General features: G+C 34.8%; 8 protein-coding genes and 2 long non-coding RNA genes across 24 annotated transcripts in view; 4 read left to right on the top strand and 6 right to left on the bottom strand.

The window, feature by feature from the left end:
- Positions 1-54873, top strand: part of slco1c1 (solute carrier organic anion transporter family, member 1C1) — a 72470-nt gene extending 17597 nt beyond the window's left edge. Inside the window, exons 1-15 of one of the 7 annotated variants that reach the window (XM_087247110.1) lie at positions 1187-1531; positions 9639-9793; positions 22936-23077; positions 26545-26677; positions 27366-27472; positions 28650-28796; positions 30130-30228; positions 33374-33619; positions 34552-34716; positions 36108-36303; positions 38922-39087; positions 39957-40126; positions 42906-42970; positions 43064-43181; positions 53404-54873. In XM_087247110.1, coding sequence (XP_087103236.1) covers positions 9653-9793; positions 22936-23077; positions 26545-26677; positions 27366-27472; positions 28650-28796; positions 30130-30228; positions 33374-33619; positions 34552-34716; positions 36108-36303; positions 38922-39087; positions 39957-40126; positions 42906-42970; positions 43064-43181; positions 53404-53641 — 2133 coding nt within the window. In that variant the 5' untranslated portion in view covers positions 1187-1531; positions 9639-9652 and the 3' untranslated portion in view covers positions 53642-54873. Of the gene's footprint in view, positions 1-1186; positions 1540-9638; positions 9794-22935; positions 23078-26544; positions 26678-27365; positions 27473-28649; positions 28797-30129; positions 30229-33373; positions 33620-34551; positions 34717-36107; positions 36304-38921; positions 39088-39956; positions 40127-42905; positions 42971-43063; positions 43182-49338; positions 49483-53403 lie in introns of those variants that run through there. The other 6 variants (XM_087247111.1, XM_087247113.1, XM_087247114.1 and 3 more) reach the window with 6 other exon arrangements.
- Positions 49612-55390, bottom strand: LOC141381554 (uncharacterized). Its single transcript, XR_015482409.1, has 2 exons — positions 52309-55390; positions 49612-51446 (listed from the first exon to the last, which is right to left on the bottom strand). It is a non-coding gene; the product is annotated as an uncharacterized LOC141381554 (long non-coding RNA).
- Positions 55391-61039: 5649 nt separating this feature from the next.
- Positions 61040-73390, bottom strand: bcap29 (B cell receptor associated protein 29). 2 transcript variants are annotated; one of them, XR_015482030.1, is made up of 9 exons: positions 73288-73390; positions 70727-70828; positions 70545-70645; positions 68270-68417; positions 67478-67613; positions 65993-66101; positions 65413-65513; positions 61637-63155; positions 61040-61528 (listed from the first exon to the last, which is right to left on the bottom strand). XR_015482030.1 is itself a non-coding variant. In NM_001024220.1 (8 exon segments), coding segments are annotated over 7 exon segments (723 nt in total). In that variant the 5' UTR covers positions 70819-70828; positions 73288-73326; the 3' UTR covers positions 62477-63119.
- Positions 73391-86228: 12838 nt separating this feature from the next.
- Positions 86229-90819, bottom strand: dus4l (dihydrouridine synthase 4-like (S. cerevisiae)). 2 transcript variants are annotated; one of them, XR_015481932.1, is made up of 6 exons: positions 90521-90819; positions 90307-90428; positions 89376-89493; positions 88804-88926; positions 88205-88575; positions 86229-87588 (listed from the first exon to the last, which is right to left on the bottom strand). XR_015481932.1 is itself a non-coding variant. In NM_001003490.2 (6 exons), exons 1-6 carry the CDS (start codon positions 90601-90603, stop codon positions 86281-86283), a joined length of 924 nt encoding a protein of 307 aa, NP_001003490.2. In that variant the 5' UTR covers positions 90604-90819; the 3' UTR covers positions 86229-86280. The 2 variants fall into 2 exon arrangements, 1 of the variants encoding a protein (NP_001003490.2); NM_001003490.2 differs by having other exon boundaries at positions 86229-86531; positions 88349-88575.
- Positions 90820-91032: 213 nt separating this feature from the next.
- cog5 (component of oligomeric golgi complex 5) lies at positions 91033-181289 on the top strand. Of its 3 annotated transcripts, none has more exons than NM_001045144.2 (22): positions 91033-91122; positions 91318-91457; positions 92758-92815; positions 93441-93495; positions 94297-94366; positions 98058-98178; positions 120737-120867; positions 140433-140592; positions 140681-140793; positions 141644-141721; positions 149733-149814; positions 155197-155398; positions 157203-157364; positions 158693-158792; positions 165741-165851; positions 166579-166641; positions 169388-169491; positions 172386-172623; positions 173964-174040; positions 178020-178146; positions 178448-178527; positions 179502-181289. In NM_001045144.2, the coding sequence occupies exons 1-22, from the start codon at positions 91077-91079 to the stop codon at positions 179611-179613; spliced, it is 2430 nt and encodes an 809-aa protein (NP_001038609.2). In that variant the 5' UTR covers positions 91033-91076; the 3' UTR covers positions 179614-181289. The 3 variants fall into 3 exon arrangements, with proteins under 3 accessions (NP_001038609.2, XP_087103610.1, XP_087103611.1); XM_087247484.1 differs by having other exon boundaries at positions 98058-98246; positions 120707-120867; positions 179502-180189; XM_087247485.1 differs by lacking the exons at positions 158693-158792; positions 165741-165851; positions 166579-166641; ... (4 more) ...; positions 178448-178527; positions 179502-181289 and adding an exon at positions 158328-158425.
- gpr22a (G protein-coupled receptor 22a) lies at positions 105273-109630 on the bottom strand. 2 transcript variants are annotated; one of them, XM_087246666.1, is made up of 3 exons: positions 109350-109630; positions 107500-108397; positions 105644-107251 (listed from the first exon to the last, which is right to left on the bottom strand). In XM_087246666.1, exons 2-3 carry the CDS (start codon positions 107583-107585, stop codon positions 105955-105957), a joined length of 1383 nt encoding a protein of 460 aa, XP_087102792.1. In that variant the 5' UTR covers positions 107586-108397; positions 109350-109630; the 3' UTR covers positions 105644-105954.
- Positions 181290-183626: 2337 nt separating the features above from the next.
- On the top strand, positions 183627-198134 carry e2f7 (E2F transcription factor 7). Of its 2 annotated transcripts, none has more exons than NM_001045147.2 (13): positions 183627-183804; positions 184479-184580; positions 184662-184961; positions 185964-186114; positions 187309-187530; positions 190205-190363; positions 191789-191926; positions 192008-192160; positions 192258-192327; positions 193933-194188; positions 194610-194781; positions 196205-196503; positions 196791-198134. In NM_001045147.2, exons 2-13 carry the CDS (start codon positions 184479-184481, stop codon positions 196938-196940), a joined length of 2172 nt encoding a protein of 723 aa, NP_001038612.2. In that variant the 5' UTR covers positions 183627-183804; the 3' UTR covers positions 196941-198134. The 2 variants fall into 2 exon arrangements, with proteins under 2 accessions (NP_001038612.2, XP_087103612.1); XM_087247486.1 differs by lacking the exon at positions 183627-183804 and adding an exon at positions 184145-184279.
- Positions 193910-200239, bottom strand: LOC147844591 (uncharacterized). The gene is made up of 3 exons (XR_015482387.1): positions 199934-200239; positions 196769-196966; positions 193910-194104 (listed from the first exon to the last, which is right to left on the bottom strand). It is a non-coding gene; the product is annotated as an uncharacterized LOC147844591 (long non-coding RNA).
- Positions 200240-203030: 2791 nt separating this feature from the next.
- On the top strand, positions 203031-217217 carry csrp2 (cysteine and glycine-rich protein 2). 3 transcript variants are annotated; one of them, XR_015481873.1, is made up of 8 exons: positions 203057-203119; positions 205243-205359; positions 210658-210826; positions 212483-212612; positions 213696-213789; positions 214316-214604; positions 214688-215284; positions 215379-216289. XR_015481873.1 is itself a non-coding variant. In XM_087246291.1 (7 exons), exons 2-6 carry the CDS (start codon positions 205248-205250, stop codon positions 214390-214392), a joined length of 582 nt encoding a protein of 193 aa, XP_087102417.1. In that variant the 5' UTR covers positions 203057-203119; positions 205243-205247; the 3' UTR covers positions 214393-214413; positions 216781-217217. The 3 variants fall into 3 exon arrangements, 2 of the variants coding, with proteins under 2 accessions (NP_957191.1, XP_087102417.1); XM_087246291.1 differs by lacking the exons at positions 214688-215284; positions 215379-216289 and adding an exon at positions 216781-217217 and having other exon boundaries at positions 214316-214413; NM_200897.2 differs by lacking the exons at positions 214688-215284; positions 215379-216289 and having other exon boundaries at positions 203031-203119; positions 214316-214605.
- A 3178-nt stretch (positions 217218-220395) lies between these two features.
- zdhhc17 (zDHHC palmitoyltransferase 17) overlaps positions 220396-245000 on the bottom strand; it is a 26725-nt gene continuing 2120 nt past the window's right edge. Inside the window, exons 2-17 of the mRNA NM_001128382.1 lie at positions 238364-238461; positions 235849-235971; positions 235677-235754; positions 234971-235115; positions 234491-234555; positions 231881-232043; positions 231418-231543; positions 230476-230618; positions 229295-229395; positions 225588-225712; positions 225150-225212; positions 224915-225008; positions 223731-223814; positions 222332-222489; positions 222152-222246; positions 220396-220826 (exon numbers count right to left, since the gene is read on the bottom strand). Of these exons, the coding sequence (NP_001121854.1) occupies positions 220688-220826; positions 222152-222246; positions 222332-222489; positions 223731-223814; positions 224915-225008; positions 225150-225212; positions 225588-225712; positions 229295-229395; positions 230476-230618; positions 231418-231543; positions 231881-232043; positions 234491-234555; positions 234971-235115; positions 235677-235754; positions 235849-235971; positions 238364-238461 (1800 nt within the window). The 3' untranslated portion in view covers positions 220396-220687. The remainder of the gene's footprint in view (positions 220827-222151; positions 222247-222331; positions 222490-223730; positions 223815-224914; positions 225009-225149; positions 225213-225587; positions 225713-229294; positions 229396-230475; positions 230619-231417; positions 231544-231880; positions 232044-234490; positions 234556-234970; positions 235116-235676; positions 235755-235848; positions 235972-238363; positions 238462-245000) is intronic.

The following is a 245000-nucleotide window of genomic DNA, read 5'->3' as shown; positions in this document are numbered from 1 at the left end:
AGGAAAAAGTTTCGTTATGGATGTGACAGATGTGAAATTGCCACTTGTATGACTTTGGTGAATTAAATAGAATAGTTTGAACACATCTACAGAGACATTTCTGAGTATTTCTGAAGTACTATAAAACACTTGCTTACCCAAAAAACCTGGAAACGGTTTCTGTATTTTGGTGAAAACAAGAGTATGAATACTATCCATTATATTATGACTTATAAACACAGTTATTTTTTATGTGCTCTCAAATTATTCCTCAAATATTTTTTCCCTGCTTGTTCAAACTACTTATTTAAAATAAGCTGAATCAACACAGTTCTTTAGGGTTTTTTTGGCACAGCTTTGTTTAATATTCATTCATTCATTGCCCTTTTGCTCAGTCCTTTTATTTATCAGGAGTCGCCACAGAGGAATGAGCCGCCAACTATTCCAGCATATGTTTTAAACAGCGGATGCCCTTCCAGCTGCAACCCAGTACTGGGAAACACCCATACCCACTCACATTCTCACACACACACTCATGCACTACGACCAGTTTTAGTTTATAGTGCATGTGTTTGGACTGTGGGGGAAACCAGAGCACCCGGAGGAAACCCTACTCCAACATGGGGAGAACATGCAAACTCCACACTAAAATGCCAACTGACCCAGCTGGGACTCGAACCAGCGACCTTCTTGCTGTGAGGTGACAGTGCTAACCATTGAGCCATGGTGTCACTATATTCAAATTGTTAAAAACAACTAAAGTTAACTGAGCTGTGTTTATTAAATCTGACAACACGAATGAGTTGTGTGGAATCTGCATTGTTTACAGTGTACAGTGTGCCACCCAGTTTATCAGTTCACTACTATATATGTTGTTGCATGCATTAACAGAGTTCTAAATACTACAATATATATTGAATACAGTATAATATGACTCAAAGCACGTGTAATTTCACTTGGATTTGAAACTCCATTCGTTTAATAGTGTGGTGCGTGCATTTAAACTGCGTACTGCGTGCTAAAGTGTACTATCTCTTTAATGCTCCACATAACACATAATCAAAGTCGGCATAATAATTCAATTCCTAAAAAAAAATGTAATTTTATTATTGTTTTTATTAAAGCCGCGATGAGAGGTTGGATGAGCGCGCGCTTTACGCATATGATGTGATCATCCAGAGACTGTGCGCGCTCAATCACGTGCTTCAGCTCAATCCATCCAGCGGCTTCAAAGCAGAACAAACTATCTCACCTCTCAGGAAGAAGAAGAAAAAATACAACTACAAGACTGACGTCAAAAAGATTAAACTGTTCGGACGCATCGAGCCGAACGCAGCACAATCGGATGTGAGTGGAAGTGTTAGGAAACACCTCCAGGACCAAGTGCCTTTTCCTCGTCTCCGGCAAGCCTGTGGGAAGTTTTTTCTCCCTCACACACACATGATCTGCTCCAAACACACTCGTTTTGGACCACAGGGGACTCTTATGTATCCATAGATTGTATAACAGACGCAATCGGGATCGGATATACGCGTACGGAGCGCGCGGTTTGGTGAGTAGGTACGTCTACTTCATAGCAGAAAAAGCGCACGTAGACAGACGCAAGACGTTTTGACCTAATTCATCTCTTGCTTACAAATTATGGATATGCATTGCGCACAAGACATGACATGGTTTAAAATGGGTGCGCAAAGCCGCGCGCGTGTCTATTAGAAGATAAATCCAACATCTGCTCGTTAAAAGTAGCTGTTTGTGCTTAGTTTGGACGATTCAGACTTATTGTGGCGGATAAATGACGCACTGTTGAGTTATATGAACAACCAGCAGTTCATCATGCATCTGCTTTTAGGAGACGGGTGTGTTTTGTTGCTGATGTCAGTGGGTTTTAAGCATTCAACAGTGTTGGACTGTGTGTGTTTATTTTTTGGGGATTTTTTAATCTGTGGTCACTCGTGGATTCATATCAACTGCTGGTTAATTAGACGCAGTTGCGCGCTGGTTGTCATGACCACTCATCCACACCAATACACCAGACTGTTTACCTTCATGCGTCTGATGTGTGTATATAGATATAGATATATATATATATGCGCCACATCATATATAGGCTTTAATTCAGGGGAAACTTGTGTATTGCGCTTCTGCAGTTGATGATATCTAAATGATTTTGTTTTTAAGAATATTTATGACCTTTTGTTGCATTTCTGTATTTTGCTGAACTAAATAATCAATAGTTTACCAAATATACAATTTTATTAAATAAATTATGTTTTTTTTACTAATTTATGCAACAAGTTTAAAGATCTGAATCAGACATTGATTGCTTTCAAGCTTAAAGATCCCACTATACTTGTGAAAATTAGTTTTGTGATTTTAATTAATAACTTAAAGCAATTTTGGGCATTATTATTATTATTAATAACATTTTATATATTTTTTATGGAAAATATCTACTTCGAAGTTCAAATTATGTATAAAAATATTGGTTATATATTTTTTATATTTTTATTTATTTTTACATTTTATATATTTTTATATTAAATTATATATATATATATATATATATATATATATATATATATATATATATATATATATATATATATATATATATATATATATATATATATATATATATATATATATATATATACTATGTTAAAACAGTTGGGTTAAAAATACCCCAGCATATAACCCAATTATAGAATATTATAGCACCTTCCCAACTATGGATTATTTTCATTTGATGCATCGGGTTATTTTGATTGAATGTATCAAATCAAATTTGATTAAATGTGTGTATTTCATGTTCTTCTGTGTGTTGATGCTCTTGTTAGCGCTTTGAGTTTGAGAAAAGCGCAATATAAATAAAATGTATTATTATTATTATTATTATTATTATTATTATTATTATTCTGGTATTACTTTTACTATTCTATTAATTTTATTATTATGGCTGTGTAAATAAAAAAAATGTCTCCACTGGGTCCTAAAGTTTAGAGTCTGGCCAGATATCCCAAATATGTGTATCATTTCCTCCAAAAAAAACAAACAAAGAAAAAAAATGCAGAGATGAACACGGGAGGTAGGGAAAGCGCTTTATCCATTTCATATAGATCGGATATAAAGCGCGTTTATATCATCAATAATTAAGAGTGCTGGAGAAACGGATATAAAAGACACGACACTGAGAGGTCATTTGATAAATAAAAACTAATATTATTGCGTTATAGTTTAAATAAACTTTATAATGCATAAACTGCATTACCTACGCACATTAATACAGCTGTTCTGTGTCAGTTAAATCAGTTGACTGTTGAAATAAAAAACTGTAACCCAACTGGTTGAGTTATTAATAAATAACCTAATAAAGGTTAAAAATAACTCAACAATGCACCAAATATTTTTAATTTAGTCATTGGGTAAAGAAATAACTCAACATTTTTCCTATCATACACCCGGTGCAATGTGGCGCAAGGCGCGACGCAATTGTTGTTTGCTAGTTTCAGTTTGGCGCTAGAGTCATTTTGACGTTTTGCACCACGCTGTTTAAATAGCAAATGCTTTTGTGCTCATATAGGCATTCTGGTCTAAAAAGGAAGGAGTGTTGAGGCGCATTGCTCACGCGTTGCTATTTTAAGAAACTATAATAGATTTTTCAATAGACCAGAACAAAAATTGTCCAGCGCAGAGCGTGTTAGTTGTGCGCCTCGCTTACACACTGCTTAATACACACAAGATATAGAGCAATACGCAAATATCTTTACATATGAAAAATAATTAAAATATTAAGGATAAATATAGGATATAATATGGATATATGTAGGATGTTAATATAAAGGAATAAAACATAAAACATATTATTTTCTAGCCTACATAAATATAAAAACTACACACTCATGCCTTCTTCATCTCGGGAGGCTTTTTCAGTTCATTCATAACAATTTGCTTTTGTATAATGTTATTATTATTAGCAGTATTATTTATTATATCCATATTTATATTTGTTTTATTAAAAACAAGCTTAGATTTGCCCACCTGTCAGGTTTCAGACCATATGGGGCACAGCATGTGTATTTGGATATAACTCAGTTTTTTGACCACACTTTGTTATTATTATTCATTTATTCGTTTGATGGAAATAAGAACTGAATTTAGAAATAGTTTTGAAACTAATCTTTGCGCTTAATAAACGAAATTAATTATTTATAGGCTAATTGATGTCTGTGCGTACAAGAAATTCCCTGTCCACAGGAGTGAAAGTGAAAGTAGATAACGAGAGGTCGTATCTCTCATTCTCGCGCTGCAGATGCTCTGTTCAACTGTTTTCTTGCTAGTGAAATGCTCAGTTTTTCCACTTACAAAGTCGTCATGTAAATAGCAAATGCACTATGGTGCGACGCAACTGACTCCTAAAGGGAATGGGAGATGAGACTCTGATTGGTTTATTTTCAAATCACACCCATAACTCATTAAGAAAATAAGCTCAACCCTTTATGCGCCACAGCACAAAGCGGATTTTTCTGTCCTTATATTAGCATAACTATATTCTGACACGCCCTGAATGCGTTTGCACCCTGTGCTTTGCACTTTGCACATGGACCGTCAAAATAGTGCCCTTAATATGTGATTCACAAGTGTTTTGGGTTTATTTATGGTTGTAAATTGCATTATGGGATGTTGATCTCTGCTCTGTCCACTTTTGGTGTTTAAAATTCAACTCTACAGTTTAAAAAAGTGACTTTTAGTGACATTTTAGTAGTCTGAAATAATTTAATCTATAAAAAATAATCATATAGAGAGGAAAATTTGTTTGGGAAATAACAGAAAATGTGCTGGCAGTTTATTACAAGGGTTTTATAGCATAATATACAACACCAACCCAGACCACATATCACTTTAAACTATTAAAATTGCTCATAAAAGTCACTTCTTCAAACTTTTGAAGGTTAAAAGTTTTTGCAAGAAAGACCAAGATCTGTAATTTAGTACTAATGAGATTTAATGCAATTCAAAAAATGTGACGTCATTTAATGCAATTCCCTGTTAATAAACAGGGAAAATCTAAAAAACATGAATCACAAAATACAGAAATCTGCTAATTAATGCAGATTTTTTTGTACCGTGGACAATAAATACACTGCATTTTATTTATGCAAAATAGTTTTGCATGTCTCTGTAGCTTTAAATGCTGCATGCTTGCTTCTCATCAGTAACACTGAATTGTTGAAGCCGAATGATGCCGTTTATAATCGATATTAAACTCCTAATCAAGTAGAACAAATAAAAAGCACGCAGAAATGATAGCTGGCAAACTCATAGTGTGTCTGCTTTCCTGAAGAGCTGATTCATGAACTTTGTGTCCTTGTGCAAGACACTTAACCTCCGCTTGCTCCAGAGGGATTGTCACAATATGATAAGTGTAGTGAGTCAGAAAAGTAGAAGAAGCATCTGCTAAACGACTGGAGAAAAATAGCCTGTGCTTGTGAAGAAGGCTGCAGTGCTTTTTCAAGTGAAGTTGCTTGCTTTTGTGCGTCCGATGATTTTCTGAATTCAAAGCAACCTCTGAAATTTATAGTCAGGTTGATGTTTCATTTACTGCACTGGCTGCGCTCAAGGACTCATCAAGTTCAATCAGAATATACAATCAGAGCTTGAATAGCTAAATTACCAGCCCATAATGTTCAAGAGACCTTGAAATATAGACGTATAGAAGTTGCGTTGTGTGTAAGGTATAAAGCTGCACGTTTCTCAACTTTAGATGATAGTTTTTGTCATGATTGTGCCTCATTTTTTTATTCAGCTTGATTGATTTGTCTCTTGTTTGCTTTGTAGGCATTTAATCTTTCCAATTGTGACAGTTTTATGTGTGATAGATTTGTTTTCGTGAGTGTTTTTAGGAGCTGGTGCTGTAAGGGCACTAGTTTGCTTCATTTTTAATTGCATACACCAAAAATAAAATGATTCATTGGATTTATTTAATGTTTTTTTTAAGTTAAGTGGTTGCAAATAGTTTATTTTTGCTGAATTTAAACAAACTACCCACATTGCAAAATATCTCCGGCCCAGCTCTGGCCCACACGATCAGCTTTTGCTTGGCCCACATGCCGCAGTGAATTACGCTACATGACTGGACCAAGTCTGACTTTCATGTTGACTTTCAAGTCTGACTGGGCCAAGTCTGAGTTTCATACCAGCAGCCATTAGACATTTAAATAAGGCATAGACTAAAGCAGAGATGTTTCAGTGACTTGTATATTTTAGATCATTTTAAATATTTACTTGGGGGAGGGGGGGTGGACACTTAAAGTGATTATTTATTTATTTATTATGTTTACGTTTTATGTCTTAATGGGCATTTGTTGTTGTTACTGTGCGAGTTGCTTTGTGTGGCACGATTGTGAGATGAGGACTCTTGACTGCAAACCAAATCTACCTTCGGGTATAAATAAAGTAATCTACCTACCTACCTAGACAAGAGCCAAACACGGACCATATCTCGGCCAAGTCTCAGCCAAGTAATAACCCATAACTGAGCCTGAACTGGGCCAGATATGTTGGTGTGTCACGACTGCAGTTGAATTTGATAAACTCATGTATTATTTAGCTTTAGGCACACTATGGGTATGCTTTGTCTTGAAGTGACCTGATTGGTAGATTTTATATTATTTTAATTGAAAATAATAAAAAGATATTTTACATTTGGGTAAAGATAGACCAAACTTACATGGCTCACATATCAAATATTAACATCTGGGCCAAATACTACAATTTATATCTGGCCCAAGTATCGTGTGCCACCTTAAAGATGGTGCCACCTCTGCCAAACCAGAAGCATGTTTGGCCCACATGCTGTATGCCAGTGCCGGATGAATGCCTACTGTGCCAGATTTATGCCAAATCTGGGCCAGAAATTCTTTGCTACCTGGGTAGTTATGTTGAATGATACTAAATCTAATTTGTTTGTTTAAATTCAACCCATATCAATTGTTAGCAACCTTAAAAAAACTTTAGTAAACTCATTGAATTCAGTGTATCTAGTAGGCCTGTCACAATATCCAATATATGAAGAGTTCACATGCAAAAACCTCTAAATTCCGACTAAAATTTCCATTGAAAATGAACATTTTTCTCAGCCTCCTTATGTTGGGATATTTTACTTTAAAGACCAGCAAAATAACTTATTCTTTGCTATAAAAGAGATATTTTTGAACATACACACATGAGGCTTATGAAAATACTCATTTTAGAGGAACATTTTAGACTGCATTTAGAGGTTTTTGCATCTAAAGTCTACATATGGACTTATTGCTCAACACATGGACATGAACTCAATCATATTTGGTGATGCACTATATATCACCCATGCGTAAAAAAACAATTCTAGCAACATTTCAGCTGTGCAACATCTCTATCTCTATTAGAGATGTCAGTGTCAGGTTACAATGAACACTATAGTATTTACTATTAATTACTATAGTATATCCTCATGTCAGTGTCTGACAACTGAAAATAGATCTAGTAACAAATATCACAGCCTCTGTAACTTTTTATCTTGCAATGCCTGAATATTAAATAGTTAAAATGACTATAATTAAACGAAATACTCTTAAGAACAAAATAGGATGTGTTGTTTGGAAGAGTGTACATGTATTATGATGCTATTATATAGTCATTTTGGCATTATATACTGTAGTGAGTGGCATAAAATGATCTTAAAATGACAATAATATTGTTTATCACAATATATTTTGGTGCAACAAATCATACAACAATAAACAGATGTCATGACAGACCTAGTCTATTGTGAAACTGGAAAGAAAAGAGGCAAAAATTCATGGTGTCATGTCAAGTGTTTGGTGTAATTAGTTGGTTATTAATTAGAATCAGGTAATAATGTTTTTGTAGGTGATTTAGTACAAGTTACTTGCCTTAAATATTGTAAATAAATTCAACAGATGTGTATAAATCAATTCAGAAGGTAAGAGTGATTGTGTTTTTGTTATGCAAATAAATTTGCAGGAAAATTGAGTATTTAAACTAAAGAAGGTTCAATTTATCAATACAATTACACGATGAAGAAAACTGTAATTCAATTAAAAGCACTGTTGCCTTATAGCAAGAAGGTTGCCGGTTCGAGTCCTGGCCGGGTCAGTTGTCATTTCTTTGAGGAGTTTGCATGTTCTTCCCATGTTGGTGTGGGTTTTCTCCGAGTCCAAACACATGCGGTATAGGGGAATTGAATAAAGCGAATTGGCTGTAGTGTATGAGTTTGAATGAGTGTGTATGGGTATTTCCCAGTACTGGGTTGCAGCTGGAAGGGTATCAGTTGCGTAAAACTTACCCGGGATAAGTTTTCAAATCATTCCGCAGTAGCAACCCCTGATTAAAAAAGGGATTGAGCCGAAGTAAAGTGAATGAATAGTTAATATTAACTATATTAGTGTATATTATATATGTCACCACCTACTGGTGTATCTTCATTTGAAGCTCTAATTTAATTCCAAAAGTAAATTAGATTGTATTTTTTTTGTATTTATTAAACAACTAAATGCATACATTTATATTAAAATGTTTGAACCTATATCTCTCAGATTCATTGGAGATCAATTATTCCAAAATGTATTGTAATCTTCATTTGAAGCTCTAATTACTTCTGAATTTACTTCCAAAATTAAATTAGGCTGTAAATCATTTATATTTATTACACAGCCGCCTCACTAGCACTTATGCATTTATATAAAAATATTTAAATTGACAACTCTGGGATGCATTGTGCACAAATTATTCCACAGGCCAAACATATTAAATAAATTTTATCACAACTTATTGTAATCTTCATTTGAAGCTCAAAATTATTTATTTTAAAAGCAAATTTAATGGAAAATCATTCATAATTTATAGACACCCAAATCACAGTTAGTTAAGCATAAACTTGTTTAAATGTTTGAATCCAGCTCTCTCGGATTCATCAATTATTCCAAAAGCCCAAAATATTTATCATAATTTATTATCTTCATTTGAAGCTCTTCTTTAATTCCAATAAAATAAATTAGACAGTACATCATTCATATTTATTATACAACAAAATGACTATCAGTTATGCATTCATTTATATTAACATATCTGAATCTAGGTCTCTCAGATTCATTGTGCATCAATTATTCCACAGGCCAAAAATACTCAGATAATTTTATCAAAATTGATCATAATCTTCATTTGAAGCTCTACTTTAATTCCAAAAGTGGTAAAACATTTCTATTTGTAACACAATCACAGTTAGTCATGCATTAATTTATATAAAAATATCTGAATCTAGGTCTCTCGGATTCATTGTGCATCAATTATTCCACAGGCCAAAAATATTGAAATCATTTTATCACACTTTTTTTTTTTCCCCAAGACTCCATGCGTGTCTTTGAAACTCTTGCCAGGACGTTCTAGCAGAAGATGCTCTCCACAGATAGTTGCAGGTTTCTCCTGGGAGCTGATCTTTCCGCTGCTATTCTTAGGGTTGTCACTTCACTCAGTCTATATGAAGGGAATTGCATCACAAGAACTGAAGTCAGAACTTTATTTTTTTCTTTGCGTTTTTTTTTTTTATCAAACACACTAAGAGAACAGTATGTCATGACGTGTGCAAACTGTGTCTCTTTCAGGAGTGCATGCATAAATGCCAAGGAACTGCATGAAAGAGTCATCATCTCCCAAGGAAAACGAGATCTTTCTGTGGAGGATGGATCTGCCCAACAAGGAAAGACGGTCACCGGAAAACAGCCCAAGCTCCAGTCGGCGCTGTTGCTCAAGCTTCAAGGTAAGTTTTGCACCCTTTTCCCAAATTATGTATAACAGAGCAGGAATGTATCACAGTATTTCCTCTAATATAGTTTCTTCTGATAAAAGAAATCAGTTCTTAGAAATGAGTTATTAAAACTGTATGTTTGGCAATGTGTAGAAACAAATCTTCTTCCATTAAACAGAAATTAGGGATAAATTATACCGGGGGGCTAATAATTCTGAAGTTAACTGCATATGTCATTATTACATGGCTGGTTGGAATACTTGATTCTGATTGGTCAGTTGACTTTCCAAGGTGTGTTATTTCAAGATAACAAGCATTAAAACTAATGACACCGGCTCATCTGGGTACTCCTAATCTTCTACCATCAGTGAATACGCTTACATCCATATATGCTTGCATCCAAACGCTTGCCTGTTTTCAATTGTTTTGTTACGGTTTTGGCGCCCTCTTGTGACTGAATAATCTGCAGGTTAGTGTATGCTCCATTCTACAGTTTTCATTTCTGTCAGCTTTGCATTTAATTAAATAATGAATACACTAATACAACTCAGACCTACTACTTAGACATCATAAAAGTAACACTAAAATAAGATTGGCTTAACTAAGAGATATATATATATATATATGAAGAGTACAGATGCAAAAACTTCTAAATGTCAAAAATCTTACATTTTCTTCCAAAATACGCATTTTACGACTTTTGTGTGTAGGTTCAGCAATTTCACATGTATGTTGTTGTATGTAAGTTTCACATGTAAGTGAAAAGACTGAAAATAAACATAGGAGGTTGAGAAGAATGCTTGTTTTGAAAGAAATTTCAGATGGCATTTAGAGGTTTTTCAACAAAACTCTTCATATACACTCACCGGCCACTTTATTAGGTACTAGTACCAGGTTGGACCGCCTTTTGCCTTCAGAACTTGTCTACATGCCTAAATACATTGTTTGCTGCCATGTGATTGGCTGATTAGAAATTTGCATTAACAAGCAGTTGGACAATGTGTACCTAATAAAGTGGCAGGTGAATAAAGCCAGCAACAAACAGAGAGACGCTACAGTTTGACAAATATTCCTGCTGTTAGACTCCAAAATGTACTTTTGAGGCTTTTGTTAGTCGAGAATGTAGTTGTTTAGATTGCAACTAGGCAGTTTATTTGTAAGAATAGTGCCTATTTTCAAATATTTATAACTTCTGAGAGAGATCGTTGGCGGCCTTTAAGCTGCCATAGTGTAGTAGACCAAAGACGGTTGACTTTGTCTATCCACAAGATGGCACCAGGACCGCATAATAAGCCCCTGCTTAGATTAAAACTGTTGTGTGTTTTCTTGAGCATGAAGCTGAAAAACGTAAGCGTCGTCGTTTTTAAGGTGGACCGGATAGTCAATAAGAAGCTGCGAATAAGAAGCTGTATTCAGCCTTGTCCCTCCTTATCGCAAACACAACAGCAGTCTGGTCGTGATTGCGCTGCTTTTTTAAGGTTATCATTCATTCATTCATTTTCTTGTCGGCTTGGTTCCTTTATTAATCCGGGGTCGCCACAGCGGAATGAACCGCCAACTCATCCAGCACATTTTTTACACAGCGGATGCCCTTCCGCAACCCATCTCTGAAAAAAAAAGGTGCTGTAGCGACAGACGCTTGAGTCTTGGTCTTTGGCCTCCTTGTTAGAGAAACCAACTCCCATGCAGAAGGTCGCCAATTTGATCCCAGCTCGGAGAGGGTTGGGTGGTGTAGGACCGGTGGGGTTACATTGGTGCCCTGATCTTTTCGAGGTTAATTATTGTGATATTGTAACAGTCGCTTAATGTTTGATATGCATTGTGTATAAATGTCCCCTTTAAGAGGACTTCTTCTTTGGTTCTTTTACCTTTGAGATGCAAGCATGCATGGGAGCTCAGTTCAGCTCTGGCGAGCTCTGAGAAGTGTGTAGTGGTCGCTCAGCAGCTGTATCATTCTTTTATTTCAATTATGTAACATTTTTATTTTGCCACGGATGTTTGAGTGTCTCTTTCTTTTCCTTTTGCCTACTCAATGTTACTGACTGGCATGTATGTAGTCGACAGCACTTGAGAGAAACGCATAAAGGCCAATAGGAAGAGCCGAATAGTTTCTGTCTCCTTTTTTTATTTCTTAAAGTCTCCGGGTAAACGCAGGGACACCTGACACCCGTCAGAATCTTGCCTACTCATACCGATATTCCCTCAATTGTCTGTATGTTTATGTCTGGAAATGAAGATTCTGGTTCATTTGCTTTACATGTAACAGGCTTTGAGGCCTCCGGCGCTGTGACGTCATTGAGTCCAAACAAGATTTAGCTTCAGTCTGTGGTGGAATCTGAGGTCTGGGAACAGAGAGCGTTTTGAGCTCCTGATGAGATGATTATGGCTAACGATGTAAATAATGAGAGAGTCATGCTCAGCGCTTCCTTTGTCATGAACACATAAGCTTGGCCACAGAAGAGCCATTCAGCCACGTCAAAACTCTCTGTGTGAGACTCACAGTCGTGTGTGAAAGTGGAAGACTGCCAGATTATAATGTAAACTTTACATTGATCTTTACTCTACTTTGATCAATGTGGAAAGTGAATGCTGTGATTCATCAAACACGTTATTCAGGAGGTGAATTGGTGTTTATGATGAGATATTTACTCTCAGACATATGCGTTCATCTTGTTTACCCCAAAAGTGTGTATATTAGCACATATTATAATTATTATATACTAGTCTTTATGCATTTGAAGGCAAAATTAGTAGCTCTCCTGTGTAATTTGAATTACTTGTTTAATTAAAGTGGTGTTAAACAGAGTATTTCCTATTATATTTTTCTTCTGGAGAATTTCATATTCATTTTAGTTCGACAGCAATATTTATTTATTTATTTATTTATTTATTTGTTTGTTTGTTTGTTTGTTTATTAATTATATAATAACTGCTGTGTTCAATATTATTTGCCTCCCTAAAATGACCTTTTTTGATTGAGAATTTTGATTGGCAAATGAACAAACCACTTTTTTCAGTGACATCACTGGTACATATTATTATAATAACAATTATTATTATTATTATTATTATATACTAGTTTTTATACATTTTTAGGCAAAATTAGTACAGTAGGTTCCCTGTGTAATGACTTAATTAAAGTGGTGTTTAACACAGTATTTCCTAATATATTTTTATTCTGGAGAATGTCTTAGTTATTTTAGTTCAACTGAAATATATATTATTTATTTATTTATTTATTACATAAATAATAACTGCTGTGGTCAATATTATTTGCACCCCTAAAATGACTATTTTGATTGGCTAGTGAACAAACCTGTAGACTGTTTTCAGTGACGTTTCTAATTAACATAACTTGCCTAGTTAGCCTAATTAACTAGTTAATGAATGACTCTGAGCTTATGGATCTTAATGTAAAGTTTACTCCTGATGAATTTAAAAACATGCAGTAATTATCAAGAACTTTTTTTAGGAGGTTAATTGATATTTATGATGAGATATTTACTCTCAGAAATATGTTATATCTTGTTTACCTCAAAGGTGTGCATATTAGCACATCACTGGTACATATTATTATAATTATTATTTTATACTAGTTGTTATACAATTGTCTGCAAATCAGTAGGTTCCCTGTGTAATTTTAATGACTTGTTTAAAGTGGTCTTAAACACCGTATTTCCTAATATATTTTTATTCTGGGGAATGTCTTATTTATTCTTATTTTATTTGACTGGAATATATATTATTTATGTATTAATTTATTTATTTATTACATAAGTAATAACTGCTGTGGTCAATATTATTTGCCCCCCTAAAAATGACTATTTTGATTGGCTAATGAACAAACCGCTTTTTCTGATGATGTGTCTAATCAACCTCATTAATTAATTAATGGATGACTGCCAGCTTATAATGTAAAGTTTACTCCTGATCAATTTAAAAAGATGCAGTGATTATCAAACACTTTATTTCAGGAGGTGAATTGGTCTTTATGATGAGATATTTACTCTCAGAAATGTGGTTATCATTAAAGGTACATATTGTTTCAGTTGAAGACAAAATTATCAGCTTTTATATGAAATTTTAATTACTTTATTAAATATTCACCAATATATTTCCTATAATGGGAAATGCACAGTATTTCCTATTATGTTCCTATTATATTGTTTATGTTAGTCTCGCTCTCTCTATATATAGTTTTTATGATTATTATTTTTCTTTAAAAACTGCTGTGGTGAATATTATTAGCCACTCTTTTAATAGCATTTAATTGCATTCCAATAAATTGCACTTTAAACTAGTTTCCTGCTAAATAACTAAAATATTATGCACTGTCATCATGTCAAAGACTAAAGAATTGAGTTATTAGAACTTATTAAAAATGCATTGAAAAGTATCTTCTTTCTGTTAAACATTTTCCACAGGAGGACTTTTGTCTTCAGTTGTGTATTAGTACATTTTGAAAGAGTTCCAGTCCTTTCAGATTACATTTTCTGGTATTATATATTTATATTTGATGCATAATATATAATTTAAGCATGTAATTGTTTCCATAGACTGACCTCTCTTTGTAGACTTTCCTTTCATGTGTTTGTAGTCAACCAGAATTCAAAATCAGCCTGGTTTATTTTAATAATGCACATTCCTGACCATTTCTTTTTAATAAATAATAAGTTATGCATATACTCTCTTTCTCTCTCTATCAATATATTTATGTACTAGATGGATGGATGGATGGATGGATGGACGGATGGGTGGATAGATAGATAGATAGATGGATAGATAGATAGATAGATAGATAGATAGATAGATAGATAGATAGATAGATAGATAGATAGATAGATAGATAGATAGATAGATAGATAGATAGATAGATAGATAGATAGATAGATAGATAGATAGATAGATAGATAGATAGATAGATAGATAGATAGATAGGACTATTTAATAAAACTGTTTTGTTTAAACGCATCAGAGATTATTCCCTATAATCACTGATATATGTAGTCATTAATGCTGAGCATGTATATCGCTATCAGCATATGAGGTGACTTATACCATGATTTGAGATCTGTCATATCGCCCAGCCTTAGTGCTAATTTTATGCATGATAAATTAGTAGCGAAAGCCAATCATACTCAATCAAACTCAAGTAAAAGTACAATTTCTTGTAGTGCAAGTGGAGTAAAAGTATATAATTAATTACTGCTTAAAGTATTGGTTAGAAATGGTCCTCCTTAAAGCACTCAAGTCGAGAAAATTAGTCCACTTTATACCCTGCAAATTAAAAATGCAGCTTACATCAGTGCCGTTTTCAGGTTTTCCATCATAATATGACATGACTTCTACCATGATATGAGATTTTTGTCGTATCGCCCAGCCTTAGCGCTCACATTTATGTACACAACCACAGTTTGAAATGCTGTGATAGTCCCAGAGCCATCAAAGGGTTAAATGCTTTTTAAAGAGTCTATCGTCTATCAGCTGACTCTAGAAAGCATTGAGCCTCTGGGTCTGAAAGCGTGAATGACTAGCGAGTGTTTAGCGTGTTTGTCCAGCCATATGACCGACTTCGGGAAGCCTCGCCGCTTCATTAGTGACATAAACTGTTTTTCTAGACGTTAAGATCTGGCACATGCGGAGGAGATCAGAATTCGGGGCTTGTTTTTGCTTGGGATTAAGTTTGCATGAGACAACAGTGCAAAAGCTGCTTAGGAAGCGATTATTTAGCAGGAATGAGCACAATGAAAGGGCCATTTTTTTAAAAAGAGTAGGTCATCTGGGTTTTGGAGAAATATTTCATTCGCAGTTTGTAACAGCTGTTCTTCAGTGTATATAGCTGTTCATCAAGTGGATGATAATGCATAATATCTATGTACAATAAGTATATAAGTGTAAGTGAATTAGCAGCGAAAAGAAATCCGACTCAATCATGCTCAAGTAAAAGTGCCATTTCTAGGCAAAAATATGTGGTACAAGTCAAATAAAGATGTCTAATTAAATAAGACTGAAAGTATAAGTAAAACGTGGCCTTTCTAACAGCACTTGAGTGTTACGCTGTGAAAATGATTCCACATTATAATTAAAAATGCAGCTTGCATCAGTGCCATCGTCAGGTTTTCTAAGTGTAAGTTAAATGATTTGCTGTTCATAGATTATAAATGTAAAACACGAGATTCGTGTGATGTGAGAACACAATATATGTAATATATGCAGGGCTTTACATTAACTTTTTTAATCACCGGACACTGTGGCTAGTAGTTTTCCAATGTTACTAGCCATGCTGCATTTTCGCTAGCCACAATTTGGTTGTTGGTAAAATATATTTTGTATGCATAAATTTGACGTTGACATGCTGAAATTACTTGATTTAAATTTTGTGCTGTGTCCACATGCGTCCTAATTCATTTCTCTTTTTGTGTGTCGAGTATGAGTTTGCTCAATGAGCATGAGCAAAGGAGTCATGGTTTCGAAGTGTTATATTGCAATTAGTTTTGATTTCACATGACTTTTTAGAGCTCAAAATTAACGATTTACCAAATTTATTTCTATAACACACGAAACAATAATTATTTCTTAGCCACAAATTTTTATTATGTGTCAAAACAAGCAAAATATAGCTGCATACAATACTTTTTATTTAACAAAACATTTCATAAAAAATAAAGAAAAGCAATTGACTTTTAAAAAAAATAATGTTTGTCTTGTATCAAAAATGTGCACGGTAATCTGTCGAGGCTAAACATCTCTCAGATCACCAGTTAACTGCAGATAAATGGAGAGTTCATCTCCCATCAAAGCAATGTTGTAAAAAAAAAGGTAATTAAACCATTTTAACAAAAATGAAAGCAAATAAAACCGAAAGCAAATGAAAGCAGGTGAAACATACCATGTGTGATAATAAAAGGATGATCACATGCTCACGGTTAACTTTAGGCCATTTAATAATCTGTTCAAAGTGAACGCAACCGGTGCTGCTTACAAAAAGACACATTTAGAGCTCTTGAAAGCATCCGGACTGCGGGTGCATGTTCATCACTATTTGTCTACTTTATTTGAAAGAGAACCGATGACATTTGCGTTTCCAGAACCTGTTTCAGACACAATTGCTTCACGATTCGGGAGCGCGCTCGCGTTTTAAGAAGTCGCGTGCATCACATCAGCTGTTAGCGCGAGTGATCATCATCCTCTCATTCGGTATTCACTTGCTTTCTTCTGCTCGCGTGATCACTATTATTTTCCTTCTCGATTCTAAGATTACATTTGCACGCATATTGGGCCATCCTTATATTGTCGACCCTGCTTTTAGGAAAACTACCATTTAAAAATAGTTTTTAACCAGCCAAAGTGGCTAGTGGGATTGTCTGTCTAACCCGCCAAAGCTGAAATCTACCTGCATTTGGCGGGTTGGCGGGTGTTAATGTAAATCCCTGAACATATGCACCTGTAATAAGCCGACAGAAAGCAGTTTGATGCATGAATAAGCTTGGCAAAATCTAAAAATGTATTCCAATATTAGGAGCATAATCTGAAATAATGAGCATGCTTTAGATGCATTTAAACACTCATGACTCCCACACAACGTTGGGACAGTTTAATGTAGCGTGACAGCAAGAAAGACAATGCAGAGGTGTGGTAAATAAAATCCTCCTGATATAAACCTTTACGAAGGCCTGCTCTGATTTCCAAAGTCTTTGCTTTAGCCTGAGGTCTGATTTTAGAAATGATCTGCACGCATGAGGAACAGTGGCTAATCTGATGAATGAAGGTATTGTAATTGCACCCATCGAGACCCTTATGGCAAAGCCGATTATGCTTTCCAGTGGAGTTCCAGCTCGACAAGTTCAACACAAATATTTGACAAAATTGTCACAACCAGCGAAAAGAGAACAGCACATTATGATGAAAACAGCAGCTTGGCCTCTATTTGAAGCTGAAGTGATCACGCTTTGCTTTAAGTTACATTAAAGCTAACCATCTTTACCAAAAGCTAGTATTATTTTGCTCTATGTATGCTGTCAGAATCATATCTCGTGCCTAAAATCTAACTGACGTGCTTGAATGGGAACTCAGCCACTGGTCATAGAGGTCCCTGTTGATGTGTAGCATGTAATAGGTGAAGCTTAGACCTGTGTGTCGGTGCGGGACAGGTCTGGATCTCATGCGGAGTGTGTGAGTGTGAATGAGCTGATCTCAGAACAGCAGCCGGGGGCCTCCGTGAACACGTGCTTCTGTTGGCCGGCACTCGGATTACTGTGTCCACGTGTAATGTGATCTAAACAGATGAGCAGCGTGCCACTGTACAGCTGGAGATTTATGATGAGCCTTAGACTATGACAGACACACGCACACACACATGCAGTATATACGCTGACATGCATGCACACAGACACACACTTACACTCACATGCACAAACACATACACACTCACACACATACAGTGGATACACTCGCATGCACATACATTTACACACACATATACCCTCATACATACACACATATACACTCATAAATACCCACATTTACAGTCGTACACAAATACATACAGTATATACACACACATGAACACATTCACACATATACACTCAGACACACAAACACATATACTCATGCATACAGTATATACACACACATGCACACACACTCATACACACTGTTACATACACTCAGACACACAAACACATATACTCATGCATACAGTATATACACACACATGCACACACACTCATACACACTTATGTACGATCACACTCACATGTACACACATATACACTCACATGCAAACACACTCATACACAAAATATACACTCAGACAGAAACATGCATACACAATCATACACTCAGACACAAACACATGTACTCATACACGCATACATATACACACACACACACACACACACACAAATATGAAATGAATGTCTATAAAACTATTTATACAACATTATACAATTATTTATATCCATTTTCTGTTTAATTTAAACTGAAATAAAATCAGTTTACATGCTTAATTAATAACATTAATAACATAAATAACATTAATGAATTAAATACATAATTATGAACTTACAACAGAAATAATTAGACATAATTAGAAACAAAATTCATTTTAAAATAAAAAATATATATAATAAAATAAAATATAAAATAAAATGATATATTTTCAGATATTTCTGCATATATATTTATTAATTTATTTATTTTATTGCTAGTTGCTTAAGTGTTGTGCTAAACTTTGAGGTTACATGGTTTAAAAAAAAAAATTATATATATATATATATATATAAAGGAACAATACACTATAAACCTAATACCAGAGTGAAGTGAATGAACAGTACACATGGCTCAGTCACTGCTGCAGTTGTGTGAGTGTGTTCAGTAATGTTGTGTGTTGTTGTTTGGACAGATGATTGTCATCTGTTTCTATTCTGAGCGTCTCGTCACGAGCGAATGCTGTGCTCTGCCACATTTTCTTCTGTTTACTCTCTCTCTCTCTCTCTCTCTCTCTCTCTCTGTCTCTTTTACATAATAGTTCTTTAGATACTCAACTTCTGCCTGCAAATCCCAGCATGCATTGCTCTGTAGCTCAGAAATATGGTTTAGATTTTCCAGAAATGTGAGTTTTTGTATTTATTTATTTATTTGCCTCACAGCAAGAAGCTTGGTTCGAGTCTCAGCTGGGTAATTTTGGCGTTTCTATGTGGAGTTTGCATGTTCTCCCCGTGTTGGCGTGTGTTTCCTCCGGGTTTCTTCAGTTTCCCTCACAGTTCAAACACATGCGGTATAGGGGAATTGATGGACTAAACTGGCCATAATGCATGAGTGTGTATGAGTGTTTCCCAGTGTTGGGTTGCAGCTGGAAGGGCATCGGCTGCATAAAATATATACTGGATAAGTTGGTGGTTCGTTCTGCTGTGGCGACCCCTAATGAATAAAGAGACTAAGCTTTAATAAAATGAAAGAATGAGTAGTTTAGAACTTCTCATTCATGCAAATCCCAGCATGCATCGCTCTGTAGCTTAGAGATTCTTCAGATTTTCCTGAAAAGTGAGTTGCATCCCAGTGGATGAAGCACGGGTTTGCGTGACCCACAACAAAGCGGTGCTAACTGTGTTAAATGAAGGACACAGACGCTGAACTCTTGAGGCTTTGTGAAAACAGCATGCTTGCCTAATCTATTGATTGATTTAGTGCTTCAAACAGACGTCAGATTGTTTACAGGAGCTTGAGAGTTTATTACTGTCTAATAATTCATTCTTGATGACAGGAAGTAGATCTGTGTTTACATGAACACCAGTACTCGTCATTTACCTTATTCTGAATAAGACTAACTGTGGCTGATGTTATTATTATTATTAGTAGTAAAAGTAGTAGTAGTATTATATTAAATTATTATAATAAATAAATAACCATTTTTAAATATTATAATATTATTATAATATAATAATAAACAATAATGCGTTATTATAGTAAATAAATAATTAAATAATAATAATAATAACAATAATAATAATAATACATATGATTAATATTGTTAATGGTAACAATAAAAATAACCTCATAAGTATCACCATTTTTATTATTGTTATTATTATTATTATTATTATTATTATTATATAAATTATTATAATAAATACATTAAAAATGTACAAATATAATAATGATAAAAACAATTAGAAATTATTTAATTATTATTATGATCAATGATGATAATAATAAAAATAATAATAATAATAAACAATAGTAAATATTTATAATAAATAAATACAAATTTTAAAATATTATAATTAATGTTTTTATAACATAATAATAAACAATAGTAAATTATTATCATAAATAAATAATTTAATAATAATAATAATAATAATAATAATACATATGAATAATATTGTTAATGGTAACAATAACCTCATAAGTATCACCATTATCATTATTATTAATATTATTATTATTAGTAGTATTATTATTAGTATTATATTATTATTATTATATAAATTATTATAATAAATACATTCAAATGTACAAATATAATAATGATAAAACAATAATAAATTATTGAATTATTATTATGATCAATGATAATAATAATAATAATAATAATAATAATAATAATAAACATTAGTAAATCATTATAATAAATAAATAATTTAATAATAATAATAATAATACATATGATTAATATTGTTAATGGTAACAATAACCTCATAAGTATCACCATTATCATTATTATTAATATTATTATTAGTAGTAGTATTATTATTAGTATTATATTATTATTATTATATAAATTATTATAATAAATACATTCAAATGTACAAATATAATAATGATAAAACAATAATAAATTATTGAATTATTATTATGATCAATGATAATAATAATAATAATAATAATAATAATAATAATAATAATAAACAATAGTAAATCATTATAATAAATAAATAATTTAATAATAATAATAATAATACATATGATTAATATTGTTAATGGTAACAATAACCTCATAAGTATCACCATTATCATTATTATTAATATTATTATTAGTAGTAGTAGTATTATTAGTATTATATTATTATTGTATAAATTATTATAATAAATACGTTAAAATGTACAAATATAATAATGATAAAAACAATAATAAATTATTTAATTATTATTATGATCAGTGATTAGGATAATAATAATAATAATAATAATAATAATAATAATAATAATAAACAATAGTAAATAATTATAATAAATAAATAACAACGTCATCATCATCATCATCATCACCAATCGCCATCATTATTAATATTATTATTAAAGAAATCTGTAATGCATTTTTGAGTTTTGGTTCAGTTCATAATGTCTTGCCTGCATTTATTTGATTTATATATCAGTAATATATTGATAATTTTTGGTTGTGGATCTGTTAATAATTTCAGAAATGGCCTTTTATTTTTAACAAGCATGCATTTATTACGTTAAAATTTAGTAAATTGCATTATTTTAAATATATAATCATTTAAAATCCTCTTTATATATGTAGTTAAAAGAAATGGCTGGGGGGTTGATCATCAAAAGGCATCAGTATGGTCTCCGTCCATCTCTGATTATTAATTCGTGTGCAGTGAGTGTTCACGCTTACAGGAAAACCCCACAAACCTCTGCGAATGCTGCTGATTTCTTTATTCCCGGAACCCTGAGCAACAGATGATCAGCAAACGCTCATGTTTCCTCATGTTTGGCTCATATGCAGGCTTAAGTCACTGCGCTTCAATTCAAGAGCGTGACATAAGCTCTCCTAATCCGCTTTTTGTCCCCACTACCCATAATGCACTGCGGTCGGAGAAATGCGCCCGCTCCTCATCTCTCCATCTCTCCCATTTTTAAATGCATATTAATGAAGAGTTGCTCCCATGTTTAAAAATAGGTTAATGAGGGAGAGTTGCAGCGTCTGACGGGCGCTGGGCTGTGCAACATGATGATATACTGTTGTGGTCAGAATTATTAGCCCCCCTGCTTATATTTTTTGATATTTGACTATATTTTTTTCAAAAAACTAGTATTCACCTTAACGTATCATATTAAAAGGCTTAATTAGGGTAATTAGGGTAAAGTTAGGGTAATTAGGCAAGTCATTAAATAACAGTGGTTTGTTCTGGAGGCAATCCAAAACTAATACTGCTTAAGAGGGCTAATGATATTGACCTTAAAATGGTCTTAAAAACTGTTTTTAATCCAGCCGAAATAAAACAAACAAGACTTTCTCCCGAAGAAGAAAACATTTTAGGAGATACTGTGGAAATTCCTTGCTCAAAAGGCTTATTAAAAGCCTTTACCTGATTAATAATAATAAAAGACAATGACAAAACAATTGCAGTACAACAAATGCTGCCGTACGGTTAAACTTGAATAATGATTACACACAAACGAGATTAAAAATGTGATTATAATTGAAGTCAATGGGGCACAAACAGCCCCCAACATCACCAAAGGGGAGTCAATTAAAACAAATTAAAAATTGTGTTGACATTTTCATAGGAGGACTAACAATTATGACTTCAACAGTGTGTCATAATTAGGATATTAAATGACTTCTGATGACCGTGATATGAGATTATTGTCGGGATTTTTGTTAATCTGACATGCTGTTTCTGTGTGTTTCATTACAGATGTTCCTCGTGGCCTTGTCCTTCGCCTATTTCTCCAAGGCTTTATCCGGGAGCTATATGAAAAGCACAATAACTCAGCTGGAAAGACGCTTCGACATCCCCAGTTACTTAATAGGTGTCATTGACGGCAGCTTTGAAATAGGTAAGAAGAGTGTGTTCATGCGTCAGCTGCGTGTGTGGGTCCGTCAGCTCCCTCTAGCAGTTGTGAATATCTAATGTAAAGAAAGGGGGAAATGAAATGTTTTCCTTTATTATGAAGAGGCCAGCCATTATATCTATTATTTGCTGTAGGATTTATTGCACCAAAATATATTGTGATAAACGATATTATTGTCATGTTAAGACCATTTCATGCCACTCATTACAGTATATAATGCCATATAATAGCATCACAATGCAAGTAAACTTCCAAAAAACACATCATATTTTATTCTCTAAGAGCATTTAATTAAATTATTGGCATTTTAACTATTTAATAATCTGGCATTGGAGTTAGAAAGTGAAATGCATGTCCTAAATAAATAATAAGTGTTAACAAAAAGGTGCAGGTAAATAGTAACAGAGACTGTGATATCTGCAGCCAGATCTTACTAAAATCATACAATTTTAGGATGGATAGTACGTGAACTGGGACACAGCAACGCTCTTTCGGGGAACATTATTGAGTAAACTTTGTTGTGGAATATTGAAACATGTTTTGGAAGCAAAAATAAAACAACAATACCTGCTGGGAACTGAGGATTCAAGGAGGAATTCACTCTGACACTCTGGTTTTACAGTCCGATAAGCCTGAGATGCTCCATGTGTGCTGCAATGTTACGGCAGTCATGCTCTGCAGTGCAGTGGTTCCACAGATCAGACGCTTACGCAACAAAATCATGTTTAGCAGGTCATAGCTGCAGAGGAAAGAGGCCGGCAGATCTCAGCAATGTATATAATATATCGTAGTCTAGTTCAATAAATATAATGGAAATATAAATGGTGTCATTTTAATAGAAATATAATGCATCTTATAGATTTTGATATGTATGCTGTTTCATTTTCTTTCTTTTTTTTTTAAATAGAAATATTCTATCTCTTATATGTTTATTGTTTATGCATTTATTAAAATATATTTCAAATGAGAAAAATAATTTTTAATTTATTTATGTGTAAATGTTACACTTTATCTTAAATTTATCTACAGTGCATCTTTAAAATATTGATAGCGCTTCACTTTTCCCACGTTTTTATGTTACAGCCTTATTCCAAAACGGATTAAATTCATTGATTTCCTCAACATTCTACACACAATCCCCCATCTTGACAATGTTAAAAAGAGTTTTTGAAATGGTTGTAAATTTATTAAACATAAAAAACCTGAAAAATCACATGTACATCAGTATTGACAACCTTTCAAGATCGACATTGATTCTTGTTGTCTCCATCAGAGTTACCATCACTCTCACTGGCTCCATCAGACTTAGCATCACTTTTGCCAGCTCCGCCAGAGTTAGCATCAATCTCATCGGCTACAACAGTATTAGCAGTCCTCTCTCTCCAGCTTTGTCACCCATCAGACTTAGCATCGCTTTCTGAACAATTTTCCAACAAAGGCCACAGTGTGTGTGTGTGTGTGTGTGTGTGTGTGTGTGTGTGTGTGTGTGTGTGTGTGTGTGTGTGTTTTCTAAATGTTTGGGTGAGTTGTTTCTCTTTGCGTAGCCTGACCTCCTCAGCCATGGTCTAAATGTCTGAGAATTCCTGTCCCCATTAAAACCATGAAGCGTCCTGAACTCCATCTTCACAAAGACCTCCGTTCATCAGGCCCGAAGCTCAGAGACAAATCATTCTGCCAATAACTGTTCCTCACAGACAAAGAGCTCAATCATGCAGAAATCAGTCGCGAAGCAGAATGTTCAGTGAGTTCAGAAGAGTTAGTCCAGTCATGAGGGAGGTTTTATGTGCAATCAATATTGTGGTTTTACTGTTGAGCGACAGTAGCAAGAAATGTGCACGCTAAATAAGTCTTATTTTACAATGTTTACTTGATAATAACTCTCAAGTTGTTTTTGTTGTTATTATTCATTCATTCATTTTCTTTTCGGCTTAGTCCCTTTATTATCCGGGGTCACCACAGCAGAATGAACCGCCAACTTATCCAGCATATGTTTTATGCAGCTGATGCCCTTCCAGCTGCAACGCATCACTGGAAAACATCCATACACACCCATTCACACACATACATTACGATCAATTTAGTTAACTGGATAAGTTGGCGGTTCATTCCGCTGTGGCAACTCTAGATTAATAAAGGGACCAAGGTAAGAAGAAAATGAATGAATAAATGAATGAATGAATTTCCCCAGAAATGTTCTATGATATAAAGTTGTGCTTTCATGCATATTTTATTTAGATTAACAAATTGTGTTGTGCTGTATTTTTATTTTTTGCATCAGTAGGCAAGTTTGATCCAGTCTTGTTTTTAAATATTTAGGATTATTGAGTAACTATTGTAGTTTTTATTGATTTGTAGTGTTTATTTTATTTTATGATGTTTGTCTTTTGTGAGTTTTCAAAATTTGCAATGTTTATTTCGCTAGCTCACAATGTCTTCTTTACGCAAATACGTACAAGTTAATCCCCTGAAAAAAATTATAATGACTATCTACATTATCAAAGTGTGACCATTTGCTTCTGCGTTTTGGAGTGGTGAGCATTCTGTTGACGTCTTTACATAGCAACTGCATATAAGTACCCTCTCTTACTGTCAGTTTGCGTTTTAGAGAGTGAATCGCAAAAGAAAGCCCGGCCGCCTATTTAGTATTCAGTTTCAGTTGAAAGTACATCAACAAACTGAAAACTCTCTGCAGCTTCCGGTGCATGTTGACTTTAAAGTACAATATGGGCACGTTTAGGTCATAAGATGCAAATTTAAGGTACCAATATGGATACTCTCTAGGAACTACAGTAATATGGATCCTTTAAATACAAATGTTCCACAACATTTAATAAACTTTTATCATCACATGATTTTTTATGCACATGCCGGAAGTGTAGTTTAAGTGCATTTTTCTTAACTATAAAAAATATATCATACTCAGTTTTTATGTGCATCTTTGCATTTTCATCAAGCATTTTTTCCAAATTGCACATAAAAATACATTGTGAAACTATCCATAATTTAGCAGGTTTACGTATTTTGTGATTTATGTTTTTATTTTGTATTTTCCACTGTTTATTTATGCTTTTGAATTACAATATGTTGGAAAAAGTGACTTTTAAGATCATTTTGAATAGTTTAAAGTGATTTATTGTCTGGGTTGGTGTTATATATTATGCTAAAAAAGTTATTTTCTGTTATTTTACAGAATTATTTCTCTATATAATAATATTTCTTATACATTATATTATTTAAAACTAATAAATGTCACTAAAAGTCACTTTGTTAAACAGTTGAGTTGAATTTTCAACATCTACAGAGCAGAGATCAACATCCCATAATGCAATTCATAACCCTAAATAAACAGAAAATGTTACAAAATATGCAAACAGTTAATTAACAGATATATTTTACAGTGTATGTGTATATAAACATGGCTAGTCTAACCAGCTCTCCTGCTATCTTTCTAGGCAACTTGTTAGTGATCGCCTTTGTGAGTTACTTTGGTGCCAAACTTCACCGTCCGAAAATCATCGCCATCGGCTGCCTGTTGATGTCACTCGGGACGTTTCTCATCGCTTTGCCCCATTTCATAATCGGCCGGTAAGTCAGAGTGTGTGTTTCTGTCACAGCGAGGGTCACATGGATCCAGTTTGATCTCGTTAAAGAGCGCAGATGCCTTTGAGTTTGCGGTCAGACTCTTGTGTCGTCTCTGTGTTTCTTGGCATCGTGAAGCTGCTCTATGCTTTAGTGGATGTAAAGAACAAGCTGGATTTTGCCTGACTTTCACATTTACCTTAGAGTATTATTGAGCGTGTAGCAGGTTTACAGTTAATACACTGCGCTTATAGATGTCCCCAAATGATGTGGTTTTCCAAATGATGAACAGATTCAGGAAATTTTTACAGTATTTCCTATAATATTTTTTCTTCTGGACAAAGTTTTATTTGTTTTATTTTGGCTAAAATAAAAGCAGTTTTGATTTTGTTTAAACCATTTTAAGGTCAATATTATTAGCCCCTTTAGCAATATTTGTTTTGGATTGTCTACAGAACACACCACTGTTATACTATGACTAGCCTAATCACTCTAACTTTACCCTAATTAACCTAGTTTAGCCTTTAAAGCTTTAATCACTTTAACACTTTAAACACTTTAAGCTGAATACTAGTGTCTTGAAGAATATCTAGTCAAGTATCATGGCAAAGATAAAAGGAACCAGTTATTATAAATGAGTTATTAAACTGTTATGTTTGATGTCCAGTGTTGAATTGTGGATGTTTTGTTGCAGATATAAGTTTGAGACGTCGATCCGCTTGTCTGTAAACTCCAGCAGCAGCCTCTCTCCGTGTTCACTGAGCTCTGCTGAACCCAGCACATCTTCAGTGCCCAGCACAGGTACGAACACAAAGAGTCCCTCTGGACAAACTAGCGAAGAATCCTTTCAGGAACTCACATTTACACAAACACTTATATAGACACTTAGTTAATGTGATGTAAATGGTCATTTTATATTGCAGTCATGTATGCTTGTCTTCTTCCTCTGCCCCTTCCTCCTCTTCTTCTTCTACTCCCTTTTCTTCCTTTTCCTTTTCCTCTTATTTTTTCTTCTTCCTCTCCTTTTCATCTTCTTCTTCCTCTTCCTTTTCTTTTTCCTTTTCTTCTTATTTATTCTTCTTCCTCCTCCTCCTTTTCCTCTTCTTCTTTTAATTGTCTTCTCCTTTTTTCTGCCGTCTTCCTCTTCTTTTTTTCTCCTTCCTCTTCTCCCTTTTCTTCCTTTTATATCTTCGTCCTCTTCCTCCTTTTGCTCTTTCCTTTTCCCCATCCTCTTCTTTATTTTTGTCTTCTCTTTCTTTCTGTCTTTTTCCTCGTCCTTTTGCTTTTTCCTTCTTCTTCTTCCACTTATCCCTCCTTCCTCTTTCTCCTCATCCTATTCATTGCTCTTTTTCTTCTTCCTCCTCTTCTTCTTATTTTTTTTCTCCTCCTTCCTCTTATTTTTTCTTTCTAATCCTCCTTTCTCTTTTTCTCCTCTTCTTCTTTATCTTTGTCTTCTTCCCTCTTTTTCTTCTTCTTTTAATTTTCTTCTTCTTTCACTTCTTTTTTCACCTTCCTCTTCCTCTCTTTCTCTTTTTCCTTTTCTTTCCCCACGTCTTCTCTATCTTTGTTTTTTTCTTCCCCTCCCTTTTTTCTTTCTTTTCCTTCCTCTTCCTTTTTCTTTTTCTTTCTCTTTTGTCCTTCTTCATCCTCTTTTTTTCTCCTCCTCCTCCTCTTCTCTTTCTTTATCTTTTCCCGTTTTCCATCTTCTTCCTTTTCTTTTTCCTGCTCTTCTTATATTTTTTCTTTTTTTTTCTCTTAATTTTTCTTTCTCTTTCTGTTCTTCCTCCTCCTCCTCTTCTTCTTCATTTATGTGTTCTTCTTTTTTCTTTGTCTTTTCTTCTTCCGCTTCTCCTTATTTCTCTTCCTGCTTCCTCTTTCTTCTCCCTCCATTCCCATATCCCTTTTCCTCTTTCCTCTTCCTAATTGTATCTTCCTTCTCTTCTTCTTCCTCTTCCCGCTCTTTCCTCTTCCTCCTCAGGCTGTGAACACGAGTCTCGGTTGTCGATGTGGATTTATGTGTTTCTGGGGAATATCCTGCGTGGGATTGGAGAGACTCCAGTGCAGCCGCTGGGAATCTCCTACATCGATGATCACGCTCTGGAGGAGAACGCAGCTTTCTACATTGGTTAGCATGCTAGAAACATTTACAACATGTTAAAAAGTAAACTTATGGAAACATCATAGCACACTCTGACACCTTGTTAAAACATGCTAGCATCACATACACACCTAAAAACATGCTAGCATCTAGTCAGAAACATGATTGCAAAATATTAGCTCATGTTTGCATGTTAGAATTTGCTAACCTGCATGCTTACAAACATGTCAGAAATGTGTTAAAGGCTTTAAGTATCCTGTTAAAATAACTATAAATGCACTATATACATACACATTACTTTCTAAACTGCGCTAGAAACATGTTAAAATATGCTAGCAGTTTGATAAATCATGCTGTAACTGCTTTAAACATTGCAGTCAAGCAGCAAAGTTTCTTTAGCTAAATCTGTTTTGCTTATACATCCACATAGGTAGCTGTACTTATTTAATATTTAGTTCGCTTTCTAGCTTGTCAGCCAGTGTAATCATTTTTCTTAACAAATGTTAATGGCTTTTAGACTGATATTAGTTTGTCCCACACTTGTAAATCACGTTGGATAACAAAATGCACAACTATAACTCTAATTAGACATGAACTGTACATCCCCAGTGTGTATTATGTAGCATTATTGTATTATATATATATATATATATATATATATATATATATATATATATATATATATATATATATATATATATATATATATATATATATATATATATATATATATATATATTTATGTAGCTGCACTTAATATTTAGTTAGCTTTCTAGCTTGTTAGCCGGCTTTTAATGGCTTTCAGACATATATTACTTTTGTAAATCACTTTGGATAACAAAATGCATAACTATAAGTCTACTTAGACATGAATTGTACATCCACGGTGTGTATTATGTAGCATTATTATTTCTATATGCATGAATATCCATATCTACTTATGTTGCTGCACTTATTTTATATCTACTTAGCTTCCTAGCTTGTTAGCCAGTGTAATCTTTTTTTTAAAACATACTAAAGGCTTTCAGACAGATATTACTATTGTAAATCACGTTGGATGATTAAATGCATAATTATAAGTCTATAATTTTACATCCAACATGTGTATTATGTAGCAATATCATATCCATTATCCATAAATATGGCTATTTATGATATTTAACAGATCTCAAACTTATTTTTCAATGCTAGCTCTAATCTTCTGAAGGCATGACAGTAATGCATGATGAAGATGTGATTTAGTGTGATGTGGAACTGCTTTGGCCTGTATTGATTGTTCTTGCTAGAGAGCTTTGTTTTTCTTGGTAAGCGGCACAGACTCGAGTCCGCTAATAATCGATTTCTGTCCCGTCTGCTTCAGGATGTGTCCAGACTATCTCCGTCATCGGGCCGGTTTTCGGGTATCTGCTGGGCTCCGTCTGTGCCAAGATATACGTGGACATTGGGTTTGTCAACATGGGTGAGTGAAGCACAGCAGCGTTCCCTACAAGAGTCACTGAGTTCAGAGACATTAAGCTTGAACTGCACCAGTGCTACTTCACGGTTATTCCCTTAGATAATTGTCACATTTACAGTTAAGAGGAAAATTATTTTCCCTTCTGTGCAATAATAATTCTGTTGCAAACATTTCTCAAATGATTTTCAACCGAGAAGAAAATTTTAGTATATAAAATTAAACTAGAGCACGGTCATGGCCATGCATAGTTTAGCTCCAACTCCGTTCAACACGCCTCCCTGAAAGTTTCTAGTGTACCTAGAAAGAGCTTGATTAGCTGGTTCAGGTGTGTTTAATCGGGGTTGGAACTAAAATCTGCAGGACACCGGTCCTCTAGGACTGAGCTTGGACACCCTTGACATAGACAGACACAAAATGTGTTTCATTATTACTGCCTGGTCAGTACCTGAATGGGAGACCACTTGGGAACACTAGGTTGCTAAGTTATGTTAGAGAGGCCAGCAGGGGGCGCTCAATCCTAGTCCTAATGCCCTGGTAAATGTGAAGGGGACACTACACTGTCAGTGGGCGCCATCTTTCGGATGAGACGTTAAACCGTGGTCCAGACTCTCTGTGGTCATTAAAAAATCCCATGGCACTTCTTGTAAAGAGCAGGGGTGTAACCTCGGTGTCCTGGCCAAAGTCCCTCTATCGGACCTCTCGATCATGGCCTCCCAATTATCCCCATCCACCAAATTGGCTCTTTCACCGTCTCTTCACTCCACCAATAGCTGGTGTGTGGTGAGCGCACTGGCGCCGTTGTCCTGTGGCTGCCGTCGCATCATCCAAGTGGATGCTGCACACTGGTGGTTATGTGGAGAGACCCGTCTCATAATTGTGAAGCGCTTCGGGTGTATGGCCATACACAATAAATGCGCTATATAAATACACATTACATTACTGAAATTACAAATAATACAGAAAATAGATATGTCATGCAAATGTTCATTGAACTTAGTAAAGGAAACAGATGAAGAAGATTAGACTTATTAGACTAGATAATTGAAACTAAAAGCATAATTCAGGCAGAGAAAGCCAACAATCGGTACAATGGGAGTCTTAAAGTGAATATTTCAAGACAAAAATGTCCCTAAACATGCATACAAAGATTATTTTAAGTGATATAAATTGTGATAATAGTCAAAACATTTTCATTAATGTTTTTATTTCTAGGAAAACAATTAAAATATTATCTTAAATATGCACATTTGTTCTAGAATCACCCTATTACTCTGTTTACTGTTGTTTTATTTCATATACAACTAAATGTTTGTGCTAGTTTAATTGTTTTAATATCGTCTATGTAGAATCGACTGCACTAATCTGTTTATGTCAAATGTATGGGTTCTTTTTACACTGTGTGGGACTCAATTAGCTTGAACAGAGAGACAGAGAGAAGCATATTATTCTGTTCATTTGAGTGTATTTTGACTCATTTGGGATTCATAAATACGAAAAGGCTTTTAAAGGAGTGCTTAATAGTAAAACTGACGGACTCTGGAGGAAATCCAGCCATTATTCATATTGTGTTTGCATTCAGAACAAAAGCAGGGGGAAATCAGAAACCCTGTTGCTTTTTGTTTGAAAGCTGCGGAGGCTGTTTATGTTGGATCTGAGTGTGTTTTTGGCATTCATATGCACTCTTTAGTTGACTGCGCACGATGTAAAGCTTCATAAATATTAAGCTGTGGTTTATCCAACAGCTGTTTCAGATGAGACGCACACCCAAAAAAGAGACCGAGAGGTGAACATAAGCTGAAATATGTAATACGCTTAAATTGCGCTGCATTAATATTAGATGTGTGCGTCCAGATAATGATGTATAAAACCGATTGCCTCCAGAATGTTTTTTGGCTTAGGCAAAGTTTAGGTTTGTATGTGAATTAAGGCGTGCTGCAGACACAGGCCATTGCTTTATGGGTAATACAGCGTTACGTTACGCCCTAAAGCCCTGAGATATTATGTATACAAGTTTCAGCCAATAAAAACTATATCGCATAACTCAATGCATAGTTTCACCATTAGTTTTGTTAAATGAGCCATTAAAACAAAGCAAAGACAGCATCATCTGTATCATGAGCATAGATTCTGCTTATACAGAGATTTCTAGACCATAAGAACTAGTCAGTCTGTGTTGTAGAATGGTGTCTGCATTATATTGCATTTACTAAAATCATTTTATATGCAGAGAAAGTGCATTAAAAGCAGGTAAATCATTCACTTTAATGGTTCAAATAACATTTGGTATTTTAAGAAATAACACAAATGTAAAGGTCTGTATAGTCATTGTTAGTGCCAAGAAAAAAACTAAATTAAAGGTACAATCATTTTAACTAGCCTTAGCATAAATACTGAGCAATGCATTACGGTATTTATTGATGTTAGTGCTAATTAAAGGGAAAAGGTTGTTGATTGTTAGTTCATGTTAACTCACAGTGCATTGACTTACGTTAACAAGCACTTTAGGTTTTAGTAATGCATTAGTAAATGTTGAACTATGGTTAATAAATGCTGTACACATTAAAATACTAACTAACATTAACCTTATTGTTAAGTATGTGTAATTTTTATGCACACACATATATACACATATATACGCTGGTCTTTTTTGTTTGTTTTGTTTTTTATTTTATTTTATTTTATTCTTTAAATTTTAATTTTATTTTATTATTTTGTTTTGTTTTATTAATTTATTTTTATTTTATTTTATTGTTTTGTTTTATTTTATTTTTATTTTGTTTTATTTTGTTTTGTTTTGTTTTGTTTTCATTTTATTTATATTGTTTTATTATTATTTAAATTTTATTTTATTATTTTATTTTATTTAATTACATTTTATTGTTTTTTATTTTATTTAATTTTTTATTTATATTAAATAAAAAATGTTAAACTTCATTTACTTTGTTTCATTTAATTAATTTATTATTTTATTAAAAAAGATTTTTTATAATTTTTAATTAATTTAATTTAATAATATAATTAAATAATTAAAATAATAAAATTAAATAATTTGATAATTTTTTTTAATTGTATTTACTTTATTTTTTAATTAATTCATTATTTATTATTAATTATTATTAATTTATACTGTGTTTTTCTGTCCTCCCAGAGAGCATCAGCATCACTCCAGGAGACGCGCGCTGGGTCGGCGCCTGGTGGCTAGGCTACCTGATTGCCGGATTCATTACCCTGCTTTCAGCCGTGCCCTTCTGGTTCCTGCCCAAGTCTTTGCCACTGCCAGAGAGAAGACTGAGCAAATACTCTCCGGAGCGCAACAGCTTCATCAAAGACTCGGCTCTGCTGGAGCACAAATACCAGGCAGACGAGCCGGCTAACTTCCTGGAAATGGCCAAAGGTAAAGCGCCTCAAGTTCACTGGAAGAGTAAAGAGTTCAGATTTCTGACATCGAGGTCATTATAATGTCATTACAACTGTAGCAATAATATATCAACCTTTACACTGGGTGTTATTTTTTAGGAAGTTAAAAATGAAGATTTTATATATCAGATGCATTTACTTGAGAAACAAAAAGACTTTTTATGCACGTATATCTATATGTCTTTTTGCTTCCCAAGGAAACTTATATGATTTATGTATGTGTGGATATTCTGTGGGAAAACAAGACACAACAAGACACAAATACCTGTTTAAAAAACACATTTTTGCAGTGAAATGATTACACAAGTGCGTAAGAAACAAAGCAATGTTTTTACACAGCATAAAATGATAGATAGATAGATAGATAGATAGATAGATAGATAGATAGATAGATAGATAGATAGATAGATAGATAGATGGATGGATGGATGGATGGATGGATGGATGGATGGATGGATGGATGGATGGATGGATGGATGGATGGATGGATGGATGGATGGATGGATGGATGGATGGATGGATGGATTATAGATAGATAGATAGATAGATAGATAGATAGATAGATAGATAGATAGATAGATGGATGGATGGATGGATGGATGGATGGATGGATGGATGGATGGATGGATGGATGGATGGATGATAGATGGATGGATGGATGGATGGATGGATAGATAGATAGATAGATAGATAGATAGATAGATAGATAGATAGATAGATAGATAGATAGATAGATAGATAGATAGATAGATGAATTGAATTGTAGATAGTTGAATTGTATGTACAGATTTGTTAGAGATATACAAGTGCTGTGTACACAGTTTATTACTACAAACTATGCATTATTGAAATTAAAAGAAATCTACACTGACCTGAATGTGTAACACGCTCTGCTTTTGTTATTTCCAGACTTTTTGCCCACACTGAGGTCTCTCCTGGGAAACCCGGTCTACTTTCTGTATCTGTGCGTGACCATCATCCAGTTCAACTCACTGATCGGCATGGTCACATATAAACCAAAATACATCGAGCAGCATTACGGACAGTCCGCATCCAAAGCCAACTTCCTCATGGGTTCGTCCTCCTCTTTCAAACACACACTTGTCAATTCAACTCAAGTTTATTTCTATAGCGCTTTTCAACATAATTATTATTTCAAGTAGCTTTACAAAAGATGCACATTATTGCATTACAATTAAAATCATTACTAATAGCTTTAATTAATTAATTAGTGACTAATAGCTTTTAACAGTTATTATATATAGTTAAAGTCAGAATTATTCACCCTCCTGTGAATTATTATTAATAAATATTTCCCAAATGATTCTGGAATTATTTACTGTATTGCCTACAATGTTTTTTCTTTTGGATAAAGTCTGATTTGCTTTATTTTGGCTAGAATAAAAGCAGTTTTTAAATTTTTTTTTCAATATTAATAGCCTTAATAGCCCCCCTAACCTGTTAGACAGCACTCACCAAAGAATAACCCAAGAAAGCACCAAGTATTTACCCTAACTGGTTGAGTTATTAATAAATATCATAATAAAGGTTAAAAATAACCCAACAAAGCACCAAATATTTAATCTAACTGGTTGAGTTATTAATAAATAACCCAATAAAGGTTAAAAATAGCCCAACAAAGCACCAAATATTTAATCTAATTGGTTGAGTTATTGATAAATAACATAATAAAGGTTAAAAATAACCCAACAAAGCACCAAATTTTTAATCTAACTGGTTGAGTTATTAATAAATAACATAATAAAGGTTTAAGAATAACCCATCAAAGCACCAAATATTTAATCTAACTGGTTGAGTTATTAATAAATAACCAAATATAGGTTAAGAATAACCCACCAAAGCACCAAATATTTAATCTAACTGGTTGAGTTATTAATAAATAACCCAATAAAGGTTGAATGTAACCCAACAATGCACCAAATATTTTGAACTCAACCATTTTTAGAGTGTATAAGCATAGTTAACCTGCAGTTATACAGTATATAGGTGATGTCTATGTGGACATGTTCAGTGAAGTGTAATGTTGCATTAAGTGTGTGTGTTTGACAGGTCTTGGATCTTATCAAGTGTCTTTTTTTCTGCTGTAATCCAACATGTGATGTATCAGAGTTCACAGTGCAGGGTTTAATGCGGTGTCATGTTTTCATTGGATCACAGGGATTTTATTAATGTGTGCTAAATATTAGTCTAGGGTTTTGATATCAAATCTGGAGGTTTGCACACTGGGTTAAATCACAGTGTGACATAAACGATGACCGCATATGAAAGGGAAAGAAATCCAACAATAATATCAGCAGACAACGTATGCATTGTGTGCATTTGTGGAAACGGCATCAGGGTTTTTGGAAATCAGACCGGAGGGAAAACAAATAGGCCTGTTTTGTATTCCTGAGCCTTTGTTGCTGCTTTGATCCGGGTTTTCCTGATGCCGTCTGTTTTTTCAGGAGTTATCAACATCCCAGCCGTAGCCTTGGGAATGTTTTCGGGCGGCGTGATCATGAAGAAGTTCAAGCTGAGCATCATGGGAGCAGCCAAGTTTGCGTTGGGAACGTCTCTGCTGGGCTATTTTCTGTCTCTCTTCTTCTTCAGCATGGGCTGTGAAAACGCCAGCGTGGCTGGAATCACCATGTCCTACAACGGGTACGATAAAAGCTTCAGTTTGCTTCTGACCCGGGGTCAGCTGGATAAATACTGTATGGTGTGAATGTGTGCTAGTTTACCTGCTCTTGCCACATCCTACACTCAAACAAATGCTGCTTGTTCAAACTACTTATTCATAAACTAATATTCATAATGAGCTAAATCAACACAGTACTCAAGATTAATTAACTTAATTGTTTTATGTTCAATCAACTTAAAATTTTTAACACAATTAAGTTAGCTTTATCAATTTGTGTTTTAAAAACATCTATAAATTGTGTTTTGAACCCAGCATGTTTCACAGTGACCGTCCATTTAGCACTTATTGCAGTTTAAATAGTTTGATTAGTTCAGCTTATGACTTTTTTTCATTGTCATTTTCCAAATATTTATGCAATGCATTAGGGGTGTACTCACACTAGGCCATCTAAACCATGTCCGGGGGCATTTCCTGGTTTATTTGACAAGTGTGAGTGCTCTAAAGTGGCGTTGTGTCTTCAGTTTCGGGCTCTGGTGCACTATGGACTCGTCCATCGCCGATGGCTAATAGACAACACGATGCTGAGCCGGCATCGACGATCCTCCGCCCTGCCCCCGTCAAAAACCCGCTCGCGAAAAATACACACTCAGGCCCCGTTTAAACTAATACGTCTTAGTATTAAAATGGCATTTTAGTTTTTTGAATGTCCACTTATCAGTACATTTTGGGATAAGGTATTTCAAACTATTTCAGAATTGTGTGAGATGTTCATTCCCAAATACCCTAATATTTGTCTATTGAATGATGATTATGATCTAAACCTAAACACTTCCCAACGCAGGATATTTCATACTGCACTAACTGCAGCCAAGAAGGTTATATTTAAAATATGGCATGAACCCTTATTCCCAGCGGGTAAAATGTGGCTTATTGAACTAAAAAATACTGCTGGTTTTGTTCTGCAATAAATAAATACTCATGAAAAAAATGGCATTTTAGAACGAAAACTGTGTTTTACCTAGCATTTCTGAACAGCCCTCCGACCACTGAAAACGCACATCACCTGACTACACAGCCATACGCACACACACAGCAACACACACACACACAGCCACACAGCAACACACACACACACGCGCGCTGCCATGTGCTCGTAGCTCCAGAGAGCAGTGCAAGTCGGAGAGTTTATCAAGGATGTAAAATCAGCTAAAACAACTCAATCCTTGAGATTTCCTTTATGTTCAACCCACATAAATTTGTTAAAAGTGTTGAGTAATGTGTGTTGGGTCACCATGAAGGAGTTGTGTGGACCCCTGCATTTTTTACAGTGTGTGTAAGAGTATTTTGATGATGAAATATATGCGTATTTTAAATGAAATCAGAGAACATTTTTAATTCAGGAAATACTTTAAGGGGATTGTTTCAAAAGGAGGAATTTTAAAATATTTATCATTAATCATAGTAAAAGATTGTAGATGACTGTTGTTGTTGTTATTTGTATGCTTTCTGTAGTGAATGAGTTTTAAGAAACCGATATCAATGCATGTTATATATTCTACAGGGTGGGATATTAATATGGATGCACATTATTAGAATGGGAATGGTTGATGATATTATGTCTGCTTGTGGGGGCAAACTTTTCAAGATGGGTGGTGACCATGGTGGCCATTTTTAAAGTCGGACATCTTGGATCCAACTTTTTTTTTTCAATAGGAAGAGGGTCATTTGACACATCAAACATACTGGGACTTTTACAAGAAAAACAATGGTGCTCTTGGTTTTAACATAACTTTGTTCTTTCATGAGTTATTTACAAGTTTCTGACCACTTATAAAATGTGTTTAATGTGCTGCCCATTGTGTTGGATTGTCAATGCAACCCTCTTCTCCCACTCTTCACACACTGATAGCAACACCGCAGGAGAAATGCCAGCACAGACTTCCAGTATGCGTAGTTTCAGGTGCTGCACATCTTGTATCTTCACACCATAGACAATTGGATCCAAGATGGCCGACTTCAAAAGTCACCCATCTTGAAAAGTTTGCCCCTCACATATACTAATGTGCCACAAACAGGACATTAATATCACCAACCATTCCCATTTTATTAGGGGTATCCATATAAATGGCACACCCTCCCTGCTGAAAAATCCAGCCTAAACCAGCCTAGGCTCGTTGACTGGTTTTAGCTGGTCGACCAGGCTGGTTTTAGAGGGGTTTTGGCCACTTCCAGGCTGGTTTCCAGCCATTTCCAGCCTGGTCTTAGCTGGGAGATGACCAGCTAAAACCAGCTTGACCAGCCTAGCCAAGCTGGGAGTCCAGCCAAAACCAGCTAAATCCAGCTTAAACCAGGCTGGTCAAGCTGGTTTTAACTGGTTTTAGATGGTCATTTTCCAGCCTGACCAGCTAAGACCAGGCTGGAAATGGCTGGAAACCAGCCTGGAAATGGCCAAAAAGCCCTCTAAAACCAGGCTGGTCAACCAGCTAAAACCAGCCAACCAGCCTAGGCTGGTTTAAGCTGGATTTTTCAGCAGGGCTGTATATTTAGCATAGGTTTTGCTGTGAATATCGCCAATGCTGCTGATAGGCATTAGAGGAAAAATTAATAATTGCTTCGCTAATGCTTGTGTGTCCATCAGGACGGAGAGTCTGTTTATGGCGGACGGCTCTCTGCGAGCGTCCTGCAACGCAGCCTGTCATTGTCCTGAAAAAAACTGGGACCCGGTGTGCGGAGAAGACGGCCTCACCTACGTGTCCCCGTGCCTGGCTGGATGCCGGACGTCCCACGGCTCAGGAATGGACACGGTGAGCGTGATCCTGAAACAATGGTGTGTGTGTTTGTTGTCCTTTTTTCTTCAAAGACACAATGTGGTGCTCTTGAACTGGGCTTTTTCCCAGCGCTCCCTGAAGGGTGTGTGCACTACCTGTTTGTCTGCAGCTCAAAGGCCAGCTTGAATTTTTGGGCTTCTCTGAAACTTCCTTCCCCGTCTGTCTTTGAGGAGAGCAGGTTTTATTTTTGCGTGTGTTTCAGTGCATCTGAAAGGCTGAGGTATTTTAATGCGCAGACGCTGGTTTCCGCTTCTCATCCTCTGTGTGTGTGTGTGTGTTTCATATCTCCAGCATCTGTTATGTGCTGCGTCTCTGACCTGCTACTAAACAAAAGAGTGGCGTAACTTCAGACTGAACCACGGGTCAAACACAGAGCACACTAGGGCTGAACAATATATGGTTTGAGCATGGATATCGCAGTGTGTGCATCCGCAATAGTCACATCACAGGATTAGATGATTTCATTCATTCATTTTCTTTTCGGCTTAGTCCCTTTATTAATCAGGGGTCGCCACAGTGGAATGAACCGCCAACTTATCTAGCATATGTTTTCACAGCGAATGCCCTTCCAGCTGCAACCCAGCACACACTCATTCACACACACACCCATACACTATGGTCAGTTTAGGTCATCAATTCGCGCATGTGTTTGGACTTTGGGGGAAACCCACACCAACACGGGGGAGAACATGCAAACTCCACACAGAAATGCCAACTGATCCAGCCGGGACTCAAACCAGCAGCCTCCTTGCTGTGAGGGGACAGTGCCAACCACTAAGCCACCGTGACGCCCCTAATATAGCTTGATAGATGATTTTAAAAGCGTGTTCTTGTGTGTGTTGCAGGTGTTTGAGCAGTGCAGTTGTATAGGAGTGGGGAATCAGACAGCCACCGCAGGCCAATGCAACAACAGAGAAAGCTGCCATCGCATTTTCCCGTACTTCCTGGCTCTGTCCGTCATCACTTCCTTCATTATATCACTAGGAGGAACGCCAGGATACATGCTGCTCATCAGGTCAGTGTCTGATAGGGCTGCACAATATATGGTTTCAGCATCGATATGGCAATGTGCACATCCAGCAATAGTGCAATGAGGATTATAGTTTACCAGGAGAAACAGAGCTTATTGCACAGCTTAATGATCATGGAGTAAAGGTTTAGAATTTGAATATGTGTTTAATGCCCAAATGATTGAAGCACAAGATATTTGCAAACCACAAAACATTCCTTATTTCACTCTTATTTTTGCTTTCTTTGTATCTGCTTGTAATTTATTACATTTTATTCATGATTCACTTCCCTACAGAATCATCCCAATCACTCTGCATTAATGAGTTCTTTCCAAATAGCGTCTGGTGAAATTGTGTATATATACAGTGCTCAGCATATATAAGTGCACCCCTCACAAGTCTCTCTTTTAAACTCGTATTGTTTATAGGAAGCTCTACGATATTATAGTTGTGCATATACATTACATTAGTCAGTACTGAAGCCAAAACTGGAGCTTATCTAACAATATAACGTTTTAAAAACTAGCACAGCCACATTTATATGTTATAGAAAAATATTAAATACATTTAAAAAAGAGGAAAATCAAGAGAAGCAAAACATGGAAAACTTTAGTTGATATTGTGTAGATTTTAAGATACTTTTGCAATATTTTGCTAGAATTTAATTGTTGTATCTTTCAATTTATAAAGATGTTCTGTGACTAAAACAGTATTTTAATAAATATATCTGTTTAATGAATCTGCTTTGTTTAAATGCACCAACATACACTGCCTATATTCACTGAGAAATGCAGAAGTCAATAACGCCAAGCACTGTATATCACAATAATTATATAAAAAAAATCGCAAGGTCCCATTTTTCCAATAATCCAATGCATATTACACTCAATGCATAATCCATACACTCAATTATAAGTTTATAAGTAGATTTTTTAGCTGAGACTGGGTTTTTCTGATTCATTTAATCCTTTGCAATGTCTACAAGCACTTTGAGAGTCAACAAAGGCATTTACAGATGTAAATAAACAGACATTTTTAAAATCACAGTATTAGATGTCTTAGTTATTGTAGTTCTAGTCGTGTTTTTAGTGTCTTAAAGCAATTGTTGACCTGAAAATCAAAATATGCAGGTAATTTACTCATGCTCAGGTGTCACTTTTGTGAATTAAAACACATTCAGGACACACAAAATTAATACTCTGATTTCGAATGATACATATGAAGTGAAATGATCAGTCCAGCTAGAAAATAACGATTGTTTATAGTGCTGGGCACAGATTAAACACAATGGCATCCAAAATAAAAGTTTGTGTTGGCGTAATATATGCGTGTACTGTGTATATTCATTGTGTATATATAAATACACACGTGCATGCATATATTTGAGAAAAACTTTATATTTTGGTAAGAATTATATATACAGTAATTATCTATGCAACAAAATATTAAGTTTTAATATTAAATAATAAATTTTGTGTAGTTTTGTTCCTATCTATGTGTTTGTGCATCACTTATACATAAGAAATACATATAATACACAAAGCATTGTTTACTAATTCATTCATTTTCCGGCATATTTATCAGGTGTCGCCACAGCTGAATGAACCACCAACTATTCTGGCACATGTTTTACACAGCGGATGCCCTTCCAGCTGCAACCCAGAACTGACAAACATCCAGACACACTCATTCACACAGACACTAGAGCTAATTTAGTTCATCCAATTCCCCTATAGCGCATTTGTTTGGACTGTGGGGGAAACCGGAGCACCCGGAGGAATAATATACACACATATATTATATATAATACACACATATATATTATAGTATGCAGTTAATCATGCATATATATTATCCATAATATAAATATGCTTGAACAGTGTTTATTACAGACTGATCATTTGGCATCATTAGACATAAGTGTATCATCAGGAGTCACAGGTGTTAGTTTTGTGTATTGTTTAATGTATGCTTTGAATGCTGAAAACCTGTAACCATTGACTTCTATAGTATTTTGTTTCTATGGTATATGTTACTACTGTTACTATACTTTTTGCTACTATGGCAGTCAATAGTTACAGGCTTTCAGCATTTGTCTAAACATCTCCTTTGGTGTTCAACAGAAGAAAGAAACTCATAAACATTTATTCCCACCTGAGGACTTTTATTTTGTTTTTGGTGTGAGCTGTCCATTTAAACATTATCCTGGTCTAATAAGTGTGTCCATTTGCTGAATGATTATTAATATACTGTATTTCCGCCATATAAACACTGCAGATTGTGGTCCAGTCATGAGTTGGACCGTGCTGAGGCAGATGTAAAGCGGGTGTGATGTGATTTTCTCCCTGTTACTCTTTGTCTTACAGTCATCAGAGTCAGTGGCTTGAATGTGAAATGAGTTGAGACAGGTTTCCGCTCAGTGCTGTAATAAATAAAGCGCTTTAGCAGTGCTCCTCAAAGCTCAGTCAGCTGACGCCGCTGGAATGCTCAGCTCCTCCGGCTAAATTAGGTTAGCAGAAACACAGCAAAGAACAAATCCTGTCCAGTCTGAAAACACCGGGTTACTGTGGGTAAAACACTCTCAGTAATGCTGGACTGATCTGATGGAAACTCCTGCTGGTGTTAGTGGTGGTTAGGTTAGGTGAATCCTCAGTGCATTCACAATCTGTATACAATTTATTTACAATAAAAAAATTAGCCATTGCATTGCTGTCTTCATATATGGAAAATAAATAAATATATATCTTCTTTCACTAGCTGATGTTGTCGTGCTCTTCTCCACAGATGCATCAAACCTCAGCTGAAGTCTCTAGCGTTGGGTTTTCACACTCTGACCACACGTACTCTGGGTGAGAGACGCTGCTCAAACACACCGACTGTCATTTATCATCAAGACACACTGGGTTACGGTGGGCTTTTGTTTGTTTGTTGGTCTTCCACAGCAGGGATTCCAGCTCCGATATATTTCGGGGCCATCATCGACACCACCTGTCTGAAATGGGGACACAAGAAGTGTGGTGGAAGAGGAGCCTGTCGAATCTACAACACCGCGGCCTACAGGTGTATATTCTACCCATTTATACATGCACACACATAAGGTTGTATTAATTAATGCATTTACTAAAGTGAACAAACAATCATCAAGACATTTATTACAGTATTTGCTTATGCACTTTAAAAATGCAGGGTTATTCCAACACAATTCTTAATTGGGTTAATTTCTTTTTATTAAATGAACATGACTAAATTTAACCCAGTGTTTGGGTTAGTCCATATTTTATCCAAATTTGGGTTTAAATAAGCCAGCATTTCTTAGTGTGTGTGTGTGTTCATGTTAGTTAATAAATATATATGTTCATTATGCATTTACTCAAATGAACAAGCATAAATTTTGATTTGATTAATGCATTAAAATGTTGAACGTTGATCATTAATAAATGCTTTAGAGGGACTCCTTATTAGTTCATGATAGTAAATACACTTAACTTATGAAAGCTTATTGTAAAGTGTGACACTGAAGGCATTATTCAAATACATTTCTACATTTGGAATCAAACATTTGCCGTGAAGATGAATGTGTATTAACAAGTATACGCAATTGTAGTGTGTAAGTATACTAAATAAATATAATCACATATGAATAAGCAGATTTATGAGTTTATACTTCAGTTTTTTTATTGTGCATCTCTAGTGTCTTGCACCCACTACACCAGAGATGCCCAAATTAGGGCTCGGGGGCCAAAGCTGGCCCATGCTAACGTTTGATTTGGCCAACATCCAATCTGAGAAGACAAAGAGAAGGATGGGGATGGTTTCGAGATTGTCAATGCAAATTTAATGTAACCCTTTGTTTGTTTGTTTTATTGGTAAAAGCTAACTGAAATGAAATGTTTCAATAAAATTGTGCACATTTTCACTAAATCTGATCAATTTACACCCTGTCACCTGACAACACAGAGACTTTGGTGAGCAAATCAGGTCAAAGGCAGATTCTGCTTGTCTTTAGTATTGAGCTCCAGTGTGTTTTAAATGTTATTGCTTATGTTTTTAATTATAACACGTTATAATTTAAAGAGTTATACTGCATTAGTTAATGCAATTTAAAGAAATGTTTTCTGTTTATTTTGAAATATTCTGAAATAAATGACTCATGGCAACTTTAATGTAATATAGTTTGGTATATTTACCTTCGGCCTATAGCTCTCAATGATATTTGGTTTTTGGCCCTTCATACGAAAAAGTTTGGCACCCCTTCACTAGACAATAAACAATATATTGAAAAATCATTGCGATATATAGTTATTATCAGCTTATGAAATGACTTGTACCATGATGAGATTTTTGTCATATAAACTATTAATTGATTGAAATTACACAATATATTCTGCACCTCTATAAAGGGTCAAAAACCAAACTTGATTGAGAGTGGTGGGCCGAAGGAAAATATACAGCACCATTAAAGCTGAAAGGGTAAATTCCTAATGTATTAATGTTTACAAATAAATAGAAAAAACACTTTAATTGTATTAAAAATTATACTTTATTACATTTTATAATGGACGTCTTACAATAAAAACATTAACAAGCACATTTATCACACAATAATGTTCAATCCTGAATGTACGAGTCAAGCTGCACCGCCTTGTGTATTGTCCTCTATCTTCAATTGACAGTATTTACATTTTTTAACATCTGGTTCATGCACAACATTTAATTGAAACATTTCATTTCAGTTGGCTTTTTTGTAGCTCAACAGTTAAATAAACAAACAAAAGGTAATTATAAATTATAAATGACAATCTCCCCCACCTTCCCATCATACTAAATCTCTTCTGTTTAGATGGTGAGGCCAAATCAAAGGTTACCATGAGCCAACTTCGGTGTGCAGGCCCTAGTTTAGGCATCTCTGCACTAGACACAATATGATACACGATTTATCAAAACATTATCCTGATAAAGGAAACTAGGCTGTTCGAGGAAATTCTGACATGGAAATAAGTTGCCAGATGAGGCATAGTTGGTGCGAGGGATCGTACTCAATATTTGGACTCCACGAGCCACTTAATCTAATGACTACTTGACACTTTTACTAAAACGTTGGTAAGTTGTTGAAAACGCCTCTAGGCTGCGAACTTCGGGGGTGCCAAAGCTCTTTGTGGGTCACTCCCGGACCCCCCGTCTGATCCCCCTGATTGCCTATTCTTCACCTTCCTCTTCCTCATTCCGCCTTTAATGACCCTAAACACCTATTTTTCATCATCGTGCACAAAGTGACCATCGTGCCCCGGGATGCGCCTGGACATGCCCGCCAGGTCACAGGAAGTGTTTCCAAGATGCCATAGAAAGGCCGGAGGAGTGTTCTCGGTCCCCACAGAGTAGCGAAACCTCAAGTCAGGGCTCGAACGGTCCCTTAGGGGCCAAACGGCTGGAAGTCCCACGGCCTCCTGACCCCTCTACTCCCCCTAATGAACCCCAAAATCATTCCTACTGGGAATGGTGACCCTTTACAGGCATGTCCACGGACAGCCTACCTCGGCCTGTTCAAATAAGCTACAGGTGGGATGTTTTTTCTTAATCCATCTGCTAGAGCTGGAAAACCTCAAAAAAGGTGCCGAAAAACCTATTGAGGTGGATATGCAAGCCCCTTCTGGGCCATTTCCAGGTGTCAAAACGTTGAAATTCCACTGCATACGAACAGCCTATTTCATACATTGGGATAGATTGTCTTTGGGATGTCCAAATCTCAGCTTCTGGACACAGTAGAGAGCCCAAATCTGCGTTTCTGTGCTAGTCTGGACATGCTCTGTCTAGGGTGCGAATTTGAAGAAGATTGGAAAAACTTGAAAATTTGACCAAAAAAAACCCCAAGGGGTACCCCTTATAGATTTTTTGGGTCAAATTTTCGACTTTCTACAATCTTCTTCAAATTCACAGCATGGACAGGGCATGCCCAGACTAGAACAGGAACGCAGGTTTCAGCTTGCTAGGCCTTGTAGAAGCTGAGATATGGACATCCCACCGGCTATCTAGCAATCTATTCCATTCATTAAAATAGGTGGTTGCTGGACAGTGGAGTTTTGAGGTGTTAACACCAGGGGGCAACTCAGGGGGAGGTGGGGATCTACATCCAATGGTTTGTTTGGGGATCTGTTGAGGTTTGACCACTTGGGTGGAAGAATTAAGTAAAACATCCTACATGTAACTTATTTGACTGGGCCCAGATAGGCTGTTCGTGGACAGTGCTTTTTTAGGAGACAGAAGCCATTTGGTGAGCCCTGACATGCAAAACACTGTTGGGTGGGGCCTCCTGACCCCTCTGCTCCTTCTTATGAACCCCCAAAATCGTTCCTGCTGTGAATGGTGATCTTTTCCAGGGGTCTCCACAGCCAGCCTACCTAGGCCTGTTCAAATAAGCTACAGGTGGTATGCTTTTTCTTGATCCATCTGCTAGAGCCACAAAACCTCAAAAAAGTGCCAAAGAAACCTATTGAGGTGGATATGCAAGCCCCTCTGGGCCATTTCCAGGTGTCGAAACGTTGAAATTCCATTGCCTACGAACAGCCTATTTCATACATTGGGATAGATTGTCTGTGGGATGTCCATATCTCAGCTTCTGAACACAGTAGAGAGCCCAAACCTGCGTTTCTGTGCTCGTCTGGACACGCTCTGTCTAGGGTGCGAATTTGAAGAAGATTGGAAAAACTTGAAAATTTGACCCAAAAAAACTCCAAGGGGTACCCCTTATAGATTTTTTGGGTCAAATTTTTGACTTTCTCCAATCTTCTTCAAATTCACAGCATGGACAGGGCATGCCCAGACTAGAACAGGAACGCAGGTTTCAGCTTGCTAGGCCTTGTAGAAGCTGAGATCTGGACATCCCACCGGCAATCTAGCAATCTATTCCATTCATTAAAATAGGTGGTTGCTGGACAGTGGAGTTTTGAGGTTTTACCAGCAGGGGGCAACCCAGGGGAAGGTGGGAACCCACCTCCAAAGGTTTGTTTGGGGATCTGTTGAGGTTTGACCACTTGGGTGGAAGAATTAAGTAAAACTTCCCATCTGTAACTTATTTGACTGGGCCCAGGTAGGCTCTCTGTGGACAGTGCCTTTTTAGGCCACAGAAGTTGTTTGGTGAGATCTGATGGGGAAAAAATGCTGGGCAAGGATTCCTGATCCCTCTGCTCCCCTTTATGTACTCCAAAATTGTTCCTGCTGTGAATGGTGATCATTTACAGGAGTGTCCACAGCCAGCCTACCTAGGCCTGTTCAAATAAGCTACAGGTGGGATGTTTTTTCCTGATCCATCTGCTAGAGTTGGAAAACCTCAAAAAAGTGCCGAAAAACCTATTGAGGTGGATATGCAAGCCCCTCTGGGCCATTTCCAGGTGTCAAAACGTTGAAATTCCATTGCCCATGAACAGCCTATTTCATACATTGGGATAGATTGTCTTTGGGATGTCCAGATCTCAGCTTCTGGACACAGTAGAGAGCCCAAACCTGCATTTCTGTGCTCGTCTGGACACGCTCTGTCTAGGGTGCGAATTTGAAGAAGATTGGAAAAACTTGAAAATTTGACCAAAAAAAACCCCAAGGGGTACCCCTTATAGATTTTTTGGGTCAAATTTTCGACTTTCTCCAATCTTCTTCAAATTCACAGCATGGACAGGGCATGCCCAGACTAGAACAGGAACGCAGGTTTCAGCTTGCTAGGCCTTGCAGAAGCTGAGATCTGGACATCCCACCGGCTATCTAGCAATCTATTCCATTCATTAAAATAGGTGGTTGCTGGACAGTGGAGTTTTGAGGTTTTACCAGCAGGGGGCAACCCAGGGGGAGGTGGGGACCCACTTCCAAAGGTTTGTTTGGGGATCTGTTGAGGTTTGACCACTTGGCTGGAAGAATTAAGTAAAACATCCTACATGTAACTTATTTGACTGGGCCCAGGTAGGCTGTTCGTGGACAGTGCTTTTTTAGGCCACAGAATTCTTTTGGTGAGGGTTCTAATGAACCCCAAAATTGTTCCTACTGGGAATGGTGATCCTTTACAGGGGTGTCCGCGGACAGCCTACCTAACCCCTTCCGAGGACGCACTGAGGCGCTGTTTTTTTCACATGTCAATGTTTATGAATAGATTACACCAAAAAGGACAAGAGTAATCTTGAAAAACTCTACATCAGTTTAAAGCTACATCCCCTAAGCATCTGTTGCAGCTAGTTGTTTTTCAATGGAAAGCTTATAAAGAATGTATTTGCAAAATTTGTGTAAGTTTAGAGAAAACGCTTATTAGATATGGCGTGCATATCATGTAATAACAACACACACGCATTCATTGCTGTTCAACACAGTTTATTTTGAAAGTTAATATGTCCCATCAAACACATTTCCTCCACCAACACAATAGTGTTGTATTATGGATGGTTATTCATTTGTTTATGTCACCGTTTCTGCCGGAGACCTATTTTTTACACCATTTTACCATGGTACTTACATGCGAAAACAGAGTCTTCGGAGAAAAAGACCAGTCGATGTCATAGCTTACAGTGTTACAGATAAAATGAGACCACAAACTAAATTAAAAAGTCCAAGTTATAGTTACTAAAACCTAAACAAAGCTGAGTGTTTTGACCGTCTGCATATCTCTGTCATTGCTATCGATCAGGCACTTCCTTTGTCCCCGAAGTTTGACTAACAGAGAATTTAGCCAATGGCTGCGTGATTTTCATCTTACTGCACACTTTTTGCTGTTACTGGCTGTTACTGGCTCCTAAAACTGTCAATCATCACTCAATGCACCTGCCCCTTGCATTGAGTGCAGGCAGAGCGGCTCGTTTGCAAAAAGTAAACAAAGGAGAATATTTCTGAGGAGAGCTAATACTTACATGACATGGATGAAGCCTTACTTTCAGTTTTTCTAACGGTGAGTAACTTATTGTAGTCATTGCTTGTTGTTTACGTCTCAGGTCTTCTGTGTTTAGCCTGCTTGTGCCTAAAAGTGTAAACTTCTAACCACTAGCCATAATCTTTCAGTAATGTTTGTCATCATCATGCAGTATGTTTGCCATTTATCTGAATGGCTGCTGTTACATCTGTAAGCTAAGCTATGTGTATAAATTAGCATATGTATAAATGGGCATCAGAGTAATTCATGTTTGCTACTTAAGGGGGGGAAACACAATCGTTTACAATAGAATCCTAATTCTGTTTTTCTGTCATGTAGATGAACCTCTGCGCTGGAGTGAAGAATCCTCTGCCAGTGACTGAGAGCAGAACAACAACTCGTACAAGACTTTCTTGTTGCATATGTACTAGACTTATTTTATACAATGTATTACTTGTGCTCAAATAAATCATTCATGCTGTACGTTTCTGCTTATTATTTTACAATTAAAAAATAGTGGAGTGTAAATCCGTCAGTGTGTGTGTGTGTGTGTGTGTGTGGTCATCAGACTGCTTCTCCACAAACAAGGAGAGAGAAAAAAATCACAAGACATTGTCTTAGAAAAAATAATTCCAGAAATTTTATTCTGCATGATATTGGCATCAAATTCAACACATATAATCAGAAGATGTGGGCTTTTGACCTATTACATTTCTGTGTTGATCCAGGACTGATTTCACATATTTATGAAATAATAAAATGTTTAGTCCGGTGCACTTTTTTAATTAATTACTTAAGCAGCCATAACATTTTATTTTCATTTAGAGCATTATAAACACTGGATGATGGATAATAAAGCCCAGAGTGTCTTCTTTCCAATGATACATAAACTGTGAATGTAGACCAAATCATTCAGCAACTGTAAATGTTTTAGCTTTGGGAAGATCATTTTTGAGAAAGTGCCTCTGACGGGGAGGGAGAGAAGGACATCGACATAGCCTCAGAAAACTTTACAGAAATCACATTTTGCATGCTATCGTCATCAAATTTAAAATATAAACTCATGGAATACTTGGCTTTCAAGTCATATTTTGTCTGGGATATTACATTAATGTTTTCCTGTGTTTCTACATAAAAAACACAATTAAACACAATACTTTTTTTTCCTCATGACTTCATAATGTATAACTTTTTCTATTTTTCAACATGCAACTTCTCCTTTGACCACAGTAACGCTCAAAGTGTCTTCTTCTAATGATACATAATTTGTGTTTGTAGCTTACTGGAGTCAATAACTGTTACTATTTAAATTTAGGTAGGTGTAAATCCCCAAAATTGAGTGCTGGCTAACAGGTTTAAATAAGCTACAGGTGGGATGTTTTTCTTGATCCATGTGCTAAAGCCACAAAACCTCAAAAAAGTGCCAAAGAAACCTATTGAGGTGGATATGCAAGCCCCCCTGGGCCATTTCCAGGTGTCGAAACAATAAAATTCCACTGTCCACGAACAGCCTATTTCATACATTGGGATAGATTGTCTGTGGGATGTCCATATCTCAGCTTCTGGACACAGTAGAGAGCCCAAACCTGCATTTCTGTGCTCGTCTGGACACGCTCTGTCTAGGGTGCAAATTTGAAGAAGATTGGAAAAACTTGAAAATTTGACCCAAAAAAACTCCAAGGGGTACCCCTTATAGATTTTTTGGGTCAAATTTTCGACTTTCTCCAATCTTCTTCAAATTCACAGCATGGACAGGGCATGCCCAGACTAGAACAGAAACGCAGGTTTCAGCTTGCTAGGCCTTGTAGAAGCTGAGATCTGGACATCCCACCGGCAATCTAGCAATCTATTCCATTCATTAAAATAGGTGGTTGCTGGACAGTGGAGTTTTGAGGTTTTACCAGCAGGGGGCAACCCAAGGGAAGGTGGGAACCCACCTCCAAAGGTTTGTTTGGGGATCTGTTGAGGTTTGACCACTTGGGTGGAAGAATTAAGTAAAACTTCCCACTTGTCACTTATTTGACTGGGCCCAGGTAGGCTCTCTGTGGACAGTGCTTTTTTAGGCCACAGAAGTTGTTTGGTGAGATCTAATGGAGGAAAAAATGCTGGGCAAGGATTCCTGACCCCTCTGCTCCCCTTTATGTACTCCAAAATTGTTCCTGCTGTGAATGGTGATCATTTACAGGAGTGTCCACGGACAGCCTACCAAGGCCTGTTCAAATAAGCTGCAGGTGGGATGTTTTTTCCTGATCCATCTGCTAGAGTTGGAAAACCTCAAAAAAGTGCCGAAAAACCTATTGAGGTGGATATGCAAGCCCCTCTGGGCCATTTCCAGGTGTCAAAACGTTGAAATTCCACTGCATACGAACAGCCTATTTCATACATTGGGATAGATTGTCTTTGGGATGTCCATATCTTAGCTTCAGGACACAGTAGAGAGCCCAAACCTGCGTTTCTGTGCTCGTCTGGACACGCTCTGTCTAGGGTGCGAATTTGAAGAAGATTGGAAAAACTTGAAAATTTGACCCAAAAAAACTCCAAGGGGTACCCCTTATAGATTTTTTGGGTCAAATTTTTGACTTTCTCCAATCTTCTTCAAATTCACAGCATGGACAGGGCATGCCCAGACTAGAACAGGAACGCAGGTTTCAGCTTGCTAGGCCTTGTAGAAGCTGAGATCTGGACATCCCACCGGCAATCTAGCAATCTATTCCATTCATTAAAATAGGTGGTTGCTGGACAGTGGAATTTCGAGGTGTTAACACCAGGGGGCAACTCAGAGGGAGGTGGGCATCTACATCCAATGGTTTGTTTGGGGATCTGTTGAGGTTTGACCACTTGGGTGGAAGAATTAAGTAAAACTTCCCATGTGTAACTTATTTGACTGGGCCCAGGTAGGCTCTCTGTGGACAGTGATTTTTTAGGCCACAGAAGCCATTTGGTGAGCCCTGACATGCAAAACACTGTTGGGTGGGGCCTCCTGACCCCTCTGCTCCTTCTAATGAACCCCCAAAATCGTTCCTGCTGTGAACAGTGACCTTTTCCAGGGGTCTCCACAGCCAGCCTACCTCGGCCTGTTCAAATAAGCTGCAGGTGGGATGCTTTTTCTTGATCCATCTGCTAGAGCCACAAAACCTCAAAAAAGTGCCAAAGAAACCTATTGAGGTGGATATGCAAGCCCCCTGGGCCATTTCCAGGTGTCGAAACGTTGAAATTCCATTGCCCACGAACAGCCTATTTCATACAATCGTATAGATTGTACGTACGATGTCCATATCTCAGCTTCTGGGCACAGTAGAGAGCCCAAACCTGCGTTTCTGTGCTAGTCTGGACACGCTCTGTCTAGGGTGCGAATTTGAAGAAGATTGGAAAAACTTGAAAATTTGACCCAAAAAAACCCCAAGGGGTACTATAGATTTTTTGGGTCAAATTTTCGACTTTCTCCAATCTTCTTCAAATTCACAGCATGGACAGGGCATGCCCAGACTAGAACAGAAACGCAGGTTTCAGCTTGCTAGGCCTTGTAGAAGCTGAGATCTGGACATCCCACCTGCAATCTAGCAATCTATTCCATTCATTAAAATAGGTGGTTGCTGGACAGTGGAATTTTGAGGTTTTACCAGCAGGGGGCAACCCAGGGGGAGGTGGGGATCTACATCCACAGGTTTGTTTGGGGATCTGTTGAGGTTTGACCACTTGGGTGGAAGAATTAAGTAAAACATCCCACTTTTAACTTATTTGACTTTGCCCGGGTAGGCTCTCTGTGGACAGTGCTTTTTTAGGCCGCAGAAGTCTTTTCCCGCGTTCTAACGAGGACAAAACTACTGGACAGATAAGCCCCAGGTGGCAGGGTAAAATATCATGTTCAGAAATATGAATGTCAGTGCTTAAGTTAACAAAAAAGGCTGCATACCACTATTGATGCATTTTAACCAAAATCCAACATGATCAGAAGTGGAACAATTGGCTAAATAGCAAAGTTGTGGCCTCTTGGGACCTCACTGACGACTATCGCATCTTCGGAAAATGCACATGCCACTTGTAGCTTATTCAGTGGACCTTTAATAGGCTGTCTGCAGATGGGTTGTCCACAGGCAGCTTTAGTTACAGGTGGGATGTCCACAGACAGCTTAATAAGTTACAGGTGGGAACTAGGGGGAGCCAGGGGGACAGTGTTGCCTCAGAGCGGGTCAGGGGGTCCTCCCCCTGGGGCCTGCGCGATCGTCGGGGCCGGGAAAAATCATCTAGGGGGCCCCTATTAAGCGCCCCGTGGGACCCAGTCCTCGGGCAGCGCCCTTAGGCAGATAACTGTAAATAGGGCTGTGCAGTGCACTATGACAAAAATCTCATATCATGATACAAGTTGTATTTGTGGTCATTTGTCTGTCTTGTGTTTCTCCTCAGGATAGCGTATCTGGGCCTGACGTTGGGTTTGCGCACCGTTTCCTTCTTCCTGTGTATCCTGGGGTTGTTGGTTTTGCGACGGCACGTTCAGAAGCAGGAGCGCAGCACAATGGTGAACGGAGGATCAGCGGCAGCCGGAGAACTGCAGGCGCTCAGAAAAGAAGAAAACAACAGCTGTAACTCAGAGCAGTGTCCACAAAACACAGATTATGACCCGGAGCGGGAGACGCGACTGTGACACTCGCATTGAGAGAAAAAAAAAACGGCCGCGACGCCTGATTTTATGAGTTCCACTTTCTATCGAACCCATGTAAATGATGTGAAATACTGAAAAAAATCTGTTGTTTTGATATAGTAGAACTATTTCTTGAATGTACATGATGTTTGGGTTAAAAAAAGATGAAGAATGTCTTAAAAACTACCTAATCTGTTTGAAGATGCTTTAATAAGTGTCTTAACGTCAAGACAAACATTGGATTTCCGCTCATTCAAGCCATCGTCGTGCACAGGCCCGTACCGATAACAAGATTATTATATCTTGCATCTCTTGAATCGCGAAATTGCGTATTTATAACAAGGTTGAATTAAAAAAATTCAAGTTATAGATTCGCAGTTGATATCACAGACTTTTCAGATGAATATATTTGAGCGATTCTGCAAGAATTACTGCATATTAACTCGCAATTGTTAGCAATGCTAGACTCGAAATTGCATTTGTCCGAAATATTTGCATTTCTGAGGAAAGAAAAGTGTGAATTAGTGGTGTTTACACAACACAGTTCTCAACTAAAAATGTAACATTTCAGCGTGCTCATTTACATGCCAATGGTATTGTTAAGCGGCGGTCACACTGCACTTTTCGCTCCATAGACTTCCATTCATATGCAAGCGAATGCAACAGAGCTCTTACGACAAGCTTCGCAGTTTGCTGCAATGGAAAGTTCAAGCTTAGTAAACTCTGACCTCCATAATCGCAGCAAAAGACTGCATTAGACCAATTAAAGATTAAAACATGACCTCTCTGTATAGAACGGTGAAATATGGACTAATGTTCGCTTGTTTTAATGTCTAATGATCTTGTTCAATCCAGTCCCTTTTTGCAGCACCGTACGACAGAATTTTGCATGCTCAAACTCTAATGTGACAGCAGCTTTAGGGGTTAAAATGTTTAGACTTTTAAAAGTTGGTTTTAAACATCGCCATCTACTGGCCTGATGTGCACAATACAACACCATGTCCACTTATGTGTGTGAACAGGGATCGTTTTGGCTATTGCTGTCTGTTCACAAACCTTTTTCAATATAGTGTGGCTCTCAATTCTGTACTTTAAAGCCAACAATGCTTTAAAGAAAACTTAAAAAGAAAGCCTAGACCAACAGTTTAAATTATTACAAAAGAATTATTCACCCTCCTGTGAAATGAATTATTTTTCACATATTTCCCAAGTGATTTTTAACAAAGCAAGGACATTTTCACAGTATTTCCAATTTTTTTTTTCTTCTGGAGTCTAAAAGTCTTCATTTTTTTACATTTGGTTGGAATATAAGAAAGTAAATATTTTTTTAATATCAATATAAATAGCCCCTTTAAGACACTTAAAGACAATTTAAGGCTGTGGTTACACTGGACTTTTCGCCCCATAGACATCTATTCATACTCAAGCAAACACAACAGACCGGAAACGCAAGCTCGTGCAACAAGTTTCACATGTTGCTGCATTGCAAAATTTAAGCTTGGTGAACTCTGACCTGTGAAATATAGTGTGGCTCTCAATTCTGTACTTTAAAGGCAACATTAAAAAGGATTCACCCTCCTGTAAAATTGTAATTACGTTTCACATATTTCCCAAGTGATTTTTAAGAGCAAGAACATTTTCATAGTATTTCTAATACTATTTTTTCTTCTGAAGGTTAAACGTCTTAATTTTGGTTGGATGAAATGTAAGTAGAGTACTTCAAGGTCAATATAAAAAGCCCCTTTAAGACACCTAAAGACACTTTAAGACTTTTAATTGGCTACAGAAGAAAGCACTGTTATCCACTGACTTGCCTAATTAACCTAACCTGCCTAATTAACCTAATTAAGCCTTTAAATTGCACTTTAAGCTAAATACTAGTATCTTTCTAAATAATATGCAGTGTCATCACGGCAATGACAAAGGAAATTAGTTAGAAAAACTATTAGTTTAAAAATATGTTGAAAAACATTCTGCTAAACTATAACGTGATGCAGAGTACAGCATTTCTAATCATGTTCACACTATTATTTTCCATTGTTAGTACACTGTTGTTGTGTAAACACACCCTCAGATTGCTAAGAAAACCATCAGAATTGCGAGATATAAGCTAGAAGTCACAGAACATTGAATATCCGCTCATTATAAGCCATAATGGAGCACAGGCCCACAGGAATAAGCATATAATGCCTGGCGGGCTCATCTTCTCTTCTGCCATAAACACACAGACTGATGCCTGAAGCAGTTGACCACGACACTGTGTGCTAAATGTAGGTAGCATTAGCCTATAGACGGACTATCATTTGTTTTTAGCGTATCGTCAGGAAAGGAAGCGCATCAGAGATGCTCACCGCTGTGCTTTTCCAGCAGTTTCTCCATTAAAGAAACAGGAGGAAAGCGTGCAAACAGGTGTGTATGTCGGAAATCATCTTCAAGATCGATGTTGTGCAATGTCACTGTGAGAAATGTCGTGCGTGTGTGTGTGTTGTTTTACGTGTGAACGGGTGCATTCCTGTGCCAAAAAAAAGAAAGAAACAAAAGAAAAATGTTTTACAAAAAATGTGTGAGAAAGGAAACATGGTCTATTCTCAGGTTCAATCAATTGTTCCTCAAATTTGCAAATAATTATTCTTTTATACACCTGTATAAATGTTTCCTTTTCGTCCTTGGATTAATTTGTTCATTTACCAGTAACAACAACAACAACCACCAAGGAAAGGGTTTTTATTTGTGACGAGTGGCATTTATGACTTGCTTTTATGTTAGGCAGTACATCAGTTAATTTGCTATGTTTTTGTATACTTTAAAAAGTGAATATCCTGATGTGTAAAAAGAAAACTAATGCATTTATTTGAAAGATTAGATGCATTCTTTTAAAAATAAAATCATTTGCTACAAAAGAAAACCGTACTATTTTACGAAGGATCTACTAGCCTTTTCACTTTAATGGTGAAAATACAATCACAGCAAAATGTAAACAACTCACTGAGGCACTTGCGCAGATCCTTTCTGCATCTATTATTTTTATAACTACAATATGATTGTTAAAATATAAGCTATTTTTGACCACATTTGACAGGTAGATGTCGATACAATAAAGGCATAACATTCCCTCTTTTAAGACATTTCATATCATTTCCCAGCATACAATCAGTAAAGCACATGTCTGATCTTTGCATAGCACATGTCTATGGATAATTCAGATCTTCTGCTAATGTTTCTGTCTTTTCTCTCCTCAGTTTTTCCACTACTGTATCTGATTTGTTTGGAAACTTGTTTCTGCCACGGAATAAACAATAAAGAAGGTAATCATTTCATAATTTTAACTTTTTCCTCAAATTTGGGAGCATCTCCTACAAAACTCAGTAACAATTTTATATCCCGGAGTTCTGAGAAAAGGTCAGAATTGTAAACTCGGATAATGCATGAAATGTTTCGACATTGTGATACAAACTCAATTTGCAAGAAATAAAGTTGATAACATCAATTACTAGATATCAAAACAATAGTCCAAATTGCAAAACATTAAACTTAAATGTGTAATATAATTATTAATATGAAGTTTACACATGAAGACTTGGAACTGCAAGATAATAAATTCATATGTAGCAATGCAAGACATTAAATTCAAACAGCAATCAATTAGATTACAATTAAATTAGAACAGCAAGATACTACATTCATAATTATAATTGCGAGACATTAAATTAATAATTACAACTGCGAGATATTAAATTCAGAATTACAATTGCGAGATATTAAATTCAGAATTAGAATTGCGAGATATTAAATTCAGAATTAGAACTGCGAGATATTAAATTCAGAATTAGAACTGCGAGATGTTAAATTCAGAATTACAACTGCGAGATATTAAATTCAGAATTACAATTGCGAGATATTAAATTCAGAATTACAATTGCGAGATATTAAATTCAGAATTACAATTGCGAGATATTAAATTCAGAATTAGAACTGCGAGATATTAAATTCAGAATTAGAACTGCGAGATATTAAATTCAGAATTAGAATTGCGAGATATTAAATTCAGAATTAGAATTGCGAGATATTAAATTCAGAATTAGAACTGCGAGATATTAAATTCAGAATTAGAACTGCGAGATATTAAATTCAGAATTAGAATTGCGAGATATTAAATTCAGAATTACAACTGCGAGATGTTAAATTCAGAATTACAACTGCGAGATATTAAATTCAGAATTAGAACTGCGAGATATTAAATTCAGAATTAGAACTGCGAGATATTAAATTCAGAATTAGAATTGCGAGATGTTAAATTCAGAATTACAACTGCGAGATGTTAAATTCAGAATTACAATTGCGAGATATTAAATTCAGAATTACAACTGCGAGATGTTAAATTCAGAATTACAACTGCGAGATGTTAAATTTTAGAATTACAATTGCGAGATATTAAATTCAGAATTACAATTGCGAGATATTAAATTCCGAATTACAATTGCGAGATATTAAATTCAGAATTACAATTGCGAGATATTAAATTCCGAATTACAATTGCGAGATATTAAATTCAGAATTACAATTGCGAGATGTTAAATTCAGAATTACAACTGCGAGATGTTAAATTTTAGAATTACAATTGCGAGATATTAAATTCAGAATTACAACTGCGAGATATTAAATTCAGAATTAGAACTGCGAGATATTAAATTCAGAATTAGAACTGCGAGATATTAAATTCAGAATTAGAATTGCGAGATGTTAAATTCAGAATTACAACTGCGAGATGTTAAATTCAGAATTACAACTGCGAGATGTTAAATTTTAGAATTACAATTGCGAGATATTAAATTCAGAATTACAATTGCGAGATATTAAATTCCGAATTACAATTGCGAGATATTAAATTCAGAATTACAATTGCGAGATATTAAATTCCGAATTACAATTGCGAGATATTAAATTCAGAATTACAATTGCGAGATGTTAAATTCAGAATTATAATTGCGAGATATTAAATTCAGAATTAGAATTGCGAGATATTAAAATTCCTAATCAGAAATGCGAGATTAAATTCAGAATCAGAATTGCGAGATATTAAATTCAGAATTAGAATTGCGAGATATTAAATTCAGAATTACAACTGCAAGATATTAAATTCAGAATTAGAACTGCGAGATATTAAAATTCCGAATCAGAAATGCGAGATTAAATTCAGAATCAGAATTGCGAGATATTAAAATCAGAATTAGAGTAGCAAAACAATAATTCATAATTAGAATTGCGAGACATTAAATGCATAATTGCTAGTGTAACTATATCCACTAAACTCATAACTGCAATATAAACTGTTATTATTCATTCAAAATCGTGAATTTAACACTAAAGTTGAGAAATGTTGAAATATATTCTCATGAAAAACAGAAATTGACATTAAACTGTGATAAATTTGTAATTGACAGATATAAACAAAGGATATAAGATTTTCAAAATAATCATCAAAATTGCAAAATAGACTTTGATAAAGGGATAGAAACTGCAAGTTTGCATCTTTCACTTTGCATTTTTGCAGCTTGTATTACTGTAAATGCTTTCAAGTTGCAAACAACTATAAATGTATCTTATAAACTGTTTATTGCACTTTTGAGTTTGTATCTCGCCAATCTGAGTTATAAAAAAGTTGCAAGTTTATATTGAGTTTATAAGTTCACGATTGTGAGAAACAGAAATGATTTATACATATATTTGTTTTCACATAGCAAGAAAAGATCACAACTACCCTTTATTTTATTCCATGGCAGTAACAGGTTCTGACTTATTCATAATAATAAATAACAACAATATTAATAAATGAAAGTAAGAATAGGATTTAGCAGACAGATATTTGTCTCACAGCACATGATGACTTTCACAGTCTTTTAATCTACCTTGAAGTTTAATCATAAATGAATATAGTAGCACATAACTACTAAAAGTGCACATGAGTAAATAAGATTTACAATTTTGGTTTTGTTTCTGAGACCACAATAGGTGAACGATAAAAAATATATATCCAGGCCTCTTTTAATTACTGAACAAATCTCAACAAAACATGTCCAGGTCAGATTTAAACCCCCAAAAATAAATCAAAATTGCATGAAGATGGAAGCTCTTTTTAATTAAATGCATTGGTTTATGTCAATTATTCTGCATAGTCATTAAATAATTCAATACTAATATTTACAGCATGTATTTATATTTTGTTTGCATTACAGTAACAATCGTTTGCCATTAGAACTGGAGGGAAAACGTTATGTGGCCTGTTTCTGCCAAGGAATAAACAACTAAATAAAGCAAATCGAGATTAATTATGTGCTAATAATTCTGACCGGAGAGAAATAAGCAAAGAATTAAAAATCAAAGTAAATTAAAGTAACCAAAATTGTGATTTAATATAATATAAACTTTGAATTATAATAAGTGTCAGAACTGCATGTTTGTATCTTTCAGTTCTGCTTTTCTGCCGTTTGTATGGTGTAATTGTAAATGACTTTTAAGTAATTTAATAGTAGTTACTTTATATAATAATAATAATAATGGTCATTTAGTCCTTTAATTTATGCAATTTTAAGTTTGCATCTCTCAGTTCAGAATGTATAAAAGCATGTCATGATAAACTGAACATTTATATCTCACATTTAATGTATTTCTGCAATCGTATTCAGCATTTATATCCCACATTTCGAACATTTTCCACCACAGAAATGTCTTATATTCATCACACTTGTATCATCCTGTGGCAGAAACAAGCTTCCATTTTTAAAAATGTGCTTAATCTTGATTAGACATATTAAAATAACAGTAAAACTCCTAAATAATAGTATAAATGCTCAAAAAAATATATAATTATTAATTGCTGTGGAATATGGCCCAGACATGTTTTGTTTTAATTTAGATTATTGTATCTGTATTGTTGTGTCCTCTTAAGCAGCATCAGCAGCACAAAGAAATCTACCTCAAATGAGCTGAACCGCATTTGTCTAACAGTATTTGATCTCAGGTGTAAATGTATTTCTACCTCTCCAGAAAGAAGACGCTACTCGCTAACCGCTCTCTGTCATGTGTTCACTTGCTGTTCATCTGTACACGCTTTTATTCTTCAGAATTAAAGCTGATCAAATGACCACCGTAGCCTGTAATGTATGTCAACTCAGATATGCCTCCATTGTTTTAAGCATAATTATATTGTAGGCTTTTTTTTACCTTTATTAGATAGGAGACAGGAATGCATGGGAGCAGATAGACATTTGCAAAATTGCTTGAGCCGGGACGGGATCTCAGTGCTAAATGTTAACACATTTAACCACTAGGCTATTAGTTGAACTACAAACCTGCTTTCAAACGCAATCCATAATGTAGTGAGGAAGAAAATTGAGCAGAAAAAAGAAGGAAAACAACAAGGTTTATCAGTGCAGCATGCAACAAACACAAATCAAAATTGGCTTTTTTTTCCTTGTAAACACATTGGTAAGACATAAATGTGCAAAATGTGTTCCTTTAGCTTAGCATTAGCAATAAAACCCATGAAGGAAAACTCCATTTGTTTGTAATAAGGCTCATTTTACAGCTCCACTACTGTTAAACTGTTCCATTCAGCCGATCTCTGGGTTTGCACTTTTAGCGTAGCTTAGCATACATCATTGAATCGGATTGGACCATTAGCATCTCAAACAATTTTGATTGTTTGCCTAGTTAAAGCTTGACTCTTCTGTAGTCTTGCGTACTTAGGCTGGAAAAAACAGACCAAGATGGAAAATGAAAGTTGCTATTTAATATGGGCTGATATGTATACTCTCATTCTGGCGTAATAATCAAGGCACTTTACTGCAGTGCCATGGCTGTAGCAGCTATTACACAGATAATACACAGTGCCTGTAAATCAGCCAACTTCTGTCTATACAACCAACATGACCACCGGCTTGCACAGGGAGCATGCTGGGAACTATTTTCAGGCACTGTGTAATATCAATGCACTACTACAGCCATGGCACTGCAGTGAAGTACCTTGATTACTACGCCAGAATGAGAGAATAGTTCCTAGAAATATAATAGCAACTTTCCATTTTCTGTCAGTCTAAGTACATGGTCTAACTACAGATGAGTCAAGCTTTAAATAGGGAAATTATCAAAATGTGTCGGTCATTTTTGGGTGAGATGCTAATGGTCTAATCCGATTCAATGATGTATGCTAAGCTAAGCTAAAAGTAGTTCCTAGCTATATTAGCCTAGAAAATAACTTTACATTTTCCATCAGTCTTAGTGCATACTGTAAATACAGAAGTCAAACTTTAAATAGAAAAATAAACTAAATTCTTTGGCAATATTTAAGCAAGATGCTAATGGTCTAATCCGATTCAATGATGTATGCTAAGCTAAAAGTAGTTCCCCGCTAAATCAGCCTAGAAAATAACTTTACGTTTTGCTTTAGTCTTAGTATACAATGTAACCATAGAAGAGTCGTGCTTTAAATAGGAAAATTATCAAAATTTGTTGGTCATTTTTGAGTGTGATGGTCTAATCCGATTTAATGATGTATGCTAAGCTAAACTAAAAGTAGTTCCCAGCTATTTCAGCCTAAAAAATAACAACTTTACATTGTTACCAAAGAAGTCAAGCTTTAAATAGAAAAAATAACTGAGCTCTTTGGCAATTTTTAAGCGAGATGCTAATGGTCTAATCCGATTCAATGATATATGCTAAGCTAAAAGTACTTCCCAGCTATATCAGCCTGAAAAATAACAACTTCTATCAGTCATAGTGCACCATGTAAAAACAGAGGAGTCAAGCTTTAAATTGAAAAATTTTGTTGGTCATTTTTGATCGAGATGCTAATGGTCTAGTCCGATTCAATGATGTATGCTAAGCTAAGTTTTTACTAGCTATATCAGCCTAAAAAATAACTTTACATTTTCCACCAGTCTTGGTACACAATGTAAATAAAAGAGAGTCAAGCTTTAAACAGAAAAATTATCTAAATTATTGGGCTTTTACTTGAGCGAGACGCTAATGGTCTAATCCAATTCAATCATTTATGCTAAGCTAAGCTAAAAGTGCCCCTGCGAATCCCAGAGATCAGCTGAATAGATTACAAAAAAATAGTAAAATTCACCTGATTAACTCTAGAAGAGCTGTAAAATGAGCCTAATTACACAAAAAGGTGAAGAGTTTCTTTAAAATAACAACTCTATACCCATTACTGTCCATATTAGGGGAAACATTACTATTAAAAAAGACTTAAATAAGGTATACAGTTGTCATTTTAACAGGTTCGCTCCAGTGACGAGCTAAATGACGAAGTTTTGCACATTTTATTAAACAACGATGCTAGAAAACTGTGAAACCGCTCTGATCATGTGACCTGACAGGAAGTCATCATCAGGAGTGTCAGGTGAGTGTGTTGAGGATGAACTGAGCGTAATGATGATTATCGTGCAGATTTACATTGTGTGGTGTGTCCGTTCCTCTAGTTTTCTTTTTTATCTCCGCTGTCCATCTGATTCTGGAAATTAGAAGAAAACAGTAAGCAAGGGTCTTCTATTGTTCTTGGTCACGTCATATTCTTTGATATTTGTCACTAATGGGGTATATGCACACAGACTTTTAGTTTTCAGCCAGCCAGCCCCGGGGCTTACGGTGAACTGTCTTTCCATTATAACATTGACAAGTTTCAGGTCTGATTTCTTAATAATTAATCAGTGATCTTCACTGTAAGGTTCACTCATACACATATTTACTTCTATAATTCCATGTCTTTTCCATGATTTTTCCAAGACTTTCAAGTTTATTTTCACGACCTAAGGTTTTAGGCAATGTTTACTCATACATGGTGAAAGAAAAGTGATGCATGTTCAAATTTATTGCAGCATATCGTAAAACACGCAGCAATCTATTTAGCTTCAATTTATATTTAAATCGATGTAAAATTGATTTAAATAATGCTTTCACTTTTCCAAAACTTTGTGGGTTTTTCCTAAACTTTTCCAGGCCTGGAAAATGCCATGTCCAACTTCCATGACTTTTCCAGGTTTTCCATGACCGTATTAACCTTGCTGTCAGATATATGATCATGATATATGTTATAAAGTGGGTCTCAGACCGGACAAGAAGCACTGCTTCTTTGGTAATTATTATTGGTGAAAATGTGTAGCTTAAATTGAAAAATGTGATTTAAATTAATATTCTTCTGATTTATATATTGTTGATCTTTACTTTTTCCTGTTTTATTATAATATGTTGATGGTATCCTGTGAAACATGGAAGCATTTGTACATCATTTTGTTGTCTAAAACATTACAGATTTAAAATATACGACAACTTTGCAGTGCTATTTTAATATCATTGAGATAGTTTCTGTTAACATTTTTATTATTTTTTTGTCTTGTTTGTTTTCCTCCAAGTTTTAAGTTTTATTATTGTTACTTTAATTGCCATTTTTATAACTCTGTTGTGTTTTATTGTTTAAAATTTACTATATTCTGTAGTTACTACATTTATTTGAATTTGACATTTATTTTTGATACAAAATTATATTTTATTTAGAAAACATGTTGCATTTTTTAATTATTTTTATTATTCTTTAATTATTTTTAAGTACCTTTTCCTTTCTTTTTTGTCGTTTTGATGTTTTTATAAGACGTCTTACTAGAATTACTCTTATTATTGAATGTTTTTGTTGTCTCTGTATCTAAAGGTACTAAATGTATTTGTTTTGGCACATTTTATCTATTCGTGTCATCATTTATTATTTGTATCTAAAATTAATAAATCACTACTTTGTAAATTTCCTGTTATTTCAAGTTATTGTTATCTAATTTTACAACATGTTTAATTGTTTTTTGTTTGGATTAGTGTTATATTAATCCTTAATGTTTATTATTTTGAACCTAAAATTACCAAATATTTGTATTTATTTATTTATTTTTTAAATAATAAAAAAAATCATGCATTCATTTTTGTGTAATTTTGATATTGTTTTATTAGATGTTTTACTAAGAACATCACTCTAATCTCCAGGTGTTTTTGTTCCTACCTAAAAGTACAACATTTGTTGATTTTTATTAGTTTGTTTTTTAATCTAAAATTACAAATTGGGTTGTTTTTACTTGCATTTAAATCATTACTTATTATTGTTCTTTAACTTTCAAATCTATGTTAAGCTGCTTTAACACAATTTACATTGTAAAACAGCTATAGAAATACACATTAATTAAATTGAATTGTTTTAAGAGTTCACACTTCGATATTGCTTTATAATAATAGCAGGATTGGCATGCTTTCCCAGGAGAGAACCCTGAGCTCGGAGATAATTTAGCTCAGGGCTCCCGCCTGGTGAATGAGCATGTAAGATGGTCCAAGATCAGGTAGTTCTAGACAGCTTCTCCTAGTAAAGGAGGAAAGGGGGAGATGGTGTGGACGGGGGAAAAACACAAAGGTAGTAATGCTAGACAAGCTATTTATAGTGAGTTTGGAATAATCTGATTGGCTTACTAATGATTACAGATGAGAGACCAGCCGCGATCCATCATATCATGTGCTCCTATCAAATTAGTTTGTGAGACTTCAGCAGCACTGTCTACATGCATAGCAACTTTGGTAATAAGTACTCCATTCTCTGTTCATTTCTTATTTAAATGTCTTCTTATTTCTAACTTATTTAATCTAGCTTGTTGTTATTTATATGACAGAACTGAATTACTGTTCAATAATGTTAATTTGATGTGAAGTACTGTAAAAGGTGTGTGTTGTTAGTGTTTGACCTGCAGCTGCTGGTGCTCCTGAAGCAGCCGCTCGTACTCTTTGGTCAGTCCGTCACTTTGTTTCTTCATGGTGTCTAAATCAGACTTTGACTTTTTCAGAGCTGCAGGAAAGCAGTTTAAAATGAACATATCTTTAAAATAAAATGACAAAACATACTATTAAATAATATGGAAATGGAAAATAAACACAGATTTTCAGGCCTCCTGAAAAAAAAAATTGCATTAAGAAAACACTTTATTGAAGCTCTTTATTAAGGAATTGTGAGCTGTGATTGACTTAGACTGTTTCAGAGCTGCAGGAAAGCAGTGCGTTGGTTATAGATGTGTTAACTGCTGTAGGGGAGTGTGTGTGTGTGTGTGTGTGTGTGTGTGTAAGTTTTTGTGTATTTGAGTGTGCATGCAAGAGTTTGTATGTGAAAGTATGTGTATGTGTGTATATATGTATGTGTGAGTGAGTTTGTGTGTCTGTATTTTTGTGTTTGTGCCTGCCTTTGTATGTTTGCATGTGTTTGTGTGTGTGAATTTGTGAATATTTGTGAGCTTGTGTGAGTGCATGTGTATGTTTGTGTGTGTGTGTCACCATCTGCGCTGGTCTTCAGCTCCTCCTTCAGTCTCTGCAGCTCCTCCTTCAGCCGTTTGCTCTCCTCTGGATCTGCTTTTTGTCCTCCTTCTTTGGCATCTGCAAGAGCCTGAATATGATGATGATGATGATGAAGGTGAAGGTTAGTCTTTGTGTTACTGAACATGATTATTCAGACACACGTTTGTTTTATCTATCCTCATGCATGCTTATCTGAAGCAGATATAAAATGCTGATTCAACTCCAAGAAAAGAAATTTAAATGTTTTTTTTCATGTAAATGAAATTATTTATTGATAATTACTGAGCTGTGATTAAAACCAAAAAATTTGTAACTTTTAAACCTGTTTTTGTTTCAGAGAGTTTTAAACCAGTGTTTTTTCATAGCATTTAATTTCAGCTTAAAATTAAAACTGCAAAAAATATAAAACCTATAAAAGTTACTCTGTCACAATGAAATTAAACACAGTGAGTGACTAATAAAAGGCAGATGTTCAGGTCATATTTTACCCCAAAATGTTTTCAAAAAAAATCATGCAAATTTCATTTAAATTCAGTTCTTTATTTTATATTAGACAGCTTTAAATAAATATATTATTTAAATATTCAAAAAAATCATGCCAAATATCATGCAAATAGAGTTCTTTATTTTATTTTAGATAGTTTTAAATATTTTTTATATTAATTTAGTTTAACCAAGAGCTACAAAATTAGATTTAAAATAAATAAAAATCAAACTATATTTAACTAAATAAATTAATAAATGCAAAACATAGTATTAATAAATAGATCCCAAAACATACTATTACATTAAAAGTGTAATCAGATGATAAGGACATTTTTACCCCAAAATAATCAAAAATAGTTTTTGTGCATTAATAATTTTCATGCAAATTCTTCATTGATAATCACTGACCTGTGACTGACCTTAATTAAAACTGAAATCAAAACATTACAATCATTTTTGTTACTTAGGACACTTAAACTTATTTTATTTCAGATACTTGTAAAAGGAATGTTTTTCATACTTATTTAGTTTAACTTATAATTAAAATATTCTTTAAAAAAATGATATTTTTATGCAAAAACATTCTATAAATTAATTATATATTGTGTTATTGTAAAATAATAATCAAATCAAATTTAAACTATTGTTAAAAGCTAGGTTTCTCAGTGTCTTGAAAATAAATTTGAACACAGAGAGAAGCTGCAAGTAAAATGCAAACGGTCAGGTCATAATTTAGGTCAATAATTTATTTTTGTATTTTAACAAATTCATTACTAAAATATCTTCATCCTTATTTATTTATTTATGGTAGTAACTTCTATACAGTTATATTTATTCATATAAACAACTCTTGCATGAAAAACAACTTTTATTCCCATGCAAACAAAAAAAAAGTAAAATATTGATTAAAAACATTTAGACTAAAATTTGCATTGGTATATGTCCACCCCGAGATTTATTTTATTTTATTTTTTTAACCTGTTTGAGGATCTGGTTGTCCTCCATGTACTTCTTGGCAGCTTTATTGGTAGTTTCGACCTGGTTCTGTAGATCTACGCAAGAATCTGCAGCTGTGGCCAGCTGACTGATCAGAGTGACCACCCTCCTCATCACCCTGAAACACAAACACAGCTCAAAACCTCAGCAGCATGTCTACTAACTCCAGTAGTGAGATCTTCACATTTACTTGTTGCCATTAATTGTGGAATTATGTAGTATTATATACTACCACAATATATTGACTTTATCACAGTAAATAGTATCATCACAGTTTATGGTATCAAAGTATGTAGATTTTAATTGCATTTTATACATTCATTCATTTTCTTTTCGACTTAGTCCCTTTATTAATCTGGGGTCGCCACAGCAGAATGAACCGCCAATTCATCCAGCATCTGTTTTTACGCAGCGGATGCCCTTCCAGCTGCAACCCATCACTGTAAAACATCCATACACGCTCATTCACACACACATTTATACACTACGGTCAATTTTAGCATATCCAATTCACCTGTACCACTTTGGACTTGTGGGGGAAGCCAGAACTAATTGCATTTTAAATCATTTAAAAAAGTCTCTTGCATAAAAGCAACCTTTCCGCCCCATGCATGCTGCATTTCTAATACAACAATCTGAATATTCTTAAAAAGCATGCTAAAAGTTTAAATAATAAATAACTAATCACTGTATTTTGAAGTGCACATGATATAAACACTGTCCATGTTCTTTATCATGATATACTGAATCTCTTCATGTCAAATATCAACATACAGCCAGAGGAAGAGCGAGAAGCCGGAGATGTAGAGGTTCCTCTGAGCCCGGAAGAGCTTCATGTGCATGTGGTCGAACATGTTGGGGTGCAGCTTGGCATCTTTGGACTGATCCGAGTTCGAGTATTTTCTGACCTCACGGAGAGCATCTGCACACATCAGATCAGCTCAGAACATCACAACACTCAAACAGGACAATCTTCAGGTAAAACCATGGTTATTATTCTATCTTATGTCAAAGTACTTGTATAGCCTGTCTAAAGTTTACATGTGTTAATTTAATTAAAGTCAATGTAATGACAAGTACAAAAGCATCTATTAATTCTTATTAACATGTATAGTATATGTATACTGTAACAAATATCTGTTAATTAACAGTGTCCGTATTTTGTGATTCACAAATGCTTTGTTTATGGTTGTGAATTGCATTAAGGGATGTTGACTTTCGACTTTTGATGATGAAAATTCAACTTAACAGTTTAACAAAGTGACTTTTAGTGACATTTAAGAGGTTTAAAATAATATTAATGTATAAGAAAATAATAAAATCTAGAGAAATAAGTCAGAAATAACAGAACATGCACTAGCAGCTTAGTACAAGGTTTTTATAGCATAATATACAACACCAACCCAGACAATACATCACTGCAGACTATTGATATTGTTCATAAAAGTCACTTTTCAAAGTTAAAAGTTGTTGACAGATCAAGCTTAATAATTAAGAAAAGCATAAATAAATTGCAAAAAATAAAAAACATGAATCAAAATACAGAAATCTGCAAATTTATGGATATGTAATCAAATCAACGCTCTGGTATGTTAGTTATGTGTAGGTTTAAAATAGCTCCTTCATCCAGTGTTGTATTTAAATGTATGTTTATGTTCATTTATGTAGCACCGCAGTCCTGCGAGACATGACATTTTGTTCCACTTTGTCCACACTTAGTGTAATGACAATAAAGCTCAACTTAACCTGATTATAGTTGAGCAATTTTAGAATTATGTAACATAGGGCTGCACTATATATCATTTCAGAATGGATATCGCAATATGCGCATCTGCAATAGTTACATCACAGGATCTGCAATGTTGAACTTGTAAGACTTGAGATGCCACAAATATTTTGATGTTTTTGACAATTCAAACATGAGCTGAAAACACAGAGACAATCGGCTCCACAACACACCAGGTGGGAATGCGGAAAAACCAGCTCCCCTCCTTTCCTCCATTTTTGTTTGAAGCATCTCCCAAAACACCCTTTGGTCACTTCATCTATCATGTTTAATATCATTTGAAATGTCTCAGTGCAACTGGAACAATGGTCTCATTCCCTCAGAAACAGACATAATCAAAACAATAAATATATAACTATATATATATATATATATATATATATATATATATATATATATATATATATATATATATAAGGTTACCCAAGGGGATAAACATTCATCTTTAAACTTATAATACTATTTGGATGGTATAGTGATTACTCAAAGTTATTAATAGTTTAAGTTTGACTGGTCTCCTTAATTCTATAGTAATGATCATAAGAGAATGTTCAATCATAATCTAAAGTAATATTAAAAGAAACAAAATAATCTTATCAATGTTTTATAATTGGAGTCAGATAAAACGAGGATAAATATATTAACATTCTAAACCACCTCATACTAAAGTTGGACTCAGATATGAGTTAAGTTTAAAGTAAATCAACATTGTGCACTGGAAAGAGCGAACATGCTGTGAACCTTCGTCCACCAGTAGACACCGTCATTGGACTAACTGGCTGGACCTTACAAACTGGTGCTATAAATGACTAGGAGCTATATTTGAAAATGCTTATGATTGGTCATTGCAATATTTAAACAAAGTTACCAAAACCTTTATTATTTATGTGGGTTTTTAAGGCCTGCAACTGTGAGCATTTTTTAAAGCCAGTTTAAAGTATCCAGGCATAAGAAGGACATTTCTAACTTTAAGAAAGATTAATTATATTTCTGTAAATATACGATGAAAACTATACAGTGTTATTTTACCTGTGATTATTAAATTTGTTTATCTGAATATTGCTAATCATAAAGCACTGTGCATTCTATTTGTACAGTCTCATCAGCAACCTTTGAATGCATCCTTCTGAGAATGCAGCCTCTGAAATGAGACACAGCTCATATATTTATTAGTTTCCATTTAAGCAATTTACTGAATGAACTGAGAGTGCACTAAGATGTTGTTCATAAATATTTTTAATTTGAAAGCAGAAAAATACCCACCAAGAAAGAGAACGATGAGGATTATTATCATGGCGAGGAAGCCCTTGTTCCAGAACTGGGAAAGCCGGCTCCAGATGCTCCACTTGAAAATCTTCTGCCATCTGCAAACATGGAAGTTAGTAAGAGCAAATGCACAACAGAGAAAATACATTTCAAAGTGCATTACAGCAACCACATCCCACCTTTTAGCAGAAATGAACGGCAGACAAAAGAAGATAAGAACGGCAATCTCTACATACAGGAAAGTTGCAACCGCCGTCCACTGCAGCGTCATTTTATTTCAGCTGTACGACAAAAGAAGAAACAGTATATGTAAGTATATGTGCTAACATTTTCACAGACATGCTTCTGAAAACAAGCTTCTGTTTGATACTAGCAGTTATGGGTTGCACGGTTTACCGGATCTATGGTAGTATCACGATACTATGGCTCTAAAATACTGCCGGTGTCACTGTAGTTTGTAAACGGTAGTCTCATCATTATTGGTTTATCTACAATAGATAATGTTGCATGTGAAAAGGTCACTAAAATGCTCACACGTTTGTGCAACAATTACCCATTTTAATAGTGGAGCCCGTTAAGGTTGCAAAACGGTGTATAATTTGCACCTTTTATGGTAGCCTTCTGCATGTTTTCTAATGCGTCAGTTAATCTGTTCATTTCTGTTCCCGTTAATATGATTTATTAGTGACAGAGACCATCACTTAAATAGAAAAAATGAACAAATTAACAATTCTAACTTCTACTGTAGATTGATTTTGCTGAACTGGAAATGAAAAGATCCTCCCCGTTGCTCCTCATTAATAAAAAAAAATTAATATCTTGCCTGCAGAGTGAGAAGCTTATTTTCTCTTAAAAATAACATAAATAATACAAAAATAATATAACAAAAATAATATTGTCTATGTAATATGGAATCCATTTATTGAGTACTTTAAAAAGAGAGCAGTGATTGAACCCTAGTAGAAACGCCTCAAATCCCCTCCTTATTTAGTTGTTTTTCTCCCCTCTTTCTCTGTATATGTATATGATTTATAGACATATATTATGTATAATTTGTACTGATGTAAAAAAAATTAATAAAGAGAATATATATATATATATATATATATATATATATATATATATATATATATATATATATATATATATATATATATATATATATATACTGTTTCTTTAATAGAAAATATTATTGTCTATTAAACAATTTTATCAATAATTTTAATGTTTAAGTAATATTTTTTATTAAATTGTCTGATTTTTAATAGAATGCATACATTTTCACAGTATTTACTATTATATTTTTCAATTAGGCGAAGCAGTGGCGCAGTAGGTAGTGCTGTCGCCTCACAGCTAGAAGGTCGCTGGGTCGCTGGTTCGAGCCTTGGCTCAGTTGCCGTTTTTGTGTGGAGTTTGCATGTTCTCCCTGCGTTCGCGTGGGTTTCCCCCACAGTCCAAAGACATGTGGTACAGGTGAATTGGGTAGGCTAAATTGTCCGTAGTGTGTGTGTGTGTGTGTGTGAGTGAATATGTGTGTGGAATGTTTCCCAGAGATGGGTTGCGGCTGTTAGGGCATCTGCTGCGTAAAAAAACTTGCTGGATAAGTTGGCGGTTCATTCCGCTGTGGCGACCCTGGATTAATAAAAGGACTAAGCCGACAAGAAATTGAATTAATTATTTAGTTATAAATGTCACAAATAATTAATTAGGAAAAAATTGCAACACATTAAACCTAATTTTACTAACTTACTGTATTTTTGAGCACTAAAAAAGCTTTTTCCATTTAAAAAAATTTTATTATTATCATCATCATTATCGCTGCATCTGTTATTTTATGCACAGACAAACATTGAGGTAAAGTTTGATTTATATGGATTTATACTCATTCTTTCAGACTTTCTCCTTAATAATAAATTTTCAGAAAAGCAATCTTTGCTATTTCTAAATAGCAAAATTATATTAGCAGCCAATGACTATCAAAGTAAATCATTGCTCAGTATAAATAGTGGTGTTTTGAAGTCACCCTCACATCTGATTTCAGACTGAATATTCAAAGTATCATGGTAAACAGTATAGGGAGCATGTCACAAATTGCCATTAAATGAATATGCAAACATAAAACCAACTTTAACGTGCCACAATCAGATAAACTCCTTCAAGACCATTCTAGGATGATTACATCATCCCAAATAAAGCTATTTAAGCCATCTGGAAAAAAAACTATATATATATTTTTTAATGTATGACATGCATATATTTAATAACAAACAATAACAAACCCTACATATGTTACAATTTATTTACACGACTGTGCCAGTGTGTCAACAAATAAAAGCTAAAGCACAATTCTTACTTATCAAGGCTGTTATTAATCTCTTCCGAAATCTACTTATGGCATTATGCTGTGGTCAAAGGTCATTAATTTCACCTGTTATACACTTTGACTGTATTCAATACCAGGAAGAACGTAATGTTTACAAACTATCGTTTTAACATGCACAAACAAAGCATACAACCGCATTTTAGGCGTAAAATGATTAACAGTCGATGTGCAGAAGTGATATAATCAAGTTTAAGCAGTTAGAAGTGTGCAGCTGTTATGAATATTAATATCTATGAATATAACAGCATCTGCTCGAACAGGAAACAAACAAACGGCATGCCAATACAAACACGCGAATAAAAGGAAGACGCAACAACACAGACAGACAGAAAAGCGACACTTTTGCGTCTCACTTACATTTAAACAAAATCTCCTGACAAATTTCAGACGAAAGACACAATTCTGGAAAACTACACTAAAGTCTGACAAACGCGCAACTGCCGTCCCGTCTCACTCCAGTGACGTCACTTACACGCGCGCTCTGCATCACCATGCACGCGCTCCCCAGAAAAGCTTAATAATAATAGTAATAATAATGATTTAATAATAAATAATATTAATAATTATAAAAAATATATACATAAATATTTTGCTTTCTCACGTTAAAATGCTATGATTGTATTTATTTTATTGTTAATTTTAATAAAACAGACGAAACCAGACAAAGTCAATAGTTTCAAGCAGAAGTCCAATAATATTTTGTATAATTTATTTTGTAAATAATTGTGTATGTGTTTATTTTATATTTAAGTTACTATATGCTATTTTACTTGTTTTTGTTGTTGTGCACTGCATCACCATGTGCGCACTCTCGTGACAAAAGCTAAATAATAATAATAATCAATAATTATAAAATATATACATATATCTTTTGTTTTTTCACAAGAGAACATAAAAATGCTATGGTTATATTTAATTTAGCCTATTACTAATTACTATTACATAAAGGGGCAAATTAATAGTTTCAAGCAGCAGCCCAATGATATTTTGTTTAATTTACATGCATTTTTTATGAATGATTATATGTATTTATTTTATATTGAAGTAACTATTTTTTTAATTTGTTATTTATATTGTTGTGTCTATACACTTGCATACATTTTGTTTAAAGCTTTTGCAAAAATGCATGTAAAAACACTCGAGAATACAGTATTTAAATGATTTTGCTGTGCTTAAATGTGCCAGAATATGTTCAATTTAAACACCATATGTTTAATATTTTTATTAAGTTTAAAATGTTATTTATAATGCATTCTAATGTATGTTTTTTGTCATTATATGTGTATATATTTTCCTGTAATCGCCTATTTTGCGTGTAATTCTTTGCCATAATAATTACAATGACTGAAATTATCGTGAAATGGTTTTGCTGTAATTCATAAATATCACCTCTGGAGGGCGAAACACTTCACAAAATCACCACCTTTGCTCTTGTATTGACTTTTTTGGCAAATAAATAATTTAGTTTGTTGTTTTTGCTCTGGTTTTGTTTTATTTTGCATGGCTGTTCATGTTTTTCAAAAGTATGCTTGCCTTGTAATTGTTTTTGTTCATTTATTTGACCGTTTTTTTGTTACAATCGAGAACTAATTCAACATTAACCTGTTAATAATTTGCAATTTGAGATAGTTTTTTTATGGTAAAGGTATATAAGTTTACATATAAACTACACAGATATAGTTTTAACATTTCAAAACCGAAGTTTTTGTTCTTTAAGCGCAATTTTAGACTTGAATAAATAAATAAATAAATAATACTAGTTTAATCAAATGATTATGCATTCACTGTTATTTTTGTTTAGCTGTGAAACATTACATGCTGTCATTGGGTCCTTTCTATACTAAGGGTGAAAATAAACATTATCAACACAACAATACATTAATTTGGGCTCTGAAATGTTTCAAATTCAAGCGTTAAAGGCTTCTTCTATTATTGAAAAATAATGAAAACATTTATTTATGTCCTGGCTGATTATTAATATTGTGGTTAAATACATTTTTTATCGCTATTATTATAATTTTCCCCTGCAAGAGGACAGCGTCTTCCTAAGCGGTAAGTCGTGGGTTCGAACCCCACAAACACCCGTCATTAGCTAGAGTGTATCGTGTCTGACTGAGTTATGCACAGCGTGACATCCAGATACTACTGAAAATCTACATTACAATAAACTAAATATTCATATTCAAGTGTTAACAGAAATTAAGAGCAGAAAAACGTCTCAAAATCTCAACAAATAAAACATCTATTAATATAAGTACCAATTACATTTATTAAATCATATATTAAATAATTGTGTATATCGAGCCCCCTGATAAATAAATGGACTAAGCCGGAAAAAAATGAAGGAATTAATGTATATGGAAGGGGAGGCGTCTTTCTATTCAGTGAATCATGGGTTCGAATCCCACAAACGTACACCCGTCACTAGCTTCATTGAGTGATCATGTCTGACTAGATACTACTAAAAATCTACATTACAATAAACTACATATTCATATTCAAGTGTTAACAGAAATTATGAGCAGAAAAACGTCTCAAAATCTCAACAAATAAAACATCTAATAATATAAGTACAAATTACATTTATTAAATAATATATTAAATAATTGTATATATCGAGCCCCCAGATGAATAAATGGACTAAGCCGAAAAAAATGAAGGAATTAATGAATAAATGTATATGGAAGGGGAGGCGTCTTTTTCAGTGAATCATGGGTTCGAATCCCATAAACGTGCACCCATCACTAGCTTCATTGAGTGATCGTGTCTGACTGAGTTATGCAATCACAGCTTGGCATCCAGATTCTACTGAAAATCTACATGACAATAAACTACATATTCATATTCAGGTGTTAACAGAAATTAAGAGCAGAAAAACATCTCAAAATCTCAACAAATAAAACATCTCTTAATATAAGTACCAATTACATTTATTAAATCATACATTAAATAATTGTATATATCGAGCCCCCTGATGAATAAATGGACTAAGCCGGAAAAAATGAAGGAATTAATGAATGAATGTATATGGAAGGGGAGGCGCCTTTCTATTCAGTGAATCATGGGTTCGAATCCCACAAACATACACCCGTCACTAGCTTCATTGAGTGATCGTGTCTGACTGAGTTATGCAATCACAGCTTGACATCCAGATTCTACTGAAAATCTACATTACAATAAACTACATATTCATATTCAAGTGTTGACAGAAATTAGGAGCAGAAAAACGTCTCAAAATCTCAACAAAGAAAAACATCTACAAATATAAGTACCAATAACATGTTTTAAATAATATATTAAATAATTGTATATGTCGAGACTCGAGCCCCTTGATGAATAAAGTGACTAAGCCGAAAAGAAAATGAAGGAATTAATGAATGAATGTATATGGAAGGGGAGGCGTCTTCCTATTCAGTGAATCAGGGGTTCGAATCCCACAAACGCAATCAAGACCAAAATCTACATTACAATGAACATTATATTCAACTGTCAACGGAAAATATAAGCAGAAAAACATCTCAAAATCTCAACAATAACAAACTAATCTCAAAATAATAGTAGTAAAAAATCTGTGATTAATTCGGGTCTAAAACATAAGTGTTCGTGCATAAATTAAATGATTTGAAAACGAGTAACATAAAAAACGTGCTTGTAAATTAAACATAAGTTTATATATAAATTTAATTAAAATGAATTAGATGTTTAATGTGTTTTTGACTGAAAAGGAACTAATTTAAAGAATTTGAGAGTAAAGACGGAAGACATATAACACCAGCAGAGGGCAGTGCAACACAATAAATGGCCGAAAAGGAAGGAGAAGAAGATCTCAAACATCTTTTTGCGAACATTTAAAATACTTCTAGCACGCGGATAGCTTTAAAATCGCTTATAGTGTATTGAGAACCAAACAAAAGAACCAAACAAGAACACCAGCTCCTCATCTCAGGTAAGTATTGCTAAAGCTAATGAAAAAGCACAAAGGGTTTTCTGATAGCTGTTAAATCTATATTATTTTTGCAAGTGTTTTCATCGTTAGAACTAAGAATTTAGATTATTTCCCTTTACTAAAACAGCAGTATGGAGATATTGAAAGTATATATGTCATAATATTCAGAAGATTGTGTAAGAAAAGCATAAGAATGGGGATGATTTTAAAGGAAATTAAGGTATTTCTACAATTACGGGCTTGCAAACTTTGGAAACTTTTTTTTAAAATGGAATTTATTATATACTACACTAAAAATTCCTAGGATCTACTAAATGTAAGTGGTTTTAAACTATTAATTTTGGCTGAATGTAAACAAACATATTAAGTTGAACATTACTAAATTAATAGATTAATTACATTTAACACATGGATTGTTTGCAACCCTTTTGAAGGCTTTTTCTTAAGTGTACATTTAACAAGAAAAGCATAAGAGTGTGGATTTTAAAGGAAATTGAGATTTCTACAAGTAGAGACTTGCAAACATTTTTGAGCAGAATTGGGGAAAGATATACATTCAACATTTCAAAATCTGCTTTTTAAGGTGTTTCACATGGGTTTTTAAACCACAAGTTGCTCATGAAGCCAACAGAAACCATTGTTCAGAGGTTATTTATATCAGAATACATTAATTCAGAAATATTTTCAGAATATAAACTGGTCTGAAGTGCTGTACAATGTACAACACGTTTATTTAAGATCTACAAAAGCCAAAGAGTATACAATGATAGGAAAGTCTAGATGTATGATTATTGGGTAAAAATAGCATCATGGTACAGGTAAAAGAAGGTATCCCAAATATCTGTGTGCCCAAATGGACAATATGGCACAACAGATTGGGAGGTATAACTTGGTGCTCGACCAAAAAATGCCTTAAACTAAACAAAATCTAAAAAACAAAAACAAAAAAAACCTTAAAAAAAATCAACCTAAAACTTAAATGGATCCAGAGAGTGTTTGCAGCAGTTTTCTGAACTGCTTGCAATGAAGACGGAAGAAGAGCAATACTCCAATCAAGATGGAAGAAGACCTCCATATCCATAAATCTAAAAAAAAAAAAAAAAACTCTTAAAAACAGCGCTGCAAAAACTAAACAAGAGTTACAAAAAAAAAGGTTTTGATTGCTGGATTTAACAGAGCTTCTAAATCACAAAAAGCACAACCTAATCATTTAATCTTGAATTAAATGTTTCAAAGATGCTGTATTCAAAAAAATCCAGGGTAAACATATAAAGGGAAACCCTCCCAATATGGATCCCTGGGGCACTCCGCACAAGACGGGTGCAATTTTTTGAATTTTTTTTTTTTTCTTTCCTTAAAAAGTCCTGTCCTCAACATGCTTTAATGCAATGCCTTAACATTCTAATACTGATGAAGAAGAATGCAATGGTCCAACAATGCCAATACAAAGATCTCATATTTGACTCTCAATACAGCCGACTTAGTCGTATGTAATGATCTAAAACCAGATTGAAACTCATTTAAAACACTAAAGAAAGGGGTAAAAGGAACCTGTTCTTCTAAAAGAAAATGACTGATGGTTATTGCTGGGTCAAGTTGCTTGTTTGTTTGTTTTGTTTGTTTGTTTGTTTGTTTTCAGTAGAGGTTGCACATCCCAACATCCTTTAGTATTAAAGGACAATAAAAAAACTAAGTAAATAAAAATGTTCAATGCTTTTGAATTCCAGGCATGCACTTTAGAGGAAAAGCACTAGAAGTGATTGTACACATTGGTATGTAAATCTAAATATTTTACTGCTATGTTTGTGTAAATATAATGATGCTGCAATCGATTTAAAGTCATTTTAGTGAAAATGTAATGTGGACTTCTCAGTTTAATGTACATCCATGACATTTGATGTATTGTCTCTCTGTATTATTTATAAATGGTTGATGTGAATTAATTGTAGTAAATGAATAAGGTTTGCATGTGTTTTTATAGTAGTTTGTCATGCTAAATAAGATGGAAGCAATGTGTATTTATGCATGCATGAATGTATTTGTCTTAAGTATGTACTAAAAGTGTATGTATGTATTTCAAGTGCTGTGTGTTCACTGATTATGTTTGTCTTAAGTTCAGATTGAGAGTCGGTAAGATGTTTGTATTTCAGTGACTTTTCTGAAGGATTCTGCTGTAAAATATGCACAAGCGTTCAACTGGGAGCCAAACTTTGGAAGATCAACTCGACTTTTACTCGTAAACCACTTTTTTTTCCTCAAGCGCTTTAACTTTTTTTTCCTCGTTAAAAGGAACTGTTTTTCTTCAGCGTTTCAGAGAATCAGTCAAGAACTTTTTTTTAATCAATTAGCTGACTTTTCATCATATTTGCGTTCATTTACATGGGTGGATGATGTTTATACTGTCCTAATGTGAGATTATGTTGTGTTTAATGCATAAAGTTTTTCATATTTCACTGTGTAAATGCCACCGTGTCTGATGCTTTGTGATTGTAATGATTAAATGCATTTGTTTTGAGAGTTTACATCTGAATTGTTTGCATTGCTTCATCTGTTGCATTGTCTTCATGATGACCAGATTGTTATGCAGCTAATAAACTATGATTTTCTGTTGCATCTGATTGGATGATTATAAATGAGTCTTTCAGAATCTGCACCTGTTTTACTAATTGCTTTAACAAGTTAACGACGTCAAATTGCACGCCATGTGCATGCTGGCTTTGTTGGTCAAATAAAACTTTTAACTTACAATGAATTGTTTCTGTCGTTTTTAGTTGTTACATACACTATTACACTGAATAAATGTGTTTACGAACACATGTCATGCGCTGATTTAAACAAGTAAATGCTCCATATGGTTTTAAAATATAAATATATTTATTGAACTCACCCAATCATAATTTTTAAAAGAAAGAAAAAGAGAGAGAAGCGATGGCTTAATTGCTGTGCATTTCTAGGTGGAGGATCTGGATTTAAATTCCTTGCCAAATTTGCCTTCCTTAATTCATTGGTGGAAAGAGAAATAAAAACCCAAATAACAAGACAGCAAACTCCGTCTCCAGTGGTTCAGTGGTCAGTGAGCAAACCTTTCGTGTGGAAGATCCGGGTTTGAGGCTCTCCTAAAATTTAGTGGCATGTACATCGATAAAAGCAGAAAAGCCCACGAAATAAAAGTTTATATATCAAACTCAATGGCTCAGCGGTCGGTACATTCGGCTTTTGTACCGAAGGTCCAGGCTGAGAAAAATCTAAGTTCTAGGCTCACCTTCATCTGTTTTCCTTTGTTTGTACATCAATAAAAAGCACAAAACCCACACATCATGCTCAGTGGCTCAGCGGACTGTACGTTTGACTTTTGTGCGAAGGTCTAGATTCGAGAAAAATTTGGGTTCTAGGCTCGCCTGCGTCAGTTTTCATTACTTTCACCATCAATAAAAAGCACAAAAACCCACAAAAAATTGAGTATACTGCAGACTCAATGGTTTAGCGGTCTGTGAGTTCGCCTTTTGTACAGGAGATCCAGCTTCGAGAAAAATCTGGGTTCTAGGCTCAGCTTGATCTGTTTTCGTTTGTGTGACCATCGATAAAAAGCACAAAAACCCTAATAAAATTCCCCAGAGCGCAGACTCAATAGCTCAGCGGTCTGTGTGTTCGCCTTTTGTACAGAAGATCCAGGTTCAAGGAAGACATGGGTTCTAGGCTCACCTTTGCTAGTATTGCTTGATTTGACTATTAATAAAAAGCACAAAAGCCCAGAAAAACAGCTGTACATCTCAGACTCAATGGCTTAGCGGTCTGTGAGTTCGCCTTTTGTATAGAAGATCCAGATTCGAGAAAGATGTGGGTTCAAGGCCCGCCAATACTGAACGCTAAACTGTACTGTTTTTTCGTTAGAAATAAAGAGTCAAATATACCTAAAGACAAAACTCAGTGTAGAGACCATCTGGCTCAGTGGTCAGAACAGCAAGCTGTGAACTAGAAGTCCTGGGTTTGATTCCCTCATTAGATGTAATTTAAGCAATTCTTCTGGCTTCAACTGCAAGAATAAAAATAAAACAACCAAAAATCCCTTGTAAGTTTGAGTTGAGCAGTGGCTCAGGGCTCTGTGGACACCGGGCAATGATCGGGAAGTTGCTGGTTTGAATCAAGCTTTTGCTGAATATTCAGCACTTCTTCTGGCTTTGCGGCAAGAAAATAGATAAAGAGAGCAAAAATCATTACTTACTATTAGGGGAGCAGTGGCTCAGTGGTCTGTGCACATCAAGCCATAGTCATGAAATCGTAGAATCAAGGCAGTCCTGATTTTGAGCAATTTTAATGGCTTTACCTGCAAGAAAAAAAGATTTAAAAAAAACAAAAATCACCTACTTGTATGAGCAGAGCAGTGGATCAGTGGTCAGTGCATGTTGTGCCATAATTGGGAAGTTGCAGGTTTGAGGCCCTCTTTAGCTGATTTTCAGCAATTCAACAGGTTTAACCTGCAGGAAAAAAAATTAAAAAATAAAATAAAATCACTACTAAGTGTAAGTGGAGTACTGGCCTGGTGGTCAGTGCATGTTCTGCCATGATTGGTAAGTTGCAGGTTCGAGGCCCTCTTTAACTGATTTTGAGCAGTTCTTCAGGCTTAACCCTCAAGAAAAAATATAAAAGAACCAAAAATCACTACTAAGAATGAGCAGAGTACTGGCCTGGTGGTCGGTGCATGTTGGGCCATGATGATGTAGTTGCAGGTTCGAGGCTCCCTTTAGCTGATTTTGAGCGGTTCAGAATGCAAGAAAAAATATAAAAGAACCAAAAATCACTGCTTAATACGAGAGGAGTACTGGCCTGGTGGTCAGTGCATGTAGGGCCATAATGATGTAGTTGAAGGATCGAGGCCCCCTTTAGTTGATTTTGAGCTGTTCAACAGGTTTAAAATGCAAGAAAAAATATAAAAGAACCAAAAATCACTACTAAATAGGAGAGGAGCACTGGCCTGGTGGTCAGTGCGTGTTAGGCCATGATTGGAAAATGGCAGGTTCGAGGCCCTCTTTAGCTGAATTTGTGCAGTTCTACTGGCCTACCTGCAAGAAAAAAGATTTAAAAAAAAACAAAAATCATTAATAAATGTGAGCGAAGCAGTGGCTTGGTGGTCAGTGGACGTCAGGCCTTGATTAGGATATTGCAGGTTCGAGGCCCCCTTTAGCTGAATGTGAGCAATTGTTCAGGCTTTACCTGCATGAAAAAAGATTACAAATAACTATAACCATTATAACCTATGAGTGGAGCAGTGGGACAGTGGTATGTGCATGTTAGGTCATCATTGGGAAGTTGCAGGTGCGAGGCCCTCTTTAGCCGAATTTGTGCAGTTCTACAGGCTTTACCCAAAGAAAACAGATAAAAGAATCAAAAATCATTACTAAATATGAGTGGAGTACTGGCCTGGTGGTCAGTGCATGTGTACCCATGACTGTGAAGTGGCAGGTTCAAGCCCCTCTTTAGTCGAATAAGATCAGTTCTTCTGGCTTCACCTGCAAGAAAAAAGATAAAATAACCGGAAATCAATAGCATATATGAGTGGAGCAGTGGCTAGGTGGTCAGTGCATGGCATTCCATGAGTGGGATGCTGCAGGTTCAAGCCACTCTTTTGGCGAATTCGAGCAGCTCAACCGGCTTTACCTGCAGGAAAAAAGATAAAATAACCAGAAAGACTATAGTTCATATGAGTGGGAAAGTGGCTCAGTGGTCTGTTCATCACAGGCAATGATTGGGAAGTTCATGGTTCGAGACCCACTTTAGCTGAATCAGAGCAGTTCTTCTGGCTTCACCTATAAGAAAAAAGATAAAAAAAACCAAAAAGCTTTACTAAGTATGAGTGGAGCAGTGGTCCAGCGGTTAGTGTGTGGCATACCGTCATTGGGAAGTTGCAGGTTCGAGCCCCTCATTAGCTGATTTTGATCAGTTCAACCAGCTTTACCTGCAAGAAAAAAGATAAAATAACCGGAAATCACTACTAAGTATGAGTAGAGCTGTGGCTCAGTGGGCAGTACGAATCAGTCCATGAGTGGGAAGTGGCAGGCTCGAGGCCCACTTTAGTCGAATTTGAGTAGTTAACTGGATTTACCTGCAAGAAAAAAATATAAAATATTCAAAAACCCTTACTAAGTATGAGCGGAGCACTGGCCTGGTGGTCAGTGCATGTGTACCCATGACTGTGAAGTGGCAGGTTCAAGCCCCTCTTTAGTCGAATTTGAGCTCTTCAACTGGCTTAACCTGCAGGAAAAAAGATAAATTAACCGGAAAGACTATAATAAGTAAGAAAGTGCCGGTAGCACAGTGGTAGTGCACCAGCTCCCTGAACGGGACATCGTGGGCTCAATCCCCACCCCGGCACTGAAAGCATGGTTGCGTGACGGTCAGGTCGCCGTGGGCTGTGACAGGCTCTGCCTCGGCAAGCGGATCAGAACATGGCGACAGAGACATGAAGGCAGGACACGAAGGGGCGGAGTAAAGATCCAGAACGCTCCCCCTGGGGACTTTCGTGACAATAATCAGCAGCGGTTATGCAGAAGGAGACAAAATTTTGCAAAATTACTTATAAAATTTTCCAGAACAAGTACCCATGGGAGGGGCCTATTCAAATCAACCAATCAGAGAAGAGTATAAGTAAGAGAAGGAGTGGCTAAGTCAAAAGAGCCTATTACAAGGCACTATTTAACTACCTGAGCCAACCAGCTAAAGAGGAGGAGGGACTAATTTTATGAAATATTTTAGAACTGGACCAGAATGGCAGGCTGGAGGGAAAAAAAAACAAATCCTGCTAAAAATCTGTAAAAAAAATTTTTTTTGGCCAGGATATACCAGGCTGGCAAAAAAAGAAAAACCTAGAAAAAAAAAAATCCAGCTAAAATAAAAAAATAAAAATAAAAAAAAAATTTAAAAAAATTTAAAAAAATTCTAGGCATCCCCCTAAAAAAAAAAAAAAGAAAAAAATTTGCCCTAAAAAAAAAAAATAAAAAAAATAAAAATAAAATAAAAAAATCTAGCCCAGCCAGTTCAGCCCCCATCAGTGGTCCAGCAGGATCCCATTCCACGCTTTTCAGCCTCAAACGTAGCTTCAGCTCAGGACCTTCAGGATGCTTTGATTCAGATGGACACTGCTGAAATAAGCTTTAACAGATTAGGTTGTTTGGTTTTAGATCAGCATTTATGACACACTAATCATCTTATTTGATGACAAAGTAAAATTAATTCATCCACAAACATTGTAAATGTGTGGAGAACCAAAACCCATAATCAAAAATACTTTAAAAGAGAAGAGTAATACTTCAAAATCATGAAGAGTACAAAAAGATCACATTTAACCTTTTATTTTGCACAAACAAAATACACACTTGGCACATTTATACTACACAAACTATTTCAACCACTCCAGGAGCCCTCAAACACTACATATTTTGCATGTCTTAATTACAACTGAAGCTCATAACCTCATTTACAGGCTATAAGACCTTGACACATGCAAAATGTGAAGTGCTAGTAAAGGCTCTGTGAAGATGGTTGAAAAGCACAGATTAACCAAAGAATCAGTCCAAGCTGATTCTGTCATCAGATGGATACAAGAGCAACAGAAAACACCTGCTGAGGATTAAAGAACAAAGGTGAATAAAGGGCAACTGTTGAAGGACTCCACACCATTGCGTTAATCTGGTTTCTCCCAGAGCTCCGATCCAGAGACCTAAAAAAAAAGAAACATAACTGTGGTTAAAATGTCATTGCTATAGTTAACATACAAGAAAATGCACTTAAATAATCTCAAATAACACGTCAGTAACATTAAACATTATGAAGTACACTACATGTTAAACAAGTTAAGTGATGCCAAACAGCTAAGACTTGGTATAGTAATGGTTAGTTATGACTGCATTTGAACAGGTTAAAACTAATAACATATAAAAACCCTGATATTTAAGAGTACTGGTGATAGTTTGTAAGGTTTTTCATGGTGTTGTACTACTAAAAACCATGAAAATCACCAACTTATCTTCGTGGATAATGAAAAAAAAGCACTACAAAACTATTAACTTGTTTGTTTTAATCTTACACTTAAAATATACTTAAAATACGACAGCATCTTACCTCTTGTCCACGTATACACGGACGCCGCTTGCATGCGTGTGGTATTTAAGCCCTGCAGGTGAGCCATCAATCAGATCGTCAGCCAATAGCATCGCAGCTCGCAAATTAGTCCCGCCCACTCAGTCTCGGAAGTTTCCACTGGCGTGCACGTGCTTGTCGCGTTGTTGACGGAACATATTGGTCCACAACCATAAACATTAACCTGCATTTTCAATCATATGAGTGCTTTTTTTCGCTATTATTATACACTAAATATGCCTCAAATAAATGTTCATTTATGCACATATGATTTAATGAGAAAATAACCTATTTGTTTAATGATTTAATGTTAAATTTAATAGGGATAAAACTATTTGTGAATGAAAAACGTTTATTAATATTCATACAAATGTATTAATTTATATTTGCAGCTGCAAGAAAGTCGTGAGCTGCAATTATTTACTCATAACTCTGCCTTGTTTTCAATAATGCAAATTTATTCTGCATCAGCTGAATATAAGCTGTGTAAAAACACACACCATTGCATGTTAAACATTAAATTTTAGCAGTACATAATCAAATCTGTTTATTATATTATTGTGCATACAGTATATATAAAAAAATACAGAATAGTAATATTATTTGATGTAAAAAATATAGTACTATTAAATCAAACTAAGGTAAAACTAAAGTTTCTTCTATAAGAATTAAAATTACAACATAAACCACAAATCATTTAGAATAATCATTACGCACAGAACATTTTATGCAATTCAGACAACTAAAAAATTCAGAAATGCATAATATAAATGTCTATTTCTATTAAAATATTACTATTTCATAATGTCACATATTATTTAGTCAGAATTTCACCTCTGTATCTTGGACTTTACAGTTTAAAAAGTCCAAATAATGACATGTCAACAGATAGAAATATTAAACAATCCTTCAGCATCTCATTAAATAGTAACCTTTAGATGAACCAAAACATTTAAAGAATGATCCCTTTTCTGTTTAATTTAATAGATTTCATTGTAATAATGCTATTTTAATACTGTATAATAATATAAATGTAATATATTTTTCTCTTGGATGTGTATATTTTACAATATTGACCATATTTATTCAGTATAGGATGAAAAAAATCAACATTTAAAACTACAATCCCTTCGAAATGTTTAATTCGGATTCACTTCTGAATGAATTACAGCACATCCTCGCCCTAATACCAACAAATCACTTCAAAAACACATTAGGATGTTTGTCATGTGTGCCTTTATTATATAAAACAGTACATTGCTTAAAAGCATCTACATGGAGCCATATGTGTTGTGTAGGAAGTCGATGACGGCAGACGTGCTGGATAAGTTATTAAACACCCTCCTCTCAGGCTGGGATGTGATTCGCTCCAGCATGTGAATCAGGTGATGGTGGAAACAGGTAAACGGAGTGCCGTGTTCAGCAGCGATGTCCACCCAATCCCACACACACTGCAGCGGCGTCTCCTCGAAGCCAGAAAACATGGCCGGATTGGACAGCAGACCCCGAGCGGACATCACTCCTGCGGGAGCTCACAAATATCACACACAAATACGCCACAAAAGCAGATAAAACTATAATCAATACTATGCAAAAGTCTTAGGATATTTGTATTTTCGCACGAAGAAGGTTTACTATTACTAGAAGGTTGGCTATTTCTATATTTTTATAAAGCATGGCAGTTTAAAATATCATTATTTGTGTCATTAATTGTAATCATACAGTGAGATTATTGACTGACAACAGCTAGTGCTACACACACACACAAATCTGATCTGATCGTCATCCAGTCTGTCTGGAATGACATGAAAACCTGAGACAAACTAAATCCATTTGGCAACATCTCTGAGTTGCTTCAAAAAAATAACCTGCAAACTGTATAAAGTTTATGTACAAATGCTGTAAAATGAAGATGCTTTAAAAAATAATGCATGAATACATTTTATTTATCAAATAACGTATATTACCCACATCAAATTAACATTTGGTATGAGCACACCTCGCTTTTAAAACACTTGCCCATAGTTTTTCATGTAGGTTTGCTGGTGGGATTTAGTTGGTCTTAGTTTGTCCCGTTTCTTTATGTCATACCAGATATAATCAGAAGATCTAGCATCTCTGATTTCATTACTCTTATTAATAAAACAAAAATACCCCAAAATAATCCTTAGATGCAGTACTTTTTTAATGCAATTCTGAGAAAAAATGACAGAATTGCATAATATTAATCATAAATGCAACAGTCATTTAGTCAGATTTAGCAATTCTGACATTTTTCATAATTGTAATTTACCTGTAATTTAATGATTAATTTCATTTACAAGTTTAAAGGTTCTAGCAATTCTGATGTGATCTCCCATATTTGGTCTGTAATTCAGTTTTATCCATATTCTGACTGAAAATGCACAATGGTTGCATCTAGATGCATCTGTCTGTTTCTGCATGCATCTAATAATAATAATTACATTTATAATGCATTAAAATCCCTATTAAAGTAAAAAAGGTATTCAATGCAGTAAGGAATTGCATAAAAAAGTACTGTGCCTACTGTAATTAATGATTATTTTGGGGGATTTGTGCTTTGTAAAGTCAGCATTGACAGAACCTATGAACTTGCAAAATAAATAAATAAAATTGCAGAATAAAAATGTTTTAATATTTTCACTATTATTATACACAATAATCATATTTTTATTGCAATTATGATTAAGATTTTGCAATTCTGACTTTATAAAGCACAAATCCCCCAACATAATCCTTATTCACAGTAAACACAGTACTTTTTTAATCCAATTCCGAGTATAAAAAGCCAGAATTGCTAAATATTCATCATAACTGCAATAAAAAATCCTGCAAATCCGACATGCATTTGAATTTAATTTAATAATACGTCCAAATCATCCCAAAATAATCCTTAAGTACAGTATGTAAAGGTCAGTATTTTATATGCAATTGTAAATAAACATCAGAATTGCTAACTATTAATCGTAACTGAATAAAGTACGCAATAAAGTAATTAATCCTATCTAGCAAATCTGACATGCACTTAAATTGAATTTAAGTCTAAATGCATTCCAAAATAATCTTTAAATGCAGTATTTTTATGCTATTCTAAATATTACAATGAATTTTGCTGAATTGCAAGCGATTAATCATAACTGCAATACAGTAAATAATCATATCTACAAATTTGACTAGCATTATATTTAAATTTCATTGAATAAAGTCCAAGTATAATCCCCTTAAAATAATCCTCAAGTCCAGTAATGAAGTTAAATGTAGTGTTTTAACATTCTGCACACAAATGAAATAACGAGAAGCAGAAGATCTGATACGCACCGTCCACTCCAGTGAGTTCACAGACAGCCTCTACGTCCTGCATGCTCTTGATGTCTCCATTAGCGATGACTGGGATGGAAAGACTGTCTTTGATGGTTTTAATGGTGTCGTAGTGAACAGGCTGGTGTCTCTCAATGGCTGTGCGTCCATGAACAGTGATATAAGACACTCCTGCGGCCTCCACCTTCTGACAGAGATCCACCGTCTGACGAACGTCTTTGTGGATTCTGAAACAAAACAACAGGAAACATGGAGGCAAATTTACTCATATAGTGCTTTCCGCAATGCACAGTTTCAGAGAAGACCATAATGGTTCATTCCAAAAGAGATACACTAGAAGATATACATAAAGAGATATACTGGAGGAGATACCTTTGGAAGAGAAACATTTAAAGGAGATACAGTGTTATTTGTCTTTCTTATGAGCGTATTTTAATATCAAGAAATTATATTACCTTATTTTAATGGACACAGCATAGTTGGGATTGTCTATTTGGTTTCTGACGTGTCGAACCATGTCTTTCACAAGCTCAGGTTTGTTTATCAGACATGCACCGTAGCCTTCAGACATTGCCCACCTGCAAAAAGCCAAGTCATCTTTACATCTATTTACAATGTGTGTCAAAACAGCCTTACATAAATAAAGAAAATAGAATAAAACATCTCATACTCTCATCTCAGTTCAGTACAGTTAATCTGCATTCAACTGAGATTGATAAAAGCACAGCTGGTGCATCTAAATCCATGTATAAGATAATGTATGTACATATTTTGCATGTATTTATGTATGTATTATTATTATTATTATTATCATAAATGTTTCATTGATAATGTGCTTTTCTTAAAATCCAAGTGCTACAATGTATACAAACAAAATGAGCATGCAACCAAAGCCAAAATGACAAACTTCCATTATAAATTATAACTAAAACTATTATAAACTGTTACTAATCCATATCTGAATTGTATTTTCAATGTGATTTTGGTTATGTTTGATTTGGTTATGTACTGTAAATGTTAGCATTACCTTTGTGGACAGCCACAATTTAAATCTACCCCATCTGAAAAAGGAGAAACCACACATGCGGCATCTGCCAGCGTCTGTGCATCCTTCGCAGCAAACTGAACAATCAAAGGTCGGTCGTCTGAAGACAAAACAAATGTTAAAATAAATTTAAGGGAAATGGTCAAATGTTGTTTTATGTTAATAAAATGTTTGGAAATGCTCCTGTCTGACGTGACCTTTTCTGAATACTTTTGGTTAATTTTTAAAGGGGTAAACATTACATTTACATTAATACATTAAATGACATTAACACAAATCTATTAATGTTTTATAACATTACAAATATATAAATCTAAACATATAAACATACATATATATGTATGTTTAAAAACATATGAAGAGTTTAGATGCAAAAACTTTCCCTCTAAAATGAGCATTTTTATCAGGCTCATGTGTGTATGTTCAGTAACATCACTTTTATGCCAAAGAATAAGTTATTTTCCTGCTCTTTAAAGTTAAATATGTCAACATAAACAAAGAAGGCTGAGAAAAATTTTCATTTTTGATGTAAATTTCAGACGGCACTTTGAGGTTTTTGCTTCTGAACTCTTCATATGTACACATACATACATATACATAAATGCATCATATATACTACATAAACATACACATTAAATAATTTCCCCCCTTTATTTAAACAAAACAATAATAGTCATTATAAATATTAATTTAGCTATGCTAACATGTTTTAATAAAGAGGGGTGAAATAAAAGTGTGCTGTTTCATGTTTGCATAAATAAATATGTTATGCTAATGGCACATTTCTTTAATATTTTGACATTTCATGTTTTCACAAGTTATTGGAAACATAAACAAACACACTTGTCACTCAATATGTGTTGTATTCATAGGAAATCACTCCAATTTAATGTAAAATTCAACATGAACTCACTCTTATTGGTGGTGAATTCACTGTCTCTAGCTTTTGCAGATCGCATGAAATCAGCTGCAATGATCATTGGTGTGAAGCAAACATCACAGTCATATTTCCTCACCAAAGTCCTAAAAGCCAACCTGACAGAAAGAAAATAAAGTATTAAATCATATAATAGCCAAGCAGAACACCGGTCTATGTCACAGGAATCAATAAAATAGATTTTTCTTACTTTGAATAGCGGACCATTGGTGCACAGACTCTGACTGGCTTTTCCCTGCTAAACAAATCCATAACATTCCCTCTGTCCATCATTTGGTGTTTATTGTGGATTAAAATCCGCTACTCACATCCATACATTCACTGACAGGTCGGATTACTCAATGTTAGAGTCCTTATTAAAATGTACTGCATTTCCATTATAAGCAGGATACGCGTATTCACTTTAAAATCGCTTTCTGTGTTGTAAACATTGGACTCAAACGCGCGTGTTTACACCCGGCTTCACATGCGTAGTAGTTTCTCACTTCCGCGTTCGGTGGGCGTGTCTAACCTTTGACTGTTTGTTTTTTCGCAAGGAAACTAAATATATTTACTCAAAATAAAAGCATGATGAGTTTATATAACTACTAAAAATTAGAATTAAAATAAAATATAATATTTTTTACGAAATTATAACGCTAGTTGAGCTGTATAGCTGATTAATATTCATAACAATTGACCAATCGCTGCTGCTCTCCATTCATGCGGAGACGCTGGAATTACACGTCATCGATGAAGTGGCAGTGATGGAGGCTAATACGGAATCAACAGCGAACTCCCTGCTGAAAGATGGTAATATATTGATTTTATCACACTCTGTTTGATTTAATTTTTTGGTTTACATCTTTATATACCACCGTGTTTTAATATAGGCGGATTGATCACGTCGATCGACACTTATAGCTGCAGAAAATAGCCCATCTGTCAAGTCCAGCTAATGCGATCTGCTGCTATGTGGATTTAAACCCCCCATCTTTTCCTTTCCAGAGTGTTATTCTGATTTCCTCCAGGAGGATTTCGATGTGAAAACGTACACAGCTCAAGCCATTCATCATGCTGTGATTGCTGAGCAGCTGGCGAGGCTGGCAGAGGGCATCAGTCAGCTGGACAAAGAGCTGCACTGCCAGGTTAGAAACATGCAGATCAGCTGTCTGGATCATAGATGTTCATCAGACAAATACATTCATAGTTCATGGATGTGTCGCTAAATAAACACCAGACTAGTGTTAGTTAAGATACATTAAAACAACAACTGTAAAAACAAACAAACAAACACACAGCAAGGGGCGTTTCAGACCTGTCTGGTATACATATGTATACAGTGTATGTATATAGTTTCAGTCATGTGTGTATATATACAGTGCTCAGCATTAACCTCCTAGGGCTTTAGTGGGCAGCACATTTTAGCTCTTAAGTGGCTGTTTAAAATACTTTAAATGTTTTATATTTTGTTACAGACATACAGTGTCATCCTGCAACTGTTTTGCAGCAAATGAAATTGCCCAAACACTATTCACTGTCCAAAATTGAAAAAAAAAAAAAAATAAATAAATAAAAAATGTTGTTTTTACTCTCTGATAGTCGAAACATGTTCAAAATTTTTTAATGTTATTTATGCATTATTAAACGGTCAGGAAAAAGTGTTTTATGTCAATTCGGACCACAAGTCCACATATATGGACATATTGTTTTTTAAAAGTACATCATATCAAAAGATGATACCTAGGTAATTATTTAATTAGGTTCCAATAAGCCCAGATAGCAAAGAGAAATTTAAAAATGCATGTAAAAAAACACATTGGCCCTTAAGAGGTTAAAAAATATGAATATTTTAAAATGATAATCAGTGAAAATCCAATTATTTTTGCAGAATTTAAACAAAACGGTTTTATTAAACAATATTCATTTAATTATATCCATTAAAAAAGTAAATATTTGTATGAATAGAAAGAAAATACATTTAAATTCAAACTGAATATTAAAAAAAAGTATAAACTACAAAATTTCATTTTTTTTACGTTGTTCTTTATTTTTCCCGTTTATTAACATTTTATTTAATGTTTTTTTTCCAACATATTAATTTGAGTGGACTTATTTTTGGACTGTGATCTTAATTTCTTTGTTAGATTAGTTTTTAGCTTTGTCTTTGGTACTGACTAATCTCAATGTATATGCAGAAATACATTATTGCATTATTATAATAAGAAAATATTAATTTAAAAACAGAGTGCTGTACTCATTTATCCTGAGCACTGAATACTATAATCAACATGTAGACCACAATTTATCAAGAGTGGGTATTGTTGAATAGTTTTAGGACAACTTTTATGAAAGGTGACCATCCACTTCAAATATTGACTATAGTATAGTTATTATTTTGCCTGCTGCCATGTTCTGTTTTTATCAGTGTTTTGTTTTTGATCACAGGTAGTGGCCAGACATGAGGATCTACTGGCTCAGGCTACAGGGATCGAGTCTCTAGAAGGTAATGTTTTACTTCCTCATTGATATTTATTTATTTACATATTTAACATTATTATTCTTATACCTTAAAACTAAACCCTAAACCTTATTTTTTTTAATTTCTAAGATAAGGTTATATTTATTTATTTATTTTATTTAAAAGTTACTAAAAGTATAAAAATAAAGTGTTTATTTTAATATCATCATCATTTTAATATGATGCTGTATGCATTTATTAGTACAAAAATAATTTTATTGTCAGATTTATTTATTTTTTAATGTTTTTTTTTTTGGTATGTCTTTTTAACAATAAAAAAACAGTATTAACGGTTATATAATTTGTTATATATTATATAAAATAATAACAAGCCTTACCTTACTACAGTATATAACCAGAACATACTTTATAGACCACACCCTCCAGGATTACAGTGGTTCTTGAGATCAACACACACACACACACACACACACACACACACACACACACACACAAACACACATTATATATATATATATATATAAATGTAAAAGTACATGCAGTTTGTCTTCAGTCCACCAGATGGAACCATCGTAACATCTCAAACTCAGAAGTGTGAACTGTATATTTTCTCTCTCTGAGAATCATGATTGTCTTTGCATCTACGCAGGTGTATTACAAATGATGCAGACCAGAATCTCAGCTCTCCAGAGCGCTGTGGACAGGTGAATGATTCTAGTATAAGCATTAATATTATCCATTGTTGCATAACATTATAAATAACATTATGCATCTGCAGTTTATGCACATTCAAAGTACATTTTTATATTACATACAGAAGAAAATGCCTTAATTTATTTATTCAATTTTCCTTGAAGCAAAAAACAAATTACTTTTTTTATTACTTTAAACCAAATATAAGTTATTATTATAGTTTAGTCTAAAGTACAACTTTACTTGCATGTAGATTTTAAGTTGAACCAAAGTAATCAGTTTAATTCCTGGTCTATAATGGCAATATTTGGCTTCTAAATAAATTTATTTTTGTTCTTAGGCAGAATTTTAATAAATATTAAATTACATTTTACAGTTTCATCCAAGTCAAAATTATAATTTAAGGGGAAATTAATACATTTAGCTGTAACAAATTACTATATATTTTAAGACTATACTTATTTTATAAGACTATACTTTGTTGTACGAGTAAAAAATAGTTCTTCCATAATAAAATAATTATTATTATAAATATTAATTTAGGAAATATAAAAAATTATTAGTATCTATGTAGTAAACAATATTTTTACTTTGAGTGACTGCATTTTTTTTCTTGACCACAACAGATATTTTTGATTTAGATTCAATCATGTTTTAAAGTCTGAACAAAAAGTATTTTATTATAGTAAAAAAAAATATTTATTTGGAAAAATTTAATTAATTTATTAATATTTAAAAATATATATTTCAAGTTAGTTCAAAGTATCATTGTCATACATTCAACTGAATTTAATTTCTCTTTCTTTTCTCAGGATAAGGACCAAAATTGTTGACCCTTACAATAAGATAGTAGCACGGACAGCTCAGCTCGCCCGCTTACAGGTGTTTGTGTTTTATTATTCTCGCATTTGCTTCTGTCTTCTCATATCTCTTTTATCCCGAGGGACTGGCTTTCTGCTGAAATATTATTATTTCTTTATTGTCCTGCTTTACAAACACTGTGCTTTTGCTCAGAGGCTTGATTTCCATGTTTATTGGTTCAGTGTCTGAGATGCAGCCCTGCCTTCAGTCAAGACAGATTCTGAAATACAGCCGAGCTGAACAATATATATATATATATATATATATATATATATATATATATATATATATATATATATATATATATATATATAAATTAATATATACATATTATTATATATAAATTAATATATATATTGGGTGGCACGGTGGTTAGCACTGTCACCTTATAGCAAAAAGGTCACTGGTTCAGGGCCAGTTGGCATTTCTGTGTGGAGTTTGCGTGTTATCCAGGTGTTGGTGTGGGTTTCCTCCGGGTGCTCCGGTTTCCCCCACAGTCCAAACACATGCGCTATAGGTGAATTAGATGAACTAAATTGACTATAATGTATGAGTGTTTGAAAATGAGGTTGTATGGGTGTTTCTCAGTACTGGGTTGCAGCTGGAAGGGCATCCGCTGCGTAAAACATATGCTGGAATAAGTTGTCTATTCAGTTTTTTTAAGCTTGCATATCTGAACGTGATGCACTAAACAAACAAAATTAACCAGTAAGAATGACTAATGATGAAGGGGGTGGAGCATGAGAGCCACACCTACTTATGCAAATGAATTAATGAGAGTAAATAGTTTTTCTAGGAAAGTTTCTTCCTTGTAAACTTTATCATACCAGTTATTTCATTTTACATGACGTATATAGCACACAGCAGAATGAACGTCCAACTTATCCAGCATATGTTTCACAAATTGGATGCCCTTCCAGCTGCAACCCAACACTAGGAAACACCCATACACTCTCACATTCACACGCATACACTCAACCAATTTAGCTCATTCAATTCCCCTATAGCGCATGTGTTTGGACTGTGGGGGCAACCAGAGCACTCAGAGGAAACCTACTCCAACATGAGGAGAACATGCAAACTCCACACAGAAATGCCAACTGACCCAGCAGGGGCTCGAACCAGTGATCTTCTTGCTGTGAGGCCACAGTGCTACCCACTGAGCCACCATGCCGCACATGACTATCATTATTTCTTTTACTTTTGCAAAACTAATTTATTTTCTCACAGTGAAATGAAACGACGTCACACTGAAGCCTGATGAAAGTGCTTATATAATTGACTCCCTGTGAAGGCACGTCAGTGTGGGTTTATTGTTCTCACTCAATATCTTTCCACTATAAATACAATATGGATCTAGCTCTTTTGGCAACTTGCCTTACTGACTGTAGTATTATTGTATTTCACAGATGGGGTGGGACTTTGCTCATGTTGTCTTTTTCTGTCTGGGTCTGTCCTGTCCTTGCCTTTAGCCACAATTTATTTTTATTCCTCGTAAGAATAAGAGCAGACCTGACGACGGGGACACAGCTGACGTTTGCTCCTGTTTTCCTTTTGGTAATTTTTCTGTCACAATATCTGACGCTCTGTCACCCCGGGACAAAGCTATCAGTTTCAGACACACACAAAATCAGATGCACGTACCTTTGGGACAGTTCGGCTGCACCTATTTACTGAAAAACTCCAAAAAGGCTGACCTCTCCGAGTCCTTGGTCCTGCTGCTGTTTGTCTGCCCACAGGCGTGATCTCATACTACACTCAACGCGTGGCTTAGTTGTGTGTTATTACCACAGATACATTGACTTATAAGAGTTGCTTAAATCATTCTTCTTTAATATAATGGATGCTTTTTTTTACATTTGGGGTTTTCTCAGTAGCAGAAGTCGTCACAGTTGGGTAAACTTAGAGCACAGTGAATGGGAGAGTACAACAAATAATGCTTTTACAATCCTATTTGTTGTAATAATAAAAGAAAAACTTCATGATGGTGTTATCAAGACTTTCAGAAATAGTGTGAGACTGATAACGGCAGCCAGAAGAGAGAATTATGCCAGATTTACTGTCCTGCACCCACACACACTGCATCAGAAACACCTCGAATAAGCGGTCATTAGTTTTGGTGCAAAGATGATCTAATACATGCATAAATGCACACAAATGTTCACAAGTTTAAAAACAATTGAAATATTAAAAACCTTTAAAGATTTAAGATGCTGATCCACATCTGCTTGCTTTTAGGGAGTGAACTGAATGTTTATTCATGCCAGTTTATAATATTTGTTAAAGGATAATTTTTAAAGCATTTTAAGCCTAATAGTTTTATTAACTAATTTATTTTGTCTTGATAACAGATATTCACTAGATATTTTTCCAAGATACTAGTACTTACCCTAAAGTGACATTTAAAGTCTTAAGTATGTTAATTAGGCAAGGTATTGGATAATAATGTTTTGTTTTTAATAGCCAATCTGATAAAGAGGGGCTAATAATGTTTTCCCTTAATATTTTCCTTCTTTTTTTATTTTAAAAAAATTCAACTGCTTTTTAAAAATTATATATATATATATATATATATATATATATATATATATATATATATATATATATATATATATATTAAACTTCAAAATATATAAACCTTCACCGACATTTCAAGTCATTAGTTCCAGCCCTGCTTCAACATACCCGTCTGTAGGTATCAAACAAGCCTAAAGCACTAAATTAGTTTGATTAGGTGTAATGCCTTTAATTAGGGTTGAAACTAAACTGCGCAGAGCTATGGCCCTTCAAGAACTGAGTTTGATGCCTGTGCCCTACATTGTATCCATTTATGTGCAAAAGATTTGTTTATCATAGTAAACATTAGTATAATCACTGACTTTTATATATTATTCAATAATTAATGTTCAGAATAAGTCTATTTTTTAACATATATATTACTGTTATACAGGATCACGTAACTATTACATTTAAAAAAATAAGTCACTTTTTAATACAAAAGTTATTATACTGTCACTTCTGAAAATGTATTAAATATAGTTCCATTTTGGATGAAATATACGCCAATATTCTTCTCATCTTTGACCATTTAATATAATGATTTTACACTAACATTATTATAGTCAGAGTTTTTAGTCGCTAATACCAAGTTTTACAGTTTTATTGTGGACACAGTCTATGTAAACTATGGTTACCACCACAGTGCATGTCGGATAGAGTATTTCACTTTATTATGATGTGGTGTCTATTATCATCACCTTATTATTAATAGTTCTTTATGGACCTGTAGTAACCAGCATCAGAATAAGCCTAATAAATATTTAACATAAATATTTATGTTAAACATGACAATTTAACATTATTTATTCCATTTAATTTAAAAAAAGGTGATTTTATCAAAACAAAAGTTATTATTCTGTCTCTTGTGAAAATTTATCTAATTTCTTTTAATTTTGAATTTAGGACACCAATATATTTCCCATGTTTGACCATTATCATAGTTTTTGGTCGCTAATACCACATATTATTGTGTGCACAGTCTATGTAAACTGTAATGCATGTTAGATCGAGTATTTCACTTTATCATAACGTGGCCTCTATTATCATTACCTTATCATTAACATTTCCTTATGGGCCTGTAGTAACCAGCACAAGTCATTTACGTTATTTGATGAACACAGGAATGAAGGCTAATGTTTATTCTGTCTGACAGGTGGCGTGTGACCTGTTGAGAAGGATTATTCGCATCCTATACCTGAGCAAAAGACTGCAGGGGCAGCTGCAAGGGGGCAGCAGGGAAATCACTAAAGCTGCCCAGAGCCTCAATGAACTGGGTGAGTGACCCATCATGATGTGCATCTACACAACCCTTATGTCCTCCAAAACATTCGCTCATAATGGAGTGGTCTAGATGAGTACTTCTGTTGTCTTTATTACAACATTAGTACTTTATTCTTGACATAAGACCTGCTTAAACTGTTTGTTCTTGGCTATGTTGTCCTCTCCTGCTGCCATCATTTTAGTGGGGTTATTTTCCGCTTGTTTCGTACTAGTGTTTAGCCTAAAGTGTCATTTAAAAGCTTCATTAGGGTAATTAGGTAAGTGTTTGTATGATGGTTTGATCTGTAGACAATCAAAAAAATATTGCTTAAGGGGGCTAATAATATTGACCTTAATTTTAATAGTGAACTGCTTTTATTTTAGTCGAAATAAAACAAATAAGTTATATAAAAATATTAATAAAAAATTGCTTTTATTTTGCATTTTCACGTACAATTTAGACATGTGCTTTTGTCATAATTTATTACCTTTCTGTTCTTTATATCATAAATATTGTACAAATATTATACTTTGTTTGCAAAGGCAACATTATTATTTTTATATGGTATTGCACGTGCTTTCAGGTGTAACATTAGCAGCATTTGCCAATGAGCAATAAGAAGCTATGCAAACAGCTGTCAATATTGCTGATAGTGTTATCACAATACTAGATGATTTTAAAAACGTCTATTTCCTGCTAACATATCAGCACGTTCTTACACATCTCTGATTTGCCATTGTGTTCACATGCTCAACAGAAATGACTGCCATTGGTTGTGGAGGTCATTTTTAAATAAATAAAAACATTTTTAAAACTATAGTACAGATTGTTATTAAATTCCAGTATCGTAACCACACTAATTGCTGAATAATAATCTGAAATTTGACAATTGCATGTTGATTTTTCGGTTACACTTTATTTTGATGGTCCATTTGATTATTAGTAGACTTTCTGGTTAATATCTGTTAATACTGCTCCTTTAACAGATAAATTAACTGACTATAAAGGCTCGCACACACCAGGACGCTTTTTGTTTGCGTTTATCGTCAGCGTTTTTCTAAATGTTTTTCTAGATTAAAACCCAAGCTTTTTTACTGGCAAAAAGCAGAAAAATATGCAAAATTACTCCTTCACATTAGATAGCGCTACACAACTTTACGCTTCTGACCCGCTTGTAAAACAACCCTTTTTGTTAAAGTTACTGGCGATTCGAGCAAGCATAGTGGGTTCAAGTAACAGCTCCAGCTCTACCGATGAAGAAATGATTATTGTTCACCAGTGCAATAACCACTCCACGTTTATATCGCCTCTGGGCATCTCTTTAATAACAGTTTTGTGCTTGAGTGCCTCCAAGTGGTGTTTACTGTTACTTCAGCAGCTTCATGCATATGAACAAAAGTGCTAATCTCATTGCCGTTAAAAAACGAGCATGAGGCGGTTCTTTAAAAATGACGCTTTCACGCCTGGCATTTTGTGTGTTGGTGTGCACATTTGCACCAATGTGATCATGCACACCAACGTGCAAAATTTAGACTTCATTTAGTCATGAGGCGTGAAACGTAGACAGAAAATGCGAGCAAAAAGCATCCCAGTGTGCACAGGCTTTAAGAAAGTGTACAAGTACATCCCAACTTACACTAATCTAATGAGAATTAGTCGGCATGTAGATGCAATGTCACTTAAATTCAACAAACCAACCATCAAAATAAAGTGACAGATTTTTCTGTATAATAAATGCTGCTCCAGCTGAACACAATGCTTTACTGTCAAATGCGCATGACTATCGCATACAATTTATCATGCAGAATTAGCTGAAAGCGATAAAATGAGCAATGAGCTGCAAATAATTCCAGAAGAACCTTTGCAACTTATTATCCACATGTTTTAAAGTCTTGTCAGTTTAAACTCTTGATATTTGGTTTTCTGAGAGCAGAGACATGAATAGAGTAACTTTCACGTGTCAAATGAAACCAGGTTATGTCAAAAACATCTAAGGAGACGTTTTCAACGCTAAATAACTCTTTAAAAATGTTTTGCTGAGTGTGCAAACGCAGGTGCGAGGACTGTCTGGAACTGGTTCTGGGATTGTCTGACCCACTTTGGAGATATTTTAGGTTGCACTTCATCAAAACCGTCTTAATAATCAGCTGACCTGAATAGCATTTACAAGTCACTTTAGTGCCAGTAGTGACCAGAGTGCATTATAATAATCTCACGAAGCTTTAAAGTTGACATGAAATGAAAATTGACCCCATTTACTTTCTTAATGTCGTCTTGTCACCCCTCAACCTCTGTTCTGTCATTTGAATCCAATAATGAATCAGTTCCTCTTGCTTTCCATTTTAAATCCTGTTTCCATTTTGTTCCATGTGGCATTTCTAGTAAAACAGGATTTTCTTTCTCCCCGAATACTGTTTCATGTTGACTTTTAAGATTGTTCAGCTGATCTTCTCTGTAATTTCAGAGCGCTCTCATAGCGTTACCTGGAATTCATGTAATTGTGGACTATATCTGAAGTGTAAAACTTGTTTAAGCTCCTGTGTTTAATGGCTGTAATATATTTATAATGACTCCTATGCTATTGACCTTCTGTTTGTACATTTGCCTAGATGTCATATGGACAGATAACGTACGATGCAAATTCAGTGTGTTCTTATTGCAAGTTTGATATGGTACAGTAAACACGTCTTCATTATTGAGTCCCAGACCCTGTGGAAACGTTTCCAGGGAAGATCAGCAGGTACTTTTTTTTCCCGAATTATATTTGCATTTTTGTTTTCAAGTAAAGCTAAATCAATGTAGAGAAACAGTAGTTTTCCATTGTGCATTCAGAACGCATGCAAATTTTTAGCATTTCATGCTGTGGACAGAAACGCAAAGTATTTCCATCTCTCTTTTTTCTCTCTCTCTTACACACATTAGTGTTTCCAAAACAGTGAACAGCTCATCTAGACTGCATTTTAAGTCATAGTACGTTCACTTCTGATGTGAAAGTATCCAAATTTAGAGTAATTTCTGCATGCATTTTCACAGAAATCACAGAATGTAAGCTCTGTGAAGAAATTAGCTACCATTTGATGAACAAATGTGTTTCAGCTCTTTTGTGTGCATTACATGAGGTGCTTTTTTGCCAGTTAAATATCTCAGCCAATGTTGGCAGTGTACCTTTTGGAAGAATGGTAGTCTTATATTGTATGTGACACAATATGTTTCAGTAATGTTTTCTCTATTCATTGAATTATTTATCATGTCACAGTGTGGGTCATATTTGGATTCGTCTCACCCAGCTAATGGATTACAGAGACATCTTTGCATTAGCATCACCATCCAAGATGAGACAATTAGACTGCCCTAACAGTACCTGTCCTTTTTTTTTCACCGGGATGCTCGGCTTTTATGCCATCCCTCCTCCCCCTCAAGGTATAACATGAACAGCCAGAGTCTGATTTTATATCATTATCTGTATGTGCAGCTCTCTGGCATCCAGCATAAGAAGCCGTCTAACAAATCTCCCATTAGGCAGCTTGTTTAAAAACATACTGTCTTACACGATAGAAAAGCTTTTTGCCTGTAGGTTTTGACAATGTTTTATGGCACATGTTAGATCACAGTCTCTCTTTTTTTCCCCCTCAAATACAGCAGGATGCAGCCCTGAAACCGCAGAAGCAATTAAACTGCTTGCTTTTTTTGAAGTCTGTCGCTGTCTGGTGTCTTTTAAATGCTGTTACAAGATACCCAATGAGATGCAGTTGGACAGTGATTGGGTCGAGCTTGAGAGTTCGTAAAACTGCTGATGGCATCATGTTATTGGATTGTAAACAAGACAATCAGTAAATTATAATGGAGCCTTGAAGGTTTAATTGACAAATCGCTTTCCTGTTTACCATGTGGCACAACTGGTGGAGATGTTAGCTGAGACATCAATGTGTATCAGTGTAGGGATGGGCAGATTAAACACTACCATGCACAAATAAATATACAGTTGAAGATGAAGTAATCAGGCCCTCATGCAAAATTTTAATTATTTAAAAAATACTTCCATGATGGCTCAGTGGTTAGCACCGTCGCCTCACAGCAAGAAAGTCGATGGTTCTAGTTCCGGCAGGGCCAGTAGGCAGTTCTGTGTGGAGTTTGCATGCAGTGTTGGCGTGGGTTTCCTCCGGGTGCTCCAGTTTTCCCCACAGTCCAAACACATGCGATATAGGTGAATTGAATTAACTAATTTGGCTGTTGTGTATGAGTGTGTATGGGTGTTTCCCAGTCCTGGGTTGCTGCTGGAAGGGCATTCGCTGCATAAAACATATGCTGGAATAGTTGGCTGTTCATGCCACTGTGACAACCTCTGAAATGGAGACTAAGCTAAAGGAAAATGGGGGTATGTGTTAAGGGTAGAGGATTATACTTCCATGTATATCAATTTCTTTGCTAAACTGTCCATTATAGCGCAATATTCAAACACTCATTTTTTCTCATATTATTTTATCATTGCTTCCCATTGGATATTTCTTTGGTTGATCTCATTGTGTACTCAAAAGCCTGAATTATGGCTGTCCTAACACAATAATGGCAGCACACCATTTTACTAACAAGATTTATGGGTCTATTGTCTGCTTTGTACTGTACGGATGGCTACCAGATGGATTGATGAACAGTTGAAGGAGAACTGTAAAAGGCTTAAGGGGAGATTGACTAGGGCAATGAAAGGAGGTGAAGGTGTTTTTATTGGCGGAGGACACGTATGTGACCGCTGTCAGCAGTAATGGCATGATTGAAGTGGGATCAAACTGAAGGAATGATGCTGTCATTGAAGAGAGGAAATCAAAGGCAGATAAAAACTGATGGGAAGTAAGATGAACCACGTGCTCTTTTATATTAGTATGTGGGGGAAATGTAACCGCGTGAGCCACAGTGTTATCTTACATATTGATGTACATTGGTTTTGCTATTTTGGACCAAAGTAATATGACAGCTTAAACACTTTGATGTTTGCTGATAATTTATTTTAAACCATTGTCAATTGAAGAATCTTCAAGTATTATCTTTAAAAGGTGGTTTCACTAGAGAGTGCTCTTAAATCGTTGCAATGCCCACTTATTATAAGCAATGCTTGTCCAGTTTATGGTGTTCATGAAGTAGGCAGGTACGGGTTGCAGTATTTTGGTATGTGGCTTATTTATTAAGGTAAAGAATTTAGGTTCAATGACACAATACTTTTCATGTGTTGTTTTTAAGTATGATCTGGCAACACTAATAAGTCCTTACATAGCCTAACTGCTTTTTCTTGCACCACATGTAACCACATTAAAAACAGAATCACATCCAAAGTATGTTGCATATTTAAATATCACGTTTTATTTCAGTATGATGGCATATTTTCAAGTGAAACAGGGTTGAAGTTATTTCTGTGCTTCCTTTTATCTTTCACTTGCAGCAAACTAACAGTTGGAGGGGTGTGGCTAAGCATATTTTGTCAAACTGACATGATCAGGATCATTTTATTTCAGATCTCTTATTTTAAACTCCCAGAATATTTTAATGGAGTTGTCTATTTATAAAGTTATTTGCTTTCAGAAAAGTGGGCAGATTTACATCTAATATGGGGTGCTTTACACAGGGGATTTGATGGTTTTTGTTTTGTACATCACCTGAACTGCACCTGTCAGTCAAATGAAGATGAAATGTCAATCACGGGACTTTGGACTCAGTGACTCACGCCTTAGGGAATAAATGACTGACATAGATGTCATGATCAGTGTAGCAAGGTAAGGGGAATAGATTGGGTGAATGAAATCAGACGGTGGACAGAAATGAATGTTCCTACACAGAGATGATGCAATCCACCTTTTGGTTTGGTTACAGGCTCTAGAAGAGACCGGAAGGGAGAATATTTGATTCTTGGGAGCTTCTAATAGATCTGATGCTATTTTATCATTTTGTTTTAGTAGGTTTAGTTAGGTTTTTTGTGCTTTTAAACAGGACTGAACAATATATTGTTCGGTGGGTATCGATATCGCATTTTGTGTATCTGCAATAATAATAGTCACATTGCAGGATAAATTATTTTTTAAAGATTAAAAGTTGTTAATATATTTTTATTATTCATACAATGGTGACCATGTTATTTTACATTTGAATGTACATTTGAATTTGAACTGCCTGGAAAACAATAATGCACTGTTTATTTGCTTATTTACTGTTTATTTTATTTTTTTTACTTGTAAGTTAAGCAAATGCACTCTATAGAAAAAGACTTGATCAGCCCAGTTGATTAAAATTGATGAAATCTTTTCAAATAGAGCTATTCAAATCATATCAAATCATCTAATTTTAATCATACGGCAAAAATTGCAGCAAAACAAAATGTTGCAAAGTCCGATTTTTCCAATATGTGCAGCCCTAAGCCTTTGAAGTTAAGATACAGGCAATAGTGGTAACACTAAAATATTGAGGATTGGCATTAACAAGGGAAATAGTAAATTTTATTAGTGCTAATGTGACTTCGAATTTTTCAGAACACAACTTAAAAGCATATTTATCCCAGTTTTGGCATCCATTTTGACTGGCAGGAGCCCCATTTGCTCACTTGCAATCATATTTTTGTCACTGCATGCCTATTACAATTGCTTATACAGCTTGTTTACCTTCATTTATGAGCAACCCCAAACTCATCAGAGAGCATTTTCTCCAAATGCCTTTGTATAATCTGTTGGATATTGTGATACAATTGGTTTAAAGGGTTCTAATAAATTGCCATGCGAGTTATTTCTCCACAGTATCGAACATAAAATTATGCCTGTTAATTATGTATGAATAATGCGAGCTATTGTCTAACACCATTTGCATCCGTTCCAGATTTTTAGCACATCAAGCCAACTCTCGGCTTAATTTTCAGCATGCATTGGTATGACATTGTCCCAAAGCAACTAGGTGTGTGACCTTTCATTGATGAAGTGCAATGTGTGATTATTTTTCCCAGCCTGCCAAAAGATACAGTTATCACCCTCTAATCCAGTCTAACCCATAATTAAACACCAACAGCTCAATGGGTATCATAAGGTCAAGTATTTGGAGTCAACACCTTTTCATTGACACTCCCCAACCACTTCATAACCCCAGCAGCTTTATTGGACGATATGCTGTACACCACCTCGTTTATACCTATAAAAAGAAGTAATTTTATGCCAACTGGTCATGCAAGTGATTTTAAATGGAAGCAGACCTTGCTTTGAAAGTCTTGTGACTTGTTGACCTGAGTAGTAGTAACGTTATCTCGCTTTTTTATTGCAGGGTAGAGGGCAAATAATAGATATCCACTTAATAAAGCTCATGCTTTAAATTTTTTAGTATTTATCGCTTATTTGTCACCAGTGAAATTTAAGGTAAAACAGAAGACATATAACCTCTTTTTTCATAGATTCAAAAATCTTTACTCCTAAAATTATGACCCAGTGTTATTGCACAAATCCGAAAAGAAAATCTGCAAATTTCGGGGGAATTTAATGCAAATGCACAAACCCAGGAGCATAATTTTCTACTTTACATTTGAGGTTTATACTTTGATATGTATGTACAATATCTAGGACCAGTTCAATAAAGCACATGCAGTATTTACACTTCAACGTCTATGACATCTACAGTAGTCACCATCACAATAAATAATAATAAATTACTCCTCTTCAGGTACTGTACAATTAATACACTTAAGTTCATTACTGCTTTGGATTAGTGGTTTCCCTTTTTAACGACTCTGTACCTGATGAGGATTTTTGCCAAAAATCGGCCCAGTAGCTCATTCCACATCCTCTGATGAGAGGCATTTTTGCCTGACCTCTGTCTCCTCGAAAGTCACCTTTTTGTTCCTTTTTGGGTCAATCCATGAGTTGTGAATGACCACATTGTTGGGCATAGGGTCAGCCTCAACAACTGACACAACACGCTTCTTCATTTTACTCTTTAAAACCTTCTGAAATTTCTGCCTAGTAAAGGCATAGAGCAGCGGATGAAAAATGGTGGTTCCGTAAGCCATGACCAGGAAGCCCAGTCTGAGACGCACAGTGAAATTGCTGGGCCCCACACTTAGGATAACCGTGTTGAGCACAGTTATGGGTGTCCAGCAAAGCAAAAAGGTGGAGATGATAAGAAGCGACATGCGAAAAACCCTCTTTTGCCTTTCACGGCGTTCCCTGTGCCGTTTGACTGCCCTGCGGAGGGCTATGATCACAGATACAGAGGTACGCATACCCAAAGGTGCATTTCTGCCTGCACTGCTTTGTGAGGCATCAGTAGATTCTGGTTGAGTGGACGTCATAGAGATGGTCTTTTTCTTTCTTGGTTTTTTCTTGGGCACCGAATGGAAGCGTGTGCCAATGCGGATATTCAGAGCCTGCAGAATCTTGTAGTAAGTAACCAGCATGACCACAGCAGTGAAGAAGAAGATTGGGATCTGTGCCAGCAGGTGATAGTACAGTCCCAATTCTGTGTAGTATTCGTTTGAAGGCTCTTCAGCCTCTGTCTGATTCCTTTCATTACCAGCCTGGCTGAAAAAACCCTCTTCTATGAAAGGTACCAGAAAGCTGAAGAATGATAATGCCCAAATGGAACCTAATAGGGCCACTGCACGTCCCATTGTCAGAACTCTATTTGCAGGCCGAACTGAGATGTCGTATCGGTCTAGTGTGATAGCCAGCACATTGGCAGCAGTGGCCACACTAGCAAATGACACACAAGCCTCATGAAAGCAGCAAATAAGTGCATTGTTGCCTTCCAGTGGCAAAAGCACCACCACTATCGTAAGTGGGATGCATCCCACACAAACCAGCACATCCAGAACATGAAGGTTCATGGTTACAATGTTGCTGACAGAGCTCACCAGGTTTGACTTCATACAGTAAAGAGCCAGCACCGTCAGGTTGCTACTGAGACCCAACACAATCTCCAACATGAGGAAACCCGTAAGAGACACCTGGAAGCTGACAGGGTAAGGAGTTTTCAGGTCCATTTCGAAATCAAGGGGTTCAATGTTATCGAGGACAGTGACGTTGCTCATGATGGCCTGGAATCCCAGCACAGGAGGGGTATGCATTCTCCTACAGATTAAAAAAAATTAATGAAAAAAATTGATATATTTACAGTTCTGTAGCAAGTCTTTGAAATGTTTGATGTTTTTCTAATGATTCTATGTCTATGGCATGCTACCGAATACATGCTTGCATCACTTAAACTTATAAAATTCTACATATAAGGGACCACAATTATTGGAAAATTTAACAAGCACAAAACATTTGTCTTTACAACACATTCACTTAAAAAATGTGCTCAGACTAACGAAACTCACCCCTCCCTTGTGTTCCCTGTCCTCGTTAGGTGCTTGTTTAGCAAACCGAAGCGCTGATGTGTTAGACTAGATGGCATAGACTCCATCCATACTCCAATGCCTCTTTATCTTACCAGTGTCCTTTGCTCCTTCAGTGCCATTCTGCTATGTACCTGCTCCGTTGTGCTCTTGTTCCTTAGTTTTCTGATGTCAAACGAGCTAAAATTTAACAAATGCATCAGCTGTCCCTATCCCCAGCATGGCACAGACTGAAGTGGGGACACCCCGGTTTCCTCAAACACCTCTCTGTAGGGTTGATGAAACACCGTCCAAACAGCTCATACCTCATTCCCTTGCATCCTCAGATTTCTGTGGGAGGATGTGGGAGATGGAAACACTCTCTGCTCTTCCTTTTCAGAGCGTGGGAAGGGTTTGTGCATTGTAATATCCACGTGGTCCTGACATGAAAGCTGTGTTGTATTCAGGCTTGTTTTTAGCCTTTTGTCCTTTGTCTTGGCCAAACAGATCTTGCAGAAATGATCACGGACAACACCATGTCCCATCTTCAATGTTTATTCCAAGGTTTGTGAACCACAGGCAGAAATGTGCAACAGGTCAGAAGTGACATTCTCCCCTCAACATATAACAAATGTTCCACTGTCCTTTTGCAGAGTACATGGCTCTTTGTATTCCACCTGAGTAAGTCACATTCCCACCTGCTGTGCCACAATACAGCTCCAGGAGAACAGGCAGGTAGACAGCGGTAGACAGTAATCACAACAAGGTCACAGGTTTCCAGGGGGAAGGAGGTAGTCAGGCCGGTGCACTGTGTGGCATATATTTACCCTTTCTTTTTCACAGAGTTCATGTGGGACACCAGAAACGGAGGTCCATTCTCAGTAGTTTCACACTTATGCAGCTGGTAAATGCAAGAAAATGTTTGTTAGAATTGGTTAGTCTGAGTCATAAATGACCTTGAAATTGTCTACAGGAATGTGGCAGCCTCTTAGCATTTGTAGAAGCCTAAATATATTGTGGATTTTGAAAAATAAATGCATGCCATTTGTCCACAGATGTAATGCCGTTATTTTATGCTGTTCAAAGATTTGTGGACCCTTCCAGTTGTCTTTTGAAAATTTAATTCAAGTCATAGCTAACTTTTGGTCTTTGAAAGTGTCTTTGATGTAATTAGTTCAGGAATTAGTTCAAAAGCTTAAGCTCAATAGCAACTCATTAAACTAATGTTCCTTTGGAATAATGGACTCCCACAGTGACTGTGTGTGAGTGGTTGTTTGGAGAGCAGTTTGCAGTACACCCACACCATCCTTGCATGGGCTTTACTCCATGTAGAGCAGAATACTCTAAGCATATATCTCACTCTTTATGTCTGTCTGTTTTAGTGCTAGAAGGCAGCTTTCAGCACTAGCCAGAAGCAGTAACAGTGACAAGAGTGCTCGCATCATCTTCCCCTTAAGAGGATAATGGGTTGAATGGGTTTCGATTACTCAGTTTTGCTCTTTCCACATACATTAACAGAGTTAAATGTGTCAGTTACTGTGTTGGAACCACTGGAGGAATCACATAAAATACAGCTTGCATCTTTTGTTTTCCTTCTCAAATCAAGACAGTGCACAATTTTTCTTTAAAATAGATCATCATTTAATATTGCTGTCCACTGTACACAAAAACGAACTGCACTGAGTTAAAAGCATAATGTAAATCTGCTCATGCTAAACAGCAATTTTTGCATTTTACCCTGTGTTTAAAAAGTAAAAGTCAACTTCATATAGATGTCTAAAGTAATGGTTTGTATAATAAGCCATGCATTCCCCTTTATTGGATGCTCCAGGACAGAAAACTGAAGCTTTTACCTCTTGTTGCTGCCATAAGAGCGAGTGACCTGGTAGCCCATATATTTCCCAGTTTGAGTACAGCCATGCCAGGACGAGTGATCCAGGACATGCTTATCTGAAGGGATGAGTCTGTCTGTGCCTTTCTCTGAGTGCTCCCTCGACTGTCACAGGGGGGCAGGGAAGTCAGATGTTGTAGGATGTAGTGCCATGCATCTCGCTTAGAGATCTTCTCCTCTCCTCCCTTGTTCCTTCCCTCTCAGTCTTTCTCTCACCATCCCTACGTTCAGCGCTTTCAAAATGCCCTACCTACTCATCTCTCTCCTCCTCTGCTCTCTCTCTCTCTCTCTCTCTCTTCCCTCCCACCTCCTCTCATCACTCTCGCTTTCCCTCCCCCTTCCTCCTTTTTTTCTGCTGTGGTTTATAACACTCTGGTTCCCGATTGGTCTCCTGTAATAGTTGTAACCCTTTCTTGCCCTGTTGCTCAAATAGGGTATTCACCAACAAGTGAGACAATGAAAGCATGAAATTGTTCTGTATTGTCTCCTTTTCTTAACTTTTAATTTCTATTGTAAATGCCGTTTTGGCATGACTAAAGTTAAAGGTGGAGTAAATGCAAAACTATTTATAAAAGCCCTAAGCAAGAATATGCTCATTTACAAGGCTCCATCAATGCCTTCATGATGCAAACATGACAAAAAGCGTCACTTTCTGTCAAGTTTTTTTTTTCTTTTTTTTTACCATACGTGTGTAGGCGTGTTGGTGCACACTGGTATGGAGAGAAGCAATGGGCTAATTATGAAACATTGCTTTCTAAACAAATTCAAATCCATTGTTGTACATAACAAAGAAGTATATATCAAAAGGCTTTAAATCACCAAGCTGAACGTACCTGTAAATATTTCAAGGTGGGCATTAATATTTAAACTCTTTATTCAGACACTGTCCAAAGACAGTTGTCGGGAGATGCGAGGGAGAATGTGTGCACACATTTTCAATATGCTTAGACAGAGCTAGTGGCTCTAAAAACTCTATTTACTTCAATTTTAAAAGCCTGTCTTATTCAGCATTTCTTGTATCTATCAGTAATAAGCACTCTCTTTATGCTGTTATCATTCTCTCTTTGTATAAACTGCCGTATTGAGTGTGTTTGTGTGATTCTAGCTTGATAATATCACTGTGACTGATGCTCACTGAGTGGAAGCAGAACTCCAGAAGCCCTGGGTGAATTAACCCGTGCTTAGCAACCGCAGGTTTCAGGAGCGGAAGGTAAGATGCCAGCTGCCAGCTCACTGGGAGAGGCGTGAGGGATGAAAAGTCGTGGAAAATGCTCCCTGGAGCAACCTCCTAGAATAAAGCATTGCCCACTGAGTCTCTGGCTTGACCCTCTGGGATGCCACATAGCAGTTTTCCCTCATACATGTGCCTGAATCCCATCGGTTTGCTCATAGCTTTGTCAGTTTTATAAAGGTATTACATTTCTATCCACATTTTTAAAAATACAGTATGTACAGTAGGGGTGGGAATCTTTAGGGACTTTACAATTTCGATTCAGGGAGTCACGAAACTATTCCAAAGCAAGTCTTGACCTACATTTTATCCTATATCTTTGGCTCTGCAAATTTATCTTTCCAACTTTCCAGTGAGTTTCCATGCTTGTTTATGATTGGAATCTATGTCAACTGCCATTTTATAAATTATTTATTTTATGAAAAAAGTTATATTCAGCATGAACAAGCACTGAATGTAACATTAAAACACCAGTATGCCAAAAGCAAATATAAAGAACAAACAGTACTCATTCAAAAGGAGAATATTACATTTTTTGTTTATTTGTTTGTTTATAAACTTTCAAATGTCTTCAAAGCAAAAATGTTTATATAAAAATATTTGGAAAATATTTGAGGTCAGAGCCACAGAGAACTAGCTTTAAAACATGGTAGTACACAACTTGGAAAACTTTCACTTCTTAGTCCATGTTTGCAGAATGAGTGTTATTCACCTTGAGATAAGTTTGACTTAACACTGGAACCCACTGACTTTCAATATATGCAAAAAAAAAAAGTTTCATTAAACATTGAGCATATTCTGTCATTCTGATTTGGAATGAATTGAGAATAAGTAAATATCGTCAAAGGATTGTCTTTTTATTTGGGTGAACTTTCAATTTAATAAAATTTATTGTGCAGAAACAGGTATGCCACTTATTTGAACAGCAGAGAAAATCTAGGTCATCCAACCAGATTTTAGAGCTATCTTGGGGTCGTTGTGAGCTGTTGGTCATACCTCTTTTTTTCTGGCTCTGTTTTAAACCCTATTCCTCTGTGTCCTCCCTGGCAGTGTTGCATCTCATCCGTAGCCATGTGTCAGGTAGGACAGGCCAGAGAGCTCAGGCGAATGTGATTTGCTATCCCTAGGCAGTTCTCCAGTATCTGCTGTAAGATTTTAAAGACACTTTTCCTATTCATTGGTACACTCTGTTAACTTTAAAGAGGACCTAATATGCCCCTTTTTACAAGGTATCAAATAGGTCTCTGATGTCCCTTAAGTGTGTAGTAAAGATTCAGCTCAAAATACCACACAAATATAACCGTTTTTATAACCGTTAGAAACTAACCCTTTTAGGCTTTGATCTAAATTAAGCCATTTTGGTGACTACTGCTTTAAATGCAAATGCTCTTTTCAAAAAGGATGGAGCTACAAACGCCTGTGCATCAGCATAGTGGCAGATTCAAAAGAGGACTAATGCTACCTCTGTGAAAAATTGGAAATCTCAAAAGAAGAGGCTCAGAAAAGGGTAGTCAATGGAGATTACAGTGTGCATTTGTGCATCCTAAAACTGCACATTTACAATTTCTCTTAGTCGTTGGTTTTTATTTTCAGCAGGTACAGTGTAAAAACTCTAAAAGCAGATTGCTGCTTCTTACTTAGGGCTGTTTGTGCTAATGAGGGAGATCTCAAATTGTGTTTAGACCCCTTTAAAGTGATTTTTGCATAATAGGTCCCCTTTAACAAACACATTTGACCAACAACTTAAATAAAACAACCACCAAAACCCAAAGCCAAACAGGAAGTTCTGGTTGGCCTGTAGTGTTATATTTTGTTAGCTAACTACTCCCTCGGAGACTCGAGAGCTGTTCTTGGTCACGTTCCCAATGTCTCCAAGGGCTATCTGGCATGTGGGCTTGAGACATACCAAATGCAGATGACAGACCTAGTGGTCAAACTCGCCTCTGGCAGTCCAAAGTCCCCAAAGACCTACAGCTGTTTCATCACAACCCAGTGTAAGAACTGCACATCTGTTTAACTGGGTCTAAGTCAAACTAGTCCACTTCAGAAAGAAGACATTTGGGCACGTGACTGAACTGACTTTGGAGCATGTTATCATGTCAAACCTTATTTGTGTTTGACATTCAAATGCCTGGAATATGATGTAAGAAGATGCAAGGATCTTTTGGGTGCTCGTACAACAAATGAATGTAATACAGATGGTAATGCTAAATATAGTGCATTCTCCGATTCTGAGGTGCAAGGTTGTATTTTTTCCAGTAATTATGAATGACTCAAGTGAGAGCTAGATGATTATTTTCTACAGACAGCTTCAAACCCAATGGAAGAGACTATAGGAAATAGTATTGTCTTGTGTTTAATATATTTCAGAGAAGAAGATGCAAGGATCTTTTGGGTGCTCATATAACAAATGAATGTAATACAGATGGTAATGCTAAATATAGTGCATTCTCTGATTCTGAGGTGCAAGGTTATATTTTTTTTCCAGTAATTATGAATGATTCTAGTGAGATCTAGATGATGATTATTTTCTACTGATGGCTTCAAATGCAGTGGAAGAGACTGTGGGAAATGGGATTGTCCCGTGTTTAGCAGATTTCAGAGGCTTTAGTTGTATAAACAGTGTCAAGTCCCCTTAGCCTCTGCGGGGCCAACACGTCATTCTGTGACGCAAGGTTACAGTGTTAATGCGAGTCTGGATCCCCCACATCGTGTTTTCACAGAGACAGATTAGTGGGGACACCCTGACTGTGAACTTCTGCTTGCTGCGTATGTTGGTTCAGCTTTGCTTAGCCATCCCATAGGGATTCTGTCCAATCACAACAAAGCATTCCAAGTTCATCCACTTCCTGCCACAGTCCAGAGGGCTGTGTTTTTACGTGTTATGTTGGATCGGGGGAGGAGAAGGCATGGGAAAACGCTATCCCTTCGCGAGGGATGACCTTCATAAAAAACTCTGTCACCTCTCTGAGCCAATCTGGTCTGGACAGAATCTCTTTTTGACCTATTACTACTGCAGTCTCATGCTAATAAAAAAAGTGTTCATTCATTTTCTTTTCAGCTTCATTCACAGTGGAATGAACGGCCAACTTATCCAGCATATGTTTTACACAGCGGATGCCCTTCCAGCCACAACCCATCACACCCATAAACTCCCATTAACACACATACACTACGGGCAATTTAGCTCACCTAATTCTCCTAAAGCGCATGTGTTTTGACTTGTGGGGGAAACCAGAGTAGCCAAAGGAAACCTACACGAACATGGTGAGAACAAACTCCACACAGAAATGCCAACTGACCCTTTCGAGGCTTGAACCAGCGACCTTCTTGCTATGAAGCGACAGCGCTACCAACTGCACCACCTGAAACGAGCATTGTTAAGCTTAATTTTGTGTAACCTATGAAGGACAACTTTTAGTCTAAGCGCAGCACAGAAAAACACGAGATAAAATTAATGAAAAGGAAAAACATAATGCACATTACTTACTAAAAGGCTTTATTCTAATACTTACCAACTACCTCTTCAGTAAGTGTCATTTTTCAGTATATCATAGTCTAATCTTAAGACAATGACAATTGACCATCTTTACAAGGATGGTGTTTAATGGTCATCCGGATCTTAATTACTTGAAGGAAATAGTTAATATGTCTGTACATTTATAAAGCTATGCTTTGTATTATATCATCTTTGCATCAATTTACAAAACAAATAAATAAACAAAGTACCACTTATACAAAGGATTTCTAATGCATCGTCTATGCATCGACATTAAATTTGATGATGTTTTCTCCTCTGGCTGCCATTATCAGGCTCACACAATTTTTTTTCACCTTTTTTGGAAAGTCTTAAAATCACTATCATGGACTTTATCTTTTTTTTATCAGAACAAATAGAAATACAAATAGGTATCTGTGATACTCTCCTGTTTACAGCTCTCTAAGTTTACCCAACTATGATGACTTTTGTCTCATTAATATATTACCCTGTCATTAAATATTATATATATATATATATATATATATATATATATATATATATATATATATATATATATATATATATATATATATAAAGATCTAAATTACATTTTGCAATGCACCATCATCAATGTGAGTAGCACAATGATTGCTAGCCGCAATGGTTTACCACTCTAGGTGGGTGACAAGGCAACTCGATGTGTTATTGAAGTACACAGATGGCAGCTTGAACGCCTGTCTGAAAGAGCCAGCTTATTCTTCCAGTTGGTCAAATTGATGTGGGAGGACAATGTCTGACCTTTGGATGTGATTTCGGTGCGCAAGTAATGATTCTCTCAAGAAGCCGCTAGAGTGATCTTCACGGTCTTGTCACTTCTGACCAGCTGAATTGTGTGCGTTCTTCCTTTGGCCATCATGTATCATTGCAATTAAACATCTAAGGCAGACATTGGGTAGAATAGGAAGTAATTTGACAGAAAAAATAATCTACGCTTCTTTTAAGGCCAAGTACTGGTACTTGTTTTCAAGTACTGTGTCATGCATCATCTGTTTTTCCAGAAATATCTGTAGTCTATGCTTATCACCATTGTGATTTGTGCAGGTTATATTTTTGGGGGCTTTTTATTGAAGAAAATGGTGTATATAAGGGAATTATTTTTGATAAGGTCTAAATTGCTGTAATTTTCTTTGAAAGAAAAACCCTCAGTCAACATTACTGTCCCTTTAGTTAGATTACTCTGGCATTTTCCCATTGCAGACATTTTTTATTTATATTTTACACTGAAAACAAAGTACCGTTTTAGTGGGTTTGAGCATGTCTTTTGACTCAGTGCTCTGCTTTGTATTGAGTTCTTGAATATAAATGATTTTGAACCAAGTATTGCACGTTCAATTGACACTTTCTCTTTCTTGTAATTTCAGAGATGACTCTATCTACGCCAACAGCAATTACCTTTTTTTCACTTTCGTTTTAATCTCAAACAAATTGAGTGCCCCGCTTTGCGGGAATCACCTCCGCAAACCGACCCCATATTGAATTTGCACTAATGTTTCTTATCGGTCTCCTCTTTTTTTTCCCTCCGTAATGGGGAAAAAATTGCATTTCCAAGGTCACAGTTAGAATCGTTTTACACCATATTGCACACCGCACCTTCTCTCTGTGGAGTGGCTGTTTTGCTCCATTCCAGATAAATTCAGGTAATAACTGTGATTGATGCTGAGCCAACGGTCCTCTAGTGCTTCTACAAAAAAGAAGGACCTGCGAAGAGCAAACAGACTGTCATACGAGCGTCTTTTTCTGCATTCCATGGAAGCAACGGAGTCAAAAATCCTGATTGAACAAGCTCCTATGGCCCTCCCCCTGGTGTGCCCTCTGACCTCTTTGACCCCTGTATGATTTGATTTTGCTGAAAGATGAGGCCGCATTCAAAATGAAATACTAGTTAATTTATTACTGCTCACCACCCAGTATTAACTGCACACCTTGTGTTTTTAAAGAGATACTACATGCAGTTACTTACGATCGCATATTAATGCCTTTCAGATGGACCGACATGGACATATAGGGCCTGTTTACATCATGTGCACTTCATTTCTCTTATTGAATAGCTTTCCAATTTGTGAAAACATTTAGATTTATATTTAGCCACTTAAATGCATCTCTGCTATATAAATTTGACCTTCAAATCCTGCGCTATATGTAAAATTAACCAGGTTAAGTCAACTAAAGCATCAAATAAACTGCATTTTATTCAATTATTATTTTTGTTAACAGTGATGTAAGCTATATATCTTATTTGGCAAACTAATTATTTTATTATTGTACTTCATTCGTGATGCAGTTACAGATTATCACTAATGCACAATGTGATTACTCTTATTATAGGCCAAATTAAATATACATATTTGTCACACAGAGAAGTGCAAGAAAACACTTAAAATTGTAAAGGTTTTACATTAATTTGTGCATAACATTCTATTCATAATGCTTTTAGGTCATGATGACATTTAAACAGGTGTGTTAAATAGCACACAACAAAACAAAACGTGTGAGTCTGATGCCCCCAGGAACAGGGTTGAACCCCAACCCTGTATCTGACCATTCAAAAGCAACAGTAATCCTTTCAACTAATCAATGTCTATTGTTTGTGTTTCTATACTTCTGGAACTGTAGGGAGAGTGTTGTTTTTTGTCTAGAGTATCTGCTTGTATTATATTTCATAAATTTTATTATTTTGATCTGATTGAATTAATACAAGTAAAGCAATTTGGTGAACACCTGTTGTTCCTAAAAACAGTGCCTTATAAATAATCTTTGACTTAATTTAGCTGTTTTATAATAATTAAATGGGGTAATTTTGCAGTTTGACCTCAAAAAATCTATTACAAGCACCATCCCTTATTTAAAGAAAATGCAGTGAGCAGTCTATATTAAATTAAATCACAGCCTTTTGCAGTTTTTAATCACAAAGACCCCATTGTAATTCTAATTTCATTTAATTCTTCAGCCCTAATAGCAGTCGTTCCAAACATATCTGAAGCTAGCGAGTTAATGAATTATAGAGTCATGATGTTGCATTTAAATCCTAGCATTCATTTGTCCTGTTATAACCAGCATGAAACTGTGCCCGCTCTTGTTATCAAACTGGTAATGATAGAACAGTAATGGGGATATATGCACACAGACTTTTAATTTTCAGTCACGCCGTTACAAAATCGCCACGTTTAAGATCTGATATCAGTCATCTTCAGTGCTGAATGATGTAACATTTAAAGTAGGCCTCACACTGGACAAGAAGCACTGCAATAAATTCCATTTTTCTGCACCATGTCTTTGAAATATGAAAAAATATTTTACCCCAGTATTTCCAATGGAGTTGAAACCAGCAGCCCAAAATCGGCTACTCACTGAAGCTACTGTAAGCCAGACTAAGCCTGGTGAGTGCCAGGATGGGAGACCACATTGGAAAACTAGGTTGCAAATTGGTTTTAGTGAGGCCTGCTCAACCTACAGTCTCTGTGAGCCCCAGTATAGTGAAGTGGATGCTATAGAGCCAGTGAGTGCCATCTTTCAGATGAGACGTTAAACCGGCTTAGTCCCTTTATTAATCTGGTGTCGCCACAGCGGAATGAACCACCATCTTATCCAGCATATGTTTTACGCAGTGCATGCCCTTCCAGCAGTAACCCATCTCTGGGAAATATACCCGATAAATGCGCTATATATATACACATTACCTGACCCTGCTTGCATTTAAAAGGCTTTTAATCTCAATTTACCCTTAAACAACTAAATGAATGCTTAAGTCCATTTAACTAATTATATTTTGATTACATTACAAAATCAATTCTATAAAAGGAACCTTGTGAATTTGAAAATAGTCACAAAAACCTTTCACCGGAAGTTTACTGTTAGCTCAAAAACACTGTACCCCATTCCCTTTACAGTGAAGTGCTTTTCTTCTTGGACAATGTAATCATTATTGCACTCTGGCAGGGTGAAAATGAGGTGAAATTAAATAGTGCTGCAACACAAGAGACTTCTGGCAGCGATGGTTGATTTTATTCTGGCTTTGGGCCTACCTGTACGGACAGGAGCCAAAAACTCCCCCTGATATCCCGTGTAGGAGCCACCTGTTTCACATAGCTCTCAATCTCTCCCGATTTTGAACCACAAACCCAAGGTCGCTTCCAAGCATCTGTGTGCTACAGTATGGAGTCATTTCCTCAGCAAGATATCTGACCTCTCCTAATGAGATAGCTCTGGGTTTCTTTATGGTCTCTTTGTTAGCAGCCGGCAAATCGAGTCACGGAGTCGTCAGCTGGTGGTGTGTGCCCTAGGAAGGCGCTAATGAGTGGATCTATGTAGTGACATTGTTCTGCTTGGTGCCACTGTATCTGTATCAGTCAGCATCTCTGACTCATGGGCTGTCTGTTCAGACGCCTGTTCGGCATGGCACCCTGTGTTTAGAGATGCTGTTTCTTTCCCTCTCATTTACTTGCAACCGTCCTCGACTCTTTAAAGTTCACAGTGTGCATTTTCTTGCACATATCCTGCTTGCATTTAAAAATTGTTCAGATGTGTGCATGTCCTTGTGCATAGATTAACTTGTCTGAATGGCTATAGTTTGTCTTAATATGATGGTTCCAGGAAAATTAAAAAGTGGCCTAATTTAATCATCCTCTTTTCATGCCAACCTTAAATATATATATATATATATATATATATATATATATATATATATATATATATATATATATATATATATATATATATATTTCTGTGCGGCACAATACACTCAAAATTATTTTTGCTGCATGTTCAAACTACTTATTTAAAATGGGATTGAAACGGCACAATAGATGGTGTTTTGGAAAACCTAATTGTTTAATGTTTAATCCACTTGTAAATTAATCAATTTGTGTTTGTCTATTCAGTGTTGAAAGTAAACTAAAGCTTTAACAAATCTGATCGAGATTTATTGCTAGGTATGTTTACATGCAAGAGGGATTTGTTTTCATGACACAAGTTTCCACAGTGCAAGAGAATAACCATGACAGAATCAAAACACAGATAATAAAGAATTTAAAAAAGGAGAAGTAAATAGAGATTAAAAATATATAATTTGACAAATGCATGGACACGTCTTTCGGATGAGACGTTAAACTGAGGTCCTGACTATTTGTGGTCATTAAAATCCCATGGCACTTCTTCTTGTAAAAGAGTAGGGATGCCCTTAACCATCATGGCCTCCCAATCATCCCCATCCACGGAATTAGCTCTATCACTCTCTTTCCGCTCCACCTATAGCTAATGTGTGATAAGTGCACTGGCACCGTTGTCCTGTGGCTGCCGTCGCATCATCGAGATGGATGCTAGACACTGGTGGTAATGTGGAGAGCCTACTAACTACTGGAATAGCCACAACGGTTATTCTGACCGTTCTCATAGGACATCATATTTAAATTCAAAGCTTCTATTTGGATTTTAGAGTTAAGCTTTAATGTATGTCATTGTATATTATGTTGTCATTATTTTAAATTTCCGATTTAATTTTTGTAATACAGCTTATAAGTGTGTAAAACCACCTGTGAATGTGCACACCTGCATATGTCTGGCAAATTGCCATTGTTTTGAAAAACATGTCTAAGTTGTCTTTGCTATCAGAAATGTATGTTTTTGTTAGAAGGAAGTTGCTAGGCAACAGAGGCTTGCATATTCGAGGCAAAAGTAGCGGACACTGAAATGCATGCGGTCAATTCGACTGCTATGGTAATTCGAGGTATAACTACTATGAACTCTTTTGTGTTTTGTACTATAAAATAATGTTAGAAAGAAATGATACACACTTTTTAGGCCTAACGTATAAGTATTGCAGTTATTAGTTATTAAATATCATTTTAAAATGGTAATTCGAGCGTCAATACTTCAATTAACTTCAGTAGTAGCATTCACATTTGTAATAATGCTGTTTAACCATTTGACTCTAATCTGCTCAAACTGACAATTTAATACAAGACCGCTTACACCACTCATGCAGCACAGCTGAGAGGACAGGTGTTGCAAAATCCATGCCTATGTGAATCGACACACCTGCTGCTGGTCTCCCGTGTGGAGTATTTTCATGTCTAACTGGGACATTAAGCCTCCTCCACCTGTATCAAACACCCTCCTAGAAGCTGCTGCCCTACTTGAAGTATTCATTCCAGGGCATGTTGCCATCTAAATAAAGTGTTGCTCTTTTCCATGAGTTTAATCAGCTCTAAGTAGGAAGATGCCTACTTTAGCATTGCTTTCTGAAGCCTTTCTTGTTTTTGTTTTTTTGCATAACTATATTGAGCGGTTTCCACAGTTTACTGCAATGATGGGTCGAGTAGTTTTTCAGACCCCCTGCTTTGTGCACACAATTGCGAAGAAGACATGCTAACGGCTCGAACAGGATCCTAGGGGTGTGCAAACACTCATCCTCCATATAACACATTGCTGTTATCTATCACATACACATATGACTGCCCATATTTCTGAAAAATGCTCATGGAATGAAATATGTATTTATTTAATTGTTTTGTTTATTGCTAATAAACAAAAATCTTAGAAAAACAAACAGAAATTGACAATTTTGTTCTATTTCTTTCAGATTACCTGTCCCAGGGTGTGGATCTGTCGGGTATTGATGTCATAGAAAATGACCTGCTTTTTATAAGTCGAGCTCGTCTGGAGGTGGAAAACCAAGCCAAACGTTTACTGGAACAAGGCATGGAAATTCAGGTAAAGATGCATGTTGTTGAAGAACTAAAACACAAAGTGTGGCAACATGATCAGTGGCCAGTATACAGCTATTTGTTGTATGAAAGTCCTTTTACAGCATGTAGATTGCTTGTTGAATAAAGATATTCATTTATTCATTCATTTTATTTTCGGCTTAGTCTCTTTATTAATCCGAGGTCGCCACAGCGGAATGAACCGCCAACTTATCCAGCATATGTTTTATGCAGCGGACGCCCTTCCAGCTGCAACCCATCACTGGGAAACATCCATACACACTAATTCACACACGTATACTACTGACAATTTTTAGTTTACCTAATTCACCGATACCACATGTCTTTGGACTGTGGGGGAAACCGGAGCACCCGGAGAAAACCCACGTGATGATGGCGAGAACATGCAAACTCCACACAGAAATACCAACTGACCCAGCCGAGGCTTGAACCAGCGACCTTCTTGCCCATGAGGCTGATAAAGATATTCTAACTACTTTATTTAATGAGTAGTTATCACATGGCAGGCTGTGATTTCAGAATTTCCACAAAAACCAGACACAATTTAAAAGCATTAGCAATGCTGAAAATTCACTTTTCAAACTCGTGTTATTGATTTTACCACAAAACTTTTCAAAATACAGCAACGAATGGGGTCGAGGTTACACGGTCAGATCCATTTGCTTCCATGTAGTAAGCTGTTTCTGACCTAAAACTCCAACAGGATGAAACCAGTGCCAGTATTCTTTCCATCTCTCTCTCTCTCTTTTCCATCACTCCCTCAGCATGTTTCTCTGTCACACACGGCACACTCACACACAGCAGATGGGCCACACTGGCCCTTTCTCCCCTGTCTACAGACACACAGGCATTACACTCAACTGTCCAGTCACATTTCAGAAGTTCAGCTGCCACATGAAGCCCTCTCAGGGGCTGAAAGATGCAGAATATGTTCGTTTTTTTTCAATAAACTGCTGTTTTCAAATGCTTCCACATAATCAAAAACCACAAGATATATTACAAATGACCATTCAGATGTAACTGTCATGGTTCAATTTAAGGTCATTGCACACTTAATCCAAAATTCAAAGTGTGCCGAGTGTGAAATGTATAGATCGAATGTGGCAGATGATTGAGAACCACTTAGGCCGTACTCGCACTATGTACAGTTTCCTCGAACCGGGCCAAAGCACGCTTGTCCCCCCTCCCATCTCCCCCGACGGCCCGCACTCACATTACAATCGGGCATGGGCTCGCTTACGTCATCAATGCTGCGCTGTTCAGTAAGCGCTCTCGCTCAGCACAGTGGGGATTTCTCTAGTTACATTGTTTGGGATGCGGTGACATGCAATCAAATATTTCGCCAAACAGATCCGGCACTTTTGGTGCTCATAAACAACCATAAAGTCCTCATGCTGCAAGTATTAGGAGGTTGCTGAAAGTACGCAGCTCTCCTGCCGTGAGGGGTTTGCGTCTTTAATAATCTATGTTTACATTCACTGTACAGTAAGAATGATTAATAAATCCATATCAAACAGTCCCTAAAAGTCACGTCTTGCTTTCAGTTTCGGGCTTTGGCGCATTTTGCACTCATACACAAAGCCCAAGTGAACCTTGCTTAGGCCCACCTCTTCCAACCGGGCCAGAGCCGGCCGAGTGAACCATGCCTGAGCCCGATTCAGCGCACTCACACTTCTCAAACGATCCGGGAAACGGGCCTGGGCTTGGTTCCGATAGCATAGTGTGAGTACACCCTTATATAGTCTACTGTATACTGGTTTCAATGCCTGCCACTGATTGGCGAATGTGTGTGTTCATCCATACCTTTGACATATTGACAGTCTCTGTTCAAGATTAGTTAACAGAAATTTGTGTTATGTGGCTGCATTATTACAAGCAAAGTCTTATAATACTACGGATTTCCTGAAATAAACGTTGAATTTAGGTATAATCACTTTCAGCTTTTTAATATGATGAGGATGGTGAACTCTATTTTCTCTCCATGAAGTGGATTGAATGAACATGATATGTCCTTTTCTTTTTTTGAAGAAGAAGAGAGAAAAAAAAACTGTCACTGCTTAATTTGACTCAGAATTGTTTTGCTTTTTTTCCTCCACAACTAATTATATAAAATGCATCAGACTCGGTGTGCAAGATTTTGTGCTTGACTAATTTCTTCGGACACCAATACAAAAAACTAAAGTGAAAATAGACCTTTAGTTTTACTGATTCCATTTCTACGTCCAACAGCTTACATTTTTCTGCATGAGTTACAGAGCAAATCATTGCACAGCTCCAGTTGCAGATGACAGGACTGTTGAAACGGTCAATAATTGATTGCTTTCTGCATCTCTCATGGGCCATCAGGTGTCTTTGAAAGCATGAGTGTTCAGGGAATAAGGGTGTATTTGTGGAGATGAGCAGCCCATATCTGACCAGGTCCTGTTTAGCAGAGTGTCATCTAGGTTCTGTTTGTTCCTGCATCTTTAATGGTTTCCTTTGCTGGCCGCATGCTATAATAAGCCTGCCAGCTGTATTGTTTTCTTTTTTAGCTCCAGGAGTTGATTGTGTGATGGTCAGTCGCCCTCATCTTTCACATGATGTCTCAGGTTATTGGCTGAAGACAAAGTAAAGGCGTTGTGCACTGTGTGATGTCTTTAAATTGAGGTATTTTGTTATGGAAACTTCTTATAGCTTATAGTGGCTCTTTTTCAAAACCTGTTGTGTTGCCTAGCTAGACAAGGTGTATGCGATTACTGAAAAACAAATTATAAACAATGTGGGAATGTTATATAATGATAATTAAACCATACATTGAGTGTGTTTTTGTACTGATGTCTTGGCTATTTTGGATCTTTCATGGATACATGAATATGACAGAACCACCAGTAGATGCTTTGTTAAATTGCAATATTTGTTTAAAATGTAGAAATGAAGGCTGGCACGGTGCCTCAGTGGTGAGCACTGTCTCCTCACAGCAAGAAAATCACTGGTTCGAGCCATGGCTGGGCCAGTTTACATTTCTGAATGGAGTTTGCATGTTCTCCCCGTGTTGGTGTGGGTTTCCTCCGGGTGCTCCGGATTACCCCACAGTCCAAACACATGCATTATAAGTGATTTGGGTAAACTAAATTGGGCGTAGTGTATGAGTGTTTGAGAGTAAATGTGAGAGGTTGCAGCTGGAACGGAATCCGCTATGTAAAACATATACCAGAATAGTTGGCGGCTCATTCCACTGTGGCAACCCCTGATAAATAAAGGACTAAGCTGAAGGACTGTCTTTATTAATAGATTATTAATTGTTGGCACAAATAATTATTTCAGTTGCAGATTTTAGTATATTATTTGTTGAACTGTTGCATAAATCACATTTCCGATTAGACTGATGCGCTGATATTCTGGTAAAGAGTGGCTATGCAGTTGCATTATGCATGTAATATTTTCCTTTTATTGTATCTAATAAATAAACAATTGAACCAAATTAATTTAAGCTTAGATTTCGCTTAACCAAATAAAAACTAGTTTCTTGTTGTGTAAAAAAAAATGCAAAAGCATGTTTGTGCCATCTGAAATTTTCTTTTAAAATTACTGAACCTACACACAGGAGTCTGAGAAAATGCCAATTTTAGAAGAAAACTTCATACGGCATTTGAACAATTCACATATGTATGTAGTCAGGCTTCCAATTTTCACCTGACTGCCAATGGATCTTAGTATTGAAGCAAGAAACAGAGCCATATCTGGAAACCAGAAAATTGTTTAGAACTGAGCCAGTGCGCAAACTCAAGAGCCACCCAAGCAATCACACAGCAACATGCTAAAAATCACTCTGAATCCATCAATATTGCCATGACAATCATGCAAACATTGTGATGTCGAGATTTCCATATGCTAACACGCCTTTTATTTTCTTATAAAAATGTTAAAATCTAATTAGTTTGTTTTTTCCAAGAAACAAAATCATATTTAGCTTGTTCATATCAATTAAATGTGAACAGCTGTTTCAATCTCAGTTCTCAATCCTATCAAATATCCCTCTCTGCTGTCTCTCTGCAACACATTCTTGGCCTATTAGCATCTCATTATAAAACCAAGCAATGCAAAAGCCCCCTGACCTCTATTCGTGTATTTGTTGTTCTGGATCCTATCATGTAGTTCACTCCACACTCCTCCACGGCCAGTCCTGCGTCAGTATATTTAGAATTGTGTGGGTTACATAAGCCGCCATTCCTGAGCTCATATGGAGAAATGGTTCTCTTCATCTCACTGTTTATGCTTAACCTAAAAAACTGATCAACTTTAATTTGGATTCTTAATTTTAACCAAGACGACTCCGATCCTTTGGGTCTTTAGCCTCTTAGCATACCAGCCAAGGTTACAGGAATAGTAATGTAGTAATGCAGCATAAGCTTTACTGACAGCATCTCAGCCCTTGTTATCAGTTTGTAATCATAACAATTATGTGAGGACTTCTAAGAGATCCTTCAAGGACTTAATCAATTTGTTTCTTAGGTTTTTTTGTAGTTGCTTACTTAACACTACTTTAAATGTTGCATAACAGCACTTATTGTATGGAAGTGAATGCTAAAATACACAAAATACCTAGTCTTGGCTTCTGCTCATTTTTAAGTGTATCTTCTTTTAATTACAGAACATTCATTTAAACAAAAGACAATTAAATTAGCACTGCAAGAAATGTTTCAGACTACATGAAACAATGAATTTGATTTGTGCAATATGACATTTCCAAACAGAACTCATTTGAAAATAATGCACTTTTTTTAATTGAGATTCAATGTCAAGAAAGTTGGGTATGATGTTATTGGTTAATCATATCAGAAGAGGTTTTATGTTGTCAAGTTATGATAATAAGAAAACATCTCACGAATCATGCATGAAGAAAACATGCACACTTTATCAACAAAGGGGTTTCTTTTAAATTGATGTTTCTTTTAAAAAAAAAAAAAAAACTTGGCAGGGTTTCATTGATATGTAACTACTGCATTGCGTGTTTTTCTCTTCTAAATATCATTAAAACCGTACCTAAAAATGGCCGTTTATATCAGTGCATTTCTGTTTTGAAAGCATCAGCTGTCTGATTTGCTGCCATATTGTCAGAAGGGCACTTGAAAGGAGAGTGCATTTGAAGGTCATTGTTAGACATTGACATGCAGGGAGGCAGAACAAAAGTATAGCCTGTAACTGCACATTAATTTCAGATGGGGTGAGAGAAGAGAAGCAGTGTTAAATTTTTTATCCACCTTGTTTCAAGTCTGTTTTTATTTCTCTGCTCATACATTTATATCAGCTGCTTAAGAGGGGTGTTTCACACAGAAGGTCACAAGAGGTGACTCTCTCGAGGGTTGAAGGAGAAATCGTGTTTTTCTTCTTTTTTTGTGTGGATAATGTTTTGGAAGTGGGTTGTGATAACCGCAGTGAAGGTTTTTGCTTACTCAGCAAATATTGGTTGAAGGTCATTGAGGTGTGTGTGTGTGTGGTCTGAGCTACAGATGCACACTAGAGCCTCAAAGTGCTCAGAATTCACTGCATGGAGATGACAAAGTGTGTATGCAGACACGTATATACAAATGACTACTCTCGCCTTGGCTCCTGTCTTCCTGACCCAGAAAAGTAGAGTACTCATGGGGCCAGTGTCCTGTTTCACGTGCTCGTAGGGGAATGGACATTAATGCAGCCTTCTCGCTTACGGAAAAGACAAAATTACAATCTCTTCATCCAAGAAAAATAGCGACTCCAAAAACGTATGAATTTCACTGATTTAGTGAGCCAAATATAAAACAAACTGTCACTGATTTTAAAGACAACATAAGTAGACTTTTCAAGCAAAGCATTACAAGAATGAGTTTGCTTGATTTGACTCAAGAGTAGGGTAATAATAATTAAAAAATGTCTTTTTAACACATGATTTAGCTTGTCAAAGCAAATGCAAAGTTTGCTTGATTTGAAATTATTGTAAAACTGCATCTGACCAATAGAAAATGCATATGAAGATAAAGTATTGATACGCTAAGATTATGACACCTTTGCCATCATTGTGGGCATCGAATTGGGGTCTTCATACTTCCATAAATAAACAGTAATATTAAAAAACGTAATGTTCATACCTGATGCAATGACATACTGTAGGTAAAGATGCCATGTTGATACTAGAGATGAATTGCCAGACTGATTTCAGATGATAACAACATTAACTCAAATGTCACAACTAAAATATGAAGAGGAGTATTGTTTTTCTGGACACACAACACATCCAACCTTGAAGCAGATGAGTGCCAATCTTGTCAGCTAAGAAGAGCTAACTGTGTCTACAGTTGGCACACGATCACCAAAATTTAATAGATTATGGAATACATTAGACTGGTTTTTCTCCAAATTTCAGAATCAGAATTTGACATAAATTACATTAAAGCATGGAATCATCCTGCCTTGCATCAACATATCAGGGTGGTGGTGGGACACTTTGGCTCTCTTAGTATCAGTTGAGTATTGTTTCAAGTATTGATGTAGACCGTCTGCATCCCCACAATGACAACAGTGGACTCATATTGTAATGGCTATTTTCCAGCAGAAGAATGAAGCATGTCACGTTCAAATCATCTAAACTGGTGTCTTGAATGTGACATTAAGCTCACTATACTTAAAATAGCCTTCACAGTCTACAAACCTCCATCCAATAGAGAATGTCTGGGATGTTGTGGAATGGGAGATTTCCATAGTGGAAATTCCCATTTAAACTGCAGCAACTACACCATCCTGTAATGCCAGTATGGACCACTTTGAGCAACAAATATGGTTCAACACAAACAGAAACTTGACAGTTCTACTAAGCCAGTAACATGACTGAATGCACACACTTAGAGCCGCTCATTAAATGACTGAACATGTTAGTTTTATCTTTTTAAACAACATTTTAATTCAGTATTTTTTGTCACTTGATCAGTGAATAATGTTTGATGAATGAGTCGTGTAACTAGTGCAGAAGAGCTGTCAAGTTTCTGTTTGTGTTAGACTATAGGCAACCAACATGTTTTACACCCTTATTTTTGTTAATAAAAATTAAAACTGCAACTTTTTTGCAATATTCAACGTATTATCAAGGTATACCCAATTAAATATCACAATAATAATTATTATGTGACCATTATTTCCAAATAACATGACAGAAATTTCAATATGAGCATTCACAAGTCCTTTTTGTATGGATGATACCAGGGGTGTTCAAAGTTGGTCCTGGAGGGCCGGTGTCCTGCTGATCTTAGCTCCAACTTGCTTTAACACACCTACCTGGAAGTTTCTAGTATACCTAGTAAGAGCTTAATTAGCTGGTTAAGGTGTGTTTGATTAGGGTTGGAGCTACACCGACCCTCCAGGACCGAGTGTGGACACCCCTGGACTATACAATAGAACTAAATATATGATGCTTTTAAGGGCATTATTAAAAATTTCTTGTTTCACTACAGGGTAAACTAAATGGTCAGGTGCATGCATGTTCAAAACTGAGTCATAAACCTAGGAAAACAACTAGTGAAATCACAGTTGGAGTGTGGCTCCTCCATTTAATAGATTAGGTGCTGCCTCCCTAGAAACGGTGTTGATTGTAGAATCAATGACTGGAGGGAACGAATGAGTCTGGGTTTTAACTGAGTCACCACATTTGACAGACAGATGCGCCTCTTGCCCCACCATGAGTAACTGTGTATTACATAAGCTGGCCCAGCACAACATTGATCATGCAGCCTTACGTCCCAAACAATACGTCACCTTTGTCCATTCCCAGAGGTCACCCAGACGAGGAGTGCTTGCAGTTGTTGTCATGCATAGACGGTAGAGCTGCACGATATTGGAAAAATCTGACTTTGCAATGTTTTGTTTTTCTGCAATATTAATATAATTTTACCAGTCAAATTGAATAGCACTATTTGGAAAAATTTCATTAATTTAGATTGATTGTGATCAAGTTATTTTCAATTCAGTGCATTAGCAAAATCATGTCTGTTTTAAATTATTAAATCCTTGTAACACTAAAAAACAATATTTCACTGTTCACTTGAATGTTTCTTTAGGGAACCAAGAATTTATCGTTTTTATTTTTGAGAGCGTACCTATGGTTGAAGTCACTTGAATTTAAGTGTTGTTCAGTCCTCTGCATTTGTCTGTTCTACCAAATCTTTTTCATTTTGTCCAGTGGCATATTGGGATGTAATTTTTGCCATCCACAGCCTAACAGACCCATGTACCTGCAGCATGTAATGGAATTTTCTCTTGCTCCCTGCTGAAAAGGCCAAATAAAAATATGTTATTCGCCTAGGGCCAAACAAATACTGACAAGAATATTAGGTGAAAAAGATTCAATGTTGCTTTTATTTCTGTGCAATACCATGCAACAATTGTACTTCATTCTATGTAAAATAAAGGCCTTTCACTCTTGCATGATTTTTTATATATATACAATCTTCTGCAATTGCTAATTTGCAATCCCTGTCACTAACAATTTGACAACAGCATTTTTTATATTGTTCCTTCAGGGCTGAACAAAATGCATGACTCAAACTGTGCTCAAAAGGGTAGTAATAATTTAAAAATGTCTTATTAGCACATGGTTTAGCTTGTCAATGCAAATGGCAGGACTCGTAGTGCATTTCGGTGTTTGCAAATGTCAGAGTGGAGAAAATGGGAATTATTTGTGCACTTGGCTTCATTTCGTACACTGTCTTTGTAAAGCCACATGAAATCGTGTTTAAACTAACCCAGTCAGAAACTAAACAGGGTTCAAAGATTTGTTCATAATTGATCTGATCTGCTTAATAATGCTAATAATGCATTGTTACGTGACAGATGGGCCTTTTTCCTAAGAACATGGCAGTCTGTCAGCTGCGTGTTTGGGTGTGCAAGAACAGGGTGTCTGATATAGATGTGATGGATAGGTTTTCTTGTTCCAAGCAAGAGGAAAAAGGGTAAAGTGATTTGGATTTGCTCTGAACCAAGATACCCACTTAAGATGTCTACAAAGAAAAAAAAGAAAAAAAACACTCGCCCCATGAATTACTGTATAAATAAGTGCAACAACTTGCTTCAAATAAACAACGTTTAGTGTCAGAGATTTGGTTCACGTTTTTTTCCTTTATGCCTTTTTAATATGCCTATTGAGGAAATGCCAAGGTCACTAAAAAGTGGATTTCATTGTTGTGATCTATTCAAATCTCCACTCATTTCCTCACGTGTTCCAACCGTGCCGGTCACTGAAAAGGTTATACAGTCACCCCCCTGATATTCATGGCTCATCCATTTTTTGAGTCATGTGTTTGAGTAACCTTTACATCAAAAGCAATGTCTCTCAGGAGCTGAAGCTGCTAAGGAGTGAAATCATTGCCTTTGTGCACTCCTTAAGTCTTTTTTCTGTCTTTTCTTTTGCTGCCCTTTTTTCCCCGTTTACGCTTTGTTCCTGCTTTTCCTTTGCCTTCTCGCTCACTTCAAACATTACATATCTGTCACTCTCACTTTTTTTTCTGTCTGCTCTCTAAAGACCATGAAGATGGAAAATAGATGTGCTGGATTGCTCATAAAGCTGACAAAGACCTCACCAGGTGTGGCCTGTTATGCCAATATGCCTACCTATTTCCTATTCTGTATCCACAATATTCTCATTCACTATTCCCTACGTTAGTACAGTATTATAGTCCACTTAAAGGAGAAAACAGATGAGTGAATTCAAGAAGAGATGATGTTTTGTTTGTGCTTTACTGGTTAATATATCCTTCAGATGGTTTAGATTTTAAACTACTTGGTCATACCATGTGATGGTTATTTACCACTCAGTCAGCTGTCTATCCTTTATGAAACAAAGCATTTAGATTTTCTTCATATACAGTATACAAACGTTACTTTAATGAAAAATAATTATTTGGAAAATTACACCAATTAGATTCAATCTTGTGGAAAAATGCAGAAATCAAGTTTGCAGTGATTTTATTTGCTTAAAAAGTTGGAATTTCTATAGTCTAAATAGCCGGGTCCATCTAGTTTTTGTTTGCATTGTGAGATATTGCAGCATGTTCTTTTAATTTGTTTTTTTTATTGTGAGGATTTGCAACAAAATCTGCTGGTAAACTGATGAAGATCTTTCTTTGATCTGCTGGTGTTTTTAGTAATTGCATGTGTTTTTTTTATTTCAGTTTGTTAAGTTCTCTCGGTTACTGTATAGATGTCACAATACAGAAGAGAAGGTTTAAGACAGTTGTTTCATCAAGACTGGTGCTAGAAAGATAGATATTGTGGTATAAATAGTTTCACAGGATAGTTTGAATAGCTCTGTTTGACAGTTTTCTGATGAGGCTAACAGTATTCAGGTATGGAAATAAAATGATCACACTGCAAAAATGCTTATCTTACTTTGCTTTGTCTTGTTTCTAGTCCAAATATCTAAAAATTCTTAATTCTTAAATATCTAAAAATACTGCTTTGTTTTTGAGAAATTAAGCGATTTTTCTTAAAACAAGCCAGTGGGGTTAGTAAAATAATCTTGTTTCACTTTGAAATTTAGATATTTGGACTGGAAACAAGAGAAACATTCAGTATACAGTAAATAAATAAAATTCTGTAGCTCATGGTCAACTATAATTCAGGGTCACACTTTATTTTAATGGTTCATTTATTAAATATAAGTTACATTGCATCTACATGCCAACTAATTCTCATTAGATTATAAGTAGACAGCTGAGGTTAGGGTAAGTTGACATGTACTTGCAAAGTTTCTTATAGTCAGTTAAATGTCTGTTGAAATAGCAATATCAACAGATATTAAGCAGGCAGTCTACTAGTACTCAAATGGACCATCAAAATAAAGTGTCACCTAATTCAGACTCAACATTGCAGATCTTTCGATGTGACTATTGTTGACGCGCACATTGTGATATTGATTCTGAAATGATACTGTGTGCAGCCCTACTGCAGACTTGATTATGCTTTGCTATTTTGCCGTGCTGTGCATGATACGTGTTAAAAGAGTACTGGTACACTGTTACAGATCAGAGACCTGTTAGCTACTGGCTCCCATGTGTGCTGATTAGCACTCCTCGTTCTTGCACGTCATCTCCTCTCGCCCATTACCCATCAGTAACACATTACTGCCAAGCACCCACCTGACAAATTACTGTTACCATGGAGACCATATGCACATGCTTTTTTAACATGTCTTCTGCCTGTTGTCCATTCTTCTCAATTAAGAAAGTTACACACATGGTAAAAAATTTTATATGCAGCAGTTTTATTTATAGGTGAGATTGCCATTATTATTTTTTGTTAGCAGTAGTTATATTTTGATGCATTCCATGTCACTGATTTATATACATATATCATAAGACATTGAATAGTATGCATAATAGTATAACATCATATTTGCATGTTTATTTAATGCTAATATTACTATTTAAAGAAGTATTAGATTAAGATCACTACCTGGTTAAGGATAAATTCATATATTTGATACGCCTGTAGAGAAGGATGTCTTGTTTTCTACTTTTACAAGACAAAAAATACATTTTTTAATGGTTATGTGTTTTTTTTAAAAGATAAACCTGCACTCTCGGTTTTATAAATATAAAATCAGACAATGATTTAAGCATGCATGCATGCATTCCCTCCATAAAAATGCATTAAATGATCACTAAAAGATATCTGTCCAATTTGGCTTACATACTGCCATAAAAGAAATGACACAAGATACGAGGTGCATTTGACCTTTTAATGCCAGAGCAAATCAAAGTTTCTCTTTCTCTGAATACATTCCCTCTCATTAGTTATGCTGAGCACACCTTGTCTTTCACCTTTCTCCTTTCTATAATCATCAGTTCTCTTCTAAATTGAGTTCATTTCTTCCTTGTCTGACATTTACCAAGTGCGTCTTAAAAGGCTTTAATCGGTCTTCGTCTTGTTTGTTTTTGAGTTGCTGTGGAAACACGGCTCGTAAATGAGTGTCTAAGTGATCCATCATCTTTTCACTTTTTCCTCACACTCTCACTTCTCTGTTCTTAGGCAGTGCTCTCACATGACCATAACACTTGGCTAAGTGTGAGCAAGTGAACTCTGGATTTTCTCTGGACTTGCATCAGCCATGTTTGCTGTTGTTTTTGTATTATAATTTAAGAATATGTTTCTATGAAACAGAGATGTCCATGCTAGGGCCTGTGGGCCATAGGTGGCTCATAGTAATCTTTGATTTGGCACACCATCCCATCAGAGAAGACAGTGATTGGGAGGGTTGGGGCAAATGCTGTAACTAGAGATTGTCAGTGAAATTAATTTAATTATTTTTACAAATGTGGGTAGATTGAGCTGGGGAAAAATAGTTTCAATTAATTTAAAATACGTAGTTAAAACAAGCAGCAAAAACATTTTTGCGTGCAATGTCAAGGGTAATGATACTACAGTTAAAACGAATGCATAAACCTCAGCATTTTAGACTTGCTGAACAATTCACCCTATACTCTTTACATACACTGTGTTTTACTTTGTGGAAACCTGTGATTACAATTAGAGAGCAGCAGTGATTACATAATAAAGATTAAAACAAAAATTTCTCAAGGTTACTGCAGTCACACATTAGTGTGATCGTTAGGCTGTCAGATAAATAAGGTTCATTAGTGACCCCACCATGTGCCAGATTAACTGGTAGATATCAGATTTTTTAAAATAGTGTTTATCATTTTTTTGTAATACTGTGCTTAAGTTGTATGTTAATCATGAAATATTCTTAAACTGCCCTTAACTTTGGTTACTATTGGTTGGTTTGACAAATATCCGGATTGAGTCTCCATATGGGGACAAAACAAACACGACCAGAAGCTAATGACACTGGCACAGTGACCAGGTGTTTTTATGAAAGGAAGCAATTGGCTGGAAATGACAGTGTTGTTGTTCTCATGAGACACTGTGTCCCTGCATGATGGGCAAACTTTTAAAGGGTGGGAATCTTCAGGGACTTCACGATCTGATTCAGATTATTGGGGTCAAGATACAATTCCAAAATGTTTCCTAGCTTATATTTTTACTATATGTTCTGCTTTATATTTGCATGCTTACAACTTTATATTTATACCAGAATTAGAGTTTCTATGCTTTTGAAAGTACAATTGAAATTGAAGAATTGGAAGAAATCATGTTACAAAGAGCAATTATGAAGGACAAACACATTTCCTAAAGAAGTCATCTTCATTTTTTGATAAAAGAGAGCCCTAAGGTTTGTTTATTACATTACGGAAATGTTAAGTCAAAATTATTATCTTTCTAATATTTCCCAAATGCTGTTTAACATGGGGATAGTAGTAAAGATAATAGTTTTAATAACTCTTTTAGTTAAAGCAGTGTGTCATAATAATGGCATATTATCATGTTAGCCTCCTTGAGTGATTCTAAAACCACTGGTGCATTTGAGTAGCGAAACATAGCACCGTGTTTATAATGACTTGATGTTTCTCTTTTGTTTTCGGATATGAAAGAAATGTAAACATAAGCATATTGAACCTTGCCGAAAATTGGACCAGAAGCATCACAGCTGTAATTATTGACCTGTCCAAATGAGCCTAGTTCCACAGCATGCATTTGTGCACCATCACAATCTAATTTGAATACAGAATTGATTCTTTCAATACAGATCAAATGTTTGAGAATCAATCTAATATCATTAGAATCTCGATGCTAATTTGAATACGGAATAGATTCTTTTTTTTTATTTGAATACATCATTGATTATTTTGATCTTTTGAGTTATGATGCATCAATGAACCAACACTAGTTCCTATTAAAGTTGCAATAATGACAGTGTAGCCAATTTCTACTGTGGGGTTTTTTCACCAAAAATAGGACATCTACTTGAAGCAGTCATGGAGAACGGAGGTTAACCGAACTGAATTCTCTACCAAGAGAATTCAATCAAGCCCACACACAGCGTCTATAATGGAAGTGATACCATCAGGGTGGCATAGTTATTACAGGCCCAGGTAGGATACATGATGAAAGTAGGTAGAACTGTGATAGTGACCCACAGATGATCTGCCATCATGTTTTACCTTACTCTACCCATTTACTACCAGTGTAAAGGGAATTTATAGATAGTGGATTTATCAGTTAGATGGTAATCTTGAACCATCTCTGAAAAAAAGCTAGCAGTCACCCAAGATTTAATACAAGTATGCATGTAGGAAAAACGAGCCCAAGTATGAATATGATTACAATAACATTGGCACATCTCAAACCTTGTACATATGATCTGTATTATTATTAGTAGGTTTATTTAACAGGAACAATGCAGTGTAACATTGCTTCAGTTTAAAGCAACCAGTGATCCACATATAGGCTTATAGCCAAAGCCTAGTTTACAACCTTAGTCCCTGGTAAGGCTTTTTTTACACTAAAACAATACAAATATCTAATAATAATATATGATGTAAAAATGCATTGCCAATGCACAAAAAATAAATAAAAAACATAAGAGGAAACTGCATGACAATCAGTGTTCACAAACCTGATTTAGCTTAAACCACTTTTTCAGGATACACATACAGAGTTGTGCATACCTGCCTTTTCCAAGTATCCAAGAATCTTTTGGATCTGCATTGTAGTACAGATGAACATGCAATTCCTTTCCATGAAGATGGCAAGACCTTTTTCTGACCTTCACTTTTTTATGAGGGATTATCTGACATAAACATATTCATTCCAGTGTGAAATGATATTCTCCCAAGAGGCATCAAGAAAGTACACCACATAAGTTTATGTGATCCCTTGGACAGAATAAATTCTCCATCTGCTGAATGGGAGGTCCAGTGGACTCGCTCTGTATAAGATTTCCCACTCATTCCAACAATAGCCCACAACATGCAAGCCAATCTAATCAACATGGAACCGGGGTGTATTTTTAGTCACATTTCACCTTCCTAGTGCTTTCCCCCATTCAAAACTGCTCCTAGAGTTTGAGCTTAAAAGCATTAGTCTAAATATGTTTTCTCCCTCTTGCCCGTAAAGAAAGCGATCGTTGGCCACCTGTTCCAGCTAAGTGCTAATTCTGGGAACAAAAGCGTAGTGCTTGTCTGGATGTGAGTAATGTGAAAACACCTCATTCACAGCAGTTGGCGGTTCGCCATCCCGGGTCACCAGCTTGCACTGAGCTGATCAAATCCATCTCCACGGTGACTGTGCATGTCCCTGCTAAACCATTATCCCTCCGCGGTTCAGGGCTAAATGAGGGCTAGCGCATTACATGCTGCGAGTGAACCTGCCGCAAACAATTAGGTCTCTCGCAATCCTCTGTTTTCCTTTTGCCTCTGATTCACATCTGTTCTTTGACAACTACACTCTGCTGTTGCATAAGTGACAGCACGTCATTTACACTTCTGGACAACGGCCAGTTTTGGCTCAGTTTTGTGAATGTGAACTAGAGTAAAGGAGTATAGATGAACAATTAAACCTGTGTCAAATATAACATGAATAAATGCATATAATTAGTGAAATGATTTAAATCAGACCACCAAGTTTTCCTGATTTTTTTTTTTTTGCAATAAAAATGATTGACTTTGTGGTGGTAATTCCAGAAATTTGTGGACAAAAAAAAAAAATCTTACTAGGTAGCTTACTATGTTAGGTTTGCAATCTGACACAATGACACAAATCATAAAAATAAAGCTTCTTTATTTTGGTCAGGGGATTAAGCCAAAGGATGGTTGTCTTATTCCACGATCTTATTTTCTCTTTCTCAGATTTCACTCCTCTGAGCATCTGACATCATGCATCTCACTCTTACGCTAGGCTTCCCCTAGCGTAATACATCTAAAACTGATTGTTGTAAAACTCATCAATGGCAGGGAAACATTTTCTCTTGTTAACGACAGGGAATGAGTTAAGCGAAATCTTTTACCGATTTGATCGATCATAATACCAGCCATACATGTAAAGCACAAGTAATGTCATTCAATTTGGTCACGTCCATCGGCCGCCATTCTTGAACCAATCTCCATTAAGCTGCTTGTTTTTCTGTCTGTTCCACTGTTCTTTTTTTTTTAGATGTTTGCTCACACTTTCTTTTGCAGTTTGAAGCACATCAAACGCACAAATTCACTCAATTTGCACCACAGGATGTCTAATCGCATCTTTGCATTGACTTCTCAGGTAAATCACTCACGCTTCATCCGCGTCTGCTTACTGCACAGGCTGCAAAACAATTCCTCACCCCTTCCATGTAATGTTAGGATTGGGAGAGCACATGTGAGACATCATTTTTTGGGAGCCACTCAAATACATCACGTGCAATTAATTCCAAACTGATATACATCTAATTTGATTATATGGTTTGGAAATTGGATGATGTATAAGATTATTAACATTTTTTGCAATTATTTTGCATTTCAATTAATAATTTTGCAGGATAGCAAAAATTTGCGACTTTTTGTTGATTTTTGCGTTGGATTCAGCAATCACTGACTACAAAGTCGTTCATAAGTGACTTTTTTAAATTGAGATTTATACATCATCTAAAAGCTGTATAATTATGCTTTCCATTTATCAATGGTTTGTTAAAATAGGACAATGTTTAGCTGAGATGCGACTATTTGAATTTGTGGAATATGAGGAAAAAGTCACATTTAAAGTTGTCTAAGTGAAGTGCTTAGCAATGACTATTAAAAAAAGTGAGTTTACAGGTAGAAATTTACTACATTTCTTCATGGAAATACTTAATATTCTAATAATTTTTGGTGTTCACAAAAATGAATAATTTTGATACACACCAAGCGTTTTTGGCTATTAGCTATAGAACATAAGACTTTTGAGTTTGTTATCCAGAGTCACATATGAAAAAACACTGAAGTATAGACTCTAAAAAAAACAGGCTTTATATAAATGTATAAATGTATACAGTTGATGTCAGAATTATTAGCCCCCCTTTGAATTTTTTTTTTCTTTTTTGAATATTTTCTAAACGATGTTAAACAGAGCAAGGAAATATTTACAGTATGTCTGATAATATTTTTTCTTCTGGAGAAAGCATTTTTTGTTTTGTTTCGGCTAGAATAAAAGCAGTTTTTAATTTTTTTAAAAAAACATTTTAGGGACAAAATTATTAGCACCTTTAAGCTTTTTTTTTTTTCGATAGTCTACAGAACAAACCATCGTTATACAATAATTTTCCTAATTACCCTGACTTGCCTAGTTAACCTTATTAACCAAGTTAAGCCTTTAAATGTAACTTTAAGCTGTATAGAAGTGTCTTAAAAAAGATCTAGTAAAATATTATTTACTGTCATCATGTCAAAGATAAAATAAATCAATTATTAGAAATAAGTTATTAAAACTCTTATGTTTAGAAATGTGTTGAAATAATCTTCTCTCCATTAAACAGAAATTGGGGAAAAAATTAAACAGGGGCGCTAATAATTTAGGGGGGCTAATAATTCTGAATTCAACTGTATGTATAAATCTCAATTTAAAAAAAAACACTCTAAAACAGTCTCATGCATTGCACATACTTGTGTCATATTGTCAAAATGTGTGTTAACACCTTGTGAACCTCCCTGAGGAAAGCTGAGATTGGCACTAAAGCTTTGCTATTGTTTCTGACAACAGGAGCAGTGTTTCCCCTTCAGTCTTACTTCCTAAGATCTTAAGCTACAAAAACAATCCAGCCACCCGTGTATCAGAAATCAGAACGGACCCTCACCAACACCTGTAATGAGGTCACAGGGGATTGCTGTTTCTTCTTATACTTACCATAGTCGACAGTCCCTTGGGGTTTTCACTAGTGTTGCAGTGTGCAGTATGCATGTTTCAATCTAGTTAGTCTACTTTTATCTCTAAACATTCACTTTGCCCTGAAATTCATACTTCTGTTTGCAGCATTAAAATCAAGGCTCTTTCTGAATTGGGGACATTTCTTTTGCACAATGCTGGAAGGGGAGGAAGCAAATCAGAGCAGGGGTTGCAGTCCTGGCCTCATTTTAGCCTTCAAGTGGTTTTGAAGAGCGGGTGAAGGAAGTCATGTGTGTCCGTCATTTGCGTGATTAGAGCTTGAATATGCTGCTTGCCGGCAAGTACTTATCCAGCACTGATGGCTTTATCCCACCACCCCTTCCTATTACACTCAATCTGTGCACCATTAGTCAAGTGCATACAGAAAAGGGGTAGATTTACTGGATTAACGCTTCCTCTCGTCTGCTTTTTTGTTTTCGTTATGAGCACATCTGTGGCATTCATATCCATTCACCTGCAGTTTTCCAAGCAGAGGGACTGGACCTGATCGTCTTTGATCCACTGGGAATTAGATTGAAGTTGGACGTGGTTTTAAGAGAGATTAAATTAAAGGCAGGATCAGAGATCAGGACCGTCTGCTAGAGCTGCTTTAAATGCAGCAATGGTGAACTTCCCATGTTGCATTTATTAAAGGCAATGTCCTGTCGTCACAGCTAAGCTGAGACAGTCGAATTTTAAGAAATTGAATTTGACCTACTTTTCTAGCGGTGTTGAGCACTGTGACGTCAATCGGTGCTGCACACGGTGCCCTCATGCAGAGAGTACTAGTCTCAGGTGTAGATAGGACTTAGAACCAGAGATGCGAATGCAAAGCAGGCCGGGCATATTTTTATGCATTTTGATTTCTGTGTATTTTGCCTCCCACATCAGTTCTACTCATATCTTTCTCAAAACCATTAAAATCCTTAATAATTTCTACTCCAATATAAGCCCCTGCTCAAAACCACTAAAATCCCACATCATTTGTACTCCACAATGAAACCTTTCTCAAAAACTTTTTTTTATAATCACATTGGAAGCTTGCAGCCTTGCTTCTGTTTACCCCACAGTATTGCATGAGATTAAGGGTTAGTTCACTCAAAAAAAGACAATTATATCATTATTTACCCACTCTTTACTTGTTTCTGACCTTTATCATTCTCGTCTGTTGAATACAAAAGGAGATATTTTTAAAAAATCGTTAACAACTGACTTCCATAGTAGGAAAAATAAATACTATTGACGCTTTGCAATCACTTGAGGATCAGTAAATAATGGGTACCTTTTCATTTTTGGATGAACTTTCCCTTGTAGCATATTGCAATTCACACTGTGTACGTTTTCTTCTTCATTAATTAAATTTATTTTCTGCTTAGTCCCTTTGTTAATCAGAAGTTGCCACAGCGGAATGAACCACCAACTCATCCAGCCTATGTTTTACATAGCGGATGCCCTTCCAGCTGCAACCCATCACTGGGAAACACTCATACACTCTCATTCACACACATACACTACAGACAATTTTAGCTTACCCAATTCACCTGTACTGCATGTGTCTGGACTGTGGGGGAAACCAGAGCACCAGGAGGAAACCCACATCAACACTGTAAGAACATGCAAACTCCACACAGAAATGTCAACTGGGCCAGCTGAGGCTTGACACAGCAACCTTCTTGCTGTGAAGTGATCGTGCTAGCCCCTGCGCTACCGTGACCCCACGTTTTCTTCTTGTTAAAACCAATTTTGATTGATGGATGTTTATTATTATTTACCCCACAGAATCCATCTCAGGTGGGGACAGCCCTACAAGTGTTTTACAACCTTGGAAATCTGAGAGAGACCATAAGAAGTGTGGTCGACGGATACAGGACATCTGTTCAAGAGAACGTCGTTAATGCCTTAGACATTAAGGTCCTTACTCAGCCTTCCAACACCAGAGGTTTGTAGTGTAGTGCATTCATGCTGGAGTATGTTATTTGTGTGTGTTTGTGGTTTATTTCGTTGCTTTTTGTGTGCGCTGTGTTTAGGTGCCCCTGGCAGAGCAGTCATGCCCACTCCTGGAAACACAGCTGCATTTCGAGCTGCTCTTTGGACGAATTTGGAGAAACTAATGGACCAGATCTGTGCCGCGTGTGGTCAGGTATGCAGACATTCATTACGTAGATGCTGCATGTTATGAAACACTATTAACGTGATTAGGCAAAACACCAGTAGTTCACAGATGGCTGTGGTATTACCATGTGCCCATCCATTTTCTGGTGTTCACTTGTAAAGCCCTGACATGTTAAGCTTGATTTAAGCTTTAAAATTAACTTTGTGCCTCTAGTGCAGATGGTACGGCGAACAGAGGATGCTTGATATATTTGTGTATATACAGTTGACGGCAAAATTATTAGCTTTCCTGTGAAATTATAATTATTTTTCAAATATTTCCGCAAGTTATGTTTAACAGAGCAAGGAAAATTTCACAGTATTTCCTGTAATATTGTTTCTTCTAGAGAAAATCTTATTTCATTTGGTTGGGCTGGAATTAAAGCAGTTTTTAAATTCTGTAAATTAATTTACAGGTCAATATTATTCATATTTAATCATTATTAAATATATATACAAAACAAACCACTGTTGTTTAATGAGTCGCCTAGTTACTCTTATTAAACTGCAATTTAAGCTAAATACTAGCATCTTGTAAAATAACTTGTAAAATATTATTTACTGTCATCATGACAAAGATAAAAGAAATTAGATATTAGTCATTAAAATACAAAAATATATGGTTAAAAATGTGTAAAATGTGGAATATTTTAAAATTAATAAGAATTATCCTTTAAATAATGGTAGACAAAATAGTAAAATAAATACAAAATCAAGTTTCGCTTATTAACATATCAAAAGCTCTTCATCAAAGACTTCTCTAGAAATTACACTCATTTCTGTGCTTATATTCAGTGTTACTCTGAAGGGTCATTAAACATTACTATATTCCTCAACAGGTTCAGCACCTGCAGAAGGTTCTAACAAAAAAGAGGGATCCAGTGACTCACGTGTGCTTCATCGATGAGATCATCAAGGTGAGATATGGATATTATGTTTTTTTCTTTTCTTTGCTTTAAATTTCCATTTTTCATTGGTGTAGATGTGCAGTTACATAACATGATTAAGTTGCAATGGGTCACACTTTATTTTAATGCACAATTCACACTATTAACTAAGTCAATTAGCTTCTTATTAATTGTTAGTAAGTTGGGTTTAAGTGGTATTAGGGATGTAAAATGAGATACTTTTTACTTTAGACTCTTAAACTTTAGACTCTAATACTTATAACAGTTAACATCTTATTAGTAATAAGCCAGTTTTATCTAAAGTGCTACACTTGTATAAGGGGAATTTCAGTATAGCAATATTGTGCATAGCCAAATTTACATTTTTCATTTGAGTGTATTTGCAGTTACATGTCATGATTAAGTTGCATAGCTTTACAATTCAAGCTATTAACAAACCATTTTTAACATAACAAGACATTTAGCTCAATAAACTAACAATTAGTTGCTTATTAATTGTTAGTAAGGCAAAATTTGTTAAGTTAACGTAATGGATTTGTGTTGGGATAACGTGAATGAATTGTGTGGAACCTTGCATTTTATTATTAAAATGATTCAAAATGAATCAAATAATTAACCAAGACTATTAACTCAACGGATTCCTAATTAGCTGTTTTTTTAATGTTAGTAAGGTGGTAGTTGGGTTTAGGTATTGGGTAGGATTAGGGATGTAAAATAAGATCATACTTAAAACAAAAAAGGTTTATATTATAAACTTGCATTAGGAATTTATGTTTAGCAATATTGTGCATAGCAAATGCTATATCTCATGGCAATTTGTAACTTTTTGATTTAGTGGTGGCTAAATTGTATGAATTTGTATGATCTTATTTGTACAGTTTAGTAGGATTTGCTCATCCCCCAATGACGGTTTATTTAGGGGCCTCCTTACAAAGACTCCTTTTGAAAATCATACATTTTTATATGACTGAATTTAGCCACTAAACTGATGAAACTTAAAATGGTTATGTTTCCTCGTGAGATCGTTCTGGCATATCATCCCATGTGAGAAAAGTCTTGTCCTTGATATGGAGTGATTTATTACAAAGGATTTTTGTATATGCTGCCCTTGCCTGTTGCTGACCTGTCCGCATAGCCCCTGCTGGTTCAGTGGCTGCTGGCACATTAGCTGTAAATGACATCCTAATTGGTGTCTGCAGGTGGCTGGCCCCTCTGTGACAAGGTTATCTAGCCCACACGCATACACACATGCATACACGCATTTATCCAACACACACTTTTTTTCAGCCAGACAGCATTGGGACCGTTTTTATCTACATTCCCCGCTTGGCTCTGGGTGACTTTGTGAACTAGTAGGAGTTGATCTGCACAATATATCAATATATCACATCAATAGTCACATCACAGGATATGCATGTGATGCTAAATGCAAGTATACTGTTTGTAAGTTTAATAACAATTAATTTTATTGAATTTATACAGCAAAGCACTATGCACTATTATTTTACATGAGGTAATTCAATTACTGTTAAAACCATAAAACAATTTTTTTCTTTAATGTATTTATCCATGCTTGTAGATTGTATTTTATGTATACTGAGTGACAAGAGTGATGTAAAGGCATATGCAGTGCATTTCCCCCCTTTTGGTTTGGTCTGACATCCGTGGTTCTCAAATCCTTCAGTGGCGAATTTGGCTAATTGCAGCCGGTAATTAAGGTGCTATTTTCTGCTAACTGAAGGGCTAAACTGTGAGATCAGAACAGTTATAGGGGCATTTAGGGAACGAGTGGCATGATTTCACACGATAGATTTCAAAGAGAGCATGTAATGTTGGAAATTAGAAATGGCCTTTGAGCAATGCATTTTCTCAAACCATAACCAGCAAAGCTAATATTGTGCATAGACTAGTAATCTGAATAGGAATCGGGACCTATTTTAAACATTTTTTTTGACATGGAAGGGATTGACCTTAAGAGATATGGCCATTGCTTCACACGACAGACAAATTAGATTACAATAATGCAGTTTCACAATAACTGCATGGCATTTGCTCATTTAAACCTGATATAATGCAACAACAACATTGCATACTGTACTACTGCATACTAATGTTTTCTGTGCATATATTAAAACGTGCAATAATGTGCTAAAATTGCCATAATTTGTGTTTTGTGCGAAAGAGAAAAGATTTATTTATCTTTTACATTTTATTTGGGGATTATTTATATATTACAATAACGCAGTTTTACAAAACTGCCTAGCATTTGCTCATTTAAGCCTGATGCAACAGCAGCATACTATACTACTATACACTAATGCATTTTGCTGCATATCGAAAAACCACAGCGCACTAAAATTAGGTTATGAACATAGCCATAGTATGTGTTTTGTGCAAAAGAGAAAGGGTCTGTTTTCAAATATACTGCCAATTTCGGCAGTCTCTGTATTTCTGCTGTTTTTACTCAGTAAACAGTTTTGGGGGAGATGAGTTGAGCGGCTTCTAATCACCTCTTGGAAATCGAGATTTTCGGTCAGAAGATTGAGGTCTGCAGGAATGGGGGGCAGGTGGGGGCGTTTCCATGGAAACACATTCTACTGTCTCCCATGGACCTTTTCTTTTCACAAAAGTTTGATTTGAGTTGGGGATGCTAGTGCAAAATTTGGCCACTTTTCTGTTCTCTGATTTTTGTTTAAAGAAAATTACAGCAAGATGAAAGCATGAAGATAAAACATGCTTTATTGCAAGCTTTAGAGCTTCTTTGTTTGGTTTCTAGTCGAAATATCTACAAATTCTTAATTCAAGAGGCACTTTCTTTTCAGAACTAGTTTAAATGACGTGACTTTTTTCTATTAATAGTAATCTGCTAGTAGGGTAAGCAAAATAATCTCATGTTGAGCATGAAATTAGATTATTTGCCTTATAGTGGCAGATTATTTAACTTGTTTTAGGGGAAAAACTCCATTCATTTCAATTTCTTATTTCTGAAAACAAAACAGTATTTAAGGGTGTCACAGTGGCGCAGTGGGTATCATGATCGCCTCACAGCAAGAAGATCACTGGTTCGAGCCCCGGCTGGGTCAGTTTGTATGTTCTCCCTGTGATTGCGTGGGTTTCATTTGGGTGCTCCGGTTTCCCCCACAGTCCAAACACATGCGCTATTTGTAAATTGAATAAGCTAATTTGGCCGTAGTGTATATGTGTGAATGTAAGAGTGTATGGGAGTTTCCCAGTGATGGGTTGCAGCTAGAGGGGCATCCGCTGTGTAAAAAATATGCTGGATAAGTTGGCGGTTTATTCCGCTGTACCGACCCCTGAAACTATACCGAAAAGAAAATGAATGACCTATTTTTACTTCTAACTAAATTGCTTCTTGATCAAGGAATATTTAGATATTTGGACTAGAAGCAAGCGTTTATTTTAACAGTGTACAACCTGCATTTATGTTAATTCATTGCTTTAGCTGCTGTTTGCATCTTAAGCACACAAACGCTGAAAAAAAAATTGTCTTTATCAAAAGTTCAACTTGAAATTTAAACTAGCCAGAATGACTGACAGAGTGTCATCGGGTGCTCAGAGAGCTGTCAGCTGGAGATGAAAGAGACACCCGGCATTTAAAAGGCCCTCTGAAAGGTTTTTGAGGGTGAGCACCTCTCTTGCTGCCTCAAAAACCTGTAAATATTCCTAGTGCGCCTTTGATTCTTGAGTTTAACCGGGTGCATGCAAGAAATTGCCTGCATATGCAGTATAGGAAAACATACAGGAACCTTCTGCAGGAGTCAGTGTACTGCACAACAAAACTGCTGTCAGATTCCCTGGAGATTGGAAAAGGTGGGTGAATGTCTTGTTTTTTTGTTTTCTATCTCTGCCTCCGCTTTGAAAGCTGTTTTCAAACTCCCACAATCTCACACCTTTATTTGTGGCAAAAACACCCCCCCACAAACACACACACACACGCACCCATCGGAAAACTAAACCTGCAAACCGCTACATTTAACAGTTACACAAGTAAAACAGACCTTCCCGTTGGATTCCCAGCTGCTTTTATGTAGCAAACAAGCCTTCTGGCATCTCTGGCACGAGTTCATCTCCATGGATGGCACTCTTGTTCACTTCAGGTGTCAGAAATGTGAAATACGAATCGACAACAAGAAAAGCAATCGCTTGAAGTAGTGGAGCATGCATGAAACTGACTTGTGTTTTACTGAAGCAAAAATAAACAGTTGATTTCATCAATAAAGCGCTGAATACACGCCACTCTATTTGGAAGTGTACAAAATAAGCAATGATTGAATGAAACATGCATTAAATGATATAAAAATGTAAGTATTTGTTTAAGAAAGTGCTTTTTTTGGGCTTTCTTTTATTCTTTTTAGTGATACAGCAGTCAATTTGGCATGGATGCTACAAAACCTGATGATCCATGTTATCCGGGATTGTTTCGTGATGCACAAAAGGTTATCTGGTGGTGAACTTTAATAGACCTTTTGTGGCCTTTTCCTTAGAGCTCAATGTCACAAATGTCCTTACTTATATATATTTTATGCACTTGTATAAAATCTCCAATGTTTTGGAGATCAAAATTAAAGAACAACCTACAACATCTTAAATTCTGAGGTCACTGCTTAGTCCTAGTTTAAGTTATCCTATTCTATAAGGAGTAAAAGAGCAGTTTTTCTAACATATTTCATGAGTTGCATGGATTTAAGGCACATTATAAGACATTGGCACCAGTGCGCTCACCACACATCAGAAATTGGTGGAGTGGAGAAATAGTGTTGGAGCCAATTCGGTGGATGGGGGTGATTGGGAGGCCATGATGAGTAAGGGCCAATGGAGGGAATTGGGACACCAGGGTTACACCCCTGCTCTTTACAAGAAGTGCCATGGGATTTTTAATGAGAGTGTAACGTCTAATCCGAAAGACATCACCCACTAAAAGTTTAGTGTCCCCTTCACTGTACTGGGGTGTTAGGACTCACACAGACTGCAGGTTGAGCGCCCCCTGCTGGCCTCACCAACACCACTAGTTTTCCCATGTGGTCTCCCATTCAGGTAGTGACCAGGCTCAGCCCTGCTTAGTTTCAGTGAGTAACCGGTCTTGGGCTGCAGGATGATATGGCCATGTTCTCCCCTAAATAATAACCCTACCACTAAATAATCAACCTAATAATCCTTATATCACAGTCATAATCTGACATGACTTCTAGCATGAACTAAAATGTGAAACAATTATTAAGTTGGTGTGTGACAATATGGGGCATTAACAACAGTAAAAACATAAGCTGATAATGCATCTAAAATAATAAAAACATCTATTCTGATTTGCCAATGCAGAGTTTTACCTGCTGTGTCCTTTACTTTGATAACTGAAGAATTTATTCTGCTTGTTTCTTGTGTATCCAGCCATGCAATTAATGTAGGACAGGACAGAGCAGGTGATTAGAGTAGTGGGCAGGCTGATATCTAATGGCTTGGTGGTCTTTACTAAAAGATATAATTTCTGACTAACACCATTTAAATTAATTTTAGATATACAATCACTGTACATCTTGTTCTGATGTAAGTTACACACTGTATCAGGCACACAAAGTCCATTGTTCAGTAAAGCGGACTGAATTCAGCTAGTCTATAATGTAATTGACTAAATTAGATTTCAAGACGATCAATTTTGCACTCATTGTCAATAGCAATAGGATGTAATGAACTATTATAGCCTTGTTAAATGTCTGAACCTGAGACACTTCAGGCTCTTTACACACACTCACACACAGCGAGCATCAAGTAGACTGGCACCTTCAGCACATGTCCATCAGCATTAGACCATATTTGTTTTGTTATGATTCCTAAATGATTATTTGCCATAGACTTCTCTATTTACACACAAATGCTCACACGGCTCAGACAGTCTTTATTCTGCCAATGACGTCTAATGCCAGCGTTGTCTGAGTTTTGAGATTCTGAGAGTTGTCTGAGGGCTGCTATTCTAACCCTTTGTGATATATGTTATGTATTGTTTACCTCAAAGTCCACTATAAACGTCAGTCAAATTTTCTCATGGTTATCATTTATTTCAGGTGACCATTTTTAAATGAACTTTTAAAACAGCAACTCTTTAGTTTAAGAAACAATTCACAATAATAACTACTGTTTATTTACCTGCCTATTATTAAGATATTAACTGTTTATAAGCACGTCATGTTCTACATCCCTAATCCTACTCAATACCTAAACTAACTACCACTTTACTAACTTTTAATAAGCAGATAACTAGGACTTTATTAAGGTAATAGCCTTAGTTAATGGTTTGTTAATAGTGTAAATTGTACATTTAATAAAGTTTCCCCTTTAAAACTACTATATGTAAATAATCATAAGTAGCCTAACCAGATTGAAGTCACATTTAATTAAATTCAAGTTTATTTGTATAGCGCTTTTTACAATGATTATTGTTTCAAAGCAGATTTACAAAAGGTGCACATTATTGCATTACTATCAAATTGGGAAAAGGTTATTAGATACCATAATTTTATTAGTTAATAATTGATAAACTTTATTAACTAGTAACTAATAGCTTTTAACAGTTAAAGTTGTTATATTTAAGCATAGTTAACCTGCAGTTATATAAACAATATCTATGTGTGCATGTTCAATGTGTAATAAATAGAATTAAAAACGCCCCAGCAAAAATCAAGATGTGCCTAGTTTGCAGTCAAACAGCATGAGACGCTGGCGTACACCGCTGTCCACGAGTCTGCAAGAGCCTACAGGAGTCTCTTACAAGTCTGCAGTCTCCAAGATTTATCACAAGTCTGTAATCAAGTCTGAAATGAGTAAAAGATGTCCTGTCTATTATGTGTTTAAGGAGGGGGCAGAGTTTGTCGGTGGGGACATAGAAAACAGGCATGACTAGTTTTAGTTAAAGATCTTGTTTAAGGGTTTTGAATAGATCCTAAGGTTTCATTTACCCTGACCACCTTGAAACTATCACCCAAAGACAATGGCACAGTTGTTGTGACCCTGCCTTTAGCATTTGCGTCACTTTCGTACAGCCAGTGCTCAGGAAGCAAGAGGTTTTGATGTCTGTCACATCCTAGCTAGAGTTTAGAATGACATGAGATAATTAAAAACCAAAGAATATAACTTTTCAGATAAAGATTATTGTTAATTTGGAACTAGATTAAATAAATTAATATTACCACACCGTGTTGGTGTGGGTTTCCTCGGTTGCTCCGGTTTTCCCAATAAGTCCAAAGACATGCGCTTTAGGTGAATTGGGCAAGCTAAAATGTCTGTGGTGTATGTCCTGGTTCTCCAGGTTGGGGGTTGAGCATTGGGCTAATGACCTCGTAAAAGTAAGATGTTACGAAACACCAACATGGTGCATCTAAATATCAACTTTGATATAAAAGTAACTGGGAGTAAAAGTAGGTAATCCTACCCTATACCTAAATCCAACTACTGCCTTACTATTAATATGAAGATAACTAGGAGTTTTTAAAGGCATTAGTCTCTTTAATAGTTTGTTAATAGCATGCATTGTATATTAAACTAAATACTACTATATGCAAGTAGTCTGAAGTAGCCTAATCAGTTTGCAAGTAAATGGAGTAAAAATTAAAATGAGTCTAATTGCCATGATTCTAATATTTAACCAAGGATGAAATGCAAACTGGGAATATACAGTAAAACATAACAGGTTTTACACAATTCCTTTATGTTGTCCCAATACAAATCAATTAAATTTACTTAATTGTTTTATAAATTTAAGTGTATTGAATGTAAAACATTTAAGTTATCCAAAAAACAACTCAAGAATTGCGTTGATTTCGTTTTAACAAGCAGCGAAAATCTTGTTTGAGTGTTGTCTGAGAGATTTTGTTGGTTGGTGCCTCTAAAGACAGGCTTTGTTTGAACAGCATGTTAATGCATTTTTTGTTATGATGTGTGTCAAAGGCTATTATGCTAAAGTTCATCTCTGGCTGATGCGTGCCGTGTGTTTCTCTCTTTCTCTTATCAGGATGGGCAGCCTGACATCTTGCACACCTTCTGGAGTTCAGTCACTCAGACGCTCTCCGAGGAGCTACAGAAAGCCACAGCTGGTGAGTCTCAGTCTGAGGTTTTTGTTTAAGACGATGCCCCGCCATGCATCTCAAAAGCTCATTCTGTGTGCGAGTGTGTTACACAAGCTCCCCTCCTGCGCCTCGTCTCTCTCTTCTCCTCCGCTCTTGCTTTCTTTTCATCACATTGCAGTCGGATTCAAACTCTATTACCCACGTACACTCTTCTGGCATTGCTTTTGAGAAGACTCTGTTAACCTGTTCCTTCTCTAACTAACATGGACTACGTTTGTATGATTTTAATGCTCCGATTTTAATACGGTTAAGACAATAATCTGATTATCTAAGAGTCTACCTAGTAAACAGAGATTTTTGATGACATTAATCCGAAATATTTATTGAATAGATTTGACTTCGACTCAATATAGTCATATCTGCTTACTTAACAGATAACATCTGCATCATTTGGTGGCCATATTGCAAAATTAAACCAACTTTATACTACAATATCATCTAATTAATAGAGAAAATTGGTTTATTATGATGGTGCCCATCTTGATTAAAGTGCTTAAGACCTTAGCCCGCACGTCCTCCTTGTAGGGCCACTGTAATTTAGACCTTGGCTCTATTGATCCTTGCTTTTGTTATCATGAGCTAATGATGCTTTGTGCTTCACTCGCATGATCAATAGAAAGCAAATAGAAGCCTCTGCATCACTTTCATTATCCAAATGCTTCCCTCTTCAAAGCCTTTATCAATCCTGATTTGAAACCTCTCAATCAAACTTGCTTTTATATCCTCCTGACCCCAGGGGGCCTACTCTGTCTCTCTCTGCACATCACAAAATGAGAACGTTTGAGGCGAAGATGCAAACTGTTACGTTTCCAAGATGCCTTCAGAAGACATTTTAGTTCTCAGGTCGATTGTTATGGACTCTGTCTTGAGACCTCACTGTTCCGCAAGCCTTCAAAAAAGATCTGCTTATAAATGATTTATCACTCCCTCTTTGTCCTAAAATACGTTTTGTGACCACTAACAGCTTCCTCCCTCTTCCCAGAATTCTCTCTTGAACTGTGTGCCTTTGAAAGAGCAGGTCAAAGGATGAAGACTGTGTTGCTCAGCACTCAAAAAAATGGCTTTTGCTGCTTGTTCAAACTATATTATTCAGAATAAGTTGAAACAACACAATTCTTGAGTTTTTTGGGGGAGGACGACGTAATTGTTTTATGTTTAATCCACTTAAAATTGTAAAAAAATAAATAAATAATTAAGTTAATTTAAACGATATGTATTTTTTTAACAGTAGGTGTCTTTTTTCAGTGAATTCTTTTGTGAATTGCTCTAACCCAGTGGTTCTCAAACTGTGGTACGCGAGCTTGACGAGAATAAGAGATGAGCCTCCTCATTCTTTACTTTCACTTTCGCTCTCGTGGATAGAGAAAAGTGTTGTAGGCACAGATATTCATTAACCTACATAATTAATTTTGTTTATTAAGCGCAAAGATTTGTTTCAAAACTATTTCTAAATTTTAATTTCCAGCAAACGAATAAATGAACAATAATAACGACGTGTGTTCAAAAACGTTATATCCAAATACATATGCTGTGCCCCATATGGTCTAAAACCTGCAGGTGGGCAAATCTAGGCTTGTTTTTAATAAAACAAATGTAAATATGCAAATAGTAAATAATACTGCTAATGATAAAACATTATACAAAAGCAAATTGTCATGAATAAACTAAAAAAGCGCCCCGAGATGAAGAAGGCATGAAGGCGTGGTTTTTATACTTATATAGGCTGGAAAATAATGTTTTGTAAAATTTTAATCCTTTAACTATTTTTCATTTGTAAAGATATTTGGGTATTGCTGTACATCCTGTGTGTATTAAGCAATGTGCAAGTGAAGCGCACAACTAACGCGGTCTACGCTGGTCTTTAGACCTGCTTTGATCTGGTCTATTGTGCAGCCTATTATAGTTCCTAAAAATAGCAACCCGCCTTAACACGCCTCCTTTTTTAGACCAGAACGCCTATGGGTGCACATGAGGGCAAATGCATTTGCTATTTAAACAGCGTGCTGCAACACATCAAAACAATAGGGCCTGTAATCTCATTCCCACAAAAATACAGCACATATGAATTGGTCAAGCACTATATATGCAATTAATCACTCGCTTTTGTACATGATGAGCAGCAGATCTAATTTCTAATTTAAGTAGTTCCAAATCATATATTTAAAATACAAGTAAATGTTTATTTTCCAAAGATATACAAATATGTCATATACGTGTAACTTAAATTTCAAAATGCATAAAAAATGTGTATACTGAATATATATATATATATATATATATATATATATATATATATATATATTCAGTATACACATTTTTAAGTAAATGTTTATTTTCCAAAGATATACAAATATGTCATATACGTGTAACTTAAATTTCAAAATGCATAAAAAATGTGTATACTGAATATATATATATATATATATATATATATATATATATATATATATATATATATATATATATATATATATATATATATATATATAAACTGTGAAGTTTTTTGTCTGCACGCACAGTTAATGTTCAAACTATTTATAATGTTTAAAATGGCTGACAATAATACATATTCTTATCAATAGGGATTATTCTGCCTCGTTTTTGAACTGTGCAGTGCTGTAGCTGCTTAATTAGGCCTACTACACTACTGTATTTCAATACCGGTCATTATATTATGGTGGTGCTGTAATGAAGAGACCATTTTTGTCTGAGGTGGTAATTGGTGAAAAAAGTTTGAGAACCACTGCGCTAACCCTTTTGGAACTATTTATTGTTTTACTAACAGTAATAGGTGTTTTAATGTCAGTTTTGTTGTTTATAGTGTCTTTTCTCCATTTATTATTCTATTACAACATGAAAGGCAATCCCAGGCCCTTGACTAACACTACAAGTCAATGCATTTTCCACCATTTTGACATTGACGTTTGTTTGTTGGTTTTGTATGCACCTCATCACCTACCCTGAGGAAAGATTTTCCTGACAGTCAAGGGTTTTGTTTGAACACTGCTGCATCGCAGATTTATGAAGTGAGAAAATTTAAGCTTCACCACCGGCAATAATTCAGAAATAAAGTGTCAGCAGAGCATGGCTACAGCTTACTGACACCACTCAGTAGAGTAGAACTACTACGGCTCGTCTTTGTTCAGATTCTGGCAAAACATTGACGACTGAAACCATTTAAGGTGCCTACGCCTTTGAACTACTCAATTATGCATTCATCAAATCAATCTGCATAGGAAACAATCTGCATAATATTCCAGCATTTAATCACCTGTAAAGTTGGGTTATTACCATATTAATGAAGAGGTATTTTTATGCAATTCCATCTGACTCTCTCATTCTGCAACTCTCTTATTGTTATTTTATTTTTGACATTGTTTTTTGGGGTTTGTGGTTTTTCATCGCACTGAAAAACAATGATTATTTGTAGGTTCCTGTCACTGCTTGTCATAATAACAAACACTTTTAAAATCAAATGGTATTCAAAACAATTTAGCCTACAGATGAATCTAAATTTGCTTAGTTTTTCTAAACAGGCATTTTTAATACAAGTTGCTTGATCCAAGTATTGTTTTATTTGGGCTGTTAGTATTGATATATAAGCTTAAATGTTCTGTAAAATTGCAATAAAGTAGTATTGGTATGTTTGTTTTAAGGATATTTATAAGCTAGTGTGCTCCAAAACATGAAATTTGCATTTAGAAGATATAAACCTGATCTACAAGGACAAAGACAATAGGAGACTTGTTTCAAAAATGTATTCTGCAGTCTAATCCACCAAGGAACGCTCAACAAATGACATCAGACTAAAATGGGAGAGAGAATCCAACCTAGTTATCTCAAAGGAAGACTGGTTGATTATCTGCACAGTACAGGCCACCTCTTCCAGCTCTGGTATGTGGCGAGATTTTTGCTGAAGGAATCTTACCAGATACTTTTTAACCCCTAAGTTAACATGCATGCAAACACGGGAGAAGGACAGGGGGCAGTGCTGGAGGGAATGTGGAGAAGACTTAGCAAACCCCTTTCACATTTTTTGGAGTTATCCAGCCATTCAGTCATACTGGCAGGACGCAATGCAAGTAATCCGAAATATTTTTGGTGATGGTGTTGACTTTACTTTTACAATTTATCTGGGAAATATTGCAGCCAACTTATCGGTAAAAGACAAGTATTTATTAAAAATACTTCTAGCAACCAGTAAGAAAACTGTAACTCAAAAGTGTCAACAACTGGAACCCCCTACAAAATCTAATGTTCAAAATATGGAGAGGATGACTTTTTCTTTAAAACTACAAATGAACAAATACCTGCAGTATTGGTTGAAATGGTTTGTACTTAGGACTTTACACAGTGTAAACGGATTTCTATAATGTATTTGTTAATGTGACCTGTAAGGATATATGTGACCAGTCAACTGTGTGTTATTGTATTTTTTATGTATTTTTTAATTCATTATTTATTATTTGTATTTTTTTTCTTTACCCTTTTCTTCCTTTTTAAAAAAAGAGAAATAAAAATAAAGTATAAAAAAAGTCATGAATCTGATATAAACATCCAAAGCTTGCAATTTGTCACTTTTACCAAAATGGATCAACGATTTCTCTCACGTCATCTCATACTTCAGTTTCTCATCAGATCTTCTGACCAATCAAATGCTCTCTAGTATCTAACATGCCCCACCTCCTTCAAGATGCTTCCCATTAGCATTTCATTTAATGCACTTGAGCTCAATCTGTTCTAAAACAAAATGCTATTGGCTGTTTTTAAAAGGGTAAAAGCTACTTTATGTCCCGCCCTCTCTTCATGTTTCAGTTGAGATCACGTCAAACATCGAATAAAAATGCACATTTCAAACCACTTGACAGGACACAATGAAAAATATTTATTTAAAATATAAAAGCATTCAAAGCTCACATCAGGTTTTCTTGATGACTACATGCACTTTAGAGTTTGATGCATCCCTTTGAAGTATACAACAATAGATGCTAAAGCAACATCAGAAATCAGGTTGCTTGCACATGAATACATGTTTTAGATGATATAAATCTTGCTTCATGTTGGAGTAAATTACACAATTACATTGCAATTATAATGAAGGCCAGCTAGTAAAGAGCTGTGTTTGTAAACCTCACTTCCCTGACCTCAAGAAGCATACTAATGGCTGTGGTCTTTGGCGTGCTTGTTAGTGAAACTGCCTCCAATGCAGGAAATCTCATTTACAGTGTGGCTAGTAAAACCAGAGGGTTACATTATTATCATACCAAACATGTAAAACGTGAATTTATCTGTGTGTCTACCTTCCCTATTTAAATGCATTCTCTATTATATGTACTCCTTTGTTTTCAGCATCAACCTTCCTAAAGCAGGCTCTGGAAGGAGAGTATCCCAAGCTCTTGAGGCTTTATAATGAGCTGTGGAAGCGGCTGCAGCAATACAGTGCGAGCATACAGGGGGCGCTAGTGAGCAGTGGTGCAGGGCTTGATGTGGAACTGCCAGCAACAGAGAATGATACTGAAGATCTGTTCACACACGCCAAACCAGATTATGAGTGAGTACTGCTATGATACACACTAGTGCTGTCACAATACTGGAATATCAGTACCAATCGTCTTAGTAGAATATGAGGATTGTATTATCTTATCTTCATAACTAAATTGCATCTGTCAATCACTGACGTCCGCTGGATTTAACATGCTGAATGCAAGTAAACGGAAATGCTATGATTTCCCATCATAAAAGCCAAAGCTTCCTTATTTAGAAAAACTATTATCTTTTGCATCGTTTCTGTTGGCCAACAAAGATTCCTCCTACCCGCAAAGTGCTCTCAAAACTGCTCTCTTCAATCAGACAGCATTTCTGCTTTGCACCTGAATGGAGAGATGCATTAGGAAGCAGAGAAGGCTTTCTAAGCTCAGACACATTGTCAAACAATCTCTCAGAGTGCAACAACGTTTCTGCCTCTACTCTGATCAAACAGCCAGATGCCATAATCACGATTGTCCCCTAAACAGCCCATGTTTTATGCACAGTTGCTCATAGCACATAATACAGCACCAAAAAAGCTTGTCAGAATGCATGACAACCAGCAATTAATGCCAAGATTATTAAAGCCTCTTATGGAAAACTGGCAAATGCATTCAGTGTGTCAGGGTAATGTAAGGGTAAATGGATTTCTAAATATTTTATTTAGCAGAGATTCAGATCTATGTTTAGCTCTTATGAGCTACTTTCTTTCTGATAAAAGCTCACATGTATTTACATGCACTTCATAAATAATGCACTAAACATTAAGTTTAGGGATGCTTTTGTTAAGGATATATCTGTCTTTTGTTATTTTGGAGGCCCTTTTTTGCCCTCACTTACAAAGTCAGATTGATTTGGTTTTAAATTCTGACAATAATGATGTTTCTGCTGACCTCTTTGACCTGGTTTTGACAAACACATATTTTGTCTGTCATTTTTATGAAGTGTGCATATTTTATAAATGACTTTTTAACCCTCTAAATTAAAATGAGCATTATAATAATTATTTTGCAAATCATTTTTATGTAATTCAGGTAAGACATGCATTTAAAAAACTCACTTTTGTGTTTTATTTATTTATTGTTGGGCAATACAACTAATCCTATCATTATGTATCATTACTACTGAAATGACAATGATCTGCATTATGTGTAATACACTGATTTGTTTAAATTCTTTGTCTAATTTAGTCAAATCTAAGTTTGACTATCAGCAATTGGTGCACACAAGTCAAATAGAATGATTATTGGAAAATTAAAGGGCTGTCGGCTAGAAAAACTATTTGTTACAGTGGCAAAATTAAATCTTTGGGTTTTTGATATGTATTTAAAATAAGAAGTTATGAAGGTTGGAGCTTCATTGAGTATCATTCACTCTATTGTGCTTTTTATTTTGTCTCTGTTGTTAATAATATCTACAGGCTCTTATTAAAATGAACAGACTTAAGTCAGTGAAATTGTAAATATACAAATGGAGCATGAGATATACAGTCAAGCCCGAAATTTATTTACCAGAAAATGACACAAGCTTCTCCCAAAAGATAGCAAGATGATGAACAATAGGCATTATTGTGGAAAAATACATACATTTCTCTGCTTTTTTTACATTAAAGTCAGAATTTGCCAGGGGTATGAATAGTTTTGGGCTTGACTATACATGCTACATGTTTATCACAAATAACTATGTACTCTGATTACATAGAAATGATGATGGAAACATTGGCGATTAGACAATACAGAATGACCTGAACACGTTTTTGTTTTCATTTATTTGTTGTATTCACCAAAAATCAAATGAATAACTGCTTTGACATTATTGTTCTGTTCTAGTCCAGAGAAGGATCTAAAGGACTCTCTTCAGCCATATGAAGCAGCTTACCTATCCAAGTCTTTATCCCGCCTCTTTGACCCCATCAACCTTGTGTTCCCTCAAGGGGGTCGAAACCCACCCTCTAATGATGAACTGGACAGCATTATAAAAACAATAGCCAGGTACTTGTCTGATATTTAGGGTACTACATCTGTGGTGAGAAATCGCTTCAGAGAATTTAAAAATATTTATTCTTTCTTGAAAAAATTCTGAGCATAACAGCAGATGTAAGCACTGTATGCTTTATAAACCGCTTGCATCCAATTCCTTACAAATACCACATGAACCTAAAACAATCTTGAATAAACTTAGTAATGGTTTAAGGCAGGGGTGGATAATCTGGAAAACATATGGTGATTTAATTGCATAGAGTGCAATACAGATTGTTCTGAGTGGGCAAAAATACATTATAAATGTATTATGCTGCCTTCTAAGAAACCTTACTTTGGTTAAATGAACGATTTGGTTAAAAGCTCATCTTGCAAATGCAGAATAACCCCTTTAAGGATACACTCCTTATTTCCTCCACAGAGAAGACAAACCAACAATGCACACTGCATGCAAGTGAAATGTCAATTATCAATATACTGATAAACACTGATAAAATATAATTTTGGTCCCACTTTATATTAAGTGTCCTTAACTACTATGTACTTGCATCAAAAAATAAATACAATGTACTTACTGTGTTCATAATGTATTTGAGAACACTTGTGGTGCTCTTGAGTGGGGATAGGGGTTGGGTTAGGGACAGGTTTGGTGGAATGGGTAGGTTTAAGGGTGGGTTAAGGTGTAAGGGATGGTCAACAGTGTATTTACAAATGTAATTACAGAAGTTAATTGCAGATGTAATTACATACAGGTATTAAATTAAGCATAGGTGCACAATAACTACATGTATTTCCACAATAAGTACATTGTAACAAACTATTAACTCCTGTATAAGTACATGTTGGTTAAGGCCACTTAATATAAAGTGGGACCATAATTTTATATTATTATTTGCAAATTATCCAATGATAATCTGGTAAATGTATGGTGATTAAAGTAACCAGACTGCATACAGAGCAGTTTTTTTATGCAAGTGAGCTGAATGTTGCATCAGTGGATTCTGGCCTCATGATTGCAGTGGCCAAGAAAACATTATAACTTTGCCATTATGCTGCCTTCTAAGAAACCTTTCTTTTGCTAATTGCACAATAGACTAAATTACACTTTTAAGGATAAACTGCATATATCCTTGACAGAGAATACAAACCAACAATATGTAAAAATTGCATGCAAGAGAAATATCAACTATCAAAAAAAAAATCTATTTTATATAGCAAATCACCTAATCTGGATAATCTGGTAAATGTATGGTGATTAAAGTAACCAGACTGCATACAGACTCTTCTGATTGAAAGTATTGTGTTGACTGACTGTAATGCATGTTGTTTTTGTATGCTAGTGAGCTGAATGTTGCATCAGTGGATTCCGGCCTCACGATTGCAGTGGCCAAGAACGCCGCCAAGACGGTGCAGCTCTTCTGCGTCAAGTCGGAGCAGTTGGTAAGAGACACACAGGGATAATGAGCTCGGCTGAGCGGGAGGCTGTCTGCTCTCATGCCCCTCAACCCTGCCAGGGAGGTGACACACATGGTTGGCGACTGAGCTCATTATGAGAGCCGGGGAAGGGTGGGACGCGTCTCAACAAGCGCTGAAGAATCAGAGCACCTGCTGAGAGCCATGACCTGGACAAGAGGCAGGGAAGATCCCACCCTACCTAGTTAGAGGTGCATGTTGATTCGGTCTATAAATAGCAGCCCTATGAACCAGCCAATGGTGACGGTAGAGAGTGAAATCGCAACAAAATGCAGTAATTGCTTAGTGTAGTTAATAATTGTGAATAGAATAGAATAAAATACAATCTTGACTCTCATTGTACAAGTACAATGAAATCTGTCAGGGTTACCACACTTCTTGAAAGGGCTTAAAAGTACTTGAACTTCAGACATATGAATTCAAGGGCTGTAAAGTACTAAAAAAAAACAAATATAGTTCCTTGAAGATCCTTTAATGAAATGTAATGTAATGTGTATTTATATAGCGCATTTATTATGTGTGGCCATACACTCAAAGCGGTTTACAATCATGAGACGGGTCTCTCCACACCCCCACCAGTGTGCAGCATCCACTTGGATGATGCGACGGCAGCCACAGGACAACAGCGCCAGTGCGCTCACCACACACCAGCTATTGGTGGAGTGGAGAGACAGTGAAAGAGCCAATTCAGTGGATGGGGATGATTGGGAGGCCATGATGGGTAAGAGCCGATAGAGGGAATTTGGCCAGGACAACGGAGTTACATCCCTCCTCTTTACAAGAAAAGCAATGGGATTTTTAATGACCACAGAGAGTCAGGATCTCTGTTTAACGTCTCATCCAAAAGGAAATGAAAACATTAGCATGGACGGGGGAGCTTATAGTGGACATTTTGAGGGGGATGTAGCGGACGTTCAGGGGGAGGCGGGCGGTGGGCGGACATGCAGTGGAGGGGGGGAGTAGGTGGTGGGGTGGTACATGGCAAATGTTCGGGGGGGGATTCTAATAACTCTGGGGGGCCCTAAACAACATGGGCCCTTGGAATTGTTTCTCCTCAAGCTGACTGTTCCCTTCACTTTACTGGGGCATTAGGACCCACAGAAGTTGAGTGCCTCCTGCTGACCTCAGCCCTGCATAGCTTTGCTGAGTAACTTGGGCTGCAGGATGATATGGCTTTGGCCAATAAATATGGCATTCAATTTGTTAATAGGTTTTATTTTAGCAATTGTACTTAATTGTTAAAAACTGAAGGAAAAAACAGAACTTTTTCAATTGAAAATCTTAATTCAAATCAAATATTGCATGTTTTTATCAGTGTTTCAGAAAGAACATTTAAATATCACTAATACTGAATTGTATAGAAATTAAAAAGTTAAAATTGTCAAAATTGTTAAAACTTTACTCAACATTTCACTTGCACCTAAAATGGTAAAAATGTCTAAGTACAGTAAGGACTTTCATGGTGCTAGATATGATGGGAATTAGAAATTACAAGGTGCTTGATTTAAAATGAATGATATTTTTAAAAAGTCATTGAATCTGCTTGTGTATATACCACATTGCCTGTCAGCTTTAGCAGAATGGCTTGTTCATGTAGGTCTATCTCCATTCACTGTAAGCTGGAGGTGTGATTGACCGTGCCTGGCAATGGAGGTGGTGTGATTGGATTAGTCTGGTGTCTGTCCTCAAATCACTGGCCCATTGACTCAATCTGTCTTATGTCAGCAAAAAGATGAATAACGAGGATTTGGTTCTGTTCTTTCCTGCAGTACAGATGTGTCCGATGAGACATCAGAACCCTGTGAACTCAATTCAGGATCTTTTTTTAGTGCCAAGCCTTGACCTGTCCTCGGACTTCGAAGTAGTGATATCATACTGGTATATTGCATGATTCTTCAAAGCGATCAGAAATATTGTTTTGACAATTCGAGGAAGCGAGAATCTCTCCAAGTCGACACAGATGGCTTCTTTTTTAATCAAATCCAGCTTAACAGCTTGCGGACTTCATCAGTTAATGGTTGGATATAAATGAAGACAAAGCGAAAGACTGTGTCTCTATTGACCTCTGATATCCTTCATGCTGTGATAATGGAACGGGACTTGAAACAGCTCTGATCCAAAAATTTCCGCAGGACTGCACTTGTAGAATTATTTACAAAAGCTTTGGGAGTGCTTCTTGCATTGCAGAAGTTTGCTTTATGGTTCATATAAAACTCAAGCCAATGTCCTGATGAAGCCTATATTTCCCGTCTAATCAGAAGATGCAATTAATGCCAATTTTCTCCAATGGCTATAGATCAGAAAATCTGATTTTCTCATGCCAGGAATTCACAAAAACAATTGCTTTTTGAAACAATACAGTTTATTACTACAAATGCAATTATTTTTTTTCCTTTTCAAGTATTTCCCAAATGATGTCTACCGGAGCAAGGAATTTTTCACAGTATTTCCTATAATATTTTAACTTCTGGAGAAGGTCTTATTTGTTGTATTTAGGCTAGAATAAAAGCAGTTTTTAAAACAACAATGCCAGTGACTCAAGACCCCCAATATCCTCTTAGGTGGTTATAAACATACAGGCTTTGCACACAAGGACCATGCATGCCAATAGGCAGCGTTGAGCAGTAACGTCGCAACAAGTAGTGACACTACAAGCTTAACTACATTTCTCAGTAGCGTGGCGGTAGCATCGCTACTTTATAAATCAAATAGCTTTTCAAAAGCGAAGCTTGAATTTAAAGCAAGTAGCGCAGTAGCATCCACACAAGCTACATTTAGCAATCGCGGATCAATAAGTGACAGCACCGACATTTACAGAGCAGTGAGGCTGGTGTCTAGCCGATGAAAGTAAATCCATGTGATGGCGAGAATGACAATTTCTTCTTCCTGTTTTACGGTGGTTGACAACAAACTTTTTGGTGCGTTAATGTCACCTCTCGCTCTGGTTGGGAACGTCACCAACCAATTAGGCTAACACGAGAAATTTGCTTGATGGAAAGATGACTAAAGGAGAGGAGGTCTATATATAGTTTACTGTAGTAAAGACTAAAGTATTTTTTAAGTAGCTTGCCCAACACTGTCCAGAGTCTATTTAGCATTTAATTTTGAAGAACACCACTCAGAGACCATCCTCCATCTTTAGTTGTGGCCTGAATTAATTTTTAAAGTACGTGAGTGCCATAATAGTGTCAGAAAGTTTAACCTAGTGCCATAAAATCAATGTGCTGTGTCTTTAATATAACATAATCACCCCAGGGGTCGCAAAAAAAGCGAAAGGCATGTTTTTTTTTTTTTATGTATCTATTTCTACTATTTTTTTTCTGTAGGTTATGGATAAAATATATTACTTCTAATAGTTATGATTTTTGGAAATCACTAAGCAACCCTCCCTTATTGCCTTATTGACCCCCACTTTGGGAACCACTGGTCTACAGAACAAACCACTGTTATACAATGACTTGTCTAATTAACCTTGTTAAGTCTTTAAATGTCACTTTAAACTGAATACTAGTATCCTGAAAAATATCTAGTGGAATATTATGTGCTGTCATCATGGCAAAGATAAAAGAAATCAGTTATTAGAAATGAGTTATTAAAACTATTATGTTTAGAAATGTGTTGATCGTCTTTCCATGAAACAGAAATTGGGGGATAATATATGGGGGGAGGAAGGGGGATTAATAATTCTGACTTCAATTATATATCAGAGTTTGTTACTAGTATTAACATACTTTATTATCTTAAAATGTTGTGTATGTATCTTACTATTGACTCAAAAGTGTTACTTGACAGTAGTTTACTTTAACACGGCTGAAAATAACTTTCAAAGTATCTTCCTCTAATCTGGTTTAGCTGTAGGCGGAAATATCTGACAACAGTGTACTTCTCTGAGGATTACTGAAGAAGGGGAATGTTTTGGGTCTTCGGGCAGGTTTACTGCAAAGCCGGGGTTGCACAGCAGTTAATCTCGGAATAGTTCATTACTGTATTGGACTGCAGATATGTGCTGGAGGCTGTGCTTTATTTAACATCAGGTGTGAAGGAGCAACCACTAGCGTTACTGCACCACACTTGGCATCTCCACACCTGCCACGGGAAACGTTAATTAACCGTTGCTTTTCCATTTTTAGACCGTTGCCATGGCACTCCGCTGCCACTATCCTATGTGGCTTTCCTTGCAGACTATGTGTGAACTTTTTTTTTATTTCCCAATTTTATTCCCCCAACCTTTGATGCAAGGTGTGATCTCTTGCACTGTAAAAATATCCATAAATTAGCAGGCTTTTTTTTTGTATTGCATATTTTACTGTTTTATTTTTCCTAGTTTATTAATGCTTTTGAACTGCATTATGAGATCTTAAAACCACAAGTTTTTTTTAAACTATTAACATTTTTAATGCTTTTTTTATTAGAACGTAAAATAAAATTAGAGATGCATCAGAGAAGTCAATAGGGATGGCTACTGAAAAGATTAGCGGAAAATTTGCACAGTGTTCTATATATATAATATTATACAATATATATATATATATATATATATATATATATATATATATATATATATATATATATATATATATATATATATATATATATTGTGTTGGAGTAAAAAGAGGTGGGGGAAATGTTTCATATACTAGTTATGTATATATTGTGTTTACTATATCTACGTTGTACATTTACAGTTAGTTATTAGATCTGCACGATATTGAAAAAATATGATATTGCAATATTTTGTTTTTTTGCAATATATATTGTGATAGGCGTCACGGTGGCACAGTGGGTAGCACAATCACCTCGCATCAAGAAGGTCACTGGTTCGAGCCCCGGCTGGGTCCGTTGGTATTTCTGTGTGGAGTTTGCATGTTCTCCCCTCTCACTCCTCCGGGAGCTCCGGTTTCCCCCACAGTCCAAAGACATGCACTATAGGTGAATTGAATAAGCTAAATTGGCTGTAGTGTATGAGTGTGAATGAGTGTGTATGGGTGCTTCCCAGTGTTGGGTTGCAGCTGGAATGGCATCCGCTGCGTAAAACATATGATGGATAAGTTAGTGGTTCATTTCACTGTGGCGACCGCTCACAGTCAATAAAGAAAATTAATTAAGGAATATATTGCGATATGAATATAATTTCACCAGACAGCTTGAATAGAATTTAGAAAGAATTCATTCATTTAGGCTGATTTTGGATTATTAGGGGTGTAAATCATGCATAAAATATAATTTAAAGAATTGAAAAGCATGTATGAAATACAATAAAGCACAGAAGAAGAAATATTTACAGTGCCTAATGGTTTTCTGAGGAGCCAAACAGTATTCAGGTACAGAAATTGAATATCTATATTTAAAAGCACTGCATAATCTTTATTGTAAATAGTTGTAAACTTACAAAAGGTAAGATTCCTTGTGCCTATCCTGAATGCAAAGTCACAGCTTTTAAAAACGTATGCAGATCATCAACTTTTCTTAAACTCCACAAATCTCATGTTTCCGAAATTGTGGCTCTTGCTCAAATATAATCCCAACATATTAACTCAAAATTGCATATCCTGCAACATGGCTATTGCACACATGCACATGCTGAAATAATATACAGTGCAGCCCTATAAGTTTTGTGTTATTCTTAGGATTGGGTTACATTTTGCTTCAAATAAAATAATCTGGAGTCTAACGCAATAATTTATTCTTTCCATTTCGTAAATTTCTCAAATTTTTTGATCCATTGCTTATATGTAAGTGGGTTTGATCTGAGCCGGTTAAAACTATAGTTTGCAGTGCTATATTGTCTGGGGTAATGTTGTATATTACACAACAAAAAACCTTGTAATAAGCTGCCAGTGCATTTTCTGTCGTTTTACAGGCCTATTTCCCTATATATTATTATTTTCTTATACATTACATTATTTCAAACTCCTAAAATGTGAATGAAAGTCACTTTTATTCAACTGTAGAGTTGAATTTTCAGCCTCAAAAGTCGACACAGCAAGATCAAGAGTGTGTGCTGCTTCTTTTTCTGCATTTTGGACTTTGAGCTGTTTGGTCTGTAGTAGCTGTTTGTTTATGTCAGGAGGCAGCAGTGCAGCACGAATATGTGTTTGTGTGCGGTGGTCCGCTCGTGACTGAGACAACCCTCTGCTTGTTAGTTTCTATGGTGTGGCACTGAGCAGTGCAAATCTGTCTTCTTTTTCCTCTCTGTGTTGCTTGCCCTCCTACCCACAATGCCAGCTGCTTCTGCTGTTTGAGCTTCATATGTGACGCCCGTGTCTCAGCATGCTGACCGCTGTGCCACCACCGAGCAAATCGCTTCTGACCTCAAACGAACACTAGGACATCTGGGGAAATTAGCGGCAGCCTGCGGTCTCCTTGTTTTTGATGTTGACTTCTTGATTATTTACTTTGATTGTGATGCTTAATAGGGTATAAGCTGAAGGATTTAGAATTTTTAGTAACCCAGTTGAACTGTATGGTGTTACAAAATCGCCGCGTTTCTTTAATAATCAATGATCTTCACTGCATGATTGATTCACTGGAGCATTTATATACGATATAAAGTGGGTCTCAGAATGTACACAAAGCACTGCATTAAATTCCCTTGTTCTGCACCATGTGTAAATATATTTTACCACAGTATTTTGAAACCCCTTTTATCTTTGCCATGATAACAGCACATAATATTTGTCTAGATATTCTTCAAGATACTAGTACTCAGTTTAAAGTGACATGTAAAGGCTTAATTAGGTTAAAGTAATTAGGTCATTGTAAAACAGTGGTTTGTTCTGTAGACAATCTTATGCCAAATCAAGCTTTTATTTTGCATGAGATTAATCATGATTAGTCTTTGCCCAGCACTACTAATATGTTTAATCTCTTATTCTTTTATTCTCCCTTCCTGGTTTCTTCTGTCATGTGTTTCAGCTGTGTACTCAGGGGGATGCAAGTCAGGTGATCGGACCCCTAACGGAGGGCCAGAGGAGAAACATTGCCGTTGTGAACTCTCTTTTCCGCTTGCAGCAAGCTGTGGCTAAGGTAAGATTGACACCTCTTATTCAGTAGGTAATTTATTTTTAACCCTAGTGTAGTTTAGTTAGTTCCAATACAGCATGTTCGATTAAAATTCGGAAAAAAAATATCTGAAGTTTCTTCTTTTAATACAATTTAAGAAATCTAAGCAGAGTTCTGGTTTGGCATCCCATTGACATTTTTCCAATAGATGTCTTTCCAACACCATTTTATTAACAGAACTCATTCAGCTGGATAAATGAAATCACTCCTCCCTGCCGAGTAAGTGTTAAAACATAAGCATTTGAAGTTATTAAAGAGACCTGCAGTGTTTTAAAACAGCCTCTATGTGCAGGACATAGTCCATCTTTCTGTAAAGCGCATATCAATGCAGTGTCTTTCCTCTTGGGAAAACCGCAGACTCTTCACCAATCATATCTGTACTATTTGAGTGGTGATATTTCACAGGTGGCTTTTTTAGCACCAGCTGATGTAGTTCCCCGTCTGCCCCATTAAAAAAACATGACAGCAGAAGCCAAAGCTTTTTCCTGGCCTGTTTGATTAATAAGGTAATAAAAAGAGATTACTCTGTGATTAAATATTTAAGCTGGCGGTGATCAAAGTTGAAAAGTGAAGGCGCTTGTTTTAGTAGGATTATTTTTTTAGAGCTTGAACTGTGAGTGAGGACAGGGAATCACTGTTCAAGGGCTCGAATTGTTGGATGATTGCTAACTTTGAGTTGTCTTCTTTTTAGGTTATATCCGGACTGGGCAGTTTTCCTCTAGCAGCAGAACAATCGCTCACAGCATCTTTAGAGGTAAAACTAAAAGAAATCAATCTAATGAGAATTAGACAGAAAGCACATGTCACTGTCACTGTTTTTAAGATTGCTCTCGTCCTTTAAATATGAAATGTCAGCTTTTGCCATCAAAAATATGTTTTAGGCAACCTCAAATAGGAAAAATGTGTATAAAATGTCATTAGGATTTTAAATACTGGGTTTCAGGTATGAAAAGGGTAATTGATGGTGATATTGAATGTGTTTGTGTTGCTAGTTATTTGTGATATATGTGATGTGAATCCTGATGTGATTATGTGGTGAAACCAAAGATCAGTGAACAACAGGAACCGGTGTGCACGAGGTGCATGCTGGTAGTTGCAATTCTTTAGTGTGGGGTGTGTGTAGTTCTCCAGCAATTTGCTGGAGATTGTGACAGCTCCCAAGCAGATTTGAGCTACCAGTCCTATTGTTATGACAACATCCGGATGAGTTTTGAAGTATGAAAGTATCCTGGATTGTGTCAAATCTTCAATAAACAAATCCAGCTAATCGAGTAATGCATGTAAGACAGATCTCAACATTACAAGTGCACTACTCAACATGACAACAAGATAACATGAACCACACTCTTGGTTCAGAATTTAAAATAACACTATGCAATCTCCACACAACATCACATTTGTGATTAATTTCTAATTAAATTATATTTACGAGCAATATTGTGCACAGACAGAGCGTGAGAGAGAGTCAGACAGTCAAAGACTCCAACTAAAAGCATGCTAAAAACCATCAGTATCGTCTCTTTTTGTATATTTTTTGGTTTGAATATCAGCTCACAGCAGACATCCTTGACATTTATGTGGAAGTGCTTTTTAGCAACAAGTGCATAGCCCAATTTATGCAGACGGCGGTGCGTGATACACCATCAGGCTGTGATTATGTGCGCATCTGTGATAGATTGAAATTAAAAGGTGAGCATGAGGGACAATGAACAAAGGGTCAGGATTTTGATAGAGGTGCTGCATCTGTACACTAACACACACCGAGTCTGAAGGTGGTTTTGGAAAGTAATTGGGTAAACATTGAGCCGCTCTGAATTCAGCACTCTCTCCCTTGAGGTAAATTGGCTATCAGATGGGTAAACTGGTCATTCTCTTTCCCTTCATCTCTTTTAACAAAACCTGCCAGCTGGACAGAAGCGCGCACACACTAACCCCTGATCTTTAAGCGTAAACACAACAATCCAAGGTGAAAACACGATACAACACTTGAGCACCCGCTTTTCTTTTGCTCTTCTTCCATGTAAGACATGTCATATTGGTGATCATGTCCTAAATAACTAAATAGCCAGACAGAATCTGCACTTATTTTGTGCTATTTCTGAGCGAAATTAAAAAAATAATAATAAAAAAGTCCAACTCTATATTAAGTGGCCTTAATTAATCTTAATAATAGGCAAGTAATAGACCAGTAGTAAATGGTGTGAATTGCTACTTAAACTAAAGATCTTTAAGTGCAAACACAACAATCCAAGGTGAAAACACTACAGCACACTTGAGCACACGCTTGTCTTTTGCTTTCCTCCCATGTAGGACATGTCACATTGATACCCATGTCCCAAATAACTCATGCAATGGGGATGCATGTTCTTATGGCCTTTGTTTAAATAGGGGCCAAACAGAATCTGCACTTATTTTGTGCTATTTCTGTTCAAAATTTATCAAATAAAATTTAAAAAAGGTCCAACTTTATATTAAGTGGCCTTAATTACATGCACTTACATCAGAAAATAAGCATCTTAATAATAGGCAGGTAGTGCCCCAGTAGTAAATGGTGAGAATTATTACATAAACTAAAGCCTTACTTTGCCATTCTTTATTTTTTTAGCCTCTGGGTGGTCCGAATAATAGGATAGCTAGATCTGCAAAGTATTTGAGGACCAACTTTGTCGTGAAGGAGTCTAAAAAGAAGAGATGTCCAGCAGAGATTTGCTCTTTATCTCCCGCTTGCAGGAGATTTTGCCAATGACCGGACCTATTTGGTCAGAGAGACCTATTGGGTTTGCATTGATGTCACTCAGAGATGGAGAGCCGGATAAGAGGCTGGGATGAGGAGTCCAGCTGCTGTGACACGCGATGGTCAGACTGATGTCCCATCAGCAAATGTCAGGCAATCACATGGGAGAGCAGTTGTTGGCATAAGTCGCCATGTGACTTTGAGGAAATACTACAAAAATCAATGACCTTCGAAAGAACACATTGGTCAAACTTTATTTTAAGACGCAATTCCTGCTATAAACAAACCATTAAAGGTTAGTTTTAAGGATATCTATTAGCTAGTGTGGTCCAAAACGGTGACGGAATTTGCGTTTAGAAAATATGAAACTGGTATTAACATCTAAAGCTTTGTCAACGATTTTTTTCTTGTCACCTCAAATTTCGATTTCACATCAAATCGTGACCAATCAACTGCCCCCTGGTATCTGACATGCCCTGCCCCCTTTAATACGCTTCTCATTTGCTTTTCATGTGAAAGCACCATGCAAACAAAATATAATTGGCATTTTTTTTAAAAGGGGAGGAGCTACTCAGTCCCACCCTCTTTTCAATCTATACAAGAGCATAGATACAAGCCAGGTACTATCTATGGTAACAAATGGTACTGTAACTAAAGTGTCACCAAAAACTCTTTCACACATCTTCAGTAACTGTTGTCATGGATATTTGTAGTTTAATTCACATTCTTTAGTTAACTTGTATTGTGTTTTATGTGTTTCTTGCAGGCGGTTCAAGCACTGATGAGCAGTGCCGTTCAGCCTCTACTGAATTCTGTTACAGACTCTGTCGAAGCGATACTTATTACTATGCATCAGGAGGATTTCTCTAGGTAAGCTAGCAAAGCTCTTATTATAATAACACTATGTATGTGTTTTTTATTTATTATAATTATTATATTTTTTTATTTGTGTTTCTGTCTTAAATATTGTTTTTGATGCTAGAATTTACAGTTTGTTTCAGAAAGCAAGAAATTGTGAAGATTGTCAGATTGCTAGACTGGAACAATTGATATCTTACTGATTCTTGATATTTGATACTGTAACTCTCTTACTAATAAGCATCAATGAAACCAAGTTAAGTTAAAAAGAAAGATGTGGTTGCACCGCCAGTATTTTTAAGTTTGGATATCACACAATGCTACAATGATAGCAGTACAATGTATTTGTTGTTTTTCATTTCAATTTTATTAGCATTTTCTTATGTGTATATTAGCTTTACAAATCTCATTTCAAGTACATGTGAATATGCATTTAACATGTAATTAATAAGCATTTCTTTTCATGCATCTATTTTTTTGTCTTGTTTCCAGTCCAAATATTTAAACACTCTTAAATCAAGAAGATTTTTATAGACGAGCAAAACATATCGTCTTATTTTAAAAAATAATATGTCAAAATTCTTGTCTTGTCAAAAGTCTTGTTTTAAAAAATAATATGTCAAAATTAAGTGAGCATTTCCTTAAAACAAGTAAAATAATCTTGAATCAAAAGGAAAACAAGATTATTTTGCTTACCCCATTGGCAGATAATTAAACATATTTTTTTTGTTTGTTTCTTAAATCTAAACAAATTATTTCTTTAAACAAGATTTTTTATATATTTGGACTAGAAAAAAGACAAAAAAAAATGTAAAAAGTTTTTTTTTTAAGTGCAGCAATAAAAAAATATATACCATGTTTATTTCTTTGCCCACAAAAACTTTTCATTAAACTTGTACACCGAGACATCACCTATATGGTATAAAACTGCAGGCTTTGTTTAAGTGCATCATTAAAAATTACACCATGTTTATATCATGTTTCATATTCCCTCAGGAGTGTCTTAATAACAGTGTGGACATACAAAATACTCTTGCTTTTCCTTTTGGCATAAGATTGTTTGGTTACCCAAGTGGCAGGTTATTTTGCTTGTTTTAAGGAAAAAACTCACTTAATTTTGACACATTATTTCTTAAAACAAGACAAGTTGTTATGCTTGTCTAGAAAATGCTTCTTGATTTAAGATTTTTCAGATATTTGGACTAGAAACAAGACAAATCCAAAGAAATAAAACCATTTTATTGCAGTAAAAAACTCCTTTCTGTCATGTCATAATATATCTGTCATGTCATGAGTCTACAAATGCCAACATAGGTGCAGAAAAACCAACACACTAACTATAAATGAATATTTCTTGGCTGTTACACAGGACACATTCTCTGTAGTCTCTCTTCTGCATTTATCTCTCGTTTTCTTTTGCTCGTTCTCTCATTCCGGTTGATACGCTGAATACAACAGAGAGTGATGTGCCAGCGTTTGATAACATTTAAAGCGTCACCCCTGTGATTCAGCGCAGCTTTCTTTTGTCCACATCTCACGTCTCCTCGGGGCCACTGGAGTCAGGCTTGGTGGGCTTGTTTTATTTCTGTCCCCACTGTTATTAAGACACTCCTGAGGGAAGATGGCAAAGAAATAAACATGGTATAGAAGGTTGTGTTAATGCGTTTTAACAAGTGACAATCAGTATGTCCTGACATTTACTTTTCTTAAATGCACAAGAAGGCATTTTGGCGTGAATCTCATGATAAGGTTTAATTATTATACTATTATGCCTAATTATTATACATTATATTATCTGTACTCTTGTAGTAAATACTAAATCACAGTAGTGACAGTCATAAAACTAAAACTGCCAAAAATTGACGAAAATTACTCGTAAAACAACAATAAAACTAATTGCCACAGAATACATCAAAAGATTAACAAAAAAAGGTAAATCAAGATGAATCTCAAGGTCATAATTAAGGTGATCTTTTTACACCCAAATCAAATGAAATAAATATGAGATATAACTTATATAACTGATATAACTTTATAAAATGTAGAGCCAGTTGAGTCCCACTTCTTTCTGTTTTTAAATATCTATATATTGTGGCTCTATTTGTTGTACTGTCTTAAACATATGCTGATTTTACCTAATTATTATACATTATATTATCTGTACTTTTGTAGTAAATACTGCATCATAGTAGTAGCAGACATAACACTAATTACCAAAAATATACAAAAAATAATCATGACACAAAATAAAACTAATTGCCACAGAATACCTCCCAAATTGGCTAAATCAAGATGAATTCCAATGTCAAACTTAAGGTTATCTTTTTACACTAAAATCTAAATAAATACATATGAAATGTACATTGTTTTCAAAAACGCAGGGCCAGATTAGTCCCAATTTTTCATGTTATTAAGTTACCTATATTTGTTGTACTTCCTTTAAATGTACATGATTTTAATTAACACTCATTCTATTATTGAATTTGTACTCAAAATACAGTCACCAAAGCAGCGAGATTTCGAGTATCATCAAAAATAAAAGCTAGTTGCAACAGAAGACCTTAAAAGATGCGCAAACGCAATGCATGTTTAATTCCAGCATTAAAAAATGCATTCAGATTTTAGTCATTTTTTGTGTGTGAATTCAACCTTATCATGAGATGCCTTGTGCATTCAAGAAAAGAAAAAGTCAAGAAACTGATTGTCACTTGTTGAAATGCATTAACACGACCTTCTTTTTCCTGACATTGTGTGCGCGCGTGCTTGCGTGTGTTTCAGCAGTTCCAGTAGCTACACATTTATAATATTGATTATGTGACAAAGGAAATCAATGGTGTTGCTTGTAGCTCGGGTCTATGCTCACATTACAAGATTGCATTACACTACTCTTTTGTGCTTTTCTCCAGTCCTTTACCTGCGGGTGGCCGTCCGGATGTGCCATGCTCTCTGTACATGCGTGAGCTGCAGGGCTTTATTGCACGCGTGATGAATGACTACTTCCGCCCGCTGCAGTGTCTGGACTTCTTGTATGATAGTACGGAGAAAATCGCCCAGCGTGCCATAACTCTGTTTATCCGGCATGCCAGCCTCCTGCGTCCACTCGGAGAGGGTGGGAAGATGAGGTTGGCTGCGGACTTTGCTCAGGTGAGGGAAAAAATGATGGTCATCCTTTATTGACCCTTTTTCAAATTTCTGAGTTTCTTAGTTGCGAAAGTCATCATAGTTGGGTAAACTTGAGCAATCCTCCACCTTTGTGCAAGGAAGAACAAGAGGAGCACTGCCAGAGCCCTGCAAAATGACCTCCAGCAGGTCACAAATGTGCATGTGTCTGCACAAACGGTTACAAACAGACTCTATGAAGCTGGTATGAGGGCCCAATGCCCACAGATGGGGTTGTACTTACAGCCCAACATCATCCAGGACATTTAGCATTTGCCAGGGAACACCAAGATTAGCAAATCTGCCACTGGTGCCCTGTACTCTTCACAAACGAAAGCAGGTTCACACTGAGCACATATGGCGGATGTGACGGAGTCTGGAGACTCCATGTTGAACATTCTGCTGCCTGCGACATCCTTCAGTGTGACCAGTTTGGCAGTGGGTCAGTAATGGTGTGGGGTGGCATTTCTTTGGAGGGTTGCACAAGCCTTCATGTGCTTACTAGAGGTAGTCTGACTGCCATTAGGTACCAAGATGAGATCCTCAGACGCCTTGAGACCATATGCTGGTGTGGTTGGTCCTGGGTAATTGCAAGACAATGCTTTGGTTCATTGTGTAGTTGGTCCATTGCATGACAATGCTAGACCGTATGTGGCTGAAGTGTGTCAGCAGGTCCTGCAAGATAAAGGCATTGATTCTATGGACTGACCCACCCATTCTCCAGATCTGAATCCAATTGAACACATCTGGGACATCATGTCTCGTTCCATCTTCCAACAGCATGTTGCACCACAGACTGTCCAGAAGTTGGCGGATGCTTTAGTCCAGGTCTGGGAGGAGATCCCTCAGGAGACCATCCACCACCTCATCTGGAGCATGCTCAGTCGTTGTAGGGAGGTCATACAGTCACATGGAGGCCACACACTCTACTGAGCCTCATTTTGACTTGTTTTAAGGACATTACATCAAAGTTGGATCAACCTGTAGTGTGTTTGTCCACTTCAATTTTAAGTGTGACTCCAAATTCAGACCTTGACGTTCTCCCTTCCAGCTGTTGTCATCAGTCTCACAATTATTTGTCCTTTTTCTGGAAGTCCTGATAACACCATTGTGGAGTTTTTCTTTTATTATTTCAGCAAATAGGATTGTAAAAACCTTATTTGTTGCACTCTCCCATTCACTGCGCTCTAAGTTTATCCAAATATGACGTCTTTCCACTGAGAAACTCAGAAATGTGAAAAGTGTCCATCACACAGCCCTAGTTTAAACCCTATAGATTGCTTGCTGTTATTGTTTGCGAATAAACTCTAGTCCATGTGTTATAGATGGAGTTAGCCGTGGCTCCTCTCTGCAGACGAGTGTCAGACTTGGGCAAAGCGTACCGTCTGCTGCGCTCTTTCAGGTGAGGTTTTTTTATTATTATTATTTACAGTCTGGATGATGTCAGATGAATTAATCTTCCTGTCCTCGACTGACCGCACGCAGCTCCTCATGTCACAGTGATTCTGTGTCGATTTTTCACACAAACACTCTCATTTTGTGCCATCTTCTGTTCTCATCCTCCCCCCGCTGAGACGAAGAGGTCGCCTGGAGTCTTCCCTCTGAAAATTGCTGTTAATTAACGATGAGAGAGAGAGAAAGGAAGGTTATTAATGGAGATGCTTGTCTGATTAGCTGAGGAGAAGTCAGTGTCAAATTTTATGCCTGGATGATACTCCAGTCCTCACCTTTTATTGCTCCTGTTGTTTCAGGTTGAGATCTGGCTGCTCCAAATTTCTTGGTCTTGTTTTATCGATGATTAGTTTCCAAATTGAAGTTTTCTGTCAGTCTTTTATAAGAAAATTAACATCTTCCAAGATAAGATGTGTGCTAATTTGATAGTCGTTTAAAATGAGGTTTTGTAATTCGATAAACTGGCTACTCTAAAAGCTCAAAACCCACCAAATATATGTAGAAAAAACTAACTTGTGTATGCAATATCTAATACTTAAAATGCTTTATAGATTTAAAAAGCTGTCACCACCTCCCAAAGAATTCTGCTAAAATAGTTCACGCATATGTCATGCACTCGCATTATTATCATTAGCGATTTTAGGTGGATGTTAAAAAAAAAGAAGAGCGTTTAATCAACATCAAGCAATGCATATCTTATTTATTCAAAACACCAATGCAAAACACTTCCATTAATCAATAACAAAATAATCCGCCAATGGGGCAAGCAAAATAATCCTATTATAAAGACAAACTCACTTGTCATTTAAGTGAAAAACTCACTTAATTTGACTTACTATTTCTGAAGGCAATATTTATCTGCACTATTTATGTGCAATTCCTTGCAAATCTCTAAATTGTGATTCAAAGTGAACAAGCGGTATTTAAGCACAAAAATAAATCCTGGATTTCAGAAAAACTGGGACTTTTTTTTTTAATTCAGCAATATAATTCTCATCTTGTCAGCAGTGCGTTGATATCTGCACTGATCCTACTGGAAAATCCACTTTAACATGCACAGACATTTGGGGAATTTTAATGAGTTGCATTGAGTTAATAGAGCGGTTTATTATTTTGCGACTCGTTGCAAAGCACCAATGCACGTTCTTGCAGTATAGTATCAGCTAATTTTTTTTAGGAACATTTCGTAGATGTGTTTTTATAGCATACTGAACTAATGTATCATATTATGTACACCTTAACATTCGGGTTCACTGATGGATTTGCTTCAAGTGGCATGTATTCTCTGTACTTCCTCCAGGCAGCTTAATAAACATCAATGAGGTCTCACAGGACAGCTAATCAAATTAAAGCGCTGCCATCTTTGCCAGCTCTGGGAGCAGCTGCTGTGCCTGGATCCCTCATGTACTAGGCCTGAATCCCCACTAGCAACTTTATTTTACTCAATGAATGTGTGTGCAAGCATGCAAAATGATGTCTGGCATCCACAGGGGATGGATGTTATTACAAAGGAGCCCAAATTAGAGATATAATTATTAAAATGAAGATCACATTGTTGAGAGTTAACTAAAGGGCGTAATGAAAATCTCACCCTGAAATGAGGGCGCTTAGAAATAGTGCCGCTTTTAAATGATGTTGTTTTCTTTCTCCTATTCATAAGCTTGTTTGATTAGATGATAATAATACAATTCAGGGACAAACCCTCAAGATGTGTATGCATTTTAATTTGAAGTTGATTCATGAAGTTGTTTTGTGACCTTTCATCTTTTGACTTCGGTTGTGCATGAATAACTATATATAGCTCTCCTTAGTGTAAAGGCTTGAGTGTTTTGCATACTTGTTAGTGTACTTACCACACGTTTACTTACCCAAGAGATGTACGATTTTCCCATGCTGAAAAAAAGAATGTCTTAAAACAATGCGTAGATCTGCATTGTTCTCTTTGAATGAAAATAATGATGCAAATAAAATGAAGGTAAGACTCAAAAACAAAATAAGCTTTCATTTCCACCTCATTATGTTGCATAATTAGTACCTGACTTATTGAAAAGTGCTGTGCTTTTACTTACCCAAGCGATTCAGTGTATGATTTCCAGTAAATCAATGATAAATGTATTTTTAAAACATAATTAGTTTTCTGTTCATGAATATTAGTGCAATTTGGATTGTTTTGATTAAAACTTAATATAACCTTTACTTCATAATCTAATATTTGTATTCAAGCACAAGAATGAAGCAAAACTGGGACCTTTTTAATTCATCTTGTCAGCAGTGAGTTGATATCTGCAGTGGACACACTGGAAAATCCACTTTCACATGCACAGATATTTGGGGAATTTTTATGTGCACCTACCTTGCAAATGTGCAAAAATAAATTGAATATTTGAGTGAAACTCAGATTTTTTAAATGTATTTTAAGTTGATATCTGCAGTAAACCTACTGTAAAATCCACATGCACAGACATCTGTGCAATCTTAATTGACATTTTAATTTTCATGTGTGCACCTACCTTGCAAATCTTCATTTCAGACTCTAAAGTGTGATTGAAAGTAAACAAATCATCCAATATTGTGTTTAAGCACAAAATGAATTGAAGATCTCAGTGAAATTTGGATTTTGTAAAGGTATTTTGAGTTGATATCTGCAGAAAACCCACAGGTAAATGATGTTTGAGCTCCACTTTAACATGCATAGATATTTTGGGAATTTTAATGGCCTTTTTTATGTGCACCTACCTTGCATATCTTCAGAAGTAATTTCAGTATCTAAATTGTGATTCAAGGGGAACAAATGTAGTATTGCTTTTAGTGAAAGGGGGACTTTTTGTGATATATTTCTCTGAGCAGTGAGTTGATACCTGCAGTGCACACACTGGAAAATCCACTTTAACATGCACAGATATTTTGGGTATTTTGATGGTCTTTTTATGTGCATCTACCTAGCAAATCTTCATTTCAGACTCTAAATTGTGTTTCAAAGTGACCAAATAATGTAGTATTGTTTTCAGTGAAAATGGGACTTCTTTGGAAAGTATTTCTTTAGGCAGTGAGTTGATATCTGTAGTGAACCCACTGGAAAATCCACTTTGTCATGCACAGATATTGGTGTAATTTTAATGGACATGTTATTTTTTTAACTACCTTGCAGATGTTCAGCATTCCTTTCAGACTCTAAATTGTGTTTCAAAGTGAACAAATAATTTAATATTGTATTCTAGCACAAAATTGAATTGATGATTTGGGTGAAACTCTGATTTTTTAAATGTATTTTAAGTTGATATCTGCAATGAACCTACTCTAAAATCCACATGCACAGACATTTGTGCAATTTTAATGGCCATGTTATTTTTTTCATGTGTGCATCTACCTTGCAAATTTTCAGCATTCATTTCAGACACTATATTGTGATTCAAAGTGAACAAATAATCTAATATAACATTTAAGCACAAAATGAGCACAAGATTTTAGTGAAACTTGGATTTTGTAAAGGTATTTTGAGTTGATATCTGCAGTGATCCCACAGACAATGATGTTTGAGCTCCACTTTAACATGCACAGATATTTTGGGAATTTTAATGGCCTTTTTTCATGTGCACCTACCTTGCATATCTTCAGAATTAATTTCAGACTTTAAATTGTGATTTAAAATGAACAAATATAACATTCAAGCACAAAAATTAGTCCTCAAATTTCAGCAAAATTGGGACTTTTTTTTCAGCAATATATTTCTCATCTTGTCAGTAGTGAGTTGACATCTGAAGTGAACACACACTGAAAAAATAGACTTTGCATGCACAGACATTTGTGTAATTTTAATAGACATTTTCCTTTTCATGTGTGCACCTACCTTGTAAATCTTCAGCATTCATTACAGACTCTAAATTGTGATTCCCAGTGAATATGAATACATTTGTCTGTCTCTGTTTTAGGCCGCTGCTGTTTCAAACGAATGAGCACATCGCTAGCAGTCAAGCACTAGGAGATTTGATTCCCTACAGCACCATATTGCATTTCATGTTCACTCGTGCCCCGGCTGAACTCAAATCCCCACATCAGGTAAGCCACATCTATAACACTGGAACTGCTCAGCGATGGAAACCTCTCCTTATTTATAGATCCTCAAGGATTGAGGTTTTAGGTTTGGGTGTTAGCAAGCAGAGGTCAAATGTTGTTTATTATGCCCTTGAGTGGGGCAATTGAATAATCACCTATGTCCATGTGATTGACCTCCCGTAAGCTCCTTAAATGACAGATTACATTTTGAGCGCTCGGGGGGGAAAAGATGAACATATTTTAGGCTATTTTCTATAAGAGTTCAGATTGTGGACCACTAAAAACAGCTTTTCCTTATAAACAGAGAGCGGAGTGGTCAATCTCTCGCTATTCTCAGTGGTTGGATGACCATTCATCAGAGAAGGACCGTCTCACTCTTATTAGGTAAGTTCTGAGACTCAGAACTACAGTTTTATTTTGGCTGATTTCACAATAAACTTTCCCAATGACACTCTGGTGGAAAACTTGTTTAACAACTTAGCTATGCAATAAATCAATATTAAAATTAACTACAAAATATAAGATTCTCTTCTCATGCATGGAAAAGTCAGGAAATAATAATAATAATAATAATATTAAAACAGCAAATAATTTTATGCATTCTATAAATATGGATAGATCAAGTAGCTTTTGTTTAATTAGTAATTATCTTTATGAAAAAATGCATCAAAAGCAATTTAATTCATTTGCCAATTTAATTGTTGCGGATATTATATTACATTACATTTTATTATACATTTGTTACAGAATTTTATGAATCATATATTTATTTAATCAAAAATTTTCCATCATATTTCCATGGCTGTAACATTTTATTTTGCTAGTATTTTTAATTAAATTTTATTAGCTTCTGTTTATTAATTATGTATATAACATATTGCATTTAATGCAACTGCTTACCAATTTAATTGTTGTGAATATTATTATATTTATGTTTCAGTATTTTATGAATCGTATATTTAGGATACTACAAATATTTATATTACCTACTAATTTTTCCATATTTCCTTGGCTTTAAAATTATATTTTGTAATTATTTTATTTTATATTTTAATAAATATATATTTTTCTAATTATGCTCTACTCTAAAATATTATATTACTTTAATTTGCTTTCTGTGGGTGAATGCTGTTGTTTTTATGTAATTTATTGTTGTTATTTTTTTTCATAATCAAAGAAAACTAAGTTTTTCAGAACATTGATATTTAACAACCAGCAGTCCGGCAGTGAATTTCTGTTTAACATCAACATCATGTGCAACATCAGCGCCCTCTAAGGGTGCTCTAGAGAAAGTACCTCAGCTTTGGTGTTTTCAGCACAAGCATAATTAAATAAAATATGACTTTCCTTTGTTGCAGAGGCGCGCTGGAGGCATATGTGCAGTCTGTCCGAGCCAGGCAGGGAAAGGAGTTTGCTCCGGTGTATCCCATCATGCTCCAGATGCTGCAGAAAGCCACAAGCGCATCATAAAACCTGCAAATAGAGTCGTCATATTAAAATATTGTTCATTATAGTTGATGATAATACTACACTCAGTCTTTATATACATTAGTTTTTGATTTGTTTATACTGGGTTTAAAGGGATAGTTCACCCAAAAATAAAGATTCTGTCATTTACTCATGCTTGTTTCTTTCTTTGAATATTTACTGTTTACTCTCCTTTAAGTTTTTATAAACCTTTATGACTTCTGTTAAAGACATTCTGAAAAATGCTGGAAACCTGTAACCATTGGCTTTCCTACTATGGAAGTCAATGGTTACTGGTTTTCAGCATTCTTCAAAATATCTTCTTTTGTGTTCAACAGACTAAATGAAACTCAGGTTAATAGGGTTAAGGTTCAGGTTAATAGGCTAAAGGTTAATAACAACTTAAGGGAGAGTGAATAGTAAGTAAATTTTAATTTTAGGGTGCACTATCTCTTTAATAAGACTAACAAATCTACATATATTCATATTTTTGGGTTTGCTGGGTGCATCAGAGTGATTTGGTAAGCACATGATGTCAATGTGTAAATTCTGATTAAATAATCTCATCTCAATCACAAATAGCTGATTCAGGTTGATTTAATTGCTAACTTTTTATCTCTTGACTTCAGTTTGAATGTTTTATACTAACTTTGCTTGTAGACATTCAATACAGAAATGACTTACTACTTTGGAGGACCATAAAGAAAAAGAAAGGATGCATTTAAAGTAATAGTTCACCTCAAAAATTGAGATTTACTCTCTATTTACTCACATTCAAGTGTTTTTTTTTTCTGTTGAACACAAAAGAAGATACTTTGAGGAATGTTAGAAACTTGTAACCATTGACTTCCATAGCCAGAAAAGCAAATATTATGGAAGTCAATGGTTACAGGTTTCCAACATTTTTCTAAATATCTTCATTTGTGTTCGACAGAAGAAAAACTCAAATATTTAGTGTGTAAATGATGACAGAATTTTTTAGCTTTGGGTGAATTATCCCTTTAAAGAAAGAAATGTTTTGCAAGGTGAAATAAAAACTATACTATAATAGACGACAGGATCTTTTTCAGTATTTGTTCCTTTCTGGATGTATTTATTTAACACATTCATAGAGTTAGGATTCATTAGCACAAGTTTAAAAGCAGACTAAGATAGGGATTTCACTGGTTAATATTATGTTTTATATATGTAAAATGTTTAATTCATACATTGAAAATCAGGGAATTATTATTATTTTATTTGTTAGTAAGGTCATGGAATTTGTTTTGACGTTTATAATTGTCCTTTACATTTATATATATATATACACACACACACACACTGCAAAAAAAGCTTTTCTTACTTAGGTTTTTTTTAGCAAAATAAAATAATCTTGTTTTTCGATTTGTGATAAGATTATTTTGCTTGCCCCTTTGGCAGATTATTATTAAGAAAAGCATTTTTGCAGTGTACATACACACACACACACACACACACATATATATATATATTAGTGCTTCACATGCTTTGCCATGGTTAGTCTTTTTTAAAGTTGCTTTGTTTTGAATGCAAGACAATAGCGACACAATCCTAAGTGAAAATTAAGATGGATATGTGAAGGCTTTTTAGACTGTGAAAATCAGGAAAAAGTCAGGGACTTTTCAACCCTGCATTACATTAAAATTCAGCTGTGGTTCTTCCGTCTGTCTTTGAAACCTCAAAACTATTTTCCTCTGCCACCAGGGGCCACTTCAACCCATCTTGCAATTTCATTTCTGCCTCCATCTTGCACTCTTCTCACACTGTTTTATTTGACCTACATGGCACAGTCCCATATTCCGCTGTTTAATATGTACAGTCTGTGGGTTGCCATCAGTGTGGCGCATCCTCCGAAAACTCATTCAGCTTCTCTTTCGGTCCAATTTTGCATAATCATGCAAATGTGATTCGCCCACTTGACTAAGCGCTCCTTGAGAAATTAAATTAATTTTCTGCGTGTGCCTCTCAGACAGACTGAAACATTTCACAGTCATAACACAGCAGCGTGTATTTTGGACTTATGCATATCCATTCTTGGCATAGAGATGACAGCAAAGATTATGTAATGTGATGAACACCCAAACAATAGCAAAACTTCATTAAGCCAGATTTCTTTAAGATGTAAATTAAGTCTTACTCTGTATTTTAGGGTACCTCAGACCTCACAAAAGCAGTCAGATAATCATTACCCTGAATATCTACACTCACCGGTCACTTTATTAGTAGCGTGTTGGACCTCTTTTGGCTTTAGAACTGCCTTTTGAGTACAGAGAACTCACTGTCATGTTCACTAGTCTGAGATGATTCACGCTTTATGACATGGTGCGTTATCCTGCTGGAAGTAGCCATCAGAAGATGACTGTGGTCATAAAGGGATGGACATGGTCAGTAACAATACTCAGGTAGGCTGTGGCGTTGATGCTCAATTGGTACTAACGGGCCCAAAGTGTGCCAAGAACATATCCCCCACACTGTTGCACCACCAGCAGCCTGAACCGCTGATACAAGGCAGGATGGATCTATGCTTTCATGTTGTTGATGCCAAATTCTGACCCGACCATCCAAATGTGGCAGCAGAAATGGAGACTCATCAGAGCAGGCAACGTTTCTCCAATCTTCTATTGTTCAGTTTTGGTGAGCCTGTGCCAATTATAACCTCAGTTTCCTGTTTTTAGCTGACAGGAGTGGCAACCGGTGTGGTCTTCTGCTGCTGTAGCCCATCCGCCTCAAGGTTGGATGTGTCGTGTGTTCAGAGATGCTCTTCTGCAGACCTCGGTTGTAACGAGTGCTTATTTGAGTTACTGTTTCCTTTCTATTAGCTCGAACCAGTCTGGCCATTCTCCTCTGACCTCAACAAGGCATTTGCCAGGTGTACCTAATAAAGTGGCCGGTGAGTGTTTATAGAGAACTTCAAAATCAATACTTTTTCTTGCTTTTAAACAATCTAAGATTTAACAAATAGATAAATTTCCGTTTAAAAATTATAAAAAAGGCTGCTAATTTGAGCACTTGTGTTATGTAATAACAACACTTGCTGTAATACACTTGTTGTAATGTAGTTCTCTGACATATTTGTTTTATAGTAAAGAATTATATCATCGACGATTATTATCTGATATATTTGTTTTACCTTTATAATAACAAATTATATCTTGAAATTGAAAAGCACTGGAAGAAACTACACTGGAAAAAGGTATTCATTGGATTTACTTAAACTATTTAAGGTAACTGCTTGCAAACAATTGATATGGGCTGAATTTAAAGAAAGTTGAACGTTACTAAATATAATTTCTTTGATTAATTTCAGCCCATATAAATAGTTTGCAAGTTAAAAAAAACATTAAATCCCATGAATCTTTTTTTAACGTTGTTTCTTTTAGTTCTGTTCAATTACAAGATATAATTTGTTATTATAGAGGTAAAACTAATATATCAGATAATAATCATTAATAATAATCGTTTCATTGAATATATTGAGCAATTCCAGATGTTTTATGGCTATTATTAGATATTATATTTTATTTCTATGCTATGACGCGTGTAAAACGTCCTTATGTGGGGGTAGTTTGTGGGTGTGGGGTTTCTTCTCGTATTTCTTTCCCGCGAGAAAACCCGTCAGCCGCGCCAAAACCCCACCTGTGTCAAACATCACCTTTGTTCCTGCCTGAGCTTGTCATTTCAAGCTGTCAGGAGACCATCTGCTTTTGAAATCGTGTCGATTAATCATATGTGCTGATTAATTATGTCCCCGCTGAGTTACAGATACGCCTTAAGAAACTTCAGGCGCGCCTTTAATATTAATCGATGCGAGAGCGCGCCTACAGCCCCGCCAACAAACCCCCACAGGCTTGGTCAGAGCGCGTCTCTGATTGGCTACAGTTGTTTCCCGCAGGCGTTTCCTTCTCATTCGTCCAATCAGCGTTGATAAATTTGCATAGCGGCTTCGTGATTGGACGGGAGATGTTGTGGCTCTTTAGAGCGCCAGAAAACAAGCTTTAGCGGGTGATTCATACTCGCCTGACCAGCGGTAGCACTGAAATAAGAAGATTACAAGCTCAGATCCTCTGATTTACAGAGAAATAATGCTCATGTGAAGAGGAAAACGAAAGATCAGCCTTGACACAGGATTTATTTACGTTTTTAGGATTTTTTTAATTACAAGGACGGAGGTTTAAGGTAAGAATATACCTGATCTACATCATCCATCTGACTTAAAGTTACGTAATGTAATAAAAATAGTATAAATCAATTTATTTTGTTAGTCACAGATGTTTATTTTAGTATTCAAACAATCAGAAAAGCTTATTATTTATAATAAGCGGTAATTTATATTCCATGTATAGCTAAACATCTATTATATCTAACCTATATACGCAAAGTGTAAATATATATTATATATGCACTTATATAATGATAATATAAATTATTTATAAAGTTAAATCGCATTGTTTATCTTCTTATAATATTACTGGTTTAGTTACCAGGCAACTGGTGGAGATATTTGCGCCCAAAACTGCCCACCGTCATCAGATCAGATCGCTCGTACATCATTAAATATACGTTTATAATATGTAATATAGCACGATTATAGCTATAAAAAAGTTGTACATAGAAGTATTTGGGTGTATAACTTCTGGCAGCACTTTCATTAGTAAGTTAGCAAACCTAGCATTACATCAGATCAGGGCTGTATATTACAGCTTTATAATTTATAAACATTAAGTTGTTGATGTTAAATGTTGTTAATTCAGTCAACACATGTTTATATCAATGTCATTCATGTATAATAACAATTAAATAAACGTATAACAGCAATGATTATGACTTATTTATTTTTCTTTTTGTTTTAGATGCAGGAGGTGAAGTGTTTAACATTAAAGGATTTGCTTGGTGTCAGAACACTGGTGAATAAGACAGGCTCAGATGATGCTGCCAGCATGAATGACCATAAAGTACGATTATCCAAATGCACGTTTGTTTAAATATTATGATGATAACGTCTCATTAGATGTTTACTAATACTTTGATTTCAGGAAAACATCTGCATGGACAGAAGGAAAATGACCCCACTGAAGAGCGAGTCTCTGACAGCTGCTTTGAATGGACATGGGAAGATTTCCAGTCCTGAAATCACCCACATAACCCCTATTAAACTCACTGAGAAGGCCCATCCGGACCCCTGGACGCCAACAGCGAATCTGAAAATGCTGATCAATGCTGCTAGTCCAGATATACGTGACAGAGAAATGAAGAAAACCCTCTTCAAACCCATTGAAAATAAAGGGAAGATTGCAGAGGAGGAGGAAGAGGAAGAACTTGATGACTCGTGTCAGGTAGAAAATTAATTAAAAAATGTGTTAAATTACAGGAATAGTTTACCCAAACTTTTACTTGTTTTAAACCATTAAAGGTTTCTTCTGTAAAAGCAAAAGAAGATATTTCGAAGAATGCTGGAAACCTGTAACCATTGACTTTCATAGTTTTTGTTTTCCTACTATAGAAGTCAATGGTTACAGGTTTCCAGCGTTCTTCAAAGTATCTGCTATTGTATTCAACAGAGCAAAAAACATCATAAAGCCTAAATCGAGAGTAAATAATGTGGAAATTTCATTTTGTTTGGGGGTGAACTTTCCTTAAATTGAATGAAATTAAAGGAATCGTTCATCCAAAAATGAAAACTCTGTCATCGTTTATAGTATGCACCCTTTACTCATTTCAAGCCTTTATAGGTGAACAAAAAAAGAAGATGTTTTAAAGAAAACCTGTAACCATTGACTGCCATTGTATTTGTTTTCCTACTATGGAAGTCAATGGTTACAGGTTACAGGCATTCCTCAAAGTATCCCGTTTTATGTTTAACAGAGGAAAGAAACTCATAAAGGATTACAACCACTTGAGTGAGAGTAAGTGTGTACGTTTCATCTTTTGGGGAAAACTATCCCTAAAAAATGAATGAAACTGAAGAGATAGTTCACTCACACATGAAAATTCGATCATCATTTACAGTACACACCATTTAATCATTTCAAGCCTTTATGGGTGAACAAAAATAATATATTGAAGAAACCTGAAAACTGGTAACCATTGCCTTCCAATAGATTATAACGCTTTAATGTTGACGATAATAATACACTTATTAGGGGAAATACATTTAAAATATTTGTTGTTAAAGTATTTGTTTTCCTACTATAAAAGTCAATGGTCACAGATTTCCAGCATTCTTCAAAATATCTTCTTTTTTTGTTCAACAGAAGAAACTCATAAATGAGGGGAGGTAAACAATGAATGATTACTATAAATCAGTAGTTTGAGTGTTTTGTCTTTCTTTATTCCAGTATGAAGCGTTAGACGAATCTGAAAGGCGACCCAGTCGAAAACAGAAGAGTTTGGGGCTTTTGTGTCAGAAATTTTTGGCTTTGTACCCTGATTACCCAGAATCCTCTGAAAGCATCAATATTTCCCTGGATGAAGTGGCCACATGCTTGGGTAAGAGAAAATGACTGCCAAACACAATCTGTTTATGGGTTGACCTTATTCTGCAATACAGTGTTAAAGGCATGGAGAAATCATTGAACTTTTCATAGGTATTATAAACATTTATAGATGAATGCATTAATCCGCTTGTTAAGTGGTGACGTGTTTGTGACGTATGTAATACTGTTTCCGGGTCCAAGCCGCCACTCATTTGAGTGGAGAAATCATTCATTTATGATCACGTTTTATTCCTATCACACATTAAAGTTAATTTGATATAAAATCATAGTGTACACAACAATCAATGAGCTTTCTGCATAACAAATACCAAAAAATTAACAATTTATAAAAAAATAATCACTTTCTGGCCATGGGATATTAGGCATGGACATATATACAGCGATCGTGATTTTCGAAAGCCTTAAATCGCTTTGTAAACGTTTATTATTACCATTTCATGAGTCTCCCCATTCAGTTGAATAGAGCGCTTGGACCCGGAAGCTGCTTCGCGTGACGTCACACTTAACAAGCGGATATCTGCACTAAAGCTTTGGACATTTAAATTCACACAGGGTAAAGAATAAATCAATATACAGTACAGTATCCATTAAATATTTTATTGTTTCATTATTTTAATTTCTGTAAATGAACTTCTGATTCATTCGCCTAATAACGACAGTTAACAATCAAACCACTTGCTCTATGAACAATTGTGTTTATGAAAATACATAAAAATAATATAATGTACGTTTCGTTTTAAGTTTTTAGGATCTCCAGCAGAAAAGATATCCAAAAATTCCTTTGTCAAGTTGTAAAGAAATCTGTGTTTTTGAAAGTAATGAAGACAGCAGAAGTCAATGATTCATTTGAATTATTCAGCCTGACATGTTTACTGCTCCAAAATATTTTAAAAGTTTTACAAAATAAAATATATTGTGTTCAGAGGGGGAAAAGTTGTTGTTTTTTTATATAAAAGAAAATAATATATTTTAAAGCAGTGTTCACAATACTGTGAAACCGTGATATTTTTATCCAAGGTTATCAAACCGTCAGAATGTTATACCGGCCCATGCCTAATTGAGAATAAGGTTCCAATGGCTGCGCAAACTCATTTATGCATTTGAACTAACAGCAAGCAATAGTATTTATTTGCACAAATATATTTTCGTAAAATCAAACTGTTGTTTCTCAATGTTTTGATTTTAGGCGTTGAGAGACGACGCATCTATGATATTGTGAATGTGCTGGAGTCTCTGATGCTGGTCAGCAGAAAGGCAAAAAACATGTACGTGTGGCACGGACGCTCGCGGCTCCCACAGACTCTACAGGGACTTTTACAGGCCGGTCGAGATCAACACTATGATTTACTGATGGACCAGAGGGAAGGGAATGGCCTGCATGCTGTCCAACACGTGCAGAACGCACACGGTAGGACATACACACACACACACACACACACTGTAAAAAAGTGATTAGTTACTTTACTTAAAAAAAGTGAGTAAACCCATTGCCTTAAAATCAACAAGTTGACTTTACTTTAAAAAGTGAGTAAATCTGTTGTAACTTGAAACGGTTATTTGACTTTACTTTTATAATTATGCACATAATTCATTTACTTGCTAATTTCACGATTAAAGTGTCATTTAATGTCCAAACTAAGTTAATTAGGCTTTTATTCCGGCCAAACTAATAGAAATTAGACTTTCTCCAGAATAAAAATATTATAAAAAATATCTAATGTAATTAGGAAAATATTCACAAGTTAAAATTTTAATAATTTGCAATTTAGCTGTATGTAGTCTGTATTTATCGAGGCTATCGATAAAGCAAAATATGCTTTATGCAACTGCATGTCTACCATATTGCACTTATACGGTTTGCTTTATAGTGAGGGTTGCCCCCTTAAGCGTCATTATTAGTATCTCACTCATTAATCGGTCACCAGTTAACAGCGTTTCAAGCAACACAACACCGGTTTCCAGGTCTTTGTGTTGGTCACACATAATCCCATCACAGCACAGTTGTCTCAGTTGTAAATGTGCCGTATTCTAGCAGACATGCATAGGAGGGGAACTCAAAGCTGCATGTTCAGGCATGTTTCTGTCTCTCTTGTAAGAGTGACCCGATTACACCACTTACAGTTGATGTTTGTTTTTGGAGAAACTGCATTGAATCTGATAATAATAGAGTTCATACGTAAATATAAACTTAAGCAGACATGATTTGAGATTTCATATAATACAAATATTATTTGTAAAAACTGTTATGAAAAGCTAGATTTCACTAACAAATAAGGGTAAATATTGGGTAAATATTTGTTCCTGTCAATAAAAAAAAAGACCAGCTTAAACCCTAGAGTTATTTTAGCACAAACTATTTTATTTTATAATATTTATTAATCGTTTAATTAATGTTTTTAAATTTTGTTTCATTAATTTATGTACATAAATAAATTAAAAAAATCATTTCAGTGGTACAAATTTGGTGCATTAAGTAATTATTTGTTTCTGTCAATTAAAAATTACAGGTTTGAGGTTTTTTTAGCACTAATTACATCATGTTAAAGTATTTATCAGTTTAATTAGGTCTTTAAATGTTAGTTTAATTAATATATATACAAAAATGAATAACGAAAGTTTCAGTGGTACAAAAACAACATGATTTAAATGTTGATTTACACAAGAATTGTTTTTCTTCTGATGTTTTCTTCTGATGATCTACACTGTTTGCATGTTAAAACGCTTTACAATAAAGCTTTGGTATTTAATTTTACATGCTTCATTTTTAAAACAGATTAGACAAAATAAATGAACGTTTCGTCTTTTCGCTTTTCTTAAGCAGCCAATGATGAAATAAAAGCCCCAAAAACTGGCTAATGCTGACACAAACCCCTATACTCTACAATGTTTGTTGCATAATACGCTTTTTCTGTGTTAAAATACTTTACAGTAACGCTCTGATATATAATTTTACATGCATCATTTTTAAAACAGAACAATCATTTTTTATCTGTTTTCAGTTTCCTTTAGCAGCCAATGATGAAATAAACCCCCCGAATGTTGGTTAATACTGACATAAACACTAGACTCTACCATATATTTTGCATGTTACTCTTTTTCTTTGTTAAAATGCTTAACAATAAAGCTAACATGCTTCATTTTTAACACTGATCAATAAAAATAAATATAGATCTGTTTCCTTTCGCAGCCAGTCATGAAATAAACCCCCCGAATGCTGAAATAAGCCCCATACTCTACCATATTTTTTGCATATTAATCTTTGTCTGTTAAAATACTTTACAATAATCCTTTGATATTTAATTTTACATGCTTTATTCTTAAAACAGACCAACGCAACCACAAAAATGATCTGTTTTCTGCTTCAGAAGCCCATAATGAAATAAAAGCCCCAAACATTGGCTAATACCGACATAAACGCCATACTCTACCATATTACTAAACTATTTCACAGTGTTTACTTTGCATTTGAGCATTGATATGGAAGCCTGCGTCGAGTTTGATGGCTTTATAAAGAAATGAAGCTGTTTTGCGTCCTGCTGTCCTCGTCTGGACCCTCTGATGTGCTTATTATTGTGTTCGTTGGCTTCATATCCCATGTGGTCGCTGTCACCAAGCAACAGCTTTCCTTCCTAACAAAAGCTTATTACCATCCCATCATGAGGGCAGGAGTCACTCGACCAGCCAATTCAGCCATTCATTCCTCATATTCAACAACTCTGATGTCCCCCTGCCACTCACTTCACATTTACACACTCATCCTTTATTCAAAAATGCAGATTCCTCTTCTTATTGAACACCACTATGGAGGATTTCCTAAAAGGATTAGTTCACTTTCAGCATGGACATTTCATCATTACATTCGAAGTCAGAATCATTAGCCGTCCTGAATTATTAGTCCCCGTTATTAAAAGACAATTCCAACACACTAATAACTGATACCATTTATCTTTGCCATGATGACAGCACATAATATTTGACTAGATATATCTCAACATACTAGTAATCAGCTTAAAGTGACATTTAACTAGATTAAAGTTAGGGTAAATAACAGTGTTGTAAGCCTGATGTCTCTTTTTTCACAGCCGCCTCCAGCAGGAGAAAGGATAAATCGCTCCGAATCATGAGCCAGAAGTTTGTCATGCTGTTCCTGGTGTCCAAAACCCAAACTGTAACCCTCGATATGGCTGCTAAGATTTTAATTGAAGAGGGTCAGGAAGAGTCCTACGACAGCAAGTATAAAAGTAAGACATCCCTTATATGCCAATAAACTTATCTTCATGTTTTTTTCCCATATTGATTGATAATGATATTCATTTGGATGTATGAATTGTTAATGCTAATCTAATGTTATTCTTCTAACTAGGGCTGCACAATATATTGTTTCAGCATTGATATCGCAATGTGTGCATCCACAATATTCACAATGCAAGATCTGCAACTTTTGAGTTTGAACTATAGTTGAGCAGGAGCCACAAAATTTTAATTACTGTGTTTATATGATCTATGGCAAACAAAAATACTTTTGTCTTGTTTCTAGTCCAAATATCTACATTTCAAACCAAGAATAAGATTATTTTACTAACCCCACTGGCAGATAATTTACCTTTTTTTAAAGAAAAACTCTTAATTTTGAATTCTGAAAGTGAAAACAAAATATTTTTTACTTGATTTAAGAGTTTTTTTTAATATTAAAACGAGACAAAACAAAGTTAGAATGGCATTTTTGCATTGTGATTTATTCAATTTCTGTACCTCAATAGTGTTACATAATCCGTCAAATAAAAACTGTTTTGAAACTGAATTTATATCACAATATTTTCACAGAAAAATTAAATATTGCAGTATAAGATTTTTCCAATATCGTGCAGCCCAACTTCCAACTATGACTAAGGCCACACAAATTAGAAGGTTTCTTTATTACATTTTAAAGTAAAGTCTAAAATAATAATATATATATATACATATTTGTCCTTACAAATTGAATTAAAAAAATAAAAGTTGTGACAAAAAAACGTAAACGAGAGTAAATGTGCTAAATCTAATCCTAAAACTATTATATATGTACATTTTAACACACATTGTTTTTTTACCTGTTTTATTTTTTTTTCTATTTTTGTATGACTTTAAGAGCTAATTTAAATGAGCAAAAATTTTTATTTTAAGAGGTACGTAAAATGTGAAAATTCAACAGTACTTAGCAAATGCACACACATTTTAAAAACATTTGTCCTTAAATTAAAAGCATGCTTAAAATCTTTTATTAAAAACTAAAAAGTTGTGGCAAAAGTAACTAAATGAGAGTAAATGTGCAAAGTGTAATCTTAAAACTGTTGTAGGCATTAATTTTAGTACAACAAAGTTTGTGACATAAGAAGGTGAATGAGAGTAAATGTGTAAAATGTAATCCTAAAATAGTTGTAAGCATCAATTACATTAGTTTTTCAGCTGTTTTAATTTCTTTTATTTGTATGCATGACTTTAATAGCTATATTAAATGTGCAAAATGTACAAATGTTACGAAACTTATTGCAATTGCACAAAATCTGTTAACTTTTTTCACAAAATATTGTTTATTAGCCCATCACTAATGTGTTGTAAAAATATGCATTTTTATTTTTATTGATTGCATGAAGCTCATCATTTTTTGATTGTTTTTGTTTGTCCAGCTAAGGTGCGGCGTTTGTATGATATCGCTAACGTCCTGACTAGCCTGAATCTGATCAAGAAAATTCACATGAGAGAAGAAAAGACCCGTAAACCAGTCTTCAAATGGATCGGGCCTGGAAATTTTCAAAGCAGCAGCAGTATGTTATGCTTTAACTTCTGGTAATGGTTTTTAGGGCTCATCAGTGTGAGCATATTGTAATTATATGGCTTTATTTAAGATTCAGATGATTTGAGAGGTCAAATCAGCAACTCCGGCACTGAACGACGGGAGAAAATGGCACGTCATTCTTCCTTCCAGGTCATTACTGCCCCTCCTGTCAATCAAAGACTGATAAGCTCCGCCCCCAGCACGCCTCACAGATATTCTACAGGTTTGGGCAGAGTGGAATATTTGCATATTTTATAATAAGTCAGTTATATTTAATATAATTCTGGTTTAATGCCTTGTTTATGTGTTTGCATCATTAGATGAGCCGGTGGATTACTCCAGGAAAAGCGGGAACAACAGTGCAGTGTGTCGACTGCAGTTTGGAGACGGGTGAAGATTTGTTTGCTTGTTTACTTAGTTTTAATATATATGCTTAAATATCACTTATAATGCATGTATATTATACATTTCTCATGAATCACAGGGAGAACATGCAATCTCCACACAGAAATGCCAACTGACCCAGCAGAGGCTTGAACCAGCAACCTTCATGCTGAGGCGATTGTGCTACCCACTGCGCCACCATGACACACCTATATATATTTCTATATTTTTAATACACGTTTATATTTTATTTTTATTATTGTAAAGCTTTTTAATCAACTACGGTTGTGTAAAATTGGCTCTAAAAAATGCCTTGCCTAGAGTCGATATCCTAATCAGTTAGTATCCTAATAATTAGTTGATTACTAATAATTTACTTGAAGACAATGTTAATTAAGCATTATCAGAGTTTTATTTTTAAAAACATTTTTGTCATTAATATTATAAAATATTTATAAGTTGTTTTGATTTAATTTTTTTATTGTCTATAATTTCTTTTATGTTTAGCATTTAATTTTTTCAATGTCAGTTTTATTTATATAGCACTATTAAACACAGCCAAAGGTTGACCATTGTGCTGCACAATACAAATCAGAAAAAGAAAGATATAAATTATAGCTGAGAAACAATTCTCACAAGTTTTCAACCTAGATTTAAAAACAGATTTTTGCTGTAATTTTAATTGATAACATTTTTACTGTATTTTTTATTTATTATTTTATTTAAAGAAGAACAGTAAAACTAACAAAGAAATAAAGATACAAAAACTTCAGAAAGATTAACTTATTTTTATAATACAAATGTTGTTTTATTATTTTTATTACGATAATGTGCTTTGGTAATTTTAATTATTGCAAAACAATTCCATTTCTAAATTATTTTTTTAATTGATATATATATATATATATATATATATATATATATATATATATATATATATATATATATATATATATATATATATATAAAAATAAAGGGGCTAATGATTTTGTCCTTAAAATGGTGTTTAAAAATTTTTAATTGCTTTTATTCTAGACAAAATAAAACAAATAAGAATTTCTCCAAAAGATAAAATATTATCAGACATACTGTGAAAATATCCTTGCTCTGTTGAACATAATTTGGGAAATATTTAAAAACAGAAAAAAAATTCAAAGGGGGCAAATAATTCTGACTTCAACTTTATATATTTATATTTATATATATATATATATATATATATATATATATATATATATATATATATATGTGTGTGTGTGTGTGTGTGTGTGTGTTTGTTATTTAGTTTAAATACTAACTACAGTCACACTTGTGTATTTTTATTTTTTTAAATATTAATTATTTTTTATAAATTATTATTAATTATATATCATTCATAATAATTCTTTCAGCTAGAATATGTACTTCAATTAGTTGCCAAAGCAATATTTAAAACTCAAATAATTCAAAATATCTCAACTATTATGTGATGTTTTTCATATTTTAAGATTTTTCGCACCTCAACTTAAATTCATACACTTGACAGTGATTTCTTTTTGTTAAGTAATTGACACAATTAAGATTTAAAGTTTGTGTTAGCATCACTGACCGTTGACTGGTGTATGTTTACAGTGTTCATCCCAGTGTTAGTCCTGCAGTTCCCTCTGCACTGGCGTCTCTAGCGATGCCTCTTCAAGCTGATCTGATGCCCGTTCCAGCTTCGTTCTCTCACCCGCTGGCAATCCTGCCGCAGACGCCCCTGCTCATGCTGTACAGCGGGAACATTTCTGACGGTGCCTCCAGCCTGAGAAAGAGGGAGAGATCAGAGGAAGACGACCATCAGACCACAAAATGCAGAAGACGCTCGGCATCCATAGAAAGTGACACAGTGGGTTCAGTTCAAGTTTATTTGTGTAGCGCTTTTCACAGTTATTTAAAGATTATATCACACGAGTCATGCACAGTATAAAAGTGCTCATACAACCTCGTAACCTTAAAATGAATAGCAACAAAAACAATCTGAATTATGAAGGAATAGAAGTTATGCAATAAGAAATAAAATAATATGCATTATTATGAGCTGTAATTGACTCTAACACACACACGTGTCAAACTCAGTTCATGGAGGGCCGCAGCTCTGCACTGTTAACTTCTAACCGTAATTAAACACCTGATCAAACTAATTGAGTCCTTCAGGCTTGATTGATACCTACAGATAGGTGTGTTGAAGGAGAACTAAACTCTACAGAGCTCCAGCCCTCCAGGAATTGACTTTGACACCCCTGCTCTAACATGTGAATGTCTGATAGGTGGAGAGCGAGAGCTTGAGCTCCAGCACCAGACGGTCTCCAGTCTGCTCTCCCGAAGGCTCTCCGTGGGACGAGGCCTCGTTCGGGGGTCTGCATGAAGATGATGTGGCTGCATCCAGTTCCAAAGACGCCCTCCTGTCCCCTCATTACCTCTATGTGCCAAACACTGCAGGTACGTCAAAACTAGTGCTGTATGTATATGTGTGTATGTGTGCATGCATAAATACACATATATAGACACAAAAATACATACATTTTAGTAAATAAAACATTACATCATTTGTATTATAAACCCACAAATCCATAAAAATTATTATTATAGAGAAATTATCATTCTAATAAAATTAAATAATTATTTGTAGTAAATAAAAATAATGCATCATTTGTATTATGTATTAATAGTTTATATATATATATATATATATATAATATATATATATATATATATATATATATATATATATATATATATATATATTTGTAATTTCTATATATGGGTCTACTGTGTATATTTATTATACCTATAAATAATTACAAACATCCATAAAATTAAAAGAATTTTTATATATATATATATATATATATATATATATATATATATATATATAACAAAAATATACAAATTTAAAATATTTAAGCATTATATATAGATTACATATCAAATGATTAATCACATACACAATAAAAGTTTGTGTAGTCGTAAAGTGTATATTTGTTATTCGTATATAATTACTTTTTAATAGAAATCAAGAACTAAAAGATTTATTTTATATATGAATATTAATTTTCAATTATAAAATATAATATAATGTTAAGTCACGCATCGATTTTAAAACCTGGATTTTAACTTATAAAGCTGTTCATGGTTCTGCACCTGATTATATATGTGACCTGATATCTACCTCCTCTTCCTCTCGCAATCTACGTTCTGCTTCGGGGCTCACCTTGTATCAGCCCCGTTGCAAACTTAGCAGCATGGGAGGCAGGGCATTCTCTTATCGTGCACCTAAATTGTGGAATGCTCTCCCCACAAATATCAGAAACGCTTAAGAAACTTCTTAAAACTCATCTTTTTATTATTGCTTATAACTTATGAGGCCTTCTTTTAATATGTATATTTTATCATTATTATCATTCTTACATTTTTTTGTGTATTTTATGTTCTTCTGTGTGTTGATGCTCTTTTTAGCGCTTTGAGTTTGAGAAAAGCACAATATAAATACAATTTATTATTATTATTACTAATAAATAGTATAAAATATAAATGCTTTATATATAAATATAAACAAGCATTCTCTCAGATATACATGCATGTGTGTATTTAGATATACATAATGAATATAAACATTAATTTATAATGCAATTAACCATTTAAGAGCACTAATAAAATGTTACACTCTAACCACAGTGCTGTACAGAAGCAATGCAAGCTAATAAATAAAACATCTTTCCTTACCAAAAACAGTCAAATAAATACAGTATAGTTATAAAACTCACAGGATTCCCACAGGGCAAGACAATTCCTAAATAAAAAAGTCATGACCTAAAAACATCTTTCACACTCTTTTTAACTCTTCATCATCTTTTGTCTGTAGGTCTGAATAGTTTTAACTTCCTCCTGCCAGCAGGGCACGCGCAGGGTGGAGTGCCGGCCGTAGCCATGCCATATTTTGTGGTGCAATCACCACTAATAGCAGGTGCAATGCCCACATCCAGCACTGAAGGGGCTGCTGGCTTCAGTGTGCCCACCGTTCTGTCGCCCGCACAGTTTGTGATGGCAGGAGGAGCTTATGGTGTGACTGAAATACTGCAGAGCCCAGAACATCATGGGAACGTACCAGCCACAACATCATCACCACGAGCAGAAGAGAGCCCGAAACCAGCACAAACACAGGTACTGCATATGATTATTATTAATAATACTGCAACAATACATGCAGTTGCGGGCAAAATTATTAGCCCTCCTGTGCATTATTTATTATTTTGATTAAATACATTTTTTAAGTGACATTAAGGAATTTTTTTAAGTATTTCCGATAACGTTTTTCCTTCCAGAGGAAGTCTTATTTGTTTTTAAAACAATAATTGCACATAAAAGAGTGAATTAATCAATTATTCCTACTTCATACGGTTTCAAACTGTAACATAGTTTATCTCACCTTACGTTACCCATAATTTCAGACTCCTGTGACACCAAAGGAAGCATCGCTGGGGTCCAAATCTTTCTTCGAGACACCTGGGGCATTTGGGTCTCTCGTCAACCAATCAGCAGCTCGCAAACGAGGCTCCGCCCAGAGGAGGCTGGACATCGGGCACACCGCAGCCAATTAGATTCGAGTTTTCAGGCTTCTGTGGTCCTAAAGTGCCAAAGACGAAGAGCAGAAACATGACTTGAACAATACAAACATTTCCTGTGTACTAACTAGTGAACATCAAAGTCAGAGAGTGTAGATTACTATTATATTTCCCCACCGTTTCCAATAGTAAGCTTGTTTGTTGGCTGATTTTGTTAACCCCTTTTATTTATTATAATCTTTCAAAGGCTAAAATCATCAACAATCCAACTTCAGCACTACATATTTAAATAAAGTGATTAATTAAAGCCTCTGAAAGACAAAAACTAGCATCGTCAAACAATTAATCACGATTATTCGCATCCAAAAATAAAAGTTTGTATTTGCTAAGTATATTTTTGTGCATACTGTGTATATAAATATATGCATGACTATATTATGTCACTATTATTATGTGATTATATCGTAAAAACATACATATTTGTTTATATATATTTATATTTAATGCAAATTATATATAATACATATGTAAATATAATTACTTTTGTATTTTATGTACAGTATGTATGTGTATTTATACATATATGCATACATATACATGTATACACTATGTAAATACAATCTTTTATCTTGGATGTGCTTAATTATGATTAATAATTTGACTGAATAAAGCAAATAAAACACGCTTTCTTTAGTAATTCATAGGTAAAAGTGCCATATTGGAGAAGCCGACTTGCCTTATAAATATATTACATGATGCCTTCACTGAGAAGTAATGAATTTAGAGTACAATATGAGATAAAGAACGAAATAATGGTTGTAATTTTTAACACCGTTAACCGTTTGAGGTGCTACATCTGTAATATTAATAGGGAACAAAGACATACTTGAATAAGCAGTGAATCTGCCGGAGAGAAGCAGGATTATCACAGTACTGTACTGTTTGAAACTAAAGTATGTTTATGTACTGTGTTTTTTAGACTAGTCGTAAATTATTTTGGAGTTTGGATCGTATTTTACACCTTGTTGAGCTGTACAGTATTTACAGTTATTCCACTGTAACTCGTAGCATTGAATATTTTTGTATTTCTGTCAGTGTTTTAAATGAATGTCTGTGGATGTTTAAAGCTGCACTGCTGAATCTGTATAGTGCTTTCTGTTAGATGTATTTTTTTTATTATTTCATGTATGGACACTGTTGTCGTTCTAAATAAATATATGCAAAATGCAATATTTGTTCAATCTGTTGATATGAAGTGAACAGATGTGCTTAATCAGAGTGACCACAAGAGGGCAGTGTGTATATATTTATTACAAATCTTTTCTATTATTACAAATCTCTCTTTTAAATTAATATTTTCTATAGGATGCTCTACAATATTATATTTGTGCATATACATTAGATTAGTGTGTATCTTATAGATATGTGTCATATATATCCTTACAAATCTCTTTTAAATTAATATTTTCTATAGGATGCTCTACAATATTATATTTGTGCATATACATTAGATTAGTGTGTGTGTGTATCTTATAGATATGTGTCATATATATCCTCACAAATCTCTTTTAAATTAATATTTTCTATAGGATGCTCTACAATATTATATTTGTGCATATACATTAGATTAGTGTGTGTGTGTGTGTGTATCTTATAGATATGTGTCATATATATCCTCACAAATCTTTTAAATTAATATTTTCTATAGGATGCTCTACAATATTATATTTGTGCATATACATTAGATTAGTGTGTGTGTGTGTGTGTGTGTGTATCTTATAGATATGTGTCATATATATCCTCACAAATCTCTTTTAAATTAATATTTTCTATAGGATGCTCTACAATATTATATTTGTGCATATACATTAGTCAGTGAAAGCCAAATCTGGAGGTTATCGAACAAAATAACTTACGATAACCGTCAAAATAAATTTGTAGCTCAAATTTATGTTGGGGATTTTATTATTATTATTAATAATTAAGGAGGGGGAAAATCCAGAAAAACAAAAAACCATATAATTGGATTATATAGTAAATATTAATTATTTTTTATTTTAATATATTATAATTGTTATATAATTAATATAAATTTTATTTAATCTGTTGATATGAAGCGAACAGATGTGCTTAATCAAAGCGACCACAAGAGGGTAGTGTGTGTGTGAATATATAAATATATCACATACAGTATCTATCTTTTATCTTATATATATATATATATATATATATATATATATATATATATATATATATATACATATATATATATATATCCTCACAAATCTATCTTTTAAATTAAAATTTTCTTAAGAATGCTTTTACAAGTGCTGAAAGTCAGTTCTGAAGCCATATCTGGAGCTAATCTAACAAAATATCCATCAAAAAATTAATAGACCAAATTTATGTTAGGGATTTAATTTGATTAATATTTGTAGCAAATAAGGGGGGAAATCCATATAAAAATATAGGCTATACATAATTTAGTGTATGTATGTGTATGTATATATATATATATATATATATATATATATATATATATATATATATATATATATATATATATATATATATATATATATTTGCAATATTTCTCTTGGATGTAAATGTATTATTTTTCTATTAAAGATGTTTGGTGACTTAAATATAATCTTAATCAATATGTTCGTTTAATAAATCTGTTTCGTTCAAATGCAGCAAAATATATATGACCTATATCAACTGAGAAATTGATAAAAGCATGTGCTGTTCATGTAGGATGTCTTAATGGGCCTATTGGTCATTTATGCAGAGCAATATATATGATGTATATGTAAAAAACTGATGTATAAATTTGATTTCTCATAATACATATCGAATAACATAAAGTTAAATTCGCTGCTAATGATTTTGTCCTGTAAAATGTTGATATTAAACTCATAATATCGTTAATTAGTGTATCTGTGTTTGAACACGTTGACCCACGACACCTCTTTTCCTATATAATATAGTCTTTAAAACGATTAAAGCAATTGTACATGACTTTTTACCTTTCAGTATCAGTTTCACAGTCATTCTTGGAATATAATGAGTTATAAAAATGCCAGTTTTCCGCTTTTCTTCCGTCCTCCTCCAAACGTCTGCAGAAATACCGCGATTCCGCGAAGAGAGCGCATCGATTTACGGCAGCAACAACTGCACGTTAGAACAGATACGGTTCCGGCCGGAAGTAACGAGAATTAATTATGTTGTTTATTAAATTACCGAACAGATTGTATTTTATTAACACCTACCCCACCCAAATCCTACACCCAACCGCCACAGTACTGTACAAATATTAATTACTGTTATACAGTGTTACAAAAATGATGCTAGACTTTACCACGCATGTGCTATTGACGGTAATTACGACAGTGTTGTATTTACGGTCGCGAATTCTAATTAACGAACACAATTTGTAGTTTTTTTTATTATAATTAGAGTCAAAATGATCGCCGTGTGCCATTATCTTCACATTTAGATCTCATATTTAATAAAAAAAAAGTAACAGTTAAGATTAACAGAGGTCTAAGAATTTATTCAAATAGGCTAGCATCAAAGTGCTAGCATTAATAATAGAAAACAAAGCCTCTAATTAGAAGTGTGTGAGGTCTGTAATAGTAGAAGCACTTAATTAATCATTCATTCAAACTAAAGTATTACTAAAAAGATTACTGAGAAGCATTACTAAAGATTATGACTTTTAATCAAAGCCAAGTTGATCACTTTTCTTATTTTTGTGTGATATATAAGCTGTTATAAGCCAAACAATTGCTAGTATTACTAAACATTATTTACATAAAATGTACTTAAAGTTTAAATAAGCTAAGTTAATCATGTTTCTAATTTTTTAAGTTATATAAGCTGATTTTAGGCCATTTTAATGTTATTTAAGTTGCAAATGGCTCATAAGTTTAATTTGATTTATCCAGTTTTATTATTAACTATAAGTCCAGTTACCTATATAACATTATCTAGTTAGATAAAATATACATGAATAAAATCTTATGTCAAATGACAAATATCTTATTGTACAAATAACATTTTTAAGCTAACATTTTAAGCATTACTAAAAAAATAAGCTAAACTCAAGCAAAACAATTAACTAGCACTAAAGCATTACTAAATAATTACGCGCATTGCTAAAATTATTTACATCAAATTTATTTCACGTTTAATTAGCTAAGTTAATCATGTGTCTAATTTTTAAGCCAGTTTAATGTTATTTAAGTTGCAAATGACTCATAAGTTTAATTTCATTCAACTTAAAAATGGTATTTTCTTAACAGTGTATTTAGTAACATAACATTCATAACATCCTAATAACGAGTGGCACGGTGGCTTGGTGGTTATCGCTGTCACCTCACAGCAAGAAGGTCGCTGGTTCAAGTTTGCATGCTCTTCTCGTGTTGGCGTGGGTTTCCTCCGGGTGCTTCAGTTTCCCCTACAGTCAGTGTGTTTGGGTAAAAAAAAACACACCCCTATGGAAACCTAAATAAGCAAATCCTACACTTTAATCTCTCACACACATGCCATTCCTCAGACAGAGTCCAGTTTTTCCATAAAAGGAGGACGGACAGAGAGTTACATCTGTTTTTCATTCCCTCTTTCTTTCCAATCTCGCACCGTTCATATAAATTCCTTCTAAAGGACATTCTGTGTTATGTGGATTACAGCTGCATGGAGAAACTAGTGCTGAATTTCACACAAAACACCCAAATATGCAATATGCACCGTACTTTTGTTTAGATTTTAAACATCAGACATAATTTTTATGATCTGGACACCCATTTACTGTTGCATACTTACTACTTATAACAGTACATAATTGCATATATTTGAATGTATTGAGTCAAGTCAATGTTTATTAATAAAGCAATTTTTAAAGTGCTTACCAAAGTGCTGTATACACACATCTAAAACAAAGGACAAATAGGCTATAATTGACATAAGATTCTCATATGGTATTAAAATCCAAAGAGTAGAAATGAGTTTTAATTTAAAAACAAAGAGTTGTAGCCTGCCTAACATGGAGAGGCAAATTATTCCAACGTTTATATTGTATAAGAAATAACAAATTAAGTTCATAATATAACAGAAAAATGCTGGTGGTTTATTACCAATACTGTAATTTACATCAGCCCAGACAGTATATCACTTTAAGCTATTAAAAATGTCAATTAAAAGATTAAAAAATGAACATTAAAAGTTGTTGGAGGAAAGATCAAGCTCTAATAATGTGATTCAAGAGCACAAATAAATAAACCACAGGAAAAAATATCTTGTCTGTCCGATATTAACATGCAATATTGATCTATTTGTCATTTTATCATAAAAAATAAGCAAGGAAAACGAAATTTCCTAATGTAATTTTCATGTTTTCCTTTAATTTTAATATATATTTTTGAATTTAATAAAATGGTAAGTCTTAATTTACTCATATTAAAAAAACATATTAAAAAGCATATTAATATCAGTAAAGATGCTTTTGTTCTGGTCTTTGATACAACTTTCCCATTCTGAAAAACTATATAAGACACAATGTAAACAAAGCTTAAGCTTTCCCAGTACTGGGTTGCAGCTGGAAGGGCATCCGATGCGTAAAACATATGCTGGATAAGTTGGCGGTTCATTCCGCTATGGCAACCCCTGATTAATAACGAGACTAAGCTGAAAATGAAATGAAAGTAAACAAAGCTAAACAGTTTCTGCCATTAACAGAAGGTTTTTTTACATTTACATTTAGTCATTTAGCAGACGCTTTTATCCAAAGCGACTTACAAATGAGTGTTTTTCAGCGAGTTTAATTATCAAGCATATTCGGTGTGTGATTATTATTATTATCATTATCATAAATTAACATGTAGAAACAAAAAAGCATTAAAATTATGAATATATCAATCAAATGAGGTGAAAAATAAAATAATGAATAACAAATATATAGTATACTTGCGCAGCGTACGCGTAGGGAACATGACGTAAATTGCGCGATCGTTCAGCCCCTGACGTCATCCGGGTGAGGGCATGTCTGTGTGTGTGCGCGCGCGCGTGCGTGCGTGCGTGTGTGTGTGTGTGTGTAAAAACACTCCTCCTTCTCTCCCTCTATAATTTCGTGATGACATTCCTGCCTGTTTGCTGAATTTCAGTCAGTCCGGAGCAGTTCAGAGTCCGCTGGGAAAAACACACGTCAAGTTCAGGTGAGAAACAATATATTTATGTTTACGGGTTATTATGTATAGGTTTCCTGTTTAATCGAGTCATCTTTTCAGTTGTTTTGAAGTAGAAAAGCCCTTAAACATGAACAGAAGTTCGCTTTGAGTTTGTAAAAGTGTATTTGGATTTGGTTATGAGCTGCTGGGATGATTATTTTACTTACAGTTTTCTTCTATGTATGACAAAACCACAGAAAAACAATCTGTCTGATATTTACATGCATTATTTATCTATTTACCCTTTCATCTAATAAATAAAGGAAAACAAAATGTCCTAATGTTGTTTTCATGTTTACTCTTTGTTCTCTTTAATATTTTTTATATATTAGACATTAATAAAATGCTTACCTGGCCATTCTCATTACAGCACACCTAAATAATTAAATAAATAAATAATCTAAGATAATAACATATTTCAAAAGGTGAACATTATATTAGTGAACATTGTCATGACTTCAAAACACATATTTCATATAAAATAAGGCCTAAAATAAACAAGTAATTAAAAAGGATTACATAAATCATAATTTGAGTTCACATATAACTTGTTTTCAGTTTAATATTAATCTGGGAGTAAAACATGTGCATAAATAAATGATCCTCAATGCAATGATGCAAGTTGATATGATTAATCTCCCATTATATATTTATAATACGCAAGTATAATATTTCCATTATTTAGCACACATGAAGGCCATGGATAATATTGATGAAAAAAAAATTGCATAAATAAATGATTCTCAATGCATTAATGCAAGATGATCTGGTTAATTTCCCATTATAATATTCATAATGGATAATACATGTACAATATTTCCATATGTGAAGGCCACGGATGCTTTTTAAAAAGAAAACCCATTGCTTGTCTTCTGCATTCACTCGTTTATTTGAGTAAAAGTAAACTTTGTTGACGGTTTATTGATCTGGGAGTAAAACATGTGCATTAATAAACGCTCCTCAATGCAATGATGCAAGCTGATATGATTAATTTCTCATTATAGATTTATAATATACAAGTAAGGCCATGGATGCATGGATAATATTGACAAAAAACAAATGTGCATAAATAAACGTTCCTCAATGCAATGATGCAAGATGATCTGGTTAATTTCCCATTATAATATTCATAATGGATAATACATGTACAATATTTCCATATGTGAAGGCCTTGGATGCTTTTTAAAAGGAAGCCCCATTGCTTATCTTCTGTATTCACTCTTTTATTTGAGTAAAAGTAAACTTTGTTGACGGTTTATTGATCTGGCAGTAAAACATGTGCATTAATAAACGCTCCTCAATGCAATTTTGCAAATTATACATTTTTCAAGCGTAATTAAAATGCTTAAATACAATATTTCTTATTATTTAGCATATTTGTACATGTTATGGATGCAATTTTAAAAGTAAAACCAATTGCTTATTTTCTGTTATCCTTCTTTCTTGCTTAATTACAGCTAAACTATTAAAAAACAAACTATTTTTTTGACTTGCTGATGTTTTCCAGCAGACGTCAAGCCACAAAGTCTATGAGCGTGTACCATTTCTTCATTTGAATATCACAGTGATCTGATAACATTTTATTTGACTAGAACAACCCAGAAAGTTAAAATGACCCACTGAAACGTCTGACTGCTGCTGTTTTATGCATGCAATTGTGTCGCGCTCTGCTTCCAGACATTGTTACTGCAGGGTAAATATAGAGCATTGTGTTTAACAAAAGATCTTCAGCTGTGTTTGTCTGTGATTGTCCAGTCACTCCTGGTGGTCTCCTGTGTTTTGATCTCGGGGTCTCCAGACGTCTGCAGGGTGTTTTTTTTTTCATTCAGATGGTTTTATGCAGGGATTTAATCAGTTTGTTGGCCTGTCTGGATATGGGTGTGTGTGTTATCTTGCCAGTGCAGTGCTCATTTTGACAGCAATTAATCTGCTCTATATTTAATTGGCTAAAATATATTTGGTTTAATATAAGTGTCATTTAATTATAATATTGTATACATTATTTAATCATTCATACATTTTCGTTCGGCTTAGTCCCTTGTCAATCAGCGGTTGCCACAGTAAGGTATTACAATCTTGCTTTTTCTTATTGTCTTCTTGTTAATTAACAGTTATCATGCCAAACTGGGGCGGAGGTAACAAATGCTGCGCCTGCAACGGGACGGTTTATCATGCTGAAGAGGTTCAGTGTGACGGGAAGAGTTTTCACAAGTGCTGCTTCCTGTGCAGTAAGTACAATACAACACTTTATTGGTCAGGTTATATCTGTGAGTGTATGACCAGAGCAGAATTTCATTGATCCTTCAAAAAAAAAATTTAATTATTATTTTTTTAAAAATAAGTTTTACAAATTTAATTTGTTTTGTAATATTTAATTTTATTTTAATGTGTAGAATTTAATTTAATTTTAATTGTGTAATTTAAATTTTATTTTAATTTGTGATATTTTAATTCATTTTAATTTGTAACATTTTTTAAATAAATTAGCAGTATTTTATTTTATTTTTGTTTGTAATTTTTTATCAGTAATATTTAAATTAAAGTTTTAATATGGTATTTTATTTAAATTTTTATTATTTTCATTTAATTAGTAATTTTTTTATTAGTAATATTTTAATTCGTAATATTTTTTGTAATATTGTATATTATTTAAGTTTGTATTATTTTATATCATTTTATAATATTTTAATTTAATTTATAATATTGTATTTTATTTAAATTTTTTATATTTTATTTAAATTTTTTTTTTTAATTAGTAACATTTAATTTAATTTGTAATATGTTTTATTTAAATTTTTATTATTTTATTTTGATTAGTAATATTATTATTTTTTATTTGTAACATTGTATTTTATTTAAAAAATTGTATTATTTTATTTTAATTTGTAATGTTTTATTTTATTTTATTTTATTTTACACCAGTTTCAATGGTGACTCTCATTCCAAGAAAAAAAATCCATCAGCACAAAGGTCAAGAAAAAAGAAAATAAATTGAATTCAATATTTTTACGACTTACGACATACTTTACAAGAATTAAGAAATAAACATTTATTTTATAAGCAAGTTCTTCTATGCCATTTCCATTGCTGCCCAAAAATACATTGTAAAATCAGCAACAAAAGTGAAATAATATGCTTATTAAAATATAAAAATGACAAATAAATTGAATATTTACATCATTAAATACATACTGCTGCAAAATGGGTTTCATTAGCAAAATATAATGCAAAATAAAAATAATAAAAATAGTGTACCTAATGGCTATTAAGTATATGCATATTATACAAATAACTTTTGCACATTATTCAAAAATGAAGAATATTATTATTATTATTGTTGTTATCATTTAACTAGACATTGCATATTAATTTGTAAAACTGCATTTATTTCATTGCATTTTATATTGAAATAACTTTTGGATTGTCCTGCAGTGTGTGTATGTTTGTGTGTATTCGTGAACATGTTTTCCTGAACTCTCTTCACAGCTGAACGCACATGCTTCACATTAGAGCTTTGCTCCCAAAATGGCAAAAACAATGGAGCCCACATGAGCTGTTTATCCTCCGAGAGCCACAAAAACCATCCAGTTTCCACATGGACCAACAGCAGCAAATAAACAGCGCTGAAACTCTTCCTTCTGTCCGTGTTTTTTCGCCACAGCTCATTTAGAAGTAGTTTTTCAGCAGCCAGATGTGGACGGTCATCTGATGTTTATACGTCATAGAAAAGAAAACGTATGAATAGTAAAGTGCGTCATGCTTCCTCGTGTCTCTCTTCAAGACAAATATCACATATAAGCCAAAGTCATCTGACAAAACACAGTCAAAACCACATGATAAACACATTCTAGTCTGTAATTATGGAGTTAAATGGTAGATTGTGAACGCATGACTGATTATTATTGCTCATATTCCTATTTAAGGGTTTGTTTGGCTCTTTAACCCCAAAAAAGATGCTGAATTTAGGAATTATTTATCAGTAGTAATGAATTATAAATGTAACATTAGATTATGTAATCAGATTACAAAAATCCAGTACTTGTATTTACTTTTACAATAATTGTAATCCGATTAGTTACTTTTTATGGATTACATAATTACATATTATAAACATACTAATCGTTCACATTTCACCAGTTCTTCTAATTTTAGATGCTTTTAAAGATTACTATTTTACTGCCAAAATAATACAAGACTATCTTATTTCAATATAAATGACCTCAAATAAGGGTTAGCACAAAAGTAATCTAAATGTAATCCAAAAGTTACATTGATAAATCATGAACAAATGCCCTATTATTATTGCATTTAAGGGTTTGTTTAACCCTAAGAAAGATGTTTGTTTTTCCATGATTATTAAAAAAAGGAAGAATTTAGGATATATTTATATGTACTAATGCAGTGGTTCTCAAACTTTTTTCATCAAGTACCACCTTAGAAAAAAATTGTCTCTCCAAGTACCACCTTACGACGCTATTTTTTAACCAGTTTTAAAAAATAGCGTCGTAGGCCAAATTAAGCAGCTACAGGTGTGCACAGTTTAAAAACGATGCAGATTAATTCCTATTATTAAGAATATGTATTATTATCATTCATTTTAAACATTTGAAATAGTCTGAACATTAACTGTGCTTGCAGATAAAAAAAAAAAGTTTTTGTTAAAATGTGCTTTTAAAAGTTCATTAAAAAATGGCGCTGTTCTTAAAAAGTAAAAAGAAAACTGCTGTACTTAAATCTAAAGTATTCATTGTAGCCTATTCATCAAAAGCTGGAGATGTTGCTCGGACCTTATAAATATAGGCTATATGTCATATTCCTACACTTTCAGACAAATCTTGAAATATGTTAAATGTACATATGACAGGGTTCATACAGGCACAGCCTAATAAAAAATCAATTACAGCACCTATTTTTTTTTTCAAGACTGACATGCTATGTATTGAAGACCTGAAAAGTATTCTCAGCAACCCATAAAACATTGCATAGGAATAGATACAAATAAAAAACATAAAAAAATAATATTTATTGATCATATTATTAATAATATAATAAACCTGCACTAAATGCTTGAGAAATCTTTTTTGTACTCAAGTAAAAATACTATTACACAGCTAAAATAACACAAATTTTAGTAAATAATATTAATATTAGGTAAAAGTACAAAGTACTCTTTTAAAAAGTACTAGTTGGTTACTTTTGAAAAAAAAAATCTGATTTTCATTATGAAATCACTTTTTTACTTGGAAACCTGATTGAATGGTTTAATTGCTTAAATACCAAAGCTACATGTATAGGAAATTACACTAACAAAGAAAGTATGATCGATTTTTCCTTTCATGACAATTAATCTTTTTCAATATCACTGGTAAAACTACCAAATAATCTTTAAGGCCATAGAGACACTTTTTGCCAATTTTTTAAACGATATTTACAAGCTTTGAAAGGTTTAATTGAAGTATATGGTAAAAAGATTTAATTTAGCCCTTTATTTACATATTTTACACTATTTTTCTTTACAATATGGCAAATTTGTTTCTTAAAAAGCTGTACATCACATGTAGATTTTATTTTACATTTAAGCTAATCTAAAATAGAAACTTTAAAAAAAAATACAAGTACACTGTCAGTAAAAAAAAATAAAACAAATGACTTCATTTTACTTGAGGTATTTAAAATATGACAACACTACATTTATCAAAGCAGTGCTTTAAGAGCCTTATTGTTAATTTTGATAAATAAACAATAAGTAACAATGGATTGCTTTGACCTGTAATGCTTTAAGACAGATCAGAATACAGCTAAATGTGTAAATCACACAAATACCTCATCCAGAAACATTCCCAGCATAATTAATTTGTCGTAAAGAAAAAAAATAAAAAAATACACCTTTGCTAAAAGTAAGTTTCACTTCACAACACAAATAAGCCAAATAAGACCATTAGCATTGTCATCGATCATGTATCAATCTATTTCTTAATACTTGATTACTTTGAATACTTTTGACTAAATTTAGTCAAGGAACAATAAATAATGTCTACTTTAATAGTGGAAAGATCGCGATTGTATTCAATCTGAGCACACAGGCGATCCTGAGAGGACTTGCAGTTCATTTGAAAAAAAAAAAAGCCTATTTAAGAGCTCGCATATCTGTTTTAGCGATTTGCGTACATGAATGCGCTCTCGTGTTAAAATATAGCACTCGCCACATTTGTAGAAATGAGTAATTGCGCAATACCTTCATTCCCGCGCCGCCATTCAGAATGTATTTAGAGGAGTGACAGGTCAGAGGCGAGTCGACTCGCTGTCGGAGAGCGAAACGTGTTTGTAGATCATCAAAAAGGCAGGAAATATGTCCGCGGTTTAATTGCTCTGCTAGACATCTCGATAGTGAAAACATCCGAGAAGCATTATTCCAACAAAACATTTGTTTTTAAGTTGTTTTTTCTGTCTCTGCAACACAGAAAGCATTCGTCCCGCCCTTACGTTTCACGCAACTAGACAAGGTCGACTGTGATTGGCTACTTTTTTATGTCAGTCAAATCACGCTTCAGAATCAATTCTTAAACTTCGGAAACTGATTTATAGCAGCTTATGACACAGTGCACTAAAGTAAACATTCTAAGCACAGCGTTGTGATCGTACGCTTCACAAAACAGCCAATGCTGATCACATCGATGTTATATTAGGCATTAAAGGATTAAAAGTGTTAATTGTTTCTTTCATTATTCAGCGGTTCCTCCGCGTACCACTAGGAGGAAGCCCGCGTACCACTAGTGGTACGCGTACCACAGTTTGAGAACCACTGTACTAATGGATTATAAATGTAATCTGGATTACATAAAGTTCAAGTATTTGTGTAGTTAAAATAAACTAAACTATTTAGAATACTTGTAATCAGACTACAGCTACTATTTATGGATTACATGATTACACAACCACAGTACACTGTTTATAAATCATTGATTCCCCTATTTGTTTTAATACATTTATATATTTCTTCAACATGAGCCTAATACTTTTATAAATTTGCTTCAGATGAACATTTAATCTAATATTATAAATATAATCAAATATTTGATGTAACTGATATTGTTGTCAGTTTTTTTTCCTTCCAAATTTGGTCTTCGTAAATGTACTTTTATTAAAGTAAATGTTTTAAAAGATACGATTTAGTTTTATTCAGTCACATATAGTCACAAGTATTATCTGTCCGCCATAGACTTTAAAAAGAAGCTGTTGAGGCTGATAAAAAATGAATTACTATTATTTTTGTTTCCATCAAAATGCAACACGATTATCCTACTTTAATATGTGACGTCAAATAAGGATTTGCACAAAAGTAATCTAAATGTAATCCAAAAGTATTCAGATTACGTTTGCATAAGTGTGTAATCTACATTATCGACTACGAATGCTGTCATGTAATTTGTAATCAGTAACTGAATGCAATTTATAATCAATCAACTCCACTTTATCAGTAGTTCAGCATTCATCGTTTTCTTAAATGTGTGTGTTTTTATTTACAGTGGTCTGCAGGAAAGGTTTAGACAGCACTACTTTGGCCATCCATGATCAGGAGATCTACTGTAAGTCCTGCTATGGTAAAAAGTACGGGCCGAAGGGATACGGCTATGGTCAGGGAGCGGGAACGCTCAACATGGACCGCGGAGAGAGACTCGGCATCAAGCATGAAGAGTGAGAGCTAGAAGTGAACTATTATGCTTATTACATGGAAAATTATTCATGTTTCTGTTTAATGCATGTCTTATTTATGCAAATCTGTTAAGGAAAAGGTGATTAAAACTATATATAAAGTTATAAAAAAATAATAAAAAATTTGATGGAATTGTGTTATGGAAATACAAAAAGCATATATAAAAATATATTCAGCTTAATATAATAAACTGAATAAATATTATATATTTTTCATTTAGTTTTTAATTATTATAATATATATTAAAAATGCAAATATATAAAAAAGTAAATTATAATAATATAAAAAAATGCAAAGCTTGAAATCGAGTATTATTTATCTTCATGCATGCAGGTCAAAAATATATATTATTATAAGTTTAATGATTACTTAACTGCTACAATGGAAAAAAATGCTTAATTTCTCATGTATGCATGTCAGAAATTAATATTATTAGTATTGTTAATGATTCTAAATTTTTATGCATGCATGTCAGATATTAATATTAGTATTTTTTGTAATTTATATAGTGCATGTCACAAATGTATTTTAGCATTTTAATGTTTACAAATATATAAATAAAGTAAATTATAAAAATATTTTAAAAATCTAAAGCTTAAAATTCAGTATTATTTATCTTCATGCATGTCTAAAATCAATACTATTAGTATTGTTAATGATTAAATAACTACTGCAACAAAAATGCAATGCTTAAAATTTCTCATGCATGCATGCCAAAATTTTATATAAGTCTTATTATTATTTATTTTATATTACTGTTATATTATTATTATATTATTTATTAACTACTGCAACAACAATCCAATGCCTACAATTCATGGATGCAAATCAGAAATTAATATTTTTAGTATTAATAATGATTATTTTACTAATGCAACAAAAAATGCAAAGCTAAAAATAAACATTATTAGTATTATTAATGTTTATATAACTATTGCAAAAAAATGAAATGCTTAAAACTTGCATGCATGTCAAAAAATGAATAATATTACTGTTTATATAACTACTGGAATTAAAATTGCAAAGTTAAAAAATCTTTATGCATAGCAAAATTTTAGATTATAAGTATTAATAATGATTAAATAACTACTGCAACAAAAATGCAAAGCTTAAAATCCATGCATGCATGTCAGAAAATTAATATAATTAGTATTATTAATGTTGATATAACTACTACAATAAAAATGCAATGCTAAAAATTCATGCATGTCAGAAATTTTAATTATTAGTATTAATAACGATTAAATAACTACTGCAATAAAAATGCAATGCTTAAAACGAATAGTATTAGCATGGTTAATGATTATATAGCTACTGCAACAAAAATTCAATGCTTACAATTCATGCATGCATGTCAAAAATGAATATTATTAGCATTATTAATGATTATATAACTACTGTAACAAAGATGCAATGCTTAAAATCGGCTATTATCTTTCATGCATGTAAGATGTGTTCAGTCAGTGTGTTTTGTGATATCAAGCCATCCAGTAGTGCTGAACTGTGGCGTCAGGTGATGATGCTGGTTATGAAAGAATGTATTATGTAATCAAACTCCAGGCCTCTTCAAACACACTCACCAGCACAAAGCAGCCCTTCATCAGGAAAACAGCATCTGATCTCTGTGTCTCCAACAGGACACACACTCACCGGCCCACAACCAACACAAACACGTCCAAGTTTGCACAGAAGTTTGGCGGATCAGAGAAGTGTGCGCGATGTGGAGACGCGGTGTACGCGGCCGAGAAAATCATGAGCGCTGGCAAGGTGAAAACCTGGACGTTAAACACACATTTATTAATGCACATACTGTTATTAGCACTCATCAGTGGGAGACGATGACTGATCAAGTGCTAATGCTGCAGAAGAAATATGGGATTATATGGATTTATTATTGTTTTTAAAGTTCTCACCAATGCTGGAGAAGAAATGTTATGTATATTTTTCATTATTTTAACTTCTAACCAATGCTGGATAGGAAATATTTGTTTATATTTATATATTATTGTTTTAAGTTTTCACTAATAATGGAGAATAAATGTTTTATTATGTTTATTTATCATTATTTTAATTATTAAGCTTGATTGTGGGCTGGAGAGGAAATGTTTCAGTATATTATAAATTATCATTATATTAAAGTTCTCACTAATGCTGGAGAAGAAATGTTTTGCTATATTTATATATTATTATTTTAAGTTCTGGAGAATAATGTTTTATTATGTCTATCAAACATTATTTTAATTTAAAGGTCCCAATAATGCTGGAAAGGAAATATTTTATTTAGAATTATTTAAATAAAATTGCATTATTATTTCTTTTTACATAAAAAAATACATTATGAATGTCTTTTTTTATTTAATTAAAAAGCCATTAGTTTTAAATCTCATTACTGCAACCTTCATTCAAAAGAAATAAATAAAAAATTATAAATAAATATATATATATATATATATATATATAAAAAAAAAATATATATATATATATATATATATATATATATATATATATATATATATATATAATATATAAAAAAAAAACACAGAAAAAAATATTCTATCTGAATATTAACAAAAGCCTTTCTCCAGAAGAAAAAACACATGTATATATATCCTCCTGAGACTCCACCCATTGACGTGTGTCCTCTGTAGTGGACATGTCTAATCAAATGGGAATCATAATTGAATGTGATATCAGTGTCACAGTAACATCATCACCTGTATTATTGGGTTGAACACACAGACGTCTCTTCTTTCTGGTCTCCTTTGCACCATAATCGGTCTTGTTTTTGTTGGATCTGCATGAAATCATGAGCACTTGATGATGATGATGTCTCTGCTTCTTCTCCTCCAGCCGTGGCATAAGAACTGCTTTCGCTGCGCCAAATGTGGGAAGAGTTTAGAGTCGACGACGCAGACGGAGAAAGATGGAGAAATCTACTGCAAAGGTCAGAAGACAAACAGTGCACAACACTAAACTGACTACAGCATAGGTCTCAAACAGAATTCCTGGAGGGCCGCAGCTCTGCACAGTTTTAGTCCAACTCCAATTAAACACAGCTGACAGACTAACCAAGGTGTTCAAGACTAAAGACTGTAATGCAGGTGTGAGATGGAGGTAAACTCACTGTACATTCATAAATAGCTCCATACACTAAAGATGATCAGTGAAAGAGTATAATCGGGCATTTACGGCATCATGACGAACATCCCAATCTCTTTAAGGTGTTTCTCAGTGTTTTGAGAGCAGTATTTGTTTGTTTGTCTGTCATACACACCACACAGGGTGTTTCTCTGATCAAACGCCATGAGCAGAACCCAAAGCTTGAATAACTGGATTAACAAGAAACTCTTGAAACTTAAAACAGTCTGATCTGAAGTGCTGATGAACTTTCTATAAGCTTCAGTTCTGGGTCTCAAACATTCACTGATTAACTAGTCACGCTTGGTTTCTTCTCTCTTTCTCTTTTTCAGCATGTTATGCAAAGAACTTTGGACCCAAAGGATGTGGATACGGTCAAGGAGCAGGAGCTCTGGTTCACGCTCAATGACAGTCCTTCTGTTTTGTAAAGGTTGTTAATAATTTCAAGATAATGATTATTTTGCATAAAGGAAAAGAACTAAAAGATAAAGGTCATTTAAGCATATTTGGATAAAGGAAAACAACTATTAACAACTATTATAAATATAACTTATTATATAATTTAACTTGTAATATAATCAATTAAATAAGCACAATAATACATTAAAATAATGAGAATTTGCAAAAAAAATAGCATAATTAAATTTTTTTTGTGTGAGACAATAAATTAAACTAAAAACTACATTAAAATAATGAGAATTTAGGATAAATTCCATTTAATTTTAATAAATGTCTTTTTTTGGTAATACAATAAATCAAATAAAAAATAATACATTAAAATAATGAGAATTTGGGATAAATGTTACAATTAATTAAAATTTAATATATTATTTTTGTAATACAATAAATAAAATAATGAAAATAATACTTTAAAATAATGATAACTTTGAAAAAATGGCAAAATTATTTTTAATTAAATTAAATGTTTTGTAATACTATTTAATTTATTGTATTGCAAAAAATGTCATTTAATTACAATTAATTGTGGCATTTTCCCCAAATTATCATTATTTTAATGTATGTATAATGTAAAATGTTTTTCTTGGTTATTTATTTAACAAAATAATACGAGAAATATTATTATTATTAATAATAACATTCAAAATAAAATTTAAAATAATAAAAAATTCAAAATAAAGAGTTTAGGAAACATGCCACAATTAATGTTAATGTAATATAAATATTTTTGTAATACAATAAATTAAATAAACACAATAAAATATTAAAATAATGAGAATTTGAGAAAGATTCCACAATTTATTTTAATTAAATGATTTTTGGTAATACAAATCAAATTAAAAATAATTCATTTAAATAATGAGAATTTAGGGGGGAAATGTCACAATTAATTTTAATGTAATATTTTTATTGGGTAATACAATCAATTAAATAAACAATAACACATTAAAATAATAGGAATTTGGGATAAATGCCACAATTAATTTTAATTAAAATGTTTTTGAAATACAATAGATTAAATATGCAAATTAATAAATTAAAATAATGAATTTTGGGGGAAAATGCCATAATTAATTTGAAATAAATATTTTTTTTGAAATACAATAATTTAAATGAACAATAATGCATTAAGATAATAATGATTAGGAAAAAACCCAATTAATTTTTATTTAATAAATTGTTTTGTTAGACAATAAATTAAATAAACAAAATAATACATTAACATAATGAGAATTTGGGGGAAAAAGTCACGATTATATATATTTTTTTGGATTAGAAAGCAAAAACATTTTTAATTAATTGCTAAGAAAATTTGGTTCATTTTCTTTATGCAAAATATATACATTTTCAAACTTCACCAGACATTAATGTTTAATATTCAGTAATACATGTAGCATGAGCATTACATAAATAAATGTTCAGTGTTCAATTGTGCTGCTTGTTCAAACTACAAACTACTAATTACGTTAGATTGTTTTAGTCAAACACTCAAAAAATAATGTTTGCTACTGTTTTTTGGAGGAAGCTTAATTGTTTTAAGTTCAATCCACTTAAATTTGTAAAACAATAATTACATGTATGTTTTCTGTTCAAACTACTTATTTAAATTGAGCTGAAACAACACACCTCTGGAGTTTTTTTTAGGGGGATAACTTAATTGTTTTAAGTTCAATCCACTTGAATGTGTAATAACTAATGGGTTAACTTAATTCCGTCAACACAAATCGATTGTAAGGCACCCAGCCTTATTTACAATGCAAAAGAACCCCTTGATTTAGTTGACTTGCATTGAAAACCATGGCCTTTCACTGTTTGAATGTTTTATTAATAAAGCCATTAAAATTGAACCATGCCCAATAAGTTACATCTGAAGCAGAGTAGGGTGACGTCCTGATCTCAGCTGAGGCACTGGAGATGAGCATGTGCTTTTCACACGGAGGGGAAAACAGCCGGCCAAACCGTAAAGGCATAGGAACAATATGTGAATCTCTTCTCTAAAAACGGTCACATGGATAAATGACTGTGCCTAAAATCCCAATATTACAGTATACGGGGGCCCGTCCAGTGATGACGCCATCACTAAATGCCCACAGCCGTTTCGTACGTCTACTTCTCTGGCATTTACAATTTGTACATCCAGTGGTACAATGAATACAAAAAAAAGAGGGGGGGGAGGGTTGGATATTAATGGGACATTCAGATATAATACATCTGATCAACGCAGATCATGAGGGACGCGCATAACGATACACACAAAATGTAAAACAAACGAAGGGGATTTAAAAAAAATAAATAAAACAAAACCCAGTTGCAAATACTGAACATTCATTATTTACAGACGGGGCAGCTGTTCGGATGGATCACTATGAGAAATCGGCCCCGTGTCCAGGCTTTACACATGCAGTGGAGACTTGCAAAGGTCAAAGGTCTATACACAGCAGTGCCAGACGCCACTAAAAGCTACAGTCATACACTTGGATAATAGTCGATTTTTTTTTCCTCTTTTGTTTTTTTTTTTTGTTGTTGTTGTTGGTAGGATTAAAAAAAAAACGAGGAGCAGCTTGAATGTAACTAACACGAACGAAATAAAAAAACAAAAGTCACTCACGAAATAATGAATCTAGTTCCTTATGTACAGATGCACATTCTTTACATCAGTTCGTCCTGCTATATTTGATGCCACACCAACAGGAAGAGGAAGTGGAGGAGAGCAAAAGGGGGAGGAGCTTCCTCTGTTGTTTACGTAAACGTCAAGATCCCTCGGCGACGATGGGGGAGGAAAAAAAACAGCTTGTTTCTTCAGTAACGAGGAATAAAACGAAAATAAAAAAAAATCAGTGCATTGTTTTAGGCAGGCAAATATTGCCGCCACAAATAAACAAACAAAACAACGGTAAAAATCAAATGGAAGGGCGTGTTAGACTTCTTCCATAAAGTTCATACAGCTATCAGGTCCACTTAATGGCTTCTCAACAGCATCTTGTATACAGTTCCTATAACTACACATAGATAATAAATATAGAGGTTCACATACGAACGTGTTATTTCCTCGGAGGTTTATACAAAGTGGTCAAGCGTGTGTTATATTTCAACCCAATAATCGGTGGTGTTTTGCTTATAAAAGCAATAGGAGTTTTGTATTGTGACATTATTTTAATGGAAATGCAGCACCGTTTTCTTTCGGTTCTCATTAGCATAATGCTATTACGGTAATGAGAGCCCAAAATCACATGTATTTTCATAAAAATGAAGACGGTTTTCCATTAAAACATTGTTTTGATGTGAATGTAGCACATTTCCCACTTAGTGTTACTCACCGTGATGGTTGTAAAGGCATTATTGAATGCTTTACTATTTAAATAACGTAATGAGAATCGATTTTGTGTACTGTGGTAATGAGAAAGCAAAAATCTAATCTATTCAGTTCTAAATTGAGACTGTTTTGCAATATAACACTACTTTCATGGAAATTAAGCAGATTTCTTTCTGTGTGCTCACTACCAGAACATCTTTATGCATTACGGCAACGAGAGCCCAGAATTAAAATGTATTTTTATAAAAATGAAGACTGTTGTCCATTAAAATATTGTTTTGATTTCTCCATTAGTGCTCATTACCATAATCATTATTAAGGCATTATTGAATGCTTTACTATTTAATTACAGTATTGAGAATGAATATTCTGGTAATGAGAAACCAATATCAAATGTATTCATTTGTAAACTAAGAATGTTTTGCAATGTAACATTATTTTGATGGAAATTAAGCAGATTTCTCTGTCTCTGCTCGGTACCAGAACGTCTTTATGCATTACGGTAATGACTCAAAATCAAATGTATTTTCATAAAAATTAATACAGTTTAAAATTTAAATATTGTTTGGATGTTAACTCAGCAGATTTCTCCATTAGTTCTCATTACCGTAATGCGTGTAAAGGCAGTATTGAATGCTTTACTATTTAAATATGGCTTTTATGTATTGTGGTAATGAGAAGCTAAAATTTATTTAGATAAATTAAGCAGATTTCTCTCTCGGTGCTCATTACCAGAACATGTTTATGCATTACAGTAATGAGAACTCGATATCAAATGTATTTTAATAAAAATGTTTATATTAAACCAATATATTAATGTATTTTCAGCACATTTCTCCCTAGGTGCTCATTACCGTAATGCATCCACGTGAGTTTTAAATGCAGCATTATATGCTTTATTACCCAAGCAATTACAGTATAGAGAATGGTTGTGTGTGGTGCTAAAATTATTATTTTGATGAACAATTTAACACGTCTCTCTGTGCTCAATACTGTAAAGTGATTTTCACACTGCAATACAATATTTTTGTTTTTTTACAAAAAAAATGACCATAATACAAGTATTTTGTTGAATTTGACTTAAGTAAAGGCAGTATAATATGCTTTGCCACCTAAATAATTGCAGTAATGAGTTTTGTTAAAACGTTAATGATATCCAGCATCCAATTATCTCAAATTATGAAAATCAAACTGTTTTGTGTTGCAACATTACTTTGATGGAAGTTTAGCACATTTCTACCTCAGTGCTCATTACCGTAATGCATGCAGGTGAGCTTTCTTATTGCAATACAGTATTTTTTACAGCAAAAAACAAAACTGAATTGCAATTAATTTGTACAAATGATAGCTTAAAGCAGGCATGTCCAAACTCGGTCCTGGAGGCCCGGCGTCCTGCAAAGTTTAGTTCCAACCCCAATCAGACACACGTGGGCTAGCTAATCAAGCTCTTACTAGGCTTTCTAGAAACATCCTTGCAGGTGTGTTAAGGCAAGTTGGAGCTAAAATCTGCAGGACACCGGCCCTCCAGGACTGACTTTGGACACCCCTGGTTTAAAGGCAGTATAATACACTTTGATATTTAAATACAGTGATGAGAATGATAAGTTTAAGTGCATTACGGTAATGAGAATTAAAGATAAAATGCGTTTAAATCATGAAAACAATATTGTAATGCCAAAACCTACGAAATGAGCTTCATTTTCTTTAACCCAACTCAATTTTAATACTCTTAATTTTAATTTTGGCCTGAAATATAACCCAGCTTTCACCTCGATTCGTTTCATAAGACTCCTCCGCCTAAACTATTAAACATGCTGCAAATGTACATATATGCTGAACTGTAAAAAAAACAAAAATAAAAATGATGACCACATAGTTACTCTCTGAAAAATATTACATAAATAGATAAAAAATAAATATGCTTTAAGTCACATTATTTAAAGAGGGAATCTCGTATGTGAACGCGTCTGCACGATGCCCGTTTGATCCGACTCATATCCAAATAAAAGAATCACAATCAGACGAATCAGAAGGAATCGTTCAGCAAAGCGAAATGAAATGCTCACGTCATTATCTACTCAACATAATGTCGTTTCGAACAATTATGTGCATTACTTACTTTAGTCACACTTTACCATATGGTTTCATTAGTTAATGCATTTACTAAATGAACTACAAGTAGCATTTATTAACGACATGTACTAATGCATTATAAGCATCTAAATTCATGATTGTTAACAACAGTTAATTTACTGTGAGTTAACAAAGAACTAACAATGTTCAACTGTATTTCCGTTAAATAAAATGAAATAGAAATACTGTATTAAACAGATTGCTCATTGTTTGTTCATGTTAGTAAATGCATTAACGAATGCAACCTTATGGTAAAGTGTTGCCCTTACTTTCAATTAAAAACCTATTAAATATGTGAGCAGCGTGAACACTCGTCTAAATATCTCCTTTTGTGTCCCACAAAAGAAAAACATAGTTAAAGCGACACGAAACTAAGCAAACAATGACGAAACGTAATTTCACGCAGAACGATTCCTCAAAAACGGCTAATGCTAATCTTCAGTCTTGCACAAAATAGCGAACGATCTGATATCACTTTAAAAGGGGGTCACCGGAAGAAAACCAAAAGTAATAAAACGAACGCAAGCCGATGTGCGAAAACAAACCACGAAAACGTCTCTGCTGAGCAATGGAGGAGGGGTCGGCTGTGATGTCATCAGACTCCTCCCCTTCCTGCTTCTCGTAGTGCTGTCGATGGCAGGTGTGCGGGTTTTAGTTTTCGATGCGAACCGATAAAACAGCATGCGTTATAATCCTGATGAAGGAGATGGTCCCGTGAGCAGCACTTCTGGAAAACCTCTCCCCTCTTTATCTTCTTCTCCTCTTTCTGGTTCATTTATTCACTCGTCCATTCACTGCGCTACACCAGCTGGTATCCTGAGCCGGACGTCTGGTCGTACTCTATTGTGTACTGCGAGGTCCAGTCTATGGGCACGGGCCGCAGGAGCCCACAGCAGCGCAGCTCGAAGAAATCGATGAGGTTACGCATGCAGCCGTGACTGTGAAGGGGAGAAAAACTGCACACTGAAAACATCTGAGTAACTCTAGCTTTCCTGCAGGATGCTATTAACAATAATGATTTCAAATACTAATCTGGAGATGATGATAGTTTTGAGTAAGATAGGAAGTTAGGTCCCACTTTACATTAAGTGGTCTTAAATACTATGTACTTGCACCCAAAAATAAATGCAATGTACTGCAGAACACCTGTTGGGTAGATTTAGGGACAGCTTTAAGGGTGGGTTAAGGTGTAAGAGATGGTCAACAGTGCTTGGCATACTATATGTAGGCAATAAAATGTTTTGCTAAAATTTTTAGAGGCAATTACAGACAACAGTACTTTTTTTAAGCACAAAATATTAACTAAGTGTCATTTTTTGAAAGTGAGATATGTACACCACATGAGATTTGAATAAAATAGACTTTACATACTTTGTTAGGATGTATCTCAGCCAAAAAAGTTAGAAGTACTACAACAACAAAAGTTAAATTTTTTACTTATTTTTGACTTTTATTTTGAAATGCGCGTGCGACAACCTTACCATTTGACATGTGAATTTTCATTTAGGTACGACCCCGAATATGTAAAGCGTGGATTTACATATATTGACGACAAAAAAGGCTTAAAACCTCAGGTGCTCACACAAAAGAGCGTGAAACCTTCTTAATTAAAACGACATTTCGAAATCAAACATCCCAGTTGCAAGGACAAACCTGTGGACTATTTTCAAAGACGACTCCAATAGCTGAGGCAAGTTTGATCTCAGTTAGTAATTTAGTACTTCATCTTAAAGTTTTTATTCTGATGATTTTAAAATTATATATTAATAGAAATTAGCTTAAATTCATATTTAGTTACTTATTTGTTCATTATAATATATTTTGAATATTATACACAAGTTAAATACACTGATATCTTTTATTATATTTTACTACAGTAAATCAAACATTTAATTTTCATAATGATCATCTAAGTATTATTTCTTTAAAATATCTTTAATTAATTAAATAAATCTTTTCAACCTTAATTTAAATTTAATTTGTACTTTTTTTACAATGACAACAAAATCTGTCATTATGTTAATAACAAAAATAATGTTTTTTCAGGACTAATAGCATTTTAAAATAAATTGTTTTAATTTATTATTAAACAACATTTTAAACCAATGTCATTGAATAACACTGTTTAACTCTGTCATTAACACTTTATTCCTTACTGTTACATGGTTTTTCTCTGTAAAGAATACTATAACACTGTTGATGGTTATATATATATATATATATAAATATAAAATAATGAGCAAAATATGAAACAAAGACTCACTTGAATGGGCTCTCGATGGACGTGGCTGTGACTTTAAAGTGCTTATATCTTCTGGCGTTCATTCGCTCATTTGTAGTAATGCCCAGAACAGCAATCTATGAAGGACACATGAAGAGACAGTCAACAAACCCACAGAAACACCCGTTTAAGATGATGAAGGCAGCGTGTGTTTTAGCTCACCTGATAGAGCTGGCACATGATGAGCACCGCGACCCACATGAAGTGAAAGACGCTGTTGAGAAACATCCAGAACATCCACGGCGAGCAGGTGGCGATCTGAGTGATGTAGATCCAGAAGCCGTCTTTAGTGTAGCTGGTGGCACAGTGAATCCTCCAGTCTGCAGAGACCATGCTTTCATTATTTTTTGATAACAGCAATGAAACAATAACTTTTCTGATTGTGTTTTTGTGCTGGTTTAAGCCTGTCATAGGTAAAGAAATATGAAAATAAAAACTGCAGGTAGGAGGCGAACAAGATTCTGTGGAAAAGAAATGAGTGATTCAATGATTTTATTATTCAAAACGGCTGACTCTTTTATAGAGGATGAAAGTGTCTGAATCAACTTACAATTACAGTATGTGAAGATTCTGTTGCGATAAGTGATTCACTGAATCAACCATTCAAATGATTCATTCAAAACAGCTGACTCTTTTAAAGAGGAATCTAGTTGCTGAATCAAATGAAACTAACAGTATGTTGACAAGATTCTGCTGTAATGAGTGATTCACTAAATCATTCATTCCAATGATTCGTTCAAAACTGTGGACTCTTTCATAGTTGATGAAAATGTCTGAATCAAACTACACTAACAGTATGTATTGAAAAGATTCTGTTGCAATGAGTGATTCATTGAATCATTCATTCAATTTATCTGTCCAAAACAGCTGACTGTCATAAAGGATAAAAGTGTCTGAATCAAATTACACTAATACTATATGTTGACAAGATTATGTTGTAATGAGTGATTCTTTGACTGATTCATTCAAAAGATTCATCCAAAACGGCTGACTCTTTTTAAGAGGAATGTAGTTGCTGAATCAAATGAAACTAACAATAGGTATTTTTGCTGTAATGAGTGATTCACTAAATCATTCATTCAAATGATTTGTTCAAAACAGCTGACTCTTTTATAGAGGATGGAAGTGCATGAATCAAATTACACTTACAGTATGCGTTGAAAAGATTCTGTTGCAATAAGTGATTCACTGAATCATTCATTCAAATGATTTGTTCAAAACAGCTGACTCTTTTAAAGAGGATGGAAGTGCATGAATCAAATTACACTTACAGTATGTGTTGAAAAGATTCTGTTGCGATAAGTGATTCACTAAATCATTCATTCAAATGATTCATTCAAAATAGCTGACTCTTTTAAAGAGGAATCTAGTTGCTGAATCAAATGACACTAACAGTATGTGTTGATAAGTTTCTGTTTTAATGATTGATTCACCGAATTATTAATTCAAATGATTTGTTCAAAACAACTGACTCTTTTATAGAGGAATCAAATAAAATGATCACTGAATCAAATGAAATTCAAAGGATTACACTACACTTTACAACATCAAGTATACTTACAACAAATGCATCCGTACATCATCCAACAGATCATGCACAACAGGAAGAACAAGTAGCCCATAAAATAGCGATGGTTTCCACTTCCTGTAGCAAACAATGAGGAAGAGAAAACTTAATGGACTCCAACAGCATGTGAGTCACATATCCTGCTTTGCATTCCCTTTCATACTCTCAGCTCATCTGCTTTAGCCCAAGAAATATCAGATTTAGATAGTAAGATGTCAAAAATACTCTTCTTTTTTTATATAGTTTTTTCAGCCTGTATGTTTTGTTAACAACTAATAAATAAAATAAAATAAAAAATACTCTTCTTTTTCACAAATAGTGAACAATTATTGACGTTTCACATTAATATCAGGCTGAAGAGCATGCTAGTGAAGGCCAGTGGATCAATAAAAAAAAATATTGGGAAATATGAAGCCATAATTCTAAGAAAAAAGTCAGAATTTGTAGTTTCTATCTTAAAATTCTGACCTTTAACCTCATAATTTAAAAAATAAATACACAGAAATTTGAGAGATCAGGCTTACAGGGATTTTAAAATCCAATTTAAGACTTTTTAAGACGATTATGACCAACATTAAGATCTTTAATCAAAATGTTGCACTCTAGTAATGATATTTGAACTATTGCAATAAAGAACTACAGCAAACAATAAGAAAATAAAAATGAAAGCACTGTTGGAGCCTTCAATGCCTATTAGAGGTCACATTACATGCACATAAGAAAATAAAGGCATGCTTAAAATTAATTAACACAATACTTTAGTGATGTCAGGATATTTTAAGGCCCAAAAGTTAGATTTTTTTATTTTATACTTTCTTTAGACCCTGTGAAAAATATGCATATGAACAGAATTGACATATAAACCTACAAACAATTTTTTCTAAATTAAGTTTAAGCTATAAACAGAGTTTATAGACATTTATAAATCAAATGATTTTCTCTGATTTTTTAAATGAAAGCAACTAAAATTCTAAGCTCTATTTAGATTTGTATTATATTTTATACCCTTTATACCCTGTGAAAAGCATGCATGTAAACAGAATTGACAGATATGAACCAACAAATCCAAAGGAAAATAAAGTTTTAAGCTATAAACAGAGTTTATAGCTTTAATCAAATGTTTTCTTTATAAAAATCAATTGTAGAACTTCAGAAACAAATGCTACTGAAAAACTCACCAACGCAGTTCCCAACCCACGGACAGTGGTGGTCAAACTTGGCGATGCATCGATTGCACACGGCGCAGTGTTTTGACCTGATAGGCTTCCGTATCTGCAGAGAACAGATCGGTAAACAATGATTTAGGTGCATGAAAATTGCCATGCAAATCAGACGGTTAAGTTATCAGCACGCTCGAGGAGTGTTCAATGTGTTCAAACAGTTGTGCAGAATGAAAAAAAGAGTCATACTTACCAAACAGGTGCTGCAAAATATGCTGAGATCCAGACTGCCTGTTTCTGCCAATTCAACTATAGTCTAGAGATAAAGAAGAGGAAAGCAGATTACAGTTTCTGAAGGAGCTGGATTGTTCCTTAGCAGTCCAAGATGTACTTTTAAATATTTAGGATTTGCTGCATCAGCCTGGATAGACATTTGTCCTTCAAAAGATGTTTGCAGCCATGCATTTGGGGAAGAACTCAGAACTGAAGCACCAAAATGTGCATGCAACCATAATGCATGTTATGTTTGTGTATATCAGACATCCAACACAAGATAACATAACAGCATGTGTTATTGCATGAGTTATCTCCCGCTCTAAATTACCAATAAGGAAAAAAAAAAATAGAGCTATTTTAATTTCTCTTGTTACACTTGCTCTAATTACAGCTGGAGTCATTTAGTTTTTGGTACCTTTTTCTTCTGCTCTTCAGATGCTTTGATAATACCAGGGTCGGACTTCCAGGACTTGCCAAAGTTGTAGAAAAGAGCCAGACTGTTGAGCAGGAAGGGCAGGTGGATAGTGACGAATGGGAGATGTGTGGACAGTTAAGGAAGTTACGCTTATTAAATTGTAGACCAATAAGTTCTTATGATCATTGGCGATTACTTGCTAAAAGTCTTAAAAATAGTTTTGAATCAGACTGATCTGAATACATCAATCACATCAATCTCACACCAAGACATTTTGTGTTTATTAGACTTAAGTCTAAATGGCCTCAGTTCATTTATAATAACCTTTATTTAACCAGGTAAGTCAATTGAGAACTCATTTACAATGATGACCTGGCCCAGAGGCAACATGAAAAGCAGATGCAGTACAAAGCAGTAGGGACACAATACAATAACAATTTCACAAATGCAGATAATAACATAAAACCAACAACAACAAAAAAAAAACTAAAAACAAGCACAGTCATCTTGAACTATTGACTGGATTGAATTTTTAAAAGATGATAGTGGAAAGAAAGTGCTGAGCTTTAAGGTCTGCTGCAGATGATTCCAAGCATCAGTAGCAGAAAACTGAAAAGAGTATCGACCAAATGAAGTGCGAACTTTGGGTATGCAAAGGTTAATGAAATTACTAGAGCGCAGATTTCGACATGTTTCCTGAATGTGAAGAAGTGATTGTAAATATAGTGGAGTTTTTCTAATAAGAGTTTCATAAATGAACAGAAACCAATGAATTTGTCGACGTGATTGAAGAGGAGGACAAGTCAGTGAAGAATAGAGTTGACAGTGATTAGTATTAAATGGTGCACCAGTAACAAAACGAGTTGCTGCATGATAAATAACATCTAGTTTGTGAAGAAGAGTTTTTGAAGCTGATCTGTAAATTAAATCCCCATAATCCAGAATTGGTAATACTGTTAATTCGACCATTATTACTCTTGCTTTCAGAGTTTTTTTCAAATCCAGCCAAAATGAAGGTGTTCTTGAATTTGTTTCGCCAATTTGAAACCGCTCACCAAAGCAAACTTTTGGGGAAATTGGGTTTTGACTCCAAAACACCTTTGAGCTACTATTGGTTTATTGCATTTATGCAATGGTGTGTGTGTGTGTGTGTGTGTGTGTTCAGGAAATTCGTCAAAAAAAGTTCATTCAAAGTTCTTTCATTTCATTTGAAGTATACCTGGGACTTTAAAGAGATCTATCCTTAAAGGAATCCGATAGTTGACAACTAAGAAATCTCAATCCACCAGAGACGATTAACCTCAGGATGTCCACACACACCAAAAAACAACCTAACACAAGCAGAAATTCTGTTTCTCCTGTGAGTGGGTTTGCAGAATTGAGCTCAGCCAACAATTACTGCAGTAAAAAACCTCAATCCTCAGAGGAGAAGCTCTATTGTTGGATGATAAAGGAGAGATTGAAACAAATCCAGCCAGAATGCATCGTTTCTATTCCTGAAGCACCTGGACATATGGAGGATCTGTGCATGCCTAAAAAATCCCTCAACATCCTCCAATCGCACAAACCACATTTCAGCAGCTTTTGCTGGAGAAGCGGATCCAGACATGAGTCACGTCTGGAGTGGTTTGTTCAATAGGCGAGGAAACGGTTCAGCTTTGAAAATAAATCCTATTTTCCCGCAGTTTGACAGCACTATAAACACAGAAACGCAACATGTGTCATTACCAGAAAGCAACTCTGCTTTCTCGTGTGTGTACTTCATTTCTCTCACACCTAATGGTGGGCGTCTTGAACAGAATCTTATATCACACTATGAGTAATCATATGCCACACTGACCATTTATAGCTTGAAATGGTGCTTATTTACATTAAACAACCATGCACAGTGGCAATTTTGGGATAGTTCAGGCAAATAAATAGTGCACAAACCAAAGGATCTGATTATTCATAGCAGATGGCTGTAACACTTCAGTTTAAATCACAATTCATGCTATTAACTATTGGCTTCTTATCACTTTTTTTAGTAGTTATAAAGTATAATTTTACTCTACAAACCTAAATCACACCCAAAACTTTCCACTTGACTATCAATAAGCAGATAATTAGTAGTTCATTGAGCTAATAGGCTTAGTTAATGATTTGTTAATACCATGCATTGTGTCTTAAAATAAAGTGTTACCAAAATGACCACCTAATAGAATTAATTGCATTATTTTGGACAACCAAAATGTGTGATTTAGATTTTTTTTGTGCATCTTTATCTCATATAAATAATATAAACTAGTGTAAAAGCACCAATATTTATAGCAGATTTTTTTCTTTATATACCATAATGCACACCACTCCACAGTCTTCCTCTCACCCACATTATTTCACTTAATGGTGTCATTTTCGCTGCATTCATCATGTGAGTCACAACTGATTTAAGAAATCCACTGAAAATGAGCCTTATCATGCATGTCAAAGCTGATGCAGCTGCCCAGAGTTGTGTTATTATAATGCATAGGTCTTTTTTCTTCGTGTATGAGAAGCTGCTTTTACAATCCACATGGAAAAAACACAATAAAGACTTGAATTTAAAACTCAACTTGAATGAAATCAGCTCCAGATTTAAAAAAAAACACACCATTAAATAATGGATATGAGTTTAGGACCATTGAAAACATCCAGATATTGAATTGCATTGCTAAATTCACATCTACATCATCTGTTCCTTTTATTAGGTCCGTCACACTGAGTGCACATTTAAATGGGGCTTCTCTACAAGATCATTTTCAGCAGTGAAAAGAGATATTCCTGTATAAACTGGGTCAATCCAGCGACCTAGTTTTAAAAAGGGACCCATTATGCGCCTTTTTACAAGATGTAAAATAAGTCTCTAGGGTGTGCATGTGAAGTTTCAGCACAAAATACCAGGCAATAATGTTTTATAACTCTTTGAAACTGACCCTTTCAGGCTTTGTTGCTCCGTTTTGGTGACTATCGCTTTAAATGCAAATGAGATTGTGCTCTTTTCAAAAGAGGGCGGAGCTACAAACGCCTATAAGTCAGCATTGCAGCAGATTTAAAACAGGACTAATTTTATTTTTGTGGAAAACTAAAAGATAGAAGGTAGTCTGTGCATCTAAATCTTCACATTTAGAATGTTTCGTAGTCTCTGACCTTATTTTCAGCAGGTGAAAACTAATAGTGGACGGCTGCTTCTCACTCAGTGCAGTTTATGCTAATGAGGGAGAGATCATCACCGATGGGCGAGGCTTTCCATCTCTGATGACACGTACAAAGGCAGAATGTCAATCAAAGTGTTTCTGCAGACTTTTTCAAGCTTGATTATTTACTTTTTACCCTTAGATGCTGGCTATTTTTACCACACAACTGTGTTTAAACCCCTTATAAAAGTATTTTTGCCAAATAGGTCTCCTTAAAGTTTGCACTGAAAAACAAAAGACAGCAGAAAATATGTTTTTTAACCAATATATAGAAATGTTTAGCTCTTGGATTTAAAAAAAGGTGGCCTGGTTTTCCTGCTGTCAGCGTTCTGATCCGGATGTTCATTTAAACTGATATAAACTGATGCACAAATGAGTCATTTCAGCGAATGCTAAATCTGCTGCTATTGTTAATTGATTTAAAAGCCACAGCAGAACATGCTGGTTAAGTGAGTCGCCTCAAATCCACATTGTAATCATCAGCAAAAAGGATATCATTCCAAAACCAGTAAAACCAGGTGATGTACATCCAGAATTTAGTGGCCAGATAGATGCCCAGAGGAAGAGCGCTGTGCATGGAGTGATCAAAGAAAGACCTGGAAACAGAGATCACGTTAGCTCACATCAGAGTCCATTAAAATACTGTGAATAACTATTTAGCATTTAAACGTTTACAGTGCCTTTTAAGAAAATTATGATCCATTTAAAATTATTTTAGACCTAGAGGTCAATATTTCAGTGAAGATTTTTTAGGAGCCTGCGGAGACCCCGCTGATAAAAGCTTCAGAAATAAATGGCAAGAAGAATATCTGATAATGTGGGGGAATTAAGTATTGAACACGTCACCATTTTTCCCAGAAAACGTATTTCTAATGGTGCTGCTGACTTGAAATTTTCCCTAGATGTTGATAACAACCAAAGCAATCCATTTATGCAAAGAAAACCAAACTAATTAGTTTACAAATGAAGTTCTGTTTAATAAAATGAAATGACAGGGAAGAGGTGCTGAACACATGAAGAAAGGGAGGTGTAGTTCGGCAGTGAAAGCCGAAACAGCAGCTGAAATCTCTTAGTTGTTCTTCAGCAACCCTCTGCTCTTCCTCAGTGTAGATGAAAATCAGCTGCTTCAGTCCAACATCTACATTATCAGGATGAAGATGAAACCAGTGTGGACATTTCAGCAAGACAATGATCCAAAACACAGCCAAGGAGACTCTCAGATGAATTTAAAGAAAGAAAATCAAGCTGTAGAATGGCCCAGCCAATCACCTGACCCCAATCCAATCGAGAAGACAAAATAAAGCTCAGATTTGATAGACGAAACCCACAGAAGCATCAAGATTTTGACGCTCTGTTACACCCGAGCAATGCATGTGACTTCATTCTCCATATGAGAGGCGTCTTTAAGCTGCAACACCACCTTTCATTAAGTATTACATACATTTCAGTAGTTCAGTTCTTTCTCCTTGTGTCATTACACAGAACACATTTTTTGTTTAGTTTTATTTTTATATTCGTCTTGTTTGGGTTTTTACCAAAATCTGCTTCAATTCCATGTCAACAGCTCCTTTAGAAATGTTATTCCCAGGAAAAAAAAACATGACGTGTTCAATGCTTATTTCCCCCACTGTATAGGCAGAAGCCTTGTATAATGATTGCGTGTGTGTGTGTCTTACTTGGACAGGAATTGCACGACGAGCCACATCACCGCATACATCACACCCTTGATGAGCCACGAATCAATGTCCAAATCAGCAATAAATCCCACCAGCCAAATCACCAGGAAGGGAGTTCCCAACATCACCTTCTGTCTGAACTCCTGCACACACGCAGAAAATGGACAGATTCATTAACATCCTCTAAATCAGGGTGTCCAAACTCAGTCCTGGAGAGCTCCAACTTGCTTCAACACACCTGGCAGGAAGTTTTTAGTATATCGAGCTTGATTAGCTGGTTCAGGCGTGTTCGATTAGGGTTGGAGCTAAACTCTCCAGGACACCAGCCCTCCAGGACCGAGTTTGGACAACCGTGCTCTAAATGAATACTGTAGGTTACATCTGTGAGACTTTTATTAGAGGGATAGTTCACCCAAAACTGACAATTCTGCCATCATGTAGTCACCATTCCCTTGTCCCAAACACAAAGGAAGGTATTTTGGAGAATGCTGAAATCCGGTAACCATAGACTTCCATAGTATTACTCTCTCCTACTATGGAGGTCAAAGGTTTTATTTGTCTTCTTTGGTCTTCAAAAGAACAATAAGTCACTCATAGAAGTGTAAATAGCGAGTACATTTTTCACTTTTGGGTGAACTGACCCTTTAAGTGCAGAATACAAATACAATGGAAGTCAACGGCTGCTTTTTTACCAACATTCTTCAGTATATCTTCCTTTGAGTCATACACAATTATTTTTTGAGGGGTGAACCAACTCTTGAATAGCATTAGAAGACCCCTGTAAACATTTTAAGGCCATGAAATAAAATAAAGTCAAGACACTGATTCCTCCATAGAGCAAATCTCATTGTGTTTTCCAGCATTGAGACACAGAGTCTGCATTATTCAGCATGCATTACGCTGATTTCACCCTGACGTCGTCTAGTTGCTCAGATGCTCTACCTTGTCCATCTTGAGTCGTTTCAGATATGACGGGCTGTCGTAGCCTTTGGCCTGTCTGGCCTCCTGCAGATGATTGATCATCCACACATTTTTCCTCTGTTTAGCCAGATCCAGCGGCGTCTCTCCCTGCCATCACAAACACTATTAGACATATGTACGGTACATAGCATAAATGAGTATACAGCCACAATTTTGATCAACATTTTAGTGAATATACACAAGTTTTGGTGCATTTTATTCAATAAAAATAAGAGTTTAGTTACCAAACGTCTTTAGAAATTCTTAATTTTTCCTCTTTTTAAAAATTGCATTTAACATTTTTCCACAACGTATTTTGGGTGTGCTGATTTTGGACTGTGATTTTTCCGGTTTTGGATTCAGTACTGACTAATCTATCATTTAAAAGAGAGTCCATATATTGATTATTGTGACAGGCCTACTAACATAACCTACTGGACTTTACCTTGATGTTCTGTGCATCGACGTTAGCATTAGCCTCCAGAAGCAGGCTAATGACTGTTGTGTTTCCAGCCAGAACCGCCCAATGTAGAGCCGTGTTCTTATGATATTTATCACCCAGATTCACGGACACATTAAACGTCAGCAACAGTCGTGTCGGGTCAACACTGCGGAGCAATGCAAGAAAACACAGCTATTAGATTTACAACTTAAAAAGTACTACTTGTAACAAAGGATATATATATATATATATATATATATATATATATATATATATATATATATATATATATATATATATACATATATATATATACATATATATATATAATTTATTTATTTATTTTTTTAAGTTTGCCAACGGGTTTCAGCTGAAAAATATTAAAAAACACACACACACACACACACACACACACACACAGACCTGTGCAAAGTCATTTAATTATTAATCAAATACCATGATAATGATCATGCACAATATTGATATCTCAGGCACTTCAAAAATACTGTAAATAATAATACTTAATTATTTAAACTTGCTTTTTAAGAATATTCACATTATATTATCATTAACGTTCATATCAGTGTTTGAGACTTATTAGGAGATGTATTTCCATAAGCTATTAACAATTTTACATGTTAATCTGGCCCACAACATTAAACATTCGGACAATTTATAGGCGTTTTTTTGTTTTTTAGTACTATATAGTAAAGGTCAATTTGTTAACATCAGTTAATTAAACTTAAGTCAATGTAATGACCACTAAAAAAGTATTTATTAATCTGAGCTGGCGTTAATATCTAAGATAATGCCTAATAATGCATTAAAAAAAGTTTTAAATGTTTTATTAAATGGAGTTAATATCTCATAAATTTAAGTAAATTACATATACTTTAAATAACTATAATATGGCTACTTCTCAGTCGCGATTTGTTAATCGAGTTAAGAAAATATTAAAATGAGTTTAAAATAGATTAAATAAACTATAAGTTATGAGCTATTTTTCTCTGTTGATTTTACTAATAAAACATAAAAAAAATCATTGTTTTATTAAAATTAGGTAATATGTAATAAAATTAGTTAAAATATGTTTTTTTTTTGTAAATAATTTTGTTACGGCTATTTCTCACTGTTAATTTGCCTAATAAAAAAAACACATAAAAAATATGTAATTGTTTTACAAAATGAAGTTATAATAAATACATGAAAAATAAAACTAAATTAAAAAACTATAATAGGACTATTTTTCACTGTTGATTTATCTAATAAAACATACATTTTTTAATTTGTTTTATTAAAATTAGGTAATATGTAATAAAATTAGTTAAAATCTGTTTGTTTGTTTTTTGTAAATAACTATATTATGGCTATTTCTCACTGTTGATTTGCCTAATAACACATTTAAGAATTTGTAATTGTTTTATAACATGGAGTTAATAAATAATAAAATTAGTTTAAATTCGATTTTTAAATACCTATAATATGGCTAAATATCACAGTTGATTTGCTAAATAATAACAACACATAGACAAATATGTAATTGATTTATTACACTGAAAAAAATGATTCAAAGATGATTCCTTGGATAGAAGTAAAGTGGTTGTAAACTATTTATTTATGTTGAATTTAAACATACAAATTAAGTTGAACATTATTAAACTTAACTTGTCAGATTAAATTCAACCCATATAAATTATTTGCAACAATTTTGCAGACATCATTTTTCAGTGTAGATATAAATAATCATTAATTTTAAATAATAATAAAAAATAAATATATAAATAATATGGCTATTTATCACTGTTGATTTGCCTAAAACACATAAAACATTTTTAAACAGTAGTTGTAATAAAAAAAAAAATTTAAGTTGTAATTGTTTAATTAAATGGAGTTAATAACAAATAAAATTACATTTTTAATACCTATAATATGGCTAATTCTCACTGTTGATTTGCCTAATAACAACAACACATAAAACCATGTAATTGTTTTATGAAATGGAGTTATAATAAATAAATAAAGTATAAAATTGAATTAAAAAAACTATAATATTGCTATTTCTCACTGTTGATTTGCCCAAAAATACATTACAAGGCTGTATTTCATTTTTTTTATTATAAAAATAATTAATTATAATTATATTTTAAATTTGTGTCGCTTTTTTAATTATTTAATTATTTTTTATTATTATTCAAAGTTATTAACTAATGCCACTCAGATGTTTCTTAAATAACTACAATATGGCTATTTCTCACTGTTGATTTTAATGCCTTAACTAATGTTTAATAATTACCATGTATTGTAAATTGTCAATATTGTACTTCATCATGCTTTTGCAAATAAATTAGGCTCAAAACATTTGTTTACTCTGAACATGCAAGCACATAAAGCAATGCATTTAGTTTTTGTTGCTGTTGTTGTTAATAACCTGGCTACCAGATGACCACTTTACTATAGTTGTTATAAAAGATTACATTACTGCGAGTGTTTTAAAGTATTTTAACCAGTTATACTTTGCAACTTGGGTATCTAATATGGTAATAATATCATATATCAGGATTAAAGCTTCAGCAATACGTAACAACAGAAAAACATGACAGCATCAGAAGCTACCTGTGTGTCCGATACGCAGCCCACATCAAAGGGGTCATGCCATTCTGATCCATCATATCCACATCCTGGAGAAGCACAGAACAGACTTAAAAGTGAGATCAGACTGAGATCAAATGCATTTGTTATCGTTCCTAGAGGTCAAACTACTGTGGATGGAAATGTCACAGACGCCCCCTGCAGGCAGAGAATGGACAAATCCATCCTTTCCCATCAACCTTCAACATGCATTTGAGATCAGTATAGTTTTTTACATTACACATTCATTACTATAGCGTTCTTTTATACTAAACAAATAAATAAAAACAAATCAAATAATGCCAAAGATACACCCATACTAATATTTAAAAACAACTCAGCTACATTTATTTATCTATTTTAGGTGCGAATGCATTGTGAGGTTAATGAACTGTACAAAATGACGTTACACTAGTCATATTTCCTGTATAGCTCCGCCCACTCTGAGATCTGATTGGCTCATACCTGTCCCTTGGCGATGAGGTAAGCCACGATGGATGTGTGACCAAATTGAGCAGCCAGATGAACACAACTACACCCCTCGCCATCGATGAGAGACGGATCAGCGCCATACTTCATTAACTGCACCACCATGGAGAGATGACCTTGTCTGAATGACACACAGCAGACCAGAGGGGTCACACCATGATTACTGTGACACACTAGCAGTGCTCTTGCACATCATGCACATTTTTATCATAAACAGAATACCTTGCATCCAACAATGCAATGAATGATGACTGTTTTGAATTACTACATTACACTTTTTGCACTCACTCTCATTTTAATACATATTCAGTATTATGTTTTGTGTTTGTTTTCGTTATTAGTTTTAGTGATTTAATTTGTTTATTCACCAAATTTTTATATTTAAGACACTTTTCAAGCTTGTGTAATGGTTAAATTTACATCAAGCATTATTTTCGAACACCCCCTTTTACTTCAGCTCATTTTCATTCAAGTTTTACATTTAAAAATGTTTGCATTTCAGCTTTATTTTAATTAATCTATCCACTGAAAATGTTAATTAAAATGTATTAAATTAGACAATTCAATTACAACTTGAGAAACCGATGAAACTTTGACAACTGGATGGCTTATTAATACATTTTTGGGTGAACAATAGGCCGTATGCAATCATTTGTGCGCTTGTATTGCACTGAAAGGTCACCTTGTAGCCCAGTGCAGAGGTGTAGAGTTGAGATCTCCTCCCAGCTGGTCCACTATAGCACCTTTAGATATGTAATACCTGTGAAGAGAGCAGGCAGAGACGCTTCAGTAAGACATCTAAAGGCTGAGATGTAGCAAGCTGACTGTTGGCCATTGAGATTCGTCAGACATACTTGACCAAATCTACGCGGTTGTTGATTGCGGCCCAGTGCAGGAGCGTGACGTTTTCTTTGTCCGGCTGACGGACGTCATATCCGGCCTCCACCAGCTCACGGCAGCGCTCGAATATCCCATACCTGAGCACAAAAACAGATCAGTTTACAACACAAAACAGCCCTGAACAACACCCTTTAGACATTCTGCATACAAACACTGCATCAACAAAGTCAGGCTTTTGCTTATCTGACACAGTTTTGACAACATCATAGGTATCTACATGTTGCTGGATGGAAATTACAAATAATAAAAAACATATTTGTATATAGGGGTGTCACGGTGGCACAGTGGGTGGCACGATCGCCTCACAGCAAGAAGGTCGCTAGTTTGAGCCTCGGCTAGGTCAGTTGGCATTTCTGTGTGGAGTTTGCATGTTCCACCCCGTGATGGAGGGGGTTTCCTCCGGGTACCAAAGACATGTGTTATAGGGGAATTGGGTAGGCTAAAATGTCAGCAGTGTATGTGTGTGAATGACTGTGTATGGATGCTTCCCAGTGATGGGTTGCAGCTGGAAGGGCATCCGCTGCGTAAAACACATGCTGGATAAGTTGGCGGTTCATTCTGATGTGGCGACTCCAGATTAATAAAGGGACTAAGCTGAAAAGAAAATGAGTATGTATATATGTTTTCAAGATACTAGTCTTAAAGCTTAAAGTGCGATTAAAAGGCAAGGCAAGGCAAGGCAAGTTTATTTATATAGCACATTTCATACACAGTGGCAATTCAAAGTGCTTTACATAAACAGGAATAAAAAAGACAAGTTTAGGAACATAAAATGCAGACAATAAAAATTATTAAAAACAAATAAAAACAAAACAAAAGGCTTAATTAGATTATAGTTATGCAAGTCATTGTATAACAGTGGTTTGTTCTGTAGCCATTTTTTTTAATAATGTAGCATGTTTTTTTATTTTTATTTAATTTTTTTAAGAAATTGCTTTTATTCTAGCCAAAATAATACAAATATTGCTTTCTCCTGAGGAAAAAAAAACATTTTAGGAAATTCTGTGAAAATATCCCTAATCCAGTAGATATCATTTGAAAAATTTGAAAAAGAATAAATATTATTAGTATTATAATTATAGCCCTTATTTCACCAGGAAAAGTCAGATTGTGATTAAAAATCTCTTACAATAGCGTCCTGGACAGAATTTAATAAGTATTCAGTTCAGAAATAAAGATAACATCAGTCGTCTATCAAAACACACACAAAACAATGACAATGTAAAAAAAAATCTACAGGCTAATGTTTCAATTTCTAAATCATATCAAATCTCTTAAAAAGTATGTAGTAAAAACAACACTGTGTTTGCAGATTATTCCATGCAAGAGGTGCTGCATATTTAAAAGCCCATTTTTCCCCCATTTCAGTATTATAAATAATTATTGCACCGGAGGGATAATAATTTTGCCCTCAACTGTACAGAGTTCAAAATAGGCATGAGCCGGTATAAGATTCTGTCGATATGATAACCTTGAAAAAAATATCACGGTTTGACGGTATTGTGATCACTGCTCTGAAATATATTCTTTTTAAATGTCTGGGTAAAAAACAACAACCCCCCTTTGAACACAGTATATTTTAATTTGGGAAACATTCAAGATATTTTGTTACAGTAAACATGTCGGGCTAAATAATTCAAATGAATCATTGACTTCTGCTGTCTTCATTAGTTTCACAAACACAGATTTCTTTACAATTTAAAATGGCATCTTTGGATATTTTGTCTGTTGAAGATACTGTTGTCCTAAAAAAAATGTAAATAAAAAAATCTTTCACATACCTTATGAATGATATTACAAAAACAAGGTTTTAAAACCTTGACTTTCCAAACCGCGGTATACCTTGAAAACAGTTATCGTCCCACGTCTATTTCATACACATTTATACTACTAAAATTCCAGGACTTCCAAAACATCCAGGTAAATATTCATGACATAATGCTTTATGTAATATCTACATACATGTGGTAAATAAGAAAAATTGCAGGTTCAAATTTAAAGCACATAAAAAAATATGTGACTATCTATATAGTTTATATTTATATCTGTAAAATAGTTTTTAAAAAGTATCCTGCTGTCTGTGTGAAAATTGTAGAAATGTTGGCTTGCGTTGTCATTAGAATAGCAGTTAGAAATTGCTTCTGGACACCACACTCAAAATATGTCTGGAATTACGGTGAAAGCGAGTTGCTTACGGTGAAAGCTGAAACTGCGAGTTGCTTTTTACCCCAAGCAGAGAACGTCACGAGGGACGGACAGCGCAATTGTATTTAAATTATTGTATTTATGCAACATCACCATCTCAAATATATTCAAGTACACAGATATTTCTTTAAAAACTTCCATGAATTTTGGGTTTATTTATTTTTCCAAAACTTTACCAGGAGTGGAAAATGCCCTGCTAAAATTCCATGACTTTTCCAGAAACGTGATTGTGTGTGTGTGTGTGTGTGTTGTGTCCAGACTCACTGGGTGGCTTTGACGATATCCCAAGTGCTGTAGTCGTCCACGTGGCTCTTGCGGCTCTCGTTATAGCCATGGTTATAGTGGCTCTGGGGTTTAATTTCCTGTAGGATAAAAACACAGTCGGTTTAGAAGGATGAGTGATGGATCATCAAACCGAGGATCTTGGACTTGACATCCTATACATATGGTCGATTGCAATGGTGTCAACTCGCTCTGATATCTCAATCAAACACAAGCTGCTGAAGTTAAAGCGCTTTTAAAAGCTGACTAGAGTTTTCTGCTGTTCTGAATTCAGAGTTTGATGTATTATCATACAAACCATTTTGTTTTGTCAATCTTGCAAAACTATGATAGTATGTACAAAATTGGAAAAATCAGATATCGTGATATTGGACTTTTCAACAACAAATATTGCGATATGAATACAGTTTCACAAGATGTCTTCAAGATGTCTTAATAGCACTATTTGATGGTTTTCTGGGGAGTCTAACAGTAGTCAGGTGCAGAAAATAATCTTGTTTTTACTTTGAAATATTTCAAATTTGCACTAGAAACAAGACAAACATTCAAAGGAAGAAAAACAAGACTTTTTTGTTGCATCAATCGTATAAATTCCATATAAATAAAGTAATTAAGTACAATTCTGTGGCTCCTGGTCAACTCTAATGCTGATTCAACATGACATATCCTGTGATTCAACTATTGCAGATGCACACATTGTGATATCGATGCTGGAACGATATATACAGCCCTAATGCAGAGGTAAGCTAATCATAAATGATCCATACGCATAATTTTAATGAAGTACCAAAAAAAGTTGTTTTAATACTAATGCTCAATACAATAAGGTGTTCTGTAACTAAAAAGTTTGTTTAACTTTATAATTAGAGTAATAAAGCCGTCAGACGGTCAGATGAACGGTGAGAGTGATGACCAGCAGATGTCCAGCTTGAGCTCTATTGATTGGTGGGAAGGGTCTCTGTTTATTGTATTAAAGGCCCAAAACTGGAGAGACATTGATGTTCAGAGGAAACCCTAAAAACTGCCTGAACTAGTTTGACCTGAACCTCCAGCTTTACCCTGTACACCAGTCACAACTCCTTTGCATTCTCAAATTTATTTTAGATTTAGTATTTTATATTATACTTTGTGATTATACTATTGCTATTATTTTTTAATTAATATAAAATATTTTATGTAGTTTTAATATTAATATAATTACGAAAGCTCTATTGATTGGTGGGAGGGGTCTCTGTTTATTGTATTAAAGGCCCAAAACTGAAAAGACACCGATGTTCAGAGGAAATCCCAAAAGCTGCCTGCTCTAGTTTGACCTGAACCTCCAGCGTTACCCTGTACGCCTGTCACAAGTACTTTTCATTCTCAAATTCATTTTATATTCTATTGTAATTATTTTTAATTAATTAAACTTATTTTATATTGTTTTACTATTTATTATATATTGCAATAAATATATTTTTATCCATTCAAAAAAATAATAAACCACATTTTATTACAATCATTAGAGCTCTATTGATTTGTGGGTAGGGTCTCTGTTTATTGTATTGAAGGTCCAACACTCGAGGGACGTATTCAGAGGAAACCCCAAAAGTTATCTAAACCCATTTGACCTGAACATCCAGCGTTACCCTGCACACCTTTCATGACTGCTTTTCATTTTCACGTTCATATTATATAAAGTTTTTATATTATGCTTTGTTATTATACTATTGCTATTATCTTTAATTAATTTAAATTTTAATGTTTATTATATATATTTTAAGAAATATTTTTATAATATATTTTAAGAAATCTTTATAATTTTTTAAAAAATAATACACACAATTTTATTATAATCATAAGAGGTCTATTGGTTGATGCCTAGACTGCAGCTCTGCACAAGATGTTTGGCCAGAGGAGAAATGGTCGCGCCCAACTAAGCTTGGTTTTTCTCAAGGTTTTTTCCTTCACTTTCGCCAATTGGTGAAGTTTGTTTCTCGCCGCTGTCGCCACTAGCTTGCTTGGTTCGGGACTTGTAGAGCTGCGCATCGATGGATTTGCTCTTCAGTGTTTGGACTTTCAGCAGTGAAACTTAAACCACACTGAACTAAACTGAACTTCAACTCTAAAAAACTGAACTGACACGGTTTCAATTCACTATGATCTTCTATGTGAAGCTGCTTTGACACAATCTACATTGTAAAAGTGCTACAGAAATAAAGAAATTTAATCGGTAGGAAGTGTATCTGTTTATTGTATTAAAGATCCAATACTTTAGGGACACTGATGTTAGATGTAGAGAAACCCCCAAAAATGCCTGAATCAGTTTGACGCTGAACACCAAGCCCTTTTTAGAAATAAAAACATTTTGTTTATTTTATATTTGGTTTAATTAGATTTTAAAAACTGAGAAAAAGATGGACTCGGTGAACAAGGTAACACTGGAGGTTCAGGTCAAATTTCTAATAACAATATAAAATAATTACAAAGTATAATAAATATCTATTTTATCCACATAATTCCATTATTTTAAATGTATTTTATATAGAAATTTGTTTTGCTGTTAATATACATTAATTGCATTTTTAATTACTATAAATTGTTTTATATTGTATTTATTATTTATACTGAAAAAAATAATTAAACAATGAGAAAAATACTAAGATTTTTATAATTATAGGCTACAGGCACAAGAAAATTATTCATTCTAATAAAATATAATATTAAACAAAGCAGTTGCGTATATTTTGGGACTTTTTATCAAGAAAACATGGTCCTCATATCGTCAATGCAATATGGAATGCAAAAACAGTCTCAACTTACTGGAAAGTACCGTAATGTAAAGCTCAATATCTCAAAACCACTCACAATGCAGATCGAACCTTATCATTCTAATGTGGTGATCAGACTACAGAAATAACTCTCCAGAAAAACACATTACACTTTCAAAAATCATAAATTGACACAGTAAATGTTGTCTTTAAATTTACATATTAACTTTACAAGTAGGCAAATATAACACCTGCAAAAGATGCACTTTTCAGTGGGGTTTAGACAGCGAAAAGGTAAAACCAAAAATGCTGAAATGATCTGCTTCAGCGTCACTGCAGGACTTAATAAAGCTGGCTCCATTCAATATCTTTGCAGCGGGTATCAGAACAGTTGGTCTAATTGAATCGGGTCCTGGTGTTCATCCTGCCAGTGAGGAAAGCGGCTCTTACAGCATCATGTGACACAGACTGTGATGCTCAGCTTCCTATTCACACAGGAAGACACACTAAGACCCAGCTTGGTGCTTTATCAACAGCTTCTGGTAATGATGTTAATTACCTCATCCATTTATATCTTCAGCTCAAATCAACATCCGTCAGAACAAGCCTGGACTGGACTAGCCATGCAATCATCATCGCATATAAAGATGAAGTCAGAATTATTAGCCCTCCTGTATATTTGTTCCCCAATTTAGAAGATTTTTTTCAACATATTTCAGATTATAGTAGTTTAAATAACTGATTTATTTTTCTCTTTGCCATGATGACAGCACATAACATTTAACTAGATATTCTTCAAGATACTAGTATTCAGCTTAGAGTGACATTTAAAGGCTTCACTAGGTTAATTAGGGTAAAGTTAGGGTAATTAGGCAAGTCATTGTATAACAGTGATTTGTTTAATAGACAATCGAAACAAATATTAGTTTAGGGGGCTAATAATATTGACCTTAAAAGGATATTTAGAAATTACAAGCTGCTTTTATTCTAGCCGAAATAAAACAAATAAGACTTTCTCCAGAAGAAAAAATACTATAGGACATACTGTGAAAAATCCCTGAATCTGTTCAACATCTTTTGGGAAATATTGAACAAACAAAAACAATTACTGGAGGGTAAATAAATTAGACTTCAAGTGTAAATAACTTAAAACGTTTGCATGATTTAACTCTGTATTAATCAAATTACACATGTAATACATGCTTAATAAACCACAGATATGCCAATTAAATCAAACACACTATTTACAAACTGAACCACACAAGCAAAACCACAAAGCTAAAAAATGTTCAAGTGTTGCACAAGAACATGCTGCAAAACCTGATCACTTCAGATTGCTCAAAGCATTTTGGGAACTCATTGCCTCAGAGCATTTGTGTAACTTGTTTTTTTTTTAAAGTTAGTAGATCTTTCGTTTTTATTTTGTACTACAACAACATATTTATTGACTTCAGACTTCAACTTTGAAAACTGGACTGACATGGCTTCAATTTACTAGAACTTCTTTGTTAAGCTGCTTTTACACAATCTACATTATAAAAGTTATAATGTCTTTTTTATTTCACTTAATACTAATGTTATTTTAGCCCCCTTGATTAATATTATAGTTTTTGTTCATATTTAAACATGTCATTACATTTTGCATTCATTTCGGGTAATTATTTTAAACGTTAATTTCATTTCTTAAAAAAAAAAAGTCTATATAGTTTATAATTATTTTTTATTTGAGTTTTCTTGTTAGATTGTAAGTTTAATCAATCTCATATCCGTATGAAAGTATATATTTATAGCAAATTATAGTATATAAAGTTTTTAAAACATTTAAAAATAATTATAACAATAGTCCTCATTATATTGTCCTATAAAATAGTTAAAAAAACTAAAAATAATTATATTCATCCATCCATCCATCCATCCATCCATCCATCCATCCATCCATCCATCCATCCATCCATCCATCTATCTATCTATCTATCTATCTATCTATCTATCTATCTATCTATCTATCTATCTATCTATCTATCTATCTATCTATCTATACTAACGGTCAAAAGTTTGGGGTCAGTATGATTTTGAAATGTTTTAACAAGCTTCTCCTGCTCACCAAGGCTGCATTTATTTAATCAAAAATACAGTACAGATTGTAAAATGTTATTGCATTATAAAATAACAACTCAAAAGTAGTTTATAATTTAACTAATAATTTATTCCAGTGATTTTAATAATACATTTTCAGCTTTATTATTCCAGTCTTGGAGTCACATGATGCTTCAAAAATCACTCTAGCAATAATAATTATCATTATTATTATTATTATTATTGGTAGTAGTAATAAAAACAATAATAACTGGATCAATCATTTCATTAGAAACTACATACAATCATTTTAATAAATATTTAACAATTTGTTTTACATTTAATAAATGCCACCTTGATGAACAAAAAATAAATAAAAAATAAATAAACATGAAAAAAAACTGACCCCAAACTTTTGAACGGTATTGTATATCTATCTATCTATCTATCTATCTATCTATCTATCTATCTATCTATCTATCTATCTATCTATCTATCTATCTATCTGTCTGTCTGTCTGTCTGTCTGTCTGTCTGTCTGTCTGTCTGTCTGTCTGTCTGTCTGTCTGTCTGTCTGTCTGTCTGTCTGACAATAAAAGTTACAGCAGTCACATATAATTGTTGCATGCCAAGAATATATTCATAATTAATTATGTACAATTTTTATTAATGTTAAATTAAATGAAGCCATGTCTAGAAAATTTCTCAGGTATTTTATTAATCTTTATTTCTCTTTGAAAAGGGTTGTATATTTACTATATTACTACCAGTGAACAAAGTCGTCCTATAACATAAATAAATAAATAAATAACATAAGATGCTTTGAACACCGCCAACAAGATGCATTAAAATAAAATGACGTTTAAATAAAAGTTTAATTTCTGCTTTTATTTTTCACATTTTCTTTTAATTGCACTTTTGTTCCAATTAGCAAAAGAGCATTCATAACAAAGCTTCACATCTGGATAGCATTAAATATTCACCATTAAACATAGCATTAAATGTTCACCTAATTTTACTTTTGCTCCAGATTAGACTTTAAAATAAAAAGTTTTAGGCAGTTTTATTTCTTTTTAACATATTCAAATATTTATTGCTTCAATAGAGCTAATTATGAAGTGCACTTGGCTGTGTTTTACAAAATTATTACTGTTTGTTATCATGTTTGTGATGCTATATTCTGGCCTGCATTAATTTCCCAATGAAATAAAACTGAATTGAAATTGAAAATAAAAGTTGTTTAACTTAACTTATTATAATCTAACCTTTCAATGACGCATCACAAGCCAAACGGCCACATGCAAAACACCATATCTATCAAAGCTCCACATTCAAGCCTCTAAATGAACCAGCTCAACACCAGATAACACAAAAGATAGACTTTTGCATAAAATATTCAACTTGCTTGTTTAAATTCAGCCCATATAAACTGTTTGCAACCACTTACCTTAAAAAAACAAATTAGTAAATTTAAAGAATCATATTTTAAGGTGTGCTTGGGTCAGCATGACCATAAAACACTTATTCACTGAAACTACATGTGTGTGATGAGCTCTGGTCTGCCTGAGCATGAATAATTTACAGCAGGAGGTCCCATATGAGCAAGCTGTCTCACACACACACACAATAAACTCAGGGTTTGCACAGAAAAGTATGAAAACACAACGAACAAACTTAAAACTCTTGCTTTAATTTCCATTGATCTTACGTTATGACATACAAAACCTTGATTAACCTTAAAGAAGGTGTGCTATTTATTTATAAACCATCGCAGTATAATGCTGTCCGGCTCGG

The sequence above is a fragment of the Danio rerio genome, chromosome 4, assembly GCF_052040795.2.
Source record: "Danio rerio strain M-AB ecotype USA chromosome 4, GRCz13ab, whole genome shotgun sequence".
Taxonomy (NCBI): domain Eukaryota; kingdom Metazoa; phylum Chordata; class Actinopteri; order Cypriniformes; family Danionidae; genus Danio; species Danio rerio.
The sequence above is the reverse complement of the archived record's forward strand: the minus strand, read 5'-3'. Positions and strand labels throughout refer to the sequence as shown.

Coding starts and splice junctions, on each gene's coding strand:
- dus4l (NM_001003490.2), bottom strand. CDS start 90,603: ATGATGGACAGAGGGAATGTTATGGATTTGTTTAGCAGGGAAAAGCCA. Junction 90,429..90,520: donor CCAATGGTCCGCTATTCAAA/GTAAGAAAAATC, acceptor TCTTTCTGTCAG/GTTGGCTTTTAGGACTTTGG. Junction 88,927..89,375: donor AATTGTGGCTGTCCACAAAG/GTAATGCTAACA, acceptor GGCTTTTTGCAG/GTGGGCAATGTCTGAAGGCT.
- cog5 (NM_001045144.2), top strand. CDS start 91,077: ATGGAGGCTAATACGGAATCAACAGCGAACTCCCTGCTGAAAGATG. Junction 98,179..120,736: donor CCAGAGCCTCAATGAACTGG/GTGAGTGACCCA, acceptor TATTTCTTTCAG/ATTACCTGTCCCAGGGTGTG. Junction 172,624..173,963: donor TGGCTGCGGACTTTGCTCAG/GTGAGGGAAAAA, acceptor CATGTGTTATAG/ATGGAGTTAGCCGTGGCTCC.
- gpr22a (XM_087246666.1), bottom strand. CDS start 107,585: ATGGAGTCTATGCCATCTAGTCTAACACATCAGCGCTTCGGTTTGCTA. Junction 107,252..107,499: donor ACAGGGAACACAAGGGAGGG/GTGAGTTTCGTT, acceptor TTTAATCTGTAG/GAGAATGCATACCCCTCCTG.
- e2f7 (NM_001045147.2), top strand. CDS start 184,479: ATGCAGGAGGTGAAGTGTTTAACATTAAAGGATTTGCTTGGTGTCAGA. Junction 186,115..187,308: donor TGAAGTGGCCACATGCTTGG/GTAAGAGAAAAT, acceptor TTTTGATTTTAG/GCGTTGAGAGACGACGCATC. Junction 187,531..190,204: donor ACACGTGCAGAACGCACACG/GTAGGACATACA, acceptor CTTTTTTCACAG/CCGCCTCCAGCAGGAGAAAG.
- csrp2 (XM_087246291.1), top strand. CDS start 205,248: ATGCCAAACTGGGGCGGAGGTAACAAATGCTGCGCCTGCAACGGGACG. Junction 205,360..210,657: donor CAAGTGCTGCTTCCTGTGCA/GTAAGTACAATA, acceptor TTTTATTTACAG/TGGTCTGCAGGAAAGGTTTA. Junction 210,827..212,482: donor CTCGGCATCAAGCATGAAGA/GTGAGAGCTAGA, acceptor TGTCTCCAACAG/GACACACACTCACCGGCCCA.